This window comes from Mesocricetus auratus, unplaced genomic scaffold (assembly GCF_017639785.1).
Source record: "Mesocricetus auratus isolate SY011 unplaced genomic scaffold, BCM_Maur_2.0 Super-Scaffold_100707, whole genome shotgun sequence".
In the NCBI taxonomy this organism is placed as follows: domain Eukaryota; kingdom Metazoa; phylum Chordata; class Mammalia; order Rodentia; family Cricetidae; genus Mesocricetus; species Mesocricetus auratus.
Genome location: NW_024429269.1, coordinates 13,023,372 through 13,261,876, shown reverse-complemented (window position 1 = coordinate 13,261,876; position 238,505 = coordinate 13,023,372). Strand labels below are relative to the sequence as shown.

The window sequence follows — 238,505 nt, the reverse complement described above, 5'->3', positions numbered from 1 at the left end:
GTGAGCATTGACAGTAGAATCCCACCAAAACCCAACCTGGCAAACCATTGAGTTTATTGACCTTACTCACGGAGAATGAACAAGGGTTTACTTACTGGAACATGAGTGACTCTAAAGTTCCACTCCATCAGGAATAGCAACCTCATGGAACCTGCATTACAGGACCCCACTCAGCCACGTTCTATACTTTCTAACAACCTCCCAAGATCACTTGCAGCTAGGAGCCAGACAAGTAAGAACAGTGACTGGATACCCCAGTGAGGATCCTGTGACCCCACCCTCCCTGCTGCTACTAAGAGGTATCAGTAGCTCCACTACTGTTCCCATGGCCATGGACCTAACTACCTCTGTCTTGCTCTGCTTGATTTCTTGTACCTGGTCTAGGTAATCTCTATTCTAATGTGGCCATTGTTGAGATAAATTGTGTCCTACTATAAATTCCAACACGTTGTGTAAGATGATAGTTTTCAGACTGTGCCTTGTCCTGACAGACACCATTTCACAAGCAGTTTGTGTTTTGTTTGTTTGTTTTGGCTTTTTGAGACAGGCTTTCTCTATGTAGTCCTGGAACTCACTCTGTAGACCAGGCTGGCCTCAAACGCAAAAGATCCACTTGCCTTTGCCTCCCAAGTGCTGGGGTTGAAAGCATGTGTCACCATGCCTGGCTCCACGAGTAATTCTTTACTCCATTTTGAAGGGGGGATGATCATGCATCATTGGGGATGTTTGCCTGAATGGCACCATCTTCTGGCCCCACCTATGTGACACAGATTGATAAATGACTTATTTGTGAGAGTAGAAATTATTCTACCTTATAAATATGCAGCACATAGGAACATGAAAATCATATCAGGAAAACCAGACCCAAGAACTTATGGGACTCACCCTTGCTTGGACCCTATAAAGTGGTAGATACCTGTAAGGCTGGTTTTCTGTCAATTTGACACAAACTAGAGTCACCTGAGAGGAGGAGCGTCTATTAAGAAAATGTCTCCTAAAGATCAGGCTGTGAGACAAGTTGTTGGGAATTTCTTAATTAGTGATTGATATGGGAGGCCCAGCCCATTGTGTGTAAGGCCACCCCTGGAATGGTGGCCTGGATTCTGTAAGGAAGCACCCTAAGCAAGCCATGTAGAGCAAGCCTGTTGTGGAATATTAGTTAATTGTGGGTTACATACTTTTGTGCTGTGGAATACTTTAGTGATGCAAAGGTGTGTTGCACTCTTTCATGTTGCAGTTGTTTAAGTCTGTGAAGCTGTGTTCTTTGCCTGTCTAAGACACCTGCTTGGTCTAATAAAGAGCTGAATGGCCAGAGCGAGGCAGGGGAGAGAAACAGGTGGAGATGCTGGGAGGAGAGAATAAATAGGAGAAGAAAAGAAGGAAGGATTGAGAAAAGGAGGAGAGAGGACACCAGGGGCAGCCACCCAACCATACAGTCACTAAATAAGAAGGGAAGAAAGGAGCAAAATAGAGAAAGGTAAAAGTCCAGAGACAAAAGGTAGATGGGATAATTTAAGAAAAGTGGGCTAGGAAAAAATAATTACTTAATTAAAAAATAAAATAAAAGCCAAGCATTGGTGATGCATGCCTTTCATCCCAGCACTAGGGAGGCAGAGGCAGGTGGATCTCTGTGAGTTTGAGGCTGGCCTGGTCTACAGAGCGAGTTCCAGGACAGCCTCCAAAACAATACAGAGAAACCCTGTCTGGAAAAAAACAAAAAAAGAAAAATGGGCTAGAAACAAGCCAAGCTAAAGATGGGCACTCATAAGTAAGAGCAAGTCTCTATGTATTTTAGAGCTGGGTGGCAGCCCCCCAAAGAGGAAAAACTACACAAGCCAGTAAGCAGAACTCTATAGCCTCTGCATCAGCTCCTGCCTTCAGGTTCCTCCCTGTTTGAGTTCCTGTCCTGGCTTTCATCAATGATAAACAATAACATGGAAGTGTAAGCCAAATAAACCCCCTCCTCCCTAAGTCGCTTTTGTCCATAGCGTTTTATCCCAACAAAAGTAACCCTACGACAATACCTATCACTATGACAGCATGGGGCCAGCGGTATATCCATCAACTGGTATGTACATAGAGGAATGACTGACAGAATACTTTTAACTGTCCCTGGATTTTCCATGTAGCTCAGTCCCAGATCCTGACTGTTGGCATGGTCTACTCAACTGTCTTCTTGTCCACCTGCTCGCCCATTTGGACCTGAACCTGCCATTCCTGCCCCAGAACTGAATTTCCTTTTCATCTCTGCAGCTGACTACTCTCAGTGCTGACTCTCAGCCCGACAGCCACAGACTCTTCCTGCAATCAATTTGAGTTCATTATCTTATCAGCACATCCTATTGCATTTCTAGAAGCTCAGTTCTGAAGCTTCCTGAACATTCTCATAGCCTCTTCAATTTATATTAACCCTGTAACTCACATACATACAGAGAAAAATTTACTATGTGTTATGTAATATGAGAGTTAATAGTAGTAATTAAAATTGAAATAAAAGAATCTGCGACCATCGTGGACAAATTACCTGGGTAGGTATCTCCTGCAAGCACAGTAGGACAGCATGTCCAAAGTCAGCAGTCGAGGAATGGGCAGTTCTTTGCCCAAGAGGTGATTAGCCACGGAGATGTGGAGGAAATTTCAACTTTTATAGATATGCATATTGGGAAAGGCAACAATATGGAAGATAAGAAATATGAGGGAAATTAGGCTTTTAGAGAAAGATCCAAGTTTAGACAAATGACAGTCCCTAAATTAGGTTTTCTTCTGTCTTACATCAATTGGCTTCTTGATATAATACAGAAATCTGATTTCATTTTAACAACATGCTTGGATTTAGAGGAGGGGAGCCAAATCCAACTCCAAAGCCAGCATAGGTTTGAGTGAATTGGGACTGAAAGAGTGCTAGCAGATAAGAGAAATAGATTCTGTATAGGAAGTCATCCAGCGTTTACCACGTGCCAGGTTCTCCTTTGTTTGATGGTTCTTTTTGGACAGCTATCCTCTTTCCTTAGTCATCTACATGTTCAGTGTCTTTTTTTTCTTTGGAGATGAATTTTCCTGCTAAGACAAGAACAAAACGCTTGCCCTTCCTTGATGAGGTCTCCATACAACTTGTGGGAAATGACTTGGTGGATGACCTGTCATTTCTCCTCATCAAGAGGTTTCTCCTGTTCAAACCGAATCCTGATCAACTTTGATTGTATCCAAAGCTTTTCTTTTCCTGTGGAAACAAAGACAAAACCCCTACCCCAACGTAACACATATCCTGGTTTCCATACTGAGGTCAGTACATCCTTGAAGTACACTGGCTGATTTGGGTCAGGAGTTCCTTCTATTGCTCAGTATCTTTCTACAGTTGTTTTTTCTTTCTCATTAGCATTAAGAAAGTTTAATGTTAATAAAGCATTATGTAATCTGTGTTTTGGGGTCTTTATTCCCCCTGCCAGTTTATAGAACATTTCTTTTAAAGTGTGATTATATCTCTCAACCACTGCTTGTCCTGTAGGATCGTGTGGTATACCAGTTATGTGCTTTATATTATAGTATTTTAAAAACTGTTTCAATTTGCTGGAGACATAAGCTGGAGCATTGTCACTTTTTATTTGTGCAGGTATACCCATAATGGCCATTACCTCTAATAGGTGTGTGATAACAGAATCAGCCTTTTCAGAGCTAATAGCAGTGGCCCATTGAAACCCTGAAAAATGTGTCTATTGTATGGTGCACATATTTTAATTTTCCAAATTTTGCAAAGTGAAGCACGTCCATTTGCCAAATTTCATTTCTGTGTATACCTTTGGAACTACTGCCTGCTGGTAACAGAGTGTAGTTATAGAATGAACAAGTAGGACACTATTTTACAATTTCCTTGGCTTGTCGCCAAGTGATAGAAAAGTCCTTTTTTAAACACTTGCTATTCACATGGTGTTTTATGAAAGTCTGATATTTCTAGCATACTTCCTGTTAATAAACGATCAATCTCATCATTGCCTTGTGCTAGAGGAGTTGGGAGGCATGCAAGTGATCTGATGTGTTTTATGTATAGAGGATGAGTCCTAGTCCTGATTGTTTCTTGTAATTTTATAAACAATGAAGTCAATTCCATATCATCAGGAACAAATTCAGCAGTCTCAATGTGTAAAATGACTGACTCTACATATTAAGAGTCAGTAACTACATTGAAAGGCTCTGTAAAATCCATAAGCACCATGAGAATGGCGTACAATTCTGCCTTTTCTACAGAGTTATAAGGGCTTTTAACCACTTTACTTATTTTTCCTGATTTATATCCTGCCTTACCTGATTTGTTTGCATCAGTGTAGAAAGTAGGGACTCCAGAGATTGGTGTTTTTCTTCCAATATGCGGAAGGATCCAAATCGTTTTCTTTATTAATTTGATTCTCTCAGTTTTGGGGCAATTGTTCTAATCATTCCCAAAAAGTTACTACAAGCCCTTTGCCAATATTCACTATCTTTCCATAAGGAGGAAATTTCCACATTAGCTAAAGGTAATATAATTTCTTCGGGGGTCCCTTCCTGTCAATTGACAAAGTCTTAATTTGCCTTTTAATATCAAATCAAAGATCTTTTTATATATGCTTTTAGGGTTTTTTGTTTGTGTGGTAGAAATGTCCATTCTAATATGATACCTTCCCTCTGCATCAAAATCCCTGAAGGGTATTCTCTAGATGGTAATATAACCAAAATACAGTCTAGTTTTGGATCCACATAGTCCAGATGTGCTTCTAGTATTCTCTTTTTTACCCATTCTAATTCTTTTTCAGCTCCAGCTGATAAAATTCGTGGACTATTTAAGTCCTTGTCCCCTTTTAGGGCCATTTTTAATTTTTTTCAAATCATGCCCTTCAACTCCAATAATCATCTGTAGTTGAGAAATCTCTCCCAGTAATTTTTGAAGAGCATTGAGAGTCTGGTAATGATCTCTCCTGATATGTACTTTTTGTAGTCTAATTTTTGTAGGCCTCTTTTATAACCTAAATAATTGATAGAATCTCCTTTTTGAATTTTTTCGGGGGCAATCTGTAATCCCCAGCAAGGTAAAACTTCCTTTACTATCTCAAACATCTTTTCCAATGTTCCTTTCTTAGAATCAGCCAATGATATGTCATCCATATCATGGTAAGTTATGGATTGTGGAAATTACTTACGAATTATTTCCAAAGGTTTTTACACAAAATATTGGCAATATTGCGACCATTTAAAATTCCCTGTGGCAAGACCTTCCATTGATATCTTTTAACTGGCTGAGAATTGTTGTAGGTAGGCACTGTGAAGGCAAATTTTCCCTATCTTTTTCTTGTAAAGGTAAAGTGAAGAAACAATCATTTAAATCAATGACTATAATAGGCCATTCTTTAGGTATCAGAGAAGGCAAGGGCATCCAAGGCTATAGAGAGCCCATTGGCTGAATTACTTTATAGATGGGTCTCAGATCTGTACACATTCTCCATTTACCAGATTTCTTTTTGATAACAAATACAGGAGAATTCCAAGGGCTTATAGACTCTTTGATATGTCCAGCATTCAGCTGTTACTACTCCTGTTTTTCTAAAGCCTCTAGCTTCTCAGAGGTCATAGGCCACTGCCCTACCCAGACAGGTTGATCTGTTAGTCATTTTAAGGGTAGGACTTTTAGATCCTCTGTAGGTTTGTATTCTGTTTATGTAAAGCCTGGATGGTTGGTATCTGTTTTCTGTAGTACCTTACAATATTTTTTCTAGCACTGAGAGCTTGTTTATGATTCATATCTGATACTGGAAGAATGTTAATCTGACTATTCCACTGCTGCAATAGATCACAACCCCACAGATTTAATACCATGTCAGCTACATATGGCTTCAGTCTTCCTCTTTGTCCTTCTGGCCCTCTACATTCAACCCATCTCATGCTCTATTTTGCCTGAGATAGGGTTCCAAATCCTAAGAATTGAACATTTATCTCTTGCAGGGGCCATCTTGAAGGCCAGATTTTTGAGGTATAATGGTCATATCATCTCCTATATCAAGTATCCCCCTCAATCACTCTGCTATTTCATTTGTACTCTTAATTTAGGCCTTTGATCATTTATAGAAGTTTGCCAAAATATATGGGTTTTTTTGTTTACTCCAGTTACATATGATTCATTCTCCATAGCTAATCTATCTTCTAGAGCAGTATGATTTTGTACATTAGGCACTGGATAGTCATCCTGGGGAATATTGTCCTCCATAGTGACTGGGTTAGGAACTCATAGGTAGACACCTCATGCCTGACACTGAGATTTTCTTTTCTTTTTTTCTTGTATTCTCTCTATCTCTTGTTTGTTTGCTGTTTTTGTTCATTTGGTTTGGTGGGGGTTTCTTTGTTTTTGAGACAGGGTTTCTCTATGTAGCTTTGGCTGTCCTGAAACCAGGCTAGCCTAGAATTCACAGAGATCCAACTGTATCTGCCTCCTGGGTGCTGAGATAAAAGGTGTGCACCACCACTGTCTGTCTTGAGATTTTCTTTTAACAGCCTATGGCTTTGGAGTATGCCTTTCTCATCCATGCAGGATATCCTTTTAAAAAAACATCTTACTGTTATTCTAGATGCTTTCAAAATCTCCAAGACACTCTAAGGTTGGCATTAAAACACCAACATAATGAAATCCACTCATTGGACTCTCTGAAAGCCCCACCCTGTCCACTCCAAATGAGTACCAGTTACCTCAGGAGTCAGGAGCTAACATAAATAGCGAGAAACTATGCAGCAAGGGAAGACTCCATTTCTTGTATTAATTGTGTCTCTGGGAGAGCAATACTAATGCTGGATAGGGTGGCAAGGATGGGGCACTGCTTTATTTACCTTTCCATAACCCATAATCATTTCCCATAGTCACGTCCCTCTGTGTCCTGAGAAACTGAGGTAGCCTTGTATCTATCCCCCCACTCTCCGTGGGGCCAGCTCAAGCGGTTTGACTTATCCCAAGGCTAAGCTGTGCTTTAGCCGCTTGTACCTGTCACTCAGGCTCGCTCCCATGATCTTTGTCTCTGGAACAGTGCTGTGGCTAAGGCAGCAGCACCTTCATAAGTCAAGCCAGGATGCCTGGGGAGCCCTTCAACATATCCTTTTGTAAAAAAAGAAAAATGTGCATGGCTTACTCTGGGCACAGAACTGGACTCTCCTGAGACAAGCTTAGTCTTTTTACCTGCAGAGAACTTGATCTGTGTTTGTTTAACTCCAGTCCTTGTGCTTGTGCAGTAAACGCCTTTAACACTTTGCTGCCGCCTGTGAAACCAGCTCCCAGAATTGCACCAGGGTTGCAGAAAGAATGCCTTCAGAGCAGTGGGACTTAGGAAAGCTTTTTATCTGACAGAAAGAGACTCACATACATGATCTGAGGGTCAAGCACTTTATTCTTTCCAGTTTAAGTTCTTTCCTGATTCTTTCTTGTTTCTTTGTTCACACTGCTTATATACACATTCAACAACAAACTTTAGGCAATAAAAGGGTTACAAAGGTGTAGTGATGGTTTCACCAGCAAGACATCACTACACAAAGGCTATTTCTCAGAGTCACATTCCTTGAGTAAATGATAAGAGACACACGCTGAATAAACATGTCATCTTTCTGATTAATGGGCATCTGTAAAGGGGAATTCAGCTGTAACGTTATCTCTTAAGCGGACAGTCTATAAAGGACTACCGAAGAGAAAGGCTAAACTATTGAGAGGTCTAAGGAAGAAGTTTTTAAAAAGTTGTGTATTATTCTACATTTTAAGTGTATTCAACGTTATAGACTGACATTGTGTGAGTAATAAGACATGAAGGTGTCAGTTTTTCCCACAGCCCTAACAGGAAAGTGCAACTGTGTGGCTGGGGAGTGTTTGTGGGCAGTGTGTAAGTAACCATGACAACCTGCAGGAGGCAGGTCTAAAGCAAGGGACAAGGAGAATGGCGCTGGGCACTTCAGCACTTTCCACAAGGCTAGCATTGGGAAGCATCCCACGTCTACTTTTCTTATCCTACATGCAGCAGCCTCAGAGAACAAGGGAGAATTACAGGGGGAAAGCTTGTAACTTTTTATTCAAGGCTGTGAGATCAGACCAGCTTCTGCAGTCCTGGCTATATGTGAAGCCTTTCCCACAGTTATCTGGGCATAAAGCTGTTTCTCTCCAGACTTGGTTAATTGGTTAATTGCGTTTTCCTGTTACCCACATAAATTTCAGGACTAAAACAAAAACAGTTAGCTAGCTGAGCCTAAAACCCTGCACCATAAACTGAGGTTTGTACAAAGTGTTAATTTCTTAAGGAATTTGAGTAGGGAGTGCTCCGTGTTATCAGCTAGACCAGGCGAGAGAAGCTGGCGCAGCAGTTTTAGGCCTCTTTTGTGTCGAAAAGACTTTGATTCAGCAAACCAGACACCTGCAGTTCTGTCCTCGCGTATTACCTGTGCAAGTTTAAGTTATCATCTTTTCACAGAGACGCTTGGTCTAGTTAGTTGTACTTAATTGCCTTGTCAGCCAGATAATGATGAAACACAGGCTTCTAAGATTCTCATGGTTTTGTGGAACAAAGGCATATTAACTCTAAAGATGTATTTTATTCACCAGAATCATACAGTATATCTTGGGCTGGAGAGATGGCTCAGCGGTTAAGAGCACTGGCTGCTCTTCCAAAGGTCCTGAGTTCAATTCCCAGCAACCACATGGTTGTAATTCGATCTCTTGCAACCCACAGACATACATGTAGGCAGAACACTGTATACATAATAAGTAAAAAAATATTTTTAAAAATCACTCAGTATAGGAAAAAGTCATCCTTCTGGCGATTCACAGGAAATTCAGTGCCCAGTAAATGAGGAACACACTGCCAACGGTTGCGGTAGCACACAAGAGAATTACAGTCGGATCAGTCCGTCATTCATAGGCAGTAGTGTTTTCATAAACCTTGCTTATGAGTTTACCCTCCATCGATAACTATTCATCTGGTAGGTCGACGTTATGAATCTCAGCTGTCATCTACTGTGTATTCTTGCAGACCTGACAACACATGAAGTGTCTCCTCGGCCCCATCACCTTCTCTGTTTTATCAGTTACACCTTCTGTAACTAGTCCTTGGGCTTTGAAATCGTCCAGAAAGCTTGCCAGCACAGCATCAGGCCTTCTCTCAACGCATCCTTAGGAACTCCAGCTCAACAGAAGTCCTGCCGCACGTGCCTTTAAGTAACTGACAAGCTCCTTTGTCGATTATGGCCTTCCCTCTCCCGTTTTGATTACTTTAGCATTTTTAGAACCTTATTTACAAATCGGTCTAAGTCAGCCTGGGCCCTCGAAGTCTCTCTTACAGCATAAACATCTCCCCTCCCAGGGACTCAGCAAAATCACTAAGAGCTCTATATCAGCACTGAGGTTGTGGCTGAATTTGCCCGTTTCTCAACTCTCCAGTAAGCACAGTTGCATGTGGTCCAAAAGGCAAAACCAAACAAGCAAACAAAACCAACAACTAACTGGAGCTCAAACAGTGCCTCCCTTGTGTCTAGTTCTCTCAGTGGCACCCGTCCTTCCTGTATTGTTCCAATTCCTGACATCCATGGGCCCTTGGCTGCTGAAAACCAAGTGAGCCAGTCTGAGAGACCAAGAGCTTACCTGTGAGGGAACCCTACTCCAGCCTGAATAGCCCCTCCCTTCCTGTGACTACATTCCAGCATGACTAGACACTGCTCCCTCATAACAGTTCTAGCTTTCCTAGAAGTCACTTAAGTCAGTACCGCAGATACCATTCCTGAACATTCCTACTTTAACCACTGATGTGATCTCTCCACCCTAAACGTAGCCCTTTGAGCAAGCACTCCCCGGTCCTAGCTTGCAAGAGAAGCTCCACTCCCCAGCCTCTCAAACATGGGAGGCCTCTGAGATTTCCTCTGAAACAACCTGTCCCCAAGGTAGTTGAGCAGTCTCTGCTTTGTTTTCTTCTTACGCTGTCATCAGGGATGGATTTCCCTAGCATTACACCAAGTTGTACCACCTTTGTCTGGAGGAAGCGGAAGCTGTTACATTAGTTCCTTGCTTCCACACCCCTGACACTGACTCCATCTGCCCCCACATCCCGCAGTCTTGTAAGCCAGGCTGAGAGGCTTTTGCTTGCTCGAGAGTACTGAACTGAAGCAGCTCATGCCTTTGCTGAGTTCCCCAGCTGCATACCGAATCACGGATCTCGCTCTCACCAGGCTGGCCTCGAACTCGGAGACCCACCTGCCTCGGTGTCCGGAGTGCTGGGATCAAAGCGTGTGCCACCACGGCTCGGAGCTTTTCCCCTTCTTCTATAGCCTCTTCTGGTTAGATCTTCCCATGGATTCCAAGTCTTTAGGTCCCAGGAAGGGCTCTTTAACACATAACTTACGTGCATTCTCTTTCCTGTCCAGACACCAGTCAGAAGCAGCAGCAGCCAATGTGTCCATCTCATCACACTTTTTGTCCAATGTACCCAACACACCAGGAGCTAAGGTGGAGGGCAGCAGCTAGCCATGTGCTGCTTTCCTGTTGTAACTCCTGCCTTACATTAGAAAATTCTCCCCGGACGGCCACCTCAGCCTCGGTTGCCAGTCTTACTACACACTGCGGTGGTCACACAACTGTCACAGCAGCTCGTCACAACCCTCATCCTGTGCCGGCTGCTCTTAGGGAGTGCAGTCTTTCCTCGTCCTTCAACCGTTTTTAAGGCATTCATGTGGCGGCCCCACTCCTCACATACCACACGGAGAAAGATAGCCACTGTGGGGTACAGAGAGAGAGCTCCAGGCGGCTCATCCTTAGTCACATGTCTTAATAGCACAGCAAACCCTGTACAACTGCAGTCTTATCAAGAAGACACACATGGGGAAGGGTAGCTACTTGGGAATTGCCCCAACTGATCCTCCACTCTGTTGATTCAACTTCAGCTGCATGCCTTGCTACCCAAAGCACTCACTCCTCCTAAATTTGTCTTTGGTTGTGTCAAGCCATCTTGGATGTTAGTTTGTTGTGTTATCTCTTTCTGGGGAATTTTGAACAAATATCGATTTACCCCATATAGAACACCAAGGAGAAACCAACATAGAAGTCCTCCAAATCCCAGTTTGGCAAACAAATGGGTTTATTCTGCTTATAGAGAATGGGTGAGGGGTTACTTGATGTTCTTCTGTCAGCTTAGTAGCTTCACATGAATCTACTGATATTTAGTTATCCTCTGTGGCCTCATGGTCCTGCATTCAGCACCCCACCAGCCACTCAGGCTGTGGTCTGGCAGGGCTTCCAGTCCTGTGGCTGCAGCTCTGCCACAGCCATAATATGTAGGTTTAAATTAAATCTTTACAATTATCAATAAGACTCAGGAACAAAGGGCTGGGGTGAAAACCTGCTAGCCCAGAGCAACTAGTTGACCTTGCTTTTTGGCCAGAGATACCAAAAGAGACTCATCTCTTCCCTCATCCCAGAACCAAAGGAAGCCCAAACTCTTCTTGTGTGTCTTCTCTATAGAAATTGATGTCTTCTCTATGGCTAATTCTAGTCAGCTAGTCACTGGCTCAACCCCCTGATTCAAGATAAACTTTATTGACAGTCTGGAGTGTCACAGTACAATCAAAATATCTCACAACCGTTACTACAGGGCCCCAAAACAGTAGCATCACCATGAAGTCCCCCTCCACCATGCATGACAACCTCATGGATGCTGCATCTTAACAAACACCTTTCAGCTGACTTTCTGCTTTCTACATTCTCAAGTGTCTCCCAAGATCACTTGTGGCTGGGGATGGCAGGAAGAAACAAAGGCTGGGCTTCCCTCCTTCCTTGTACTAGAAAGTATCAAAAACTCTGTTACTGTTATCATAGACCTAAATACCTCTGCATTGCTATGGCTACTTGGCCATAGTGATCTCTACTCCAAAGTAACCATCATCTCATACCCAAAGAAAAAGAAAGTGGTACAAAATTGCCCAAAAGCAGAGTGGTGTTTACTTGAAGAGTAGGATTTAAAGACTTGGCAGGTAGAGGAGCCTCTCCGTAGACTTTCTAGCTGCTTTTTGCATGTTCAAGACTCAGAAGATGCTTATCAATTTAACAAAACACATCTGAACCATCCAATTAACCAAACCCATTCAGTTGTAACTGAAGAAATTAAACCTATTTCATTTGAGGATGACTTCCTTTACAGGTTTCATTTTCCAGACCTATGTCCACATAAAAACACCCTTCCCTCCTTTACCACACACACACACACACACACACACACACACACACACACACACACACACATAGCCCACTGAGCCCTGTGAAAAGGGAGGAGATGAAAGGGTACAAAGAAACTGTTTATGAATAGTGAGTACATGAGTTACTTTTCTGTGGCTGCGATAACATACCATAGCCAAAGGCAGCTCATGGGAGACAGGGTTGAGTTTGGCTTATGGCTCCAGGAAGAATCCATCATGATGGGAAGGGGCAGCAGCAAGTATGGAGCGGGGATGCAGGGACAGGAAGTTCGGAGATCACATCTTCAACCACAAACATAAAGAAGAGACCAGGAAGCTGAGTGAGAAAATTCTCAAAGCCTGCCCCCAGCAACATGCTTCCCCCAGCAAGGCTGAATCTCCTAAAGGTTCCATAACATCCCCCCAAACAGTGCTGCCAAGTGAGAGCAAGCATTCAAATATCTGAACCTGTGTGGGACGCTTCTTATTGAAATCACCACAGCAACTAAGTTTCGTGGGATCAGGAACAAGCTGGGTCCAGGAGAAAGATTCCGATCACCCGGCCTGCGGTCTGTAAACACAACAAAGTCCAGACAGCATCCCCGTGGGAGGAAAAGCAATGAGAGGGTGCGGAAGAGGCGGGGATAAACTTCTCTTCCTTCAGCACTCTGGGGCAGTTATTTTCAAGATGCTTCTTAATGTGTCCTATTTCGTCCACTAGATTGCAAATTCTCCAAGTGCAAGGACAAAGTTTATACTACAAATCTTTAATCTCCTGAAGTGTGTAGCACACTGTTTTTCCCACAGATGCTCAATCAGCATACGGTTAATTAGTTAGAGGCAGCTTTTGAGGAAAGCGTTACATGCTTGTGATATTACACTGTAAGTATTAAGAATATATATTATTGTCCTGGTTGCTGTTCTTTGGCTGTGAAGAGACACCATGATTTAATATTGTACATCGTGTGCTGAGCATATCCCTCATACCCTACCCTACTGTACCTCATGGGCACTGCCATCCTAAGAGTTGAGAGACCTCATCACCTAGGGTCTGAAGTCACTTTCTTACCAAACCTCTCAGGAACAGCAATCGAGTCAAAAACTACAGATAAAAAACATCCCTCCATTTCTCTCCACCCTTTCTGCTCCCCAAAGTCCAAGATTTCTCTCATCTTACCCTGTGTACCTGTTCCCTTTGTTTCCAAAGTCTGAAGTCTCAATCACACTCAGAGCTGATCACTCCCAATCAGCTGTCTGCTTCCTCGACCTGTGCCGAGTTTACTGCTGGACTGTGAGCATCTCTCTCTGGAGTGTCTCCCCAACCCCTCTGTCCTCAGAGCACGACCTGACTGTCTGTTTTAGGCTGCACAACACAGTCCTGGCCCCTGACAGAGCTCTCAAAGCAGTCAGCCAGGAGATCAAGTATTTAGCACCTTGGGAGAGTTTGGTAGTGAAAACTGGCCCCAACAACCCAAACTGTGGGTATGACTTTGCCTCACAAGCCAGTGACTTAAGTGGAGAGCGTGCCTTTTGAGTGGCGGAGAAAGGTGCTTCCCACATGCCTGCAAGAATAACAGAAAGACAAGTTGGATGAGGAGTCAGACAGGCGACCAGTGCTAAAGGACCCTCAGCTAGACAGGAGGATAAGCCCTAGAGTAGCCTTCGCCAGCACTCTTTGGCTTGTAGGCCTCAGACAGAATGTACTGGAATGCCACACTGTAAGATAGAGAAGAGTACAGAACAGTCTGAGCTCTGTCTCCACTCCTACAACAGGATGACCTCACAGCTCTTGGCTCAGAAATTCTGGCGCTCCTTAGGACTAAACACACACACACACACACACACACACACACACACACACACACACACACCTGGGTGCTTCTGGGGTCCCACAGGGAAGACTCTGCCCACTGACAGTTCCCCCTGAGGCCAGCTCAGGACCACCAGCACACTGTGGTTCCTAGGTTGCCACAGGTTCTTTCTGCGTGTCCAAAAATAAGAAAGTGACTTAGTTTCCACCTAGATTAGTATCAGCTCATCAAACTAAAACTCAAGCAGCTAGGCTTGTACAAAACTTCCCAGGCACCCTGGTGGAAACTGGCGAGATGTTTAGCATCCTGCCTTGCGACTGGAAGCAGCCAAAGAGTTCGCATGCAGGGATTGAAGCCCATGCACAGGATTTGGCTTAACAGAATCCTCACTGGCACTGATAAGCCCACAGTAGCAGTGTGCCACGTCTATGAGAAAGAATGACTCTTCTTTGTGACAGTAACAGAGACTTTGTAGACTTTTAATTCACAGCCACCCTCATCTTTACTTGGTGAGCTCGGAACTCTTTCCCTCTTTGTCACCCATCCCATCCGATTTTTATTTTCTAAAATGGAGCCACTGTGCTGACAAACAAGGACCTCGGCTGACACCATGTGCCCTGTCCGTCTCTAAGCTCGGTCTCCCGGATGTCACATTCACGTTGTACTTTTGGAATGGACGCTCTTAGCCCTGCTCTTGGCAACATTGTCCTCAGAGCTAAATGTAGAGCAAATCTGAACATCCCCCTTCACTCCAACCAAACCAGGCTAGGGGCCAGAACACTGGGGTGGCTTCCTGCCTGGTTGTCGCCACACTTCTGGCTCTGCCATTGGGTAAACTTCATCTTCTTTTTTCTGCTAGTCTGAGAAAACTTGGCAGTCAACTAGCATTACCTTTATACTGCATTCATCAACTTTGGCAAAGGGAAACCTGAACTTTGATAGCTATTTGGAGGGTTGACTGCCAGAGAAGCTCAAAGGCCAACCTATCCAACTGTGTCAAAGTTGATGGTGTATTTTTTAGACTCTGAACTAATACATTTTATTCAATATATCTTTAAGTCACTTTGCTCAAATAGGCAATAAGACCTGGAATCTGCTCTGTGGCGCCCAAAAGGTTTCCAGCTCAGTGAATGCTACACAAATTGAAAGGCAGTTTAAGGAGGTACAGGCTTTGGCAGTTCACTCTAAGCTTTGAAGACAGCTTTTAAACATTTTGGCTTCTCAGGAAGAAATGAAATTAAAATGAGAACTAATACACTCATACATGCACACATACACACATGCACATCCATATTCAAAGCCCACAAACGGGTTTGTACTTTTGACCTTGAACTTAGCCTGAGAGAGAGAGAGAGAGAGAGAGAGAGAGAGAGAGAGAGAGATGCATGTGACCGTCGTTTATCAGGGAATGTCCTGGAGAAACAGTGAGAAAATAGGAGCAAAAGAGACATTTAAGAGCCTGATACCAAGCCCACTCCCACAGAAGACAATTTTGACTCCTTCCTACTAAAGGCATGGGTGTGCTTCCAAGTCACCTGCCCAAGCCAACTCTGAGTGCAAAAAGAGCTGGAGGGTGTGCAGCTCCATACGACAGTCGGTTAAGGGCCAAGGACCAGACAAGGGAGGCCAGTGCCCAGGCGCTTCCGGTTCTTTGCACCATCCAATGCCTGGCTTTGGGAAGCACCGAGTGGGAAAGAGACCAGCAGAAGGGAGCAGCCCCTGCTGCTAGTGCCCTAGTCGTGGCAATGGACCAGACGTCCTCTAATTGGACTTCTTGTGATTGACAGCCAGGGATCTTGATTTCAGCCCAGCCACTTACAACTGTTATTTGGTCTACTTGAATTTTGTTTTCCATTCCTTTTTTTCCCCTTGAGACAGGGTTTCTCTGTGTAGCTCTGGCCGTCCTGGAACTTGCTCTGTAGACCAGGCTGGCCTCGAACTCACAGAGATCTGCCTGCCTCTGCCTCCCAAGCACTGGGATTAAAGGTGTGTATACCTCCTCACTTTTTTCTTCATTCTTAGAATAAAAAAAAATATATATATATATATCAACTTTGTTCATTGTGGTAAAATCCTAAATAACAGTGATATTTCTAGAAAATGGTAGATGCTCAACTTATAGCTACTGTGAATGATAAAAGTGTTTTCAGAATGCCACAGAAGATTGCAACTCGGTTGGTAGAGTGCTTGCCTGGTATTGCAAGGCCCTGAATTCTCTTCCCAAAACTACATAAAAACAGGTCTGCAGCACACCAGTCTACCCAGCACTCAGGAAAAAGCAGGAGGGTAAAAAGTTGCAGATTATCCTTGGCTACATAGAGAACTCAAGACCAGCTTGGGCTACATGAGACCCTGTCTCAAAAACAAAACAAGTTGAAAGAGTAATACCAAACTGTATGTGTGCTTCCTGTATTAGCTTATTTTCCACTGCTGGGATTAACACCCAACCAAAGGAAGTAAAGGGTTGTTTGTCTTAGAAGTCTCAATCACAGTCACTGAGGGAAGCCAGGGAGAAGCTCCAACAGGAACAGAAGCAAACCCTGTGGGGTAAAGCTGCCTACTTGCTCGCTCCCCATGACTTGAGCACCTGCCGGGTGGCCCCACCAGCCAAGGCTCCCTCTTTTCGGGTGACTGTCAAGTTGACAGAAAGCAGCCATCACACTCCTCTCAACTGTGGTCACAACACTGGAACACTCACAGAAGGTGGGATGTGGGGTGCCTCTCAGACACCCACAGAGGGTGGGGTGCCTCTCAGACACCCACAGAGGGTGGGGTGCCTCTCAGACACCCACAGAGGGTGGGGTGCCCCTCAGACACCCACAGAGGGTGGGGTGCCCCTCAGACACCCACAGAGGGTGGGGTGCCCCTCAGACACCCACAGAGGGTGGGGTGCCCCTCAGACACCCACAGAGGGTGGGGTGCCCCTCAGACACCCACAGAGGGTGGGGTGCCTCTCAGACACCCACAGAGGGTGGGGTGCCCCTCAGACACCCACAGAGGGTGGGGTGCCTCTCAGACACCCACAGAGGGTGGGGTGCCCCTCAGACACCTACACAAGCATCTGCCCCACCACCGCCTCTGGCTTTGCTCTTTCCCTCCCCCGCCAAGGCTGTTCAGGGGTCGGGGCTCACCAAAAACGCCCTTCTCATGAACTTTCTGCAGACTACCCAGCTAAAATTACTGCCTTCTCTCTGCATTGCCATACCCTCATGTTCTATTTTATGGTGATTTTACCATTCTCTTCTATCTTCTTCAAAAGTTCTACTGAAACATGGGCTTGGAAACACACAGACACATTGAATGAAATAGCTCAAACACATAAGAGAAATCAGAGGCGAGATACCCAAACAGTGCCCAGAAAATCGATTAAGCCTTTGGGGGAGCCTGGATTTATACTCTACATGAGAACAAGCATCATATGATTAAAAATTGGGAGGGGTGTGTGTGTGTGTGTGTGAGTGAGAGAGAGAGAGAGAGAGAGAGAGAGGAGAGAGAGGAGAGAGAGAGAGAGAGAGAGAGAGAGAGAGAGAGAGAGAGAGAGAGAGAGAGAGAGAGAGAGAGAGAGAGAGAGAGAGAGAGAGAGAGAGAGAGAGAGAGAGAGAGAGGAGAGAGAGAGAGAGAGAGAGAGAGTCTATAGCTCAGTATAACTCAGGCTGGCCTTAAATTCTCTTTCCTCCCGTTTCTGCCTGCTCAGCGCACTGTCAACCGTCATTACAAATGTGCACCACCATGCTGGCATGACCCAAAATTTTTGGAGCTGAAAGGTTTTTTTAAGCATGACACAAACTCAGAAAAGTATTTTTTTAATTTTCACATGGAACTAAAATGGCATAAATTCAAAACAACTAATAAAATATTTTCACATGTGATAATTAAATAGCTAATCAACTTTACAAAGAATTTATAAAAAAATAAATAATTTGTAAATAATCAAAGCATGATGGTGCACACTTTTAGTTCCCACTGCTTGGGATGCGGAGGCAGAAAGTTCTAGGCCAGCCCCAGCAACATAACAGGACCGTCTCATAAGAAAGAAAACAGCCAGGTAGGGGGAGGCAAATGAAAGAAATAGTTCATGAAAATAATGCAAATACTATAAGCATATAGAAATGTAAAAAAGAGTGTGGGTAAAATGTGTTTACATGAAGAAAAGAGAACGAACCATTGCTTTTACACAAACTGAAGACTTTTAAATGTTCAGTGAAACTGGGTGTTGTGAATGCCCTTCAGAAATGTTTCTGAAGCATAGGAACAGGTGAGCGTTGGCAGCAAAACGTCAAAGACGGTCAACTTTGCCCTCGATTTCCAAGTGTTTACGAGAGCTAAGTACAAGATTTTCTAGTTAAGTACACAGGGCACTATTGCGACCTCACAGGGACTGGAGAGTCACTAGAAACAACTAATGTGGAATCGCAACAGAGTCCAAGAGGTCACAGCTCAGACGGTGGACGAAGGAATGAGGGGCTCTACAGGACTAGCTAGTCAGAGACTCTAAGATGTGTGCGCAGGCGCAAAGTCTCTCTCACACACACAGGAATGGGTGCAGAAATAAAAACTCATGGAGGTCTGTAGAGGTGTGTGTGTGTGTGTGTGTGTGTGATGTGTGTGTATGTGGTGTGGTATGTGTGTATGTGGTGTGTGTGTGTATGGTGTGTGTGTGTGTGTCTGTGTGTGTGTGAGATGTGTGTGTGGTGTGGTATGTGTGTATGTGGTGTGTGTGCTGTGTATGTGATGTGTGTGTATTGTGTGTGTGTATGTGTGTGTGTGATGTGTGTGTGTGATGTGTGTGTGGTGTGGTATGTGTGTATGTGGCGTGTGTGCTGTGTATGTGATGTGTGTGTATGGTGTGTGTGTATGTGTGTGTGTGTGTATGGGGTGTGTGTGTGATGTGTGTGTGTGTGATGTGTGTGTGGTGTGGTATGTGTGTATGTGGTGTGTGTGCTGTGTATGTGATGTGTGTGTGTGTATTGTGTGTGTGTATGTGTGTGTGTGTATGGGGTGTGTGTGTGATGTGTGTGTGTGATGTGTGTGTGGTGTGGTATGTGTGTATGTGGTGTGTGTGTGATGTGTGTGTATGGTGTGTGTGTGTGTGTATGGTGTGTGTGTGTATGTGTGTGTGTATGGGGTGTGTGTGTGATGTGTGTGTGTGATGTGTGTGTGTGGTGTGGTATGTGTGTATGTGGTGTGTGTGCTGTGTATGTGATGTGTGTGTATGTGTGTGTGTATGGTGTGTGTGTGTGTATGTGTGTGTGTATGGTGTGTGTGTGTATGTGTGTGTATGGTGTGTGTGTGTAAGTGTGTGTGCATGGGGTGTGTGTGATGTGTGTGTGTGTGATGTGTGTGTGTGGTGTGGTATGTGTGTATGTGATGTGTGTGCTGTGTATGTGATGTGTGTGTATGTGTGTGTGTATGGTGTGTGTGTGTGTGATGTGTGTGTGTGGTGTGTGTGTGTGATGTGTGTGTGTGGTGTGGTATGTGTGTATGTGGTGTGTGTGCTGTGTATGTGATGTGTGTGTGTGTATTGTGTGTGTGTATGTGTGTGTGTGTATGGGGTGTGTGTGTGATGTGTGTGTGTGATGTGTGTGTGGTGTGGTATGTGTGTATGTGGTGTGTGTGTGTGATGTGTGTGTGTATGGTGTGTGTGTATGTGTGTGTGTATGGGGTGTGTGTGTGATGTGTGTGTGTATGGGGTGTGTGTGTGATGTGTGTGTGTGATGTGTGTGTGGTGTGGTATGTGTGTATGTGGTGTGTGTGCTGTGTATGTGATGTGTGTGTATGGTGTGTGTGTGTGTATGGTGTGTGTGTGTATGTGTGTGTATGGTGTGTGTGTGTATGTGTGTATGGGGTATGTGTGTGATGTGTGTGTGTGTGATGTGTGTGTGTGGTGTGGTATGTGTGTATGTGATGTGTGTGCTGTGTATGTGATGTGTGTGTGTATGTGTGTGTGTATGGTGTGTGTGTGTGATGTGTGTGTGTATGGTGTGTGTGTATGTGTGTGTATGGTGTGTGTGTGTGATGTGTGTGTGTATGGTGTGTGTGTATGTGTGTGTGTATGGGGTGTGGGTGTGATGTGTATGTGTGTGTGATGTGTGTGTGTGGTGTGGTATGTGTGTATGTGGTGTGTGTGTGTGTGTGTATGGTGTGTGTGTGTGTGTGTGTGTGTGTGTGTGTGTGTGTGTGTGTTACTAGTGGCCATGTCAGAGGAGCAGAAGATGACCATTGACTTCAGGGGATCAGCCCACCAGGAAGCAAAGCTCTGATAGGTGAATCTCAAGTAGACAAGGCCCCAAGAGCCTCGGCCCCAGAATGTCTCTTGCTACTGCTGTGTCTTTACATGTTTGCTGCTGCCTTTTTTCTCTGGGATCTGGTATGGTATGAAAGGGGGTGGGGAATCCACTGATTTTAATGAATGAGATTATCTCATGGAAATGTTCCACTCTACTGGACATTTTTACCTGTGAATTATTATGAAAATGATTTCTTCCTAAACTATACTGTTTGAAACAATGATTTTATACTATAATAGTGTTAGTTTAAATAGGATGGTTGATGATTTTTAATAAATATAGTAAGGGATTATGATAGAGGTTAGCTTAGTGGGAAAACTAATATAGGTAAAAGATATGGTGTTGTTCCCACTCCTGATAAATCAGGGGTTGCAGAGGGTAAAAAAAATAATAACAAGGAAATACCCCACAGTTTCTCTTGAATAACCATATAGACTGTTGCTTAGGCTAATGATTAAGAAAAGCAATTGAGTCCCAGAAGCCCAGCTATCTTAAATTCTATGAATCCTAATGTTGGGAGATGAATTCACCATACTAAAACAAAGCTCTAAATAACAACTTACAGTTAAGCTAAGATATTTTTGTTAATGGTTTTGAGGTAAATATATTGGAAAACAATTTAAAGGCATACTTTTAATAGCTGAGCACGGGACTCATTGAGGTCAGAGAGCAGGAACAGTGGCAGTCTGGCAACTGCTGGCTGACATGCATTCTTGCTAGCATGGGTTGGTGATCAAGGGTGATGAATAATTCCTTGTACCCATCTCTGCCCTCAGCTTCCTGATATAAAAATCTGTTGATGAGTGGGTATGCACCCTGAGGATTTAAAGTAGAGCTGACTGATTGTTTTTCATATAGAAAAGTTTAGGTTTGTGATTCTTCTAAGATTTCTTGTAAGATTACTTTTTGAGATGAATAATAAAGTAACTGATCTTTTCTTTGTAACTGCAAAATGCAGCCTGCCAGTAAAAGAACTGGCTGAGAAGAATACCATGCTTGCTTACACTCTCTTAATCTAGAACAAGTTGCTCAGGTGTGAACGTGTGTGGGTTCTTGGGGAAATTTGTCTTTCACCTGTAATACTAAAGGGTTTAATCATGTAAGGGGTCTGGAAAACATGCTGGTTTTTATGTGTGTTCATTGGAATCATTCCCTTAAAAAATAGAATGTAACCACATTGTAATTTTTATATGGCTTGAAAGATCCTACTGGGGCTGTAAGGGAAAAAATAAAGGCACGAGAGAAGGAAAACACCAGGAAATACGTAGAAGGAAAGTTAGAAGGAAGACTCGAGAGACAGAGGGAAACGTCGGAAGAATGGAGCAGAACACGAAACAGAAAGAATAGTAAAATGAAGAACTAAATTTTGGCCCTCAGAAAAATTCTTGTGTGTCTTTGTCTGTCCGGTAGTTTGTTTGCCTGCTCTGCATCTCCTCTTCAGTTTCTCTGACCTGCTGAAGGCTTGCTATTCATCAGCACCCTAGGTGAGAGCCTGCCATGTTGGAGAGGTGTGTGTGCTTCCCTGGCCCCAGAAAGTTAGGTTTAGCCCCTCTCACTGGCCCCAGAGAATTAAGTTTTACTCCTACAAACAGAAAAGTCAAATCCAGAGATTAATTTGCCAACTCTGTGTCTTCCCCTGAAGCCCTGAGTTGCTGGAGGCTGGTCTTCAGGGCAGTGGTAGTATATGGTGTGGTGTGGTGTGTGTGTGTGTGTGTGGTATGTGGTGTGTGTGTGTGGTGTGTGTGTGTGTGTGTGGTGTGTCTCAGGGGGTGTGTATGATGTGATGTGGTGTGTGTGGTGTGTGTGTGTGTGGTATGTGGTGTGTGTGTGTGGTGTGTGTGTGTGTGTGGTGTGTCTCAGGGGGTGTGTATGATGTGATGTGGTGTGTGTGGTGTGTGTGTGTGTGTATGTGGTGTGTGGTATATGTGTGTGTGGTATAGTGTGGTATGTGTGATGGGGTATGGTGTGGTGTGGTATAGTATGATGTGGTGTGTGTATATGTGTGTAGTGTATATGTGTATGTGTGGTGTGTGTTACGCATAGGGTGGGGTGTTAACTCTTGGAGGAAAGACAAAGATTGACATCTGTGTCTTCCTCTCTCACTGACCACTTTAGTCTCTCACTGAACCTGGAACTCGCTAATTTTGAAGACTAGCTAACCCCAATCCCCTGGGGTGGTCCTGTTTTCACCTCCCCAGGATGGGCTTGTATGTAAAAGCTGAAAACCCTGGCTTTTAAAAAAGCAGAAAACAAAAAACAAAAAAAGTGGCTTCTGGGAATCTGAATTCAGGTCCTTGTGCCTTCGTGGCTTATTTTACTGAGTCATTCCTCTCGCCCCTACCTTTTTTTAGACACTGGTTCATTAAGTTGCCCAAGCAAAACTTGAACCCTTGGTTCCTGCCTTAGACAAGCCACTGCGATTATCAGCCTGTGCCACCAAGCCAGATAAATCTCTCTTTTTTAGCTCAAAGGTCAGAAACTATATGATACCTTCGGTTGTGTTTAAAGTATTGAAGTCACATTGTCTGTGCAGTGAAATTGGAAAGCGTGAGCAGAGCATATTAACAGAGGGACACGTGAATCGTCCCTGCACTGCTAGGGAGCTCTTGCTGAGTTTAAAGAGTAGCCAGTTCTGCCAGAAAAATTTGATCTCCCCAACAGAGAAAAAGCAAGGAAGTAGACAGCTTTGTCCTCTGGGGAGGCTTGTGACCAGCTGATTTATTTGTCCCCTAGGCTTCTTACTCTCTCCCCAATGCAAGGGAAGACAACTGAAACTACTCTGCATGATAATGTCAAGCGTTATCTCCAGAGAGGCCAGACTGGCCACCTCTAGGGAAATGGTTCTCCTTTTAATGTGGATTTATATTGCAGTGTCCCTGAGAATTGCTGTTAATTCTTGAGGGGATGCATGGTGAGTGTGTGTGTGTGTGTGTGTGTGTGTTATTTGGCCCAGAAACTCTCTGCAGTAAAATAAAATGCTTCAAGAAGAGGGTACCTTTTTTAACACATTGCATCATAAGGATCTCGTGAAAACATCCATGGAACCAGCTTCAGACTGCCAAAGCCCACCCCCAAATTCTCTGTATAGATCCTCCTTGAATAATTCAGACTGGCAGGAACTGTAGTGACAGGATTCTTGCTTCAGAGTGTTCTGAAGTCTCTACTTTGGGGGGGAGACCTTTGGGATGGTGTCCCAGGAATGTTAGGAGTGGGCTGTGCATTGTAAGAATAAAGAGGGGTAGGGATGTAGATCCCTCGGTAGAGCGTTTGTCCGGTATGCACACAGCCCTGCATTCAATTCCCAGTGTTATGCAAACCGAGTGTGGTGGTGTGGGTCTATAATCCTGTCACCTGGGTGGTGAAGGCAGGGGAGCCAAGTTCAAAATTAACCTTAGCTATATAGCAAATTCAAGACTAGCCTGGGATGCTTGAAACGGTGATGGGTAGGGGGGGGGAGGTGACAAAGAATGAAAACACATATGTCCTCAGCAAAGGAGACATGTGGTAGGACGAAGTAACCCTGTGAGAGGGGGAAAATGGACAAGCAAGGACGTGCTGTGTATGACTGACAAACACCAGCCCACCCAGGCCCTCCAGAGTGAGTGCTGTCCTTAAAGGGGCCAGTGTGAGGCAGAAGTTTACTGTCCCTATAACGCTGTCTTGTTCAGTGGCCCCCTGAAAAGACTGTCACCTCCATTCAAAGGATGAAGTCGCCCTGAAGTAGCAGCTGCCTGACTGCTCACAGCTCATCAAGATGTCACAGTTGGGCTCTGAGTCCTGCCCAAGAAAAAGAACTGAACACCACACCTTCAACATCAAACACTGCCTGTGTCTCCACGCCTACCACAGGGACCATCTGCAGGAGGACAAGAAAGAGCACGGTCCTGCCAACAAGGCTAGAAGTCTAGTTGTGCCCATAAGGGACCCATGGAGAATTTATATCCGGTATCCTACTCACAGAGAGGGCGACTCTGCTGTACTTCTGCATCGTGACTCAGCCATGACTTCAGTGGAGTTATTGGCCCAATGGCAGCTTGAGAATCAAAGGAGAAGGTGACTGGGCAAGCGTGGCTGTCTTAGCCCTGCCCCAAAGCCTGCATCTCAGCTCCCATGTGGAAACCACACAAGGAACAAAAGCCTAGACTCTCCAGGAGAGGCCAGAAGCAGAGAGCGCAGAGGCACCGCCCGCTGGACACCCCCACCGCCAATCGCGGGCAAAGAAATCGGCCTAGAGCCACCTGAGCCATGAGAGCCTTCTACACTGGGCCGGGGAATCCCTGAAGCAGACCACAAAGAGACTGGATAGATGGTTAGCAAATAGTACTCCCAAACAACTCCCAAATATAGGCCACAAGGGGAAAAGAACTTTAAAAAAGAGAAGTTTAATAAGTTATACGAAAGTGCTTGAAATGGTACATAGGGCAACATTTTACAAAGCTAATAACTCACACCCTTAGGTAGGCAAAGACTGCACCCATCTCTGGCAATCATGGAGCCAGTCACTGCTTTGTTTTGTTTTGTTTTTTCGAGACAGGGTTTCTCTGTATTGTCTTGGAGGCTGTCCTGGAATCGGCTCTGTAGACCAGGCTGGCCTCGAACTCACAGAGATCCGCCTGCCTCTGCCTCCCGAGTGCTGGGATTAAAGGCGTGCGCCACCAACGCCGGGCTTGGGAGGGAGAATTATTTTGTTAATGAAGTTACCTGTGTTCATTTGTAATCTGGGATTGTTAATTTTTATCCACTTTTTATTTCGTTTTGGTCTTTTGAAACAGAGTCTTGCTGTGTAGCCCTGGATAAGCCCAGATTCGTGGTGATCCTCCCACTCTGCCTCCTGTGAGCCAGAAGGACAGGTATTTCCCACTGTTTAAAACTAATCAGTTACCAACATCTTAAAATAAAATATCTTGTACTAACACCCAGTTTCCTAGCTTTGCTTAAAAATTCCACGGAACCTGTAATCTCCGTGGACTGATATTTACCAAAGAACTTAGGGCATCAGCAGTTTAACCCATATGTTCTGTGCATCGTTGAGGTGGGTGGTAGGTAAAAACATCTTTAAATGACAACAAGCCTTTAAACCCAGCACGCAGGATGCTTTATGTAGTTCAAGGCCATGCTGGTCTACATAAAAAGTTCCAGACAAGCGAGGGCTACGTAAGAAGCACTATATCTCAAAAGGAAAGGAAAGGAAAGGAAAAAGGGGGAGGGGATCCATCAAAACTGATTAAATATTTTCAAAGGAAATTTCACTTTCACCAGTTCAAAACATTTGATTCAGACTGCAAATATATGGGCACTAAAATGTTCATCAGTAGGAGACTGACTAAATGTTATATTGTTCAGGCAATCCACATAGCAGCAGCGTCTTGTGCAGCTATTTTTAAAAGTAAGGAATACAGTAGCTCTATTGTAACATTCCTCAAGAAAATCTTTTAAGAAGAGAAAGAGGTGAAATAAGGAAAAAAAACTTGAATAATCTGAAGGACAGTATGTATAGTGTCATCCCACTTGTGGGAATGATTTTAATGCATATGGCTTGTTTTCCCTGCATGCATGTCTATGCACCATGTGCGTGCCTGATACCCTCAGAGGCCGGAAAAGGGCATCAGATGGCATCAAATACCCTGGGACTGGAGTTACTGCCATGCGGTGTTGGGAGTGGAGCCCAGGTCCTCTGGCAGAGCAACCAGTACTCTCAGCCACTGAGCCGTCTTCCAGCCCCTAACTTCTATTTCTCACAGCTTTCCATTCCTTTTTAACCCATGGCATATGCCGGAGTTATAATTTAAAGATCGGGTATTTAAATGATTAAAACGAAAACAGGAACTAAAAAAGTATAGCTGTGTGTAGAGTGTATGAGACCCTGGTTTGTTTCCTCAACACCACAAGAAAATAAACAAAAGTCAAAGATACAAAATTCTTAAAAGCACAGTTTTATATCAGAAGAGATGGCTTCCTGTGGAAGTTAACTTGTGGGAAAATCCCATCAGGGCTAGGACAGTCAAATGTAGCTCCACAGCACTGGTAAGGGCAGGCTGTCATGACTCCGCCTGATTTCACATATGAAAATGCCAAGGCCCATGGCACTCCATTAGAATCGACAATGAGTCAATTAATATTTAAACCACCTGACACTTGATAGCACTTAGTGAGGCCTCGATGTGTAGGGCCGATAACACTCTTATCATCACCCCCCTTGGCAACTGTCCCAACCACACATCAGCCTTTCCACATTGCTCCGTCCTGATTGGTCTCAGTCAGGCCAGGGTCAATGACCAACCTAGGATGCCTACTGCAAAAAAAAACATGCAAAAAGCTCTTGCTGGATGAAATCTCTATGAGCCCTTGCCACGTCATGAAGAAGATGGAAGCCACCTCCTACAACAACTTCACATCCTACACAAGTGTGTATCCCCCAAAAAGATGCCCTAACCCACCTTCAACAACCCCCTTAATAAAAAACAGAAGCTTGAGACCCCACGCTTCTTGCCTTCCTTCTGCCCTTTTCTCTTCACAGATCCCCCGCCCCCAACACCCCTGTGCTCTTACGAAAGAAATGGCGGTAAAGGCCAGATTTCAAGCCTGCCCTTATGAAAAGGACACTACACAGCTAGGACGCGACTCTCTTCCCTGGACCTTTGTCACCCTCTTACCGTTCATCCCCAACCTCTGCCAGATGTGCCCTGCAGGCCTGTCCCACCAAGCCAGGCTTTGAGAACTCCTCCTACTGTCCACCGACGCCCCAGGGTCCCAGCTCCACACACAGGTGACAGTCTGGGAAGAGTTCCCATGGGGCATTAGCTCATGAGTGAGAGAGGAAGAGTGTGGAGCTTTCTAGCCCCTCATCAATGATTCATGAAGCTCAGACTGAAGGGCACCAGTCAGGCCTTTTCCTCCTACACAAGGCCAGCTGTCTTACCTCATCAGGGTGCGCTGAGCAACACAGCTGAACTTCTCAGCTGAGAAGGCCGCCCTCCGTAAATCTAGTTCTTGCTGGTTACACCACTTGCTATCCATATACAACCCCCAGCACACTGCCTTTCTCTTCTCAGCTGAGGTATATATGCAAAATGATTTTTTGGCAAATGGAGGCTGAAGTCTCGGACTTAGAATGTATGGCTGGTGCGTGTTCTATTCATCATCTACTCCACATTCTCAGTTCACAGGCAAAGCGTCTGGTCTGTGGCAGGCACAATAACTGTTGCATGGTGACAATAGTTACTGTGTAGTCAGTAGTTTACGGTTAATAAAGTCACCTTTAACAGGTATTTATTGAGCAGAATGGAAGGGAAGAGCGAGGATTAGTGGGCACAGAGAGTCTGAGTACTCGCTGGTCCTCACCACTGGTTAGGGGACTCTTCAGCACCCTTGCTGCCACTACCTGTAGAAGGGAGGTCCTCTCGGGCGGAACCTACTCCATTCATCCTTTCAGCTGGGTATCACGGTGATCTTTTCTCCTGTCTGAAGATGGAATGCTCGGTGGTTCTCAACCTTCCTGATGCTGCAACCCTTTAATACAGTTCTTCATGGTGACCCTCCAACCACAAAACTATGTTGGTTGCTTCACAACTGTAAATTGTGCTACTATTATGAATAGTAATGTAAATACCTGGTGTTTCTGATGGTCTTAGGTGACTCCAAGGGGCTGTGACCCAGAGGTTAAGAACTACAGCAGTAGGCTTTGAGCTAGCGGGAAAGTGGTATCGGTCCCAGGCCATCATATGCCTCCCAGCTTCCTCTTCTCTCAGAGTGGACACTGTGAGGAGCACACGTCTTACCTCCACAGGCAGTCTCAGAACATTCATTCACCCTGAGAGACAGACAGAGAGAGAGAGAGAGAGAGAGAGAGAGAGAGAGAGAGAGAGAGAGTGGAGAAGGAAGGCAGATTCACACGCACATAGTTGGTATGACAGAAGATATATTTTCATATGCTGAGGGTCATCACACTAGGTTCACATCTAAATTCCTAACTGTGGTCCTAGCTTATCACCCATGTGACGTATCTAGCTGAAGGTCTGGTCCAATCTCTAACAGAAGTGACTGATTTGAGGGTCAGGATCTCGGGAGAGACTCTGCAGCTGCAGGGCAGATCAAGGTGGCGTCTATCCAGACTTGCAGAGCAGAGCACTGCTCTTGGCCTCTGCTTACAGACTGTCCAGTGGATGTCTTCTAGGACTGTCTGGTTATCTTGAGTGAGTGACGTGAGGCGCAGCCTTGGGTGAAGTGAGGTTCCTGACTAAGCTATTTTTACAAGTCTAAAGGCATTTTTTTACCATGCTCATTACAGTGTGTTTGGGGGAGGGGAGGAGTAGGGGTGTGCATATATGTGCGTGTAAAAACCAGAGGTCAACATGGACTGCTTACCTTTTTCTTGAAACGGGCTCTTTAACTGAAACTGGAGCTCGAAGATTTGGCAAGAGCAGCTAGCCAGAAGCCTCTGCCATCATCCTGTCTCTGTCTCTCCAAAGCTACGATTTCGCTGTTAGCCGACACAGTCTTTTTATGTTAATACTGAGAATCCAGACTCGAGCCCCTATGCTTGTTCGGTAAGCCCTTTCCCGAGTGAGGTATCTCCGCAGCCCCACATATAAACTCAAGCTTTTTGAAAGAAGAATTATTTAAGGTTTTTCTTGTTTGTTGGTTGGGGTTGTTTGTTGTTTTGTTTTGTTTTTGTTTTTTGTTTTGTTTTGTTTTGTTTTTCGAGACAGGGGTTCTCTGTGGCTTTAGAGGCTGTCCTGAACTAGCTCTTGTAGACCAGGATCATCTCGAGCTCACAGACATCCACCTGCCTCTGCCTCCCAGTGCTGGGATTAAAGGCGTGCACCACCACTGCCTGGCTTATTTAAACTTTTAAAGAAACAGAAGAAAAATCAAAGCTTCATCCACCGAAACTCGCTCCCCACTCCCATCCCCCTACCCCCCCCCACCCCCGCCGCCAAAAAAAGGTGGCCCAACAGATGTGTGAGGAGCATCTGAGGCACAGTAAAGCCTGAGGGTCCTGCAGAGAAGAGCTGTGGGCTGGCCTACAGGAAACTTGGACTGAGAACTTATGGTGCCAGTCCCAAGCCCCCGCGGAGGGAAGTGATCGGCCCGGAGCGGGGCGCCAGCAGGGAGCGCTCGCAGCCGCTGCGGCTCCCCCCTTGCCCCGGGATCTCGCGGAACAAGTCCTGGAAGTCGGGGCAGGCGGTCCGTCCGGGGAGGCAGGACGCTCGCCCTTCACTCGGGCAGTTTCTGCCCTTTGAACTGTCACCTCCCGCGACAGAGCCCAACCCACCTCCCATCCCACGCCCGCCTGGACTATGCAGAGAGCGGGACTCCTGTTGAGTGGCTGGACTCAAGCGTGGAAGTCGGTGAGAATGGCCAGCTCCGGGATGACTCGCCAGAGCCCACTCGCGAATAAAGTGGCCCTGGTCACTGCCTCCACCGACGGGTGAGTACGGGAGCCAGAGTCGCCATCCAGAAACAAGTGTCCTTTAACTCCTGGACTCTTGTCCAGAGGCCTACCCGGGGGATATAAAGGAAACCCACGATGGACCTGAAATCGCTTCGAATCCCCCGACCTGGCCCTGCCACCACCCAGCCCCTTGTGTCACTGCTGCCTTCGGCATTGAGACAGCGGGACGCTGCCGGGGGTACCCGGGGTCCCCATGCTTCTAGGCTGCCCCAATCAACAGCTCCACCTAGAGTATGGGAAGACCAAAACCACCAGCCGAGGTTTCAAAGCTACTCTGCTCTTGCTGCCCCCACTGACTGCTCCCCCAGTGACCGCACTCCTTACCTCGATGAGCAGGGAGAGCCTGTGTCCAGATCTTTGCTTAGGTCTGTGTATTTTTGCCACCGTGCCCAGCCTGTCTTACCCACCACTCGTATCTACTGTTTTTTCAACCCCACAAGACTTGGGTAGATAAAAGTTCCTCGAAAACTTAGAATACAGATGTATATGGAAAGCTAACATCTGACCATTGTAAAATATGTAATTGATTTTTACATTTTTGAGCCATGCTTTTCCATGAAGGTCCCCAAATCTAACAAAGGATAGAATTTTGAGGTTGTAGTCTGGTAAGAGAGATGTGGGCTCCTTCAAGCAAGACCCTCAGGCCACTGCCACAGCAACTACTGGATATTCATTTCTCTCCCCTCTTTTCCAGCTGGGTATAAATTCAGTAACCACTCATGAGGCCTGTGGTAGATCATGTCAGGTCATGGGAACTGGGGTGAAAGATCACAATGAAACAATCTGACTTCTCCTTCTACCTGCACCATTAAGTCTTCCCTTCCTAATAGAAACATGTGGAGCTCAAACACAGGAGAATCCAAAGCCGGCAGTCTGAATCCAGAGCCCGTGTGTGCTCGCACCCTTCTCCCCGCGCGCGCGCGGAAGAAGCCTCGACAGTGTATCTCTTTTTGCACTTCTAGGATCGGCTTCGCCATCGCCCGACGTCTAGCTGAGGATGGGGCCCACGTAGTCGTCAGCAGCCGCAAGCAGGAGAACGTGGGCCGCGCAGTGGCCACGCTCCAGGGAGAGGGCCTGAGTGTGACTGGCATCGTGTGCCATGTGGGGAAGCCAGAGGACCGAGAAAGGCTGGTAACCACGGTGAGCGGGAAAGATGTGGGCGCTGGGCCAAGCCATGGCAGAAAGCAGACAATTTGCGCCTTCGTCCCTGACTAAGACAGCACTGGTGAGGTGCAACCCAGCACTGACTTCTGACGCATCCCAGCGCCCACACCCAAACTAGTCCACCAATAATTTTTAAAGATTTACTTGGGAGTGGTTTCGAGACAGGGTTTCTCTGTGGCTTTGAAGTCTGTCCTAGAACTGGCTCTGTAGACCAGGCTGGCCTCAAACTCACAGAGATCCGCCTGCCTGTGCCTCCCGAGTGCTGGGATTAAAGGCGTGCGCCACCAACGCCCAGCTTTTTATTATTTTGAATTATGAGTATGGTAGGGAGAGTGTTTGTGGGTACAGGTGCCTGTAGGGCCCAGAAGAGCGCCTTGAGTCCTCTAGAGCTGCTGGTTATGAGCCACCTGGTGCTGGGATTTCCCTCAGGTCCTTTGTGAGAACAGTACATCCTCTTAAACATCAAGCCATCTCCCCAGCCTCTCACCAACACATCTTTGTTGTGTGCCTTTTTCTGCTACATCTGCATCCTAAAGTCTAAGAACGACCAGATTCTCCCAGCAAGAGAGGTGCTTCAGCCTTGCAAGACCCTTAGACACCCCCCCCAAAATGGCTGGACCTGATTCTCCAGGTTGAGCTAATAAATTCTCTCCTGTTCTTTGGCTTATAGAGCTCCATGTTCCACACACCTACTGTGAGCTATTTCTTTTGTGCAAAGCCTTATGCAGGTTTTTTGGGGGGGGGAGCTTGAGGCAGGATCTGGTGCCAGAGCTAGAGTGGTGTGGAATTCACTTTGTAGCCTAGTCTAGCCATGAGCTTGCTTCCCCAGTGCTGGAAGCACAAATGTGAACCACCATGCCCAGGCATGGACTATTCTCCCTATAGTCACAGAGACTGGGTCACATAGCCGAGGACACTTCTCCCGGTCTCACAGCCAGGCCTACCCTTCTAGACATTCCCCCATTTATGTAGTGTCAGCCCTTAGATACCCAAAATCTAAGCCCATGTCAGGCATGACACTTGGCAGCAGACTCCAATTGTAGCAGAAAATACGAACCATGCTACAGAGAAGGTGCATCTTCCCCCAAGTCCCAAGTACAAACACAGAGGAAGCACAGCTGTGGGCACATGGGTGGCTGTTGGGGATAATTTGGGCAGTCTTCTGAAAGAGGAGAACCTTAAACAACATCTGGCTGAACTGTGAAGGCTAAAATAAGACGATCCCATTGTTATTACCTATCTGTACTTTATGTGTACGAGACTTTTTGCCTTCATGTATGTCTGTACACTATGTGTGTTCCATGCCCATGGAGTTCAGAAGATGGTGCTATATCCCTTGGAACTGGAGTTACAGACAGTTGTGAGCCACTGTGCAAATTCTGGGTACCTCTATAAGATCAACCAGTGCTCTTAACCACTGAACCATCTCTCCAGCCCCAAGATAATCCCATTTTAAGGAACTGTTGACAGATACGTAAATGTGTTTTGTAAAGGACCAACTATGAGTCCAAGAAAGTTATATTGCCTGGCATAGACCACTGGAAGAGCCTGAAATTGTAATCTTGATCCTGAGAAGCAGGGACCAATTAGTGACAGCTATTTAAAGTAAATATAGCATACGTGTGTGTACATGCACACAGACACACACAAAGACACACACACAAACACACACACTAGTGCCAGGGTCAAACCCAGAGCTATACACAATTTCATGTCAAAATCCTATGGGGTTGGGAGGCATGGGAGATGGTCCAGCCATTAAATCTCTTGTTCTCCAAGCAAGATGACTGAGGTTCAAGCTCCTAGGTCCACATAAATTCCAGATGTCTAGGGGCTCTCCTGTAATGGCAGCCTCAGAAGACAGATATGGGATCCCCAGAGCAGGCTCTAAGTTTGAATGGCAGAACTTGACTCAAAAGAATAAGGTGTAATAGCAAACACTTCAGCCTCAGGCCTCCACACACATGTACCCACATATGAACATGCAAATACACATAAAAAGAAGAAAGTCCTTATAAAGAAAATATCCTCTGGTGACGCACGCCTTTAATCCCAGCACTCGGAGGCAGAGGCAGGTGGATCTCTGTGAGTTTAAGGTCAGTCTGGTCTACAAAGTGAGTTCCAGGACAAGCTCCAAAACTACACAGAGAAACTCTGTCTTGGAAAAAAACAAATATATATAAAATCTTTCTCTCCCAGAAAGTCCACTTAGCAAATCCTGCAGCCCTGGCTCTGAAGTCAAGCTTGAGTTAGACCTCAAGGAATAAGTGGTAATAGGCAAATAGGATGAGGCTAGGACTCCAGTGACCCTGATAAATGAGCAAGCAGCCAGGACTGGAGGGAAGAGGGGAGCTCTGTCAGTCCTCAGTCACGAGCTACAACTGTTGAAAGTAGGCTGCATGGGTGAGACTGGTGACTTCCACAGCCTCCCAAGAGTGCCCATGACTGTGTAGCATATAGAACCCATGTGAAGCTTGGAGCAAGATGAAAATGATATTCAGAAGGATAATCTGGCAGTGGTGAGGATTGACACGGAAGATGCTAAGAAGGTCAGTGAGGAAGCCATTGGCTGTCATCCAGGTCTGGGGCAGTGGCAAAGGAACCAGTATGGACAAGAGACAATTAGAACAAAGATTTTTCTAACCACATGTCAAGAAGTGAGAAACAAGAGGATAGGCAAACCACATACACATGTGGTATACACGCATATGGGCATGCACACAAACATACATAAAAAATGAAACAATTGAGGAGTCGGTACAAGAGATGCCATGGTGGAGAGTGATGGAGCAGCTGTCAGCAGTCTGAGGTGCTCTCTGTCTGTGTGACAAAAGCTGCTCCCAAGGGTGGCATTGATTGCAACCTCCCACCATGCACCAGAGTTCAGCAGTGGTGTGGTGGGACAGGATGTGTGGATCTCCCACTTGATAATACTTTGTTTTAAATTAATAACAGTCAAAATAGACAGATCCAAAACACGTTGCAGCGATCATATAGTGTGGAGTAAACTCTGAGAGATATCAATGTGGTCTTTTCACATTCAACATTTTTGGGGTTTGGGGTTTTGAGACAGGGTCTTGTTCTATAGCTCAGACTGGCCTCAAGCCTGTGATCCTTCTGCCTCAGTTTCCCCAGAGCTGGGATCACAAGCGTAGACTAGCATATCTAATTTATGAACTCTTATGGTTCTGTGATGTTCAGTCAACACACAGCCCTCCCCCTGTCTTTGATGACAGGCTGAAAGGGAAGGGAGATGGAAGCCGGAAGAGGATCAACACCCTCTGGTGTGGCCCATTATCCTCCCCCCTTCCCAGACATTCACAGAGCATGACATACATCACTTTCCTTCCGTTCTGTTCCTGCCAGTCACACGCCATCAGGCTTTTTGCACAGAGCCAAAGCAGGTGACTGAGACTTTGGGCTACAACACCAACATTTTGAATGCATGAGCAAGTGTTGGCCGGTAGTGGCTTTAAAGGAGTCTGTGACTTTAAATTTTTTGTTAAATGAATGCATTGACAGCCTGGGTATTCCTTTAGCAGTGTAGAAACAACTGAGCTTAGCACCTAGTTAGCGAGAATAATTAGTTAAAAGCAGAAGCTAGCAGATGGTGTGCATGCCTAATAACACCCTTCCTCTGCCAAATTGGAGGCACAAAGTTGATTGAGGGCCCATTACATGCTATTTGCCCGAGGCTTCAAAATTGCCAGGTCTGGGCAAATACAAAGCCTGGTTTAAGGTGGCTCCTAACCACTGACAATGCTTGGCCGTCCTCCCAGGCCTCTGCCACCTGCTTACAATGAGGAGGTGCAATGACTCCTTTCTTGGCTTACAATGAGGAGGTGCATGACTCCTTTCTTGACTTTCTCGGTTTTAGCCTCGGTTTCTGCCTCGCCTCTTCTCTACCACTGGCCCAAAAAGAGAAAGAAAACGGCATCAAAGCTGAGTGTGAAACCGCTTCAAAACCAGAGGTCATCACCGGCACCGCTCTCCTGCACAGCTGGTTTCATAATGATCCCAACTGACTGCTGGAGGGCTCCAAGGAATCCACTCTCTGCTAGAGCTGGGATCTGACCTCAGTTCAGCCTCCACTTTGTACCCTGAGCTGGGATCCCTTTACCTCTCCCAAACACAAAGAAGTGGGCCACCCAGCTTAGATGTCCCTACAGAATGATAACTGAATTACAGCCTGGAAAAATCAACTTCCTTGGACCTAGGTGGCATCACTTCTACCATAAGGAAATTGGGCTAGAATGATCCTCCCAGGATCCCTCTTCATTCAGGAACATGTGGACAGGCTGGCTTTGAGGTTGTGGTAAAACACTCAAGGAAAATGGTCAATAGGTACTCGAGGAAATGGGGCTGGGACTCAAGAGGAAGTCTGGAAATAGATTTGAGATGAGAAGTGAAGACACAGAATGAAGGCGCTCACTGAGGAGACGTGTAAAAAAAAAGAACAAAGGGTCAGAGACGCCCTTACAAGAGCCAGATGGGGCTGGAGAGTGGCTCAGAGCTTAAGAGCACTGACTGCTCTTCCAGAGGTCCTGAGTTCAGTTCCTGGCAACCACATGGCAGCTCACAACCACCTTGAATGAGATCTGGTGCCCTCTGCTGGCACACAGGCAGAAGACCGTATACATGATAGATGAATGGATAGTTATCTAGACAGATAGATTAGATAGATAGATAGATAGATAGATAGATAGATAGATAGATAGATGATAAAATCTGTGGGGGGGAGAGACAGAGGGAGGCACAGATGTTAGTAGAGCTTAGAGTGGCTTTGGAAAGAACATGCTTCGAGAAAGACATTTGACAGCTGCTCCTGAGATAAAACTCCTGTCAACGTAGATGAGCACACCTCCCTCCCTTAGCTGTAGCCCTGACTCATACCTTCTTCCTCTCCAGGCCGTGAAGCTTCATCAAGGGATTGATATCCTGGTCTCCAATGCTGCTGTCAACCCTTTCTTTGGAAACCTACTGGATGTCACAGAGGAGGTGTGGGACAAGGTGAGAAAAGATTGAAGTTGCAGCAGGGGTGGGCCCTAGACACCAGTCAGCACAGCCTTGACCTGCCAGACTTGACCTGCCAGCCTGTGGAGTGCCTTCTCCCAGAGTGGGGATGCGAAGGGCCCACCAAGGGCCTTACCAAGCCATGGGATTGCGAAAGTGGGGGGGGGGGCGGGGGGCTTCTGGTGTCCTGCCCCTCCCTTCACCTCTGCCTTCCCTGGCTTTGTCTACTGTGTTGGCTCTGAGCTAGCCATCTCTGCCTCCATTCCCCACCGCTTCCCTAGCCTGCTTAACCACGCCTTTCTTCCTAATTCGTTTCCAACAGAAACATGGCAGCTAAGAGGCTACCAATGCTATGCTTAAACTTACCCACCCTCCTGTCCCCTTCTCAGCTGTGGGAAAGAGTGTGTTTTCATTAGTTGGGAATGTTATAACTGATGTTGACTGAAATGTTAATTTTGGTGAAATTACAAAAGTTGATGCACTATAGCATACAGCCTTTGGGTATGACCTGTTTCTTCTCTTTCTAACTGCACTGCTAAGAAAATTCTAGGTGCCTAAAAGGTGCTGGGATGTTGGCTTTCAGGTGAACATGTCACATCATATTCATAATGTAATTCACCCATCTGTATATACCCTTTAGCGATAACGCTGTAATCTCAGGTCACTATTCCCACATGATTTGGATATGTTAAATTCTTATGATCTCCCTGCGGATTTTTCAACATGGAAGTTTAAGGATAGCAAAAAAGAAAATTGTAGTTTATCAGTGTTCCAAACATGAAGACCAAAGTGCCAAATTTCTTCAATGAGCCAGTTTCTGGTTAAGATATGTTTTTAAAGAAGCCTCTTTTGGGAAAAGTCAAATAAAATCAGTTTGTAGATCAGTAATTTTTTCTCTCCCTTTTATTTGAAAGATTTTTTTTATTTGTTGTTGTTGTTTTGTTTTTTGTTTTTTGAGACAGGGTTTTTCTGTGTACCCCTGACTGTCCTGGAACTCTCTGTAAACCAGGCTGACCTAGAACTCACAGAGATCCATCTGCCTCTGCCTCCTGAGTGCTGGGATTAAAAGTGTGCAGCACCTCTATTAAACTTAATTTTTTTTATTTTTATGTGTATGTGTTTTGCCTGTATTTGTGTCTGTGCACCACATGCATGCAGTACTCACAGAGGCCAGAAGGGGGCATTGGCTAACCTGGACGTCAGACCTCCAGTGTGCCCATCATCCCAGTACCAGGGAAAACCATGGGGCAAGTATTCAGCTGAAACCATGAGCTCTAGGCTCAGTGACAAAACCTGTCTCAAAAAAACAATAAGTTGGAGTAGCAATTGAGGGAAATACCCTGCATTGACTTCTGACTTCCCCTCCACAAAAATATTAAATAAAGTTGAGCATGAAATCCCAGTAGTAAGGAGACTGAGGCAGGAGGATTGCCATGAGTTCAAGGCCAGCCTGGGCTATAGAATAAGTGCCAGGATAGCCTGGGCTTTAGAGTGAAAATATAAAACTGTGCAGGTGTGTGAAGAGGTTAAGTCAGGCAAAAGGTAAATAACTTGAATCTAGCTAAAGGGTGCTGGGTAGTCACTGTATTTCTATCACAAATCTTTAGTTAGATTAAAAATTTTCAGACTAAGAAGTTAGCCTGGGAACACAGAAGGTGAACAACCTGCCACTTAGAACAATATAAGGTCATACATTTACATTCCAAATCTGAGACTGGGAGTTGTGATTGTGGGGTATACCCAGGCTCCCCAGGGATGATCCCTCATTGTTCTGCTCTGATGAATACCCACCCAGACGTCCAGCCTGGAGGTCCTCTTGCTCCTTTAAGGGTGGAAGCCAAGGAGGCAACAGAAGTCCCCAGATGTCTCAGGCCAGGCTACATATTCCCTGAGAAGCCCAGCCCATTATAGTGTAGGTCCACGCAATGACCCAATTCCACGTTCCCCTACTTGGAAGAAACACTAATCCAGCTCAAAACCAAAGATCCCTGAGAGCTCAAACTGACTGTGGACCTGCTGGGTAGGAGAGATGCTTCATTCTGTCTCACCTGACCTGATGTGTCATCATCTATATAGACGAGCTGTGAGAGGCACCTACCCAACCCCGAACCCGAATTTTCCCTTTGTCAGGTCAGCTATCCCTGGGATCTCTATCAACTGCAACAGGCATTTTTAGGGAACCTGTGTAACTCCTCATCGCTGCGCCCTTGTGACAACCTTCTCACATCGTCTTCCTTTCTGTTGGCTTCAGGTTCTGAGCATTAATGTGACGGCTACAGCCATGTTGATAAAAGCAGTGGTACCAGAGATGGAAAGACGAGGGTAACCACTACCGAGAGGACGCTTGGGTGAGATGGGGCCCCTGATGGTCTTTATGCCAAAAAGGGCCAGCTCTCTTTCCTTTTCAGAGGTGGCTCGGTGGTGATCGTGAGTTCCATAGGAGGCTTCGTTCCATTTCCTGTAAGATCCTACCCTGTCCATCAGCCTATCCCATCCACCCCTCCAACTGCCCAAACAAGTATTTTAGCGTCATCCTCCCAAGTCCCCACCCACAAAATAGACACCTTGCTTCCATGAACCCTAGCCTACCTGAGACTCTAAGGTGACTTCTGACTGTGACCCTCCCTTACAGGAGGTGCTGAACCAGCTCATTCTCTTCTCTCCCTAGTTCCTAGGCCCTTACAACGTCAGTAAAACGGCTTTGCTGGGTCTCACTAAGAACTACGCCTCGGAGCTGGCCTCCAGGAACATTAGGGTGAACTGCTTGGCGCCTGGAATCATCAAGACCCGTTTCAGCAGTGTGGTGAGAAGGAAGAACACTGAACCCCAGGCCCCTTGAGAGGACAGAGAAGCCCCCCTACCTTCCTGTTCCTGCTGTCTGTGCTTTTGTGCGTCCCCTCTCTGTCCCCATTACTTCCCCAGACCAGACTCTCACGCATTCCTTTCCTACTGGTCTCTACCGAGTGAGGGATTCAGACTATACGCATATTATACCCTGTCCCCTAAAGTGGACGAGCATTGAGGAGACTAAGCAAGAATCCTGACAAGGATGACGCAGAGGCCCACAGAGGGGAGAGCAGGGAGTAAAGAAGCTATAAGGGATGAGGATCTAAATGGTCCCTCCCGGTTGCTGTGGGGACAGACAGTTCCCTCCCTTCTCTTCCCATGATTTCCTCTTCTTGCACATAAAACGATTCCTCTTCTTCTTGCAGTTATGGAAGGACGGATCAAAAGAGGACATGATGAAAGAACGCATGCAAATTAGAAGGTAAGCTGTCACGGGTGAGGATTTGTGGGAATAAAGACAGAAAGTTCAGCCCTGGCTCTCAGCCCCGCAGATAACACAGCATGCTCCTTCTAGACTTCACAAATTCATTAATCCAGCACTCCTGTGACTTGACCAAAGACCTGCTTTCATTGCAAAAAGCAAAGTACAGCTCTCGTTCGTTGTCTGCCTCCACCTTGAACCTGTGGAGACCAGAACCCAGAAGACAGTGATGTTTCCGATGCTCAGACAGATGATCCTAAAGCCCAAGTAAAGTGGCTGTGAAGCACTGAGCCAGACTCTGTCTGAGGGAGTCTCTGTCTTCCCCAGTGGGCTGGCTGAATTACTAAGGCGTTTTCGACAGCTCTCTACCGCTCTGCCACTGCCCCTCTCTCTGCCTTCTGGCTTTTCTAGCTTGACCCCTCAAGGACAAATGCTGGCAGTGCCTACCTCTTTACTAGGCCAGCACCTTATCCAGCCTCCCTCAAGTTCTCCCAAAGCATGCAGAAGTTGGGCATGAGTTTTAGACCTAGGTGGCAATTTCTTGATAAGTCAGGGCATTGCCATTCTGAAGACTCCAGTGAATGATCTAACCCGGTGCATCTGAGTCCTGGCTGCACATTTGAATCATCTGGGGAAGCCCTGGCAAGAGCAGGTGATGAGTGCACATTCCCAGGGCACACTCACAGAGGCAGGCAGATCTCTGTGAGCTCGAGGCCAGCCTGGTCTACAGAGAGAGTTCCAGGACAGCCTCCAAAGCCACAGAGAAACCCTGTCTTGAAGGGAAAAAAAACATACAGAATCACAATGCAAACAGCGTGATTTAACATAGTCTTATAAAATGAATCTGGGCTTAAAGGGATAAAAATAGATTCCTGAAAAGGATCTGCACATTGAACCTGTACCAGTGAAATAACCTGACCCTTCCATTTACTGTCACAAAGATTCTCTGACAGTGGAATAGTATATATACATGTTGAAGCTATGTATTTTGAAACATGATATAATTGTTCACCATTTTATCAGTTCCACTGTGCATTCTGGTATCTAAAAGCAGTGTTTCTATATTTAAACACAACATGGTTTTGCAGGAATCAGTATTTATGCTTATATAAATTATAACCACATAATATTAACCACCCTATTTAATAGGCAAAAAAAGCTATACACTGGTTCTGAAAACTCACTTCTTTCCAACTTTTTTTAAAATATGTATGGGTGGGTTGAGTTTTTTGTTTGTTTTGTTGGTTTTTTTTTTTTTTTGGTTGTTTGGTTGGTTGTTGGTTGGTTCGTTTGGTTTGGTCTTGTCAACACAGGGTTTCTCTGTGTAGCTCTGGCTGTCCTGGAATTTGCTCTGTAGACCAGGCTGGCCTCGATCTCACAGAGATCCCCCTGCCTCTGCCTCCCAAGTGCTGGGATTACAAGTGTGCTCCACCACGCTCAGCATGTAGGCATCACATCCCATGGAACTGGAGTTTGAAACCGTTGTGAGCCTCCTTGTGAGTGTGTTGGGTCACCTGGGCCCTTTGGAGGAGCAGCTGGTCAATGGTCTTAACCACTGAGCCATCTCACCAGCTCCCATCTGATAATTCTGTGGGCCAGTTGGGAGGGGCTAGCCCGGTTCACTGTTTGCTCTCTCCTTGTTTCCCAGGCTAGGCAAACCAGAGGACTGTGCCGGCATAGTGTCCTTCTTGTGCTCTGAGGATGCCAGTTACATCAGTGGCGAGACAGTAGTGGTCGGGGGGAGGAACCCCTTCTCGCCTCTGAGGCCCAAGAGATGGCCTGCCAGGGCAGAGGTTGACTCCAGCTGGTGTGGGGGGAGGGTGCAGTCCACCTGGCGGCTGTCGCCCTTCCTAGCCGCTGCCTAGTGTTTTGTTCATCCCACAAATTCAGCTCTACCCGGTGATAAATTCCTGCTTTCTCTGTGGTCCAAGTGTGGTCAGATGAGCATCCCGCTGTTGCTATGGCCTGGTGAGAAGACTGTAGCTACCTTGGATGACGACCAAGCCCCCCTACTCCCCCCCCCCCGTCTCTGGAGAATTTGAGGGAGATAGAAGGAGCCTGAAGTGGGAGGAACAGAAATGGAAATTAACGATTTCCAAATAAAACGAAGATGATCGCGTTGCTCTCTCTGAGTCTGTCAGTGTGTTCATTTCTCAACGTAAGGTGCTTAGAGTATCTGAGAAGTCTGGGCAGCGCTGGGTCTCTGGATTTTTCCCAAGCCTCCTCCCTTGATGCTCAAGGGTGGAGGTGTCTGCCGCGCCAGCTGTGGGGGGGAGGTGGCTCGGGAACTCCCAAGTGCTACTCTTAGCCTCACACCCCCAGGGACGGTGCCAAGGACGCCACCGGGATCCCCTAGACTAGACTAGCGAGCAGAAAAGAAGCAACTCCCTCCCTCACGTTCGAACAGGTCTTCTGGCAGCTTCGCCCTTGGATCCGAGTTCCCCCCAGGGTCAGCAAGGACGAGCTGGACGGGTCCTGAGCAGGAAGGGAGGGGAGAGGGCGGCGCCATACAAGGATGACCCGGGGAGGGGGTACCAAGGCACATAAACAAAGACAGAAGATTCTGCTCCGGTGGCCGAGGCGTGGGTGGCACGGCAAGTGGAGACGCTGCACCCCGCCCCTGAGCTAGCTCGGACACCGGGCGCCGCGCTCCGGGCTTCTCACGAGGTAGCCCGCGGGAGGGGTCGTCGCGAGCGCGCGCGGGGTCTCACGCGGCTCGGAGGCTCAGCGCGCATGCTCCATTGGCCAACTCTCCGGGAGGGGCGGGAGAGCCAGCGCTCAGTAGCCGGGGGGAGGAGCGCTCGCGCAGCCGCCCCTGACGGGAGCGGGCTCGGCCGCTACTGCAGCGCTCAGCGCCGGGCCCTGCCGGAGCCGGGACTAGCATGTGCGGCGCCTCTCGGGAGGCGGCGGCGGCGGCGGCTCCTCTGCAGCAGCAGAAGCAGCAGCAGCAGCAGCGGCGGCGGCCGCCATGGCCAAGGCCAGCGTGGAGCTCACCCGCGAGCTGCAAGGTACGAGGTTGCCTTCATCTCCGGACGCGCGGTCCGCGAGCATCCAGACCCAGTGCTTTCCTGCGGTACACCCCAGCCCGGCGTTCCCCGCCCCCTCACGCACCCTCGCTCCTAGGCAGTCCCTTCCTCTGCATCCCAGCCTCAGCTTTGCTTTCCGAGGAGCAGCCTTCCCTGCCCCACTCGCCTCACCCTGTCAGAGCCTTCCTGTCCCGGAGCCGCCCGTCCCGCTCTTTGGTGGCAGGTGCAGTTCCCAGGCGCTCTTGGGGGCTGCCTCTCAGCGTGCTTGACCCACCCCTCCGCAAGGCATCCAGTCTGCCTTCCCTCCCGAGAGTCCCAGCTTTCCCCCCACCCTCGCCGGGCGGGGCCAGGCGTTGGGAGCTGCCCCTGGTCCTGACTGCTGCTTCTCTCCACACCCTCCCTCCTCCCGGCCCCGCCCCGGAACTGGCCCTGGAGAGGCCCCTAGGAGCCTTGTAGAACCCTGGCCAGTGGGGCCAAGGAGGGGATCAGGGCAGAGGCCCTGGGCTGAGGCTCATCTCCCATAGTCCCCGTCCCAACCTGCCCCCTTCTCTGTACCCACATCTCCAGACCTCTCTCCTCTAACCCCCCCACCCCCACCCGCGCCCCGCAGCACTGCCACAACCCTGACCCCCAAAGGCAGGAGCACAGGCTAGCCCCTGCAGAAAGCAGGACGCTCAAGGATATTCAGAACCCTATTGCACCCTGGAGCTCTCTCACACCTACACATACACTTAGAAGCACAATCATGAGATGTATGTACACACATCTTAAAGAAACTGCACCTCCACCACTTACAGGCACACTACCCACGAGTGAACACGCGCACACACACTCACACGCGCGCACACACGCACACACTCACACGCTCACACATTTACACGCACACATACACTCACACACTCGCACGCACGCACACTCACACACACACTCACACGCACACACGCACACGGCGGGGTAACTGGGTGCTTCTGTCAGAAGATGCATATGGGCTCATTGAAGCATTAAGTCTTTCTCCTACCCCACCCTCCACACAGGAGCTGCCTGGCACTGTGCCCTGTCACATGCCAGCCAGCACCCACTCACACTTCTCTGTCCCCACTAACACCTCATTCAGATTCCCTGGCGTCATCAGAAGACACGCACGCAGCCATAGTAGAAAGCAGATCCTTATGCCCAGACCACCTAGGATACCGTCAGGGACATCCCCACCCCCACCCCCCACACACGCACACTGACTCACTGTGTATGTTGATGGTTGCTGTAGCGCATGGGTGGGAAAGATCCTTCACACCTTCAGAAGTGTAAGATACATGCTCCCACAGACAGTGCCACTCAGCAACTGTCCCCTAGTCAGAGCCAGAGTTTTCTCCTCACTGTCCTCCAGTGACGAAGTCGCCCAGCAAGGGAAAGTCTCTGCCCCACACCTCCTAACCAGTGTCTATTTACCTCTATTCCTCGCCTCTCGTCTTCTGCTTCCTCTCTGGAGGGTGGGGTGGGGGAAAGGGACAGAGAAGCTCTGAGCAGGTCCTGCCTGTCTGCAGACAGCATCCGGAGGTGCCTGAGCCAGGGGGCTGTGCTCCAGCAGCATCGTGTGAAACTGGAGACAAAGCCCAAGAAGTTTGAGGACCGAGTGCTGGTGAGAGCATTGGTCTCGGGGGGAAGGGAGGAGATTTGCAAGGGCAGGTAGCTGAGCTGTAGGGGGGTGGGCAAGAGAAACTGTTCCGGGTGGTGCTGAGGAGACAAAGCCTAGGGGAGAGGACAGAACCTGACGGGGTTGAGGTGGAGAAGGCAGGGCAGGAGAAACGCAGGAGGTGGGGTGTCTTGGGGCAGAGCTAAAGGGGGCAAAGGCGCCACGGCCCAAGGGGCTCCCCTAAGCTGTCAATGCCCTCCTTTGCAGGCCCTGACCTCCTGGCGCCTCCACCTTTTCCCCCTCAAAGTTCCTGCCAAGGTACGTTGGGCTAAGGAGTGGGGGAATGCCTGACATACGGGCCCTTCCAGGAGCTGACCTCTCACCCACCACCCACCCGACCTGTGCCCCACCAGGTGGAGAGCTCGTTCAATGTCCTGGAGATCCGTGCCTTCAACACGCTCAGTCAGAACCAGGTGAGCACCCAGGCTCAGGCCACTGCTGGGCCAACAAGAAGAAGGCATGGATGTCTGAGGCTCTCCCTCCCCCTCAGATCCTGGTGGAGACTGAGCGTGGCATGGTGAGCATGCGGCTGCCCTCAGCTGAGAGCGTGGACCAGGTGACACGGCATGTGAGCTCTGCCCTCTCCAAGGTCTGCCCTGGCCCTGGGTGAGTGGCAGATAAGGGGTCTCCCAAAGGATTAGACCGCAGGCAGATCTCTCCGTCATGTTGGTCTGGGCTCCCGGGATAAGGGTGCTATCTGTGCTCTTCCATGGAGAGTCCCACACTGTAATCCAGGGAGAACTGAGAGCCTCTTTCACCTCGCTTTGGAATGATTTGTTCATCTTGCAGATGTTTGATCCGGCGTGGAAATGCAGACACCCCAGATGGTCCCCGAGACACATCTCCCAACTCTGAAACTTCCACGTCCACCACTCACAGCGTGTGTGGTGAGCAGGCCAGACATGAGGACGTGGGTCTTGGATGCTCCTGCCCCATATCCAGAGCCCTCTGTGCACGGGTTCTGCCTGAGGAGCCTTTGCCTGTCCTGAGGGCCTCAGGCTCCTGGGCCTCAGGAGGTTTATGGCATGAAAGGAACCTGGGACACTAGCACATGCAATGACCTTGACCACACCTTGAAGCCCCAGCTATTTCCCATCCCCCTCACCACGTGGAGCCAGCCCGTACCCTGTCCCACAGGTGGCTTCTCCGAGACCTACGCTGCCCTGTGTGACTACAATGGACTACACTGCCGTGAGGAGGTGCAATGGGTGCGTTGCGCAGGGACTTGGCAGGAGGGGGGGGGGATGGGGGGGTCCAAAGGGGGGGGACAGAGGAGGCGCTGAAGCAGATGTGAGCCACCTCCACCTCTCCAAGGATGTGGACACCATCTACCATGCTGAAGATAACCGAGAGTTCAATCTTTTGGATTTCAGCCACTTGGAGAGCCGGTAAGTAGATGGGTAGAAACTTAACCCCTAAATTCCCAGTCTTGGCCTTGCCCTCCTCAGGGCCTGCCCACCCCTGCTTTACCCCTGAAGCTCCAACCATCTGCCCCCACTGCCATCCACCCATCTAGCTTTCTCCGGCCCAACCATCGCATTCTTAGTCTCTTCGTTCTTGCCCTCGTTCTTCTTTCTTGTCCTATCCGATATCCCCAGAGATTTGGCCCTAATGGTGGCAGCCCTGGCCTACAACCAGTGGTTCACCAAACTCTCCTGCAAAGACTTGAGACTGGTAAGAACATGGACGCGGGGAAGGGGGACAGAGTAGTGTTCTTCCTGGCTCCTGATTGCAGGGCTCCTCTGTCCTCAGGGCTCAGAAGTCCTAGAACAGGTGCTACACACCCTCAGCAAGTCGGGGAGCCTCGAAGAGCTGGTGCTGGACAATGCTGGGCTTAAGACGTGAGGCCAGGCTCCTCCGTGGGCAGTACTTTCTTCATGTAGTCTTAGAGGCCCAGAACAGCAGAGTATGAGACCCGGGGCTACTTCATCTAGATCCTCGCTTTGTAGAGGATGCTGATGCTTAGACAGGAACAAAGCAAGCCAAAGGTCAAACTGGGACTCATGTCTCAGCCCCTGATGTCCCAGTCCCTAACTTAACCCCAGAACACACTTCATGTCCCACCAACCTCCAAGCAGGGCGGGCTGCTCCAGAACCCAAACCTGGCTTCCTGAGGTATGGAATGCCCATAGAAATGGAAGACAGGATGTGTCCCACCTTCCACTTCCTGTGAACTCCTCTGTGAAAATCTCCCTGATCAGCCCCAAGTTACTCCTCTGCCATGGGGACCTCTAACATTATCGCCCCAGCCAGATAGGCAGATAGGAGATGGGAGGGCAGCCAGGGGCTGGAGACTTGGGGCTCAGCTCAGGACAAATCCTTCCTCCCCTTCCCTGAAGGGACTTTGTCCAGAAGCTGGCCGGGGTGTTTGGGGAGAACGGGAGCTGTGTGCTGCATGCCCTCACTCTGTCCCACAATCCCATCGAGGACAAGGGTGAGCCCTAGCCCTGAATCCTACCCCACTGCAATGCAGACCCTAACCCCGGCCCAGAGCCCCACCTAGGTTTGCATAGGGCCTTCGTAGCCTGCGGGCTGCCCCAAGCCCGAGCACCTTCACCCTTGACCCCAGGCCTACACCCAGCTCTAGCCCCAACCTGAGCGCCGTAACACCCACTAACAGCCATTTACCAGCACACTGTCTCTCTGCACTCCCCAGGTTTCCTCAGCCTGAGCCAGCAGCTCCTCTGCTTCCCTACTGGCCTCACCAAACTGTGCCTGGCCAAGACTGCCATTTCCCCGCGAGGTACTCACACCAGGACCCCTGGCCTCTGGCCCCTCTTGAACGCTGCTTGAGACACTGAGCCCCAGAGGGGTAACCACTCACCCACCCACCATCCGGGGGTTGGGAGAGGGAAAAGAGTCCCACCGGGGAGAGGGGGGCCTCATGTGTTAAGAGGATGAAGTAGAGATGGGGGCCAACCCAGCCCAGTGTCCGCTGTGTGCAGGGCTCCAGGCACTGGGCCAGACCTTCGGGGCCAACCCAGCCTTTGCCAGCTCCCTCCGATACCTGGACCTGAGCAAGAATCCTGGGCTGCTTGCCACAGATGAGGCCAACGTGAGTCCATGGAATGTAGCCTCAACCACCTACAAAAGCATGCTCTGGGAGTCAGGGGCCAGGGGGTTCTACCCCACGGCCCCTGAGGGTGGGGAGTGCTACCACACCTTCCTTCCCCTACCCTTTCTTCCTCAGGCCCTCTACAGTTTCCTGGCCCAGCCCAACGCCTTGGTACACCTGGATCTGTCAGGGACTGACTGTGCTGTTGACTTGGTGAGGGGATGGGTGATGGAAGGATCTAGAGAAAGGGTTTGAAAGTCGTGGACACAGAAGGGGCCTTCCATCTCACCCTCCCTGCCTGAGGACAGAGATGGACAAAGCCACAGGGATGACTTCAGCTTCATCCACGGCGTATACTGCGCACTTTACCCAGATCGCAAGATCGTGCTGGCTTTGCCTAAAAATAGACCCTCACTCCAATCCCGGCACAGAGCTGTGTCCACTAGCAGAAAAGGGCATGTCCCCTAACTTGAGAAAAAGCTCCTGGAAGCCAGAAGTGGCCCTGTTTTACCAGTACTGCCTGTGAGTCTCTCTGTAGCCAGAAGAGCAAGCTGGATCTTGAAGAAGCTGCATGAGTGTCTCAGTGGAGTCTCAGAGAGAGAGATGCCAGGACTTGATGCGGGTGGAAAGGGACTCATGCCCTTCCCAGATCTTCTAAGACTCACTGTGTCTCTCCACAGCTTCTGGGCGCCCTGCTTCATGGCTGCTGCTCCCACCTCACCTACCTCAACCTGGCTCGAAACAGCTGCTCCCACAGGTGGGGGAAGGGAGGGGGCAGGGAGGAATAAGTAATGCCCTCCATAGCCCTCCCTCACTGACTCCTGAGGTCTCCACAGGAAGGGCAGGGAGGCCCCGCCAGCCTTCAAGCAATTCTTCAGCAGCGCCTACACCCTGAGCCATGTCAACCTGTCGGCCACAAGGCTGCCCCTGGAGGCCCTCAGGTTGGGTGGGTGAAGAGTTGGAGGCTGCCCAGGGGAGCTGTGGAAGTGTGGGGGCAGAGTAAAAGTAGGCCTACTAACCTTCCTACTACAGGGCACTGCTTCAGGGCCTCTCCCTCAACAGTCACCTCAGCGATCTGCATCTGGACCTTAGCAGCTGTGAGGTGAGCTCTGTTCCTATCTCCCAGTCATTCTCTCTCTCTCTCTCTCTCTCTCTCTCTCTCTCTCTCTCTCTCTCTCTCTCTCTCTCTCTCTCTCTCTCTCTCTCTCTCTCTCTCTCTCTCTCTCTCTCTCTCTCTCTCTCACACACACACACACACACAGTGGAGAACAGGGGAGCAGAGAGAGAGCAGCAGGTCTCCGGCCTGACCACACCCCTTTCCCTCTCAAACTGGCCATCCAAGATCAGACTCCACTATCTGTGCCCCTAAAGCTTTGCGTGGCAGATACCAGATTTGCCCAGCAGAGGGCAGGAGCAAGCTGTCTTCAGAACAGTGGCTTTTGGCTGAGGGCGGAGGAACCCTTAGGGATGGATACAGTGGAGTGGTGTCCCTGATTTTGCACCTGGCGTGCCTCATGTCCTTGAGAGACTGGCATGATATCTAAGGACCAGACATGCTCGTCCCTGCTCATCCACCCACCCTCCTCCATTTCCACCTCACCCCTTCCCTGTCCCTGCAGCTCCGCTCAGCAGGAGCCCAGGCCTTGCAGGAGCAGCTGGGGACCGTCACCTGCATAGGCAGCCTAGATCTGTCTGACAATGGTGAGTAAGACTACTGCTTGAGCTTAGGGGTGAAGCCCTGAGGAAACTTCTGTTAGCCTTGGGCCTCGAGGCCAGGACTCTCCCGTCTGCTGAACAGGGTTTGATTCAGACCTCCTGACCCTGGTCCCTGCGCTTGGCAAGAACAAGTCCCTCAAGCACCTGTTCCTAGGGAAGAACTTCAACGTCAAGGCCAAGTGAGCCCATCGCGTGCCCAGACCCTGCTCCCATCACCCGTCACCCCCGTGGCTTGCTGTGTTCCCTCTGGCCACCCTTCTCCTCCTCCAATGTCTTGTCCCCGGCCCCCTCCCCTCCTACTCTGACCCCAACTCCCCGCAGGACCCTGGAAGAGATCCTTCATAAGCTGGTGCAGTTGATCCAGGAAGAGGACTGTGTGAGTGAGCAGGCCGAGGAGGGTGCTTCGGGTGGGAGGCAGTGAAGACCGACCCCAACCTCCATTTGCCCGCTCAGTCCCTGCAGTCATTGTCCGTGGCAGACTCCAGGCTGAAGCTTCGAACCAGCATCCTTATCAATGCCTTGGGCAGCAACACCTGCCTGGCCAAGGTGGACCTGAGTGGCAACGGCATGGAGGACATCGGGGCCAAGATGCTGTCGAAGGCGCTGCAGATAAACTCTTCCCTCAGGTGCGGCCCCCCCCCCCTCCGCCCTCCCACCTAGACCCCCCCACATGCGCACGCCTTCCCCTCTGGGCCTCCACACCCTCCACTTCGGGAGCCGTATCTGAGTCAGCCTCATTATCAGGGAAGAGGGGGCTCCAAGAAGTTTTCACTCTGGCCTTTACTGAGGACCCAGAGAGAGTGGTGACAGCTGGTGTCCACCCTTCCCCAGAACTATCCTGTGGGACCGGAACAATACGTCTGCTCTGGGCTTCCTGGACATTGCAAGGGCCCTGGAGAGGTGAGTGGACCAGGGCTCTGTCCCGATGCAGGCCCCCCCTCCCTGTGCCAGGACAAGGATTAAACTTGGCACTCCCCAGTTCCCACACCCATGGGATGGGACATAATGAGCCAGACGAGGCTGAGGGCTCCTCTCCTTGCCTCCCCCACCTACCTGCTCTCCTGTGTCACAGCAACCACACGCTGCGCTTCATGTCCTTCCCTGTGAGTGACATCTCTCAAGCCTACCGCAGCGCCCCTGAGCGTACAGAGGATGTGTGGCAGAAGGTGAGGGGCGGGGCTTTAAGCAGGGCCAAGACAGGAGGGGCAGAGCAGCCAGCACCCTCAGCCCTGACCCGTCCCGCTCCATCGTCTCTAGATCCAGTGGTGCCTGGTGAGAAACAACCACTCCCAGACGTGCCCCCAGGAGCAAGCCTTCAGGCTGCAGCAGGGCCTGGTGACCAGCAGCGCCGAGCAAGTAAACATTTCCCTCCCAGGAGCATCACATGGTGCCCCAAACTCGGCTGAGCAAAAACTCTATGGTTACGGGCCCCCAAATATACACAGGCAAATAGCAGCCAAGGGGTAGCCCCAGTCCAGGGGTACGGAGGACTCCGGGGGCTCAACTAGGTATTCAGGAAGGGCATTCCAAGGAGAGAAGCCATGCAGAGGTAGCACCACACCACTGTAAGTGCTGGCCACGTGGCCACCGGGTGTGACCTCCTGCCACTGTCCTCTAGATGCTGCAGCGGCTGTGTGGACGAGTGCAGGAGGAGGTACGGGCCCTGAGGCTGTGTCCCCTGGAGCCTGTGCAAGATGAGCTGCTCTACGCCCGGGACCTCATCAAGGACGCCAAGAACTCCCGGGCGGTGAGCCCTCCACAGCCCCACCCTTCCCTACAGTCTGGAAAGCCAAGAAGGCCCCCCAGTTCTAGAACAGGGTGTCTCGGCACTGCTCCATGCATCTGTCCTCCTAGCCTGGGACCTAGCGGGGCCTGACTCTGACTCTGAGAGAAACCTCTTCTTTTGCAGCTGTTTCCCAGCCTCTATGAGCTGGGCCACGTGCTGGCCAATGATGGGCCGGTGCGGCAGAGACTGGAGTCGGTGGCCAGTGAGGTATCCAAAGCTGTGGACAAGGAGCTTCAGGCAAGTGCTGGGAGAGGAAGGGCTAAAGCTGCAGCCAGAGCAAGGAGGCCAGAGGCCACGCAGGAAATAGAGTTGAGGCTGCCCCGTACTCCCGTGCCTGCAGCAAGGCAGCCTTCGAGCTTGTTTTTCCTGTTAGCTGCAGCCTTGGATCCTGATCCCCAACCCCCTCCTTTCTCAGATTCTGATCTTCGGGCTGACGCTTCCCTGTCAGTATGGTAGGGTAGAAAGGCATGACCAAGACAGAGAGCCCTGAGAATCCAAGGCTCTGACACTAGCGGCTGTGTGACCTCGTTAGGTCCCTCCATCTCACCCGGGGCACTGGGTAGATGGGCTAATGGCCTCCACTGTGGCGCTAGCCTGACCGCTCCCTGCCGGGGCCCTGGCTTCCTTCGTCCTCCTCAGGTGATCCTGGAGTCCATGGTCAGCCTGACACAGGAGTTGTGCCCTGTAGCCATGCGGGTAGCCGAAGGGCACAACAAGATGCTGAGCGACGTGGCGGAACGCGTCACTGTGCCCCGGAACTTCATCCGAGGAGCGCTGCTGGAGCAGGCGGGGCAGGACATCCAGAACAAGCTGGAGTGAGAGGCCGCGGGCGGGCGGCGGGATGGGGCTGGATTTGACCCAGAGCACTTAGGGAGTTTGGAGCTATCAGCCATGAATAATGAATGGATAACCTTCCATTACAAGGGATAAATCTTTAGCTATTGCAGCCATGCTATTTAGGGTCTGACTGGTGTTTGCCCTAGAAACCTGGGTGCCGTGGTGGGCACAAGGGGGGAGGGTGTTCCACAGATAGCTACATATTCCCATGGTCTACACATATACCAGGAATCCACCGCTGAGAGCAAAACTCAGCCTCCTCAGAGATCTGGACAAAGAAGAGTCTGTAAAACAGGAATATGAATATGCTCCCTTCTTCCTAAGTGTCATCACCAGCTTCATTTCACTTGGGTATAGACGCCACCACTCATTCGGGTGTGTAGACGCCACCACTCATTCGGGTGTGTAGACACCACCACTCATTCGGGTGTGTAGACACCACCTCTCATTCGGGTGTTTACACGCCACCACTCAATCGGGTGTTTACACGCCACCACTCATTCGGGTGTAGGCAGCACCACTCGCTAAAGCAAGGGAGAGTTGGTGTAGTCCAGTGAAACAGTCAGCTCAAGGCTTATCCAGCTTACCTAGCTGTGTGCCTCTGGAGTCCTGACCTGAGCCTCCTGGTTCCTCCCGCTCCTTCAGTTCCTCTTTGTCCGTACACACCTTGGCTGAAATGATCGCTCTCTGGGTCCTGCTCATGTGTTTGTGGAGGTATGACTGTACGGACCTGGACCCAAGGTGCAGCCAATAGCAACCATGCTCTCTGTAGGCAGCCAGGCCAGCTGGTCCATTCTCAGGCATCTGAGGCCAGAAGGGGTGGAGGCCCAGGGTCAGGCATTAAGTAGCTGAACAGCCCCACTTGTGCCTACAGTGAGGTGAAGCTCTCCGTTGTCACCTACTTGACCAACTCCATAGTGGATGAGATCCTGCAGGAGCTGTACCACTCCCACAAGAGCCTGGTAAACACTCTGAGTCCTCAGGCCTTCCCTCTGCCCTGCGCCACGCTGTCTCTTGCCTCCAGGGTCAGGGGAGTGTGCAGGTTCCTGGGGCCCTCTACTAATGCCTGTCATTCCTCAGGCCCGGCACCTGACCCAGCTAAGGACACTGTCAGATCCACCAGGAGGAGCGAGCCAAGGGCAAGATCCTTCTCGAGGCAGGGGCAGGAACCACGACCATGAGGAGACAGACGACGAACTCGGGACCAACATTGTGAGCCCCAGCCTTCTGGCTGCCCTTTCACCCTCTCCTTGAGCCTGCGGGATGTCGCCCCTCACCTCACTGAGCTCAGCCTCTCCTGCACCCCAGTCCACACCACACCCTCCCCCCGTTCCAGGACCTCAGCCACCCGAGGCAGGATGGGCTCTAAATTAGCAAAGGCTTTGACAAGGGAAGGTGTGAGCGAGTCCAGACGAGGGTTGGCCCACTGTTTGTCCCCATCTCTGCAGGACACTATGGCCATCAAAAAGCAGAAACGCTGCCGAAAGATCCGGCCAGTGTCGGCCTTCATCAGTGAGTCTACAGCCTCGTCCAGCGCCGTGGTTCTCAACCTGTGGGTCACAACCGTTTCGGGGGTCAGACGACCCTTTCAAGGGATCACCCAAGACCATCTGAAAACACAGATGTTTGCACTATGACTCACAGCAGTAGCAAAATTAGTTATGAAGTAGCGATGAAAATACTTTGATGGTGGGGGGGTCACCACAACATGAGAAACTATCGAAGGGTCTCGACATTAGGAAGGCTGAGAACCACTGCTCTAATGTCCTCTGCGCCCCGCCCCTCTCCAGGCCTCCTTGCCTGTCTTTTTTGTGCCTGTCCATCATGACGCTCCTGTTAGTCCTCGTGACACTATTGTATCCACAGGTGGGAGCCCTCAGGACATGGAGAGTCAGCTGGGAAGCCTGGGCATCCCTCCTGGCTGGTTCTCGGGGCTGGGAGGCAGCCAGCCCACGGCAGGTGGCTCCTGGGAAGGTCTATCCGAGCTACCTACACACGGCTATAAACTAAGACACCAAACACAAGGGAGACCTCGGCCTCCCAGGACAACCCCACCAGGACCTGGTCGGCCCAGTGTGAGTCCCAAAGGCCTGACAAAGGAACCAGCTTGCTGGCAATGCAGGGCTCTAAGCTTTAGGACCCAGATTGGCAAGAGCCAGAAAATACTTGATAAGGAATCTGTCTCGTGTGTTTGATGGCATAAACCTATAGTCGCAGCTACTCAGAAGGCTGAGGCAGGAGGGTCACTTGAACCCCCCCCTAAGTTCACAACCAGCCCAGACAACATAGTGAGACATTCCTCCCCATCTAAAAATGAAAGGGGTTGGGGGATGAGTAGGGGGGAGAAAGGATAAACCTATCTTGCCAGGTAGTGACTGTGACATTTTTACTTTGGTGAAAGATAAATTTGAGAACCTCTGAACTTAGGAAATGCTCTGGTGAACTGAAGTCTACACTTTCCTGAGGCCAGGTCCAAAGGGGAAGGTCCTGGAAAGGTCTAAGAAGTGGGGCTTCCTGACTTTCCTCCCGGCAGGTACCAGTACCTGGGCCTCGGCAGGAGAATGGGATGGCCACCCGCCTGGACGAGGGTCTAGAGGACTTCTTCAGTAGAAGGGTCATGGATGAAAGCTCCAGGTATGAGGCCTACGCCCCACCCTCAGCAAGCCACAGGCTCCGTGAGGGTTCCTTTGTCCTCCAGTTCCCAGGGGAGTCTCTCCAACAACACCCCCCCAGCTGTGCTCTCTGGGGGATTTCTGTTCATCCTCACCCTGACCCACCCATCTCTAGCTCCCAGGTCTCTGAGTCCCCTCAGGGTGGCTGAGAAATATGGAGCCAGCATTTATTGCTGTTTGGGGCCCGGGGTTAGGGACAAGTCAGGGGTGACAGGCTGCAGATGGAGAGCAGTTTTGTAGTGTGAGACCCTGAGTGGTTTCTGTCACTACATGCAGATTCCCCTGGGACTGTACGAAAGTGATGTCATTTGGGGAAGCTGAAAGAAGGAATTATGGGAGAGGATCCGGGAAAGTAGAGTCACTTTGGGTTCAAGAGGCCACTGGTGGCTTCTGACAAAGAAAGTCAGGACGGCATCCCCTGCCTGGGTGCCAAGCTGCAGTGCAAGAGAGACTAGATGGGACAGGAAGTGGGACACTTGTCACCCTTAGAAGAACCAGTGCCAGCTGCACCTTAAGCCCTGCGTCTGGTACTTGTCACCAACCCACCCCAACTCTGCCCAGCTACCCCCGGACTCTGAGAGCCACGCGGCCTGGCCTGTCGGAGCCACCACTGCCTCCACTGCAGAAGAAGAGGCGGAGAGGCCTGTTTCACTTCCGCCGACCCCGGAGCTTCAAGGGGGACAGGGGGCCAGGGTCCCCCACGGCTGGGCTCCTCCTCCCTCCACCCCCACCTCCACCCCCAACTCAGGAGAGCCCTCCCAGCCCGGACCCCCCCAAGCCTTGGCAATAACTCATCTCCTTGTTGGAGCCCAGAGGATGAGAGCAGCCTTCTTCCTGGATTTGGAGGGACCCGGGGATCTACCCTCTGCAAGAAGATGGTAAGCCAGGCAGAGGTGCCATTTCTCCCTTTCTCCTGGCCCAGGCATGGCCCTCTCCCTGGTCCTAACCTACCCTCAAGGGAAAATGCTAGGACTCAGGGCTCTGGAGAACACTGGCAATTCAAATTCCCTTTTTTTTGAGAATGATCCAGAAGGTGCTGTATACAGATGAAGATGTTGGAAGGATCCCCTAGAGGCGGGGTAGGGCTTCCCCCAGAGCTGGGGTCTCACTGAGGCATCAGACCTCCCCACAACTCCCCTGCTGCCTAGAAAGCCTCTCATGCCTTTAACAGGAGACTTTGTTCTAGGGCACGGAGAGGGTGGAGCCAGGGGAGGGAGCCCCAGCCCCTGGGACAATGCAGCAACCACGGGTACACGGTGTTGCCCTTCCTGGCTTAGGAAGAACCAAAGGCTGGAGCTTTGATGGAAAACGAGAGGTGAGCGGGGCTTGGGGTGGCAAATGTAGTGTCCCATGGGTTCCTTCCAACACCCCACTTCCCTTAGCCCTGGTGGTCAGTAGACAAAGTGGCCAGGCATCTTTCCACATTGTTAACATGGCATCCAGGACTCACTCTCCCTGTTAGAGCAGTGCTTCCCAACCTGTGGGCCACAACGCCTTTGGACGGCCCTTTCACAGGGGTCACACGGCAGATGTCCTGCATGTCAGATATTTATGTTATGATTCATAGCGGTAGCAAAATTACAGCGATGAAGTAGCAACAAAAATAATTTTATGGCTGGGGCGGTCACCACAACATGAGGAACTGAATTAAAGGGTCGCCGTGTTAGGAAGGTTGAGAACCCTGTGTGAAACATAGGGAAGGTCATAAAAATACTTGCTTTGGGGACACTGTTTCCCAAACGTCTGTGGCTTGTGTTAACAGCCAGAGGTTGACTTCTACCTTATTCGTGAGCACCTAGTTAAAATCTCCATAGTATTTTTATTTAACTAAGCTCGCCTCTTCAAATTTAGTCTGGACCTAGCCATGATCATCTTCAAAATCACAAGCATTCTGCAAAACCTGTTTTCTTCTACAACACATAACATTAAGATAGCAGTGTGGTGCCCCACGGTGGTGGTGGCGCACGCCTTTAATCCCAGCACTCGGGAGAGACAAAGGCAGGGGGATCTCTGTGAGTTCAAAGCCAGCCTGGTCTACAGAGTGAGTTCCAGGACAGGCTCCAAAGCGACACAGGGAAACCCTGTCTCGGAAAAAAATAAAAATAAAAGATAACAGTGTGCTCATTGGTGTAAACCTTCTTATGACCCAGTGATGTGGGTGTTGCTCTTTGGAAACAAAGTCTGGGTACCCAGGAACCAGTAACCTGTGGCTGACAGGAGCCTCTCAGGAAGAAGCTCTTTGTCAGCTGCTGTGTCCATGTAAAGACTTTTCTCACAACTCCCTGTCCTTTTAGGGCACAGGCCCAGACCAGGAGGACAGTACCCAGGCTTGGCAGAAGCGTCGCTCTTCGGATGATGCAGGTGAGGTTGGTCACCCTGAATCCTTCAGCCGCTCTCTCATCGATGTCTCCTAATTTCCCCATCCCTTCCCCTTCTGCTTCACATCCCCGCCTCCACTCCAGGGCCTGGAGCCTGGAAGCCACCACCACCCCCACAAAGCTCCAAGCCAAGCTTCAGTGCCATGCGCCGGGCAGAGGCCACATGGCACATAGGTATGTTGTAAAGCCAACAGCACTGAAAGTTCAAAGAGCCGGAAACCATGCTCCACACACACACTGGGGAATGTTCAACCGAGGGAAGGGAGTGGGAAGTCAACACTGTGGACATGTTTAAAGACGCTGACAGAGAAATGTCCAAAAAGGGATTAACGGCCTAGTCCAAATCCGGCTCCGCAGGGCGCAGGTAGCTTCAGCGGGGTTAAGCAGATGGAGGGGATGCTTTGTGGATGCCTCTGAAGAGTTCTCAGACAGGTGGCGCCCCTGTCAGAAGGTGCCCTCTGTCCATGAGGCCTTGCACCACACCTTAGCTGGGGTCTGGGAGCCCAGCTGCCAGCAAGGGCCAGCTGTGTCAGGGCTCTTCAAGCACTGCCCCCTGCTTATCAGCCTGTCCTCAAAGTCTCAGAGAAGTGCTCCAGAGAAGAAGCAGCGGCTGTGCTCGGAGGCCAGAGTCTCAAGTGCAGCCCCTCAGCCACCTGTGACCACAAGCCGGTTACTCACTAACTTTATGATTGGGAGGTGGGGAAGGGAGTCGTTCTTAGAGTCCTTTGGGTTCAGAGGACCTGAAGTCAGCCTAAGAAGGCCCTAAAGGAAAGCGAGACGGCCCAGCATCATCAGCTCAGGTTCCCGAAGGCCTGGGACGCGGCTCCTGGCAGTATCAATGCAGACCAGATCTCCCTAGAGACCCAGAAGCCTCCTCCTCCTCCCCCATTCCTACTCCTAGGCTAGGGCATAAAGCCAGAGAGAAAAGCTGAGCAGGCAGGTCTGGTTTGGGGGCTACCTACGCCCCGTTGTCTCATCCTGTTCCTTTCTGTCCTTTCTCCTCCTTCTCCTGTAGTGCTGGCATAAGGCTTGCCAGTACCCATATGCCTGCTGCAGCCTCTGCCCAGTGTTGGGGGCAGCCTTACTCATTTAACGTCCCTGCACAGCTAGATGAAGCATCCGAAGCAGGGCTCCATCCTTCCGTTAGTAAACCACAGTAGCCAGGTACTGAGAGACAAGCACGTCTGACGGGTATCCCACTTTTGTGCTCATGTGACTTAAAGTCACAGGCCTCTCTCCTAAGGCTCTCCCTGTCTAAATCAGACTTGCAGACAGTGCTGAACGGGCCAGGCTGCAGCCTTGGCAGGCCCCTAGGCCAGTGCAGCCCTGAATAGGCAGCTGTGCCTGCGGACCCAGGAGGTCTTTTATCCTGACTCTGCTCCAGTAGGAAGGACTGAGTGCTGCTGGCCCCAGACAATGACCTCAGGGCGACCCTGGGAACCAGTGGCTAGGACATGTGAGAATAAAAGAAGACACGGAAAGCAGAGATGCTAGAGCAAATGAGCTTGGATGGGAGAAAGCCCTGACCTTGCTGGGCATCATGGGAAGAGTAACAGGGGGGCTCTGGACAAATCCTTTTCTGTAACTTCTCCTGTCTCCCATTTCCCAGCTGAGGAAAGTGCCCCCAACCGCAGCTGCCAAAGCCCTAGCCCAGCTTCCCAAGATGGAGAAGACGAGAAGGAGGGAGGCTTATTCCCAGAGAGGGCAGTCCCAGCCAGGAATGCCAAGGTGAAGGATGAAAGATGCTGGGGAGGGCGTTTTGAAGGAGTAAAGATACTAAAAGACCTAGACATGTGAGGGTGAAGGCCAGTGGTGCGTGGGGAGGGTCCTTTGAAGGGTCAGAGACTAACTGACCCAATGTCTTCCTTACTCTGCTAGCTACAGGACCCCCCCATAGGTCCACGTCCCCCTAAGCCAGTGGCTGTGCCCAGGGGCCGCAGGGCCCCCCAGGCGCCGGGAGGCAGAGAAGAGCCTGAGCTTGTCAGTGCTACTCCAGGAGTCAGCAAGCCCCGACTGAGACTGGGCTCACAACAAGACCAGGAGGAGCCGGAAGTACAAGGTCTGCCCTCCTGCCTAGTGGGGGCTTGGGAGAGTCCTGGGGCCTGGATCCCCACACCACATCCCCTTCCAAGGCATGGAACAGGGATAAGCGACTACCAGGAGTCGAAGCCTGGGCGAGCATCCAACTTGTGAGTCCCCCTGGTGTGCCAGGCTTGCTATGATTCATTTCAGGGCCCTCTGATCTGGGCCGGCGAACAGCCCCCCTGAAGCCCAAGAGAACAAGGCGCGCACAGTCCTGTGACAAACTGGAGCCTGATCGGAGACGGCCGCCCGACCCTACAGGTGCCTGTGGTGAGACAACAGGTCCCCTTCTCTTAGACGCGGCATCCCTCGAAGCCCCGGCACTGGGTGGCCCGCTTTTTGCCCAGGAAACAGGGTTGCCTGGATTTGTCCCCGCAGGAGCCAGTGAACCAGGAACAGACTGACAGCTGCTGAGCACCCTCCCCAGCCTTCCTCGACATGTGCCTCATAAGGACTCAGGCCCCATCCAGCCCTGCGCCCCCTCCCTTGCCAGCCCTGTCCTACAGGGCAGCACCACTGAGTAGGCATAGGGGAGCAGGGGTGGGGACTGGGAGGAGGAGCAACCTGAAGCAGGGAGGCCCTCACACCTGCCTCGCCTCACCTCTGTAGAGAGCTTCGGCAGAGCTCTCTCTTCCCCTGGGGGGAGGGTAGATCTCTGCCCCTCTGTGCCCAGGGGCTCTCTCCCCACTTGTATAGAATAAAAAAAAGAAAATCACTGTCTGTTTCTAGTTTCTGCTGTCCACCCTGTACATTGTTCCCATCTCACCCTCTTCACAGAGTTGGGGGCAGCAAAGGGCAGCTCCCAGGGATGGGGCTGGGTCCTCAGCGGCAGAGAGGGACTAAGAGAGCCGGCAGAGTGGCTAGTCGGGATCCGTGCAGAGTCAGGCCTGTAAAAGGGACTACTGTGACAGAAAACAGCACGGTTTTTCCGACTTAGGGGATTGTGACAGAGTTAGAAGATCCCAGCCAGTGTACCAGGGGAAACTTGTGTGCATGTGTGTGTACATGTGTACACCTATGTTCACTAACATATTACATGCTGTATTATCCTATGGGCACCCTTTTTAATATTTTGTGTATATGTGTGTGAGCGCACATGTCACAGCATTCATGTGACGATCAGAAGGTAACTTGGGGGAGTCAGTGCCCTCCTACTGTGTGGGTCCCCAGGATCAAATGCAGGTCCTCAGGCTTGGTGGCAGTAGCCTTTTCCTGTTGAACCCTCCTTTAGATATTCTTTTTAACACATATGAATGTTTTGCCTGAACGTAGGTATTTGTGTATGTATGTATGTATTTATGTATGTATGTATGTATGTGTGTGTGTATGTATGCATGTATGCTTGCGTAAGTACATGCATGCCTGGCACCTGTGGGGGCTAAAAGAAGGCATCAGATCCCCTGGAACTGAGGCTACAGATGGTTGAGCACCATGTGGGTGCTGGAAATCCAGCCTGGGTTCCCTGCAAGAGCAGCAAGTGCTCTAACCCACCGAGCCTTCTCTGCAGCCCCGTGTAGACACTACTTTTTAAAATCCTTTATCCTTATTTTATGTGTATGGTTGTTGTGCCTGTGTGTATGTCTGTGCACCGTGTTCATGCAATGCCCACAGAGGGAAAAAAAAAGAAGAGGGCTTTGGAGTCCTAGGACTGGAGGCGGTTCAATTGTGAGCTGTTGTGGTTTCTGGGAATTGAACCCAGGTCCTTTGGAAGAGCATCCAGTGCTCTTCACTGCTGAGCCTTCTCTCCAGCCCCACCTGTGGATACTCTTAGTAATCAGAAATCTCAACAGTAGAGTAGCTTATAGTGAACAGGTCTCTAGGACATGAAGAGAAAGTCAATACTTGTGTTAACCATTTCTGCTGTGTCTTAGCAAATATGATCCTGACATTCAGAGACTCCCTCTGTGCCTCTTCCTCCAGCCTTCCCCACTCACCCAGATGGAAGCTTCCCTCCCTCATTATGCCTCTGTTCCACCTGCAGCATAATGTTGTGTGTCATACTTAACTGTGTTTCATATTATCTTAGTATCTCTGTGTAGCTTCCTCTATTTCATATACATCTGTCTCCTTGGGAACAGGAGCTATGTCTTAACTACCTGACTTGCCCTCATGCCTGGCACAATCTCTAGCACTGGGGGGGAGGGGTAGTTAAGAATGGCTTCTACCTTAATAAACAAGCAGCTTCATGGATAGAGATTGAGGGTGTCCCCATGAATGCATTTGGGCACTCCTCCACTCCCCACGCCCAAATGTCTCCCCACGAGACCAGTGGCAGTCCACAAACGGCTCACTTCTCCTGACCTCACAGAGAATGACTTCTCCTATTTCCTTAAGCTTTGTGCCTGGTCCAGCCCCTCCCACAAGGATGTGGTCATAAGGGTTGAATCTGGGGGAGGGGGGACCATTGGGTACACTGTGGCCCTAGGAAGATGCCTTGGGAGTCAGCTTTCTGGAAATGCACTAAGTGTGTAACCCTGCCCTCCGGGACTGCATGAATAGGAGGAAAGCCTGTGCAATGCCATCGTGTGCACATTCCGTGTTTCTCCATGAAAGGGTAACTCGGGAACTGGATGTCATTTCCATGAGGTTCAGTGTGGTGCGTGGTGGTTTTTAAGGAGCATGTGGATATCAACAGTCTGTTGTATCCATGTTAGTGAGAGTAGGTGTCTGTGTGTATGTCACAAGTACATCCCAGTGTTCTTTTATATGTAGCTACAAATATCCCTACCGAGTGAGATACTGTTGAAAGTGCTATGAGAGCGTGTTTCCTACTGCGCGTCGCTGGGGCTATAACTGTCATGGTGTCACTGTGAGTTTATGTACCGGCGCCTGTGCATGTCAAGATATGTGTGAGCCTGTGAGTCGTGGGTGCATGTGTTGCCATCCTTCCTCTGTGTGGATGTGTGTGCAATGTGTGTGTGTCTCTGTGATGCTGTGTGGGTGTGATGTGAAGGAGATGTGTGTCACTGTGTCTGTGGGGGTCCTGCCTTGGGCCTGCCCCCAGCCCGCCCTCCTCCCCTGGTTCTGTGGCTCCCTCCCAGGCAGTGTCCCTGCCCCTCCCCTCCTCTTCCTCCCAATCAGTCTGTGCAGGGGGGGGAGCTGGTGCTGCGGCCCCCCTCCTCCCCATCCAAGCCCCATAAATAGCAGCAGAGCCAGAGCCGGAGCTGGCGCCAGCGGCTGGAGCAGCAAGGAAGTCAGGGGCAGGGCCGGAGAGCTGGAGAGAAGAGACCTCAACTAAGAGCCCAGGTGAGCCCACCCTTCCTCCCCAATCCAGGCTCGGTCCTCCCTTCCCTGGCCCAGTCTCCATAACGACATCCCCTCTAGCTCTCAGAAAAGTCACCAGCCAGCCCGACCTGATCCCCTCTCCACCACACGCCCCTGCCTACCTCATGGTATCCACATTAACTGAGAGACTTGTGACTGGAAGGCAGAGAGAGCCCCAAGCCCAGACCCTCCCTCCCGCATCTAGAAAGATATATCGGGAGGCTGGTTTCCAGCCAGGGAACGGTCCCGGTTCTGAGAGAGATACAGGACTGTCACACCCTCCTGGAGATGGACACAGGACAGAAGGGGACAGACAGAGGGTGGGGCACTCAGGCACACCAGTGGACACTCACTCAGGAAGTATGGCATGGATCAGAGAGCTTCACCCTGAGATCAGGACGGGCACACATAGAAGGGCTGAGCAGCCCTGAACCGGGGCCGGCATACCCCTGTCTGCTGCTGCCTGAGGCTCGGTGACTCTGCTGGGGGCGGTGGTGCGCATGCATCCCACAGGCAGCACGGTGGGGGCCGTGGCTCCCCCAAAACCCTGTCGCTAAGAGACAGTGCCTGTGTTGCCAAGAAGTGTGAGAACAGGGGAGGTGGGGAGCTGCAGGCTTGCAGGCTCCTGGGGAGCTTACACCAGAGCCCTAGCCCTGACTCTCGCTCCCCAAGCCCCCAACCCTCCTTTCCCATCAGCCAGCCGCACCATCAGCGGGGACACTAACACAACGGGACAGTTTGGCACAGCACCTTCCACTGCCAGCCTGCCTCCTCCTGTCCACTGCGGATTTCTTCCCTAAGGCCATCCCCGGCAGACCTCCGGGGGCCTCTGTGCCCTCTCCCCCACCCCTTGCCCCACTTCCCTTCCCGAGTGCCAAGACTGAGTGCAGCGCTGGCTCACACACCAGTCGGGAAATAGCAGAAGGTGCTGAGACAGCAGTAGGCATAAATCAATGATGGCCTAGGAGCCAAGACTGCCAGGAACCACTTCCATCCCAGCCCTCCAGTCTTTTTCAGCCCCATCCGTGACACCTAGGCTGGCAGAGTGACAGAAGCGTAGGGCTCTGGACTCCTGATCTTTACTGCTCAGAGCTTCGGGGAAGTCAAACGGAGGGCAGGGGAAGTGGGCTGCCCTTAGGACCCCGGGACCTCAGAAAGAAGAGCAATGGGCCAGGACCCCCCAGAGACAAACTCCTCTCTTTGTCCAGGCTGTCTGTCCTGTCCCCACAGTGCCATGTCGGACCCTGAGATGGGATGGGTGCCTGAGCCCCCAGCCATGACCCTGGGGGCCTCTCGCGTGGAGCTACGGGTGTCCTGCCATGGCCTCCTGGACCGGGACACGCTCACCAAGCCACACCCCTGCGTACTGCTCAAACTGTACTCAGATGAGCAGTGGGTGGAGGTGAGGGCAGCCTGGCGGGTTCCCCTCGGGTAACCTTTGTTAAACCTGAGGAGGAGGGAGGGTCCTGAGCAATGAAGCCTCAGGGGATGTGTGGAGATTCCAAAGGACCTTCTCTAGCCATGTGGATAATGCCATCATTATAAACCCAAACCATTTGGTCAGAGGATCACAGAGCCACAAAGGGCTGAGGAGTACCCCAAATTCAGAAGTCAGCTAAGAAAGATAGATGCTAGTTGATGGGGGAAAAAACCCACGAGGAGAGTCGGTGTGGCCAGGGAAGTTCAGGGCAGGGACAAGTAGCCTTGGTTCCCAGAGGGTCCTTGTCCCTCCTGCCGTAGGCGGAGCGCACAGAGGTGCTTCGCTCCTGTTCGAGCCCCGTCTTCTCCCGGGTGCTGGCCATTGAATACTTTTTTGAAGAGAAGCAACCTTTGCAATTCCACGTGTTCGATGCCGAGGATGGAGCCACCAGCCCCAGCAGCGACACCTTCCTTGGCTCTACAGAATGTACCTTGGGTCAGGTCTGCATTCCAGCTCAGTGTTTACATTTGCTACCTCACCATCAGCTTCTGCCTGGGAAGCCAAACTAAGAGAAAGGAGCTTTTGCCATCCACGGGATGTGCACCCTTGGACAAGAGACTTACTCTACCTTTCCCATCTCAAGGGGGATGCAGGGCTACTGTTGATGCTGTATTTGGTGTTGGGGATTGAACCCATGGCTAAACAGGCACTCTACCACTGAGCTATACTCCCCGTCTCGGTTCCTCTGCCTTAGAGGGCTGTAGAAATTAAATCCACCCCAGCCCAATCAAAGAGCCAACCTTATGGACAATCTGTGGGCATTTATTTTCCCGCCCTCGCACCCTCGGCCAGGGCAGATGCATGAATTACAACCAGACTCCCCCACCTCTATCTTTAGATTGTGTCACAAACCAAGGTCACTAAACCATTACTGCTGAAGAACGGGAAGACTGCGGGCAAGTCTACAATCACGGTAGGCAAAGCGTCGGGGCTCACTGTTGGGCCAAGGTTCACTGTACCCATATGGACTCCATTGCAACACTATGCTATGGCCACCTTCATTTATGAGAAGCATACATGGCAACCGTTCTGGTGGGAAGAAGACCCTTAGCACCGTGTCCTCTTTTACAGATTGTAGCTGAGGAGGTGTCAGGTACCAACGACTATGTGCAACTTACCTTCAGAGCCCACAAGCTGGACAACAAGGTTGGAACCCCAGAGTCCAGGCATCTGTGCCCCCACTAGAGAGCCCCAGGCATCCCACTAGAGACAGACTCCAGGGTCCAGGCCAATGCTGTTCTCAGTGCCACTCCCTCCCTCTCCTGGAAGCTCTCACCAGACTCACAAGCCCTTCCCCTGCATCTCCAGGACCTGTTCAGCAAGTCTGACCCCTTCATGGAGATCTATAAGACCAATGGAGACCAGAATGACCAGTTGGTCTGGAGGACTGAGGTTGGTGCACGGGGCTGTGGGATGGAGGTGGGCAGATTTTAGTAAAGAAACCTAGACAGGGAGTGACAAGGTCCCTCCTGCCTCCCCAAGGTGGTAAAAAACAACCTGAATCCCAGCTGGGAGCCATTCCGACTGTCCCTGCACTCTCTGTGCAGCTGCGACATCCACCGGCCTCTCAAGGTAAAGCCCCAGCAGGTCCCCTTGGAGTATCCACTCTGAGGCTCTCCCCAGGGTGCTGCAAGCCTCTCCCTCTCCCTCCTGTGGGATAATAACAGCTCACAGCTCAGAGTGAAGCATCGCACAGAGGTGCCTTTATCTGAGCCAAACTCCCCGCCAGACTGAGCTAAAGAGTGATGTTTAGCCGTGGCTTCTGGGAGGTTAGGGACTTCTGTTTGGGCCTAGACGCCGTGAGGTCCCTACTACCTTAAGTGAGACACCTTTGGAGCCACTACAGAGCATCCGGTACCCTCCCTCTGCCTCTTCCCTCTCCCCTCAGTTCCTGGTGTATGACTATGACTCCAGTGGGAAGCATGACTTCATCGGCGAGTTCACCAGCACGTTCAAAGAAATGCAGGAAGGGACAGCGAACCCTGGGCAGGAGGTATCAAAGACCCCATCCTGCCCCCAGAGCTTCTGGGAAAATCCTGAGGGGGCAGTGCTGAACACATCACTCTAAGGGGCTGGAGACAGGGAGGGTGGGAAATGCCCAGGCTTGGCAGAGGACAGGGTCATGAGGGTGTCGCCCTTGGAGCGTCAGCAGGAAGGGGCACGAAGGTCTGCTTGATGGACTTCTGACCTTGCGCTGTGGGGTGGACCTAGATGCAATGGGATTGTATCAACCCCAAATACCGGGACAAGAAGAAGAATTACAAGAGCTCAGGGATGGTGGTGCTGGCCCAGTGCACGGTAAGTCACAGCTCACAACTCAAGCATCCCCTGCGCCTGCCCCACCACAATCTCAGATCCATGCCTACCTTGCTTTTTAATTAAAAAAAAAAGCAAAAATTACATTTGCCAGGCATTGGTGGCATCCCCTGCGCCTGCCCCACCACAATCTCAGATCCATGCCTACCTTGCTTTTTAATTAAAAAAAAAAGCAAAAATTACATTTGCCACGCCTTTAGTCCCAGCGCTCGGAGGCAGAGGCAGGCGGATCTCTGTGAGTTTGAGGCCAGCCTGGTCTACAGAGAGAGTTCCAGGAAAGGCTCCAAAGCAGTGCGGAAAAAATGCGTTTATTTTTCGGGGTGTGCTCGTGTGGGCACACCAGTGCCGTAGAGCACGCGTGGAAGTCGAGGAACTTCTTTAGGAAGCCGGTCCTCTCCTTCCGCCACGTGGGTCCTACGCATCAAGCCCGCATCTTCAGGTTTGGCAGCAGCAAGCACCTTTCCCTACTGAGTCATCTCTCCAGCTGTTTACTTTTTACATATATTTATTTAGTGTGTTTGTCTGTCTGTCCTTCCCTCGCTTTAAAGACTTGAACTGGAGACCCTTTTTCCATCCCATCCTCCGCTGCAGACTTTAAGACTCTAGTATCCCTCCCTCCCCCACTTTCCCCATGAAGCCTGGCCAGAGCTCCCACCTCAAAGGACCGACTCACCCACCTCATTACCCCCGCCCTTCTGCCAGGTGGAAAAAGTACACACCTTCCTGGATTACATCATGGGTGGCTGTCAGATCAGCTTCACGGTAAAGCACCCCCCCCCCCCGGTGCGGGAGGTGGGGGGGGCAGAGGGAGGGGCTAAATCCATGCAAAATGAAGGAGGCCAGAGTCTTTCAGCCCTTAGCTTGCATCCAACACCCCACCCAACTGTGAGGCTGCCTATGGGCTCCCCTAGATTCTCCTCGTTTCTTCTAACATATTCCAGCTCTGGCCTAGCCTGCCTGCTGGTTCTCACGGCTGCAGTACGACCCTTGTCTTCCCAGGTGGCCATCGACTTCACTGCCTCCAATGGGGACCCAAGGAGCAGCCAATCCCTGCACTGTCTCAGCCCTCGACAGCCCAACCACTACCTGCAGGCCCTGCGCACAGTGGGAGGCATCTGCCAGGATTATGACAGGTAGGGGCAGCCTGGGTCAGGAAGGGAGGCCTTGTCCGGGAGTGTCACAGCTTCTTTATCTTCTTCTCTCCAGTGATAAGCGGTTCCCAGCTTTTGGCTTCGGAGCTCGAATCCCCCCAAACTTTGAGGTAGGCTGGGTACGAGAGACAGGAAGATGGCAGGGAGTCAGAGAGATGTCCCTTCACTGTCTCACCTAACTCTTACAGGTGTCCCATGACTTTGCCATCAACTTCGACCCAGAAAATCCTGAATGTGAAGGTGAGCTGGCAGAGTCCCACCAACCTGCGCCACCACAGACGCTTGTAATCTCCTCAGGGCCACAGACTGCGCTCCCACTCAGCCCCCTGGCCCGTCCCTTCCTCCCGCCCAAGGCCAGTCTTCACTTGGGAAGAGCCCTATGACCAGCATCTGTCCACTTACTTCCCCACCCCAGGACCATCTGACTCTCTCTCTGCTTAGTGAGGACCCGGGAGCCAGCAGGTCTAAAACCGCAATGACCATTCTGCTGTGCCTGGAGCGATCTCTGCTGACTTCCGCCTCTTTTCTTCCCCCCACAGAAATCTCAGGGGTCATAGCCTCCTACCGCCGTTGCTTGCCTCAGATCCAGCTCTATGGCCCTACCAACGTGGCCCCCATCATCAACCGTGTGGCTGAGCCCGCCCAGCGGGAGCAGAGCACCGGCCAAGCCACGGTGAGGGAGCAAAACAGATGACCAGGTGCTGCCCTGCGGTCCTCTGATGCTGCCAGGGTCAGGGCCTGGGTTTGGAAAGTGTATCAGTGCCCTTTCATACAGAATCCACCCGTGTCCCCTCTGCTCGCCCTCAGAAGTACTCGGTACTGCTGGTGCTCACCGATGGCGTGGTGAGTGACATGGCTGAGACCCGAGCAGCCATTGTGCGAGCCTCCCGCCTGCCCATGTCCATCATCATCGTGGGCGTGGGCAACGCCGACTTCTCTGACATGAGGCTGCTGGATGGAGATGATGGTCCCCTGCGATGCCCAAAGGGGGTGGCTGCAGCCCGTGACATCGTCCAGTTTGTACCCTTCAGGGACTTCAAGGATGTGAGTATTTGGTACTCTCTCCCAGTGACAGGGCTTCTCAACAATCCATGCCCCCCAACCTGTCTTCCTCGTCCTCTCAATGTCCTTCAGGATCACTGGAGTCCAGCATGCCACTCTGAAGCTTACCCATCGCTCAGTGACCCAGCCGCCCCCACTCTCCCGCCCCTAACCAATCTCCTTGCCTCCCAGGCTGCTCCCTCTGCACTAGCTAAGTGCGTCCTGGCAGAAGTGCCCCGGCAGGTGGTAGAGTACTACGCCAGCCAAGGGATCAGTCCAGGAGCTCCCAGACCCTCCACGCCGGCTGTGACCCCCAGCCCCAGCCCGTGACTGCCTCTCCACAAACCAACACTCCCTCAGTCCCTCAGTGAGTTATGGGGGATCAAAAGGATGGATGCCAAAGGGGTTCAAAGTGGAGCTTTTGGGTGAGCCGTCTTGGCTGCTGTGGCTGGCGCTATGCTTCTGACTACCCTGCTCCTCTCAGGTGCCTGTGCTGACCCTTGTGACTCCAGTGACCAGTATCTCTGCCTCTTGGACCAGTATCTCTGCCTCCTGGAAGTGAGCGGTGGGCCCTGCTCCCATCTCTTCAAGCCCCACACCCCTCAACTCTGTGGAACCTCAATAACTTCCTTCAGTGGTTGTGACTTTATGGATGTTAATAAACGGAACTACCCCCAGGACTCCAACCCCTACCCATCATGCCTCAGACCCACTGGAGAGTACATCACTCCCACATACACCATAGAAAGTAGGGCCCAGTCTCCTTCCAAATCTGAGCCAGAGCTCCCCAAGCAGGCTGTTATCTCTGCAGCCCCCAACTGTGTGCCTGTGGGACTTAAGGAGCCCCTACCCACCCTCACCTCCCAAGCCCAGGGGGTCTAAGCTGTGTGGGTGTTAATTACAGGGGGGTGGGGATGGAAATGAGGGGCTGTCGAGAGGGCAGGCTGATGCTCTCTTAGAACTGTCTCCAGAGAGGCCCCGCTGAGTGTCCCAGGGGCTGAACCCCGGCCCCCACACAGCTGTGGGGCAGGCTAGGGAGGGATTGTGGGCAGGTGAAGGGGTGAATGCAGAGAGAACATCTGCAAGGCCTGCTTGTCCTGGTGAGGGTTCGTGCACCACACACACCCAACCCTCCAGAGTGTGGCCTGAGGTTTCGGGAAGTCCAGTCAGGGACTCTTACTGAGGAGTGTTCCTCTTTAGCATACATCGCCCTTGGCTTTTTTTTTTCTTTTTCTTTTTCTTTCTTTTTTTTTTTTTTTTTTTTTTTTGGTTTTGGTTTTGGTTTTGGTTTTGGTTTTTCGAGACAGGGTTTCTCTGTGGCTTTGGAGGCTGTCCTGGAACTCACTCACTCTTGTAGACCAGGCTGCTCTGGAACTCACAGAGATCCGCCTGCCTCTGCCTCCCGAGCGCTGGGACTAAGGTCCTGCACCACACCGCCCGGCTCACGCTTGGCCTCTTTAACTGTGTGTGTTATGATATCCAGTCAGAGCACTATTTCTCCATTTTCCTATTTTAACTCTTCCAAGGTCAGGAAAGAGCCAGAACTGGGGCTGCCTGGCCACAGCACCCACACTCCTCACCACTCCAGCACCTTCGCTATCCTCAGGCTCCAGACATGCCATCTTGAGACCTGGCATGTGCCAGACATGCCATCTTGAGACCTGGCATGTGCATGCTGTGGCCTGATTCGTGGGCATCAGCGTCTGGGGATAGTTTCTGCCCTTGTGTGCCAACGCCATGCAAATCAGAAAGGTCATCGATGGGTCTGGATTGATGCTCCACAGGACAGAAGAGGACACAGGTGAAATCAGAGTAAGGGAAAGGTAGGGTGTATGGCACATGCCTCTGAACCCGTCACCCAGAAAGTGAAAGCGTGACCAAGGGTGGTGGCACACACCTTTAATTCCAGCATCCAGCACACAAGGCAGAGGCAGGTGGACTGCACTGCTGAGTTCAAGGCTAGCTTGGTCTACAAAGTGAGTTCCAGGCCAGCTCGGGCTACACAGTGGGACCCTGTCTCAAAAAAAAAAGTAAACCCAGGATCCTGAGTTTGAGGCCAGCCTGGGCTACACAGTAAAAAAGATAAACCCAGGATCCTGAGTTTGAGGCCAGCCTGGGCTACATAGTAAAAAAAAGATAAAAGAAACAGAGTAAAGGAAGAAGAGCTGAGATCCCAGGCGGTCTCCCTCTGCCCCAGCCTCTCCCAGCAACAATGAACATAAAAGAGGAAGATGCTGTGAGCCCCCATAGGGAGGAGCCCAAGCCAGCCAGGAAGGCCCCTGGACAAGGGCAGGAGGGCTGCAGGAAAGGACTCCTCTCTCAGTCCCCTGCATAGACGAAGGATGAGCTGGGCTAGAGGAGGGGACAGAGGGAACCAGAAATGTGATGGGAAGAGAAGAGACAGCTGGTCAGGGGGTGGGTAGTGGGGGCAGGAAGGAAGAAAGACATATGGGAGCTACTTCCCCCACAGAGGACTGCTTCTCCCATTTATTATGTCCCTCAGAGGACAGATGACAGTGGCTGATGAGGTGGACACTCCCTGCTCAAAGCCTCTGCTCTGCCCAGAGGCCCTCCCCATATGTTGCTGAACTGGAGGGCTGGGTTACCATGGCAACTGTGAGACCTGGAGGACAGCCCCACACAGGCCTAGCTAGGGCCACTGCCGCTCCTGGCTTTGGTGGTGGTGGGCGAGGCTCCATCTGGATTATTCCGCACCCCCTCCAATCCACTTCCGTTGGCCTCTAGAACTGAGGTGTACACGGCTCAGCTCCGTAAAGTATCTCTCTCTGCACAGATGAGGCACGCAGTCTACCACTGAGCTACAGCAGACCCCCGACCCCACGTCTCCCCTCTCCCTCCTCTTCTCTCCTCTACCTCCCTCTCACACAGACACACAAGACAGAAGCATGACGCAGCGATAGGGAATTAACTCTTTTTTAAATTGCAGGAACATTTGACCAGTAACATTCGTTTTTCCTGGGCCTGAGGTTTAATTCTCAGAAGCCACACTCTCTCAGCTGCTGGTCTCCCTTGCTCTGAGCGGCAGGAGGTAGCAGGAGCACCCTGTGCACTCTGAGGTGGAACTGAAAGTGCTTTTGGTACGGTCATCTTGGGGCCTCTTGGGGAGACCACGTAGACCTGCTCACTGTGGAAGATGGCGAAACTGGACCAGTGTCAGAAGTCATCCAATCCAAATGAAAGTTAGATGAAGCTACTGCAATCGCTTTGCTTAAGGTGACAGACGTAGTCTGTGACACAGCTGAGACTAGTGCCCAGGTCTCCAGGCTCCCGTCCAGGGTGTTTGCTCTCTGCTTTGGACTCTAAAGGCCACTGGGTTGAGCAGGGAAAATCATCTTGAGTTGACCCACTACTCTATTTGGAGGAACTGAGATCTTGAAAATTCAGTAGTCCTAACACGGGGAGTCCCGGGCTTCAGGGAAAATGCAGCTTCATTGTCAGTTACGGTATCGATGCACTACAGGTTGAAAACCTTGAATTAAGAGCTAGACTGAAGGGCGGTGCTGCACGGCTCCCTCTCCTACTGATCGTGCCGCCGGCCCATCCTCCACACCGCCACTCCCGCACAGGCCCTCGGCCCTGCAGAATTCAGTGCCCTAATCATGAAGTCAGGACCTGCAAAAGGGAAGGGGACTCATCTCCAGCAAAGGACGAGCGTCTAACCTCAGGCATGCCACGAAGGTCAGAAGTTTGGGGGTATTTGTATCAACACACAGGACCATGAGTCGCGATTTGGCGAATCATACTCTCCTGTACAGTGCCACCTACCCAGACACCCCCACACCACCACACCCCCTGCCCTAGAGGCTCAGAGGAAGAGGTGTGCGTGATCATCGGACCCAGGGCCGCTGGAGGTCAGCCGGTCACAGCGGGCCTTGTAGAGGTCGCGCTCGCGAGCCAGCCGGGCCACCTCGGCTCGCAGTGCGTCCAGCTGGGCCGCCAAGCGGGCGCGCTCGGCCTCCAGCCCTCGCCGCTGCTGCAGCCGCTTGGAGCGACAGGCCTGCGCGTAGCCGCGGTTCTTGAGCGTGCGGCGCCTCTGCTTCAGCCGCAGAGCCTCGTCGCGCCCGCAGCCCCGCAGCTGCCGGTTCAGCTCGCGCACAGACATCGATACCAGAGCCGCGTCCGAAAATCTCTCGGGCAGCTGCGAAGGAAGAGTGCAGGGATCAGATCGGTGCTGGTCCCACCCGGCTAGACAGGTGGGACCTTGGGGAAGTCCCTGCTGCATGCTCGCTCTTCCTCCAGACCCCACCCCAAGTCCCAACGCGTCCTGGATACACACACACACACACACACACACACACACACACACACACACACACACACACACTCCTCGTGGCCCTTCCGCAAGTGTCGCAGTGTGAGCTCCACCCCCCCTCCCCCTGCGCTCTGGCGAACCAATCGTGCCTCTGGACGCTGCGCACCCTTCAACTGTCCGCAATGTCCTGGGGACCCTCGCCCAAACAGATCCTGCCCTTGCCACAGATGACACGTTTCCCTGTCGGAACACCACAACCCGGTGACCCTCAAAGATTTGGATTACATCCTAATGCCCTCAACAACCCCCATCTGTGTCTATAATTAATAGGATGAGTCCCAATCCTTTCTGAGAAGGTTAGACTCCGGGGAAAACACGGAGCCTTGAAAAAAATCAACTTCAACCACAGTCTTTACCCAGCTAAATTCCACACATCCTTATCTATTTGCTTCTACATAATCGCTCATGCCCCCACAATGCTCTTAAACTCTAAGTCCTTTTCCCTTTGAGAACCCTTCTAATCTTTTGTTTTGTTTTTTCGGCCGGGTCTCACTGTGTAGCCGTGGCTGGCCCCCAACACAATAACTAGACCAGGCTAGCGTCTAACTCACAGAAATCTGTGTGGGTCTGTCTCCCAAGTACTGGGATTAAAGGTGTGAACCACAACTCTTGGCCTCATCCTTGTCTTCTCTCTGCTCCCCATAATTCAATTATTTCCTACTGTTTTGAAAAATTGATGTGGTTTTCTCAAGGACCTTTGTCTCTTTCCAGTCCACAACCCTCTCCAGAATTCTCCCTCTCTTGAGGGTTTCCTCCCTAAGACTTCCTTCCCCCGTGGCCACTCACCTGGGCATGCTGGACTCCTGTCTCTCCTGCGCTCCCTGAATAGTAGCCATGGGGCCCTTCTACAGGAACCGGACCCTGATTCTGCAGCAGCTCCGCGGCCTCGTCAGGACTCAACCCCAGCACCTCATCAGACCCCAGCTGCTGCAGGGTGGCCAGCCAGTACAGCTCCTCCAGGCCCGGCCTGGGGCCCTCACCGCTGCCCACCAGGCCTGGCTCACTGAAGGTGGGGGAAGGAGGCACCGAGCTGTAAGGTGTGGAGCCCAGTGAGGCTGTGGGGAGTCCAGATCGGCTCTCCGAGGGCTCCCGCTTTATTTCAAACTTCATTAGGTCAAAGTCATTAACATATTCCATAGCCAGGGGACTTGGGGGAAGAGCCATTCTGGGACTAGGCTGAGACAGGTGTTCCTGCAAGAAGAAGGGAAAGTCTGAAACTCTCAAGGGGCTGCCTGCTATCCCTCTCAGTGTACTCCCTTTCCCAAGACCCAAGTGCCCTGAAGCTCGAGCTCTGGGACCACAGAGTAACAAACAATACAGTGTCGTCCCTGCCAGTCACTTCCAGGCGGCTACTGACAGACAGTAGGAACTGGGAATCTGAAGGACAAAACGGACAGCACAGCCTCTCACCCCTTTGGTGCCTCTGGGACCCGTGAAAAACAACAGCAACATGGCCATGCTCGAGACCCCAGTGCTGGGGCACGCTGAGTCAGCAATCTCTGTCGTCTCCAGAGGCGCCATTCCATTTACAGGCAATTAAAATGTGTGCTTAATTAACTGAGGCTGTGTGTGTGTGTGTGTGTGTGTGTGTGTTTGTGTGTGTGTGTGCAGCTCTGTGTGTTTATATGTGCATGGCTGTATGTCTGTGTGTGCCTGTGTGTGGCTGTGTGTGTGTGTGTGTGTGTGCCTGTGTGTGGCTGTGTGTGTGTGTGTGTGTGTGACTGTGTGTGGCTGCGTGTGTGACCATGTATGTGTCTCTGTGTGTGTATGTATGTGTGTATGTGTCTGTGTGTGTATGTGACTGTGTATGTATGTGTGTGTATTGTCTCTATGTGTGTGTGTGTGTGACTGTGTATGCTTATGTGTGTATGGTCTGTGTGTGTGTCTGTATGTGTGTGTGTATGTGGCTGTGGGGGTGTTGTGTTTATATATGGTTGTGTGTATATGTGTGTGTGTGTGTTAGAGCAGTGGGAAGACACTAACTATGCTTTGAATTTCAGGGTATAAGGATATTGTGCTGTTATCTTTATCTCTCAAAGCCTTCAGGACAGTGTCAGTTACACACTTGTTCTGTGGGTTAGTCAATACACAAATCTCTTCTATAAGAGGCTTTCTATGGGGAAAAAGTTTGTAGAAAGATTTGGACCAAGTGGCCACTCTCTCCTTGAGGCCAGTCTCTCCAAAGAGAACCCATGAAGACAGATCTTTGATCTAGAACCTGCCATGTTAGTGTGAGTTTGAGAAGGCTGCCTTCACTTTCTGACCCTGCTGTTCACTGCAGGCGGTTAGACTTTGAAAACTTCCCCCAAGAGTGTTCTGTGGATGCTGATTCTGAGAAATACCCTAGAAGAGGTTCACACAGGTAATTTAGGGAAGGCTGCCTCTTATCCTCATCTCTTGCAGATTCATAAACATGAAAATATATTAATCCAAGAAGCAAACCATCATTCAACAGAGTGTACCAAATTTACACTGAGGAACTCTCGCATGTTCACCTCACTAGTTTACAGAGTTCCAGCTCTGGTCCAGTTCCCAGTGGCAACAGGCACACCCCAGGCCCAGAAGGGGAAGTTCCGGGGTCTCATCCCCAGCACCTGCACGTAGCTGCCTCTTGATTCTCAGACTTCCACACTCTGACCAGAGGGCTGAAGGGGTAGACAAGGCTTCTCTTCTTTTTCAGGAGAGAGCTGTCCTCTGCAGAACCATCCAACCCTGAGAGGACAGAGGTGCTAGAAGGAGCTAGTCCTCAGCAAAAAGGAGCCCGTGAGGCACTGATAGAGGTGTCACAGAGGCAGGGGGTGTTAAACTGTTCTGCCGGGAAAGTTGCTTATCTTTCTGACATGATAGTAGCCAGGGTAGGGGTGGGACAGGATGCAGAAGAGTGAGCTCAAAAGATACAAGGGAGAGCAGACTCCAAGAATCAGAGGAGGGGTTCTACACGGCAGGCCTAGCGCCCAGGGGGTCACCAGACATACTCACTTTAGGAATGGCAGAGATGACGTAGTCAGAGTCAGAACCAGAAAGGCACCACTTTCCCAGAGATCAGAGACTCCATAGAGCAGGGTCTGCTGTCCCTGTATTCAGAACAAGGGCTGTGGGCACAGAGCCCAAAGGCACTCTTAAAGGGCTAGTTCTCGGAGAACATCTGTGGTCCTCAAGCCTCAGCCAATGAGATAAAGGGCTTATTTGCATATCTCATTGGCCTGGGACAGTTGCAGAGGACAGCGAAGGACAGGTACCACCAGTTCTCAAGAAAGGAAAAGGGGTATCTTCCCCAAGAAAGCTTCTAATTGGTGGTCACACTTACATGTGCTCAGTTTCCAGTGTGAAGAGTCACACACAGTTGGCCCAAGCAGCACCCTCTGTGTGAACACAACCCTCAGTCCAGTCACTCAGCCTAGGGCTGGCCGGAGTCCAAGCCAGCTCTCAGAAACCCCATCTCTTAAGACTCCGCACTTCCCACCCACGGCTGTGGGACGTATACCCCTTCCCAGCCCATTCTCATGGGGCTTGTTGGGTCTGCTTCCTCTTTTCAAGTACCCTAGAATTTCAGCCACCCACCCCACCTTCACCCTGTCTGGCCTTCTACTTCTCTGATTCACTGTGTTAGGAAGATAAGTAACTTTCTCTGTGAAGAATCCTGCTCTTGGGGGCTGGAGAAATGGTTCAGTGGTTAAGAGCACTGACTGCTCTTCTAGAGGATCAGGGTTCAATTCCCAGCACACATAGCAGCTCACAACTGTCTGTAACTCCAGTTCCTGGGGAATCTAACACCATCATACCAATGCATATAAAATAAAGTTAAAATTTAAAAAAAAAAGAATCCTGCTCTTAACAACCCAACCCCATGACAAGCAGCCCCACTTGAGAGAAGGGACAGAAAAAGAGAGGCCAGACTCCTGGTCTTTCTTTGGGACACCAAAAGAGGTTGAAATCTAATCAAATAGGCTTTTGTAGCTGCCCTCAGGAGCCCTCTGTTCCTCTCACCTTTTCTCTGTGTGTGTCTTGGTCCCTCTCTCTTCCTCTCTTACTCATCCTGATTCCCAGACGGCTGGGGTATGACCTACATTTGCAGCCTAATCCCCTAACACCTCTTAGGGCTATCATCCCCCAGGAGGAGCTGGAGCGGGATACTAAGACTTAGCCAAGGAGATGTTTAAACCTGTCTGAAGCTGTTTAAATAGGGCCTGCACTAGAATAAACTCCAGACGTTAAGGGGTATCCCCACCTCCTGAAGACATCCAGAAAGCTAGTTAATAGATCTTCTTTCCCAATGCAGAGAAAGGTCTGGGCTCTGTCAGCCCCAAGTGTCCTCAATTATAACCATTAACCTTGCCCTGGTCTCATATGTCAGACAAGAGCTAGTAGATGCAGATTACTTAAGACTGTTGCTCCCAAAATGTGGTCCTCAGGTCACCAATAGCAGTGTCTCTTGGGAACTTGAAGAAACACTTTCTCTGACTTCACCTCAAACTCAGAGTCAAGAACTCTGTAAGTAGAATATAGATGTCGATGATTTAGTGAGCCCTTCTAGCAATTCTGACACTAAAGTTTGAGAACCACTGGTCTACAGATGCCTACATTCAACCCATCTTGTGCGGGCGTGCATGTGTGTTCGTTTTTGTGTATGTGTGTGTGTGTGCATGAGTTTGTGTGTGTGTGTGTGTGTGTGTGTGCATGAGTTTGTGTGTGTGTGTGCATGAGTTTGTGTGTGTGCATGAGTTTGTGTGTGTGTGTGCATGAGTTTGTGTGTGTGCATGAGTTTGTGTGTGTGCATGAGTTTGTGTGTGTGTGTGTGTGTGTGTGTGTGTGTGTGTGTGTGTGTGTGTGTGTACCCACACTACACGAGTTTTCCATCACTGCTCGGATTATAAATAGCCCCCAAAGGCTCATGTGTTGAAGGCTTGTTTCCCAGATAAGAGCATGATTGAGAAGTGATCAGATGAGAGTGCTAAACTTATCAATGAGTTTATCAGTTGAGGAGCTCATACTTAATTGACTGATAGGGATCGGGCCTAACTGGAAGAAATATGCCTATGAACGGTATATTGTCTCCTTAGTTCATTTGTATGTGTTCTCTCTGTGTCCTCCCGTCCTCTCTCCTGCCCTTCCTCTCTCTCTCTCTCTGCTCCCTCTCTCTCTCTCTCTCCTTCTCTCTTTGTTTCACCATATATTCTCCATCATGATGTTAGATTTTGGACTAACGCAGCAGAACCACATAACTATCAACTGAAACTAAAACCTCTAGCCCAAAGTAATCTCTCCCCCTTTGATTTTTCTCAGGCACTTTGTCACAACAACAAAAAACTGACTAACACAATTGCTCCAATAGATACCTGAATAATTGATTTCCATTGGATAAAGGTTGTGCCGAGCAGTAGTGCTGCCCACCCTTTTTTTTTTTTTTTTTTTTTTTTTTTTGGTTTTTACGAGGCAGGGTTTCTCTGTATTGTTTTCGAGGCTGTTGGTCCAGCCCAGCCTCGAACTCACAGAGATCCTTCTGCCTCTGCCTCCCGAGTGCTGGGATTAAAGGCGTGCGCCAATTGGTGCCCACCCTTGATCCCAACACCCGGGAGGCAGAGGCAGGCGGATCTCTGAGTGCAAGGCCATCCTGGATAACAGAGTCAGTTCCAGGGCAGCCAGAACTATTACACAGAGGGGGAAAAGAGGAAAGAGGCTTGTTTTGGCTTGTTGCCTTAGAGATGCCAGCCTGTGAGCACTGAGCCCCATCATTTATTGCCTGGAGTGAGCCAAGCTGTCATGGCAGGTATGCTCCTTAAAGCTACTCACAGAAAAGTAACGGAAGGGGATAGGCCCTGCTTTCCTCACAGGCACCCAGGGGCCAGAAAACTTCCCACCAGGGTCCACGTCTTGAAATCGTCACCACCTTCCAATGGTGACAATAGTGAACTCATGTGCCTTTGGAGGACTTTTGTTTTTCCAGAAGTTTCTCTGTGTTAACAACCCTGGCTGTCCTGAAACTCACAGAGATCCACCTGCCTCTGCCTCCCTAGTACAGGTTATAAAGACATGTGCCACCACGCCCAGCGTTGGAGGACATTTGAAACCCAAGCTTTCTCCACCCACACTAAAGGGCCTAGATCATATGTCACGACTGCCCCCATGTCTCTATTTATGTGTAGAGTCTGTTGTCACTATTCAAGTAGAAATGTTACTCTTCACCTGGATCTGTCACTTGTTTTCTCAGAAGAAGCAGAAAGTTTAAGGCCAGAAAACAGCCACAAAATGGGAATAGAGATGATGAAAGCGAGGGAGCCCACACACACGGCAATGGAATGTGTCTTTACAGTGGATAGCCAGGAAAAGAGACCCTAGAGCTTCCCCGAAGGAAGGGGGATTGGCAACAGTGAATGCAACCCCCTTTGCATGCCTGCTGTGACCTGCCCAGACACTTGTCCCCACCAGCAGCTGTCATCTCTGTCATGATCCTCTTGTTTACTGGAGGACTCAGGGAAGAGGTGGGAGGGCTAAGCTGCTAAGGAGCCAAGGGAGTCAGGCCAAACCAGCTCAGGCAGCTGTGCGCCTCAGACCAGGTACCACTCACTGGGGAAAGGAGTCAGGATGTGAGGACTCAGGCTCCGAGAACTGTGCTGACTAGCGGAGAGACCCAGGAGGCAAGGCACATCCCAAGCACAACAGGGAAGACTGGGAGGGTAGGAAGCAGATAATGGTACTAAAAGACTCTGGCCATGTGAGGAAAGGGACCAGGAATTAAAAAGACTCCTGGCCATGTAAGGAAAGGGACCAGGAATTAAAAAGACTCCTGGCCATGTGAGGAAAGGGACCAGGAATTAAAAAGATGGTGCTACCTGTGTTCGGTGGTAGAGTGCGTTTAATTCCCAGCACTCATTACAAAAAAAGAAAAGAAAAAAGAAAAAGGGAGGGGGGACATTTAGGTTACACATGTCTGTAAACACAAAACTGGGGAGACCGAGACAGGAGCATAGTGAATTCAAGGCCAACTTGAAGTACAGTGGGAGAAAGGAGGAGAAGAGACGAAAGGAAGAAAGAAAGAAAGGAAGGAAGGAAGGAAGGAAGGAAGAAAGAAAGAAAGAAAGAAAGAAAGAAAGAAAGAAAGAAAGAAAGAAAGGAAGAAAGGTAGGAAGGAAGAAAGAAAGGAAGAAAGAAAGGAAGGAGGAAAGAAAGAAGAATGAAAGGAAGGAAGGAAGGGAGGGAGGAAGGGAGGAAGGAAGGGAGGGAGGGAGGGAGGGAGGGAGGGAGGGAGGGAGGGAGGGAGGGAGGACACAGAGGCAACATTCTACGGTGTCACTCACCCCCACCTCCTCTGCTCTAAACCTGGAAGACCAGTTCTCACTCCTAATTTTAATTTTGGTTTTGCTGTGTAGTCCAGGCTTATTCAAGGTCACATCCTCCTGCATCACCCCCTGGAGTGCTGGCATTAGAGATATGCACACTGCCACTCCTAAGGTCATCTCTAATTCTCTAATATTCTCCTCCTAATAAGTCCAAAGAGTCCCCTGGTATCCCCTCTACACATATTAGACAAATTTTTACTGAACACCAGTTATTGTGTTAGGCATGAAGGATGCTCAGTGACTTAGACTAATGCTGGCTGGAGTTTGTAGACTGATGAAACAGAAACCACATTGCTATCTTTGGAGCAGTGGTTCCCAACCTTCCTAATGCTGCATGTAAGCATTGTGGTTCAAATGGAAAGGTATTCTGGCACTCAGGAGCCAAAGAATACTGAGTGTTACAGCTCAGATAAAAAGGTATTCTGGCAATTGGGAGCCAAGGAAAGGCTTCCCCAGTGTAACAGAGAGGGCTTCCCCAGAAAAGTTGTTAACAGTTCAGCTCTAGTCCCCCAGAATGTAGTGTAACAACTCTGCTTCACTGGGGGAAGGTTTCCCCTGCAAAAGTGTTACAGTCCTGCTCAACTCCTCTCTGCTCTGGTTCTACCAAAAAGTTGTTACTACTCTCCTCTGCTCCATTCCAGCTTAGGAAGGTCTCACCCAAACTTCATTCAAAAGATTTATTGGAAGGGGAGAATCCAGGAGAGTGGCTGCCTCTGCCAGGGTGGAAGAAGACAGTCAGACAGCCACAAGCTGAACAGGCACAGGATTTGGGTAGGGCTTCATAGGGGCAGAGTTTTCCAAGAAGATTTCCAGGGTGGGGACTGGTCAGATCTCAATCCCTGAGCTCAGACTGGCTAGATCTTGTGCTCAAGGATTGGTTGGTTTTCTGCTCACAGTCAGGCTCTGGTTTCAAGGCCGAAGCATATTTCTCTCACGGGTCCTTTTTTAGCCTTTTGGCTCTAATTATAGGGCCAGGGTGTGTTTCTTTCTCTGGCTCTGATTCCAAGGACAAAGTGCGTTTCTTTGACGCTGATTTCAGGGTCAGTGGTGCATTATTTCCTTAGCCATGGTTGCAGGGCCAAAGTGTGTTTCTTTGGCTGTGCTCAGGGTGTGTTTCTTTTCTTTATGTTTTGTTTGGTTGTTTGGTTGTTTGGTTGGTTGGTTGGTTTTTGGAGACAGGGTTTCTCTGTGGCTTTGGAAGCTGTCCTGGAACTAGCTCTTGTAGACCAGGCTGGCCTCAAACTCACGAAGATCCTCCTACCTCTGCCTCCTGAGTGCTGGGATTAAAGGCGTGCACCACACCACCTGGCCAGGGTCCGTTTCTTTGCTTGGTCCTTTCCCCCTGCACTTAGACCCTTTAATACAGTTCCCATGGCTAGAGAGATGTCTCAGTGGTTAAGAACACTGGCTGCTCTTTTAGAGGATCTGAGTTAAATTCCCAACAACCACATGGTGGCTCACAGCCATCTATGATGAGATCTGGTGCCCTTTTCTGGCCTGCAGACATACTTGAAGGCAGAACACTGTATACACATAATAAATACAGCTTTAACAAAAACACAGTTCCTCATGTTATGGTGATCCCCAACCATAAAATTAATTTTGTTTCTACTTCATAACTGTAATTTTGCTACTGTTATGAATCATAGTACAAATACATGTATTTTCCAAGGGTCTTAGGTAACCCCTAAAGAGGTCATGATCTATAGGTTGAGAAACACTGCTTTAGACCAAGGCAAAAGTGGTTTCTGACCTGTGCCCTCTGATTTAGAAGCTTGTCTCTTGTTTGTTTGTTTGTTTGTTTGTTTGTTTTTTGAGACAGGGTTTCTCTATATTGTTTTGGAGGCTGTCCTGGAACTCCCTCAATAGACCAGGCTGGCCTCGAACTCACAGAGATCCACCTGTCTCTGCCTCCCGAGTGCTGGGATTAAAGGCATGCACCACCAACGCCCGGCTCATGCTTGTCTTTTTTATGGCTGAAACCACCCCATGGTGTGAAACATCCAACCTTTCTCTGGTCCAGGCCCCTGGTTCCTCAGAATCACACTCCAGGTGTCCAGAAATTTCCTGCCCAAAGAGCTCATACCTGCTTCTAGGCTCACATAGACTTTTTCCTGAGCTTTCCCCTCCATGGCTGGACCTCACTACTGATACCCATGTCCCTGAGTCCAAAGGGTGGCTTTCAGGAGGTGGTGGACAGAGATGGATGTTTGCATGGACACAGTCCCTTACAGACCAAAATGGTGTCTGAAGTGGGAAGAGAGGTGATCCTAGTCTGAAAGTTGCCGTTCCCCACATCTCCACATTCTGGTCGGAGCCCTGAGGACTCTATGTAAACATCATATTTGAATAAGTTCTCCTAGAACACTAAGAAGTATACATAAATGCAGAAAAATTAAAAACATGTTTTATTTAATATTTATTACCTTAAATTATTTATATTTCTTTTAATGGAAGTACTGAGGAGTGAGGATTAAATGTAAGGGCTTAGTGCATGACAGGAAAAGAGTTCTTTTTAGTAGTCGGGAGATCTAAGTTCCCAAGACTGGCCTTGAACTTTGGATTCTTTTGTTTGGCCTCCCAAGTAGCTGGGATCAAAGGTTCATATCATTTGGCCCAGATGAATTATATATTTTACATATTTAAACACAAAGCTTGTAGGCTACTACTTGTACTCTTGTCCCAGGTACAAAGATGCTTCTACATTTCACACACAGAGAGAGAGAGAGAGAGAGAGAGAGAGAGAGAGAGAGAGAGAGAGAGAGAGAGAGAGAGAGGCTGGAGAAATAGCTGTATAGTTAGGAGCACTGGCTACTCTTCCAGAGGACCCAGGTTGGATTCCTAGAACCCATGCGACAGCTCACAACCACCTCTAACTCCAGTTCTAGAGATTTAGCACCTGCTTTTCGCTCTGGTCTCTGAGGGAACTGCATACAAACATGCCCTCAAAAATTTTTTTCTTTTTTGGTTTTTTGAGACAAGGTTTCTCTGTATTGCTTTGGAGGAGGATGTCCTGAAACTTTCTCTGTAGACCAGGTTGGCCTCAAACTCACAGAGATCTGCCTACCTCTGCTTCCCGAGTGTTGGAATTAAAGGTGTGTGCCACCAACACCCCCGTCTACCCTAAAAAAATTTAATCATGCACACACACACACACACACACACACACACACACACACACACGAACTTTTTTTTTAATTTTGAAGCAGAAATATCTGACTACGTTACCTGAGCAGGCCTGGGGCTTCTATGCTTAAGTCATCTTTCTTCATGTCTCAGTCTCCAAAGCAGCTGTGACTACAGATGCAAACAAATCCTTTTAAAATAGGGTACTAATTGTAAAGCTGGGGAACCAGCAGTGGACTGAACCAAGCCCTCTGAATGTGGGTGCCAACTAGGAGGTCTGGGCAGTCTAGGGGACCTCTAACAGTTTATCCCTAGTGCACAAATGGACTTTGGGAGCCCATTCCCTATTGAGGGACAGTATTGCAGCCCAGATACACAAAAGAGGGCCTAGGCCCTCCCCCAAATGATGTGACAGACTTTGATGATCCCCCATGGAAGGCCTCATTATTCTTGGGGAGTGTGTGGGGGTGGATTGGGGGGGTCAGTGAGGGGCATGGGAGGATAGGAGGGTGAGGGAATGGGGTGATTGAAATATAAAATAAGATTGTTTCTAAAATAATAATAATGAAGATATAAAAATAAATAAAATAAAATAGGGTACTAAGAGATCTTGTTTCATGAAGATGTAATATTTATTTATTTATTTATTTATTTATTTATTTATTTAGAGAAAGAGAGAGTAGGTAAAAGAACAAATTACAGGCATCAGTTCTCTCTTATTCTGCAGGTCCCAGCAAATAAACCAAGGTTATCAGTCTTAATGACCCTTAACTTGGTGAGTCATCTCTCTGGTGCCATGAAGATGTAATCTAATAGGAGTTGTGGTAGGGATCTTTATGGAATAAGCATTCGAACACCAGAAGAAGAGAGTATCTGTCACTGGTGGACCAAAACTCTTGAAAGGCTTCAATACCAGGTCTAGTTTGTATTCTCATTTTACAGTCTAATACCACAAGGTGGGGTGGTCAATCAGGAAAGCTTTTACAGAAGCCTTGGTGGCATTCATCAGTTGTTACGGGCAACGGCTCATTGTTTTGGCTGTTTTTCCAGATGATCATTCTGTTCCAGGTAGCAAGTATCGTCATGCTTGGCACTAGGCAGCCCAAGCAGTGCTTTAAGTGAATCCATAAATCAGTGCCTCAGAATTGGCCTTCTCTACCTTCTTCTACTTCAGAGTAAGGGACGGGCTGGTCCAATAATCATACCGGAAAACATGAGGAGGGTGGGGACTCCAGGCGGCAGGGGGACATGTGTAAAGCTCTGAGGCAGGCAGGAGGTAGACGTAATCATAAAACTGAAGACCAGCGTAACCAGAGGGGAGTAGAGACGGTGAGCAGCGTGGCAGGAAGGAACAAGGTGGAGTGTGGCAGGCCGCTTCATGGATGAGATTTAGGCTTTCTTTAAAAGCGTGAGAAGCTCCTACACGTTTGTCCGTGGTGACACCATTAGGATCGCATTGTCCATGAAAAGATCTACTCAGCACTTTTGTTTGTGCAGGGCAGCAAAACGGACCCAGAGTTGGAGCTGGAGCTCAGACACATCTGAGCAGAGTTTGGTGATGTGAAAACCTGGTATCTGCACCAGAGCCCAGTGGTACCCAGAGAGGCAGCTTTCAGCCACAGACTCTAAGCTAGGACCTTCTCGACCTCTCCTCCACACCATGTCTGACTGGGAGAGGCTCTGCATATAAGCGTGCAGCCTTCGAACCTGCCTGCCCCCACTTGGATGTATGTGGTTTATTGGGAAATGAGGGAAAGGGCCAGAGAGGAGAAGTTTAACTTTGTTGCAGTTGCAATCAATATGATCCTTAGGAGTTGAGGAGCAGCGATGATAAGCTTCTGTGTCCTCATAAGGACCAGTCATTAGACGCACTGCCCCAGCAAGGGCCACTGCATCTCCAACACAGTCCTTTGGCCACAGAGTGTGTTTTAGCATGTACAACAATGTCCCTTCGCCACCGTGCTTAAGTAGCTACAGCAGGGGCTTTTTAGCCAATCTCACTGCCCTATTTCTTTTCTTTTCTTTTCTTTTCTTTTTTTTTTTTTTTTTTTTTTTTTGGTTCTTTTTGAGACAGGGTTTGTATTGTTTTGAAGCCCGTCCTGGAATTTTTAAATGCCTGTGGAGAAACATGGTCCAAAGCTAAGTTAGTTTTCTGGGTTGTTTACCCATTTGGTTTTGAGTCAGGATCTCACTCTGTACCCCAGGCTGTCTTCCAACTTAGGGAAATCCCTCTGCCTCAGTTCCTGAGTACCGGATTGCAGGTGTGAACCATGCTCAGAAAATGCTAAATTTTATACTGTATCGTTCTCATTTGAATATGGAGTGTCCTCCTGGGTTCGGGTTTTGCTGGCTGATGGGCTTTGGGAAATTATCTGATTCTGAGGGTTCTGATCTGACGGATGGATTGATCTATTGGCCGATCCATCATAATCTGACGGCATTATTGGAAGGTTGTGAAAAGCAGGAGATGGAACCTCGTTGGAAGAAGTGTGTCGCTAAGGCTGTGTCCTCGGGGATCTACCTTGACCTGATCCTGCCTGTTTTCTTGCTTTCTGCTTCCTAGCTGCCATGAGGCGAGCAGCCTTCCTTTTCACATGCTTCTGTCACCGGGGTCTCTGCTCTAGGGACCCAGAAGCAACAGAGTCGGCTATGTTGGACTAAATCCTCTGAGCTAATAAACTGGCCCCACCCCCACCACCTTGCTGCGTCAGCTATTTCTGTTGCAGCAATAAGAAAAGTAACTAATATGAATGGCATTCTGAGTACTGTGATGAAAATCTCAGAACTTCTCGCCCTGTACAGTACCTTCCATGAAAAGTCAGCTGGGAGCTGTCATAGCTGGCAGCCAGGCTGTCCTGGTGTCATATTTCTTGTGTCCATTTAGCCATTATTTTACTCACCAATAGGCACAAAGCACGCGAGTCATGGTGATGCAAACGATTCTCCTGACACATCATCAGATCAACAGTAGCCTAACCCTGTATCACATTTTGTCTCATGTGAGCATTGTATCATCTTGCATCATAGAAAGAAGGGTACAACGAGGCTCTGAAATAGACTATAAAGCCAGGCATAGCGGCATATGCTTTTAATCCCAGCACTAGGAAGGCAGAGACAGGCGGATCTCTGTAAACTTGAGACCAGTCTGTCTACATAGTGAGCTCCAGGCCATCCGGTGATGCATAGAAAGACCCTGCGTCAAAAAGGAAGGAGGGACGGGCGGTGGTGGCGCACGCCTTTAATCCCAGCACTGTGAGTTCGAGGCCGGGCTGGACCGATAGCCTCCGAAACAATACAGAGAAACCCTGTCTCGTAAAAAAAACAAAAACAAAAACAAAAAAAAAAAAGAAGGAAGGAGGAAGAGAGAAAGAATGAATGACTGTATATTCACAACTTCCATCAATAGTGTGCTGTCATAATTATCCTCGTATTCTATTTGTTTGCTTGCTTGAGCTAGAGTCTCTCTACATAGCTCTGGCTGTCCTGGAACTCACTATGTAGACCAGCCTGCCTCTGCCTCCCAAGTGATAGAATTAAAGACATGCCTGGCTTATTTATTTCAGTGTGTGTATGTGCTTTATGTATGTATATGTTATGTGTGTGCACGTGCGGAGGCCTCTCTTACTCTCCACTGACCCTGGAGTTCCTAATTGGTAGACTGACTGGCCAGTGAGCTGAGATCTTCCTGTCTCTCCCTCTCAGTACTAGGATTAAAGATGTCTGCCACCAAACCCAGCTTTCTACCTGGGTGCTGGGATCCAAACTCGCTTCCTCGTATTTGCTTGGGACATTATCGTCATCTCAGGCCCTTATTACTTTACTATCAGTCACTTACTATGATTATTTATAAATCAAATTTTATTGTAGATGCATGTGTGTAAGAAAAAGGAGATGTACATGGAACTTGAGTCCTAGTCTCTCTCTCTCTCTCTCTCTCTCTCTCTGTCTCTCTGTCTCTCTCTCTCTGTCTGTCTCTCTGTCTCTCTCTGTCTCTCTCTCTCACACACACAAGTACTAGTCTTTCTCTCTCTCTCTCTTTCACACACACACACACACACACACACACACACACACTTGTGTTTTCAAGATAGGTCTTCTCTGTGTAGCCCTGGCTGTCCTGGATAGACAAGGCCTGCTTTGAACTCACAGAGATCTGCCTGCCTCTATTTCCAGAGGATTAAAGGCATGTGCACCATGCCCAGAGCTAATATTGTGTTTTCAAGTATCCAACAGGGATTTGGGGGTTAGTATCTCTCCCAGACGAATTGGGACTGTTCTCAACACTAGTCAGTCTGTGAAACATTCAAGGGATAAACCAAGATTGCCCATAAGAAGGAGAGAAAACACAGAGCAGGGCAAGGCTGTCGCACCTGCTGTGCGGCCTGCATCCGAGAATGTAGCGAGGTGGTCGGGATAGATGACACAGAGACCGGTCGGTTGCTTTAAGAAAACTTTATCTTCCCAAGTCAGCTTAGGAGAGAGCTCTCAGAAGAAATCTCAGGAGAAGTCTCTCTAAGAAAAAGGAGCTTCCCTTTTTAAGGACTTTTGCCATCCATTTACATACCATTCTTTCCACTTCTCACCCTCCTGGCTGGTGGTTTAATCTCCGGCCCCAGAATGGGGGGGGGGGAGACACCACAGGGGGCAGGAAGAGGCATCTAGCCATAGGAGGTGTGGAAGGCATGGTATTTCAGTGAGCCAGCCCTTATCTGAGCCCTATCAAGCTTTAAAGCACTAAATTGTTTTTAGTAAACATTACATAAATGCCTGCTCCCAGGCCGAAGGGGAAGTGGGTTTCTGCTCAAGGTCTGGTGTCCCCACACAAGGCTAGTCACACCCTGCCTTCTGGTGGCACTGTTTGGACACAGTGCCATCTGGTGGAGCAGGCAGAAGTTGGGGGAGAAGACTGAGATGGGGGAACAGGCCGAGGTTGGGGGAGCAGCTGAGGTTGGGGGAGGAGGCCGAGGTTGGGGGAGCAGCTGAGGTTGGGGGAGCAGCTGAGGTTAGGGGAGCAGCTGAAGTTGGGGGAGGAGGCCGAGGTTGGGGGAGGAGGCCGAGGTTGGGGGAGCAGCTGAGGTTGGGGGAGCAGCTGAGGTTGGGGGAGCAGCTGAGGTTGGGGGAGCAGCTGAAGTTGGGGGAACAGGCTGAGGTTGGGGGAACAGGCTGAGGATGAGGGAGCAGTTGAGGTTGGGGGAACAGCTGAGATTGGGGGAGCAGCTGAAGTTGGAGGAGCAGGCTGAGGATGAGGGAGCAGTTGAGGTTGGAGGAGCAGCTGAGGTTGGGGGAGCAGTTGAGGTTGGAGGAGCAGCTGAGGTTGGGGGAGCAGCTGAGGTTGGAGGAGCAGGCTGAGGTTGGGGGAGCAGCTGAGGTTGGAAGAGCAGCTGAGGTTGGAGGAGCAGGCTGAGGATGAGGGAGCAGGCTGAAAAAGAGTGGAACAAGCAACAGCAATACAAGAAAATCCAAAGCGCACCCTTGCTGTGTTCCTGGAGCTGGTAAGGAAATGGTGGGAAAGAAATTGAAGAAATGCGGGACTTGCTGAGTGCGGCGCTAACTACTTTTAATCCCAGCACACTGGAGACAAGGCTAGCCTGTTCTACACAGCAAACCTGGGCCAGCCAGGGCTATATAGTGAGAAACTGTCCCAAGAATTAAAAAAGTCATTCTTTCTCCCAATCATCATTCTCAAAGTGATTTTCGTGGGAGAACACTGGTGGGGAACATATGAAATCGAGACTCGGTTTATTTAAATTTTTCTCTCTACAAAGCAGATTTGACAAGCAAGAAGGGAGGGGAGGGGATAACTCCAGATTAGGATTTGAAGCCTAGGCCTAGTCTAAGACTCTTAGAAGTCTTCTTTTTTTTGTGGGGGGGAGGATTTCGAGACAGGGTTTCTCTGTATTGTTTTGGAGGCTGTCCTGGAACTCACTCTGTACACCAGGCTGGCCTTGAACTCACAGAGATCCTCCTGCCTCTGCCTCCCGAGTGCTGGGATTAAAGGTGTGCACCACCAACCCGGCTCCTAGAAGTCTTCTTTTCTCCTCATTTGTTTTTTTTAACTGTATTTATTGATGTATTTTATGTATATTGATACTTTGTCTGCATGAACACCTGCTCACCAGAAAAAGGAATCAGGCAGTTGTGAGCTGCCGTGTAGGTGTTAAGAACTGAACTCAGGACCTTTGGAAGAGCAGTGGGTACTCTTAACCACTGAGCCATCTCTCCAACCCTCCCCTGTCCATTTAGGTTTTTTGTTTTATTTTTTTGTTTGTTTGTTTGTTTGTTTGGCTGGTTGGTTGGTTGGTTGGTTGGTTGGTTGGTTGGTTGGTTTTTCAAGACAGTTTCCCTGTGTAGCTTTGGAGCCTGTCCTGGACCTAGCTCTTGTAGACCAGGTTGGTCTTGAGCTCACAGAGCTCTGCCTACCTCTGCCTCCCCAGTGCTGGGACTAAAGGCGTGCGCCAGCACCGCCGGGCCCCCATTTGTTTTTTGAGATAGGGTCTAGCAAACAATACACCAAAGAAATAATATATTATGGAATTTCAGTGAAGAAAAAAACCTTGGTAATGAGAGTCAGAAAGACCTGGAACAAGGTTCCATTCTTCTGCCAGCCAGATGTGCAACTTTGAGCAAATGACTTAACAGTCAGTGTCTACATCTGCAAGATACAGTTATTGTGGACTGAGTGAGACTTGCACGTACTGTCTACCTACACCATGAATATCAATCCTTTCTCTTCTCTCTCCAAAGTGATCCTATACATGCAGAAGGCACATGGGGTGTTGAAAAGTACGGCACAGGAAGTGCTTCGGAAGCTATCTTGTAAAGCCAGGTGAAAGGTAAGCCCTGCGCTAAAGTGTTAGACACAGATTTAAGAGCGAATTGGGTAGAACAATTCTACAGGTCCTGGTGTCTAATTAGCTATGTAAGATTAGAAAAATTACTGTAGGCTGATTCAGGAGCTCTCCGGGGCAATGTGGTACCATTTGCTGAGATTAGAGAACCATGGGAGCTGGAGGACTTGTGAACAAGGTGATGACCTTCAGAAAGTCAACCAAGCTGATGTTACTGTGAACACCCTGAAGTCTAAAATGCAGTAAGGTGATGATGGCAAGGTGAATATGAACAGGGTTCTCATGCGGGGACTATGGGGTGGGGCATGGGGTGAGGGTGACATGAAACTAAAGTCTGAATGGGAAGCACTGGGGACCAGCATTAGAGGCCAGCAATCCTTGTGCCACTACACTCCAGCACAAAACTCTGAGGAGGCAAAAAAGAATCAAGATCATTTTTTTGGTTTTATGAGACAGGGTTTCTCTGTATTGTTTTGGAGGCTGTCGGTCCAGCCCGGCCTCGAACTCACAGAGATCCGCCTGCCTCTGCCTCCCGAGTGCTGGGATTAAAGGTGTGTGCCACCACCGCCCGGCTCAAGATCATTTTTATTGAAAGTGGCAGAATCCTCTTAAAATTAGCTTAAGTAAAAGAACAAATGTACTCACTCTTGTCACAATAATATAGGCTTTCTGCTCCACCTAGTTCCAGAAACAGCCACATCTCCAGCCTAATGCCTGAAACGTGATAGTGGAGGTTAGAAAGAATGGCCTTGGCTGTACTGGGTGCCTAGTCACCAAGACTGCTTTCAACTCTAGCAGAGTGGATATCGTTGACATCAGTGACCTCAGCTATGTGGTCTACATGTCCCAGTATAATTAGACCCATGGCAAGTCCCATGGTCAATCCAGGATGAAAATGGGAAACTTGTCTTTAATCTTCCAAGAGTTATCCTGCCAACATCAAATGGATTGACATTGATGCCAAGTGTATTGTGGTTTCTTCATTATCATGAAGGGTGGGGTCCTCTTGAAGGATGGAGACACAAAGGTCATCATCTCTGCCCTTTATGCTGATACCTCCCTGTTTGGGAAGGATGTAAACCATGGAAGATACAACAACTCAAGTTTGTCAGCAATGCCTTCTTTTGTCAGCAATGCCTTCTATACCACACACTGCTGAGCAACCTCCATCCCCAAGCCAATGTCATCCATGAAAATAGTTCAGCATCATCAAGGGACTTATGACCACAGTCTATGCTATCATTGTCACCCAGAAGACCTTGGGTGACCCTCCCATCCCCCAGGAAACTGTGATGTAATGGCCATGAGGCTGCCCAAAACATCATTCCTGCATTTCTGGTGCTGCCAATGCTACGGACAAAGACCATCCCAGAGCTGAACGGGAAGCTCACTAACATGCCCTCTGTGTTCATACTCCCCTGGTGTCCTGAGTCTGACCTGTTGCCTGGAGAAAACTGCCATTTGGGAGATACCAAGAAGGTGGTGGCCAAGTGGTGGTGCACACCTTTAATCCCAGCACTTGGGAGGCAGAGGCAGGGGGATCTCTGTGAGTTCCAGGCCAGCCTGATCTACATAGTGAGTTCCAGGTCAGCTGGGGCTACACAGAGAGACCCTGTCTCAAAAATAAATAGATAGATAGGTAGATGAGAGAGGGGGGAGAGATAGAGAGAGGGTGATGAAGTAGGCATTGGAGGGCCCCCTAAAGGGCATCCTGGCCTCATCCTGAGGACAAGGCTGTTCCCTGAGACTTTAACAGCAACATCCATTCTATGTTTGATAGTGGGACCAGCATTGTTCTCAACAACCACTTTGTCAAACTCCTGTCCAGGTATGATAAAGAATTTGGCTACAGCAATAAAGTGGTGAACCTCATGGTCCACATGGCTTCCAAGGAGTAAGAAATCCTGGACCACCTCCCCCAGAAAGAACAGGATAGGAAGAGAGAAACCCTCAGCTGCTAAGGAGACCCTGCCCCAACTCAGTCCCCTGCATACTGAGCATCTCCCCTCACAGTTTCCATCCCAGACCCCCAGAATAAGTGGGAGCTTAAGAAGCCTTTAGGGGGGCTAGAGAGATGATTCAGCAGTCAAGATCACTGACTGCTCTTCCACAGGACTTGGGTTCAATTACCAGCACCCACATGACAGCTCACAACTGTTCCAGGGGACCTGGCATCCTCACACAGACAAGCAAGCAGGCAAAACTCAAATATATAATAAATAAATGAAGAAGAAGGAGGAGGAGAGGAGGAGAGGAGGAGGAGGAGAGGTTAGGGGAAATTTATTGTACACTGTGGGGGCTAGGGGAAATCTATTGGTCTTTCTCTCTTCCCTGCTTCTGTCTCAGGCAGGCTCACGCTTTGCAGTACCAAGCTGACATCCAACAGAGCCCAGTTTATATTCTCCCAGCTCAGCAATCCAGCAGAAAATGAGCTCATTTCCAAAGTTTACAGAAAAAGTCTCAGACAAGAGTCTCATGTCCCCATCTCTGAGGATCCTGATGGCTGTGGTCAGAGTGTGAGCCACACAAACTGGCCCTGAGAGAAGCAAGGGCAGACCCACATGACCTGGTGGTTCTCCAGAGAGCCAACGTGCAGTTACCAGAAAGGATTCTGAGCACAAGTTCACCATAGATGTGTTGGCTTTGAAGCGCTACAGCATTTGGATCGTAGAAACCCAGTGTTACCACGTTGGGACGACAAGTTGAAAAATTACTCAGGGACTTTATGATGGTGCCAAGATGAGGACTGATATGTTCCTTAGGATTTGCGGGGGAGGGGGTTAGAGGACCAAGGAAATGTCCCCGGGCCTGAAAGAGTCCACCAATTTCATGGTGCTAGAGAAAACTCCCTTGATAAAAAGCAGGACAAGGACAACAGTTGTTTGCTTTCGTTTTTTTATGTAAGGACTAAGGAGAACTTAGCATTTGGACCCTGGAAAGAAAAGCCTAAGGCTAAGAGTGCGTGGGAAAGGCAAAGTCGGTCCCTGAGGTTTTAAACATCTGGTTATTCTGGGCTCCCGCTCCTGGTCTCTTCATTCTTAGTGTGTCTGACATTCGATGTCTCTTGGTTGCTATCTCTAAGGAGCAACAGCCTTCAAAGTTACATCAGTAGCCCTGCAGCGTGGCGGTCCGTGGGGCAGAGCCTCGGAGTGGGCGGTACCCAAGGTGAAGTCAAACCTCCAATGGGGAGAATAGGCTTGAGGGTATGATGCCTGTGGGGCGGAGGCTTCACGGAGCTGGTGCCTGGAACCCGGGCCAGTGAGCTGGCCCACAGACGGGCGGGCGAGAGAACCAGCTAGGTTCCGCCCCGGCGCCTGCCCGCCTCCTTTTTAAGCGCCTCCCGCCCAACCTCAGCTCCCTTTGGCTTTGCCACGCTCCTTCCTCCCCGCCTTCCTGGTCTCCCCCGACTGCGCTGGTTCCTGTGGCCACCCCGCAGCGCCAGCCCAGGTGCCATGGCTGCTATGTACCTCCCGAGCCTGCGGTGAGTGACCCATAGCCCGGGGCCCACTCTGTGCTCCACCATCGGAGCTGCCTCCGCTTGTTTCCCATCCTAGGAAGAGACTGGCAGGGCGGCTGTTTACCATTCTGGGTCTCATGGTGGTGCGCCCCCCGCCCCCCACCTCCAGCCGCGCAAGCTCTCCCAGCCTCTGTGCTCTCCTACCCCTCCCTGCCGGCTTGTGCTGTCTTCTATCTGCCACTCTGAATCTCTTTACCTTCCCGAGCCCTGTCTCTGCAAATCGTTTACTTACCAGATGTAATTCTTTCAGACTGGGGCTCCCAGTCCACCCCTCTGTGCTGTGAGGAGCCATAAGGCCCAGAGGCCAAAGGGCTTGAGCCTTTGGGAGCCCAAGCTCAAAGCTTCCTAAAGAAGGTAGAAGGTAAACATCACTCGCTGCCTCCCGAGAATGGAACCTGGCGTGAAGCCCAGTGAAGCCTCTGGGACCTGGGGACTGAGGAGGAAGGGAGGGAGGGAGAGAAGCAAGATGGGAGAAGCCAGGCAGATTGCCTTCTTTTTAACTTGTCTGGCTTCTTCCCCTAGCGGGTCCTAAGTCCCAAGCTTGTCCTGGCTGGCTCCCCTCACTCCTCTGTGTGTCCCCTCCTCCATGGTCTTTGACACTGAGTCGAAACCCTTATCTCTCCTCGCAGATTTTACTTGATCAGTCCATGTGCGTGGTCTAGGAGGGCCAGTGAGCCGGTCCCTCCTAGAGGCATGCAGGAGGACGGGGGTTGGGCTGGGAGAAGCATTGCTTCGTAGATTCCAAGGGAGAGAAGCCATCAAGACTGTGGCTTTAAAATTAATTTCTCGGGGAAACGTTCCTGGACAGAGCCCTGCTTTGCTGTGCCCCAGCCCCCTAGGGCCACACTAAGCATGCCGCCTTTCTTGTCTTCTTGAAAACAGGCCAGCCAGGCCCAAACCCCACATCCAAGAACTCCATTCTCCTTTCGCAGGCATGTAGCCTGTGATCTGACTTTCCTGTGCTCTTGTGTTCTGACCACCAACCCCTGCTACTAAGGCGGCCAGGGACTCAAGCCATCTTGGGCTGCTCTGGGTTTCTGGCAGGTGAGGCCTTGCACATGAGAAGGGTAACTACCTCTCTTGGCCTTTACTGTCTTGGGTCCAGACCAATCACAGCAGACGCTACTATCTTCCAGGAGCATAATAGGGCAAACAATACAGAGACCCTGCCCTTCTGAGAATCTAGACATGGACCCCTGGCCGGTGACATTCGTTCTTCTTAACCAGCCTTTCACTTAGTTAAAAAAAATACTTAACTAACCAACCATTGTTGACCCAGGTGAATAAATGCACTACCTGAGCGCCCAACACCAGTTGTCTTCATGCAAGAACCCTAATCTAAAACCCAGGCATTGGAAAGGGGCTCTGCCATCTCACAAGTTACATGAGGAAAAGATAAAAATAACTGTCACTTTAACATAAAACTGTGAAAGAACATTGGTGAGGTTCTTTAAAATAGCCTTATGAAGCTTTCTCTCATCTGGGCAGTTCCTTGACTCTTGGGCCATAGAGTACCAGCTTTTTTCTAACCCTGCAGCCGACATAGTAAAACAGGGCATGGGCTACACGTGCAGTATCAGCATGCACACTTCTCCAGCCAGACATGTGCTTGTATGCGTATCTGACCTCTGACCTCTGTCCCTCACCAGAAGACACATACCCCAGAAAGGCTACAAGTCAGGTCGTCTGAACTCCTTCCGTGTACTGACCGTAACCTGGTCTTACTGCCGGCAACTGGATATGCTGTAGTTCTTTCCTGAGGCTCAAGCTTCCTGTTCTCCCTCCCCAGTAGCTGTCTCCCATGACAGCCACTGCATGGCTGCCTCTCTGTTTTGCCTCTTTCAGGGTGAGCTGGCATGGGCTGCGGCCCTCGTGCTGGTCACCATGCCGCAGCATCCAGACCCTGCGTGTGCTCAGTGGAGATCTGGGCCAGCTGCCAGCTGGAGTCCGGGACTTTGTGGAGCGCAGTGCCCGTCTGTGCCGACCAGAGGGCGTCCACATTTGTGACGGGACTGAGGCAGAGAACGCTGCCACACTGGCCCTGCTGGAACAGCAGGGTCTTATCCGGAAGCTCCCCAAGTATAAGAACTGGTAAGCCTCGAAACTAGCAACCCTCCAAATAAAGGCTACTGCTTAGACTGAGGTCTCTTTGGGTTCACCAAGACAAAGATGTTTCTAGACAATACCAGTGGAATGAACTGGAATGGGAGCTTGAGGGGAAATGGACTAGGAAGTGAATGTTTCACATTAAATGAAAAAGATATGAATTTACAGATTGGAGCTCTTACTTTTTGGGGGGTGGGGAGGGACCTACTGCCCCACTCTCACTTAATGAAACATTTGCCAGGGGTAGAGGCTCCAAAGCTGGGCCTTGCAGAAACCACCTCTTAGTGACACAAAGCCTAAAGGGACTAAAATGCAATTGGATAAGAAAACATAAGGCAAACAGACCTGGAGTCAAAGTTGGACTTAAAAATTAGTCTGGTCAGGCTTAGTGGTGCATGCGTCTAATCCCAGCACTTAGAGGCAGAGGCAAGTAGATCTCTGTGAGTTCCAGGCCAGCCTGGTCTACCTAGTGAGTTCCAGGACAGCTAGAACTGCATGGTGAGATCCTGTCTTGAAAAAAAAACATAACCAAGGGGGCTGGAGAGATGGCTCAGAGGTTAAGAGCACTGACTGCTCTTCCAGAGGTCTTGAGTTCAATTCCCAGCAACCACATGGTGGCTGACAACTATCTACAATTCAATCTGGCGTATATGTAATAAATAAATAATTTTTTAAAAAAAGAAAAAAACATAACCAAAAAGAAAAAAAAATGAGTCTGAAGGTAAGTAAAATCTACTAGACACCATTTCCTGGCAATCCTCTCTCCCCCAGCTGGCTGGCTCGCACAGACCCCAAGGATGTGGCACGGGTAGAAAGCAAGACGGTGATTGTAACTCCTTCACAGCGGGACACAGTGCCCCTCCTCGCTGGTGGGGCCCGTGGGCAGCTGGGCAACTGGATGTCCCCAGATGACTTCCAGCGAGCTGTGGACGAGAGATTTCCAGGATGCATGCAGGGTAACAAGTCAGGGACACAGAAACAGGGCACTGAAGATAGGAGTGGGTTTGGAATCCCTCATCCAAGGGACACCTTCCTCCACAGGCCGCACCATGTACGTGCTTCCATTCAGCATGGGTCCTGTGGGCTCCCCACTGTCCCGCATTGGAGTGCAACTCACTGACTCAGCCTATGTGGTGGCAAGCATGCGTATTATGACCCGCCTAGGAACACCTGTACTTCAGGCCCTGGGAGACGGTGACTTCATCAAATGTCTGCACTCAGTGGGCCAGCCCCTGACTGGGCATGGTGAGTTCCTATCCTGTCTAGAGTAGGACACTGAGTCCTTCCTGGACTCAGAGGGAACCCCAAATCTTACCACCCACAAAGAAATTGTGGGTATGAACGATTACTCCCCAAGGCCCTGGGAAGCATTCTGGACTGGAGTAACACTGTTTGGAGAACAGTTTACACAAGATTCAGACATCGGTCTCCATGTCTGATAGAGGCACAAAAGCTGACAGGTACTAAAAAGGGGGAGGAAATTAGCTACCCCCCCCCAGCACTGCCAGTGCGTCCAAGTGTCTCTGGGGTCAATCCTTGGTCCCTCCAGTCCCTGACACCCGGGTTTCTGATGCCACCGCCAGCTGCACTATGACCCCATTGTCTCCAGGAGATCCTGTGAGCCAGTGGCCTTGCAATCCGGAAAAAACCCTGATTGGCCATGTGCCAGACCAGCGGGAGATCGTCTCCTTCGGCAGCGGCTATGGTGGTAACTCCCTGCTGGGCAAGAAATGCTTTGCCCTGCGCATCGCCTCTCGCCTGGCCAGGGATGAGGGCTGGCTGGCCGAGCACATGCTGGTGAGGGCCTGGAGGAGCTGGGCAGCTGTGGGGAGGGGGCAGGGCAGCTGTGGGGAGGGGAGAGGGAAGCCTTGGCAATCTGCCTCAGCCTTGCCTCCTACCTGCCAGGTGCCACGAAGGTGAGCCTGAAAGCCTAAGTCTTAGCCCCAGGCTGCTGAACACTGCTACCCTTGCCGTGCTGGCAGGGCGGGACACCTGCTTAGTGGATAAACATTAGTGTCCATTCCTGTTCCTTCCTGCCCCATTACCCATTAGCTGTCCTTATCTATGCAGACTATGCCCTGACTTTTGGTGACTTCATTCTGTTCCCTTTATCCAACACAGATTTTGGGGATCACCAACCCTGCAGGGAAAAAGCGCTATGTGGCAGCTGCTTTCCCCAGCGCCTGTGGCAAAACCAATCTGGCTATGATGCAGCCTGCATTGCCGGGCTGGAAAGTAGAGTGTGTAGGGGATGACATCGCCTGGATGAGGTTTGACGGCGAAGGTGAGGGGCCTTTTTTCCTAAACAACCAACCTGGTCCCTTCCTCAGTTAGCCTAGCAACCCCAGAAACAAAGCCTTTCCTCTTTATCAGATCTAGGGTCCTAAAAAGGGACAGAGGACCCCCTCAGCCTCACAGCTCAGCTTTTCCTATCTTTCACGTCTGGCAGGTCAACTCCGGGCCATCAACCCTGAGAATGGCTTCTTCGGGGTGGCCCCTGGCACCTCTGCTACCACCAACCCCAATGCCATGGCCACAATCCAGAGCAACACTCTTTTCACCAATGTGGCGGAGACCAGTGATGGCGGTGTGTACTGGGAAGGCATTGACCAGCCTCTTCCACCTGGTGTCACTGTAACCTCCTGGCTCGGGAAGCCCTGGAAACCTGGTATGTGGGTGAGGAAGTTGTGACAGAGGCCTCGAGGCTCAGAACTTTTTTTTTTATGTAGATGTGTGTTTTGCCTACAAATGTGTCTCTGTGCATCAAATGCATGCTGTGAACAGGGCATCAGCTCCCCTGGAACTGGAATTGTAGAAGGTGTGAGCCACCATGTAGGTGTTGGGAATTGAAGCAAAAGCAGCCAGTCTCCAGCCTTAGTGACTTTAATGTTCATGTCCCTGATCCATTAATCATTGTTTGGGGATCTGAGCAATTACTTAACTTCCCTTAAGTTTTCCCAACCAGTTGAATGGGGTTTGTCATAGTACACACCTGTTACGATTATGGAAGGATTAAATAATTTATATAAAAGGAGTTTAACACTGTCAAATACATAGCACTTGTCAATAGCAAATTTAAGCTGGGGTTGAGGGACGAACTACTTGGAAAACTGCTACAGAAGGAACTGGGCTGCTAACATTTGACCTGCTTGGAAAGAAGGAAGCCTGTCTCTTTTGCCACTTGGCTCCTGTGTTCCCTTGCTTACGTCAGTGTCTGAAGTTACCCTGCCCTGCCCACGCCTTGCTCCACTGTAACCCTTCTGCGCTTCACACTTTCCTGGAGGCTGATTTCCTGACCCTGACATTACCAGGGTGCCTTAGAGACCCATCCCTCCCCAAGCCTTGAACTCTCAGCACTCAGCTTCTACTGCCTGCTGCAGTTACAGGGAAAGAGCACAGCACGGGAAGGGCTTGTGGTCACCGAAGGCCTGAGTTCTCCAGATGGCCTAGCAGTCCTTTTGATTAGCCTTTCTTCTCTCTGACTACATCATTAGGTCTCCCAGTGTCCCCACCCAACTGGGAAATCCAAAGATGATAATCTTCCCTACAGGCTAGTCTCCCAACCCTTTCATCAACCCTGAGTTCACTGATATAACTAGAGTCCCATGTCCATCTTCAGTTCTCAGAACCATAAATACCCCGCACCAGGGCCCTAGGCTGGGAGGTGGCAGGGACAGACTTGCTGACCCATGGCTCGCTCACCCCCCACTTCCAGTCTGATCGTCATCTTCCAGTGGAGAAGGCACTGTTCCGTCTCCCCAGTGGTGCTCGCACGTGTGCTACTTACTGACTTGGTTCCCTGATGGACTTCATGCCCTAATGTACAACTCTGTCAGGGTCTGGGCAGGCCCAGAGAAATAACCAAAGTTCTATTAGTTTAAAATCAGTGACCGGTCTGGCATGATGGCTCGGCACGTCACAGTGCTTACCACTAAGGCTGATACCTGAGTTAGATCCCCAGGACCCTCGTGGAGGAAGCAGACTGAGCAAGTTGTCCTCTGACTCCCGCATGCATGCCATGGCAACCCCTAACCCCCATCACGATAAACAAGTAAATATGTGTAATAAAAGCAAGTCCTGTCTGCATTTTGGTAGCTCAGGAGATTGTCTTCCCTGGTTTGTTACTGAAGAGCCAATTGTTTGAAATACTGACCCGACATTCTTAGGTTTTGCTTTAGGCTTAGTAAATTAGTTTGAGAAATAATAATCCTGTAAATAAGGTTTCAGGGAATAAAATTATTATGCATGCCAATATCTGACTGTTTCCGTAAGTCCTGGTCAATGCCAAGTATCTGAAGTGCCCAGTCAAGTCCCAGGTCCTCCCCCACTGTTATGTAGCAGTATCAATGGATAAATAGCCTGATCGCTATGGGATTCCCCGGATCCTCCCCTACTGTTGTGTAGCAGTATCATCCCTGGGTCCCCCACTGTTGTGTAGCAGTATCAGTGGATAAACAGCCTGATCGCTATGGGACTCCCTGGGTCCCCTCTCCTTTCTTCCTTAACACACAAGTTTATAAGCAGCTGGTGAAACCAAAAGAAACCAAAGTGGACGAGGACTTGTCTAGCATGTATAAGACCCCAGAATAAGCCTCAACATCATGAAAAGAAGAAAAACTAAAAGAAAAAATGTATCACTGTGCGTGCTCATGTGTGCCTGTGTTGCCAGTGGAGGTTATCTTGGAAGTGATGGTATTTGCATTTCCTATCCAGGTGACAAGGAACCCTGTGCACATCCAAATTCACGCTTTTGTGTCCCGGCTCGCCAGTGTCCCATCATGGACCCCGCCTGGGAAGCCCCAGAGGGTGTCCCTATTGATGCCATCATCTTTGGAGGCCGCAGACCCAAAGGTAAAGTGCATTTGGGCTCTGTGCCTTTGTCGTCCAGCTCTGCAGCCACAGTGCAACCTGCCTGTGCTTAATGCTCCCAGAGCCCCTCACTTCCCCATGCTGCGGCCTAGCCCCTTCTCCCATGGTGAATGCAAAGTTTGCAGGAGCCGTGGGGTCTGGAAATGGAAGCAAAGGGTTGTCTATAGGCCTGTTCGGTGTCGTTCTAGGAGTACCTCTGGTGTATGAGGCCTTCAACTGGCGTCATGGGGTGTTTGTGGGTAGCTCCATGCGCTCCGAGTCCACCGCCGCTGCTGAACACAAAGGTGAGTTTACATCTCTGTCCCTGCTCCCCCTTTGACTCCCTTTCTCCTATCCCTTGTCCTCACTTTCCCTGAAGACGCTTCAGACCTGGGACTTTTACCCAACCTCTGCCAGCTGGACACAGGGTCCCCTTCCCATCTCTACCCTCCTTTATATCCTAGGAAAGATCATTATGCATGATCCCTTTGCCATGCGGCCTTTTTTTGGCTATAACTTTGGACACTACCTCCAACACTGGCTGAGCATGGAGGGACACAAAGGAGCCCGGCTGCCTCGTATCTTCCACGTCAACTGGTTCCGGCGAGATGAAGCAGGCCGCTTCCTGTGGCCAGGTTTTGGGGAGAATGCTCGTGTGCTAGACTGGGTCTGCAGACGATTAGAGGGAGAAGACAGTGCCCAAGAGACTCCCATTGGGCTAGTACCAAAGGAAGGAGCCCTGGACCTCAGTGGCCTCAGAGCAATAGACACCAGTCAGCTGTTCTCCATCCCCAAAGACTTCTGGGAACAGGAGGTTCGCGATATTAGGAACTACCTGACAGAGCAAGTCAACCAGGATCTGCCCAAGGAGGTGCTGGCTGAGCTCGAGGCCCTGGAGGGGCGTGTGCGAAGAATGTGACCTGAGGCTCTAGGTTGGCAAGAACATGGCACCCCCATCTGGGTAGCGACTCCCAGGCTCATAGAAAACATGAACAGCTTGATATTAAAATGTGCAAGTGTTGGGAGGCCAGGCCACAGACCTCCTCCGGTGCTGTCTGATAAGAGACTCACATTTATTCGATACATCTGTGTCGTTTTCACTTCTCATTTGTCTTCATGGGCTTCCTTCTAATAGCGGTCTCTGACTCGCACAGTAAGCACTTTTAGAAGAAGGCGTTGTTCGTGTGAAGAACGTAGCCTGGTAGGTGATGCTTGCCTTTAATCTAGAGGCAGCCCGACCTCGGGAAGTGTGAAACCAGCATGCCTGGTCACCGACCTCGGGAACTGTAAACCAGCATGCCTGCTCAACATAGCAAGTGCCAGGCTAGCTGGGCTCCAGAGTAAACATCAGTCTTCAAAAGGGGGGGTGCACAGCAGACTGCTCAGTGTCTAGGTTAGGGTTCTTTGTTCCACACAGACGCGCACAAGCTTCATTCTCCGGTGATGCAGCTCCGTGATTGGTCCTTGTGCTGGTTTCCTCCCGCCTGACTTGAACCAGGAGCCATATTTTTTTGTCTCTAACTTAGGACAAGGTCTTGTGAAGCCCAGGCTGGCTTCAAACTCCCTGTGAAGTTAGAGCTACCCTGCACTCCTGATCCTCCTCTCTCTGTATTGGCAAGCGTGCCACCAAGGCCAGCCAGACAACAGCACTTCTAGAGCACCATCTGTAAGCTAGGCACTGTTGTAAGCACGCTGTGAAAGTCCCAGTTCACAGCCCAAAATCCAGAGCTGGATTGAGCATAATGGCACATCTTAAAATCCTAGCACTTGCCGGGCGTTGGTGGCGCACACCTTTAATCCCAGCACTCGGGAGGCAGAGGCAGGCGGATTTCTGTGAGTTCAAGGCCAGCCTGGTCTACAGATCTAGTTACAGGACAGCCTCCAAAACAATACAGAGAAACCCTGTCTCAAAAAACCAAAAAAAAAAAAAAAAATCCTAGCACTTGAAGGACCCTATCCTATCACCAAGGCAAGAGAAGTGTATATATAGTGGCCCTGTCTACAAAGAAAGAAAATCACAAACCAGAGATTATCTAGTGAATGACCCACAACTTTGTCCACATGGGCAGCAGGCGGCTATTAAAAAAAGACTTGACATTCAGAGGGGAACATGTTGGAAATGGTCTGGGGAAAACAGGAGAGGGGAAGAAGATTTGATCAAAAGACATGAAGCTCAAATAAAATATGAGGAAAACCTTCAGACGAAATGGAATTCCTGGAAAATCCCTCAGAAGAAATAACTGGATGAGGAAATGCTGTGTGTTCCCCCAGAAAATGCTGGAAAACTAGTAAAGGAAGAAAGGTTTACTAAAGGTCAGGGTGGCCCACGCAATAGGACACAGAATGGAGAACACCACACATAAAAATACAGCTGGGGGAAGAGGTTGATCAGGCCCTAAGTTATAGCAGAAGTAAGGTCTGATGCTCTGCTGCACTGTGAGGTAGCTAAGGATAATACCACAGAAGAGCTGAAGCGCCAGGTGTGGTGGCACGGGCCTTTAATCCCAGCACTCAAAAGACTCTGAGGCCAGCCAGGTCTACAGAGCAAATTCCAGGACAGGACAGGTGGGGGAGGGGCCCTGTCCTAGTGGTACAAAAAAAAGAAGAGCTGAAGGACTTTGAGTGTTTCTGGTTTTACCACAAAGGAGTGATGTTTGCGGGACAGTTCACCCTAATTGGAACATTGCACATTGTACACATGCATATAAACATCACATGATGCCTCATAAGCATGCACAATCTTGCGTCAAAAGAAATGGCATGATTTCTAAATATCTGTAAACAGATCCTTATCTTCACAAATAGCAAGGAGTAAAAAATGCTGTCTGCACACAGTGACTCTGTCCCTTTATCTATAGAACGACAATGTGCCTCTGCCTTACAATGCTGGCATACTGGGTCAGTGGAGTAAAGCACCTAATGAGCAGCAACAGGACACTAGCTGTCAGCGCTTCTCCACTCTGCAATGATTGGAGCTGGCCCTTCAAGCCTGCATTGTTGAGCTGGCTGCATGTAGGAGGAAAAGAAGCAGTGAAAAGAACAGTTAGGAGAAAATAGATTCCGAACCCGGGCCTCCAGGAAAGAGGGAACTGGAGCTCTAGATGCCTTCTCTGGACCGAGGTCTTAGCTTTAAACAAGATTTTTGCAAAAAAAAAAAAAAATGTATCTTGTGTCAGATAAATGGAACATGATCAACACATTTTGAGTTTGGGGTTTGCTTGCTTGCTTTGGGTTATACTGTTTTGTTTGGAATTTGTTTTGCATGTTAGTTTTACACAAGGTTCCCTATAGCCCAGATTGGTGTCAAACTTGTTACAGGAGCTTGCAGTGAATTCCTGCTCCTTCCGTCTGAGCTGCCATGCCCAGCCTTGGTTTTAGTTTTGGTTCCCTCCCTTTCTTCTTTTCGGTTTTGCCTTATTTGCAGTACTGAGCATTGAATCCAGGGCCTTAGGGAGGTTAGGCAAGTGGCCTACGGCTGACTGTTCTGTTCCAGGGTTTGGTTTGGAAGGTAGGTCTCACTGCACCGCCCTGCCTGCATCGGAGTTCTCCATCCTCTCATCCCAACGCTAAGTACTGGAATTACAGGTGTGCGCCACCATGTCCAGTCAACACGTCTCACAGAAAACACAGGTGGAATTTAACAAACTATTATAACCACCCTTGAAAAATGCTACCCAGAGGAAATAGAACTTTTGTAGATACCAAAACACCCCTATCTCTAGCATAGCCCTTCCCTCTTGCCACAGATAGAATTATAATGAAAGCAATCATTTCCTTGCATATTCGTAGTTTTCGCACCCAAATATGGACACTTATATACTGTGACTCAGCCTTCCCTAGCCAGTTTGTAAACTCTACGATGTTTGGGATTGAACCCAGGGCCTTGTGTGCACGCTAAGCAAGTGTTCTACGCATAGCAACATCTTCAATCATTGTTTTGCTTTGTTTCTCAAAACAGGGTAACCCTACATAGCTTAGACTGGACTTTTTCTTTCTTTCTTTCTTTCTTTCTTTCTTTCTTTTTTTTTTTTTTTTTTTTTTTTTTTTGCTCTGTGGCCCAGGCTGATCTCAAACCATCTCTCTGCCCTTAATTCCAAGTGCTGGAACTATGGGCATGTTCCACCATGCCCAGCTTTATATGTTTTTCATATGTAGTCAAATCTATCAATTCACAGATTTCTCGGTACTCCTTTTTTTTTTTCAATTTAGCCTTTGGGAGAATCTAGACATGGATATTCAGTGGCTGGATTAGTTGATGTACTAGGAACTGTGAAGCAAACACACTCAGGCTCTGTTTTAAGAGCTGGAATATGGGCTGGAGAGATGGCTCAGAGGTTAAGAACACTGGCTGCTCTTCCAGAGGTCCTGCGTTCAATTCCCAGCTCACAACCATCTGTAATGAGGTCTGGTACCCTCTTCTGGCCTGCAGTGATACGTGTGGACAGAACACTGTACAATACAATAGGTAAATTTGAAAAGAGCTAGAATACACTTTATAAGGGAACGCATCTCTCGATCTTCTATTTCCTTGCCTTGTGGCATAGTTTATATGAACAGCAGAACTTACTTATTTTCCTTTATTCAATGATTCCTTTATTTAAAATGATTTAGTCTCCTATTACCTTTGTTTTTGAGTTTTTTGTTTGCTTGTTTTCTGAAACTGGCTCTCACATATCCCAAGATGGCCTTGACCTTTCTATGTAGCCAAGAATGACCTTGAATTGCTGGTCCTCCTGCCTCCTCTCTCCAGAGACGAGTCCAAACCACCAAGCCAGGATGACACAGAGCTGGAAATGGCACCCAAAGTCTGTGTGCTAGGCAAATGCTCTACCAGCTAGGTTACATTTCCCAGCCTATGGCCTTTCAAAAGGATAGCCGATTAGTCAAAACAGCACACACAATGAACTTCTAAACTTAACCATTGCATTTAATAAATTGTATTTACTAATGCTCAACTTGGCTGAGTCATTTTAACAGAATTCTGACAGCTCCTGCCTGTTTCTCTGCTGACATGGATTGTATATTATATTTTATGCCCCCAACCTGGAGTCAACCAGCCTCCTAAGAAACTGGAGTCTTTCGGTTGGAAGCAGTATTATAAAGCTACAAGCTGCCAAACATGGTGGCACCTACCTGCAGCCTCAGACAAGGACAAAGAGAGTTTGAAGCCAGTCCAACAATATAACCCTGACATGGTGCCCAGGCTGGTCTCAAACTCCTAGTTGCTGGGACTACAGGCACCAGCCAGCACACCAGCTTTGACTGGTCTCAAAAAAACAGACAACAGGGCTAGCTAGATCGCTCAGTGTGTAAGATGCCTGCTGCCAAGCCTGGTGACCTGAGTCCAGTCCTTAAGGGCACAGTGGAAGAGAACCAACCCTCGTCTCCACATTCGCACATCACACAGGCATGCACAGGTGCACATGTATAAAGCCTGGAACAGCCAGGCAGTGGTGGCGCACCCCTTCAATGCCAGCACTCAGGAAGCAGAGACACGCGAATCTCCGTGAGTTCAAGGCCACCCTGGTCTACAGAGTGAGTTTCCAGGACAGCCAGGATTGTTTCACAGAGAAATGCTGTCTTGAAAAACCAAAAGCAAAATGATAATAGTAATAATAATAACAATAAAACTTGTAAAAATAGAAAACATAATCTGTGCATTGTGTGTTCAGGGATCTGTCATACTTTCTAGACTTTTCCAGTGATAAGAAAGATAAAACACCTGTATTGGTTACACATTTCTACTGCTGTGATAAAACACTGACAACCTGTGACAAGGCAACCTATGGAAGAATTTATCTGGGCCTCTGGTTCCTGAAGGATAAGAGTCCATGGTGGGGGTGCTGGAGAGATGGCTCAGAGAGTAAGTGTACTTGCTGCTCTAGCAAAGGACCTAGATTCAAGTCCCAGCACCCCCATGGTGGTTTCCAATCATCCATAACTCCATTCCCAGAAATCCTAGTGTTCATGTAATCTCCGTGGACATAAAGCACGTACATGGTGTGTATACATATATGCAGGCAAAATACTCAGGCATAAAATTAAATGCATAAATTTTAGCCTGACAGTGGTGGCTGCAGAGGTGGGGGCAGGGGTACACTCCTCTAATCCCAGGGATCAGGAGACAGAGGTAGGCAGATCCCTAAATTTAATGCCAGCATGGTGTACAGACAGATGGAACTCCAGGACAGTCAGGGATACATAAGAAGACCATCATGAAAAAACAAAATAATTAAGCCAGGCGTTGGTGGTGCACGCCTTTAATTCCAGCACTGGGGAGGCAGAGGCAGGCAGATCTCAGTGAGTTCGAGACCAGCCTGGTCTACCAAGCGAGTTCCAGGACAGGTTCCAAAAACAATGCAGAGAAACCCTGTCTCGAAAAACCAAAAAGAAAAAAGAAAAAACAAAATAATTTTTTTTTAAAAAAAAGGAGCCCATGATGGAGGTACGGTAGCTGGAGTGGATGCTGAGAGCTCACATCTTAAGCAGGAAGCAGAGATTGGAAAGTGGGGCCAGCATGGACTTTGAAACCTCAAATTTTTGAAATCTCAGAGGCAGTACCAACTGACTGGCCTCCTCCAACAAGGCCACACCTTCTAAACCGGCCCAAATAGGGACCAAGTATGCAAGTTCAGGGCCACCCTGGGGCCATCCTCAATGAAACCTTGTCTCAAAGGAAAAACAGAGAACTAGAGATGTAGTTCAGTTGCAGAATAGTTGCCTAGCATGTGCACAGCCCTGTGTTCAAACACACACTAAAATAGTTATAGGTTTTACTTCTGTAAAACAACACATACAAACACACACTCTCTCTCTCTGTCTCTGTCTCTGTCTCTCTCTGTGTGTGTGTGTGTGTGTGTGTGTGTGTGTGTGTGTGTGTGTGTGTGTCTGGACAGCCTGCATGTATATCTGTGCACATCAGCATCAGAGCTGGAGTTACAGATATTTGTGAGCTGCCATCCATGTGGGTGCTGGGATAAAAGCTGAATCCTCTAAACAACAACAACAACAACAAAACAGTCAGGGGGCTCTTAACCACTGAGCATCTATCCAGTCCTTACCCAAACCTAGCTCTTAAGGACCCACAATGACGGTGGATGTAACCCAATTGGTAGTCCTAGCATGAATGGCGCCTGAGCTTCAATCCCAGTTCTATATAAAACTGGGCATGGTGGTACACACTTGCAGTTCCCAGAACCCACACGTGAGAGGCAGGGAGATCAACTTCAGGATTATCCTCAGCTACCTGGTGAGTTCCAGATCAGCCTAAGCTACATAAGATGCTGTCTCAAAACAACAACAAAAGCAAAAACTTAAGACATGAGAGTGTTAGACTATCACACCATATCCAATTACTGTCTAATAAATTAGCACATTTCTCCCCTTCCATCTCTCACGGAAAATGTATGTAGACAGTTGTGTGGGCACCAGTCACTTCAGAAGACTGAACCCATCTCGAGCACCGGGAGATGCTCCTGTTGAAGGAAACCAGGGAGTCATTGTGTGACCATCCCAGAATGAAAACTCGCTGTCCTTTCCTCCACAGACCCGGTCGCCCTCTAGTGGAGCTGCTCAAGGACAAAAATAGAAGGGGGCCAAACCTGGTGGAGCAGGAAGTTAATCAACTGATATTTACTTAGTAATTATCGGATTTATTGTAACTGAAAAAAGAACCTCTCTATACTAAAGTGGCTCAGTATAGCTGGGAAAGTAGAAGTACTTTAAGAAAGTACTTAAACTCATCAAGCTTTGAAAGGCCAAGAGCATGGCAAAATGACCTTTTTGTGGGGTGCAACCACCCCGGCCACATATATAATTGTTCATCGATGGTCTTTCTCCTCTTCTTCCCCCCCCCCAGGTAGATAATATTTATTATTTCTCATTTTTCTCTCATTGACATGGGCTATCTTTTCTGAATTTTGGATTGGATTTTAGAACAAAAATACAACATAAACAAATTATTCAGTAACAAAGCCAGCATTCTGGATGCAATACAAAAATTAGTCATTGATATATAACTCAAGCATAAACAGTGTACTTTATTAACAGTAAAATTGTAATGCAATAACTTAGTAGTGACTTCCTCCTCTTTTTAACAGCTAATTTTGCTTAGACCTAGTCATAGTGCAACTCAGGGGCACCGGAATTCAGATTCCCCAGCACCCTCCTAAAAAAAAAAAAAAAAAAAAAAAACAGCAATGCTCATGTCACATGTCTGAAACCGTAGAGCTAACGACAGACGAGTCTGTGGCTTGCTGGCTAGCCAGCATAGCCAATCAGCTAGCTCCAGGTTCGGTGAGAGTTTCTGTCTCAAAAAAATAAGTCGTAAAACAAACTTTAAGACATGAAAGTAGAAGGGGGAACATCTGGAGTAAGTGTCATCAAGATACATTGCATGCATGTATGAAATTGTCAAAAGAATCAATGAAAGATGTCCTAAAGTAAGTTGGACATTTTATTGAAAAAGATACCAAACATCCATTTCAGGCCTCTACACCAACTGGTGCACATGTGCACACCCATGGAAAGCACCTGAACACACAGACACACCACACATGCACACAGAAAGGCAGTAAGGAAGTACATGTTACAGGCCTCTTTTCTGGACATTAGGTATTGTAACTGTATTGATCATGTTTTGTTCATGTTACACTTTTGTTATGTACAAGATCCTGTCCATTTTCATTTAATCACATAATGAGCTTGGATTTTTTTAAACACGCATTTAATTGGGTAGGTCTAGGTGAGTAGGGAAGTACACATGTGGAGTTCAGAGGTCAACATGTGGGAGTCCATTCTCTCTCCTGTATGTGAGTCCAGGGACTGAACTCAAGACATATGTCTTAGTAACAACCCCTTTATCTGACAAGCTGAACATCTCACCGGCCTAAACTTGGTTATTTTTATACTTTACGAAGAACTGTAGCAGCGCTGGTTTTGTTTGTGTTGTGTGCTGGAGATTGATCCCAGTGTAGATCGAATGTCAGGCAAGCACTCTCCCACAGGCATATTCCCCACCCATTACAAAATTCATTTCAGTGGCTACCTGGTATTTTCCCATCTGTACAATGCTGACCACAATTTATTTAACCAATCTCTTGTTGTATACTGGATTTCTTTATTTTCAGTGTTCTGCTATTATCAGTAACCGTTAAGCAGACATTATGCAGGTTTGAGCTGGACTACTGACAGTACCACTAGGTTAAAGTTCTGGGCTCTTTGCCAGCTAGCACCGGTAAAGATACAGCATCTCTCAGATAAGACGTTCTAGAAAGGTACACGGGTAGAAAGGCACTTACAGGCACATCTGGTTAGCAGAAAAAAAAAATTAACCAAGTTAGTAAAAAGACAATCGTTGGGAAGTCTGTGTTAAAGCAACAACAACAACAACAACAAAAAAAAAAGGTAAATATCAGCCGGGCATTGGTGGTAGCACAGGCCTTTAATCCCAGCACTCCCCAGCACTCAGAAGGCAGAGGCAGGTGGATCTCTGTGAGTTTGAGGGCAGCCTGGTCTACAGAGCGAGTTCCAGGACAGCCTCCAAAACAATACAGAGAAACCCTGTCTCGAAAAAAAAAAAAAAAAAAGGTAAAAATCACTGGTCAGTTCCTAAAATCGAAATACTGCTAAATCGCTTTTAGCTAAAATCAAGTGTAGAAATACTGCTGAGAGGTGACGTGAGCCTGCCTTTGACCCCAGCAGAGATAGACAGAGACAGGCGACTCTCTGGGAGCTCGAGGCCAGCCTGGTCTATAGCATGAGTGCCAGGACAGGCTGCAAAGCCACAGAAAGAAAAAAAAGAGACTATGAGAGCACATCAATGAGTGGGAGAGGTTCCGAGTGGGGGGAAATTACGCCTGTGAAAATAATCTCAAGTAATCAGTTAAAAACTATTTACGTAATTTGGAAGAATTTAAGGAGTAATAAGGAAGGGAAAATACTTTTTAAAATTACAGACTTTTCAGATAGATACCTCGGAATCCCGAAAGCTCTAAGTGTTAGAAATACTGTCCACATCAACTTATGGAAACCAGTAAAAAAAAAAAAAAAAACAAAATGCTGGACGCTTGTTCAACGTTAAGAATTTTAAGGCAGGGGCAGCAGAATGGGAAAGCAGGCGCAGAGACGCTAGCCACCGTGGGCAGTTCAACCACCGCGGTGTGGGTGGGCCTGCCTAGAGGCAGGGGGACACCCACGGGCCCTGCCACATGCTCGGCCAGGGAGCTGAGGTGTCCTCGCAGTGCCTGGCTCTGGGCCAAGGCCCTGAGCCTGGGGAACCATCCAGACGCGGCAGGGCTCGGCCTTGGACCCGACCTTGTTATTCCTAAACCCGCGGGAGGCGGCGCGCGAGCAAAGCCGAGGGTAGGTCTGCAGGCCCGGAGGGGGCGCGTGCGCACTAACGCAACCGGAAGGCTCCCGGGCCGGCTGCGGGAGTTAGGGAGCGTCTGCAAAGACCGAGCAGGGAAGCTAGGGGTCGTCTAACACGACCGCCGCGGGTAAGTGGGTACACAGCAGGGTGAGGCGGCCGGGGTCCCATCTGTGAAGAAGACAGCTTTCGGGCAGGCCGCGGGAAAAACGGTTGAGCTGGGGTTGCTGGGAGCTAAGTGGAAAGGAGCGGCTGGGCATGCAATTACAAAAACAACAAAACAAAACAAAACTCGGGGCCAAGGGACCGCCTCGCAGCCATTACGTCTAGCTCGGCTCGGCCTAACGCACGCCACAGCCAATTCCCGTCCGCTACGAACGAACGCCCCTCGGGGTCACGCACTTTCTCCAGCCCACCCATCAGTCAGCTGGCTCGGAGGTCCGCACAGCCGGCCGAGGGGCGGGGCTGCGAGGAGCGTCCGGTGACGCAGCTCCCGCAGGCCTGGCGGCCGGCTCCCCACGGCCCGGGCTCGCGACCGGAGCGGCTGTTGGCCGGGCCCGCAGCGGGAGCCGGTGTGGACAGGGCCTCCCGGCGGGTGGGCGGCCTCGCGTGGGGCGGTAACCGCCGGCCGCGGGGGGCGGGGCCTCTCCGCCCTCCCGCCCCCTGCCGTACACGCCCCCGGCGCACCACGTGGGCGAGAGGCTGAGCTGGAGGGGTGTTAGGCCGGCTGCGGACGGCATTGGCTGTCGCTGCTGCCGGCACTCGCGAGAAGTTGTTCTGATTGGCCAGCCGAGGGGAGTCGAGGTCTGAGTTCTAAGGCTTCTGGTTGGCTGTCTAAGATAAGCTAGTGAGGCGCGTTCTTCCGCAAGGGGTTTTGATTGGTCGGCCGGAGAGGTTATCTGGGATTCGGCCACCCCCGGCCGGGGACTTTGATAGGTGAGTTTGGGTAGGAAAATGGGAAATTCCTCTTTACGGACTCTCATTAGTAAGCTAAGGTTGCACCCTAGGTTTCATATGGCTTTCTTTGCTTCACAGGGTTGAGGAAGGTTTATGTTTCCGAAACCTCGGGAGCTGTCATAGCTAAAGAGAAGGAAATCTGTCCCCAGGAGGGGGTCACCCCTCCAAAGATAGCTACTGCCCCGTTTCTGGAAACCCTGATATTTCTAGAGCAGAAATTACTTTCGCCAAACCCAAGTTGGTGACAGGAGGAGCCCCTGTACAGAACGTAAGGATGCTGTAACCAGAATATGGGATCGCGGAACAGTAGCAGCGCAGGATCCGGGTCCTTAGAGCCCTCCGACGGCTTGTCCCGAAGAGCGGCTGGCCTTCGTCGGAGTGAGGAAGAGGAGGAGGATGAAGATGTGGATCTGGCCCAGGTACTGGCCTATCTCCTCCGCAGGTAACTTACCCTGTGCTGACACTTCGAAGTGTCACCACAGTCTCTTGATGATCTCAACTCCAGGCAGGAAGGGTGCAGAGGGTAGCGAGTGGTGTTAGCCCAGGACAACGGTCGTGTTTGAACAGAACGACCGTTCCCTGCTGGATGCCCACACTACTCAGCTCCATACCCAGAATGGTTCCTGCCTAGCAGGGCAGGTCACTAACACACTCAGAATTGTGGTTGGGGGCGCCTCTTCGGCTGTGACAACGCAGATATAGTCTGTTTTCTGAGAAATGAAAAGGAGAAAACAGGTAGAGGGTGTGGCGGAAAGAAGAGGAGTGAGAAGCAAAGATTTGGGAAGGGGTATTAAATCACTCGCCATATGAGATGAAGCCATGTGGATTTACTTGAAAAACGAGTTTAAATCGACCTCACTAGCCCCGCTCTTAAGAAAAGAACACCCTGAAGGGGGTGACCACCAGGACTGATGACACATGTTTACCTGGCTTTGTTTGCTTGCCTGTGGGTCCTTGGGAAAAGATGAGCCCAGTATCCCTGCAGGATAGTGTGCCCTGTGCTGTTTCCTACAGCACTGGCTGTGAGGGTTGGACGGGGCCAGAGTCACCCCGAGACAGCACACCTTGATGGGTTATTTAGCCTCCGGGCAGGCCTGGGGGATTACAGTGATTAGGTTCATTGGAGCAGAGAGGCCCACGCTGCACGTGGGTGACGCTGCTCCCATATGAAAAGGAGCAAGCTAGCTAAACTTGGTTCAACCGTCTCCACTTCCTGACTGAGCGCTCTGTAGCCAGCTGCTTCAGGCCTTGACTTCCGTGATGGACTCTACCCCGAACTGTGAGTCAACACAAACCTTTCTCTCTTAAGTTGCTTTCATGAGGGTATCTTTCACAGCAGGAAAAGAGACTAAGGAGGACAGGTAGGAAGCCAAATTTTAGCTCTTGAACTAGGAATATAGCTCAGTGGTAGCAGATCACCTAGCGTGCATTGAGGTCCTGGGTTCAATCCTCCCCTGAGGGAACACAATGTTTCTCTCTGTGAGAAATCAGTTTAGCAGGTCAGTCTTTACAAACTGTTAGAATTCTGCTCAAATTAGTTTCCTGCTTTGTCTTTTTGTTTAATTGGTTTTTTTTTTTTTTTGGCTGGTTGGTTGGTTGTTTCTTATTTGTTTTGTGAAACAGAGTTTCTCTTTGTAGCCCTGGCTGTCCTGGAACTCTCTCTGTAGACCAGGCTGACCTTCAACTCACAGAGATCTGCCTGCCTCTGCCTCCCCTTTAACCCCTCTGGGATTAAAGGCGTGCAGCACCACCACCATGTGCCCTACTATGTCTTATAGGAGACTAAAATAACAGCCGAGCTCCAGTCAGCCTCAAACTTCCAAATGAGGACCAAATGTACTAAGAGCTAGATAGCCATTGGTAGATGGGGCCGGGGGTTCCCGCCCACTTTGTAATGGGAATCTCTCCACAGAGGCCAAGTGAGGTTGGTGCAAGGAGGAGGTGCAGCAAATCTACAGCTCATCCAGGCCCTCTCTGACTCAGAGGAGGAACATGACAGTGCCTGGGATGGTCGCCTCGGAGATCGATACAACCCACCTGGTGAGAAAAAGGGCAATCTAATCTTATTTTGGTTTTGTGTTTTGTTTTTGAGATAGGGTCTCTTTGTATCCCTGGCTTTTCTAGAACTCTTAGTGTAGACCAGGCCACCCTCAAAATCAGAGCTCTGCCTACCTCTGCCTGCCTCTGCCTCCTGAGTCCTGGGATTAAAGGCATGTATAACTGACCATCTAATTTTAATGTTGGAAGATGTTCTCTAGACCACTTTTACTTTTAAAAGTAATCAGTCCTCGCCAGGCGGTGGTGGCACATGCCTGTAATCCCAGCACTTGGGAGTCAGAGCCAGGTGGATCTCTGGGTTCAAGGTCAGCCTGGTCTACACAGAGAATTCCAGGACAGCCAAGGCTACACAGAGAAACCCTGTCTCAGAGGGGAAAAAAAGTAACCAGTCTTCTAAAGCTTAGTAGGTTAAATTGAAAGATGATAATTCAGGTGACGAGGGGATCCTTGTAGCCAACCATATTGAGTAGGTACAATTTTGCTAACTCTTCTGGGCTGGAAGGCCTGTAATGAAACTTCTTCTTGGTACTAATAGTGGATGCGACCCCTGACACTGGGGAGCTGGAATACAATGAGATCAAGACACAGGTGGAATTGGCCACAGGGCGGCTAGGACTCAGGAGGACTGCCCAGGAGCAAAGCTTTCCTCAAATGTTACACCAGGTAGGCTTTTCACCTCTAGTCAGCCTGGCAGCAGACCTGTTCAGGCCAGAGGCTCTGCGGGCCCAGACAAGTGGAAGTGAACTTCCCAAGGAGATCTCAAGTTTGGGGACTGGCATGTGTTAGCCAGCCTGCACCTTAGTGCTGGGGAACATTGTTTCTGTAGCAAGAGAAACATCCTTGCAGGAGGGGCTTGGTGTGACTGCAGTGGCTCTCCAGTTCTGCTAGCAATATTCCCCAATCCCTTCCATTTAGAGAGAACGGGGCCTCTGCCACCGGGGAAGCTTCTCCCTTGGAGAACAGTCTCGAGTGATGTCTCAGTGAGTATGGGGTTTGCTGGAGAGACTCTAAGGGCCAGCTAGACCTTATCTCCCACACTCTGAGGGGTAGAAGTTAAAGTATTTTCAGAAATAGTAAGGCTTGAAGCTTTGAGAGTACACAAATAGAAATGTGCAAACCCTGGCAGAATGGATAAAGGGGACTGTGCTGCCATTCCGTTCTGCTAACTGGGGTTCTCCTCCCTTGGCGCTCCCTCACTCTTCCCTTCTACCTCTCTAGCTTCTTGCCCAATGACCTAAGCTTCACCGACACCTACTCTCAGAAGGCTTTCTGCGGCATCTACAGCACAGATGGTCAAATCTTCATGTCTGCTTGCCAAGGTACTAGACCCCAGTCTTAGTAACTGCCTTAACCTAGAGCAAAGAATAATCTTACCTGGACTAGGAAGCCTCAGACCCAAGGAACTCAAAGCCTGGCTTAGAGATGCTTAGCCCAGAGGGTTTATCAAGGGAAACCACAGATACACCAAGCAAGAAACCTGATGCCAAAGGCTACACGGAGAATAGTCCATGACTCTGCCTGAAATCACCTCTACAGATCAGACAATCCGACTGTACGACTGTCGGTATGGCCGCTTCCATAAATTCAAAAGCATCAAGGCCCGGGATGTAGGGTGGAGTGTCTTGGACGTGGCCTTCACTCCTGATGGAAACCACTTCCTGTACTCCAGCTGGTCTGATTACAGTGAGTACGCACCAGACTTCTGGGGTGTCGGCCTCCAGTCAGAAAGTCACTCCCGTTTGCTCTTCGCCTTCTTAGTTTTACTCCCATTCTCTTTCCTCGACCCTAAGAATTCTTGTTTCTCTCCTTTTAGTTCATATCTGCAATATCTATGGGGAAGGAGGCACACACACTGCCCTGGATCTAAGGTATTGGCTTTTTCTTGTCAGACTTCTCAAGGAAGGCTTCCCAGGAGCGCCTCTCCTCAAACAGGAGCGCCTCTCAAACACAGGAGCTCCCACCTAGACGTAAAAGTGCACTGGTTGCCAGTTTCTCTGTGTGACTTCCTGAGAGCATTGCCCCTGTAAGCCCTAGTTACAGGATTGCTTCTGGGTTCTCACAGGGGATCCGCATGCTGGCATGAGTCGTCAGGCCCTTGGTGTCCAGCTCTTTATAATCTGTGTCAGATTCTTTGTAGATTGACAAAAAGCGAAAGGACACCACTTAGTGTAGCTCCTCCCTTGCTTTCTCTAGGCCAGAAGAGCGTCACTTTGCTGTCTTCTCCATCGCCGTCTCCTCAGATGGACGAGAAGTACTAGGAGGGTGAGTGAGCATTGTGGGAAATGTCTATCTTGATTAGTGAGGTGAGAGTTCTGCCAGAGGTAGGTTCTGCTGTTACAGAAGACTACACTAGCGACTGTGGAAGGCCAGCTTGCCTCCTCCAGCGTTGAGGTGTAGAGTTGCTTCTCTCCCGCTCACACCGTTTCCCTGTGTGAGGTGTCAGGTCTTGAGCCTTCTTGAAAACTAAACTTCCCATATGTGGAAGAACACAAACACTAACTCCTTGGCTGAGTTCCTCACAGGACTCTCTCGAGCACACAGAATAGTCCGGGCTCTTATCTCATTTCTTTTTGTTTGTTTGGGTTTGGTTTTTTGAGACAGGGTTTCTCTGTGGCTTTGGAGGCTGTCCTGGAACTTGCTCTTGTAGACCAGGCTGGTTTTGAGCTCACAGAGATCCGCCTGCCTCTGCCTCCCGAGTACTGGGATTAAAGGTGTGCGCCACCACTGCCCGGCCTTATCTCATTTCTTACAGAGCCAATGATGGCTGCCTATATGTCTTTGACCGAGAACAAAACCGGCGTACTCTTCAGGTATTGTTTATGAGACAAGACCCTCCTCCTCCTGGTCTTTGACCTATTTTAAGACTAGCAAGACATCCTAAGACCCTTAGCTTCCTGTTCCTCCAGATTGAGTCTCATGAGGATGACGTGAATGCAGTGGCCTTTGCTGACATAAGCTCCCAAATCCTGTTCTCTGGGGGAGACGATGCCATCTGCAAAGTGTGGGACCGACGTACCATGAGAGAGGATGATCCCAAGCCTGTGGGTGCACTGGCTGGACACCAAGATGGCATCACCTTTATTGACAGCAAGGTGAGCAAGGAAACAAGACTGCAGAGCCAGGCTGGGAAGGTTCTGGAGGGTATGACTGTGGACTGGTATGAAAACTCAAAGGTTCCTTCTTAGGGTGTGCAGGAACTGGAGTTTAGGACACGTGCTTAAGCCAAGAAACATGAGTTTCTTCTGTACTCTTCAGCCTACAAGGACCACAGCAGGACTTTATAAGAAAGTACGAGATTGGGGCTAGAAAGATGGTTCAGCCGTTAAGAACTGGATATTCTTCCAAAAGACGCAGATTCTGTTCCCAGCACCCACACCACAGCTCACAACCATCTGTAACTCCGGTTCCAGGGGATCTAACACCGCCTTCTAGTCACCACACTCACCAGGCATGCACATGGTACACAGACATACATGCAGACAAACACCTGTACATATAAAATAAGTAAACCCAAAAAGAAAGTAGGAAACCGTTTAGTCCAAGTTAGAATGGGGGACACAGCTGGTAGTCTGAGCAAAAAAAGCCTGGGGACAAGGAAACCTGAAGCAAAACATCAAAAGCACGTTCATATGGATGGAAAGACCAAAGCAGATTCAGCAGCTTAGAGGTCCAGCCTCAGCTCGAGCAGAGGAACTTCACTGGCAGGTACTAAACTTGGCAAGCTCTGATACAAATGTCCATCTTTGGATTCATAGGGTGATGCCCGGTATCTCATCTCCAACTCCAAAGACCAGACCATTAAACTTTGGGATATCAGACGCTTTTCCAGCCGAGAAGGCATGGAAGCATCACGCCAGGCTGCCACACAGCAAAACTGGGACTATCGGTGGCAACAGGTGCCCAAGAATGGTGAGAGTGAAGCTAGGGTCTGGGGGGTTGAGAGGTGGGTGGTGGCTAGAAGCAGCCACTGCTGTGGTCTGGAATGGGCTTGGTGGATTTGTCTGTTGCCTGCGCATCTTGGAGTCGTTCTTTTAGATCTTTTATTTGGGGGAGGGGTTTTCAGACTTGAGGGAACATGGAATTAACCAACACAAAAATATTTTAGTATCGTTAACATTCGCAAATCAGCAGGGCCATATTGGTGACTTTTGTCACGTAGGGAAAGTCAGCAGTTTAGTGTTGGTCTTTATTGAAAGGGGTTGGTACAGGACAATTAGCACTCCCTCATCTAAGACCCACCTCCAAAACCCTAACCTTACCCAGCCTGGAAGAAGCTGAAGCTCCCAGGAGACAGCTCCTTGATGACTTACCGAGGCCATGGAGTGCTGCACACTCTCATCCGCTGCCGATTCTCCCCAGCCCACAGCACCGGCCAGCAGTTCATCTACAGTGGCTGCTCTACTGGCAAAGTAGTTGGTAAGGGTTTGGTTGAGGACAGGCCCTGAGGGGGCAGGCATGTTTCTCTGGCGTTCCGTCTATAACTACAGGAGCACTTTAAAAATCTCAATAACAACTACAAGTGAAAATGTCTAGATTGGAGCAGGAAAGGCTTAAACAAGGAATGAGGAAGCACTCATGAACACATGAACATTTTTAATTAAAAAAGGGAACATAGAATTCTAGTTAATAGATAGATTTCCAAAAGCATAATTCTGGGTTTTTTCCAGTCAAGGAAAAGGATCACAGAGGGAAGGTGGGAGGGCAGCAGAGACAAACAAGTGACAAAAAGACAGCACTGAGTTGTTGAGTATGATAAATCCTGTGATCCCAGAACTTAGGAGGTGAAGGGTTGCCATGTGTCGGAGGCCAGCCTGAACTACATAGTGAATTCTGGGCCAGCTTGGACTGTTAAGCAAGACCCTGCCTCTCGGAATTTAAAAAACACAAAGCTTGTGTAGGACTGAAGCAGGCCAGGGGCCTGGGTCAGGCAGGAATGCACTTGCTGTCCAAGTGCAAGGGTCTGAGCTCAGGTCCCCAGAATCTACACACCATGCAACTGTATCCCAAGTGCCTGGGGTTGGGGACAGAAACAGGAGGATCCTGGAACTTGCAACCTAACCTCTCTAGCTCTCTTAGTGAAGAGACACCATGGCAACCCTTAATCGCAAAAAACAAAAACATCTCATTGGGGAGGCTCACTTACAGTTTTAGAAGTTCAGTCCATTATCACTATGGCGAGAGAGTGCTACGTATTGCAGGCAACAGGAAGTCAACTGAGTCACAATGAGGGAAACTTGAGCAAAACAGACCTTAAAGCCCATCCCCATAGCAACATACTTCCTCCAACAAGGTCACGCCTAATAGTGTCACTCCCTTTGGGGGCCATTTTCTTTCATTAGCCAAATCGACAGGCTCCCAGTCCAGTGAAAGACTCTTCACAAAAATGTTAAGTAGAGAGTGGTTGAGGAAAATAGCCATCGTTGACCCCTGGCCTCTGCTTGTCATGCACTAACAAACACATAAGCACCTCTACCCAACACACTGAAGTCTAAAAAGCAGAGATGCTCTTGTCCAGCAGAACAAGTGCACACATCTACTCAGCCTAGGATTCACTGATGGCACCTTCCATACTTTGCTAAAAGTTTTTCTTTTTATTTTTTGTGAGACAGGGTTTCTCTGTGTAACCACCCTGACTGTCTTGGAACTCACTGTGTAGATCATGCTGGCCTCAATTTCACAGAGATCCATCTGCTTCTGCCTCCTGAGTGCTGAGATTAAAGACATGCACCACCATGCCCAGCATTGCTAAAAGCTTTTTGCAGCCAGTACATTTCCAGTTTTCTTTTTGTCTGAGACTGGGACACTGTAGCTTGGGGCTGGAACAATATACCTAAGGCTTGCCTTGAGCTCCTGATTATCCTGCTTTCACTTCCCAAATGTTGAGATTACCACCATGCATTTTCTTCACAGTAGTCCTTGGAATTCTAGCTAAGGGCTAGGGATACCCGCATTCCACTCCATACCCTCAAACCCAAGGCAGGGACAGGAACAAGAGAAGGAAGCAGACAAGGAAGGCAGTGTCCTTTGAGGTGGGCTTTGCTCCCTTGGGAAAGTGGGATGCTGCCCGAGAAGTGGGGGCTGCGGGTGCTGTGAAGCTCCTGCAGCGTCCTGTCTGGCTTTTCCCAAACAGTGTATGATCTTCTAAGTGGCCACATTGTGAAGAAGCTGACAAACCACAAGGCCTGTGTGCGTGATGTCAGTTGGCACCCCTTTGAAGAAAAGATTGTCAGCAGTTCGGTGAGGCTACAAGGCTTGGGGGTGGGAGGACAGCATGTCTAGAGCTTGGACCTGGGAGGGGCATCTCCCTGACTACTTGTCACTTTCTGCTCTGCAGTGGGATGGGAACCTGCGTCTTTGGCAGTACCGCCAGGCTGAGTACTTCCGGGACGACATGCCAGAGTCTGAGAATTGTCCCAGCGCTCCCACTTCGGTGCCCTGCCCATCTGTGGCCTTTTCCTCACCTCAGTAGGTCTGACTGCCGCTCTGTAGAGGGTGAGCGCTCACCATATTCTGTCTCCTCCTCCCTCTCCCCTTCTGGGGAGTATGTGGAGGAGCTGCTGACACTGGGTAGTGAGAAACAGAAGCCCAGGGTTCGTGCCCCAGCTGAGCCTGGACTACCCCCACTTCCAGACTGGGCTAAGTGATTTCCTCATGCATTCACACCCAGTCCGCTTGGATTTCTATCTCTAGCCAGAGTGTGGCAGGACATCCGTTATCTGGGGTGCAGCTTCTGCCAGCAAGACAATTGTCCTTAGTGTTTTTAATCATGTTCCGATGTTTGATGTTGGCTCCTAGTGTAGAGCCCTGAGGTCTGAACAGACCCATCAGCAATGCCCTTTGCCCAGGTCTTCGCACTGAGGGTTCGATTGGCCAATCAGAGCTAAGTGTACTGGCCTTTCTTCCTGAGCTCTTAGGGAGGGCAGGGTGAGTAGAGCTGTTTCCTCAGCACCCTCCTGGGGTGGAAGCTGTCTTCTCTCATACTTGGACTTTGAGGTTAAGAGACTATGGTCTGAGAGGGTGGAGTCTCCAGAAGCTCTGTTTGGCCCTCCTTGCCATTGGATCCTGTCGTTGCTGGTGGCCAGCAGCTTCAATAAGAGAGGTTAAAATAGGACTTCTCTCATCTTCTCACTGGCTTTGGCTTTCCCAATAAACTGTCTGTGGGAAACTAGCTTGGTGTCTGTGTCACTCACCCCTTTCCCATGCGAAGTCTGTTATCTGACTTCAAGGAAACAGGTTTTCAAATGGGTGTGGCAACACAGAGGACAAGAGGATCAAAAGTTGAAGGCTATCCTCAGCTACATAATCAATTTGAAGTCAGCCTATGATACCTGAGAACCTGTCTCAGAAAACTGATATCAGAGTTTCTACAGAAAGTGTGCTGCTCCAAAGGAGAAAACACCTCTTTGATGACTCAAGATGAAAGAAAATCTACAATCACTTACTGAGGCTTAAAAAAGTCTCCAACCCAAAAAGTGCACCATGTGGACCTTGAGACAGCAGATGATGAGTACATTTTCTGTTACAGCCCAGGCATACATGTGTCAACTCTACTCTGGAACTGTTCCAGTATGCAGAGGGGGTGGGCTGTGAATTCACAGCCAGAGAACCTGAGCAGGGCTAGCCAGCCCACTCACAACCCCAAGTCCCTTAGGCTAGCAAGACGACTCACCCAGCGAAAGCACCTGCCACAAGACAGAAAGCTGAGCTTAATGCCTGCAGCCCACGTGGTGGGATGGAACCGACTTCCAGAAGCTGTCCTCTCACTGAGCACCCACAGACAAACACAATTAAGTGTCATAAAAGAGCCCCAAGCCCTAGAGCAGCCAAAGGTCAGAGGACTTGGCCTTCACATACCGCAATCTGCATCTTCCCTTACACGTCTTGATTTTTGAGGCAATTTTTAAAGCAGGTATGCATCTGAAGTAGTAGTCAGACTTTTCACAGCCATGGACGTTTGGGGAGGCTCACTATGTCATCTGAGCTGGTCTTGAATGCTCGTGCCTGCTCAATCCTCTAGTTTGAGTAGCTAAAATGGCAGACACATACTACCACATCAGGCCCCCAAAGCAACTGCTCAGGGCAGATTACATGGCTCAGCAGGTAAAGGCACTTGACTTTAAGTAACAATACTGAAGGACTACACTACCTACTCCAACTCCTACAAATTATCCTGTGACCTATACACACACACACACAGTGGTATATACATGTCCACATAATAAATAAATGAATAAATAAATGTAAAATAATTGAAAATTGTCCAGAGCTGAGGAGGCAGTCCTGGGTTAGTTGCCATCACCAAATTAAACTGGGTAAGGGTGGCACTAGCCTTTCATCTCAGTGCCAAGGAGAGGGGTCACAGTTCAAGGTCTGAGCTACAGGGCAGTTTGAAGGCAGCCTGGGCTACATGAGAGCCGGTCTAACAATACAAAATGATACCAGAAACCAAAACAACAAAAAGATATTCCATATTTTGCCTGTCCTTTTGCTTCTTGGCCTAGCCTCAATGGTTAGCAGTACTGGTTGCTCTTCCAGGGTATCAGGATTCAATTCTGAGCACCCACACAAGGCTCCAGTCCTAGGAGATTGAACACACTCCTTTGGCCTCCATGGGCACCAGGCACACAAGTGTTACACAAACATACATGCAGGCAAAACATGCGTGAAGTAAGTAAAATCAAAAACGACACAAACAAAAAAAGTAGCTTATAGGAGGGAAGAATTTATCTGGCTCATGTTGCTGGAGTTTTTCTTACCCACCGGGTCCTGACACCACACAGAGACACTATATTAATTATGGCCAATGACTAGGCCTCTTACTGGCTAGCTCTGTCCCACTTCTATTCATCTATGTATTTCATGGTCTTATCTTCCAGAGAATACCTGGCGAGTCTTATTCTCCTGATCTCTATGTGGCTTCTCTTTCTGTGCCTCTCTGCCTACCTTTCCCAGAATTCTCCTCCTGGCCTAGTCCCACCTATCTCCCTGCATCTATTGGCCAAACAGTGTTTTATTCATCAACCAATAAAAGAAACACACACAAAAGAACATCCCCATCAGGCTCATACTCCAGGTGTCAGCCCATCACTGAAGGATGTTGAGGCAGGAAACATGAGGAATACCACTGGCTCATTTGCTGGTTTATGTTTAGCTACCTTTCATATATAACCCTGGCCCACCCGCACAGGGAATGGTGCCACCCAAAGTGTGCTGGGCCCGCCTATATTAATCAAGACAGTCCCTGAGTCATGCTCACAGGACAATCTGATCCAGGCAATTCATCGATTGAGGTTTTCCTCTCAGATGACTCTAGGCTGTGTGAATTTGGAAAACCTAACCAGCATAGAGAAAAAATTGTTAGTATTCTCAAGGACCCACAGAATATCATTCTCAGACATTACCATACAGTCCTATTGACAAATATAAGTGGTACTATTAATTATAATGGAAATTTAATTACAAAGAGAAAAATAACTTGATTTATAATCTCTAGATTTGTTTGTTTTTGGTTTTTGGATTCTTTTGCTGGGATTTTTTGTTTTTGTTTGGGGATTTTTGTTGTTTTGGTTTGTTTGAGACAGTCTCACTGTAGTCCAGGCTGGCCTGGAATTCACTACATAAGATCAGGCTGGCAATGAACTTGAGTCAATCCTCCTGCCTTAAATTCCTGAGTGCTGTCATCACAAAAACATGATACCATACCTGGATTTTACTGTTGTTAATTATTTATTGGGGGTTTTGTTTTGTTTTTGAGACAGAGTTTTTCTGTGTAGCCCTGGCTGTCCTAGAACTCACTCTGTAGACCAGACTGACCTGGAACTCAGAGATTAGCCTGCCTCTGCCTCCCAAATGCTGGCATTAAAGGAGTGTGCCACCATACCCAGCTTTAAATTTTTTTAATCAAATTTAATTTTTTTTACAAAGATGATATAAATGATCGATAAAAGACCTTGAAGTATAAAAGCATATTGGACTGGGAGTGGTGGACTGGGTGTGGTGGACTGGGTGTGGTGGTGCCCAGCTGTTGATCCCAGCACTTGGGAGGCTAAGGGAGGAGGATTGTCACAATTTCAGGCCAGTCAGGGCTATGAATAAAACTCTCAGAAATGAAAAAGAGGTCAGGTAGTGGTGCTGCACACCTTTAATCCCAGCACTCGGGATGCAGAGGTAGGCAGAGCTTTGTGAGTTCGAGGCCAGCCTGGTCTACAAATTGAGTTCCAGGATAGCCAGAGCTACACAGAGAAACCCTGTCTTGAAAGAAAAAAATGGAGGGAAAAAAAGAAAGAAGAAGATAAAAGAGGAAGAAATCAGAGGGCTGGAGACATAGCTCAATTTCTCTGGGCCCCATGTCCTGCATTAAACTGGGACTGGGATCTGGCCACATGGCCCAGTGGGCTAAAGGGCTTGCCGTGGGCCCCTGAAAACTGAGTTTGATCCCCAGAACCCAGTGGAAAGACAGAAGTGATTCCCAGTCTCTCTCTCTCTCTCTCTCTCTCTCTCTCTCTCTCTCTCTCTCTCTCTCTCACACACACACACACACACACACACACACACACAGTAATAAAAAGTAATTTTTTAAAATGTGTGTAGTGGTACATGCTTGTAATCTCAGCATTCAGGCACTCAGGAAGGAGGATCAGAAATTCAGGATCATTCTTGGTTATGTGAAAAGTTTGAGGCCCAGTCTGGGAAACATAAGACCCTACCCCATCCCCCCCAAAAAAAGGAGGAGGAGGAAAGAAAAAAGGGGAGGATGCTGTGGGGATAGCTCAGTGGTAGTGTACTTCACTAGTATGCCTGAGGACCTGCGTTTGACCCCAGTAGCTTGAAAAAGAAGAGGGCTAGCTGTTTTCCCCAGCCACAACGAGGCCCACAACCTGGGTGTCCCTGCTCACTACATTGTGGGCCTCCATTGCTCTGAAGTCCCAGCTTTTTTTTTTTTTTTTTTTTTTCTTCGAGACAGGGTTTCTCTGTATTGTTTTGGAGGCTGTCCTGGAACTCACTCTGTAGACCAGGCTGGCCTTGAACTCACAGAGATCCGCCTGCCTCTGCCTCCCGAGTGCTGGGATTAAAGGCGTGCGCCACCAACGCCTGGATCTGAATTCCCAGCTTTAAGATAAGAGAAACTATCTTGAAACAGCTACCAGGTAGCAGATATGTCTTAGGTAGGTCCCACCCTGTGCTCAGACTGAGAGGACAGGTTTGTGTGAACTATGGGACCCAGGGTAACTGACTGACAAAGATTTGTTGTTTTGAGACAGGATTTCTGTGTGTAGCTCTGGCTGTCCTGGAACTCCCTCTGTAGATCAGGCCGGTCGAGAACTCAGAGATCTTCCTGCCTCTGCCTCCCAAGTGTTGGGATTAAAGGTGAGCACCACCACTGCCTGGTCAGACTTGAAGTTTGATGGATGATAGATCGGGTATGTTTTTCTTAGGATCTCCACCCATTACCTGGGAGCACCTGGGCTCCGAGCACCCACCCATGGCCACCATCATCCCATACAAGTTGCCTTTCCCGGGGCACTTGGATTCCACCTATTGACTCTTACAATCATGAGCACAAACTGTAACCCATTAGGCAATGCCCCGTGCACACACTATGCCACCATCAATGTGCACAATCATCCCGGGACAAACTGGTCACCACAACTATAGTGACTACCCCAGTGAAGCCACTTCTGCAGCCTGCCTATGACACCACACTGTGTTCACACCTCACTGCTCTCAGGACCCAGGAGAAGGGCCCACATTTGGTGAGAAGATAAACTCTTCTGGTTTATCTTCATGCGTTGTGATGGCTAATCTCGCTGTCAACTTCACCGCACCTGGAACTAAGGAAAACGGAAGCAGCTGTGCGCACCTGTGAGGGGTTTTTCTTGATTGGCTAACTTGAGGTGAAAACACCCACCCGAAATGGGGATCGTTTGAGGTTCGAAGAACCTCACTGATCGGGTGGCGGCCCAAGTTAAAGGGCTAAAGGGCGTGGGAGAAGGGAGCTCTTGCCCCAGCTCTCCGGTGCAAGTTCATCTATCCTGGTGCTGAAAACTTCCTTCCTTCACCGGTGTCAGAACCTGCTTCTTGGGGATGGAGTCTAACATAGACCAAAGATCGGCTGAGCCATCTAGCCTCCTGGACTGAATGGCTACCTGGCTGTTGCCCTTTCTGTAGGGGGAGAGTTACTGTTGGAATTAGGGAGACACAGCCTGTAAGCCACCCTAATATTAATTTAGATTGACTCAGTCTGCTGTGCTCCTCTACAAAGCCCTGGCTAACACAGGCATCCAAGGTTTGCTTGATTTTATGGCCTGGATTTTCCTGTGAGGGGAACATGGTGAAGCTGAGATGGGGGAATGTGGGCTTCAGCTGGCCAAGCTAAGGCGAGCCAACTGTCGCTGACTGTGGACAAGGGCAGCGCTGGCCAGCAGGCCTTGCCCTGAGACGCGAACTGGAACGCGGCTGGACTGAGAGCTAACAGGAAAGGCCACAGGCTGTGTCAGGACACACTTCCACACTCCCAAAGCCAGGACCATGCTGACTGTCAGCCCTCAAACTGGCCCATTCCCGGCCCCCCTTCCCTGCCTGCCGGCTGCCAACACAGCTAGCTCTGCCCTGTGTCTACCACACCTGCCACTGCCTATCGTGTCCGAGGGGGGCGGGTATTAGCCCCTCCTCAGCCTCCCAGCAGAGCAGGCAGTCAGTGGGGAGGGGAGGGAACATGGAGCGGGGGCCGATGGTGGGGGCAGGGCTGGGGGCCGGGACCCGAGTCCGAGCGCTGCTGGGGTGCCTGCTCAAGGTGCTACTCTGGGTGGCCTCTGCCTTACTATACTTTGGAAGTGAACAAGCCGCCCGCCTTCTAGGCAGCCCCTGCTTACGGCGCCTCTACCATGCTTGGCTGGCAGCAGTGGTCATCTTTGGGCCCCTTCTGCAGTTTCATGTGAACTCTCGGACAATCTTCGCTAGCCATGGAAACTTCTTCAACATGTGAGTCGACCAGAGTCCATGGGTGCGGCCTCCCTACACTCAGGGATCCCCCTTCTTCTCCAGGTCTCTCTGCTCTGCTGCCAGTCGGAACACTAAAAATAGACTAGGAGGTTGAGAAGGTGGGGGGGGTGGACAGAGCCTGGGGGTGCAGGGGAAGTAAAAGGCCTGAGAGGAGATGTGGGCCCTGGGGTGACCAGTGGTCCTCTAAGGGGATGGGCAGGGTTGAAATGGTAGGGGTTGAAAAGAGCTAATGATGGTGTGTGGAGCATAGAGCAGGGGGTCTCAACTAGCTTTCCCTCTTTCTACCCACAGAAAGTTTGTGAATTCAGCGTGGGGTTGGACATGTACCTTCCTGGGGGGCTTTGTGTTGCTGGTGGTGTTCCTGGCTACAAGACGTGTGGCGGTGACTGCCAGGCACCTGAGCCGACTGGTCGTGGGGGCAGCTGTCTGGCGAGGGGCCGGACGGGCCTTCCTGCTCATCGAGGACCTGACTGGTTCCTGCTTCGAGCCTCTGCCCCAGGGCCTGCTGCTGCATGAGCTGCCTGACCGCCGGAGCTGCCTGGCAGCCGGCCACCAATGGCGAGGTTACACTGTCTCCTCCCACACCTTCCTCCTGACCTTCTGCTGCCTCCTCATGGCTGAGGAAGCCGCTGTATTTGCCAAGTACCTGGCCCACGGGCTACCCGCTGGGGCCCCCCTGCGCCTCGTTTTCCTACTCAATGTGCTGCTGCTGGGCCTCTGGAACTTCTTGCTGCTCTGCACTGTCATCTATTTCCATCAGTACACCCACAAGGTGGTGGGTGCTGCAGTGGGCACGTTCGCCTGGTACCTGACCTATGGCAGCTGGTACCACCAACCCTGGTCTCCTGGGATCCCAGGCCACGGGCTCTTCCCCCGATCCCGCTCAATCCGCAAACATAACTGAAAGAAATAAAAGCGTACCAGGCCTGCCTCTGGCTCTTCCTACTCTTTTTGGGCTTAGAGAGGGTGGGAAGGGTAAGAAAATAGTCTGGAAGATGCTGGATCCTTCCTCATCATTCAAATCGTTGACCTTGAATGTGTTTTCCCTTGCGGGCCTTCCGTCCTTTGGATTTGCTGGTCTGCAGCCTTCTAGCTTTCTGGAGCTGTGATGTCAGGGGAAGCTGGCAGTTCCCCTGAGGTGTGTGTACATCAGGTTTCCCTCGGCAGATGCTTCGTCTTCAGCTTAGTTACTTAGCGTTTTCCTGCCTTCTTCATGATTTACTTAGGAGCCTACCTACCTGGGCACCTCATGCCAGGACCTTTCCTACCGCTGTCTCCTAAGGATGGCACACTCGTTCATTTCACAAAGGTGAGTTGAGCCAAGCCTAGTTCTGTGCTGAGTGAACACGGCTTCTGCTGCTTGGAAGCTGATGAGCTCTGGAGGAAGCAAAAGAGAAACAACACAAATAACAAGGAAATGCTTGCACGGCACCTGCCACGTCAGGCACTGTTCTGAGGGTATGCATTATTTATATAATCGATACACCCCGAGGCCATGGGATTGGCTTGTGGGTAAAGTGGATACCCAGAGCCCAGATAATAAGCTGGGCATGGCCGGGCGTTGGTGGCGCACGCCTTTAATCCCAGCACTCGGGAGGCAGAGGCAGGTGGATCTCTGTGAGTTCGAGGCCAGCCTGGTCTACAGAGCGAGTTCCAGGACAGCCTCCAAAGCCACAGAGAAACCCTGTCTCGAAAAAAAAACAAACAAAAAACAAAACAAAAAAAAAGCTGGGCATGCGTGGTAACCAACTGCTCCAACCTAGGGATGAGCTCCAGGGTTAGTATGAGACCCTTTCTCTTTTCCTTTGAGATCCTTTTTCCATAAATGAGAGGGGAGAGAGTTAGGAAGACTCCATTCACCTCTGGCTTCCATGGACTCATGTGTGTGCATGTACTCTCCTGCACATACACACACAATAGTTAATCCCCACAAGATCCCAGCGAGATAAGTTCAGTAGTGTTCCTATTATTCAGTTGTGGAAGTTTTATTTTTTATGTATATGTGTGTTTTTACTGTATGTGTACAGAACCTGTAGAGGCCAGAAGAAGGCATTGAATCCTCTGGAACTGAAGTTACCGTCAGTTGTGAGCTGCCATGTGGGTACTGAGAACTAACTAGCGGTCCTCTGAAAGAGTGGTCATTTCTCTTAAACACTGAGCCACCTCCCCATCTCCAGAAAGTTTTCTTTGTTTTTCAAGATAGGGTTTCTCTGTTTAGACCAGGCTGGCCTCAAACTCAGAGATCCGCCTGCCTCTGCCTCCAGAATGCTGGGATTAAAGGCATGTACCGCTACTGCCCTGCTCCCAGCCTGGCTCTGTGTGTGTGTGTGTGTGTGTGTGTGTGTGTGTGTGTGTGTGTGTGTGTGTGTGTGTGGTTTTTAGAGACAGGGATTCTCTATGGAGCTTTGGAGTCTGTCCTGGAATTTGATTTGTTGATTTGTAGACCAGGCTGGTCTTGAATATACAGCGGTCCACCTGCCTCTGCCTGCCGAGTGCTGGGATTAAAGGCGTGTGACACCACAGCTCTGCCCAAGCCTGGCTTTTTTGTTCAACATTAAAAAAATAAAGGTATTTCTTGACTGTGAAAATTACATGAAACTCAAAATCTCCAATCCATAAATTGTTTTATTGAAACTCACCCACATTAATTTATTTTGTGGGCTACTTTCCTCTCACAGCAGAGTTGAGTTGCTACAGATATGGTAACACTTCCCAAACCTAAATAGTTATCACCAACCCCTGATAGAAAGTTTGCCTGCCCCTGTCTAAACCATTGTATTATCCTGTCTCAAAAACAAAAACAAAAGTGGCTAATGTCAGAGTCACAGGTACTGAGGAGGCACCGAAACAGGATGAGGTAATAAACTGGGCAAGGAAGGTACTTTCTGAAGGATAATGGTGCAAAACTCTCTTTGAAACACTGGCATGCGAACTGAGAACTGAGTGAGGACATTGCGGGAGAGCGCTGTACGTTTCCCGAGGGCAGAGTCCTTGAAGTCGGAATAAACACTACCAACGAGTATTTGCTTGTGTGATGAGTGTGGAAGCAATAGACTTGGAGGGGACCGGAGATTATGAAAGAAAGGTCTTGGATCTTATCCTACAGGCCTGAATCCCTGCTGTGGGGGAATGGTCCATAGAGCAACAGAGTGTGCCACAATGGCTTTGTGCGGAGCTTGGAGAAGGATAGTGCCAGCTCTGTGTTGTCGGGCTGGAGTACACCGAAGCCTGGGGACCACGCCGGCAAGGAGAGGCGAGACCAGGACTTGCTCCAAATCAGAAAAGATTTAAAACCCCAGAGGAAGACTTATTATTGCTGGGGCCCTAGCAGAAGTAGGGGGTGCCCGGAAATGGAATGCGGGGTGGGAAGGGGCCGAGGTACGGGCGCCGGCAGGCAGGCTTTGGGAGGCGGGCCTGACAGACGAGGGGAGAGACCCGAGCGCCGGACGGAAACGCGGCTCCGGCTGCTGGAGGAGCCCCCGCCTCTTGGTAGGCTGTCCCCGCCTTCTGCAGTCCCTGCACTCCCCAAACCCAGGAAGGCCGTGCAGGTTTCCAGCTCTGCTTTCGCTTTCCCTTCCCGCTGCCCTCTCCAGGCTCCTCGTGCGGCGCTCAGCCCCCCTCCGCTCCGACCATGGCCACACTGAGGGTCCATCCTGAAGCCCAAGCCAAGGTGAGCACCGAGGGTTCGAGTGGCGAGGAGAGACGTTAGAGAGGCGTGGCGAGGAGCGGACCCGGGTTCCGGGGATCAGCTCCTACATCTGAGTCGGGGGTCAGCTCCCTGGCCCAGCTCCTGGTCCTGCCTCTGAGTCGGGGGTCTGCTCCCTAAGCCTGCTGCCAGAAGCACCTGATCCCCTGGGGGTAGGTGAGGCGGCTGTGGTCCAGCGGGGTGAAATGAAGCCGAGAGCTACTGTGAAGTCTGCTGGCTTGCGGCCCGGGCTATACACAGAGGGAGAGGGACTTGCCCTGGCCTCCTCGAGCTCTTTGACTCAGGGAGGCCCACGCCTGCACCCTGCCTCTGCCCACTGGCTGAGGGGTCCCTGGCTGTTCTGGAACTCGCTATGTAGATCAGAGTGGGGTCGAATTCACAGAGACCCAGCTGTCTTTACCTCCCGAGTGCTGGGATTAAAGGCGTGCGCCCAGAGAGTTTCAGGTGTTAGCAAAACTACAACACCCCAGGCCACCTATAGAGGGACCCATCGCACTTTCTTCAAGTGTGGCCTTAGAGGGATCCACTCTGTTCCCCAGGTCAGGCCCTACACAACCCAAAGAGAATTGTCTCAAATGAACGGGCCCTAAAGCTATGTATCTGAAGGGTTGCCTGTACCCTACAGGTGGATGTGTTTCGAGAAGACCTGTGTAGCAAGGTAAGACCTACTCGTCGGCAACCCCACCCCAACCAGCTGCTACTGCTCAGCCTTCCCTTGCTGGGCAGAGTGAGCCCTGACTTCACTGCCTAGGAAAGGGCGTTTGATTTTTCCCCATCCTCCTCCACCTCATACAGACAGAGAACCTGCTTGGGAGCTATTTTCCCAAGAAGATCTCAGAGCTGGATGCATTCCTAAAGGTACAGGGGCCCTGCAAGGGTTCAGGAGGAGCCTGGGATGGGGGTGTGGTGAGATAGAGGAACACCCTCATCTCCAGCCCTACCACTAGGAGCCAGCTCTTAATGAAGCCAACCTGAGCGTTCTGAAGGCTCCACTGGACATCCCAATACCTGATCCGGTCAAGGAGAAGGAGAAGGAGGAGCGGAAGAAGCAACAGGAGGCAAGTTGGGAGGCCTGGGAGGGGGCCAGCCACAGAGGAAACCAGCCTCAGTCCTGCCTTCCTCCCCACAGAAAGAAGAGAAGGATGACAAGAAGAAAGGTGAAGATGAAGACAAAGGTATTCGAAATCTGGGAGGAGACAGGCTTTTGTCTCCGAACTTCCCCGAGTTGCATCCTAAATCCCCTTCCCAGCCCCCACAAGCTCAGTCACTAACTGACCCGTTGCACACCGCCCAGGTCCTCCCTGTGGCCCAGTGAACTGCAATGAGAAGATTGTGGCCCTCCTGCAGCGCCTAAAGCCTGAGATCAAGGATGTCATTGAGCAACTCAATCTGGTGAGTTTCACTTTCATCCCTGCTTCAGGCTTCGGCCTCTTGGTCTCTGCCAATTAGGACAGTGATTGCACACAGGAGAGGGAAGAGCAAGGGAGACAGCCTTGGACTCAACATGGACGTGGCATTCCCCCGTTCACTGTGGCAGTCAGGGAACACTAGGAACCTGGGACTTGGGGGGGCGTGTGGAGGGGAGGGAAGGAGGCAGTGGTAAAACCCTGACACCTCCCTTTGCTCCAAGGTCACTACTTGGTTGCAGCTACAGATACCTCGGATAGAGGATGGGAATAATTTTGGAGTGGCTGTCCAGGTAAGAGCACTGCCCCTCCACCCACAGCCCTCCTGTGTAACCGGCGCTCCCTTCTAACTCACTTCTTTCCCAGGAGAAGGTGTTTGAGCTGATGACCAGCCTTCACACCAAGCTGGAGGGCTTCCACACTCAAATCTCTAAGTGAGTTGCTTGGCCACTACACCTCCAGCACACTCTGCCTTTGGGGGTAGGCCTGGGCTCCCTCCTGCTTCCCCCCCCCCCCACACGTCTTCTACTTCCCCCAGGTACTTCTCAGAGAGGGGAGATGCGGTGACCAAAGCAGCCAAGCAGCCCCATGTGGTAGGTGAGGCCCAGGTCAGGTTGAGCTGGGGAAGGCACATTTCACGTCAGGACTAACCCCAAGTTTCTACAGGGTGATTATCGGCAGTTGGTGCATGAGCTGGACGAGGCAGAGTACCAGGACATCCGGCTGATGGTTATGGAGATCCGTAATGCTTATGTGAGGAGGGGCCGGGGCGGGGCGGGGGGGGCACTTTTCCCAGGCCATCCAATTTCTGACCAAGCAGACTTGGGGTGGAGGATGACAAGATAAGCCTTTCCAAAGCTAGAAACTGGACACAGAACCACTGGGGGCCTGTGGCTGACCTCCACTACTCCGTGTTCCCGTAGGCTGTGTTATATGACATCATCCTGAAGAATTTCGAGAAGCTCAAGAAGCCCCGTGGAGAAACAAAGGGAATGATCTATTGAGCCCCTCTTGTTCTGTGATGGGTACCCAGTCTTCTTCCTGCTGGGGTTTCCCCTTACTCTGCCTCCAAACACAATAAATATATGGTTGCCCATCAGCCCATCTCTTTATTGTACTCTGACCCTCCGGCTCAGGCATTCCCACTGGTAGATCCGCCCCACTGGGTGATTTGAGTGTTAAGCCGCTGGTTAGTCCAGTCCTGCCGAATGTCATCAAGATGGCAGTCGAAGTCTACAAGGTGATGGTGGGCCTGGCCCTCCAGCAGTGCCCCCACCATCTGTCTCGACTCTTCCCAGTCTCTCCACATTACTCTGAAATGAAAACAGAACGCGGAGGTCAGACAGTGGAGCCAGACTTAAAGACTGGCTAAGTCATGGGGCAGGAAAACGACAAAGGAGGCCTGGGGAGGCTTGGGCTTCCGAGAGATAGGGTAGCGGGGCACTCACAAGTTCTTGTCCTTAGGCACCCATCGAAGACCTTGGTTCTCCAGGACAATGACTGGAGGTACACGAGGCCGAGTCACCAACTTCTTATTATCCAGCTGGGTGGACAGGGGTGAGAGCCTTAGGATGCTCTCCCCACCTCCTCGCCACCTCCCCACCCTAAAACCCAAGCCTCACCATAATAAGCACCGCATCAGGGAAGAATTCTGCAATTCGCCGGGCGATTTTCAAGGCCAGAAGCCCGGGGCTGTGTAGGGGGAAGATCAGAGGAGTGAGGAGCCAACTGAGGGCAGACCCAGGTCTCCTAGATGTGCGCACAGCTGTAGCCTTGCCCTGCAGCTGGCCTGGGAATGTTGGGCCTGCTGGACGCACGATGGCTTGATGCTTGAATGCTGTGAGAAACAGGTGCTCAGATTCTGCTGATGAGAGTGGAAATCTAAAGTAGGCTTTGGGGAGGGTAATTTGCCTTAATCATTCAAATTAAAACCAAGAGGGCTGGAGCAATGGCTCAGTGGTTAAGAGTACTAGCTACTCTTCCAGAGGATTTGGGTTTGAATCTTAGCACCCACACGGCAGCTCACAGCCAGTCTCAAGCAAGTCAACGTCCTCTTCTGGCCTCTGGGAGCAGTGCATACACGTGATATACGATTATAACGTGGTATATATACAGCAAGGGCAAACCACGAAATAATAACTTACTAGGTGAGATGGCTGTGACCTGCAAAAGTGGGGAAGAGGAACAGGGTAAGGTACTGGGGGAAGGACAATTAGGAATAAAATGTGGGGCTGGAGAGATGGCTCAGAGGTTAAGAGCACTGACTGCTCTTCCAGAGGTCCTGAGTTCAATTCCCAGCAACCACATGGCAGCTCACAGCCATCTGTAATGAGATCTGGTGTCCTGGCTTGCAGACAGACATGGAGGCAGGATGTTGTATTCACAATAAATAAATATTTTTTAAAAAAGAATAAAATGTGGGGCTGGACAGTGGTGGTGAACACCTTTAATCCCAGCACTTGGGAGGCAGAGACAGGCAAATCTTTGTGAGTTCGTGGCCACCCTGGTCTACAAAGTGACTGCCATGGGATCACCCACATAGCAGTTCACAACTATGTAACTCCAGTTCTAGGAGATCCAGCACCCTTACACAGCATGCAGGCAAAACACCAATGCACATAAAAATAAAATGAATAAAATTAAAGGAATAAAATATGATCTGGGTGGTGCATGCCTTTAACTTCAGCACTAGGGAGGCAGAGGCAGGTGGATCTCTGTGAGTTCGAGGCCAGCCTGGTCTACAGAGCGTATTCCAGGACAGCCTCAAAAATAATACAGAGAAACCATGTCTCGAAAAAACAAAAACAAACAAAAAACAAAAAGAGAAGAAAAACCAAAATAACCAACAATGCAAACAAAAAACCCACCCCCCAAAAAAAAACCTGTGTTAAAAAACAAACAAAAAACTACGTGTGAAAATGCCATAGTGGAACCAATTACTTTATATGCTAACTTAAAATAATTTAGGTAATTCCTAGGGGCCACCACGAAGTTTGGCTGGGTCTGCCCAACTCTCTGAGGCCTGAGTTAGAAAGATAAAACTTTTTTCCTGTTTTTTTTTTTTTTCCTTTGGATACTGGTCAGAACCTAAGTGTGATTTTTCTGATTCTTTGGGCTTCCTTTCTCTTTCTATACAGCTCAACATCCCCTGCTTCTCTGCAATGAGTCTGACCTTCATGCTGATTTAAATGGTATGACTTGAAAGCAGTTTTCTTGCTCTGGGTCTTTTCAGCTCTGATAAAACTGTCCTTGAGTTTTTAAATTTTTTTTTGGTTTTTGGTTTTTCGAGACAGGGTTTCTCTGTCCTGGAACTCGCTCTGTAGACCAGGCTGGTCTCAAACTCACAGAGATCCACCTGCCTCTGCCTCCTGAGTGCTGGGATTAAAGGCGTGCGCCACCACCACCCAGCAATTACTTTGTTAATAAGACTAAGAACCCCAAAAGGGACCCCGATTTCCTCTGTGTCATCTGGCCACCATGATCAAAACAGATCTAAGTGACACTGCTTGGTGTCCACATACAGTGGTGAGCCTTCAGAGGCTTCTCACCTTCTTAGGATTGCATACATAAAGGGACTTCACACAGTTCTAACGACTTGTCAGGTGACCTTACAGGACAAATCTGAAGCCCAAAGATGGGTCGGTGGTGGCAGGACCACACCTTGCTCCTCACTGCTTAGATACGCATATCCTTGTCCCTCTATTTAAGCTTTCATCTCTCTTCAAGACCCAGAAGACAGACCTGGGAAGAGTAGCCATGTCTTACTGGACCTCTTTGTCCTCTATCTAGTATGGTCATATTAAATATATCTTTTTCTTTTTTCCATTAAAAAAAAAACGACAATAGTTGGGCATGTTGGTACACACTTTTAACCCCAGCGCTCAGGAGCCAGAGGTAGGTGGATCTCTGAGTTCAAGGCCAGCCTGGTCTACGGAGTCAGTTCCAAGACAGCCAAGGCTATGCAGAAAAACCCTGTTTCGATAAACAAAACTAAATATATATTTAAATACTGGAGATAACTTCAATGTTTATAGCACTAAGTAAATTATGTTGTGTCCACATTCATACTATACAGCTGTTAAGATGAGGTAGATCTTGAGATGCAAAGACATCAGAAGTATTAAGTTCAGGGAGGGGAAGCAAAGTGCAATAGATCTAATTTAACCCATTTTAAAATCAAATGTATTTGGTGTGTGTAGTATATATGTATAATGTGGTGGCGGGCTTTTTTGTTACCCCCCCTTTTTTTTTTAGTTTTTTTGAGGCGGGGTTTTCCGTGTAACCATGCCTGTCCTGGCTCTCCCTCTGTAGAACAGGCTGACCTCACCGCACAGAGATCCGCCTGCCTCTGCCCCCCCCTCCACCAGAGTGCTGGGATTAAAGGCGTGCACCACCACTGCCCCGTTTAAAAGCGGTGGGCTTTTTTAAGTTGCTAGTCGCACTTGCTAAATTCTTACTGCGCCTGGGAAGCGCCTCACTCAAGAGCAGTCTGTTACGTAGAAAGTCAGCCGTCTGTCCCACCCCCACTGCAGGTAGTGTCCTTCGACTGTCATATTCATGTCCCTAGTACTCACCCTAGTACTCGGTACAACGTCTGGTGTACAACCCCGCTGCTAAGCACTCGATGAAAAAAATCAAAGGGATGACGCTGGTCCATCTGCACCTCGCCCACACCTGCCACAATCATCTCTCCTCTCGTCCCTAGCTACCCAACTCACCTCTGGTCGTCTAAGGCAGCATTGGCGTGGTAGTACCCAGCTACCACCAGACCGGCCTGTGCGCCCCACACATCCACCTGTCGTGAGAAAGGGGCCATCGGTAACGAAACCGTGCTGCTGGCTCTGTGGGTGCATCCTGCGGCCGAGGGTTGGGCATGCATTTAGGCTGAGGGTCCTAAGGGGTTGCGGGGGTCGGTGGGTAGGGACGGGGGCGGGGTTCTCGAGGCCGCACCTGATTGAGCGCGACCTCCAGCATGACCGATAGGGACAGGTGGCTGTGGAAGAGGGGCACACAGTCGGTGAGGCAGAGGCATTCTCCCGACCGCGGCGCGGGTGCCAGCAACAACCCGTTGACAGCAGCGTATGGGTACCGAGATGCGTGCAGGCACATCTTCCCGTAGGCCCGGGCGGAAATCTCCACCTCCCCCATAGCGAGCCGGGCCTGACGGCACGCAGAATCCCAACCAGTGTGGCTTCCCAACCACGGCAACCGAGCTTGGCCTCGATCTGTGCCTCCTCACTTAGGTATAAGATGCTTCTAACTCTAGACGACCTCTCTCCGCAGCCTACCCCCAACACTATCTAGAATTGGTCCAAACACAACCCACGGAACAGAGCCCCGCCTCCTCTAATCACTTCCGGGCAGGCGCGTTTGCTGGCAGGCCAGCTCCAGGTCATACCCTAGCCAAGAGTCCCGCCTCCGTGGTGCTTTCTGATAGGGCAAGACGTTCTTATTTTATCCAATCAAAAAATTTTAAAATTTGTCTTGGCTTGCCTTGGCCTAAAGAGAACTGGAAAGAACGCATTAGGGCAAAGGAAAGAAGATAGCCTACAGGCTTATTAGCTAAACTACTCAGTTTATGCTTTGCGTTTTGTTTGTTGTTTTAAGGAGGGAGGACACACGAAGTCTCAGCCCAGACTGGCCTCAAACTCATGGGTGCTTTTGATTCTATCTCTCAAGGGAAAGCCCTAAATTTACAGAACCCGGGCCACCACACCCAGTTCCGACTTGTGATTTATTGCAGGTTGACTTCTCCTGTTTACCCGCTCTGTCTGTCCCCACAGGCTTCGGGCAAAGACAGCTAGGTGGAGGGCTGGCTCCTAGCTGGCTGTTCCGGAGAAACTTGGCGACAAAAACGTTTGCCTTGCTCCATCTACAGAATGAGTGCATGGGTCTAATCTTCCCAAGCTGAAGCTCTGGCCTTTGGCTTACTTAATGTGGTGCAGCACCTTTAAGGCAAAGTACAAGTCCATGACCCTTTACGGATAAATAACATATGAGCACTGAATTCCGAACTGACAAACCCATTATCATTTTTTATTTTAATTGCATTGGTGTTTTGCCTGCATGTATGTCTGTGTCAGGGTGTCAGGTTTCTTGGAACTGGAGTTGTGAGCCACTATGTGGGTGCTGGGAATTGAACTCAGGTCCTCTGGAAGAGCAGTCAGTGCTCTCAACCGCTGAGCTACCTCTCCTGCCATGCAGCGCATTCTTTTGACATATTTTAAGACAGGAAAGAAAGAGCCTGGATTTAAAAGTTCCTTGGAGTCTCTAACAAGCCACACAGCGGAGGAACCACTATCTCCATCACCTCAGAAGTGCATCTTAAACTGCAGTCCCACCACTCAGAGGGTGGAGGCCGGAGGGACATGAGTTCAAAGTTAGTGTCAGCTACGTGGTGCGTTTGAGGCCAGCCTAGGGTAGTCATGGCAGTCATGATCCAGCTTCTGTTTCCAGCACCATATCAGGTGGCTCACCACCACCTGTGCACCCCAGCTTCAGGGGACCCAGTACCCTCTTCAGGTCTTTACAGGCATCAGCACACATGAAGAATACATTCACACAAGCACACAGAGACACATAAATTAAAAAAAACAAAGATGTTAACAAGAAAAACACCCAAATCCCAACAGCTGTAAAGCAGAAACTGATTGCAAGAGATAAAAAGGCAACTCCCCACCCCATAATGCCCATCAGTGGTGGTGATATGTTCTTATTTAATACCCTTTTTAATTTTTTTTGGTTTTTCGAGACAGGGTTTCTCTGTATTGTTTTGGAGCCTGTCCTGGAACTCACTCTGTAGACCAGGCTGGCCTCGGACTCACAGAGATCCGCCTGCCTCTGCCTCCCGAGTGCTGGGATTAAAGGCATGCGCCACCAATGCCCGGCTTAAAATAATTTATTTATTGTTAACTGTATGTGCATTGGTGTTTTGCCTACATGGATATCTGTATAAGGATGTCAGGTCCCCTAGAACTGAAGTTACAGACAGTTGTAAGCCACGATCTGGGTTCTGGGAATTGAACCCAGGTCCTTTGGAAGAACAGTTAGTGCTCTTAACTGCTGAGTCATTTCTCCAGCCCCCCATTTAATGCCTTTTTAAGACCTTTTCTCTCTGCCAGCACTGAGAAACCTCAGAATAACCTCATTCTCCCTCCAAGCTTGCTCTCAGCTCCCAACTGTTCGTAATTTCCATACCATAGCCAGAAAGCTTCCCCATCTATCCAAAGCCTAATTCCTCCACCAACAGCTTTGCCCAAATACCCTTTTACCATGAAGCCCCCATGAAATCAGATGGAAATACCTTTGTATATTCCACACTACGGTTACCTGCATGGCTGACAAGGCATGCAAACTACCTTTCAACTTGCTATATAAACCAGGGTGGCCCTGAACTCCAGACTCCCCTGCCTCTGCCCCCTAAGTGCTGAGACTAAAGGTGTGCTCACCACGGCCAGCTCTGCCCTGTTCTTTGGAAGGAACTGTTAAGAACACCATGGACCTCAAGCTCAACCTCACTTTCCTGGCACCCTCTCCTGTTTTCTTTTCTTTTTTTTCCCCCCCTTTGGTTATTCCAGGCAGGGTTTCTCTGTGGCTTGGAGGGTGTCTTGAAACTAGCTCTTGTAGACCAGGCTGATCTCGAACTCACAGAGATCCTCCTGCCTCTGCTTCCCAAGTGCTGGAATTAAAGGCGTGCGCCACCGCCCAGTTCCCATTTTCTTTTTAATTTTTTGTTTTTATTTTACGTGTAAGGGTGATTTGACTGCATGTATTCTCTGTGTACTACGTGCATATCTGGTACCTGCAGAGGTCAAAGGAGGGCGTCAGATCCCCTGAAACTGGAGTTACTACCAGCCACTTTGTGGGTGCCGGGAATCTAGCCTGGGTCTTCTGGAAGAACAGCTAGTGCTCTCAAACGCTGAGCCATCCTTCTAAGCAACCCGCTCCCTCCCGTTTTCACTACCATATTCGCCTTTCTTTGTCGTATAGACAGAGGAGGCACGCAATAAATGATCTATGAGTAAACAGAGGTAATCTACATAAAGTATAAAATCATTTATTCTCCTTCTAATCCTTAGCTCAGTACATAGATGGCTTCTCTTCACCCTTTGGGTTGACAATTTTCTCTAGGTTGTTGCTGATGATATGATAAAGCTCAGCCTGGAGGAAGGCAGAAGAACAAAGTTAGGTTCCCACACCCTTCCATCCTCTCCCCCCAGGAGCTGGCTCCACACTCACGTAGAAGGCCCTCAGGTCCAGCACCATGGCCCTGAGCGCCCCGTAGGCGGCTTCATCGCGCTCATGCACCAAGGCGCGATAATCCATCTGGGAAGAAGGAAGCAAACATGAGTGAGCACCAGGGGAGGTCAGGACATTAATTTTATTTTCACACACGGAGAAGAGCTTATTAACTGGAAGATAAGCCCATCTTAGCCCCAACAAACACAGAATTAAGAAAAGGGTCAAGGATGTTAGAGCTCTAATCAGTTTTGCTTTTTGGAATAATATTTCCCACATTGTCAAAAACAAAACAAAGAGGACCTGCATTCCACCCCTAGCCAGCCTCAGCTAAAAGGCTGGTGGCCTATGCACTCACTACATGGGTCTCCTTAGAGGCCTTAGCCACAGCATCCCCACGCTCTGAGAAGTACCTGTAAGAAGTGAGAAATGTGTGTGTTAAAGGAAACGTACAATCACACCCCGCCCCTCAGTCTCCCATCACTCTGACGGAACTGCCTAGCTTTGAGACTCCTACAGGGATGTCCCTGTAGTGTCCCTGTGGTTTTGTAGCTGCTCTCACTTGGAAATGGTTGTCTGGAAGGCTTCTACTTTGGTCTTGACAGCATTCACTCTCTCCAACACCTTCTCCTATAAAGACATAAGATGCAAAGAAAACACTTCATCTCCCCTCTCCCTCCTACCTCCTAGTTTAAACCTTGCTCCCACCCCTCACTCCCAAGTCTCTCCCTACCCCGTCTTCAGTTACCAATTCTTACCTGAATTGCCACCCCAAAATCATTCCCATCCTCAATCTTGGGGATCAGGTGCTGGATCCATGTGATTACCTATGTTAAAAGGAATACTCATTCAACAAACCTTTGGGGTTCCAATTATGCCACTTTAAGAAATTATTTCCTCTTATTACTTTATTTTTTTAAGTGTATGGGTATTTTGGCTTCATGTATATCTATGCACCACATGCATTTCTGGTGCCCACATAGGCCAAAAAAGGGGGGTCAGATGCCCTGGAGCTGGAGTTACAGATGGTTATGAACTGCCATGTGGTTGCTGGGAATTAAAATCTGGGTCCTCTGGAAGAGTAGCCAGTGCTCTTAACCTCTGAGCCATCTCTCCCTTCCAAAGCAAGGTGGAAGATTCTTTTGTTTGTTGAGACAGGGTTTCTCTATGCAGTCTTAGATGTCTTGGAGCACCTACATATGGATTCTTCTGCCTCTGACTCCCTATTACGCTACTTCTTAGTAACAGCTATGTCTAACTGAGCACTTATTTCGTGCTAGGAGCCATACTCCTAGATGAGACTACTGACCTCATCTAGTCATTGGCAATCTTTCACAGCCTATAGTCTTACTGTAGCCATTTAACCCAGGAAACAAGTAAGTCACAGAGTGTCTAAGAGAGCTATATACATGACAGAGTCAGGGTCTGAACCTGGGACTCTTTTAAGGCTCAAACTGAATCACTGTATCTGATCGCCTATACTGTGTAGCTGACATGACAGGTTCTGAGAGTCTCTCATCTTTACAGCTACCACTGTGACACCAGAGAGATGTCAAGCATGAGAAAACAAAAACTATCTGACCCCGAAGGGAGAGGATAGTGGGTAGAATGCCAGCTGTGCTCCTAGGAATACAGGAGGATTTCAATTCCAATTCTTAGCTTACACATAAAAGCAGGGCACAGGGGAATACACCGTAACCCCAGTGTTGGGGGTGATGGTGTTCAATGAAATCATGCCTCAAAAACAAAAACAACTCCAAATGTTGACCTCTGGCCTTCAAACATACATGCAACGGAAAACACACTTACATATGCTTCTGTGAGCATGCATACACACATAAACACACACAAAACTAAAAAAGCATATATATATACATATATATATGTATATATAGACACACACACACACACATATATATATTATAAACCCAGGACACAAAAGCAAGTTTCCTTATTCAGAACTAGGTCTCCAGGAGAAAGACCTGAACTGACCATAGCTCTGCCTTGTTTTCTCCCACTTCCTCCAGTCCAGGCTTACCAGGATGCATTTCTCTTTGAGAGTCCAGACTTCTGGCTTAACCACAGCAAGCAGGGCCAGAAGCTTCTCATTCCCAGGGAGAAAGCCACACTTAGGGACTATGAAAAGATGGAGACAGGCCTTTTGCTACTCCACATCAACGCACCAGTTTCCCTCCCAGCCACCGCCCTCCATTACCTTCTCTCTTCTCCTGCTTGTCTGTTTCCATCTAAGGCAAAGGGGGGAAAGCAGCTTTAGAAAACTCAAGGAGGCTACAGTAGTATCATTTCCAAGCTCTGCACACCGAATGCCTTACCTCATCATCCTTGGGTGGGGGATCTGGGATGGGGATGTCCAGAGGAGCCCGGAGAGAGGAGAGATCGGCCACATTGAGGGAATCCTCCTGCAGAATTTATTCTCAGGCACTGCCCAGCCTCCTCCCCTCACCAGCCACAGCCCTGCTTTCCCTCCTCATAGGCCATCTCCTCTCTCCCTCCTAACCTAGGCTCAAGCTTTATGCCAGCCTAAGCTCCCAGCACGCCGGTACTAGCTGTCAGAGGACAGGTGGTGGGAGAGATGCCAGGCGACGGGGTAGAGGAGTTTCATATTACTCACCTGCAAAAGCTGACTCAGGGATATGATTTTCCGCGGCAAGAATGTGGAGAGGAAGTCATCAGCCTGTCAGTTACATTAGAAACACCATCATACAAGAAGTCCGATGAGATGTACAACAAGGAGGCCTAACTTAGAAATTACTGAGTCTCACACTCACAAATGAGGAAACCGTAGCCCTGGAATGAAAGGGGCTTGCCCAATCTGACGCATGGCAGAAATAGGACTGTGGGTGTTTTGGGCACCATCTTTCCCTCCCGGTCAAGAGGGTGGGGGAGTTGAGTTCTAAGGGCGATCAGATTAGGAGTTGAAACCAATCGTTAGATCACCCTGGTAAGCCTGAAGGTTAGGAGACCAAAACTAGGCAGAACTGGGGGGGTTACTCAAAGGTTATGGCCCTTAGAGTACGGCGCTAAGACGCTGGGTCGAATCGCTTGGATCCAGAGACTTACCTCCTGGAAAAGATTTTGTCTGAAGACATCCACCTGTACAGACAGCAGTAGCCAGACGCTGGTTAGGAGGTTTGGTTGTAAAAATATAAGAGCCCCCCGTCCCCCGCAGCCGGGTGCCCTCCAAATGAAGCTCAAGCCTGTCCCACAATGGAAGGCTGGCTGGAGGACAGGGCAGAGGTAACCCCCTAGCAGAACTGAAAGCCCTAAAGAGGTCCGGGAGTTCTCACGCAAGGCCTCGGCGCCCAGGAGCAGCCAGCTTTATCTTCGTTACGACTCCTCACCCCTTTCTGGCCTCCGGTTCCCATTTACCTGCTTACGGGCTTCTCCGCTCAGACGAACCCCACAAGGCTTGGCCATGCTCCCCCAGTTGCTGGCTGTAGACTCTCTCGGGGCTAGCCGCCCCAGCTTTCGCTTTCACTCTCCAGGCCCAGACCCACCCCCTCAGCCACGCCCCCTTCCCTCTTTTTCCCCCTCCTCCTGGCAGGCCACTAACTGTAAGTCCTTCAGCCATTCCCAAGCAGCTGCCACTAGGAAGGGCGGTGTTGGCTTAATCGCCAGCCCAGGGGTGGTCCAGGGGAGGGGCTAGGGGAGCGTGGGACAGCGGAGGCTGGAACTGCGGCTGCAATCGAGAAGGGCGGAGCTTGCAGAAGGGCCGTCCCGGGGAAGTGCTGGACTAGGGGACAGTGGGACGGAAATAAGAAAGGGGGTGTCCAGGGATGGGGCCCCCCGAGGTTAGACTTTAAGGAGGGGGCCGAGAAGGATCCGAGAGAGTAGGAAGGAAGGGTAGGAAGAGGGAAAGCCTGGCAGGATGCAAAGGAGCAGGGGGAAGGGGACTGCCTTGCCTTTAGGACTAGAGGAAAGCGGGACTCGCCTGAGCCGGGCTAAGGGCGGCCAGGGTCCGCGGCAAGGTGGAACTTCCCCGCTGGGGACGGGAACTGAGCAACACAGTGGAAATACAGATAGGAAAGCTTTCGGCAAAACAGACCAACCCCCACGCGGGGGCGGGGGCACCGCTCCGGAAGGGGCGGAGATAGCCGAGGGGAAGGCGGAGAGCTTGACTCGCAGGCAGAGGTTCCATCGCACGGTGGGAGGAGCGGCTTCCTCACTGGCCGCAACTTGGCCTCCCTTCCTGATCACACCCCTTCCGTCACCCTGAGCCCGCCCCTTCCTCTAACGCGGCCCGCAGTCCCGCCCTCTTGGCCAGTTCTTCCTGTTCCCGGCAACCCCGGCCGCGGCCCGGGCTGAGCGGGGCGGTGGCTTGAGTGACCCCGGCTGCTGCGGCGCCGCGCGCCCCTCCGCCGCGCGCCCGTCACTGGTGGACAGCGAAGCTGAGCCTGCCTCCGGTCTCGGGATGCCGGGAGAGGAGGAGCGAGCCTTTCTGGCGGCCCGCGAGGAGCTGGCGAGCGCCTTGAGGCAGGATTCCGCGCAGGTGTTTCCCCTGGAGCAGCTCACGCCGCTTCTGGCCACCTCTCTGCCACCAGCCTCCCGCTACCTGCAGCTGGACGCCGGACGCCTGGTCCGCTGCAACGCCTTTGGGGAGGTGAGGCCAAGTGTGCCCGGCGCGCCACGGAGGGGGACCTAGGCTCAGAGGCCAGATGGGCTAGCTTCCTAACTCTGCTTTTCTGACTGCCCCTAGCCTCGAAACTACCTCAACACTCTGTCCACGGCCCTGAACATCCTGGAAAAATATGGTCGTAACCTCCTCAGCCCACAGCGGCCTCGGTACTGGCGCTCCGTGAAGTTTAATAACCCTGTCTTTCGCAGCACGGTGGATGCCGTGCAGGTGAAACCCTTGGGCGTTATCGGAGAAGGGGACCTATTGCTGGGGGGGCTGACCAGAAGGGGCTTGAGGGTGTGCTGAGTGGGGAACCAGCTCTGTTGCCTAGCAGGCCTGCTGTGTGGTGACCGCATTATGAATGTGTGGCAGGGGGGGCCGGGATGTGCTGCGGTTGTATGGCTACACCGAGGAGCGCCCGGATGGACTGAGTTTCCCTGAAGGGCAGGAGGAGCCAGATGGATACCAGGTTGCCATAGTCACACTAGAAGTACTGCTGCTTCGCACGGAGCTCAGCTTGCTGTTGCAGGTAAGACGACCTTCTGACCCATCCTAAGGTCTTTAAGTACTAGACTGGGAGCTCAGCCTAATTCATGGACCTTTGGACCCCTCCATGCTGATGAATTCAGTTGCTGCCGCGTTCTGGAAGCTTCTACTACAAGGAGCTTACAAGGAGAACTTTGCTCAAGGTGGGAATTCTTTTCAATGTTGTTTGCAGGACACTCATCCGAGACCGAAGGCACTGGACCAGCTGCTAAGAGACAGCGTTGAGGACAATGTAAAGGAGGCAGAAAGGGCGCTGTTAAATAAAGGGAGGGGGCTGGGTTTATGGGGTCTGTGCCACAAACGCTTGTCCGTTCTCTGCTTTCTCCCACAGATGCTGCAGCTTTCAGAGTTTCGCCCCCTTTTGAGAGAGATTGTTCCTGGCCCCCTCCCCTCTGCCCCAGGTATGGCTGGTCTTGTAGGGGAGAGAGTATTAGATTAGCCTGATGCAAATTTAGGTCCTTTATATTGTTGTATTTGTATTTTATTTCCAAAGAGTAAAGTCTACCCGCCCTCCTGCGTGGGTTCAGATGTTGCAAAGAACAGTTTTGTGACTTGCTTTAGCCCATAATAGATTTAAGTGTAGCCTGGTCTTTTCTCCTTTGATTCTGATTTTTAGTTTGGGAGTGGCGTGGGAGGGTAGTATGGTGTGTTGTATGGATATGTGCATTTGGGTGCAGGTTTCCATGGAAGCCAGAGGCTACTGATGTCCCTGGAGCTGGAGTTGTAGACAGTTCTGAGCTGCCCAACATGAGTTCTGGGAGTCAAACATGGCTCCTTTGCAAGAACAGTACTTGATCTTAACTGCTAAGCCATTTCTCCAGCTTCATACCCTGGTCTTTTTAAGGAAGTTACTCTGGGGGCTTGAAAGATGACTTAGTGGTTAAGAGCACCTGTTGCTCTTGCAAAGAACGTAGATTCAATTCTCAGAACCTACATGGTGGTTCACAGTCATTCCTAACTCCATGATCCTAGCACTCGGAGCAGAGGCAGGCAGATCTCTGTGAGTTTGAGGCCAGCTTGGTCTACATAGTGAGTTACAAGCCAGCCAGTGCTACATTTTGGGGTGGGACTGGGGTTAATAAAGATGGTATTTGTCTTTCTATGTCTGACTTGTTCTGCTCAATATGTTATCCTCCAGTTTCATCCATTTTCTTTCAAGTAACAAGATTTTCTTCTCTGAGACTAATATTCCAGTGTATGTGTGCTGATATAAACTTGCTACTTACTGAGTGTAGCCTGTTCTCTTCATTCATCTGTTGATAGGGTCATAGTGTGATTCCACGTCTTGACTGCAGTGTACGTTTATCTACTGGTGTATGAATATGGGTTTTCTTTTTGAAGTTTTACTCTTTTGATTGTGTTTTTCAGGGCCCACCCCTTGTCCCTGTTTTCTCTGTGGTTCAGCCCCAGGCACACTGCACTGTCCAGCCTGTAATCAGACCTCTTGCCCAGCTTGTGACCTTTTATTCCACGGACACCCATCTCGTGCTCATCACCTTCGCCAGACCCTGCCTGGGACCCACCAGACCCTCAGCCTAAACTCTAGGTCAGAGGCTTTCTTTTCTCAGTGAGAGTGAAATTAAGAGAACAGAAGGTTACCAGAGTGTCTATTATATACCGGGCTCTCCATTAAAGACTGTTTCATAGAGAACAGCCAGTCTAGCCCTCAAGGAACTTACAGACAAAAACACTAAGTAAGTGGCAGTCACAATAGACAGATTGCGGTGATACACAGATAGGTAGTGGATGGATACAGTCTTGTCTAAAAGGTCCCCTCATTCTGTGTTATAAACAGTCTAGCATGATAAAACTAAGGTACTATGTTAAGAGATGCTACCTGGAAGAAATTACCTATAGTCTATCATTTAAATATTGAATCACGTGGGTATAAGAGTACTCTAGACAGACCAGCAATCACAGAGGCCAGAACTACATGTCATAACCTAGACAATGTGAGATTCACAGGGGTGAGGGACTCGGGTACTGACTTCCACCTCAGCTGACCATGTCTTCTTTTGTTACAGTTTACCTGCCTCATCCCAACCACGGCCCTACTCAGCCTCCCTGGCTCTGGGAGATAGCTCTCTTTCTTCCCCTGACACTGCAAATGCTTGTCTGCCCTGGCACTGTCCTACCTGTGTCACCCCTAACGAGCCTTGGGCAGTGCTCTGTGCAGCCTGTAGTCAGCCCAGAAGCTGTAAGGTGCTGGGAAATGAGGGTGCCCAAGGAACCAGGGGCCTAGAACCTGAGCCTGCACGGGATCAGTGGGCCTGCCAGAGCTGTACCTTTGAGAATGAGGCAGCAGCTGTGCTGTGTGCCATGTGTGAGCGTCCTCGGCTGGCCCAGCCTCCCAGCTTGCTGGTAGATTCCCATGATACTGGTATTTGCCACAAGTCCCTTAAGGTAACCAGTTCCTGGCTTTCCTGACTCTTTATATTTGTGTCTGTTAACCTCAAGCTGTTCTTTCTCATATCCCCTGTCTTTGGCTTCCCAAAGTCTCTGTGTTTCTGTCATGAACCTTAGTCACACAATCAATAGGCTAATCCTCTCTACCTTTCCATCAGGGGGACATTTTGCTCTCGCCTGCCCAGTCTGAAGTGTGGTACTGTGATCACTGCACCTTTTGCAACTCAGGCTCTGACTGGGTCTGTGCTATTTGCAACCGAACCCGAAGCCTCATCCCAGTGCAGCATGCCCTTCAGCCGCAAGCCGGCTCTTTGGAAAAGGAACTTCCAAAGTCTGGCTCCCCGCAACGCCTCGGTGCTTCCCCGTCTGGTTCCCGCGGAGACCCAGAGAAGCACCGCCAAGATAAGATGCGGATGGAAAGTCGCCAGCTGGTGAGCATGATCCAGGTGAGGCTGAGGATTGGACCTGGGATGAGATGGGGTTGAGCTCTGGGAGAAAGATGCCAGCTTGTTAGTTAGCATTCTTTTGTTGTTGTTGCTGTTTGAGGTAGGATTTCTCTGTGTAACAGCCCTGACTGTCTTGAAACTGCTCTGTAGACCAGGATGACTTGGCCTCCCGAGTGCTGGGATCAAAGGCGTGCTCCACCACCACCACCTGGCTAGCATTTTTATAAGACTTGTTACTGTTACTGCCTCACCTTGAATACTTTGAAGAAGCCAGTTACCCTTCTGTGCAGTGGTCACATGATGATTAGTATGGCCCAGCTTAGCCACTGTCGACTGGGCTAAGGGTGGGTAGAGTCCCCCCCTTCTAATGTTCCTCTGCTGTTGTCTGGGTGTAACTGTTCTTTAGGAAGGGGAATCTGCAGGTGCCAGTCCAGAAGAGATCTTCTCAGCTTTACAATACTCAGGCACCGAGGTGCCCTTGCAGTGGCTGCGTTCAGAGCTGTCCTATGTCCTGGAGATGGTGGCTGAGCTAGCTGGACAGCAGGATCCAGAGCTGGGTGCCTTTTCCTGTCAAGAAGCCCGGAAAGCCTGGCTTGATCGTCATGGCAACCTTGATGAGGCTGTAGAGGAGTGTGTGCGTGCCAGGAGGAGGAAGGTACCATTATGCTGGAGGTGTGGGGGGTTGGGGGCACCAAAGCATGCTTGCTAGCTTTTCCCTCCTAACGTCTCCCTGCTTTCCATTGCAGGTGCAGGAGCTCCAGTCTCTGGGCTTCGGGCCGAAAGAAGGGTCACTACAGGCGCTGTTCCAGCATGGGGGTGATGTGGCACGGGCTCTGACTGAGTTACAGCGCCAGCGTCTAGAGCCCTTCCATCAACGCCTATGGGACAAAGGCCCTGAGCCCACTCCCTGCTGGGATGGGCTGGATAGACAGGTGCTGGGAGTAGACGAGGCACCCGGTGTCCCACGCAGAGGGTAAGAAGATTGAGGGAGAAGGTCTCAGGGGTCTGACAACCACTCTGTCTCCTCCGTGGTTCACATTGCAGAGCCTGGTCAGACGACTTTTGGCAGTCTACACACTCCCCAGTTGGGGCCGAGCAGAGCTGGCGCTGTCACTGCTGCAGGAGACACCTAGGAACTACGAGTTGTTGGACGTGGTAGAGGCTGTGAGGCACAGCCACGACCGGGCCTTTCTTCGCCGATTGCTTGCCCAGGAATGTGCTGTGTGCGGGTGGGCCCTGCCCCGCAACCGGGTAAGTTCTTCCCTGCTCTACCTGGACTTGGAAGGACTCTGCTCCTGTGGACCGCCACCTTGCCCTAGTTGGCCTTGCCTTCTGCTTCTGTCCTTACACCACTGAAGCCTTCTGATAAGAAACAGCAGGGATCTAAAAGACGTTGGGACTTTCAAACACTGTATTAGCTTTCTTTTACTACAACAAATACCTGAAATACCCAACTTACAAAGAGAAAACATTTATTTTGGCATACAGTTTTTGAGGTTTTAGTTTTTCCATCTGTTGTTTCCATTGTTTTGGGCCTTTGCTGGCATATCAGGTAAGAAAATGAGACAACAAAATCACTAAGCTCATATCTAGGAAGCCAAAAACAGAGACTAGGGTGTCCTCATCCTCGTCCAGGGCCAGAAGACCCGGCCCTACCTCAGGCACTCCTATTTTGTCAGGTGTATGGAGCACACCTTTAAGCCTAATTCTCAGGAGGCAGAGGCAAGCACATCTGTGAATTTGAGTCCATTCTGTTCTACACAGAGTTCTAAGCTAGCCAGAGCTACATAAGAGACCGTCTTTTAAAAAAAAAAAAAGAAATGAAAAGTTCTCAACTATAGCAAACATACGCTAGTATTAAAAAAAATCATATACTAAACTTCCCTACTCCTCTCGCCTCAAAATCCCTTTCCTCTCAATGCCTGATCGTCATTCCTCTACATATACAGAGGGATATTTTGAAGCAGTTCTCAAGTGCCATGGTCTATTTATAAGTATTTCAGTATGTGTCTCTATAAGGTAAATGTTATTTGAAAATACAACCACAACAGTCACACCAACAGAAAGTAGCAATAATTTTAAGATTTATTTTTACTTATTTTGTATTTGTGTATATGTCACTTGTATGTGGGTGTCCATGGGATCAAAGATTTCAGATCACTTAGATCCGGTGCTGAGAAATGAACAAAGGATCCTCTGGAAGAGCACCAAACACTCTTGCTGGCTAAGCCTTTTCTGCAGCCCACAATGGTTCTTAATCTGGGCAGGGGTCTCATGCACGCAATCGCTATGTGGTTAGAGCTAACTTTAGATGAGCTGAGCGCTAGGATTACAGGCACATGTCATCACATCCACTTTTAGGAAGCACTGGGGGTTAAACCCAGGCCTCCATGCATGCTTTGTACCCAGTATAGTAAGTCATTGATGTCACCATTTCTAGGTGATAGAAACAGGTCTTTTTTTTTTTTTTTTTTTTTTTTTTTTTTTGATTTTTTGAGACAGGGTTTGTCTGTGGCTTTGGAGGCTGTCCTGGAACTAGCTCTTGTAGACCAGGCTGGCCTCGAACTTACAGAGATCCACCTGCCTCTGCCTCCCGAGTGCTGGGATTAAAGGCGTGTGCCACCAACGCCCGGCTAGAAACAGGTCTTTATCATATTCTGAGCTCCACTTGATCTAGGTCAAAGGTGGCAGTTCTTCGGGTGAATATGGTGTCTTAGTTTGGATTCATGTGTTGTGTTTGTTTTTTTGTTTGTTATATACATAGAAAGTTGCAAAGCTAATATAGGGAATTCTGTGGACTCTACCCACCCACCCCAGTGGTGACATGTAATTATTGTATATCATCAAGACTGAAGTACACAGGCAGTATTAACTGTAGTGTGGTTCTTGTTTGTTTGCATGTGGGAGAGTGCTTTGTTTTCTGTATAGCCCAGGCTGGCCTCAGAGTTACTATACACCCAAGGATAACCTTGACCTCCTGATCCTCCTCACCTCCTGAGCACTGTGATTACAGGTGTGTACCTTTAGGCCTGGCTGATGCAGCACGGGTATTGAACCCAAGGCTTTGTATATGCTAGGAAAGCACTTTGGCAGCTGAGCTGCATCCCCAGTTCATCTGTGTCAGCTCTGCAATTTATCTCAGATGTGTGATCAAGATACAGAGTGCTGCATGTGTGGTAGCATATGCTTGTAATCCCAGCCTTCAGAGGGTTGGAAGTCAGAAGCTAACAAAGGTTAAATCACAGGAACCTGCATCCAGAAGAAACAAAGATACACAATGTTTCATGCCATAAAAGAAGCACCTTTGTGTGTCTGTAGTGGTAGTCACCTAACCATCATTTTGATCTCCTACAATCCCCTAATTTATTGTCCATCTCTGTACTGTGGTCTTTGGCTTTTAATTAAATGTAAGTGCCATTTAGAGGTATACTTGCTTTAGGGTTCACCATTGTCTGCTGCCCTCCTTCCAGCTGTCTTCAAATGTGGGTTACCTGCCTAGGCCCTCTAGGCACTTGAGCTGGCTGGCTGCCCTTGCCCATTTAAGTAGACCTGAGCTTTTCAGTGTATCTCAGGGATGACAGCAGGCTCCACTTTTCCTCTTCTTCCCTCCCACTGTAGATGCAGGCCCTGATTTCCTGTGAGTGCACCATATGTCCCGACTGCTTCCGCCAGCACTTCACCATTGCCCTGAAGGAAAAGCACATCACAGATATGGTGTGCCCAGCCTGTGGCCGCCCTGACCTTACCGATGACACACAGTTGCTTAGCTACTTCTCCACCCTTGACATCCAGGTACCACAACTGCTGTGTTAAGTGGACTAGGCTCTGAGCAAGTTTCTGCCCATCCACCACATCTGTATCTTGTCCCCAGCTCAGAGAAAGCCTAGAGCCAGATGCATATGCCCTGTTTCATAAGAAGCTGACCGAGGGTGTGCTCATGCGAGACCCGAAGTTCTTATGGTGTGCCCAGGTAAGTGGCCTTGCAAAAGGAACTGCCTGGAGGATGGGGATGGTACCGGTCAGTGGACAACCTGATGCTTTTCACTCACAGTGTTCCTTTGGCTTCATATATGAACGTGAACAACTGGAGGCGACGTGTCCCCAGTGTCACCAGACCTTCTGTGTGCGCTGCAAGCGCCAGGTGAGTCACACGCATCCCTTCACAAATGTTGACTAAGTTATTGCCAGGTTCTTATTAGATTCGGGGGATGTATTGGAAACAAAACAGCCATGCTGTTTAAGCTTAAAGGGCTTACTAGGAACCTAGGGAGATAATGCAGTCAATAAAGTGCCTGACGTAAGTATGAGGACCTGGGTGCACCCCCCAGCACCTTCAGAGATGGCTCAGCAATTAAAAGAGTCCTGGCTGGCCAGGCGTTGGTGGCGCACGCCTTTAATCCCAGCACTCGGGAGGCAGAGGCAGGTGGTTCTCTGTGAGTTCGAGGCCAGCCTGGTCTACAGAGCAAGTTCCAGGATAGGCTCCAAAACAATATAGAGGAAACCTTTCTTGAAAAACCACACACACAAAAAAGAAGTCCTGGCTGCTCTTCCAGAGGACCTGAGTTCAGTTCCTAGCACCCTCATGGAAGCTCACACCTCTCTGTAACTCCAGTTCCAGATCTCATACCCTCTTTTGGCTTTCTTAAGCACCAGGCATACAAATGAACAGATACTCACGCAGTCAGAGCACCCATACACAATAAGCAGAATGAATTAAATTTTTTGTCAGGCAGTGGCAGCACATGCCTTTAATCCCAGCACTCAGGAGGCAGAAACAGAGGGATCTCTGTGAGTTTGAGGCCAGCCTGATCTACAGAACTAGTTCCAGGACAGCCAAGGCTGTTATATAGTCAAACCTTGTCTTGAAAAACAAAAGATTTGAAACCTGGGTTAGAGCCGGTGAGTTGGCTTAGTGAGTTAAGCTATTGCTACCAGTCCGGACATCCGGAGTTCTAGCCCCAGGACCCATGCAGTTGAAGGAGAAAACTGACTTCTACTAGCTTTCCTCTGACCCCACAAACACTAAATCATTAATTAGTTCTTAAAAGAAAAATGTAAGGCAGAGTCTGGTGGTAGACCCTTGTAATGCCTGCACTGGTGGGCGCGGGGGTGACCCAGGACACACTGTTGACAGGTAGATCTCTGGGCCACTGGCAGTCACCGTATCCTGTTTGAGTTCCTAGCCAGTAAGACCCCCTGTCTCAAAGAGGAGCGATGCGGGGCCTTATCCCCAGCCTCGGCATGTGCACACATGCACAGAGAACAGAAGGCAGAGAGAAGGAAGTAAGGAAGGGAAGAGATTGGGTATGATTACACACGGGCCAGAGTTCTGTCGAGATGAGTTGAACCTAAGCTGAGAAGAGCAGCCCACCTTCCCTGAAGATGAAGAAGTCAGACAAGCTCTTCCTTTTCCTTTATTTTTGGTTTTCTGAGACAAGACTGGCCTAAATTTGCTGCAGTCCTGGCTAAGCCTCGGGAGTGCTGAGACCACAGATGTGTGCCACCACACCCAGCCATTCCCACTCAGAATTGTTCAAGCACAGGCCTAGAAGTTAAGAAGCCAGCCATGCAGAAAGTATTTGGGGCAAGAACAATAATCCAGGGGCTGGAGAGATGGCTCAGTGGTTAAGAAGACCAGGGTTCAATTCCCAGCACCCACATGGCAACTCCAACTGTCTGTAACTCCAGTTCCAGGGGATTTGACACCATCACACCATTGCACATAACATAAAGTTAAATAAATGATTTAAAAAGAAAAGAACAACAATCCATAGAAAGGCCAAAATCAGAAAGGAAAAAGAGGCCAGGCGGTGGTGGCGCACGCCTTTAATCCCAGCACTCTGGAGGCAGAGGCAGGTGGATCTCTGTGAGTTCAAGGCCAGGCTGGACCGACAGCCTCCAAAACAATACAGAGAAACCCTGTCTTGTAAAACCAAAAAAAAAAAAAAAGGAAAAAGAAGAGTGGGAGCCCTGAGCAGTAGTGAGATTGGCAGTGGGTGGGTGGAGCCAGCTGCCAGCAGAGGGCAGCCCTTGAAGCCAAGTAATACAGATGTGTGGCTTCCATTTGGGACCAAGCACAAAGTGACACTATCATTAAATGAAAATTATTGGAAGCCTGTGTCCCTACCACACCTCACTGCTAGCACGCTGCTGGCCCTCAGAAGCTCCTGACGTCTGCTTCACAGTGAGGAATGGGGCGGAGGAAGCCGAGTGCAGTGACCAAGCGAGTATTTAAAGCAGGGCTCGACCTTACCTGGAGCGAGGTGGTAGCAGCAGCAACAAAGAAGTGGGGTTTGGATGGACGAATGTGTAGAGACTGGGGAAATGAAGACCAGTGGCCCTTCAATCCTAGGAACTGGAGGATGGTAGATAGCAGTAGTGTAAGTTGGGACCACTGGGTGTGAGTAGTCGGACCAACAGGACAGACTAGGAGTGGGGTAGAGCTTCCATGCACAGCCTGCTTTCCTTCTGGCAGTGGGAGGAGCAGCACAGAGGACGGAGCTGTGAGGACTTCCAGAACTGGAAACGCACCAATGACCCAGAATACCAGGCTCAAGGCCTGGCCATGTATCTTCAGGAAAACGGCATTGGTAAGGCTACTCCATTTAGCTTGTCTGCCGATAGTCTTACCAGCAGAGGCTTCCTTCTTGAGGGCCTGGCTTACAGGGCTGCCCTCACCCTGAGCTGCTGTCCCTTACAGACTGCCCCAAGTGCAAGTTCTCGTATGCACTGGCCCGAGGGGGCTGCATGCATTTCCACTGCACCCAGTGTCGTCACCAGTTTTGCAGTGGCTGCTACAATACCTTTTACGCCAAGAACGTGAGTTCAGGGAGTGTGGGACGGAGAGGAGAGCGGCAGCTGTGTTGGGTTTGAGGGGCAGGAACCGGGGGAAAGGAAATGGTCAGCAGGATAGAAAGCCTCTCTCTCTGTCCTCTTCCCCCTTTGTGTGCTTCCCCCTTAATGTCACCATCTCCTCTCCTATACCCCACCTTGTCCAGGGGTTCTTGAGAGTCCAGGACCCCAACAGTTTCCAACTTCCTTTTCCTATTCGGGTTTTACCAGAAATGTCCAGACCCTAATTGCAGGGTGAAAAAGTCCCTGCATGGCCACCACCCTCGAGACTGCCTCTTCTACCTACGGGATTGGACTGCTGTTCGGCTCCAGAAACTGTTGCAGGTCAGAGGTGGCCAGCCTGGCTGGGTGTGTAGATTACTAGAAGGAGACGGTATAGGATGAGCAAGAATGGAAAAGACTGAATGCTAGGAAATGGGGCAGTAGCTGATCAAGGAAAGTAATGCCCATATGTCTCTACTTCTCCCTAGGACAATAATGTCATGTTTAATACGGAGCCTCCAGCCGGGACCCGGGCAGTCCCTGGAGGTAAGTGTCACAAACCTCTCATGTGGAGATGGAATGCTGGGCTCACATTGTGGTGGGTAAAGAGGGACGCTTGGATCTGGGGTCACTTGTGTGCCCTTTGGCAAGGTAGTTAACTTCTCCATGTCTTGTTTCTTCCTGTGTGGGAAGTGAAGGTAATATCTACCCAGTGGCTAAGCTGTGTTATAAAGTATCATTAAAGCACATAGCCCTTATTAGTCTCTTCTCATGCTCTCTAATGGTTAGGATTTGCTAATTAACTGAGTAATTAATGATACCTGCTAGCTGTTTTAGGCTACTGTTTTAGGTTCTATTTGGGGAATAAACGATGTTGAGGAAGGTTCTGACCTACCCTACTCACCTTCTAGGCAGAGTAAGACCTCCAGAGAGCTGGGCTGTGGGGGCGTACGCATTTAATCCCAACATTCAGCAGGCAGAGGCAGGTGGATCTTTGTGAGTTCAAGGCCAGCCTGGTGTACAGAGTTTCAGGACAACCAGGACTACACAGAGAAACCCTGTCTGGAAAGACAAACAAGACCTCCAGAGAATAAGTTGGCTGTGTAGGAGCTAAATAACAACCAGGAGAGCAGTGTTAAGAGGATTGGACAGGCCAGCTAAAGCTGCATAGTGAGACCGAGACCCTGCCCCCACCCCCAGAAAAGAGCATGTGATTGCCAGTCATAAATCACTTTGGTGAGAAGTGGGGCGCCTGGCCTCTACCCGTTCCTAAGTCACCGTGCCTCTGAGCCTTTCTCCAAAGTGTGACACGACCACTACTGACAAGCAGGGCTTCCTGGGCTCAGAGGCTCCCTCCCAACATGTACCCCTTCCTTTCTTCCTCTTAGGTGGCTGCCGAGTGATGGAACAGAAAGAGGTTCCCAGTGGGTTCAGGGATGAAGCTTGTGGCAAGGAAACTCCACCTGGCTATGCCGGCCTCTGTCAGTGAGTGCCTGCCAGAGCATGGAGCATGGCATTGGGAGGAGGGCTAGGTTGCCCAGGTAGTAAGATGGGGTTTCTGGGGCCAGTTGATCCTTCAGAGAGTAGGAGGGAGGGAGGGAGAGGACCCACTGGTCAAGGGTGTGGATGGGTAGCAGCAGGCAGTGTAGACATACTGGTTGACACTGCCTGCAAGTAGCCTTGTTCATGTAAGACTCTCAATGTGTCCGGGACAGCCAAGGCTGTGACACACAAACCTCATCTCAAAAAACAAAAACAAACAAAATCCTACTGTGGTCTGTTGAGACAGCTGTGTGTGGGTAAAGTTGCTTAGTGCCAACCATGGGGACCAAAGTTCTACCCCTCAAACCCACATGGCGAAAGGAGAAAACCAACTCACAAGTTGTCCTCTGACCTGCATGTTCCCTGTGACATGAGTATGGGTATGGGTTCATACAACATAACACACAGTTTAAAAAAAGGAAAAATCCCAATGCCCAACGAAGAGTTAAGCCTACGCAGGTGATATTAAGCAGAAGAGTAAATGTCCTGCCCCTCATTTCCCCAGGGCACACTACAAAGAGTATCTCGTGAGCCTCATCAATGCCCATTCGTTGGACCCAGCAACGCTGTACGAAGTGGAGGAGCTGGAGACGGCCACTGTCCGCTACCTACATGTACATCCCCAGCCAATGGATGGAGAGGATCTTCCTGCCTATCAGGCCCGATTGTTACAGGTAATGCTGCCGACCCAGCTTTACTCTGTCCTTGTCTTCCAGAATCATCTGTCGCAGCCCATTTCTCCACTCCAGGTTTTCAGTGTCGTCACCTCTCTTTGCAGAAGCTGACAGAAGAGGTACCCTTGGGACAGAGTATCGCCCGCAGGAGGAAGTAGCTGAGGGCAAGGGTCCTGATGAGGCTTCACCACCCTGCCCTCAGCAACAGCTCCGGCACCAATAAAGAGGCATCTTATGGCCTAGGCTTCTTGGTGGTCCTTCTTCCTGGCCTCACCATCTTGGGGCCTTAGGGAAAGGGAGGGATAGGCGAACAGAATCTTGTTGAAAGGGCCCTCCCTCTGCAGCCTGCCACCCAACCACTCCTCCTGGCCAGTGAGAAATGAAATGCCGTTGGATGGATGGACAAGAGAGACTCCACGTCTAACCACCTGGTGTGGGCTTCTCTGCTTCCTTTTTTCACCCCACCTAACCCAGCCGCTGTGTGAAACACCTCAAATATAACAAGCAGACACTTGGGGAGCACAAATGAGCCTCCAGGTCAAATCCAGAGACTGGCCTTCCTGAGAGGCCCCAGGGAGTCATCGTGGGAGGAAGGAGGGGACTGACCAAAGCCACCAGGCCCAGGGGCCTGCTCTGTTGCTGACACCTCAGACTCTGCTTCCCCCTGGTGGTGCCTGCTGGCCCTGCAGCTCAGACCACGTGATTTCTAGGAAACCACCTCCCCGGAGGAGAACTGAAACTTAGGGTGGGGACTGTAGAAAGGGGAGGAGAGAGCAGAAGCCTAGCCTAGCACAAGCTGAGCCTGTGATATCCTCGGTCGCTCAGGTAAGAGCAGCTCTGGAGGGAAATCAGCTGGAAGGGATTGAGACGAGGATGGCAAGGGCTCCCAGGCCCTGTGCCGGAGGGAGAGTCGGACCAGAAGGCTTGTGAACCAGGAAACGAGTGGCCTGGTGAGGCTGATCCTAGAGCTGTAGACAGGACGGGAGTTAGGCCATTTGCTCAGCCTCGGTTGACCTTTGTTTTCTTGCCTCTGGCCCTGCCTACTGCTTAACCCCTCCCTTTCCCCCAGATATCTGTCCCACCTACCCCTCTAGCATAGGAGAAGGGATGGGGGCAAAGGGGTAAGTAGATTGGGGGGATGCCTTAAAAACTGTTGCTTCTGGATGCTTGGGATCTACAGTGTGTCACTACTCGGACCAGGTCATTAAGGGAATCCTCCCAAATAATAACATTTCAAAAACACCTCAACATTAAGACCAACGTTTTCTACCAGGTGTGCTAACTTGGAATATCAAAAAGAAATAGTTTCTACCTCAGCATGTTTTGAGAGAGAAAAGAACTGGGAAGGGCTGTTGCAGGCAGCTGGCCCCAGTGACCAAAGGTTAGCCATTACTCCCAAATTGTTGATTCTTCCTGGGCATGATGGCATACACCTTTGACCCCAGCACTTCAAAGGCAGGTGGATCTCTGTGTTTAGGTCCAGCTTGGTCTGTATAGTTAGTCCCAGGCCAGCCAGAATGACTTGGTGAGAGCCTGTCTCAAGTCATACAAGTAGTTGTGTGTGTCCTGCTTTTCTTCCTAGGATGGCCTCCGGCAAAGCACGCTGCACCCGGAAGCTGCGGAGCTGGATAATACAACAAGTGGAGAGCGGGCAGTTCCCAGGGGTGTGCTGGGATGACACAGCCAAGACGATGTTCCGGATTCCCTGGAAGCATGCAGGCAAGCAAGACTTCCGGAAGGATCAGGATGCTGCCATATTCAAGGTGAGAGGGCCTGAAGCCACCATCCCCCCAAAGGATGCTGTCTGCACTGATGTGTTTATAGCCTAGTGCTTTTGTCTGTCTGGGTTTGGATAAAGGGAATACTACTAGAAAGCAGAATCAGCTGTATCATTTACAGAGCTACAGTAAATTACTGAGGGTTTCATCTGGCAAGAACAGAGTACAAACCCCACGCGGGCCCATCTAGACTCAAGGCCACGTACCTGTGCAGTCAGCCATTTGGAGGGACATGTGGAGTGTGTAATACTTTGTCTGTCTTCACTTAATGTCTTACCAGGCTTGGGCACTGTTTAAGAAAAAGCACAAGGATGAGGACATAGGAGCCCCTGCTGTCTGGAAGACTCGCCTGCGCTGTGCCCTCAACAAAAGTCCTGAATTTGAAGAGGTTCCTGAGAGAGGCCGTATGGATGTTGCTGAACCCTACAAAGTATATCGGATACTGCCACCAGGAACCCTCCCTGGTGAGTGGTCCCTGCCCAGCCGCCCATAGAATGAGCGGCTTGACATAGAGGAGGAGGATAAGCCTTCTGCAGTCTGGCAGGCCTTCCTGGGCTCCCCAGTCCTGCCCCGCTGTTTGTCGCTTTGGCTCCTCCCCACCATCTTTCTCTGCAACATCTCCACAGCCCAACCAAGAAGCCAGAAGTCACCGTCCAAGCGATCCAGCAGTGCCATGTCACCGGAGAGGGAAGAGAGCGACAAGGTAAGGAAGGCACCAAGAGCTTGACACCCAGATCTCCCTGTCTGCAAGACTCTGGACAGAGTGAGTGCTGGGGAGGGGATGATCAAAGGAAGAGGCATGCCAGTGACAGATGTGTCTGTAGGAGAGCGGGAAGACCAGCGGGGTTACAAGCCTCTCAGACTGTGCCAGCAGTGGCGGCAGCAGCAGCGGCTACAGCAGCAGCAGCAGCCCCGAGCCGGAGGAAGGTACAGTTTCTCCTGCCTTTGTGCCTCTGTTGCACCTTGTGTTCCGGGCCCTTTGGTCCCACTCTGAGTGACCAGTGCCTTTGCCTCCCCTCCAGGTGCTAGCACAAGCGAAGCCTGCATCCCAGAGGACCCGGTGTTCATGGAGAACCCACTGCCTCTCAACTCAGGTGCCTGGCCGCTCTGGCCCTTCCCCGCTCCCTTCCTCAGGTCTGCTTCCCCTGACCTTGCCGCATTGTCTGCTCAGCTAGGGCTCACCACAGACTGGGCCCACTTTAGCCCAGAGACAACACTTGTGTACTGTATCCATGTGGCTGCTTCTCCCTTCCCCAGGAGTAAAAAACACCTTCCATGCTCTTCCTTGAACAGCCGCACTATGACATTTATTTCTTTTTCTTTTTTCTTTTTTGTTATTGTGTTTACATTTTGTTTTTTGAGACAGAGTTTCTCTTGTATCCCTGGCTGTCCTGGAACTCTATGTGTAGACCAGGCTGGCCTCTCAAACTCAAAGATCCACCTGCTTCTGCCTCCCAAGTGCTGGGAGTAATGGTGTGTGGCAACACCGCCACCTAGTGAGATGTTTCTTTTTCTTTCTTTCTTTCTTTTTTTAAGATTTATTTATCATGTATACAGCGTTCTGTCTGCATGTATCCATGCAGGTCAGAAGAGGGCACCAGATCTCATTACGGATGGTTGTGAGCCACCATGTGGTTGCTGGGAAATGAACTCAGGACCCGTGGAAGAACAGTCAGTGGTCTTAACCTCTGAGCCATCTCTCCAGCCCCCAGTTTATTTCTTTATTGTCCAGAAAAATCCAGTCTCTGAGACCTCCTCATAAACTGCACAGCCATGAGCCTTCAGCTCTGACAGGCGTGGCCCCGGAACACAGGGACTTTTGCCAACCCTGTGCACACATGAAGGAGGAGGCACCTTTCCCTTTTTCTTTTCTTATCTTTTTTTTTTTTTCCTCAAGACAGGGTTTCTCTGTGGCTTTGGAGGCTGTCCTGGAACTAACTCTTGTAGACCAGGCTGGTTTCAAAGTCAGAGAGATCTGCCTGCCTCTGCCTCCCGAGCGCTGGGATTAAAGGTGTGTACCACCACCGCCTGGCCCTCCTTGCTTTTTTTAAAAGACAGTCTCATATTGCCCAGTCTGACCTCAGACTCACTTTGTAGCTCAAGATGATCTGGATCCCTGATCCTCCTGAGTGCCGGGCTTACAGATGTGTGCCGGGCTTACAGATGTGTGCCACCAGCCCGGGGTTTACTGCAGTGCTGGCGGTTTGTGCATGCTAGGCAGCCATTATTTCAGCTGAGCCAAAGATGCCTTCTCTAACTCAGAAGGAGCTGCCTCAGCCCAGCAACCTTGCCTTTCCCAGTGCTTGCTTGGATTCCTGCCCTGGGTTCAGTTTTCCCACACACAAAATGGGGACACTGGATCACTTGTTTTTTCTAAAACTTTGTGTCTATCGAGAGCACCGTGAGAAAACGGCCTCTTACTAGCCTTCAAGCTCCTCCTACACTAGTACAGATAGGCTTTTCTGTTCCCAGACTACTCGCTGCTGCTCACCTTCATCTACAGTGGGCGTGTGGTGGGCGAGACCAAGGTGCAGAGCCTAGACTGTCGCCTCGTGGCTGAGCCCTCGGTCTTGGAGAGCAGCATGCTACAGGTGGTGTTTCCTAAGCCTGATCCACTGGAGCCTATCCAGCACCTGCTGAGTCAGCTCGAGAGAGGCATCCTGGTGGCCAGCAACTCCAGAGGCCTCTTTGTTCAGCGCCTTTGTCCCATCCCCGTCTCCTGGAATGCACCTGAGGCCCCGCCTGGGCCCGGTCCACATCTGCTGCCCAGCAATAAGTGTGTGGAGCTCTTCAGTACCTCCTGCTTCTCTAGAGGTAAGGGCTTCCTAGCTGGGCACCTCGGCACCTACCCCTGTGTCATTGTCCCCTGGGCCTGACCTGAGTTCCCCGCTACCCTGGGTTGTCACTGCAGCCTGGGCATGGCACCCGCCCTTGTGTGACGCCCGTTACGTGTGGCCATAGCTTCAGCTCTGGCAGCATTTCCCTAGCCAAGGTCATGGTAGACGAGGTTCAGCTGGGGTTCAGCACAGGGGTGACACATCTGGGGAGCACTGTACAAACGAGTTACCACAGATTTAAGCCTGTGACCGTCTCCACACACACTGGAACACACAACTCCGTTTGTGGAAGGGTCAAGACATCTTACACTCTTGCCACACACACCCCCATCTCTGCCATGCTGCAGGGATCTCCTAAGACGGTCCTTCTGTCCACCCTGGAAATTCTAGTTGAGCCTCTGAATGGGAACATAGACAGGAGCAGAGTGAGGATCTTGGGGGATAGAGTGTAGGTGTCCCAGGGTTCGTGGTGCCTAGTGTTAGGTATAAGCAAACAACAAAGGGTTGGTAGCCAGGGCTGCTGCTTCTGAGGACCCCAAGGCACCCTTCCTACTGCATTCGGAGACAGCTTAGTTCCTAGCATCTCTAAGTCACAGCTCTGCTAGCCTTGGCGTCCTTGTCACCCCGTTCCCAACTGTATCTGCATCTGGCTTCCCAGACAACTCCACTTTACTCATGGCCCTCTATGTTGTTAGTTTCTGTTTTTGAACCAAGTCCTTACATCGCTCCTGGTGGCCTGGAACTCCCTGAGTACACCAGGCTACTTCAAATTCATGGCAACTCTGCTGCCCCAGCCTGAGTGCTGGGGTTATAGGCGTACACCACCATGCCTGGCCAGACTGCCATGCCTGCCCTCCCTCTTCTCTCTTCCAACCCTTTGTCCTTTTTCTTTCAGACTTGGCCCAGTACTTCCAGGGCCAGGGCCCCCCACCCAAGTTCCAGGCAACATTGCATTTCTGGGAGGAGAGGCCTGACTCTAACCATACCCAGGAGAATCTTATCACAGTGCAGGTGAGCTCCATTCCAAGACCAGATCGATGTTGATTGGTTGCAGAAGAACTGTTCCTAAGGGGAAAGAGCTATGGGATATGACTGTCCCTGATGCTTATGAGGCCTGTTCCTCATTTTTTCTGGTACAGATGGAGCAGGCCTTTGCCCGGGATTTACTGGAGAAGATTCCAGAGGAGCAGAAAGCCGCTTGGTTCCTGGTACAGAACCCAGAACACCCATCTGCCACTTTACCACTCTGAAATAGACTTGTTCTCCACACCATTGGTCTGCCTGCTTTGTGTTAAATGTCGCTGTGGGTTATACAACATGGCTGGAAGGGCAGGGTCTTTTTATCCTTAAAATAACTATTTTGAGAGCCTCTTGGTAAATATTTGTAATCTCAGCACTTGGGAGACAGACTGAATGACTTTTATTTACTTTTTGTAGATACACCCTCTTTCATCTCTAAGGAATTGGAAAGATCCAAGTGGTGTGATATCAGAAGGAATTTTGCTCTCTTTCCAACCCCTAACTCTAAATCCAAGCACTTTATGTTTCCTTCCTAGAATTCAAAATAAAATTTAACTGGGTGGGGTAGGGCACACCTGTAACCTTGGCACCTGTGGGGAAGAGGCAGGAAGAGTGAATTCAAGGCCAACCTTGGTGACATTATGACCCTGTCTCCAACAAATAAATAAAAGCTTTTTAAAAGATAGATGGGTATGTGATATGTTGGGAGGAGGTACCAGGGGTTACAGGGGAATTGTAAAGATACAGAAGTGGTATCTAGTAGCTGGGTTCTCTTCCTGATGACACCTCCAGGTTCTTTTGCTTTCCTCTGCCAGAAGGACTAGCTGGAATGCCATCTGGCTTCAAGACTAATCTCAAACACATGGTCATTCTCCTGCCGCAGCCTCGTAAGTGCTGGGGTTACAGACATAGACCATCCATGACCCTTCTATTTTGTTTTTCAGACTTGACATAGTACTTCCAAGGCCAGGGGCCCCCATCCAAGGTTCAGACAACCAAACTGGGGAAAGGATTGGGAGTCAGTCTCTTAAGAGCAAATGGCACTGTAGCCACTGGTGGTTCAAATGAGAATAGCCTCTGTGTTCTCATACATTGGAAACCCCCCCCCCAAGGCAGGGTTTCTTTGTGTAGCCTAGGCTGTCCTGGAACTCTTTGTAGATCAGGCTTTTGAGGCTAGCCTCTGCCTCCTAAGTGCTGGGATTAAAGGCGTGTGCCACAGCCGCCACCACCGCCTGGCACACATATATTGAATAATTGGTCCTCAGTGGAACTGTTTGGGAATGGTTAGGAGGTGTGAACTTGTTGGGCAAGTTGTGTCACTGGCAGTGGGCTTTGAGGTTTCAAAAGACTCATGCTGGGTGGTGGTGGCGCACCTTTAATCCTAGCACTCCGGAGGCAGAGGCAGGTGGATCTCTGTGAGTTTGAGGCCAGCCGGGTCTACAGAAGGTTCCAGGACAGCCAGGGCTGTTACACAGAGAAACCCTGTCTCAAAACACCAAACCACAGAGAGAGAGAGAGAGAGAGAGAGAGAGAGAGAGAGAGAGAGAGAGAGAGAGAGAGAGAGAGAGGGAGAGGGAGAGGGAGAGGGAGAGGGAGAGGGAGAGAGAGACAGAGAGAGAGAGAGAGAGAGAGAGAGGGGAGAGAGAGACAGAGAGAGAGGGGGGGGAGACAGAGAGAGAGAGAGACAGAGAGAGAGAGGGGGGAGACAGAGAGAGAGAGAGACAGAGAGAGAGAGAGAGCGCGCGCCATGGTCTAGCACCGTGTTCACTGAAACTTGAGTGCTTGCAATCAGCTGACACTCTTTTGACTCTGTCATTTTGTCACTAAATGGGGATGCTTTTCCTTCACTCTCGTCACTTCCAACACTTGGTTTGACCGTCATCTGACTGCCGGCACCTTCAGCATCCCCATTCCTGCACGTAACATCGGGTTACTTTCCTTCTTGCCGTGGCACAGGCCTCCAGAGGCTCGCTCACATGCTCGCATGATCAGGTCTAGATGCGTAAGTCTTTACAGGACCTTGCTGGACTCTGTTGTGGTTTTCTGCCTCCTTGAGCCTTTTTCCTTCCCTTCAGTCTCTCATCCCTCAGGGAAGCTGAGCGTACACGGGGAGGTGCTGCCTTTGTGCCTTCAGTTCTCTGAAGCCCCCTCGGACCTTTGGCCCTGTTCTAAAGTGCTTCTGTGTCTTCCATTTTTCTCTTGGACCCCACATGTAAGCCCAAATGGCAATGGTCACTCTTCAAACAAACCTTTGAGGGGATGGACGTGGCAGTGCACTTTTAATCCCAGCACTCAGGAAGCAGAGGCAGGCTGACCTCTGAATTCTGGGCCAGCCAGAGGTACATACAAAGTGAGACCCTGTCTCAAAGATTTTTAAGAGTTGGTGGGGGTGAGATTGCTTAGTGGGTAAAGGTATCTGCTGCCAGTCTCAAGCAATTACCTCAGCCTTTGTCCAGTTCTGCTACAAGCCTATAAAAGTCCTAGAGAAAGAAATTCAGTGACTTTTCCCTCTCTTAGGATCCCTGCCCATTCTTGGGAGTCCCCCTTGTCATTTTCTCACTTTTCTGTAACTTTAAAAATATTATTTGTTTATTATGCTTGCATGTATGTCTGCATGCCTAAAAAGGGCACCAGATCCCATTGTAGATTGTGAGCCACCATATGGTTCCTGGGAATTGAACTCAGGTCCTCTGGAAGAACAGCCAGTGCTCTTAACCTCTGAGCTGTCTCTCCAGCCCCAGCTTTTCTGTAACTTTTAGGTTATTTTAATTTTACTGTGTATAGGGGCGTTTTTGCCTACATATGTCTCTGTCCCACACGAGTGCCTGCGGTCCATGGAGCCCAGAAGAGGACCTCAGATCATTTGGAACTGGGATGGATGTGGGTCCCCTGGAAGAGCAACGCATGCTCTTAGCCTCTGAGCCACCTCTCCAGCCCACTTTTCTATAATTCTAATACAGCTTGCTTCTGCTTTGCCTTCTCCCACAAGACCGTGCCACTGACTCAGGTTGACCTTTGGCGACTTTGAGTGTCTGACACATTAGAAGCCTGAGCCAAGAGAGGTCCTATTGTTCTTAAAAGCCCTCATCAGTTCCATCATCACCACAAGTCTCTTGGTTCTTTTCACATCCTCTCTGTTCCCACTCTTGTCTGCCTTTAGCCTATCCTCAACACAGTACAGAGAAACTCTCAACCCAAGTCTGGTCATGTCACTCCTGTGCTTAAAATTATCCTTGACTTCCAACTCCCTCAAGGTAACAACCAAGACCCTGAAAATGACCTCCAGTGTTAAACAGTACCCAGCCACCTTCCCAGTTCATCCTTTGCCCTTCCCATGATGCTTTGCTCCAGGCTCCTTGAACCCACTAAACATTTGTTTGTTCTTTTTTCTAAAATACTGTTCCTTGCTGGCTGGTGGCACATGCACTGGAGGCAGAGGCAGGAGGATCTCTGTGAATCTGAGGCCAGCCTGGTCTATAGAGCGAGTTCCAAGTCAGCAAGAGCTACACAGACACTGTCTCAGAAATCCAAATAATATGATAATAGAATCTTACCGCAGGCAGTCACATGACCTTCTTTTCAAAATATCATCTCTTTAAAGCTCCCCTGGGTATCCCATACAAGTTGTCCATATCTTCTGGTCCCTCTCCACAATTAACTTTATTTTTTTTAATTTTTAAGAGTGTGTGTGTGTGTGTGGCCGGGTGGTGGTGGCACATGCCTTTAATCCCAGCACTTGGGAGGCAGAGGCAGGTGGATCTCTGTGAGTTCGAGACCAAGCCTGGTCTACCGAGGGAGTTCCAGGACAGGCTCCAAAACAATACAGAGAAACCCTGTCTCAAAAAACCAAAAAAAAAGAGAGAGAGAGAGAGAGAGAGAGAGAGTGTGTGTGTGTGTTGTGTGCCTACATGTGTGTGTATGTGTGTGTATGGTGTGTGCCTGCATGTGTGTGTACGTGTGTGTGCATGTGTGGGTGCCTGTGTCTGTGTCTGTGTGTGCAATAGGAGTTGGATCCCCCTTGAACAGGAGTTTCAGATAGTTGATGACTGAGCTGCCTGATGTGGGTGCTGGGAATCAAATTTGAATTCTCCAGAAGAGCTGTGCATGTTCTTAACCACTGAGCCATCTCTGACACACACACTGAAGTTCAAACTCGATAGTGCTGCCATCTTACACACTTGTGTTTACTTATCATCTCTCCTTCCCTACTCCTGAGAACAGGGAACACAGTGTTCCTTGTCTGTCCCCAGTGGCATGTGAGAGGCACGTTGTAAGTGCGTGTTGAACTGAATGGATGAATGATGGCCAGATTACTCTGTGTACCGTGTGTCTCCTGAATCTAAAAGTAGACACGGAGCACCTTCTGGTCAGGGCTTGCACTTTGTCTTTGAGTGACAAAGTGACACTTCAACTATTGAAATAACCAGTGTAGCCAAGCACAGTAGGATAGGGATTGGGAATTCTAGAACTCAAAACAGCAAAATTCCAAGACAGGCTCTGTGGTGTAGAGAAATCATGTGGGCTTGTGCTCCCTCCTGCCCCCCCCCCTTGCAAAGATGGGACTCATGCCTGGTTCCTCAATCCCTGTGTTACTATCTTTTATTTAAGGGTAGGTGCGCTCTCATGCACCAGTCTGAGTATTTGCTGTGTAGCACATTCCTGCAAGAGCTGGAGAAAGTCAGAAACTGGCAGAAGGGTGGGGGTGCATGTCTTTAATCCCAGCACGTGGGAGGCAGAGACTGTCGGGTCCCTGTGTGAGTTCAAGTTCAACCTGGTCTAAAGAGTCAGTTCCAGGACAGCCAAAGCTGCATGGGGAGACCCTGTCTCAAAAAAACAAAAACAAACAAACAAAAAAACTCAGCAAATATGGGCAGAGAGAGGTCTCAGTTGTTAAGAGCATTGACTCCTTTGCAGAGGATACAGATTTGATTCCTTTCTTTTTCTTTTTTTTTTTGGGGGGGGTTTCGAGACAGGGTTTCTCTGCATTGTTTTAGAGGCTGTCCTGGAACTCACTCTGTAGACCAGGCTGGCCTCGAACTCAGAGATCTGCCTGCCTCGGCCTTCAAAGTCCTGGGATTAAAGGCATGTGCCACCATAACCTTCTTTATTTTTGGTCGTTTATTTATTTATTTATTTTTGAAGCAAGGCCTCAGCTAGCCCAAGCTGACCACGCTGTATGGGCCAGGCTGACCTTAAACTCTAACACCTTCCTGCCTCCGCCTCCCTCAATGCTGGGATTATACATAGTATACTCTACCTCTCGATCTCTTTTGGTTTTGGCCCTGTACAGTTGTAAATACAGGGCAACTGGACATCCACTTGACAAATACTGTACTTACGAAGCCAGACATACACTGGAAAAGGTGACCCTGCTCCCAAAAGCTCCAGACTGAAGGGAACAAAGACAGGTCAGTTCAACTGCCCAGAACTAAGTTTCTATCAGAGCCAGCCCTGGAGCCAAGCAGGGAAGGATAGTCTAAGGCAAAGAATGGTTTTATAAAGGCAGAGACACCAGAGTAAAAGATATTTATAACTTGGGCACCACACTAATAATAAGTTTACACAGAAAGTTATTTGAGGGGCTGACAATATGACTCTTAGGTAAAGGCACCTGCCACCAATCGTAAGGACTCGGGTTCAGTCTACCGCAGACCTCATGTGGTAGAAGTATGAAACTGACTCCAGCAAGTTGTCCTCTGACCTCCTAGACACGTGCGTGTGCGCGTGCGTGCGCGCACACACACACACACTGAAAAAAAGTTACATTTCTGGTAAAAAAAAAAAAAAAGCATTGCCCACCAGTGATGGTGCACGCCTTTAATCCCAGCACTCAGGAGGCAGAGGCAGGTGGATCTCTGTGAATTTGAGGTCAGCCTGGTCTACAGAGCAAGTTCCAGGACAGTCAGAGCTGCCCTGTCCAGAAGGGGAAAAAAGCATCTTGAGCCAGAGTAGCTCTCAGGAAGCAGAGGCTGCCAGGACAGCTGAGTTCCTGTCTGAGCTCCAGGACAGCCAGGACTACACAGAGAAACCCTGCCTCAAATGAATAAATAAATATAAAATCAAGTGTACTTTCTATTAATTCTGAGGGTTTTGATCTGGGTCTCATGATGACCCAGGCTGGTCTGGTGTTAAACTCACTGTGAACACTATGCTTTGACTCCCGCCTTTCCTCCCAAGACCTGAGATACAGGCTTGCACACACCTTCATTTTTGTTTTGCTGTTACTTTTATTTGCTTGGTTTTAAAGCAGAGTCTCCCTATGTAGCTCTGGCTAGCCTGGAAGTCACTGTGTAGACCATCGTGGCCTCAGGCTCGGGACTGACCTGATTCTGCCTCCCGAGTGCTAGGATCAAAGGCTGTTTTCTTTCATTTCTGTGGTACTGAGGGCTGAGCCCAGGGCTTGCAAATGTCAGGCAAGTCTCTCCTACCGAGCTCCATCTCCAGCCCTGTTCTCACGTTCTTGTTTCTTCAGAGTGTCTCACTAGCACTCCCTAACTGGCCTGTAGGCTTGGTTGATCTCAAACTCATGGAGAACCTCTTGCTGCTGAGATAGAGTTTACACTACCACTCTGACCTCTGTTTTTGCTTTTTGCTTAGAAATACCATCTAAATTTTAAGTGGCAGATGAGTTTGTAGTTACAGCCTCTGTGTTGTTTTCTTTCTTGTTGACATGTGATTACAAGGCCACCTCACACTGTGGCTAGCACTTAGTTCAGCACAGACCCTTCCTGGACCCAAAATCATGTTGGTGGAATTTAGGAGTAAGAACAGGACTCGTGCACAGGCAAGGTATGGTCCCTTGCATCTCTGTAGTTATAAACAGCTCCAGGGCATTTGCCCTCTACATGACCCCATCTCCTTCTAGTAGATGTCCTGCTAGCAAGCTGTCTCCAGGGAGAAACTGGGTTTTCTCCCCGTTTATTGGTCAGCGGAATCCCTCGGAGAAGTCCTTGTTACTACCCGAGAGAACGAGAGCCCATTGGCCAGGACACCACCTCACAATGACACAGTAGCGCTGAGGATTCTCTTGATTGGCTCGCGACCGGTCTCCAAGAGCCTATAGCCTGGAACCGGGTTTTGCTGCCTAGCACCAGGAGTCACAGCTCCCACTCCGCGGCTCCCCATTGGCTGTCCTGGAGCCAAGCCTTGGAGAGTGTGCACCAGGTCCCGCTGGAGGGCGACTGGACTAGCTAGTTCCAGAAGCTCGAAGACGGCTGTGTGCTTGAGGACGAAGACCTGTTGACGAGGACTCGGTTTTCCCTGAAGACCTGTTTTTGTTTTTGTTTTTGTTTTTGTCCCTGCCCAGGCTTTCCCTTGGAGCTCCGCATCTCTGGCCAGGACGCCCGCCAATCCTGATGGTAAATTCCATGTCTTCGAGTGGTATGCAGACCTCCTCGGGGGTAGCAGAATGAAGGGTGCCCTGCGTCTCTGTTTGGTTATCTCCTAATTCCATTACTAGTAGTTGGTCGTCTTATTAACTGGGCTTTTTGCATCCACATCCACCACGCTCCGTGTCCAAATTCCAACGGTGCTGGGAATCTCGTGTCCTAAAGAATTCGGATTGAGTCAAACGAGATTGGTGCTGAGCGTGAAAAACAGAGATGTTCTACTATCCCAACGTGCTTCAGCGCCACACAGGCTGCTTCGCCACTATCTGGTGAGCACAGGGCCGATAGCGATGCCAGGAGCCGAGTGGTGGGAGTCTGGAGTTTGACAGACCGTACCTGCCCCCACCCCTCCAGGCTGGCAGCAACCCGAGGCAGCCGGTTGGTGAAGCGTGAATACCTGAAAGTGAACGTGGTAAAGACCTGGTAAGACCCAGGAAAGAGGGCGGAGTCTCTGGCTTGGGAACTGCGGTGAGTGCAGCATTGACCAAGGCCTGTTGTTTTCGCAGCGAGGAAATCCTCAAGTACGTGCTGGTACGAGTGCAGCCTCCGATGCCTGGGCTGCCCCGGCCCCGCTTCTCCCTCTATCTCTCTGCGCAGCTGCAGATTGGTGTGATAAGGGTCTACTCCCAGCAGTGCCAGTACCTCGTGGGTGAGGCTGGGAACACTAGAGGTGGGCTGGAGCTGGGTAGCCGTGCCTAGGCTGATTGTCCTACCCTCCTTGCCCACAGAAGACATCCAGCACATCCTAGAGCGTTTGCACCGGGCCCAGCTGCGGATTCGCATCGATATGGAGGAGGCTGACCTGTGAGTCCCTGGGCTGGGCCATCCAGACCTGCTTGGCCTCAGCCTCTCTTTTTTATGCATTCGTGTGTGTGCATGTGCGTGTGTTTGTGTGTGTGCATGTGCGTGTGTTTGTGTGTGTGTGTGTCTGTATGTGTGTGTGTGTGTGAGAGAGAGAGAAAGAGAGAGAGAGAGAGAGAGAGAGAGAGAGAGAGAGAGAGAGAGAGAGAGAGAGAGAGAGAGCGTTATGTGTGTTACGGGCATATGGAGGACGACTGAGGTGGATTCTCTTTGCTGGGCGGGCTCGGATTTAGAGATCAAATTCAGACCTTCGAGTTTGGTGGCAGCGCCTTTACCTGCTGAGCCGTCTCAGCCACTCTCCACCTCACCCCTGACACCCCACATTCTCCCGCAGACCTAGCTTGCTTCTTCCCAACTGCCTGGCCATGATGCAGACGCTGGAAGATGCCCCAGAACCCTTTTTTGGGACGATGTCTGTGGACCCCGGACTTCCCAGTCCTTTTGATATTCCTCAGGTAGGGCTCGGTTTCCCTAGAACACCTCTGAAATCTCGAGATGACGGTATAGGAGGAAGAGTTAGTTGGTGTCTTTGTGATAATCTGGCACTGAGGTTTGGGGAAGGGACACGGCCGTAGGTTTCCGTAAGAGGCCATGGAGCAGGGGGATTAGAGGGTGCTAACAAGAAAGCCCGAGGTCTTCCTTCCTTAGCCAACCGGATGGAATGGCTTTCCCAGAGAGGCACCCTTCCCCCATCTCCACCGCTCCCACCACTGAGACCCTCATCCAGATGTTGGTTTTTTCTTCCCCATCTTCTCCCATCAGCCCCACCGCTTAGATATCACTCCATTTCCCGTCTTCTCATTCGTGCAGTTGGTCCTGAATGCATATAGATAGTATCAGCACCCAGGGATCTTGGTGCCTGAAGTTAGTGGTACCCAGCCCGCTCTTTACTCTAGATGTCCTTGGCTACCAACACCAGCCCCCATTTTCTATGTCCCAGAAATGGCGCGTTTATTTGTTTACTTGTGGAAATGCGTTTCTTAACCCGATAAGAGCAGCTCTTCCTTCTCTGCTAGGCAGGGCCTACTTCTCCTTACAGACTTAGTCTACGCCACCCCTTCCGTGAAATCATTATCCCGCTCAAAGCCAAGGGAAACGATGTTTGCAATGTGAGCACTTTACTAAGCCTGCCCTCCCTCTTCATTCACCCCACTGGAGACACACTCACTCACACACACTCACACTCACCCCTCCATCATTCACTCCACTGGAGTCACACTCACTCACACACTCACTCATACACACTCACACTCACCCCTCCATCATTCACTGGAGTCACACTCACTCACACTCGCCCCTCCATCTATCCAAGAACCTTTTCTAGTCTTCTCTGTCCACACCAACAGTTGACATATGGATGGATGTGGTGGTGCTTTTTGCACAAACTGACAAAGTTAACTTGGGGTGAGGTCAGGACAGGGACAGCAGGAAGAGCAGGTTGGTGGCTTTATGACATGTGGATGTCAAGTGGCACAAAGGTTTGGTTTGGAGCCGGAGGTGTAGCACCGTGATAGAGTATTTCTTTACCGTGCACAAGGGCCTCAATTTGATTCCCAGATCTGAAAATGCACACACACACACACACACACTCACACGCGCGCACACACACACACACACACACACGCACGCACGCACACACACCACACATACTGGATGTGCTGATGTCAGCTACTTCAAGAGCTCATGTGTTTCAAGGATGAGATTGTCAGAAGCTGAAGTGGGGCTAGGGCCATGGCTCAGTGGCTACCGTGTGTCCAGCTCTTGCAGAGGACAGGACACCACTGCCAGCTTTCACAGTCACCTCTCACTCCAGCTCCAGGGATCCAACATCAAACTCTGTCTTCTGGTCTCCAAGGGTGCATGCATACACACATATATAAATAAAATATTTTTTTATTTTCTGAAGGACACATGGCAAAGCTTTCTTTTTTTTAAAGATTTATTTATTTATTACATATACATGCCAAAAGAAGGCACCAGATCTTATTACAGATGGTTGTGAGCCACCATGTGGTTGCTGGGAATTGATCTCAGGACCTCTGGTAGAGCAGTCAGTGCGCATAACCTCTGAGCCATCTCTCCAGCCCATAAATAAATATTTTTTAAAAAGTTTTTTAGGCCACCAGGCAATGGTGGCACACACCTTTAATCCCAGCACTCGGGAGACAGAGGCAGGTGGATCTCTGTGAGTTCAAGGCCAGACTGGTCTACAGAGTGAGTGCCAGGACAGCCTCCAAAACAATACAGAGAAACCCTATCTCAAAAAATCAAAAAAAAAAAAAGTTTTTAGGGCAACTTGAGCTACACAATGAGAACTGTCTCAAAAATGAATAAGAAAGCAAAAAAATCTAAAACAAGAAATATAAAGAGAGACTGCCAGATTGGTGTCCACTGAATGTTTCGAAAGTGAGGACACAGTAGTGAAGCTGAGACCTGTCTTTTGTTCCCAATTTCTTCCCAAAGATTCGACACCTTTTGGAGGCTGTGACCCCAGAGAAAATTGGTAAGGAGACCCCTCCTGAAGTCACTGAAGAGCCGGGGAGCCAGGTCAGCAGGGAGGGCTTTTCCAATGAGAGGCTCAGGAACCCAAGAGCTCAATCAATGACTCTTGAAAAGTCAGGCTGGGACATGCTGGGTGACACATCTGTAATCCCACTTCCTTGGGAGCCTGAGGTGGGAAAACTCAAGTTAACACCTACCTGGGTTAGATATTGAGTTCAAGGCCAGCCTAGACTGCTTAAAGAAACCATTTCAACATTTCCTTCTTATTTGTTTGTTTGTTTTTTGTTTTCAAGACAGGGTTTCTCTGTGTAACAGTCCTGGCTGTCCTGGAACTCGCTCTGTAGACCAGGCTGGCCTCAAACTCACAGAGATCCGCCTGCCTCTGCCTCCCTAGTGCTGGGATTAAAGCCATGTGCCACCATTTCCCAGTTAACATTTCCTTTTTTTAAAAAAAGGGTGAAAAATAAAACAGCACTAAGAAAGTAGAAGCAGGCTGGGCGTTGGTGGCACACGCCTTTAATCCCAGCACTCAGGAGGCAGAGGCAGGCGGATCTCTGTGAGTTCGAGGCCAGGCTGGACTGACGGCCTCCAAAACAGAGAAACCCTGTCTCGTAAAAACCAAAAAAAAAAAAAAAGTAGAAGCAGGAAGGCCAAGAGTTCACAGTCAGGGGCTGGCGAACTGGCTTAGTGGTTAGGAGGACTGACTGATCATACAGAGGACCCAGGTTCGGTTCCCAGCACCCACACATTGGCTTACAACTACCTGCAGCTCCCCCTCCAGAGGAATCTGACACACTAACACGCATGTACCCACACATAAGCATACTCACATATACGTAAGTAATAACTCCAATAAATCTTTTTTTGTTGTTGCTGTTTTTCAAGACAGGGTTTCTGTCAGCTCATAATGGTTAAGAAATGAACTCGGAAGCCGGGTATGGTGACTGCACACCTTTAAACTCAGCAGTGGCAAAGGCAGGCGAGATCTCTTAGTTGGAGGCCAACCTGGTCTACATAGTGAGACGTGTCTCAAAAACAAACAAACAAAAAAGAAATGCACTTTGAGCATTTGCTGGTGACTAGCCTGGGTCTGGTTCTTGGTCTCCAAAGTCCAGGTTTTTGCCCCAACAACCTCAAAGAAGTAGGGCTGCTATGATCTTCCTACCCCACAGACAGGACCTTAGCCACTGTGCAGTCTCCCGAGGCCATCACCTTACAGGAGGCAGAGCCCATACACATGCTGCGGATTGAGGTGAGTTCCCCTAGACACAGGGTTACAGTCCAGCCTCGTTGTACCCCTGTAGTCTGCCTTTCTGTTTCCGTTTTCCCACATTCTGTCCTGTTAGTACCCACTCGGCTACCTTGGGCTTGACCTCAACAAGTCCACTCTTTCCTCTCTCCACAGGGAGAGCAGGATCTCCCAGAGGTCAGCCGAGGTGATCTGGACCTGCTGATTGCGGAGGAAGATGACGCCATATTGCTGGAGGAGCGTCGGCGCGGCAGGCTTCTCCAGCGGCGGAGGGTTTCTCCGGCTCTTGATGGTCAGATTCCTGCACAGCCAACCTGGGAATGGGCAGCGCCCTGTTCTTCTGACTAAGTCTCCTAAGTCTTCTGACTCTCTCTGCAGAATCCAAGGAAGAGCCCAGGGCCATGGAGGGTGATGGTGTGGTGTCCTCACTCTCACCTCCAGCTCCTGCACAGTAAGGGCAGGAATCCCTGTACCAGGTGAGGGGTCATTGCTGGGAAGGTTTCCCTTATCCGCCTGTTTCCCCTCAGGGTTGAAGGGCTAAGAGAACCACTTCCAGGTCAGGTCTTCGCTCCTGAGGTACCGAAGTTGACAGGCTGGGAGCCTGGGACCATACTCACTGGTAAGTGTCCATCACTTGGTGCTCCCTTGGGAACAGCTACACATCTGCAGAGCAAAAGTCCTTGCCCCACCTTCTGAGGGACACTGGTAGCTGCAAGAATGAAGGGCTAGCTGGGTGGCGGTGGCACACACCTTTAATCCCAGCACTCGGGAGACAGAGGCAGACAGCCAGAATTTAAGGCCAGCCTGGTCTACACAGTGCTACTCAAAGAAATCCTCTCTCCAAAAACAAAAAACAAAACAGGAGTGAAGGGGCCAGTCAAGTGTGGAGATAGCATCTGAGGCCCAGTCACTCCAGAAGCTGGGGTTGGGACAGGATTGCCATAAGCCAGCTTGGGTTAGAGTGACAGACATTGCCTTGAAAAAACAAAAACAAAATAACAGGGACTTATGGGTGCTGTTGCAGAAGTGACCCCACCTCAGGAGCTTCGACTACCGGCCCCACCTAGTGCAGAGGTGAGTAGGCCCTTCCCCAAGCAGCCACCTGTCTACCTTCCCCTCATACATCTTTGTCCTTAGGCCCAGGGCCACTGCTGGCTTACAGTGAGGATTTTGTTTACATCAGTAAAAGATGTCTCTTTCTGTACCTCACGGTGCGGCCGATCTTCCCAGTCGGTACCTCTGAGTACCCAAGCTTCTTCCCCAGACAACTGACAGGGGCAGAATGTGGGGCCACAGGAAAGGGGAGATGGACGGCCTGACCCTTGCCTCCCCTTCTACTCTAGAAGAGGCTCCCATCTCCTCCGAGCCGACCTGGCCAACGCCGCCGCCGCCGCCAGTTAGTATTCTGGGACAAGGAGACTCAGATCTCCCGGGAGAAATTTGAGGAACAGCTGCAGACCGGGGTTCACTGCCAGGAGTATGTGAGTGCGACTCAAGTTCTCCCTGGGGAGTAGAGGCACGCAGGTCTGGCTGGACTTCTGAACTCCCAGGGAGCCCTGGCAATATAACACAAGGCCCTAGTTCCTAGAAAGTGCATGTGTGTAGGCTGCATATACCCAGCACACCCACTGACACCAGGCTACCATTTACCCTGTTAGCCACTGCACCATAGTCAGCGCATGAGCCTCAAAACAGGCATAAGCCCTGGGAACAGTGTGCAAGGGAGGGGCAGTGGGGAGCGGCGCTCTCACAAAAGGGCCACTGGCCTTCCACCCCCTTGCAGCCCGTGGTCCAGCCTGGAAGGATGCTCACAAGCCCAGAGGAGCTCTTCAGAACCCCAACTCTTTGTAAGAAGGATGACAGTCGGGCAGGTGGGATCCTCAGAACCTGGAGTCCTCAGTCTTAGGATTGAAACCTTTCCCTTTGCTGTCAGCTGGCAGGCTGCCCCCAGAGCTACTAGCTTTGTGGACCCACTGTGCCCAGATACCCCCGAGAATGCTCAGAAAAAGACCACGGCTGGAGCCTGAAGAGGTGGCTGAGGAGGAAAGAAAGACTGAAGCTCTGAGTGAGATCGAGGTAACTGCCTCCACCGCGCCCTGGGAGCCTCAGCTCTGGCGAGCTCTAGCCGACTTTCTCCTGACCAGCGTGCTACTCAGGCCAAGACACTGGTGCCTGGCTCTCAGACCTTGCTCTCTCATCTGCAGGTTCTGAGGGAGGCCCAGGAGCCCAGTGGTCCCCTCATGCTCTCTTCAGGTGGGTGCTTGCACTCGAGGGCAGGTGGAAACCGTGTGCTAACCAGCCTCAGGAAGCAGGCCCCCCAGCTGCTGAGGCTGTTTCTAACAGGGAGGGCATACAGAGCATTAAGGAGACACAGACTCGATTCTCCAGTGATCCCACTCTGCACAAGGCTGTGTACAAGGCTCCAGAATATGGGGAGTAGTCCTGGGGACTAAAGCCAAGGCCTTGTGCATGTCAGGCAAATGCCTCACCATGGAACTACATGCCTAGCGTGGCTCCAAGGTCCCAGCTCTTAGAGCAAGCAGACTCTTCAATGTTCTCACCTTCACAGAGCTCTCCCTGGAAGCAGCTGAAGAGGAAAAGTCCCGCACCAGCCTCATCCCCCCTGAAGAACGATGGTAAGTAGCCAGGTGGCCCTACCTGTTGTCACAGTCACAACTACCCTTCCCCTCCCCTGAGCTGCCCCACCTTGTCTCCTAGGGCCTGGATTGAGGAGGGGCAGCCAGAACCTCCTGCACTGCCCATGCTGCCTGAAATCCCTGAAGTGCCCATGGAGATGCCCCCAGGGCCTGAGCTACTCTCTTCAGAGGCTGTCCATAGGTACCAGGGAGGGGTCCCTCAGGGGGTAGGGTAGGCTGTCACCCTGGCTAACAGTCGTCACTCCCTGCAGGGCAGTAGCACTGGAGCTGCAGGCCAACAGGGAGCCCGACTTCAGCAGCCTGGTGGCCCCTCTCAGCCCCCGGAAGCTGGCTTCTCGGGTCTTCTACCTGCTCCTGGGTGAGTGCGGGTGTAAGAGCGGACACACACACACACTCACACAGACACACTCACACACTCATAGACACACACACTCACAGACACACACACTCACACAGACACACACACTCACACAGACAGACACACACAGACACACAGACACACACACACTCACAGACACACAGACACAGACACAGACACACACACACACACAGAGGCCGGAAGCTGCTTCAGCACACTGCAGTCACTGTGTGACCTGCCTTCTCCTTCCCCAACCAGTACTGTCCACACAGAAGATCCTTCGTGTGCAACAAGAGAAGCCATATGGGCGCCTCCTGATCCACCCGGGACCCAGGTTCCACTGAGCAAGTCCATTAAACCATATCCTACCTCACCGCACTGGGCCCTTTTGTTATTGTCCTTTTCAAAGATTTCTTTCTAATTTTAAATTGTGTGTGAGGGTTGGGATGGGCAAGTGAGTGCAGTTGTCTGGGAAGGCCAGCAGAGGGCATCGAACCTCTGGAGACGGAATTCAAGGCAGTTTTGGGCCATCTAGTGTGGGTTCTAGGAACTGAAACTGAACTCTGTGTTCTGGAACAGTCTGCCCTCTTCAGTGCTGAGACATTCCAGCCCCTTGCCTGTCTCATTTCTGAACGCACACCTCTAGCCTTCCTGCTCGCAGAGCTGGTGTCCAAGCAGAAAACAAGCTGCCTTTATTACAGTGTGATGTCACAGCTCTGCTTGAATAGCTCCAGCCCCAGAGACACCCGTTAAGACAGCAAGCAGGATTGACTTCCAATGATATATAGTCTTTGGTGAGGTGAGCTGGGCCTGGGCTGACTGGAAGTCTCCGGGCCCTGGGGCCCGGCTGGAGCCTGTAGTCTAAGTGAGGTCCAGCACGGCCTGGAGTTCCAGAGCTTTATCAGCAGGCAGCGAGCCCAGGGCTGCGTGGAAGCTGTCGGCGTGCTGTTTGGCCAGGAATGTCAGGAGCACCAGCAGTGCCGCCTTGGTGTCTGGGTAGAGAGAGGACCTGATGAATGACTGGGTTCTGACACCCTCACTTGCCCCATTTTCCCTCGCCCTTAGCTATGGCTGTGGCCCTCACCTGGTGGGATCCTGTTGTCTGGCAGAATCAGGCTGCAGATACGCAGGAGCTCAGGAGCCACATCTACAAGCTAAGGAAAGAACAGGTCAACTCCTGCAGCAACAGCCTTGGGGCTTAGAGTAGGTGTTGGAATCGGGGAGAGAAGAAGCCTTGAAACCGAGCTGACACCCAACCCAACTGTGAACTTGAGAAGGAAAAGGAAGCCAATATAAAAAGAACAGGGAGGCAGAGGCAGGCGGATCTCTGAGTCTGAGGTCAGCCTGGTCTACAGAGTGCATTAGACTGCAGCCTACCACTCCTTGCAGAGGTCCCGCACGCAGCAGGGTACCTGGTCAGGGTTGTTCTGGTGCAGGAAGTGGAAGAGGCACCCGACAGTGATCCACTCCTCCATGTCCTCCTTCAGTGGCAGGGCGTGTAGCAGGGTAGCCAGCACCTGAACACGCACGCACATGTCTCAGCCCATGTGTCCTGTCCCCTCCACCCTCCTCAGCCTCTCCCCTGCCTGCTGCCCCTTCCTTCACCTGGGGCTCCGCTTTCCTTGTTGGACTGGCCATCAGCACACGGGCAAGAGCCCCACAGATGTTGTCACGGACTCGATCATGACGCTCCCTTGCCAGGAGGGGCAAAAGGAGACCCAGGAGCTTAGGGAAGTATCTGGTCCACAGTTAAGGAACACACACATTGGTAGACTTCTCCCTGCAGCAGCACCTCACCAAATCCCTGGGCTCACTTCCAACCCCAGCCCCTCCTGCAAGCATAGGATACTCCTGAGCAGGGGAGCCCCCATGCTCTACAAGGACACCCAGCCCGAAGATGGCATTGCTCCGCACCTCTGGGTCCGCTTCCCGGGCAGTGTTTAACAGTATAGGGAACAGCCGAGTTACAAACTGGGCTGAGGCAGGACCCAGGCCCTGAATGGACTCTGCCAGTGTTCCCACCGCAAAGGACTTCTCTGCCACCGTACAGCTCTGTTTCTGCAGGGGAGGTTGGAGGAATACAAATGGGCATGGAGGTGGTGTTGGGAGGGCAGGCCCCGGGTGCACGAGAGGCTGGAGGACAGAGCACTCACCATCTTACACAGCAGTAGCGGCAAGAAACTGGCAAAGAAAGGAGCGAAGGCATGTCCTCCAGCTGCGGCTGCCAGGGCAGGGATGGCCTCTCCAGCGTGCTCTAGTAACATGGCGTCATACTCTGCCTGTGGAGCCAGGTGAGGGGCTGGAGCACCAGGGCCAGCTCTGGGATTGTGCATCTCCAAACCCCGCTCTGCCACCGGCAGAGTGGTTCTGGGGCTGCCCTTGCCTCGCGGACCGACTGGTTTTCCAGGCTGGCTTTTTAGAGCCCAGGCCCTCCATTTATTGCTCCCAGTGCGGCCCTGGTGCACACCACTCTCCTCTGAGCACCTCACCGCTGTACTGAGGTGAGGGCGGTACCACTCTGGCAGCACCAACTTCTGGTAGCAGTCCTGGCTCCTCCGGGCCAGGCTGGAGGCACTGTCCACTGCTGACCCGTGGGGACTGACTAGATAATCTAGGCCGCCTCATCTGGGGCTCTCACCTGGTCTTCATCCTCATCTTCCTCGTCCTCCTCCATGTTCTGACAGGCTGTCTGTGGAAGACATGGTCCAGTTGGGGGTGTGCTCTGCTGCCTTCTCCTTTGCAGGGTGGTGGTGAGGTGGGCAGAGCTGGACTCAGAGCCTCTCCTGAGCCTGACACCCCTTCCCAGAGCCCCTCCATACTCACCTTCTTTTGCAGCACAGCCTTGAGCACGTTGCAGAGATCATTGAGGCGCTCAGAGGGGAACAGGGCGAGGCCCCCACAGGTGCGCAGCACCCCAGCCAGGGCGTCCAGCACCGCCATTACCACGGGGCGCTCCCTTTCCCCTTTCACTGCCTGTATGTAAGACGGTATCACTCGGGCCAAGGAAGACTGCAGGGCTGGGGACACAGTTGGCCAGAGCCAAGGTCAGGCTCTGCTGCACTGCAGTCTCCAGGGCTCCCAGCCCGCTAGCGGCTCCTCACCAGTCTTGTTGGCCTCGGAAGGGTTCCTCTCACAGGCCTTATGTAGTGAACAGCAGAACTGCCCCAGAGCTTCATGAGCTGCTTTCCGCACATTCAGATGAGGACACTGGAGAGAGAGGACGGGCGTGTGCCGGGCATGCGCAAGGTGAAGACGGCCCTCACTAGAGCTGGAGGACCCACAAACGGACTCACCTCCAACAGTTTGATGACTTCATCAAAGACGTTATCCATGTACGGAAGGAAGGCCGCACTATGGAAAGACACACAGCAGTGGGAAAAGGGCCCTGGGTACGGTTCCCAGCACCGGGGAGGGGCTGGTGCTCACCTGGCGTTTATAGAGATCTCCCCCAGGGCAGTGCAGGTGTCTTCTTTCTCATCGAAGAAGGCATTCTCCACACTGTACCTAGGGGCAGTTGGAGGGGGCAGTGGTGACACCCGCAGGGGCAGACCCAGCACTGGACCGTGTCTAGAATCAAAGTCTACAGTCTCTCTGTTTTTTATTTCTTGGCTTTCTGAGACAGGGTTTCTCTGTGTATCCTTGGCTCTTCTTGACCAGGCTGGCCTCAAACTCAGAGTCACTGCTTCCCGAGTGCTGGATTAAACTCGTGCACCACCACTGCCCAACTCAGAGTCTATACTCTTCAGCAGAAGAGCATTCCTCCTACCCTGAGATCTCAGAGTCCTCCTCCTCTTCCATATCGTCGTCATCCATGAGGTCCTCTTCTTCTTCCTCTTCACTCTCATCATCAAACAGAAGGAAGGAGCTGATGCCGTCATACTGAGGCTAGACAGAGAAAGCAGGGCAGGGACTTTGGCTCAGGTGGGACCAGGAGACAAACCCCACCACAGGGCTAGCCTGGTCCAACTGGCCCGTTCTCCCTCTTCTGCTCACCACAATGCCCTCGGTGGAACGCAGTGACAACAGCATGAGCGTGGTAATCTGAGGCAGGTAGGGTGCCAGGCCATCTCCCATTAGCCCCGATAAGGCTGCAAACAGGCTGTACCTGAAGGTACAGAGAAGCTATATGCTGCTGCCTGCTATACAGACCAAAGGGGAGACCCCAGGGACCCTGGCTGTGGTCCAGTATCAAAGGACGGGAGTCTGGGATGAAGACTGTCAACACAGTGGGCGGGCAGGAGAGCAGGGCAGCATGAAGGTCAGTCACTCACGTGCAGCGCCTCAAGTCAGGATCGTCTATGTGGCTGCATAACCCCAGCCCTAGCTGACAGCATTCCTCAGCCAGGGGTCTCATGGCCTCTCCCAGTGCTCGAGCCAGCACTCCCAGGGTCTCTGTGGGAACAAGAGCTCAGCCAGCACTGAGATGTGGACGTCGACCAGAGAACCAAGGGTGGCAAGCGGAAGGCATTCAAAACTCTACCCTACTCTCAGGTACGACACGAAGGACCCCTGTCCATCAAAGGAAGACACTCAACCGCCCAGGGAGAGAGCCCTGTAAACACCAGGTGAAGCCTGGCCTTACCTGGGTGCAGACAGCCTGCCTGAAAGCCCCTCCTTACCCAGGCTCTGGATCTGCACAAGCTGAAGTTCTTCATGGGGGGTCAACAGGAATCCCCGGAGAAGCTCCAGGACGGTGGGGAAGTAGGGCAGCAGGGAGTCTTGGGCAGCCGTGGCTTCAGGACAGAAGAGGGTCAGGCTGGCAGGGGGTGGGGACTGCCCGCGCCACACCGTCACCACCTGGGCCCTTTGCTCACCAATGGCCCCTATGGCGCTCACAGCCAGTTCCTTGGTCCGGGCTTTGCTGGGGTTCCTCAGGGGCTGCAGCATACACTCCATAAGCTCCGGAATGTAGGGCTGCACTTTGGGCCCTAGGTTCTCCACAAAGTTCTCCAGGGCATAGCAGGCCTTGGCCAGGTGCTGTGTGTTCCCTGGAGGCACCGACTTAAGATAGGCAAGGAGCAGCGGCATCACTTCCTCTGAGTAGCTGCTGATGTGGGGCTGGGGAAGAAGTGAGAGAGGCCGGTCAGGCTCACCTGCAGAGCACGCCTTAGTGCCAATGGCAGCGAGGATGTTTAAAGAGAAGATAGCTTAAGGGACAAGGGTCCCCAGCCGTGGGGTGGGGAGCTGTCTCATGTGGCAGTCATGCCCACTTAGCTTTGCTGACCTGTAAGTTATCTGAAAACTGGCCCAGGGCAAACAGAGCAGCATTGCGGACAACCTGTGAGGGGTCACTCAGGCCCTTGCACACGATCTGTAGCAGTGGGGACAGCAGTCTGAATGGGGCAGAACAGAAGAGCAAACATCTGAGGGGCAGGACACAGGAACCCTGTCTCAACCATTCTATTCATTTCCCCTGAAAAGGATCAAGACTCTAGCACTGGCGGTAAAAACCATCCTTTATCCCTGCAACGGGAAAGTCATTTCTCTTCCAAACCAAGACACTTTCGAAAGGCAACAAATATCATGACTATGAACAGTTATGCTCGGTGTGGTGGCGCACTTCTTCGATCCCAGCATGTGGGAGGCAGAGGCAGGCGGATCTCTAAATACAAGGACAGCCTGGTCTACAGAGTGAGTTCCAAACCAGGCAGGCCTGTTACACAGAGACACCTATGTCAAAACAACAATAACAACAGACTGAAACGCCCCCTCAAAAAATCATAAAACAATTAAGCTGGGCCAGCCTTGGTGATGCATATCCTTAATTCAAACCCAGCATTGGGGAGGCAGAAACAGGCAGATCTCTGAGTTCCAGGCCAGCCAAGGCTACATAGTGAGACCCTGTCTCAAACAAACAAAACATAAATAAAACCAATTAAAGTGAAACAGGGGTACTAGGACTGCCAGAGGATGTGTAGCCATCCTCTGTGTGACCCCTCACCCTGGGACAGAAAGCGATGTACCTTTGCCTGATGTGGTCACCAGCACCATCAGACAGGACGGCCAACACCAGAAACCCTGCTTTACGCTGGTACGGGGACTCACTCCGTAAGGCTTCTTCCAGCATGGGCATCTAGGGAGCACACGGCATGTTCCTGAAAGCCCGGCTAGAGCCCGCCTACTGCTTTCACAACAGGCCCACCACACCTCTGTTCCCAATTATCCTTGGCTTCAGGGGTAGCGAGAGCAAGAGAGTCACACTTACCACATGGGGACAGAGCTTCTCAGGGGGAAGGTGGAGTGCCAGCATGTCCACAACCTGAGGAAGTTCAGGCAGACTGTAACTCCATCTCTAACCTCCTAGAGTCACTTAACCCCTGCCCAGAAGCCACCTGTGATGACTAGCTCTGTGTTTGAGACAGGAGGGCTCTGACTGACCTGAAGCTCACAATCCCACCTCGGCCTCCCAAGTGCTGGGAGCTGAGATCATAGGTATCCACTGCCTCACCTGGTTGTGATGGCTGATTTTAATCATCAACTTCTCTTGACTGAAAAAGGATTAGGGGACTGTAGCAGTGTTTTCAGGGCCAATTAGACCAGAGGGCTCTGACCTAATGATGAGTTCATCACTTGATGGGCTACTAATTTTTTTGTTGTTTTTTGGAGACAGGTTTCCGTGTAGTCCTGGCTGTCCTTGACTCATTCTGTAGACTAGGCTGACCTTGAACTCACAGAGATCCGCCTGTCTCTGCCTGCCAAGTGCTGGGATTAAAGACCTGTGCCACCAACACCTAGCTGGATTAATAATTTAATGCCATCACCAGGAGGAGCAAAAGGAAGGCAGTAGGGCTTAGTGTATGTGTGTGGGGGGGGTCATGTCCTAATGATATCTATCTTAGTGGAGGGGGGTCATGTCCTAACGGTATCTATCTTAGGGGGTCATGTCCTAACGGTATCTATCTTGGGGGGTCATGTCCCAATGGGATCTATCTTAGTGGGGGGTCATGTCCTAACGGTATCTATCTTGGGGGTCATGTCCTAACGGTATCTATCTTAGGGGGTCATGTCCTAACGGTATCTATCTTGGGGGGTCATGTACCAATGGGATCTATCTTAGTGGGGGGGTCATGTCCTAACGGTATCTATCTTAGGGGGGGTCATGTCCTAACGGTATCTATCTTGGGGGGGTCATGTCCCAATGGGATCTATCTTAGTGGGGGGGTCATGTCCTAACGGTATCTATCTTGGGGGGGTCATGTCCCAATGGTATCTATCTTAGTGGGGGGTCATGTCCTAACGGTATCTATCTTGGGGGGTCATGTCCCAATGGGATCTATCTTAGTGGGGGGTCATGTCCTAACGGTATCTATCTTAGTGGGGGGTCTAACTTGCATTGTTCTGCTTTGCTTCCCGATGGCCATGATTGTCTGAACCACTCTGTTTGACCATTCCTTTCCCACCAGCAAATGGAAACCCTTCCTCCCCTTGCGCTAGTGGCTTCTTCATGGCATGGTCACAGTGACCAAGAAACTAATGTGTACCTGTACAGCAAAGTGCTTGGGGGTCTCCCCCATAAGCCCAATCTCCAATTCGTCATCTTCAGAATCTTGGTCTTCAGGATCCAACTGGCCCATGGGTGGCTCAGCAGCCATGATTGGGAAAAGGGCGTGCAGCAAGGGAGGCAGGAGGCGGTTCTTCAGCAAGGCCTAGGAGGGAGGAGACTGTGCCTGAACATCTCCGCCAAGGGGGCTCAGAAGAGAACTCTCCACCTGCCAACCACAAGAGCCCAGCAAAGCAGTCCCAGTCTCCTAGGCAGGGACAGGAGAAGGCTGGACCAGGGCTTGAACAGGACCCCAAGAATATGACTAAGAGTGGAGCTACCAGGATGGGTAACATACCCAGAGGGTACTTACTTACCTTACTTTTGACTTTGACCAAGAAAGTGAGGCAGCAGAGAATCCGTACACGAATTGCTTCGCCAAGGGCCACATTTTTAGCCACCTATACAGACACTAACAAAAATCAGGAACGAGCAAGAAAACTTCTAAGCTAAACGAGTATCAGGGGCAGCAACCAGCCCAGCTCACCTCCAGGCAGAGTGTGAGGACCTCAGCGATGTGGGGAGTAATGATAGGCAACTCCGACTCCAGCAGCTCATCCAAGGCCTCCAGAGACTCGCAGGCCTTTACCTGAGGGAGTGGTAAGCCATAGGGTACCAGGCTCCATTTTCTTCCCAAAAGGAGCCCTCCCATCTGTCCTTACCTCATCTATGGGGATCAGAGTTCTCACTGCCATAACGAGTTTGGGCACCAACATCCGTGCGAGAGGCTGGAAGACACAGGATCGGATTAGTCACAGACAACACATGCAGCCCATCCCAGACCCAAGAAACTAGTGGCTTCCTCACGGCATGCAATCCAAGGAGAAGGCTCCTAGGTACAGCGCCCCCTCAACTGTTAGGAAGAATGGAAGGCAGGACAAAAGTCTAAAGCATCTTAGGTCAGAACTTGCAGAGGTAAGGACACAGAGCACACAGTGACAGAGGTTAGTCTCACCACATCATCAGTCCTGAGGTAGGGGGCCAAGGCAGTCACAGTGCGCAGGGAGTAAAAGAGCTGTCCAGGGGCGCCTACATCACCAAGAGTGTCAATCAGAAGCTGCAGAAGCTCCTGCTGGTGGGCCAGGAATGCCTCGGGTTGGGAAGACACCACCACGCTCAGCAGCAGAAGTCCCACCTGTCCAGGAGATGGGGGCGAGAGGAGAAAGCTTCCGTGTCTGCCCAGCCTCAGTCTCCCCTTCCTGCCAGCAGTGCAGCCCGACGTACCTCTTTCTCAGGGCTGTTGTCGCTGTGAGTACTGTGCTGAAGGAGGTTCATGAACTGAGGCCAGGCTTCCAGCCCTTCCTTTCGAAAGATGGTGGCTGCCAGCTGGGCCAAGCTGACACTGACATAGTGCCTGCAGAGAGGAGTTCATCCGCAGGCGCCCCTCGCTACCCTCCCCTGCAGACAATGCCCCACCCTCAAGGAGCGCCGGGAGGAAAAGCGCCCGCGTTTGCCGCAGAGTCTTTCCTAAGACGGACGCCATAAAGCAACAGCTGGGGGGAAAGGAGGGAGGAGGCCATCACGATCTGGTTCCTTCAGCCCCTCTGGACAGGTTGAATTTTGGCCTGTTTCTCTAGTTTGGGTTTGGCAGATAATTTTCACCCATTCTCAAAAACAAACAAACAACCCTGGTTTTCACAGGCTCCACCCTCTAGATCTGAAGGACGTCTCAGCTCCCGAAGTCACAGCCTGGGGCTGAAAAAGGTCGCAGAAGCCCCTGGAGGACCTCAGCCTCAAATCAGTTAGGAACCCCAAGAGAGGGCGCTAAGCACTCACTGTGTCTCTCTCTGCAGGGCTGTCAGGACCAGGTTCTTGAGGCTGGAAGACAGGTGGCAAATGCTTGGTACCCAGCCTGTCAAAGCGTCGACTAGGCCCGGCCCCTCGCACCCCCATCCTAGCCCACCTCTCCCGTTGCTCAGGTGCCAAGCGTCGCCAGCGGGTGCTCAGTCTTCTGCGGGTCAGGACCGCTGCAAACTGGCGGATCTGGGGTGACAGAGGTAGCCAAATCAGAATGTCAGACAGCAGGAAGATGAACAGACCGCAGGGGGCGGAGGCTTGGGCAGGACCAGGGACACAGCGAGGAATTCCAGAATTTCCAGAGGAGGAGCAGGTAACTCGCCTGAGGATCTGTCGCAGAGGCCAACAGGTCGCAGAGCGCAGGCAAGGCGGCCGGGTCCCGAAGGGCGGTCTGGAGCTGCAACGTGGCCTGGTGGGAGGCTGGGGGTCAAGAGCGGGCCTTCCCCACAGCCTCCCCCTTCCCCTGGCCCGGCCTGCCCCTACCCGGCGGATGCGCTCGGTGTCCGGCAGCAGCAGCTCCTTTAGGATCCGCTCCAGCTCCGCAGGCTCCATGGCAGCAGCTGAGCCGCCGCTACAGGGCCGGGTGGGGAGGGGGGAGGAACGGCACTTGGAAACTCGGACACCAACTTCCGGCGGAAAGGGCGTTACTCTGCGTCCCTCCTGTCTGCCGCCTGGGTCATTCAGCTTGCTTCCCTTAAAAAAATTCCTGCTGGAGGCTGGCGTCAGCCGCCGTTTCCGTCAGGATGAGCATCGGCTAAACCACAGAAACCGAGCCCCGGCAACGTGGGATCCCCACGCCGACAGCTCCCATGGGTCCAGAGTTTGTGCGCCAGTAGCGGACCGGGTTTTTAAAGGAACTGTGCGTTGGTTGACTACAGGCCTCAGGGTTCTGTAACTAAACCAAAACCTCCAACTACAGGATCCTTTTTCTTAATAAACTTTATTTTAATTTGTAAAAAGAAAAAAAATCAGACTAAAGCGTAAGGCAACTTAAAAGTTCAAATATATATTCCTTATATCATAGAGATTTTAATTTCCAGGTCCTCTCTAAAGGGAGGTCCAAGGGGCGGGGGGGGGGGGCGCGGGGGAAGGAAGGCAACAATGCCATCACACAATTCAGTCAGAAGCTATCAGTGGAATCAATGGGGCATGATGAAGGCAGCAGGAGAGCAACAGTTCTGTCACTCGGAGCTCAGTCCATCTTGAGGTTAACATAGATATAACGGATGAACTTCAAGGAAGAAAAAAAGGAGATGGTGCCCAGCATGAGGAAGAAGACATAACCAGTCAGTAGCGAGTAGCCAAAGAACTCCACTGTCTGTACTGCCCCCGACATGTTGGAGCGCCGAGCATAGTAGAACACGGAGTAGAGGAAGATGAAGAGCCCCGTGGAGCCGACGCTCAGCACCGACCGCCACCACCAGCGGTAGTCCTCCCCTGACAGCTGGAAGTAGGTGAGGGCGATGGAGATGCAAGCCCCCACACTCAGCAGGATGGCGAAGACGAAGAAGAGGATGCCGTACAGAGTGTACTGCTCTCGGCCCCACACTGTGGCAAAGATGTAGTACAGCTCCACAGAGATGGCGCTGTGAAGACAAGAGAGGCACACATCAAAGCGCTTGCGCAGCCATGCCCACACCGTGCCGAGCCCAGCTCACCCACACCTCCCACACGGCAGTCACTAAGGAAATCAGGCTGCTGGTGATTCTTCTGCCTATGATCAGTTGTTCTTTTGTTTGTTTAGTTGGGTGGTTTTTCCAGACAGGGTTTCTCTGTGGTTTTGGAGGCTGTCCTGGAACTAGCTCTTGTAGACCAGGCTGGTCTCGAACTCACAAAGATCCGCCTGCCTCTGCCTCCCGAGTGCTGGGATTAAAGGCATGCGCCACCACCGCCCGGCTAGATTAGTTGTTCTTACGTCATGAACTTCTTACCCAACAGGCGTCCATCCATACCACTACTATTTGGGAGTCTGAGGCAGGAGGATTGCCAAATTCAAAGTCAATCTAGGCTACATAGCAAGGTCAAGGCCAGCCTGGAATACTTCATGAGACTGTCCACAAATGAAAGACAAAAAGGCTGGGGTGTCACTCAGTGGTAGAGTACTTGCCAAATAATGCAGGAGGCACTAAGTACACCCCATGAGTAGACAAGGGAGTAAGAAGAAAAAGGAAAAAACTAGATACTGTATTCTGTTTATTTTCTGCTGTGTTTAAAAGATACATAGCAGCTGGGCGGTGGTGGCACACGCCTTTAATCCTAGCACTCGGGAGGCACAGGCAGGCGGATCTCAGTGAGTGAGTTCAAGGCCAGCCTGGTCTGTAGAGTGAGTTCTAGGACAGGCTCTAAAGCTACACAGAGAAAACCCTGCATCGAAAAAAACCCAAAAAACAAAACAAAAAGGTACACAGCAAAATGAATAAGTAAACAAATATGCCTTAAGCTCTACGTGCTTGCAAACACTAAAGGGAAACCAGGTCCTGCAGGCATTGATATAAAGCTTACAGCCCATTTAATTGTTCTTTCTGTTTGCTGAGTAGGAGAGCTTCACAAGTGAAACACTCGTATCTGAGCTAGCTGAAGCTCATTCCTGATTAGCGATAGGAATGAGCTCTCGATGAACCGGGTTATGGCACTGAGGAAGTGGCAGAAGGGAAAGCTAAACCAACACCAACAGTGGCAAGATGCACTAACACCACGTCTATAATTCAGGCACCCAAGATGCACTAACACCACGTCTATAATTCAGGCACCCAAGATGCACTAACACCACGTCTATAATTCAGGCACCCAAGATGCACTAACACCACGTCTATAATTCAGGCACCCAAGATGCACTAACACCACGTCTATAATTCAGGCACCCAAGGCAGAATTGTTTTAAGCCAGCCTCATAAGATGGTCTCAAAAAAACAAACCAGACCAAACTAAAGCCCCCAAAAGTGATGGCCATGGTATGAAGTAAGGATACCTGAAAGGCAAGAAGCCACCAACAGTCATATGGATGACAGTAGACTTGTACCAGGGTTGGGGTGGGATCTCCCGGGCGATATTCTTGGTTCGACAAGGTGCATCAAAGGGACTGGCGTTGTTCTTCCCGAAGATGCCTCCGATGACAGTGAGAGGAAAGCCTACCAGTAGCCAAACGGTCAGAAGCAGCAGGATGGTTGTGGCTGGTAGAGCCTGTGTCGAGCCATTGGCCCAGTGCACTGAGTTCACCACACTCCACGTCAGGAAGAAAGGCACTGCAGGGAGGAGGGTCAGCAATAGGAGCAACATCCCCGACACCCCACTCTGACTGCACCTGAAGGGGACAGGGACGAAGTAGCCTGCCACTCACAGGGCCCAACTATGCTCCCAGATGTCCAGAGCTGACTGAGCTCATCTTGACCCTTTTATAGCTCACTGTTCTTTATTTTTCCAGCACCCTCTTCTCCCACCCAATGCCATCAAGAATCAAGACAGTTGCTCCATCATGCATGGTCTGAGAGTGATAATTCCTAGCATGAAACAGTCATTTGGGTTAATCTGCTCTCAGGTCAACCTTTAATAATACCAGCACTCCAAAGGCAGAGGCCAGCCTAGTCTACAAAGGGAGTTCCAGGACATTCAGGGCTATTACTCTGAGAAACCCCATCTTGGGGACGGTGGGAAGGGGGACAGATCTGGCTTGAAGGCTACAATGAACCTACCTCCAAAATAAAAGGAGTATTAAAACATAAATCTAAGGATGCTATTTAAGGGGGTTGAAGAAATGGTTCAATCAGTAAAGCCCTTTCCCCCAAAAGCATGACTCCAGTTGGATCCCCGGCATCCACATTTAAAACAACGGAAACAAGTCAGATGTAGTGGCTAGAGCTCATGATCCCGGCACAAGAGAGGCGAAGATAGGAGGTTCCTTAGGGCTCATGGCCATTCACTATAGTGAATTCAGGAGACCCTGGCACCAAAAACAAGGTGAATCCTGATGGAGGACAGCTGACAGTGACTTTTACTTTTCCCGTGCACACAAGTTCACAGCACTCACACAAATGTGCACACACCACATTACTTAGGCATACGGAACATCTGAGGAACTGATGACTCAGTGCGTAAAACACTGGTTTTTGTGAGACAGGGTTTCTCTGTGGCTTTGGAGGCTGTCCTGGAACTCACTCTGTAGACCAGGCTGGCCTCGAACTCACAGAGATCCACCTGCCTCTGCCTCCCGAGTGCTGGGATTAAAGTGCACAACCAATGCCCGGCTGGTAAAACACTTTTCATGAAGGCCTAGGTTCAATCCCCAGATCCCACATGAAATAAGCTAGGCCTAGTGGCTCATGCTGGCTTTTTGTTTTGTTTTGTCTTGTTGCTGTTGTTTTAGACAGAGTCTATTCAGCCCTGACTGTCTCGGAATTCTGTAGACCAGGCTGGCCTTGAATGCAGCCTTATGAGTGCCAGGATTAAAGCCATGTGTTGCCACCGCCCAGGAAGAGAGATTCTTTCTGATGGACTTTTCCTATGAAACCCCTGCCCCACCCTGGGGCTGGAGAGAAGGCTCAGTGGTTAATAGCACTTGCTGCTCTTACTGAGAGCTTGGGTTCGGTTCCCAGAACCCACATGGTAGTTCACAACTATCTATAACTCCAGTTCCAGGGGATCAGACACCTTCTTGTGGCCTCTGTAGGCACTGAATATGTGTGTTGTATATGCATACATGCAGACCAAACACTGGTACAAAGAAATATTTTTAAAAATCCTCCCTATATTCCCTGCACTGACTATCCCAGGCCCCAAGTCTGGCAGACCCACCACAAAGGGGGAGTTCTCACCAGAGAAGAGACTGGTGGTGAGAATGATGTTCCACACCCAACGCTCGCCTCCAATCTGCCGGTAGAAGTGGCTTGACACATAGCCAGAGATGCAGCAGGTCAGAGCATACAATAAGATGGCTGCTGAGTTAATGGCTCCATGACGGTGCACATTGAACATGCCCAGTAATGCCATGACAATAATGCCTATGGGGAGTAGTGGAAAACTCGTTAGGTCTTACCTCTACTTCATTGTCAGAGAAATCACCCCCTTAGCCCAGATCCAGAGCCTCATGTGATACAACTTCCCTAGTTCTACTGTCGGGAAAACCCACGCACAACCTCACCAGAGCTTCCTTAGGTTTTTCTCTCCCCTGAATAGAAGAAGACCACTGAACTTGTATAATAACCTTAGGTTTTTCTCTCCCCTGAATAGAAGAAGACCACTGAACTTGTATAATAATCTATCTACCACCCTTTGAAAGCAGCTCATATCACCTCACCAGTGCCAAGGGCCAGGAACTGGGCGCCCACACCAAGCACAGCACAGAGCAGACCACGGTATGGAGGGAAGCGGAAGACGTCTGTATGGATAATTTTCCAGCCATTGTCACCCTGGTCAAAGTCATCACTAGAGCCTCCAGAGCTGGTCTCTTCATCTAGGTTGTACCGAGCCAGGTCATTTCGAAGCACACGCATTAGAATAACAGCCACAAAACCCACCAGTAAAAACACAAGCACCATGGAGTTGATGATGGACAACCAATGGATTTCCAGTGTTCGAGGAAAGAAGCCACCATCATCACCACGGCGCCTGTCACTCCGACGCTCCACTGAAGTCTCAGACCAGCGCACGCTATAAGTGTGGGTAAGGCCTAGGAATTCATCAGACCGTAACCCATCCAAGCTGTGGGGCTTGACATCCCGAACTGAAACATTGGCAAATATAATTCGATCTCCATGGAACTCTAGGTGGAAGTCCAAATGTGTCCAGAGGCCGATCTTGTGGCTATGTGGCAGGAAGCCACTCTCTTCCATGTAGCCCACAAAACCACGGATTGGCAAGTCATCTACCACAAATTCGAAGTAATACAATTCCTCAATGGCCTGTCGTAGCTGTTCCACCTACAGAGAACAAGCCAGGGGTCAGTACACAAAGCCGCTCTCAGTGTGAACACAGTGCTTCTCAAACTTGGCAGCAGTCTCGTTTTGGGCTGTGTTGTAGGGAGATGCTGACCTGTACACTGCAGAATTCAGCATCTTTGGTCTCTACTCACTAAACACCAACAGTACCGTCGAACTGTGACAATCAAAACCATCTCCAAAGCCAGGCAGCAGATAGAACATCCCTGTTCTCCCAGCACTTAGTAGGTGTGAGGCCAGCCTGGGCTATATAGTAAGATCTTACCTCAACAAACAAAAGAACAAAAACCCCAAATCAAACAAACAGAATGTCTCTAAACATTGCCAAAGTGCCTAAGGGAACGAAACTGTCTGCCATTGAGACTCAATGATTGATTCTAGTATGCTCGTTCCCAAAAAAGAGCAAGTATAACTTTGATGAGATAAAGTCTCAGAAAAATAAGTGGGGAAAAACGTAAAAAAAAAATAAAAATAAAAAAGACTGGAATCGAATAAGAAGTACCAGGATAAACAAAAAACATAACAGGGGAAAGTCAGAAAGTAAAGGAGCTGAGAGTCCAAAGTATGTATGAAAGGAAAGAGAATTACACAGTCACCTTAAGTAAGGCCTATCAGTGACAGAAGCTTTGAGTGAGGAGCCCTGGGCGCTAGTATCCGTTCTGCATCTCAGTATCCATGCAACCTTGAAAAGTCAGTTCTGAACATCTAAGCAAGGACACTGAGTTGTGGTTAGAATCCAAACAGTTTCCATTAAAGTTCATAACTGCAAAGTCTCTGGCAAGTGGGGGAGGCTAAGTGACGCCTAATGTGGAGCGCTGACCTGTGGCGGACTGAGCTGCAAGTGACACAGAGTCCTCTTCTCCACATTCTCCCGAAAGCGGATCTCGTACAGAGACTCGGCCATTCGGTCCCCATCCAGCACTTCGCCCAAACTAAGACTTTTGTGCCGGATCTTCTCAGGACAGCAGACTGGAAGCTGATAGTAGTGGTAAGTCTCCTGAGGGTTATGGTAGGGCCCCACTTTGTTGACATATAGAATGACAGGGTCGCCGGGCTTGTAGTGTGTCACACCTTCCACCCCTGGCCCGTGGCCTGCGCCCAGCAACAGTATCAGGACTGGCAAACACTGGCAGCTCCAACTTCGAGGGTGCCCTAGGACTGTCATCTTTAAGGCAGCAGGACCTGTTGGGGGAATCCCGTGGTTACAGAAACTAGGTATCAAATCCTGACGCGCGGGGTCTGGTCTGTCAAGCGCCCATTGGCTCCGCCTCCTCCCATTGGCCTCCCGACCCCCACACCACACAACTTCTACCCCAGAGACGGGGCTCGATAATACTCCCAACCCGGGGTTCACGCCTCTCTCAGGCCTCCCCCACCCGGGGCCTTTTCTGCGCGCGCCAACCCGTTTCTATGGCAACGCCCGGCGGGCTCGCCGCTCCGGCAGAAGCCCCGGCCGCAGCCTCGGGATCCTCACTGCGAGGTACCGGCTGGCCAAAGAGGCGCCGGCGGCCTCGCAGGCCCCCGTAGCTGCCCCTGGGCTTCTGCCCGGGTTCCCAGACGGCGGCGCCGGAGCAGAAGGCTTGCCGAGGACCTGACGACGGACCTCCTCGGGGCTGCCCGCCTCGGCGCCTGATCGCCGCGGCTGCGGCCACGCCGCCGGCGTCCACTCTCGGCTCGCTCAAGTGCTCCCCAGACAGCTCTGGCTCGCCCGCCGTCGGGCCCCGCGACGGACTCCACGAAACTCGCTCCCAGAGCCCGCGGGCGATGCTAGTGTTCTTCCCGGCGAGCAGCACCGCAGCCCGGACACGTCAGTCTTACCACTTCCGCCCTCGCCGGCGAGGACCTCGGCTCCGGGAAGGCTCCTCTCCTCAGGCAAGAGCTCCGTCCGTCCGTGATGCCTGAGCGCGTCTTGGGGGCGGCTTCCCGCGGAGCCTGTGCGAGCCGGGCTGCCCGCCCCAGGCTGGAAAGAGGCGGCCGGGAAGTGGGAGCGCGGGCGGCCGAAGGCGGGACCGGGTGCCCCTACCTGGGCGGGGCGAGGGTTCACGCCACGTTCCCGTGCCGGGGTCCTGTGGCCGTCTTGCGGGCGGCGCAGACCTGCTCGCTGTCAGCGACAGGTTTGCGGGAGCTGGCTGAGGTGCACCTGCCGTTTCCCGTTTCACCCCGCCAGTTGGGCGGGTTCACAGGGCTGGGGTTTTGTTTGTTTTGTTTTTCTGAGACAGGGTTTTTCTGTGTAGCCCTGGCTGTCTTGGAATTCGCTCTGCTGGCCTCGAAATCGGAGATCCGCCTGCCTCTCTGCCTCCGAGTGCTGGGATTAAAAGTGTGCGACTACTGCCCGGTTGACAGGGCTGGTTTTAGTCGGAGTTAGGTTTTTTAGTTTTTTTGACCCAGGAGTCCTGGCTAGCCTCGAACTCGGGTCTCCCGAGATTCTCTTCCAGCCTGCGCCTTTCTAGGTATGCACCTCCATACCCAGCTTCCATCATCTTGTTCCTGTGTCTGTCTGTGTGGGACGTTTGGCTTTCTCCCATAATTTTGCCGGTTGCTTTGGAAGCGTTGCCTTCTGTCGGGCTCGGCCGTTCTTAAGGGGCTCTGCCCCGGAGGATTCCCTCTGAGCAGCGACTCACTGGGCGATGTTGGGAGCAAAATGGGAGGAGGCTGGCCAAGTTTGCTGTCCCAGGGTTAGCAAGCACTGGAGGGACGCACACGCAACCATTCTCCTTCCAACTCCTACGACTGCCCTTTTCTGATCCACCCGTGGCCCTGAGGACTGAGATTCTAGGAAGCTGGGATTGAGTCTGACACAATGGCTTTTGTTTGGTCCTTTTTGTTCCCTCGAGACAGAGTCTTGCTGTGTTGCCCAATCTGGCCTTGAACTCCAGTTGGAACAATATTCCTGCCTCAGCTTTGCGGGTAGCTGGGATGCAAGTGTGCAAAGCTTGCATTACTAAGGCCGTCCTGACTGGGTTTTGTAGAGAAGAGTAATTTAAGATGTGTGGAGTCATCCTCTGCTGATGACCTACCCGCTGAAGCCAGAAATCAAAGATTACGTGAGAACCCCCAAATGTCAAGTGCCCTCATGTGTTTCCCCGTAGCCTCTCCATACTTGGTCTCAGAAGCCGCGTGGCCTCTCATGTCAACCATTTTGCTAATCTCCCATCCATATCCCCACACCCCCACGCCGGACAGTTTTTTCAAACTGCTGCTGGAAGGATTGTTGAAAACTCAGTACCTTGACTGGGAGTTGGTGGCGCACGCCTTTAATCCCAGCTCTCGGGAGGCAGAGGCAGGCGGATCTCCCGAGTTCCAGGCCACCTTGGTCTACAGAGCCAGTTCTAGGACAGCTTCCAAAGATACAGAGAAACCCTGTCTGGAAAGAAAGAAAAAGAAAACTCGGTGCCTCAGGAAAAGACGGTGCTGAGTGTCAGGTTTTGTGGTTAGTTGATGGGAGGTTTTGTTGAGACAGGATCTCTGCGACCTCACTTGGCCTCAGACCTATAGAGAGCTCTTGTCTCAGCAAGGGTTGTAAGGGCGACCCACTGTACTGCATTTGTTTATTGCTATCCTCCCTTCTCATCTCTAGCTTTATAAGATAAAAGGTAGGGCTAGAAAAAAATATTGGTTCCCCCACAGCTTGAGTTACAAGTGGTACATGTTGTTGAACATCGGTGCTGGAAACGAGGAGAACTCAGGTCCTCAGAAAGAGCAAGCACCAAACTCTTAGCCACTGAACCATTTCTCCACTGCATTATTTTCCTAAGAAGCTCCAATTTTTATAATTTTGTACAACATTCTTTGACCATAACAATGAAGGTCTTAACAGAGCCATATCCTAATACTCTTCATGTCTGCTGTCTGCCAGCTCTGGTTCAGATAGGAATCTTGGATGTCATTTTTTTTTTTTTTTTTTTTTTTTTGGTTTTTCGAGACAGGGTTTCTCTGTGGCTTTGGAGGCTGTCGATTGGTAGTCCAGGCTGGTCTCGAACTCACAGAGATCCGCCTGCCTCTGCCTCCCGAGTGCTGGGATTAAAGGCGTGCGCCACCAACGCCCGGCTGGATGTCATTTCTTAAGCCGGTACGCCTCCTATTCTCCCGTGTAGTCTGCCACTCTGACATTCTCTGTTTATCTGACTAGAGATCTCCCCTGTGAACAGTGCAGACAACTGTTTTCATGTCTTTACTTTCTCCAGTTTGTTTGTGTCACTTTATCCTGCTGTGCTGGTGTTTTTCATGTGTCTCCTTTGTGATTTTGAACTCCTTTCAAGGGCCAATTTATCTCTTTATTTTTAGAACTTAGTTCTGTTCTTGTATGTATCGGGCAGTTTAATACACGTTCCCTAAACTGTTGTGGAATATTTTTTTTTGAGACAGGCTTTCTCTATGTATTTCTGGCTGTCCAGGAACTCACAGAGATCTGCCTGCCTCTGACTCCCTGAGTGCTGGGATTAAAGGCGTGCGCCACCATCACCTGGCTGTGGAATATTATTTTAACTAGGCAAAGATGTGTTAAGATATGTTACATTTGTTTATCTGTAGAATATTACTTTAACTGTGTAAAGATTATTACTTGTAAGGATGTGTTTAATTATGAGAAGTTGTGTTGCATCTGTTTGACCTTACCTGCCTAAGACACCTGATTGGAGCCGGGCGTTGGTGGCGCACGCCTTTAATCCCAGCACTTGGGAGGCAGAGGCAGGCGGATCTTTGTGAGTTCGAAGCCAGCCTGGTCTATAAGAGCTAGTTCCAGGACAGCCTCAAAAGCCACAGAGAAACCCTGTCTCGAAAAAACCAAAAAATAAAAAATAAAAAATAAAAAAAAGACACCTGATTGGTCTAATAAAAAGCTGAACAGCCAATGGAGAGGCTGGAGAAAGGATAGGTGAGAAGAAATCTAGGCTCCAGAGAAGAGAGAGAAAGAAAGAAGAATGAGAAGAGGAGGAGGAAGAGAAAACGAGGGAGATGCCCAGGGCAGGAAGCCAGGCAGATGCCAGCCAGCCATAGAGAAGCAATGCAAGTAAGACGTACAGAAGAAAGGTAGTAAGCTCCAAGGCAAAAGGTAGATAAAGAGAAACAGGTTGGGCTGGAGAGATGGCTCAGTGGTTAAGAGCACTGACAGCTCTTCCAGGGGTCCTGAGTTCAATTCCCAGCAACCACATGGTGGCTCACAGCCATCTGTAATGCGACCTGGTGCCCTCTTCCGGCCTGCAGGCAGAACATTGTATATGTGATAAATAAATCTCTAAAAAAAAAAAAAGAAGAAGAAGAAGAAAGAAACAGGTTAATTTAAGTTAAAAGAACTAGTCAGAAATGTGTCTAAGCTAAGCCAAGCATTCAAAACTATTAATAAATCTCTGTGCCATAACTTGGGAACTGATTGGTGGCCTAAAAGAGAAAGCCTGGTTCATTGAACAAATTGGTTTGCCTTATATTCATCATGAGAAATGGGGTTGTTCCCAGGCCAAGTGATGAGCAGCTATAATGAGTCTTTTCCTGTCCAGTCAGCCAGATCCCAAATAACAACTTGTTCTTATGAAAGTTCAGTCTATAGCTTAGACTTGTTCCTAACTAGCTCTTGCAACTTAAATTAACTCATTTATTTTAATCTGAGTTCTGTTGCATCGCTCGTTACCTCGTCCCTATGCCGCCCATGCTACTTCCTGGAGTCTGTCTGGTGACTCTGCCTTCCCAAAGTCCTGTCTGTCCTCAGAAGTCCTGCGTAACCTCTTCCTAGCTTTGTATTACACCAATCACAGCAATACATTTCCACAGAGTGTAAATCTCCCATAACTAGCAGTGACGAGCCCCAGTGGGTACATCTCCTTAGTATGGTGTACTCTGGGTAATTCTTTTTTTTTAAAAAGATTTATTTATTTTATTACATATACAGTGTTCTGCCTACATGCCAGAAGAGGACACCAGATTGAATTGTAGATGGTTGTGAGCCACCATGTGGTTGCTGGGAATTGAACTCAGGACCCCTGGAAGAGCAGTCAGTGCTCTTAACCTCTGAGCCATCTCTCCAGCCCCCTCTGGGTAATTCTTTATCTTACTGGTTGAAAAGCTGAATCCCAGTAGCATTTGGAACTTGAGTGCTAGTAGGGTCACTCTCAGTAGATAGGACTTGATAGACCTATGGTGTAATCATTTTGGAAGAGGTTGAGATTTAATGAGAGACCCTGTCTCAAAACAAAAAACACCCAATGAATGACATGCCCCACATTGACTCAGGCATCCAGATTTTTGGGTCCCAGTTGGTGGCATTGTTTGGGGAAGTTTGGGAAGTGTGGCAGTGTTGGAGAATGGTACTGGGGGCTGGCTTTGAGAGGCTGCTTGGGTTCCTGCTTGCAGTTCAAGACATGACCTTCTGGAGCTAACTATAAGTGCAAATAAATTTTTTCTGTAAGCTGCCTTGGTCATGGTATTTTATCACAGCAACAAAAAAAAAAAATACAAAGGTAGAAGTCACCCACCTTCCTTCTCTGACCTCCACATGCATGTGAACCCTCACATACGTGGCAGAAACACAACACACGAAGAAAACATTGCAGTCCTCTTGCCTTTGCCTCCTGAGTGCTCAGATTGTAGGCATGCGCTAGTCACACCCAAGTCTGACCCACAAAATCTTATGAGAACTCTGAACACTCCTGCCTGTGCTGGCAGTTTTATGTAAACTTGACTCTAGAGTCCTTAGGGAAGAAGGAAACTCAGTTGAGAAACTGCCCCCCCATTGGCCTGAGGGCAAGCCATGGTGCTTTTTCTCGATTGCTGTAGAAGGGCCCTCTCACTGTTGGCACTGGGTGCTGGGTTGATGGTCCTGGGTGCAAGAAGAAAGCAGACTGAACAAACCATAGGGAGGAAGCAGTAAGCAGCCTTCCTCCATGGCCTCCAAACTAGCAGTTTCTCCTAGTTCGTTCCTCCCTTGAGTTCTCTGGATTATGAGTTACAAGCTGTAAAGTGAAATAAAACCTTTCCTCCCAAGTTCCTTATGGCTATGATGTTTTGTCACTGCAGTAGAAACCCTAAGACACTGCCCTTCTCTGTCATTACCTTAGACTTCCTGTCTCCTGAGACTTGCAGCCAGCTCCCGGTCTCTGGTTGTTTCTAGCCTCCTTCTCTGTAGAGATCACATTCCATCACTTCAGCCACACCTTTGTTTTTTGTTTTTTGTTTTTTCAAGGTAGAGTTTCTGTGTAGCCCTGGCTGTCCTGGAACTTGCTCTGTAGACCAGGCTGGCCTCAAACCCAGAGATCTGCCTGCCTCTGTCTCCCGAGTGCTGGGTCTAAAGGTGTGCACCACCACTTCCTGGAATGAGTTCTTTTTAAAAATAATTTACTTAAATTTATTTTATGCGCATTGGTGTCAAGGTGTCTGATCTGGCACTGGAGTTACAGTTGTGAGCTGCCATGTGGTTGCTGGGAATTGAACCCAGGACCTCTAGAAGAGCAGCCAGTGCTCTTAACTGCTGAACCATCTCTCCAGCCCTGAGTTCTTGATTTTTTTTTTAAGATTTAAAAATTTTATTTATTATGTATACAGTGTTCTGCCTGCATGTTTCCCTGCAGGCCAGAAGAGGGCACCATATCTCATTATAGATGGTTGTTAGTCACCTTGTGGTTGCTGATAACTGAACTCATGACGTCTGGAAGAGCAGCCAATGCTCTTAACCTCTGAGCCATCTCTCCAGCCCTGAGTTCTTGATTCTTGATGGTTTCATTGCAGCTGCCAAACAAAATTATAACTTTGAATTAAATCAGTGTTCAATATGCTAAAAGAATCTCAATGATGAATGTTTCTATAAATAGTGTTTTCAAAACTGTCTCTAAGTCCTATCCTGTGAATTTGCTCATTGTCCAAACCACCTCCTAGTCATTCTCTATAATCCCTTGTTCTCAAACATTGGATATGTATGGGTGTGTGTACAAGTATATGGAGGCCAGAGGTCAACTGTGCTGTCTCACTGGAACTTGGAGCTCACTGTTGTTTGGTTTCTCGAAGTCACAAGTGCACACCCTGCTTCTTACATGGGTGCTAGGAGTCTGGAATCCAGGACTTGATGCTTATGCAGTAAGCACTCTACTGACTGTGGATTTCTCTAGCTCCATCTTAAACATCTGCCATCTCCGTTAGCCAGTTGTATCGGTTGTGCATATAACCCCAGTACTTGGGAGGCTAAAACAGTAGAACGAAGAGACTGAGTCCAGCCAAGACCAAAGGGAGACATTCAAATCAGAAGATCCTAAGTTCTGAAAGAAAAGCAAGAATTTTGGGGGAAAAAAGAGCCGGGTGGGGGGCTGGAGAGATGGCTCAGAGGTTAAGAGCACTGACTGCTCTTCCAGAGGTCATGAGTTCAATTCCCAGCAACCACATGGTGGCTCACAACCATCCACAATGAGATCTGGTGCCCTCTTCTGGAGTGCAGACATACATGGATGCAGGATGTTGTATTCATAATAAGTAAATAAATCTTAAAAAAAAAAAAAAGAGCCGGGTGGTGGCAAATGCCCTTAATTCCAGCACTCGGGAGGCAGAGGCAGGCAGATCTCAGTGAGTTCCAGGTCAGCCTGGTCTACAGAGTGAGTTCTGAGACAGCTAGGGTTACACAGAGAAACCCTGTCTCGAGAGAGAGGAGGAGGAAAAGAGAGGGAGGGGAAAGAGAGAGGTAATAAAGGGGAGAGAGGAAGAGGGGAGGAGAGCAGAGGGAGGAGAAAAGGGAGAAGCGTTCCCTTTGGCTGGAGCATTGTGTGGCTGTGCCAAACTGGCCTGGAACCCTTACTGCTCTGAAGGCCAAGACAGCTCTCTCATTGCAAGTTTGGTACCTGCCTGGTCAACTTAGTGAAACTGTCAAGATAAGGAAAGAAAAAAATCTATATAGCTCATAGTTTCATTATTTGCCTGGCATTTGAGAGGCTGTAGATTGAACCCCTGGCACTTTACCCACTGAGGTAGAAACTGAAACTCAGAGTTTAAGACCAGCCTGGGATACATAGTGATACCCTTTCTGAAAACAAACAGTCAAGAAACCAAAATCCACAAACCAAACCAAACAACAAAAGAGAATATGGGTCCCGTGGAACTGAGGTTACAGACCGTTGTGAGCCACCATGAGGGTGCTGGGTGGAGAGATGGGAGAGAAAGAGGCAGAGCAGCTTGGGCACTATGAACGGCAGAACTGGAGGCCAGAGGCAGCGAGAGACAGGCTGATGTGAGAGGCCTGTACTACTGCCCAAGGCTGTGCTAATGTCCGGGCCTCTGCTGCCGCCCAGAGCCATGTCCCAGTCCGTGGCCCTGCTGCAGCTTGGGACCGTGTTGATGTTGATATAACCAGGCCTGTGTTACCACGTAAGGCTATCTGGATAACCGTGGTCTGGGCTGCTGTCTGAAGCCTTGGTGACATCCCAGAGCTTTGATGAGCTGCCCCCCCTTCCCTGGGAGAGCTGGCACCGGTGGTGTGGGTACAGGAGAGCTAGTGGGCTGATGAACTGAGTTACCACCCCAGACTTTGACTTGGCCCACCCTGTATCTATTCCCTCTGTGAGCTTCTGGAACTGGTGTAGGGACTGGTCCTGCAGAACCATGGCTGCAGGACCTCCCTGACTCTGGGCAACAGCAGGGTATCTGACAGGAGTCTTGGTGAGGGTCCAGTATTGATGGTGTAGCAGAATCCAGAGGTCTTGAACCAGACCGACGACTTATTGCAGTGAACATCTGTAACTAAAGATGTTTGGACAGAAGGGTATACTGTGAGACATAGCGCAGCTTCCAAAGCCACTATGACGATGGAGAGGCGAGAAGGCGGGAGCAGAGCGCTTCACAGCAGAACCAGACGCGACAGCTGTGACAGAGAAGGGCTGCGGTGGTTAGAGGAGCAGCCCGGAGGGGTCGGTGGGACTCTGTTAAAAATGTTTTGGGGGGAGGAGGTTACAAGGTGAAGGGCAGATATGGAAAGACTAGGAAATGAATGGGAATGGGGTCCATGATATGAAATTCCTAAAGAATCAACTTAAAATATGTGTGTGTGTTTTTTTTTTAAAGCACATAGCTGCAACTCAAAATTTGAGAAGTAGGAGGCTTTCAGTTTTGAGGCTAACCTAGGATACATGCTGAAACCCTAGGACCCATATTAAAAGAACAAAAAGGGGTAAAATTGGAGAGGCAGAATTATCATAGGGCTGAAGTAAAGAAATTGCCAGTGTGGTGGTGCATGCCTTTAAAACCAGCACTCAGGAGGCAGAAGCAGGCGGATCTCTGGGAGTTCTAGGCCAGCCTGGTCTACAACGTGAGTTCCAGGACAGCCAGGGTTTCTCTGTGGCTTTGGAGACTGTCCTGGTAGCTCTTGTAGACCAGGCTGGTTTGGAACTCACAGCGATCCGTCTGCGTCTGCCTCCCGAGTGCTGGGATTAAAGCAGTGCACCACTGCCACCCAGCTAGGAATGAGAAATTTAGGCTGAAGAGACAGGATGTAGGCACCAAGGCAGATGGTGCTGCCATGGCATTTTAATGTCTACATTCAGGACAGCATGGAAGTCTGAGAGAAGGAAATCGTTTTGGATATGAGGTGCAGAAAGAAGACGTGTCCCTGTGATAATAGTGAGCAAATATGCACCATCTTGAACTCTAATAAGTGTCTGGGATGGGACTGACAAGGAGCCGTAGCATCAACGTGATAACTGAAGCCTGGGGTGTGTGAGACCCATAAGGGAGGACTCGAAGGCCGAGGAAATCAGCTTGTGACAGAATCTGGGGGACATGACTAAGGGAAAAGCAGATGGAGGGTTGGGAGAATGTGTGTGGACGGCAGAGTGCTGGCCTAGCATACAGAGGCCCGGGTCAGTCAGCAGTGAAGACAGCAATGCTGACAGGTGGGAAATGACGGTGCTAGAAAGCAAGAATATTGCCCATTGTGTAAAGCAAGAATGCAGCCCAAGACTGAGTTCTTAGAATACGCTTCAATGCCTTATAGTTTCTCACGCTGGACCTAGTGTATTCTGCATACTGTCTAACACGTGGTACAAGCAAACTAAAGGACCACAGGGGATGCTCACCGAATTGTATAAAGTGCCTTTTCTACTGAATATATTCTAAACTGCACCTTATTTCAAGCTTTGTGGCCAATGATGGAAAAGGGGTATGGAACTTGGGACCTTGGAAGTTCTGTAACTAAGACATGGAAGTAACAACAGCTATCAAGACAAAAAGAATGTTCCTTTCTTTCCCCTTCCAAGTTCTTAGTGAAGGGCCAAGCCCAGGATCCCAGACTTGTGTGACTAGGTAAACATTAGGAGACTAACTTCACTTCAGTACCCTCCCTTCAGTGGCTCAAGGTGGCTTCTCAGTGACAGGCTTCTAAGTAGCAAAGCTCCCCACTACGCAAGCCCGACACCATGGGGAAGGGAGACACCTTGGAAACAGGATCAGTTACCCCAGCCTATCGCTCTGTCATGGAGGAGTATGGTTATGAGGTGGGCAAGGTCATTGGTCATGGCTCCTATGGAACTGTATATGAGGCTTACTACACAAAGCAGAAGGTCATGGTGGCTGTCAAGATCATCTCAAAGAAGAAGGCCTCTGATGACTATCTTAACAAGTTCCTACCGCGTGAGATACAGGTCAGAAAGGGAGCTGAAAGAGGGAACTGAGGCTTATTAATAAGCTACTTGAGGTACCTTAGGGGTATAACTATAGAAAGGGGTGGATCCAGAAACCTCCAAGCCAGACTGAATGTCTTAAGTAGGAAAATCCTGATATATATAGATAGATATCCATCCTCTTTCCTATGTATAAATACCCAGCCACTATCAATCCCCTGCCAAGTTAAATGCAAAATGGAATTTACCCAGACACCAGCCGATTCTGTTGCAACTTTGTAAGTAGCAATGGGAGAGTAGAGAAAGGCCAGCACAGTCAGAGTTGGCCAGGTTTGATGGCTCCCTCAGGTTTGATGGTTTCCTCTTTTGGGATCAGGTAATGAAAGTCTTACGGCACAAGTACCTCATCAACTTTTATCAGGCCATTGAGACCACATCCCGAGTATACATCATTTTGGAGTTGGCCCAGGGCGGTGATGTCCTTGAATGGATCCAACGATATGGAGCCTGCTCTGAGACCCTTGCTGGCAAGTGGTTCTCCCAGATGGCCTTGGGCATCGCCTACCTGCACAGCAAGGGCATTGTGCACCGGTGAGGACAGTCACCAGACTGGGCTTTGGGATCTCACAGGGGTTTTATGCACACTGCCCATGTTCTGCCCTTTTCTCTTGACATCTCTCAATATCTAGGTCCATTTGTCCACCATATTGTAATCATCATCTAGTCAAGGGCACTGTGTCCACTGTGTGAGAGCACCTTCCACACAGTGGTGAACTAGTGGTCCTCAGGTACCAACATTTCTTCCTTTGGGCTCTGTTCACAACCCCATTCCATGGCTTTGCATCTGGGTTTGTTTGTTTGTTTTGTTTTGTTTTTGAGATGGGGTTTCTCTATGTAGCCCTGGCTGTCCTGGAACTCGCTCTATAGACTATAAACTCAGAGATCCTCCTGCCTCTGCCTCCCCAGTGCTGGGATTAAAGGCGTGTGCCGCCACTGCGGGCCCCGCTGTACTTCTCAGACGTCTCTCTCCCACCTCTCCTGTCCTCAGCTCTAGTCTCTGGCCGCTCTCCTTTCAGCTCCCGGTCTAACACTAAGCCCTCTCCTCAGCCTGACCCCCAGCCTTTCTGCTGCTGGTAGGGACTTAAAGTTGGAGAACCTGTTGCTGGACAAGCGGGAGAATGTGAAGATATCGGACTTTGGCTTCGCCAAGATGGTGATGGTGCCTTCTAGCCAGCCTGTGCATAGTAGCTCTTCTTACCGCCAAATGAGCTGCCTCTCCCACCTCAGCCAGACCTACTGTGGCAGCTTTGCTTATGCCTGCCCGGAGATCTTGCTGGGCTTGCCCTACAACCCTTTCCTGTCTGACACCTGGAGCATGGGCGTCATCCTCTACACTCTAGTGGTTGCACATCTGCCCTTCGATGACACCAATCTCAAGAAGCTGCTGAGAGAGACCCAGAAGGAGGTCGTGTTCCCAGCTAACCTCAGCATCTCCCAGGAGTGCAAGGTGCTGGCTCCCCCAGGAGGGCTGAGGCCTTAGGGAAGACCTGTGGGGAGGGGAAGTCAATACCAAATGTAGGCCTTCCGACTGACTCCCACCCGGGGGCTTTTCTCAAGCTAGAGCCATCTCTAGTTCCTACCCAAAATGGTGGGGAGGACTTAAGAGGGTCAATCACAGAGCCTCAACCCTTAAATATGCTTGATAATTAGGTCCCAGCATTGATCCCTTTAGGGCAGAAGGGATCGTGCAAAGATGGCTTCTCTTTTCTTGCAGGGCTCCAGCATAAAACCAGGGCCCCAGACCCTTTCACCAGAGTAGTGTGATGGGCTATCCTGTTTCTTTCTTAGGTCCGCTGCTCACTGCCTGTGTTGCCCAAAGGGGGGCACGCTCAGCCAAGCCCTCTCTCTCCCCTGCCCTAGAACCTGATCTTCCAGATGCTACGCCAAGCTGCCAAGCGTGCCACCATCCTGGATGTCCTCAAGGACCCCTGGATGCTCAAGTTCCAGTCTGAGCAACCCACGAATGAAATCAGGCTACTCGAGGCCATGTGTCAGCCCTCCAGCACCACTGAGCGTCACAAATCCTTGGAAGTCACAGCTTGAAAATGGCTGAGGTGGGGGGCTAAGGAGGAAAGCAGGAGGGCCTGGGGGAAAATATTTTATATAAAAATAAATCTAATTAGTTTCATCATTTAGGGTCAAAGACATTCTTTCCTCAAGAGAGACTTGATGGAGAACATACTGAGGGTGGATTTCTGCCAGAAGCCTGGAACCTGTACTCTTGACATATGTTTGTGCAAGTTAAGGGAATTGACTTGGGGAAGCTTTACTTTGCCAACTGAGTTGTGGCTCTTATTACACATTTTTGTTCTCTAATGTCCTAGTAGCAGATGGGACAAGGAGGGAAAAGCCTTGGTTGTTCTGTTTGACTCTGGCTCTGCCCATTTACAGTTCAAAGGAATAGCACTGATCTTTCTGTTTTGTGTTTGCTCCCAACTTGCATAAACGTTTTAATTGGAAAGAGAAGTAGACGGAGGAATGGGACAGGCCTGTTTCTAGATGCTCACCCTGCCTGCTGACATGACACAAAAACATTAGGGCTTACTTAGTGTCTTGGTGTACTTTCCCTCTAGTATAACTTTAACCCCTACTGAAAGAATGCCAGGGACCCAGGGCTCCCAGATACTGAAGTAATAGAGTTTAAGACAAGCCTTGTGAACTGTGAGTTCTGGATAAAGGAAAGCTACTTGCTCCTGCAGAAGAAAAATGAGACTATCTTGTTGGAGGCATGACTGAGCCAAAGCAATGAGAAAGACTTAGGTTGGCTCCTCATGTGATTTTCTCTCTTCTTCTTACCCCCTTTCAGGATCCTAGAACTCCCTCTGTAGCTCAGACTAGCCTCAAACTCATGATCCTCATGCTTTAGTGTCCAGAGTACTGGGATTACAGGCTATCAACATGTTTCTAGTATAATTACATAATTTCCCCCTCTTCCCACTTTTCTTTCTTTCTTTCTTTCTTTTTTTTTTCAAGACAGGGTTTCTCTGTATTGTTTTGGAGGCTGTTCTGGAACTCACTCTGTAGACCAGGCTGGCCTTGAACTCACAGAGATCCGCCTGCCTCTGCCTGGAGTGCTGGAATTAAAAGTGTGCACCGCCACCACCCGACTTTAATGGCAATTTCCTAATCTTAGACACTAGGCAACTCCATGACAAATCAAATGGGAAGGTAAAACTGTCCACAGCACAGTCCGAGTTATTGGAAATGGCCATTTGTTTTCCACTACTTAAAACAAGGCTCTGAGAACCAGAAGGAAGGATCTCAGGCATAGACAAGACATACAGACAGTAGGGATCCACTACACAGTTTTACTGGGGACAAAAAGCAGTCTTCTGATACCAAAGAGAAGGGAGCCTATAGGCTCCTTCTGCAGCAAGATACTTCTTCAAAGTTCAGCCAAAGAGGCGAGAACAACGGGCCCTTCTCAGACGGTCACTGCCCCTGCAGCAGGAAACCCCAGATCGATGCTCCTGTAGCCCTCCGTATTTCGCCCTTAAGGACAGCAGCAGGAAGACAACCCAGACTCTCGGGACTCCCAGCCCACCAAGCACTTTAGTGCTTCTTTATCTTCATCCTTTCTGGAAGGAGGATACCCAGAAAAGAGACGGATTAAAGCCTTGGAACCTCCAGCCAGCTCCTGCTCTGACACCCACAGCCTGTTGAATTGTCTCTCCAGAAAACAAAACCAAACCAAAAACTAAAGATATGCTCTTTCTGCTTGATGGTGCTCCATCCCACAGCACCCCAGCACCACTGGGAAAGACAAGCGGCCAGGCCTGTCACCTGCTTGTGCATCCCGTCGTGAAGATGCACGGTTTGCTGAGCAGGGTACACGCTGGACTCTGGGTTTCCACCCCACTCCCCTTCAGTCAGCAGCCAGCAACTGTATCACAGAAGCAGCAGCTCTTCCGCCTGGATGCTTTGTGACTAGGCAGATGATACAGAGAGCAATGCTAAGACAAGAGCCTTACCTCCTATCTTTCACCCTCTCTCGTCTTTAACAAAGAGCTCTGGGTACCCGGCCCTGTAGGCAGACGTGCATAAAGTATGCTAGACAATCTGGCTGGGGGTTTTCCTCCTTGTTGCCTACATTTAACAGCTCCTAGGTAGTTCCTCTTGCTCCAACTCTTCTAGATCTTGCAGCAATTCATCCTGGACACAGGATGACAAGACTGGTCAAGACAAAGAAAACAATCAGTCCCCAAGAGATCACTTTTGAAGTTCCCTCCCCAAGTTGTTCCAGAGCCTCTTCTGGTCCTTCTGAGCAGTCCAGTGCTTTTTCCAATACTCTCCAACCCCTTGCTCCCATCCCTCATCCACACCATCTCCGAAACTCACGGGGCGAGGAAGGGCATCTGATACCTGCGGGACCAGTTTCTGTTGTTCTGCGATGTCAGCCAGCAGTTCTCCTACCTTGTCAACGTCACTAAGAACAGGATACACTGTCAAGGAGCCAGGTGGCACCCTCCCTCCAGTGCCATCACCAAGCCCCTAACCACCACAGGCTCTCTCACCTCACACAGTGAAGCTGTTCTGTCATAACGGCCTCACACTGGCTCTTACACTTCCTTCCCCAAGGCTTTAAAAATGAATGGATTTTCTCACCTAGGGTACCCTGGCCAGCAAAAGGACCTTTCATGAGGAAAGCAAGGAGGTAGTCTAAGCATACATCCATGAAGAAAGCAAGGAGGTAGTCTAAGCATACATCCATGAAGAAAGCAAGGAGGTAGTCTATCCATCCAAAGCATGAGGGGCTCTAGCCATCCAAAGTCCAGGCTGGAGAGAAGGCTCAGTTAAGAGGACACAAGTTTGGTTCCCAGCATCTACATGAGGCAGCTCACCCCCACACATACTGCATAAACACACACAGACATACACAATTACACTCAAACAAAACCCCTTAGAAGATAGAGAAGCAGGCAGATCTGTCAGTTTGAAGTTGAACTCACCTACATAGGAAGTTCTAGACAAATAATCTCTCTCTCTCTCTCTCTCTCTCTCTCTCTCTCTCTCTCTCTCTCTCTCTCACACACACACACACACACACCAAAATCAAAAAGAAAAGTCTTGCAAAGGACCCAGTGGTTCCCAACACCCACATCTGACAACTCAGAGCCACCTGTCACCCCAGCCCCAGGGGATCCGATGCCCTCCTCTGCTCTCATGGGCTGGGCAGACATCCTCTCTCACACACACTGCCACCTTCCCCAGTGCCTGCTCCCCTTACTTTCCCCCCATACCCACGTCTTGGCAGGCTTTCCTCATGCCTTGGGCAGTGAGATCCGTGGTCCAAAGTACTTCTGTATTGGCAGTGGCATTCCCAATGGCCTCTGGCTGAACCTCCACGGTGGATAACATCCATCAGTTTGTGCCAGCGTCTGTTCTAACCTTTTCTTCCCACACCCTGAGCATCAGAGTCAGAAGCACCTGCTTCCTCCTGGATACTCCCTAGCGGCCCTTTCACTCCATTACTTTGCTTATTCTTGGTCCTCCCCCCTTTTTTTTTTGGCTGTTTGTAGACTCCTGTTGAATCTTCTGCTCAGGAACTCCTATTTCATCAGAATTTCTTGTCAACAGTTAGACTTCTCTCTTCCCTCAAGAGCCCATGGAGCGCCGGGCGTTGGTGGCGCACGCCTTTTATCCCAGCACTTGGGAGGCAGAGGCAGGCGGATCTCTGTGAGTTCAAGGCCAGCCTGGTCTACCAAGGGAGTTCCAGGACAGCCTCCAAGACAATACAGAGAAACCCTGTCTCGAGAAAAAAAAAAAAAAAAAAAAAAAAAAGAGCCCATGGAGCAGACCCATATCGTGTGAAGGGAAAGTATTAGCCACCATCAGTGAATACACAGTATGTATTACCACAAACGCTCATCTTTAAATGAGTCTCTGCAATCAATGTATCAGTATCACTTGACAAGTAAGAAAACAAGCAGAGACGGCCGGGCGTTGGTGGCGCACGCCTTTAATCCCAGCACTTGGGAGGCAGAGGCAGGCGGATCTCTGTGAGTTCAAGACCAGGAGAGCCTCCAATGCCACAGAGAAACAAGGAGTAATTAGACTAAGCCTCACTTCAGGTCACGTTTTATGACCATTGATGTCCAAGGTCCTGCTCTACATGCCCTCACTAAAGAAGCACAAAGGACTGAGGGGGTGCAAGGGAGAGAATGACTTCAATTTCTTCCTCATCTTTAATTCCAGTGATAACCTTTGCAAATAAAAGCCTAGTGGCCTCTGCCTGCTTAAAACCCCCTTCGTTGTCAACAGGATAAAAATTTAAAGATCCTTCTGGCATATCCCAGGTTCTGGGTGATCTGCTTATCCCTCCATCAATGCTCCTTTTTACTCCCTCACATGCCACAAACTCAGAGCCGCCAGAAGTCCTGTTTTCGCTAAACTATCGTACTCCTGCTTCTGTTTCTTGAAGGCTCCTTCCCTGGCCAACGTTAGCCTCTCTGAACACCGTGTCCAGCGCCCACTTCTGTGCTGTCTTGGTCATCAGGCTCCTCTCCGTCACCGAGTTGCCACACTATACAGCCTGTGACTTTCTCTAGACACACCCACACCCCCAGATAGGAGCATAAAGATCGGCTTTCTTCCTCACTTCAGACCTCTTGTATTCGTACCAAGTGAGCTACAATGCTTTAGAAGAGACTGGATGCTGTCACCAGGAAACCAGTTCCTCCAAGCCTGTGCCCGGGGAGCTATTTCCGCTCACACGGCCCCACTAAGTCTGTTCAAGGCTGGCTGGGACAGGGCGGTGGGACAAGGTTGGCCTTCTGGCACCAAAGAATGCCGAGCTTGGCCAAGGACCGGGTTTTCCGGGCGGCCTGCCTCTTGGTCCTCTTCCCACCCGGCGCTTCAGAATTCCTACTCCCCGCAGGCAACATCTCCGGGCGGCCCAGGGCCTCCCGGCTCACCCCTCCCGAGGGCCGGCCGAGCCCATTCATTGCCACTTCACTCTTCCCGCTTTCCTCCGCGAGCATCATCAACCACCTTGGCCAATCCGTCCGGGGCATAGCCGTGACATCATCAACAGGCGCACCAAGACCACGGCGGGACGTGGACGAGCGCTCGGGTTGGCTCACTCTTAAAGCAGCCACATTACTCTCTGCTGCCCAAAAAGGCCAGTCCCAACTTTGTTCCCAAATAGTATTTATTGGCTTGTATTCCCTACAAGGTCGTGCGCGGCGTTGTGGCACCCATGACGTGCAGCAGCGGAAGACTTTGGAAGGGGACTCGGGATGGGCCCCAACAAGAGGGAACCACCCGATGCAGGCTAAGCTTTCACACTCCAGGGCCGCCAAACCCAGTTTACACGTTAGAAAAATGGAAACAACACGTCCTGTGTAAAACCGTGACTGTCACGTACGGACACTTTAATAAATTACAAATGCACCTGACAAGGCTTTCTTGATCTCGTCTCCGTTTCACAGCTCAGACGAGGCTTATCCATGGGGTTGGACCTCAGCGTCCAGCCTGGGCCTTTGCAAATGTCTCTAACCCTTGCGTTAGTGTTTGTAGGTTCATTCCGTTCTGGACGTGAATGCAGCTAACCCCTGGAACAAAAAGTCACACTTGAGCAGGCGTCCTCGCTGCTCCGCCATCGGCCACACCTCCTCCACCGTACGCCTTGCTTTGCTACACCCTCCTAAGAACCCTCTCCCCGTGGTGACTCAGTACCAAGTTTGCCCACGTCTATGATATTCCGCTCCTCATCATCAAAGAAGACCATCTGAGAGAAAGGAACTCCAGTCTTGTGGTGCAGCCTGTGGAAGACAGGGCAAGGTGGCTCACCTGACCTCCCCTCTGGGACTCTTCTGCTCCCACGCTCAGCTGTCTGCCTACCTCTCAAAGTGTGCGACTTTGCTGCCTGGATAGATTTCCCGATGACCAAAATATTTGACAAGGTCAAAGAGCTCCAGTAGTTGGTTGGCTCCTTCTATCTCACCTGTCCTGAAAAAAAAAAAAGTGCAGAGTGACCTTAGGAAGGTGCCAGAGACGTGGGCAAAGTTAGGTATAAAGGGGTAGAGGGGCCGATTTGCTCAGGGTTAAATACCAGAGAGTATGGAATAGTTGGCGCTGAGCCAACATTTAATCAGTTAAAAGAACGGAAAGCATAGGATAGGGAAGCAACGAAAATATTTGCACATTTGCACCTCCTAACTTTTGGTGCAATTTCCTGATGCGTGGAGCTCCGTCAGCAGGTCTGTCTGTCACTTTTCTTACCGTGAAGCAGCGGCCACCGGCACTCCAAGGCTCCGCAATCGTTCCAGGACTTCCGGCACCTCGGGGTACAGCCTGATGTTCTGGCCCCGCCTATCCCGTACAGTTCCATCGCTGGAGACAGTGACGCAAGGCTCAGCTCCCGCCAAGTCCCTCCCGGCCCCGTACCTCCCCACTGTCTCACCTGCTCTTGTGGAACGGGGGGTCTACGTGTGTATCAACCCAGAAAGGCCAGAGCGTGTAATCTGCGAGAGGAAGGAGCGAGACGGTTCAACCCGGAGGAGCGCGGACACTTAGCCACTGCCGGGAGTGGAAAAGGGAAGCACCGTACGAAACTCTCCCTGCGGTTCCTCACCCAGATCAAAAACCGCAAGCTTTGGCAGCGGCGCCATAATCCACCCGCAAACCCAAACTCGGCGCCGAGAGTACCCCAACTCTGGTGGCCAAGCCGGTGGTGGGCGAGCCACCAAGAACCGGCGACGTCGGGTGACTAGAGCGTCGCCGCTCGACGGCTCAAGAGCGCCTTCGGAGGCTCTGCGGGGAGATTCCCGGCAGAGGGTGACCGACCTCACTTCTCAGTAGAGAAGCCAATGAAGCTTTCCTTTTTGCACCTTTATCCTGGAACTGCGCTCATCGTGTCTCCACATCAGCATCTGGACGGCATAAAACACCTTCAGCAACGGTGGAAGCAGAGAGCATGTGGCATCTGCACCCCGTGATGTGTGCCTTCACCTCTGCTAGAGGGAGGGAGTTACTTGTACTTAGGAATTGAGATCAGCGCGCACAGTGAAAATCTACTCTCACAAAAGGGGTAGGGGCGTCAGTAAACCTGAGCCTTTCTCCAGGACAGCTTGAAGGCCCAGCAGGGCTGCACAGGGAGAGCATTTCTTCCTGGGTTTCTACCATCCTCATCAACAGTATGCTGCTATTCCCTTCAATCCTGTGAAGAAAATGAAGCCTTGGGTTTTGTCTCTAATAAGCTTCTAAAAAATAAAACATGGTTTTATATGATAGTTTTTTTTGCTGTTGAGACAGGACCTCACGGCTGGCCCTGAACTCCTGTGTCTATTTTCCAAGTATTGAGATTATAGGTATATGTCACGATACCAGCTTTTCATGTAACACTTTGTATTATTGAAACACATGTCCATTTCAGTAGGAAGGCATACATGTAACACAGGTATGTGCAATATGTAAATGTTCCATCATGGCTTCTTTTTTTTTTTTTTTTAATCTTGGCAGGGTTTCTCTCCTTAGCCCTGGCTGGCCTTGAACTCAAAGAGAGCTCTGCCTGCCTCTGCCTCCCAGGTGCTGGAATTACAAGCCTCAACCACCACCCCAAGCTACCATGGTTTATTGCAAGTTACCAAGAGAGTCACTTAACAAGAAGCCAGGAAAAGTGACAACACTTGGCACTTATGAGCTAGTAAGAGCTGACCGCAAAACAATACGGGGATGGGGGCTTTCCTAGTGTAACGATCCTTCTGAGGGACAAGGACCAAACACTGAGATCGTTTCTCAGGTGGAATGCAAAAGCAGGTTCAATTGGCATTTAGAACTTGAAGAGCACTGATTGCTCTTCCTGAGGTCCTGAGTTCAATTTCCAGAAACCACATGGTGCTCACAACCATCTGTAATGAGATCTGTTGCCCTCTTCTGATATGCAGGCAGAACACTGAATATGTATTAAATAAATCTTAAAAAAAAACTTGAAGAGTACACCCTATGGGTTCAGAGCTGGTAACACCCCTATCCAGGTCATTTTGGGTAATGGGGTAAAACGTTTTTCAACTGAATGGCTACACTGAGCCAGTTGATGGGGCATGCCTGGAATCCCACTTGCTTGGGAGGCTAGGGCAAGAGGACCAAAAGGTCAGGGTCAACTGGGTGTGGGGCCCTTGTCTTTAATTCCAGCACTTGAGGGGCAGAGGCAGGTGGATCTCTGTGCTTAGGCCAACCTGGTCTACTGAGCAAGCTCCAGGACAGTCAGAACTATATAGAGACTCTGTCTCAAAAAAATCAAGAGTTCAAGGACAGCCTGGGATACCTACCAAAAACCTGTTTCAAAATAAGTATGCCAGACTGATGGCACATGCCTTCAACCTTAACAGTCTGAAGGCAGACAGGTGGATCCATGTGAGTTTAAAGACAAGTTCCAGTCCAGCTGGGGGTACAGTTAGAAAGGGGGTACCACCCCCTTTCTCAAAACACCCTAAGAGCAGCACACTCCCTTCCACTGTCCTACTTCTGCTGGTTACCACTGTGCCATTTTTATTTTTGTCATATGTGGCAAGAAGATTCCAGAAGGCCAGGAAATATTTTTATTGACAACCAAGGACATAGCCGTAAGAGAGGGAAGCACACAGGACTGCAAATGAAAACCCAATAGCCAGTAATGGACATTTGGGTCAGGAACACCGCACCCTGGGGTCCTCACATTCTCCCACCAGTAGACACACAAGACTGGGCATCCAAGGGAGGGGGCAGTAACTCTGGTGTCCCAGAGAGTGAGAGGACACGTGACGCTTCATTATGAGTGACAGGGCAAGGAGGTGAAACGGAACCGAGGTTCATCATTGCCCAAGACCACCTCCTCCTCTAAGAGCCAACACCAGGTGGAGGACCGAGCCACCTAGAATCTTGTAATCAGCTGCTGTCTTCTCATCATTCCTATAGAAAGAAAAAGCATTAGAAATACCATCTAGAACAGACATTTGTAATCTGGGGTTTGTGGATCTCTTTGTGAGGCCAGTGAAACTGGATGAGGAAAATACTCCTTTATTTTTATTAACTCCTAACTATAATTAGTACTTAATTTTGAACACAGACAAAGAGATCTATGGTGTTAACAATATGGCAACCTACACAGTAGGTATCTTGAAATTTTTTTTTGTTTTTTCAGGGCAGGATTTCTCTGTGGCTTTGGAGGCTGTCCTGGAATTAACTCTTGTAGACTAGGCTGGCCTCAAACTCACAGAGATCCACCTGCCACCACCCAGCCGAAATTTTTTTTAAAAAAAGCAGCTATCAGACCCATTATTAGACTTTACAATAAGATATTAATAAAGAGGGCTGGAAAGATGGCTCAGCAGTTAGAAGTTCAAACAGTTCTTGTAGAAGACCTGCGTTCAGATTCCCGTACCCTCGTACCCTCTTCAGGAGGCTCACAATCGTGTGACTACAGCTCTGATAGTTCTAGGCCCCTGCTCTAACATGCGCACACCTATCAATATACACATAACTAAAACAAATTAAAAATACATTAATAAAGCACACGTACTACTGAATCTGAGCGATTCCACATGCTTCAGCAAACCGTCTGGAGTGGAGGGCAGGCACACTGAGGGAGTGGCTGTGCACCTCCAGCCTTGGCCCCTCCTCTGGGAAAGACTGCCACACCCCACTTTCCACCCAAACTCACATTTGCTTGCCACTGTAGATGAGCCGCTGCTGCTGTGGGGGGATGCCCTCTTTCTCTTCCACACGCTCCTTGATTCGCTCCACCTTTAGAGGAACAGGAGGTCAGAGGCTGCTCAGACTCACAGAAGCAGTAAGAACACAGGCCGCACAGACAGCATGAAAACAGAAGGTCCAAGGTCACAGGCACACAAAGACAAAGAAAGGAGGCAACACATGCTGAGCATACATCACCTTGTCTGTGGGTTCAATGTCAATTTCAATCTCCTTTCCAGTCAGCGTCTAAAACAGACAGAAGATTTCATAAACCCACAGCTCCAAATCAACTGTCTTCTGGGTTGGACTGATGAAAAAGGTCCCCATAGGCTCAGGTTTGAGTACTTGGTAGAGTTGACAGAACAGTTTGGAAGGACTAGGAGGCGTGGCCTTGCTGGAGGTGTGTCACTGGGAATGGGCTCTGGAGTGGGCATGCACTCACACTCGCTTTCTGCCTCACATGTGTGGATTGGGACGTGAGCTCTCAGCTTCTGCTCCAGCCCCACGCCTGTCTGCTGCCAGGCTCCCTGCCATGATGGTCAAGGACTCACCCTCTGGGACGGTGAGCCCCAGATTAAATGCTATCTTTATAAATTGTATTGCTGTGCTGGTTTAAATGTAATTGGCCTCCATGAACTCATAGGGAGTGGCGCATTAGGAGGCGTGGCCTTGTTGGAGGAAGTGTGTCACTGTGGAGGCAGGCTTTAAGGTCTCATATACGCTCAAGCCATGCTCAATGCCACTTCCTGTCACCTGTGGATCAGATGTAGTTTTTTTCCACTCTAAGCTCGGCTCCTCCTGCAGCACCATGTCTGCCTGCATGTCACCATGTCCTGCACTGACGATAAAGGACCAAACCTCTGAAACCGTAAGTCATTCAATTAAATATTTTTCTTTATAAGAGTTGCTGTGGCCGGGCGTTGGTGGTGCACGCCTCTAATCCCAGCACTCGGGAGGCAGAGGATCTCTGTGAGTTCGAGGCCGGGCTGGACCGACAGCCTCCAAAACAATACAGAGAAACCCTGTTTCGTAAAACCAAAAAAAAAAAAAAAGAAAGAAAAGAAAAAAGTTGCTGTGGTCGTGGTGTCTCTGTCTCTTCACAGCAATAGAAACCCTAACTAAGACATTCAGTCATGGTGTCTTTTCACAGCAATGGAAAAGACATCTTCTAAGTACAACATCTTGTCTTGGTCTCTGAGGCACTCTCTTCTGAGAGATGTGTATTCTCAGCAAAGTACCTTGAAGAATCAGAAGGCTTGCACCATAGCTGTGTCATTAGGCGGTCTGAGTAAGACAAGATTCTGTGAACCATTTGATTTCCTTAATGCCACAAGTCACCTCCCTCTGATCTTCACCCCAACCCCAAGTTAGCAAGAATATCAGGAATTCTTTGAATGATACAGCAATGACAAGTGACCTTAGTAAAGCCATCCTGCAAGTCAGAAGAACTTTATTCCAGTATAAAAATCACATTAGATGATAAAAGAATTCTCAACAACAAAAGAAATTACTGCCAACCAGGTTTTTTTTGAAATGCTAGAGTTCAACATTATATTCTTTCCTATACATTCTAGAATTCTATCTAAATCCTAAACTATAACCAAAATTTCTTGATTGCCACAGGATAAACTCGTTAACCAAATATAATATTTGTGTAAAAATTATAAGTGTGTGTTTCAAGTAGGCACCCACAGCAAGGAACTGAGTCATACTCCCAGAATCCCTCTGAATGTGGGTGCCAGCTAGGAGGCCTGGGCAGTCTATGGGACCTCTAATAGTGGAGCCAGTGTTTATTCCTAGAGCACAAATGGACTTTGGGAGCCCATTCCTTATGGAGGGATACTATTGCAGCCCAGATACACGAAAGAGGGCCTAGGTCCTCCCCCAAATGATGTGACAGGCTTTGATGATCCCCTGTGGAAGGTTCACTATCCTTGAGGAGTGGGTTGGGGGGGGTCGGTGAGGTGTATGGGAGGGCAAGGGAATGGGGGGACTGATATGTAAAATAAGATTGTTTCTAAAATTAAAAAAAATAAACATGTGTTTTATACAATCTAATTTCTTATCCATCCTGCTTCTTTTGGGCAGCCTAGACTGGCCTGGAACTCACCACGTATCCCAGACTGGCATCAAACTTGTAATCTCCTGCCTCAGCCTAACTGCTGAGATTACAGAAGGTATCACTACGGCTCTTTGTGTCTGCCCTTACAGACAGACCTGAAGAGCCCGCAGCGATGCTGACCACAACCCCCATGCCTGGCCTAGTTCAGGGTAGTTCTACTTTCCTTAGGACTCTCCCTTATCCTGTCAAACTTCAAGAATTTAATATATGACTTTCTTTTGGGCCAGCAAGATGGCTCAATGAGTGGAGGCACTTGCTGTCACACCCAATGACGAATTTAACTCATGGGTCCCACGTGGTAGGAGACAACACCAATTCCTGCAGGTTGTCTCCTGACCTCCGCATGCTCATACAAAGATACACTCATATATACACAGTACGTACGTGAGATTTTTTTTTTGGTTTTACGAGACAGGGTTTCTCTGTATTGTTTTGGAGGCTGTTGGTCCAGCCCGGCCTCGAACTCAGAGTTCCGCCTGCCTCTGCCTCCCGAGTGCTGGGATTAAAGGCGTGCGCCACCACCACCCAGCCCACACGTGAGATTTTAAAATGTCCTCTGTATAATGCTTCTATCTGTTCTAGTGAATGTCATTAACACTTTTAACACCAATACGACTCCCCCTTTTTTATAAAAAATTCTGAGACAAGGTCTTATTATGTAGCTCAGGCTGATCTTAAATTCACTAGGTAGTCTCAAATTTGAGATCCTCCTGTCTCCACCTTCTACACAGTAGAATTAGAGTGTGTTCTATTACAACTGATGTACTGTGTTTTATTTTAGCTTTTATTCTTTTTATTTTATGTATATGGGTGTTTTACCTGCATGCCTGTCTGTGCACCACATACATGCAGTGCCTGTGGAAGCCAGAAGAGGGCATCAGAGCCCCCGGAACTGGCATTAATGATTGTAAACTGCCATGTGTGTGCTAAGAATCAGAACTTAGGTCTTTGGAAACAGCAATCAGTGCTCTTAACTGCTGAACCACTAAAAGCCCTCACTTAGCTGGGTATAGTGGCACACACCTATTATCCCAGCACGCCAGGGTATGGAAGCTAATAAATTTGATGCCAGCCTAGAACACAGAGTAAGAGCCTATCTCAGAAACACAAAATCAGTGCTGGGGATGTAGCTCAGTTGGTAGAGCGCTTGCCTATGATGCCCTGAGCTCAGGCACATAAACTGTATAAACTGGACGCAGCAGTGCACACCTATAGTCCCAGCATTTGGGAGTTAGGACAGGAAGATAAGTTCAAGACCATTCTTGGCTACATCCAAGCCGAGGCTAGCCTGAGATAAATGAGATAATAAAATAAAAAATTAAAGTAATAATCCCTCACACGACAAAGTGAATTTTATAATTCTGTGCTATCCATAAATCATTGTTTTATTTATCCTAATACTTTAAATGCAAAGACTTTTCAACTACAGAATTTCATTTCTAGTCATTAACTTAGAAAAAGCTGGCCTTTCCCCCACACCTTTAATCTTAGCACTTGGGAGGCAGAAGCAGGCAGATCTCTGAGTTGGAGGCTACCAGACTGGCCTACACAGTGAGTTCAAGGACAGCCAAGGCTACACAGAGAAATGTTGTCTTGACCCCCCACTCCCCCAAAAGAAAACCTTAGAAAAAGCTACCTTATGAGCGGTATGACCGCTTCCCATACAAGCCTGACTCTAATGCCTGGGACCCATGAGTAGAGAACTCAGCAGAGTTGTCCTTTGACCCCCACATATGCCTGTGGCATATGTAGCCACGCATATCATCCCTCGCCTCAAAAATAAAAAGTAAAATGCAGGGGCTGGAGAGATGGCTCAGTGGTTAAGACCACTGACTGCTCTTCCAGAGGACCCAGGTTCAGTTCTCAGCACCCACATGGCAGCTCACAGCTGTCTGTAACTACAGGTCTAGGGGACCCAACACCAATGCACATTTAAACAGGAAAAAGAAAGAGCTTGGCAGTTAAGAGCACTTGCTGCTCTTGCAGAGGACTTGGGCTTGGCTCCTGGCACCCATGGAGCAGCTCACAACCATCTATAACTCAAGTTCCAAGGGATCTAGTACTCTTTTCTGGCCTCCACAGGCATCAGACATGCACTAGGTACACTTACAAACATAAAAACAAAGCACATGAAATAAAAATAAATAATTTTGGCTAGCACTCAGAAGACAGAGGCAGGAGTCTGAGGCCAGAAGGGATCACACAGAAGGACCTTGTCCCCCACCAAAATACCATTTTTAGGAGTGCAAAAGAAGCCCATATATAATCAATGGAGCTCTTACCTAACATGTGCAGGGAGGGGGGGGACGACACGACACACGGAGGGGGGGACAACGAGGGGGGGATGGGAGCGGGGGGACACGGGACGGGGACGGGACACAACTAGAAACAAGAGCCTATGTGGTGGGGTAGCTTGGACCTGGAGACTCAGCTATTAAGGAAGCTAAGGTAAGAGACTCATCTGAGCCTAGAAGTGTTTAAGGTCAGCCTGGGCAGCATAGCAAGGACATGTTTCAAATAGGGAACGGGTGGCTAGTCCTCTGGAGATAGAGGCAGGCAGACCTCTGCGAGTTCGAGGCCAGTCTGATTAGTGAGTTTCAGGCTAGTCAAAGCTATACAGTGAGACCATGAGACCTTGTCTAAAAAACCAAAATCCACTGCATCTTCCCCTCCCCTACTTCCTAGAGAGAATCACTACTGCGAGGGATGTGTATGTACACGTGAGCATCTGGAAACTGGTAAGTGATTACATACTCTTTAAATAACTACACACCGTGGCCTAGTGAGATGGCTCAGTGGGTGAAGACCTGGACCTCACAGTGGAGGAGAGAACTGACTCCATAAATTGTCCTGACTTCCACATGTATGCCACACCACAAGCAAACGCACACACAAATGTATACAAGTACATAAAGTAAGTAAGTGTAGTAAATAGTAAAGAATTAAACAATTGCGCATTGTTATTATATACACTGGTATATAACATAGTCTGGTTTTTTGGGGGGGGAGTTGGCTTTGGCTTTTCAAGACAGGGTTTCACTGTTTTAGCCCTGGTTGGCCTGGAACTCGTTCTGTAGACCAGGCTGGACTGAAACTCACAGAGATCCGCCTGCCTCTGCCTCCTGGATTTGGTTCCTAGAACCGACATGGTGGCTCACAACAGCCTGTAAGTCCAGCTCCAGGGGATGCAGGGTCCTTTTCTGGCCTCCTTCGCACCAGGCACACAGGTGGTGAGCAAACATACAAGCAGGCAAAGAACTCACACATATAGACAATGAACAGTTGTTTAAAATAGGCAGATGCTGCAGACAAGGAGAAAGGTGAACACCAAGTGAAGACTGTTATAGGGGGTGCACGCCTATAACCCTAGCTCTTGGAGGCTGAGGTAAGAGGATTGTGAATTGGAGACCAGCCTGTGTGGGGCTACCAACACCTTGTCTCAGCCAGCAATTAGGTGGCTAAACTGGAGACTCTCCACAAGTTTGAGACCAGCCTAGGCTACAGAGGCTAGTTCAAAAATCCAAGCAGTAAAACACACACCACCACCACCATTACAGATCTACTACTGGACAGGGACTGCCCTTCTTACTGTCCATTAAGTCTGAGAAGCCTACCCAGAAGATAAATCCATATGAACTAGTAACACACATGTAACAAAAAATGAGAGCAAGTGTCACAAAACAATATCTTTATCCACCAGGACACCTTCTTTCACTTTGCAAAACACAAGCATATATACTGTCGAATTTTAAACTATTAATCAATTTCTGTACTTGTGGTGCTGAGTGAGAATAAAATGAAAGGCTTCATATATGCTAGTCGAGCAATCTAGCACTCAGATCCTGGTCTTCTCTTCTTTCCTTCTCAGACTTTGTGTGAGGCAGGGTCTCTAGACGTAGCCCTGACTGACCTCAAACTCCAGCCGCCAGCCTCAGCCTCCTAAGTACTGGACCTTCAGACATCAACATATTTCTGTTTTTGTTGTTTTTTAAGACAGGGTTTCTCTGTATAGCTCTGGCTGTCCTGGAACTCACTCTGTAGCCCAGGCTGGACTCACAGAGATCCACCAGCCTCTGCCTCCCAAGAGCTGGGATTGAAGGAGTACGCCACCACTGTGTGCGCCAAGCGGTCACACGCCCAGCGTAGCTACTGAAGGATGGTGAGACGCTAACCTTGGCAACCACCAGCAAAGGCTTATTCATGGTCTAGCTGCTCCTTGGCAACCACCAGCAAAGGCTTATTCATGGTCTAGCTGCTGCTAAGCCCACTTTCCCCAGACCCGTCGTCAGCGCTGTGCTTTGGAAGCAGTCTATGTTGGGGTCTGGGGGAAGCATGCCGCCTAGGCATGAAGAATGGGGGGAAATTCTGGAGTGAGGCGCCAAGCTGCTGCCAGGCCCTCTCCATGGCTGCAAGGGCTCGAAAACAGCGATACAGGACAAACGAGGCCTCCTACTTGCTCGCAGTGTAGACCTGGCAAGGATGCCGGGGACAAACACCCGAGGTCTTCAGGCGGGACCGGCCTCCAGCGCAGAGCCTCCCGGGTCCCCCTGGTTCCCATCACGCCTCGCGCCGGGCCCCGAGGGTGTGAGCCCTCCGAGTTCAGAGAAGGCATGGCTTTCTTTCCCCGCCTCTCCCCTGCGGCGCAGCGGCCCGCCCCGCACCACGGAGTCCTGGCGAGCCTGGAAATGCTCCCACCTTCACTTTAATTAGCATCTTCCTCCCAGGTTGGGGCTGCAGGCGGCTAGAGTGCTGCTTCTCCCGCTGTGGTCGCCGCTGCCGCTTCCCAGCACTCCCCGGCTAGGAACACTTGTGCTTCCGGGTCACTGTCCGGGTCCACCCTCTGCTCTTTCCACCCGGTTCCCGAAAGGCTCAGGGACGCCCTCGTGTTTCGTGTCAGCGGCGTTGTAGAGAAGAAGGCCGCACGGCGTAGGAACCGCACGGACGACGCCCTGAGACGCCGCACGTGCCCAGCGAGCTGGGGTTAGCGGCGAGCTGGAGCAGAACAAACTACTTTTCCCATCGTGCCAGGAGGCAGCCCCGACCTTTGCATCCTAGGAGTTGTAGTCCTCCCGCCGCTCGCACCCAACGGCAAGCTCAGGGTGTGGACTCTGTTACCCAGAAGGCTTTGCACAGCTCCCGAAGCAGGACTTCCTTGGGTAGTCGGGCTGGCAATTAGCGGAACTTGTTGGTGTTGCCCCGAAGACTCATCCGAGCTGCACGCGGCTAGTTGCTAAGCAAAAGAATCTTTGGTCAACTGCCACCCGAGTCAGAGCAACAGGAAGTGAGTACCCCCATCCCGGAAGCGGATTGAAGTCTCTTTTCTCCTCCCCGACAAAGTCAGTTTCTTACTCTAAATTGCCCTGTGCTGGGGCAGGAGAAGGAAGATTAGCCGGGTAAGGAACGCATCTTCAGAGATCATAATCTCTTCCCTGTTCTGCCTAACGGTACTTGGGAAGCGTTTGGGTAATCCAGACCCTGGAAGGTCGCAGTGACGCTTCAAGGACCACACCCTGACATGGTTTACAGTTTCAACGCGAGAGGTGACTCTTGTCCTAGCGCCATCAAGACATTAAGGCCCACTGGGGACTTGGTTCCGTTCTTTACTTGGTACCTCCTAGTGTCACAGCCTTCACATTTTTATCTAGCCGCAGCCCTGCACCATGCCTCATATTGACAATGACGTGAAACTAGACTTCAAGGATGTCCTGTTGAGGCCCAAACGCAGCACCCTTAAGTCTCGAAGTGAGGTGAGCCAGCTGTCTTCTTGCTTTTTTGACCCCAGACATCTGGTGGACCAGCATCAAGAAAGCTGCCCGGTTCTAATGTGATTCATATTTTCTGAATGCATGAAATGCTTTAATGTGCTGTTGGTGTCTACAGGTAGATCTCACAAGGTCCTTCTCATTCCGGAACTCAAAACAGATATACAATGGCATTCCCATCATTGCTGCCAACATGGATACCGTGGGGACTTTTGAAATGGCTAAGGTTCTCTGTAAGGTGAGAGTAACCTTATGTACCCTACCCAGTCTTACAGGCTACAGAGGCACAGCATTGCATTGCAACTCCCGTTCTCTGGCAATTGACAGAAGGCTGGCTTTACGATTTTTCCCATTCCTAAGGACCTTATATCAATTCAAAGATCCATTTGCATTACTGAGGTTCAGAATCTGATTTTGTTACATTTTCTGATTTGTAACCCTTCCCGCCGTAAGTTGTATACCTTAGGAATTCTTGCAGCACTCGCCCAGGTCAACCAATCACATAATCTCTTCAGTTTGCCATTGTTTTTTAATTTTTTTTAGAAATGCTCTTATTTACATATCCATCCCCCCATTCCCTCACCCTCCCATGCTTCCCACCGACCCCCAAACCCACCCACCACCCGCTCCCCAGGGACAGTGAGACCCTCCATGGGGGATCATCAAAGTCCATCATATCATTTGGGGGAGGGCCCAGACAGTTTGCCTTTTTTTTTTTTTTTTTTTTTTTTTTTTGCTTTTTTTGAGACAGGGTTTCTCTGTGGCTTTGGAGGCTGTCCTGGAACTAGCTTTGTAGACCAGGCTGGTCTCAAACTCACAGAGATCTGCCTGCCTCTGCCTCCCGAGTGCTGGGATTAAAGGCGTGAGCCACCATTGCCCGGCTTTGCCATTGTTTTGAACATTGAACATTCACTATTTAGTTCAGAAACAAAATACTGTTTTGAAATATTTAAAATTCCTACTTGGAATATCCTAGAGAAAAGGAGCTTATTAGTTATCTTGTGTGCCTACTATTCTTTTAATTTTCCCCTTCTTTAGGTCCTAGGTTCCTGGGAGTTTCTGAGATGTACCCCAAATGGAAGTTTTTTCTTAAATACAGGTTGTTCCCTTTGAAAATGGAAGACACTGCTCCTGTCAGTAACGTTGCTTGCCTCTATGCATGTAGCTGAGAAGTAGATAGTTGCCTGGGCACTTGTAGAACATAATGGGCTTTGCTAGTCAACCCATGTAGCCCTAGTTGGTGGGTTGTTTCTGTTTGTGGCTGGTAGCCTAAGGACTTTGATTTTTCTGTTTTTGTAGACTATTTCTTGTGCTTTCTCTGAGATTGATAATTACGGAGTTTTATTACTTTATTCCTGTCACCATTTACTAATTGTTCAGGAATCCTGCTGTTGTCTGCCTTCTCTGACAGATAGATTTGGGGAATGGTAGGTCTGTTAAAAGACCTTATTGGAGACTGGATTTCAATACTGCACATAAGTGCTACAGAAATAAAATTTTAGCCACACCTTTAATCCCAGCACTCAGGAGTCAGATCTCTGAGTTTGAGGTCAGACTGGTCTACAAATCAAGGACATTCAGAGCTGTTAGAGAGAAACCCTGTCTTGAAAAACAAACAAAAAATTAAATTTTAGTAAAATAGCTAAGTCTCAGTAATGATAAAAAGGTTAGCTACAAGCCAACTTTTTCTTAGGGTTGTTGTATGTTGGGTGTGTTTATTCGGCCAAATATCTCCAAGATCTGCTGACTCCCTAGATCTCTTGTTTATCATCTTGTTGACAGTTGAGTGTTACTAAGAAAGCAGAACACCAGTGTTTAAGCATAGAACTTCCTGTTGCTGGCTGATACATGACATCCTTGGGTTTCTCATCACTTGCAAGATTTCAACCAACTGCTGACTCTTGTCTGGCTGTATGTCTGTGCATATTTTAAGCACAAACGCCCAGCATTCGGTGTCTTCTGAATGCCTTTCTCAGGGGATGTTGTTTGCAGTTTCATGAGCCTGAGGTTTTGAGCCTGATGGGCCTTTTTTGTTGTTGTGGTTGCTGGTTTTTTATTTTTGTTTTTCTGAGATATGGTTTCTCTGTAGCCCTGGCTGTTGAACTCAAAGATCTGCCTGCTTCTGTCTGAGTGCTGGGACTAAAGGTGTGTGACTCCACCATCCAGCAAGTCATTGTATTTTTGAATTTAAGATAGATGAAGTTGATGTCCCTAACATGAAAATCTGTCCTTTATTCCAGCAGAAAAGAGAATGTATGGAATAGTATTGTTTCTCCATTAGTCTTTAGCCTTTCACTTTGTATGTATCTAGGACTAGATTACTGCCAGCAAGTAAACCAGACAAGAGAAAAATATAGATTATTTTAGTATTGAATCGCCTTAGAGCTAAGTGTAGACAAACATTAACTCCATCTAGCCTCTTCATAGTTTTTCCATGCCTACTACTTGTCCTGCTGTACCAGCAATGTGTTCCTGTCACTTTTTAGGTCCAAGCAATGTATGTACTAACAAGTTAAATCCAACCCAGATCACAGTACTTTGATAGGAATACTTGACAAGTACTAATTTAGGATAAAAAGCTATACTGGAATTTATAGGCAGAATAGTGGTTGAATCAGCTCAATCATGAACTTCTTTATACTATTTCTCAAATACATCATTTCCTCTCTCAGTATAGCATAAAGATATATCTAGAAATAGTCTAATGAAGTTTTTACCCTGATGATTCTTTCTTCTCTCCAGTTCTCCCTTTTCACTGCCGTCCATAAGCACTACAGCATCCTTCAGTGGCAAGAGTTTGCCAGCCAGAATCCTGACTGCCTTGAGGTAACTCAGGGTCTACCCTGCTCTTAGAAATCAGCCCCCACTGGTAGTCCCTATTGACTGCTTACCGGATAGGTCACTTCTAACTCAATGCCACAGGCTGATCTAATGCTTTCTCTACAGCATCTAGCCGTCAGCTCTGGCACAGGCTCTGCTGACTTTGAGCAGCTCGAACAGATCCTGGAAGCTATTCCCCAAGTAAAACATATATGCTTGGATGTGGCTAATGGCTACTCTGAACATTTTGTTGAATTTGTAAAGGATGTACGGAAACGCTTCCCCCAACACACCATCATGGTATGTGCTTCGTTTTGCGAGCGAGCGTGTGTGTGTGTGTGTGTGTGTGTGTGTGTGTGTGTGTGTGTGTGTGTGTGTATTTTACGTTGGCCATCCTGGAACTCGTTTTTTTTTTTTCCAAGACAGGGTTTTTCTGTATTGTTTTGGAGACTGTCCTGGAACTCGCTCTGTAGACCAGGGTGGCCTCGAACTCAGAGATCCACCTGCCTCTGCCTCCCGAGTACTGGGATCAAAGGTGTGCACTATTAATGCCCAGCGCTGGAACTCATTCTGTAGACCAGGCTGGCTTCAAACTCAAATCTGCCTGCTTTCCCAGGGCTGGGATTAAATGTGCCACCACACTCAGCTAGGCATGGTTCTATGGTCTTCGTGACATTCCATTTTGTCCTATCAGTATATGTCCTCTGCTGCATCATATTTCATCTATGTTGTCATGGTTCAAAGTTTTAGATGTGTCTTAATCAGTGCAACATCTCTGACCCTTCGTAGTCCATCTACCCAGTGACTCTGACTTCACTTAAAAAGCATGGAATTGGGCGTGGTGGTGCATACCTTGAAAAGCAGAGGCAGGTGGATTTGAGTTGAAGCCAGCCTGGACTAAAGAGTGAGTTCAAGGACATCTAGGCTACATAGAAAAACTCTATCTTTGTAATGTTAACCCCCATGGTAGAACATTTATACATTGCTTATACCTGTGGTACATGTACATCTTGCCTACTAAAATGGACATGTGCCACAGTGTTATATGAAAGCCTGGCATTGTGACAGTTATAATCCCAGTACTTTAGAGGCAGGAGTTAAAGTTTTGTCTCAAATTAACAGCAAAAAGTACCACATAAAACCTTGCTTTATTTACTCATTTTTTGGAGGCCTATTAAAGACAAAACCCAAGGCTTCATTTTCTTCACAGCGTTGCAGGGAATGCCTGCACTGTCCAGGCACAGCTGGGCAGATGGACTCTTCCCGTTTCCTCTGAAGGCAGAGCTTCAGGACTGGGCAGTGACCTGGCAGTGAAAGGGGATCACTGTCAGACCTCAGTGGGATTTCCCTGCATCACCGAAAGCTAATGCCACTTGTCTCTTGTTGGTCTGCCTTGCTGCCTTAAAGGTCATCCTGGACCTCTTTGCCCTAGTTCAAGGACACACTGGCCAGTTCCCTGTGTCCTTCATACCTAGTGGAAGTGGGAGTGTGGGGTTGCAGGTTGAGTGGGAATCTAGGTCCTTTGCAGTTGGCGGTGGGTCATGTATCGGGGTTCTAGGTACCTCTCATTTGCAATAGGATGGTCCCTCAAGAGCATGTTACGTGAGAGCACAAAGGCCTTCTCCGCAGCTGACCCTAAGGATGCTGTTTTGTGTCTCAGGCAGGAAATGTGGTAACAGGAGAGATGGTAGAAGAGCTAATCCTCTCCGGGGCTGACATCATCAAAGTGGGAATTGGCCCTGGTAAGCTGGTTCCCTGCAGCCACTGTCTTATGGGGTATGTAACCGAAGAACACTTCTCACCGTCATGTTCTTCCCAGGCTCTGTTTGTACAACTCGGAAGAAAACTGGCGTGGGGTACCCACAGCTCAGTGCAGTGATGGAGTGTGCAGACGCTGCTCATGGCCTCAGAGGCCATATCATTTCAGTAAGACCAGAGGGCTGGGGAGGATGCAAGGCTGCCTAGCAGCTGTGTTTTCTGTAGCATGGGGCTCCAGTAAAGTCCTGGTCAGGAGCTGAATTTGTGTCCATTTGGACATGGGCAGTTGTGAAGCCGCGAGGAGTCCATGCTGTCTCTCACTGTGTTTGTTATTTTGTAGGATGGAGGCTGCAGCTGTCCTGGGGATGTGGCAAAGGCTTTTGGTAAGGAGGCTGGGAGAGCACAGGAGGACCCTGTAAGTTGCCTCTGAGGATCTAGGGTCGGGCTAGAAGCAGCTCAGGAAGCTATTCAGATTCATAATACGAACCAGTGACCCTGAAACCTAAAGTGCCACGAGTGACAGACAGGCCAGCAGAGGAAATCCTAGAGTTCTGACTCCCAAGCTTGAGCAAGGGCCACCTATGCTCTCCCCTAGACTGTTGGACCATGTAGATTTGTGAACCCTAAACCCAACCCACAAGATCACCCTGAGGAACCACGCTGCAAATCTTCATTTTTCTGTTTCCCAGGTGATCCTTAAAATTGGAGACCTATCCTGTTGGGACTAAAGTCACACTCAACTGGGAAGCAGTAAAATGAAATCACCAGAAGACAGGAAAGCAGAAAGGTTTCAGTCAGGGGACTTCTGGGTTTTGGAGCAGAGCAGCCCCAAGGAATTGTGGATCAGCTAGGCAAACAGACCCAAGATGCAGTTCCTAGAACTGAGACTAAGGTGGCTTTGTGGGTATCTTGACTTTGGCAGGGGCAGGGGCAGACTTTGTGATGCTGGGTGGCATGCTGGCGGGACACAGTGAATCAGGCGGCGAACTCATTGAGAGGGATGGCAAGAAGTACAAGCTCTTCTACGGAATGAGCTCCGAAATGGCCATGAAGAAGTATGCAGGAGGCGTGGCTGAGTACAGGTATGTATGGAAGGCTAGCACATGAGTGTTCTTGGAGAACGTGACTAAGGGAGATGGTGTCATGCCTCCTGGGAAATGTAGGGTGCCATTCTTGGGAGAAAAACAGTAAAAGGTTTATAAATGTTAGAGACAGGAAGAGCCACTGGACTTAAGGCATTCTGAATAAGTAGGTAATAAAAGTTTTTCTTTTCCAAGGGCCTCAGAGGGAAAGACGGTAGAAGTTCCCTTTAAAGGGGATGTGGAACATACTATCCGTGACATCCTAGGAGGCATCCGGTCCACATGCACATATGTAGGGGCTGCTAAGCTGAAGGAACTAAGTCGGAGAACTACCTTTATCCGAGTCACCCAGCAAGTGAATCCAATCTTCAGCGATTCCTGATAACCCTGAGAAGTCTACCTTCCCAAGACAGCAACTCTAGCATGGGGCCTTCCTTCCAAAGGGGCTTCTCACCCATCCCAGCTACTGTGGCTGTGTGTGTTACTCAATTCAGTTCCTATCATCTCACTCCTGAGTGCTTATGCTTTCTGCACATACAAATGCTAAGGGCACTCACTGGGGAAGAGCAAGGAAGACGACATGAGATCAACAAATGGGAATCTGGGGACAGCATCCTGACGATTAGGAGGAAAAAGATGCTGATTGATACATAAATGACAGGCCTTGGTCTGGAAAAAGAAGGCTTTTGGAATCATGTTAATCAGCTTCATTAAATAAAATCATCAAATTATTAAACAGCTTAGAAGTACTTAAATATTTGAAATAACATTAATGAAAACAGATCCTATTGATGGTAAAAAGATGCTGGGTTATCTGTACAGGTTGGCTTCTAGACATTCCTCCCCTCCTGGGCAGAGATGGGATTAACCCTGGATCAATAACAATGCAAGTCATTCTCATGAAGCATCTACATCTTAGTGTCACCAGCCCAAGACAACTTAGTAGCATGAACATTTACAAAATATATTCCAGCATTAGGGAATGCTGTTAGAATAACATTAATGATTGCCAGGCTCTCTCAACCCTGGTAACCCTTCTAGATAAATCTGAATGACCCTTTACAAAGGAAGTAAATATGGGAACGTCTTCAACCAGCTCTAGAGAAGCCAGCTGTGTTCCTGAGGCACGACACAGACCTAAGTCTTAATTCTCTTTCCCATCAAGACTGTGAACACATTCAAGTTTTAATTTTCAGGCGTTACAAAGCTTTAGCAATGTAGTCAGGCAACTGAGGCCTGGGTTTCCTCTTCATTCCCACAAAACTACATGCAGAGCTGCAGGGGTAGATGGAGAGTGCAAAGGACATTCCAGAACCATTACAGGACCCTAGAGCTGGTTATCGTGCCAGGAGGGGATAGGCAGGACTCAGGCAAGTAGTCACAAAACATGGGGATAAAGGTGTCAAACTTTGTCTTCTGATAGTTTTTCAGAGACTCCTACAGAGAAGGAAGCAGAGTTCCTATCACTGGGACCCAGCATGGATCTCTGCCTCTCTCTGCCCCCCCCACCCCCGCCTCAGCCTTCTGCTCCTTCCTACTCACCTCTCCTTCCTTCTGGTTTTCTTCCTCGTCCGAGTCCAGAACCAAGTCCCCTATGGTAATGACAGAGCTACCCAGAGATGGGGACTGCACTGCAGGAAAGAAGCCATTCCTTTAGGTGAATACAGGCCCTGGAAATTCCAAGGAAGGCCGTCTGGGCCAGTCCCACCCTGCCCACTTACCTGGTTTCTTGGCTCTGGGAGGCGACAATGAGAGTCTCAGAGGATCCATGTAGCAGGTCACAGAGTCCCTGAGGTGGAAACAAGGGGAAAGCAGGGTGAAGAGGGGAAGGAGACAAGGAATGTGCTCCTACAGAAGAAGCGCGTCTTACTCCTTTTGCTCTGCAGCATCTGAGTCAGGTGGGCCCTCCTCTGGAGTCCTTTTCCCGAGGGTCAGAGATGGCGTTTTAGACTGCCCTGTGGAGACTGTTTTGGTACCCACAGAACCTGCTGTGTCCAGTCCATGCTCTCCCCGGCTTTTAGGGGTAGATATACTTGGGGCTGGTAAGTCCATGTTCCTGAAGGGGAACAGCATGACTGTGGGCCGCTCTTTGTGGCACCCCTTTGCAGATGTCCACTGTGATCGGGATTTTCGCTGTCCCAGAGGGGCCAGATTAAAGTGGCTGCCAGCTACATGTTCGGAGTGTTCCCGGGAAGCGGGTGGGTGAAGGCCAAGCTTAGCTTTAAGCAGAGGACTGTGGAGTGCTGGTTTCGTTTGCCCATGAGGACTCTGTTCCGTGGGTTCTGGCAGGTTCGCTGAGCCAGAAGCAGAGCTCTCTGAAAGATAAAATTTAAGATGCCTCACACAATTAGAAATAGGCTAACACAATCAGATGTGTGTCTCAGGTCCACATAGTTTCTAATTGGCTGACTCAGGTTTGGTCAAGCTAAATACTAACCTCCAAATTCCTAGCTTTCCTGACGGTTCTCTTACCTGGAAATGGCCATCCCATGTCCATACCATACTGGCGCAAAGCAGCAGACTTGGTGACAAAGCAGCCAGGCTGAATCCAACTTAGAACACCCTGAAGCTGTGGGCAAGGTGACAGACATGAGGGTCACAGCTCCCTGTAAGGCCACCTCCCCATTCTGCCCCGAATTGCTTTGTCTCAACAACCTCTTGAGCTTTGACGGAGGGCAGTGCCTTTTCTAGCTGACACAAGTACTCAAACAGCAACTTTTCCATGGCAACCAGAAAGCATTCCCCATAGTCTTGTTCGAGTTCCTATATGTGGGAAAGAGAAGCCGGCCAGATGAGTTTTAGAAAAAGCAGGGATCTCCCAGCACTCGGGAGGCAGAGGCAGGCGGATCTCTGTGAGTTCGAGGCCAGTCTGGTCTACAAAGTGAGTTCCAGGACAGCCTCCAAAGCCACAGAGAAACCCTGTCTCAAAAAACCAGGAAAAAAAAAAAGAAAAAGAAAAAGCAGGAATCACATAACATCCTCCAAACCATCCTCACCTGCAGGCTTGAAGTCAAATCCTCAGCCTCCGACAGCTGTTTCACAAGCAGACAAAAATTTTCCCGCGCCTCCAAAATCTTCCTGTCTTGCTTTTTCTGTTGACGTGGTGGAAGACAGAGAAATTAGGGGGATGGGGTGTCACCAGGACCGAGGGGCAACTTGTTTGCATCAGGGTTTACTCACGGCTTCAGGAGCCAGCGGTACTGGTCTCGACTCTGGGAAGTGATGACTCAGGGCACTCAGGACCTGGGCCCAGGGTCGGTCCTGCAGGATCAACTCCACCACCACCTGCAAGGTACTGAGTTTAGAATTCCCACAGGTCTGAATCCCGACCGGTCGGCCTTCCTCAGGTCCTCGCATCCCGCCCCTTCAGGCTCTACTCTTCCCAGTACCTTGGCCTTTAGGCCCATGCACAGGCGTTCGTGGTGTCGGTAGCAAACCAAGCCGGGGACAGCAGCGCGCAGGGACTGCAGAAACTCTAACACTTTGGGGAAGTGCTCCACGCGGCGCTGGCGGACGACCTGCCAGCAGGCGGCAGCTACAAAGCGCAGGGACGCGGGCCCCACCCCGGGAGGTGGAGCCATGGCCCGCGGGCCCCTTCCCCCTACGCCCCTCTCGCCCGGCCCGGGCTTCCCGGCGTCTCTGCGGGCCGAGCTTCGGCTGTCTCGTCTGCACCGGAAGGTCGGCGGACTGCCTTGGATCCCTCCGGCAATCCCTTCGGCAAAGCACCAGAGTTCTGGAGTCTCCTCCCACGCGGTGATTAGGAGTACGAGGCGACCCAGACCGCTAAGCTTAAAACGCCGCCACTTTGCCGAACGCGCGAGTGCGTCACTTCCGACTGAGCGCGCCGCTTTCCCGCCTCGGAAGAGACCTGTGACGTCAGCGAGGACCCCAGGCCTGCAAACGGAGGCTGCCCCCCGCACCGCTCTCCCTCTTCACGCTTTGGAGCGGGGTTCCGTACACCCGGCTGCCTGAACCAGCACCCGCGAAGCCTTTCCTGGACCACATCCGCTCCCAGAAAGAATTCGGCCGCTCCTCTGGCGAAACAGAAGAGGGCGCTCGCGTTTAAAAAACCAAATACAGGGCTGGGGAATGGCTCCGCCCACCGCGGAGTGCTCGCCCACCCGCCGCGACCCCCCCCGCCGCCAACCCGCAAACGCTGTGAGCCAGGGTTTCCCTGCACCACCGGTGGGGTTACAGCCGTCTTGTGCTTTTCTGTGCCACATCTTGACTGTTTCGTGTACTTTCGATTATTTAAAGTTAACTCGATTGAGCCCCTTAGTGAATTGATTGTTTTACTTCTCTGTCTCCTTGTAGTTCCTGGTGCCTCTTACTGCCACCCTCGAAGACAGGACACCACCGTGCGCACTCCTACTTTGTGGATTGAATTCATTACCTGCCCTGCCCACCTTACAGGCATTTTAGGAACCCCGCCATTCTTGGGATGGGTTCTTCCATTCCTGCACTCAAGGCTCACACGTCGCCCCCATCCTTCGGATCACTGTTCTGAGCATAGCCAGACTCGTACCAAAGTACACATTGGACATTAAAGTTGTAGTTGATTCTTCTCCACCTTTTTCTGTCATTTTTGTGCAAATCTGAGATTATGATATCTTTCTCTTTTTTTTCCCGAGACAGAGTTTCTCTGTGGCTTTGGAGGCTGTCCTGGAACTAGCTTTTTTGTTGACCAGGTTGGTCTTGAACTCACAGAGATCCACCTGCCTCTGCCGGAGTGCTGGGATTAAAGGCGTGCGCCACCACTGCCCGACTCTTGGTTTTTCTTTCTTTCTTTCTTTCCTTTTTTTTTTTCTTTTAAGATTTATTTATCACATATACAGTGTTCTGCCTGCATGCCAGAAGAGGGCACCAGATTAAATTGTGGATGGATGTGAGCTACCATGTGGGTGCTGGGAATTGAACTCAGGACCCCTGGAAGAGCAACCGGTGCTCTTAACCACTGAGGCATCTCTCCAGTGCCATGTTTTTCTTAAGAATTTTCTCACAGGGTATGTATGATGGCTCACACCTTATAAGCCCCAGCATGAGGGAAATGAGGTCTGTCAGACTGCAAGGAATCAAAGGCCAACAGTGCTACATAGCCTTCCTGGCCTTTGAAAAAAAGTTCTACCATCTTGCCAGCAGCTCTACTGGTGACACATTTCCTTGATTATTGTTTCAGAAAGTATTTCTCACTGGAAGAGAATTTCCAAACATAGGTTGGTGGGCTTTTTTCAGTCTCCTCCCTTGTGGCTTGCATGGTTATGAGTGGAAGTCCATTCTAATTATCCATTGTTTTTAAGCCTGAGAAACTAATTTCCTTTTTAAAATTAGTATATACTAATTTAAGTCTTTCTTTTGGTTTTTTCTTTAATGTGTGCCAGTGTTGTGTTTGAATGTATGTCTGGGCACCACATAGTGCAGTGACCACGCAGGAGTGGAGACACAGGTGGCCGTGAGCCACCGTTGGGTGCTTGCAACTAAACTCTGTCCTCTGTCAGACCAGTCAGTGCTGGTCTTAACTGCTGAGCTATCCCTCCAGCCCCTTGATGTAGTTCTGTTTTTAAGTTATTTACTTTGGTTTTGTGTGCATTGTTGTTTTGCCTACATGTATGTCTGTGTGTGAGTGGATCCCCTAGAACTGGAGTTACAGACAGTTGTGAGCTGCCTTGTGGGTGCTGGGAATTGAACCTGGGTCCTCTGGAAGAGCAGCCCATGCTCTTAACTGCTGAGCCATCTCTCCAGCCTCCCTTAATTTCATTTTTAATTTGTTTTTATTTTATGTATGGGTTAAATTAATTCTTAACCTTTTTATCCTCTACTTATTGCTTGTCTCAGTATCTATCTATATATTTATTTGTTATTTATTTATTTATGTATTTTGGTTTTCTGAGACAGGTTTTTCTCAGTGTAGCCTTGGCTGTCCTGGAACTCACTCTGTAGACCAGGTTGGCCTCGAACTCACAGAGGTCGGCCTGCCTCTGTCTTCCGAGGGCTGGGACTAAAGGCATGCTCCACCAACGCCCAGCTCAGTACTTTTTTTGTCTTTGATTGTGTGTGTATGTGTAGTCTGAGTATCATTTAGCTGTTTGTGTTAGCATTTGTTCTGCTTGCTATTCTGAGTTTTCTGGATCTGTGCTTATATCATTATTTTTGGATAATGCTAAGTCATTGCTTCAAACGTTTCTTCCTCATCTGCTCTCATTGTGCTACATGAGCTTTTCCTGGGGAGATGAAACAACATCTGTTTATCCCAGACCAAATTCTATCCGGAGTCTAGTTTGGTGAACCACTGGGTACTTACTCTCTGGAGTGTAGGTGACCCCCAAACAGCATGTCACCAAAAAGACTCATCCTGGCATGATTGAAAGCTTCTTCAAAGCTGTGTAAATGGAAGTCTCTTCAGTTAACCTTCCATGCTCTATACTATCATCTCCAAAGACCACCTGCAGCTGGGGCAGAATTACGCGCAGCTGGGAGGGGGCACAGGCGAGAGTGGCCGGACTCTCGGGTGAGGGTCTCAGGAATGTGAACAGCCATCCCGATGGCGCTTATGATAAGCCACCTTGGTTCAAATGGCAATAGCTGAGGACAGCATCCCGCAATAGGATGCTATACTTGTGTAGTCTACACTTCCTGAGTGTTGTATCTTTTTCACTTTTGTTTGTTTGCATTTCATTTTGGAAACATTTTAGCTTTTTTTGTCCAGACAGGATTTCTCTGTAGACCAGGCTGGCCTGGAACTCAGAGATCCATCTGCCTGTGCTGGGATTCAAGGCATGCACCACCACTGCCTAGCTAGCGTTTTAGCTTTCTAAGACAAACTCTTATCTATATCTCCGAGTAGCCTCAAACTTGCTATATGTAGCCAAGGATGTCCTTGAACTCCTGATCCTGCCTCCAAGTACTGAGATTCCAGGTGTCCACCACCACTCTTGGTTTGTGTGGTGCATGCTGGTGTGTATTCACCCGCCTGAGCTGCATCCTGAGCCCTAGCTTTGGCTATTTCCACTGACGGTTGTTTCTTCACGCTCAGTGGTGGTCAGCCAGATGAGAGCCTAGGCACTCTTCGTTGCTGTATGTGTGTGAGTGCTTTGCTTCCCTGTGGGCTGTGCACCAAGTGTGAGCCTGGTGTCTGCAGAGGCCGGAAGAGGGTGTGTCATCTCCTGAGCTGGAGGTTACAAATGGCTGAGCCGCCGTGTTGGTGCTGGGAACCGAACCCCAGTCCTCTTAAGCAGTGAGCAGTCTCTCCACCCCTGGAGTTAGTCACTGTTGAGTTAGAGCCCTGTGGCACAAACCTCTAATCCCAGCTCAGAACTCCTGAGTGCAAGGCCCGCTTCCTCCACAAAGGGAGTTCCAGGAAAGCCAGGACTACACAGAGAAACCCTGTCTCAAAAGCCAACAGACAAAGCAGTAGAATGGAGCTGAGAGTGATGGTGTATACCCTTAGTACTACCACTTCAGAGGCAGAGGCAGGAGGATTTCTCTGAGTGCAATACCAGCCTGATCTACAGAGCTGGCTCCAGGACAGCCAGAGCTGTTGCACAGAGAAACACTGTCTCAATAATAATAATAATGATAAAAAGAGTGAAATGCTCCAGATGTATTTCAAATGCCATTTCTCTTCTCTCCTTGCCAAGAAGCCCAGGAGGGATTTCTCTATGGGGAGCAGTCTCCTACTGCAGTCATCCTGGAGGAGGAAGCAACGGTCAGTACTTTCTGCACATGCTCAACGTTCGCATTGGATCAAGGGAAGTCTATCAGGTCCTTGAGCCTGACCTGGGGAAGGCTTTGCCATTCCCATGAGTCTGAGGCATTGGGATCCTTGTCATGGCTGTGCTCGTGTCAAAGGATACACACTCAGAACTTTTATCTGCTCCCCACAGGAACTTCTAAATGGCTTCCATTATGAACTGAAAACCAAGTCATCTTCCCTATTGGATCTGCTCCTCTTTCTGGGCACCCATTGTAAGCATGACACTGGTGCTTTTCCAAAGAACCGGGGTTCAGTTCCCAGCACCAACATGAGGCTCAGCCATTTGTAACCTCCAGTTGAGGAGATGACACAGCCTCTTCTGACCACTGCCCTTAACTCTGCCCTCCCTCCTCCATCACCAACCAGTTCTCCTCACAGGGTCATCAAGCCTCTTCAGGATTCCTTCTGTCTCAGGGTCTCATCGTGAGGGGACTATGTTCGCTATATCCAGCCTAACCACTTTTCAGTTCTTTTTCTCCTACTTTCTTTTCCATGATGGTTTCATCAGAATTATATATACTTAACTGAACAGTTCCCTTTAAACTGGAAGAAAACCCAGCCAAGCATGGTGGTCTGTAATTCCAACACTTTGAGTTTCAGGCCAGCCAGGGTGACATGAGATCCCATCTCAAAATGTCAAAAAAAAAGTGCTAAAATATAGCAAGATAATTTTTGCTGTACTGGAGATTGGACCAAGGGCCTCATGATTCATGTTCAACAAGTGTGCTACTACAGCGGTACTCAGGGTCTGGGGAAAGAACCTGGAATGACCTGGCCCAGCCTGTCTTCAAGCTCATCCCTTGCCTGTGTGATTATCATGTGCCCCCATGCCAATCTTCACCACGGTGCATTTCTAAATTTACTGTGTTCTGACATTTCTTTTTTCTTTTTGTTTTGTTTTTCGAGACAGGGTTTCTTTGTTAGCTTTGGAGCCTTTTCTGGAACTCACCCTGTAGACCAGGCTGGCCTGGAACTCATGAACATCCGCCTGCCTCTGTCTCCTCAGTGCTGGGATTAAAGGCGTGCGCCAGCACTGCCCAGAATTCTCATGTTTTTTAGGCCTGCAGGATGATTCCTTTGTCCTTGGCTTCTGGTAGCCCCTCTTACGGCGTTGGAGTCCAACCCAGGGCCTCACACGTGTCACGCAGGCACTCTCATTTTGGCGCACCTCTGGCCTGTTCTGACAGCTGCCTCCACATAGCCTTCTTGGTCAACCCAAGTACTGGGAATTCTCTAGGCCCCTCAGCATCCGTGCATTCCTTTACCACCGTGGCCAGATCAGTTCCTGTCATGCGGAGCTCTTTCCATGGGGTTGGTGTGCCAGCTTCACAACGAGCACAGTGCTCAGGACAGAG

General features: G+C 49.9%; 20 protein-coding genes and 2 long non-coding RNA genes across 43 annotated transcripts; 12 read left to right on the top strand and 10 right to left on the bottom strand.

Moving 5' to 3' along the window:
* Positions 1-29,387: 29,387 nt before the first annotated feature.
* On the top strand, positions 29,388-41,333 carry LOC101833108 (dehydrogenase/reductase SDR family member 4). Its single transcript, XM_005085586.4, is given in 9 exon segments — positions 29,388-29,732; positions 30,719-30,896; positions 35,829-35,930; positions 38,185-38,255; positions 38,342-38,393; positions 38,602-38,736; positions 39,146-39,201; positions 40,850-40,937; positions 40,939-41,333. Coding segments are annotated over 9 exon segments (840 nt in total). The 5' UTR covers positions 29,388-29,601; the 3' UTR covers positions 40,966-41,333.
* Positions 41,334-41,957: 624 nt separating this feature from the next.
* On the top strand, positions 41,958-59,159 carry Carmil3 (capping protein regulator and myosin 1 linker 3). The gene is given in 41 exon segments (XM_005085587.4): positions 41,958-42,209; positions 43,769-43,863; positions 44,125-44,175; positions 44,271-44,330; positions 44,408-44,523; positions 44,707-44,804; positions 45,055-45,125; positions 45,232-45,305; positions 45,516-45,591; positions 45,670-45,758; positions 46,257-46,351; positions 46,574-46,660; positions 46,863-46,972; positions 47,108-47,185; positions 47,653-47,729; positions 47,809-47,913; positions 48,005-48,074; positions 48,592-48,673; positions 48,771-48,867; positions 49,010-49,064; positions 49,142-49,314; positions 49,520-49,588; positions 49,761-49,854; positions 49,946-50,044; positions 50,307-50,435; positions 50,598-50,711; positions 51,114-51,289; positions 52,186-52,273; positions 52,392-52,523; positions 52,760-52,823; positions 53,178-53,386; positions 53,845-53,945; positions 54,545-54,752; positions 54,754-54,861; positions 55,170-55,298; positions 56,278-56,344; positions 56,446-56,535; positions 57,971-58,089; positions 58,240-58,420; positions 58,594-58,713; positions 58,822-59,159. Coding segments are annotated over 41 exon segments (4,122 nt in total). The 5' UTR covers positions 41,958-42,169; the 3' UTR covers positions 58,848-59,159.
* Positions 59,160-60,943: 1,784 nt separating this feature from the next.
* Positions 60,944-68,375, top strand: Cpne6 (copine 6). Of its 5 annotated transcripts, none has more exons than XM_040740477.1 (18): positions 61,234-61,252; positions 61,588-61,689; positions 62,916-63,109; positions 63,448-63,627; positions 64,026-64,100; positions 64,259-64,333; positions 64,496-64,579; positions 64,670-64,759; positions 65,076-65,180; positions 65,399-65,485; positions 66,206-66,265; positions 66,503-66,636; positions 66,710-66,764; positions 66,843-66,894; positions 67,194-67,327; positions 67,462-67,698; positions 67,888-68,062; positions 68,180-68,375. In XM_040740477.1, exons 3-17 carry the CDS (start codon positions 62,942-62,944, stop codon positions 68,023-68,025), a joined length of 1,674 nt encoding a protein of 557 aa, XP_040596411.1. In that variant the 5' UTR covers positions 61,234-61,252; positions 61,588-61,689; positions 62,916-62,941; the 3' UTR covers positions 68,026-68,062; positions 68,180-68,375. The 5 variants fall into 5 exon arrangements, with proteins under 5 accessions (XP_012980355.2, XP_040596411.1, XP_040596412.1 ...); XM_040740478.1 differs by having other exon boundaries at positions 61,238-61,252; positions 62,938-63,109; XM_013124901.3 differs by lacking the exons at positions 61,234-61,252; positions 62,916-63,109 and adding an exon at positions 60,944-60,997.
* A 2,238-nt stretch (positions 68,376-70,613) lies between these two features.
* Nrl (neural retina leucine zipper) lies at positions 70,614-75,105 on the bottom strand. The gene is made up of 3 exons (XM_005085592.4): positions 75,008-75,105; positions 72,815-73,219; positions 70,614-71,854 (listed from the first exon to the last, which is right to left on the bottom strand). The coding sequence occupies exons 2-3, from the start codon at positions 73,190-73,192 to the stop codon at positions 71,522-71,524; spliced, it is 711 nt and encodes a 236-aa protein (XP_005085649.1). The 5' UTR covers positions 73,193-73,219; positions 75,008-75,105; the 3' UTR covers positions 70,614-71,521.
* Positions 75,106-84,536: 9,431 nt separating this feature from the next.
* On the bottom strand, positions 84,537-93,409 carry LOC121137838. Its single transcript, XR_005875111.1, has 3 exons — positions 93,089-93,409; positions 89,985-90,053; positions 84,537-84,607 (listed from the first exon to the last, which is right to left on the bottom strand). It is a non-coding gene; the product is annotated as an uncharacterized LOC121137838 (long non-coding RNA).
* Positions 92,594-102,640, top strand: Pck2 (phosphoenolpyruvate carboxykinase 2, mitochondrial). The gene is made up of 10 exons (XM_040740625.1): positions 92,594-92,820; positions 94,702-94,947; positions 95,734-95,918; positions 96,004-96,207; positions 96,572-96,759; positions 97,084-97,246; positions 97,412-97,630; positions 99,676-99,813; positions 100,020-100,115; positions 100,275-102,640. Exons 1-10 carry the CDS (start codon positions 92,792-92,794, stop codon positions 100,727-100,729), a joined length of 1,923 nt encoding a protein of 640 aa, XP_040596559.1. The 5' UTR covers positions 92,594-92,791; the 3' UTR covers positions 100,730-102,640.
* Positions 102,641-110,154: 7,514 nt separating this feature from the next.
* Dcaf11 (DDB1 and CUL4 associated factor 11) lies at positions 110,155-119,799 on the top strand. 2 transcript variants are annotated; one of them, XM_013124905.3, is made up of 15 exons: positions 110,155-110,306; positions 111,212-111,552; positions 113,046-113,173; positions 113,727-113,854; positions 114,107-114,171; positions 114,410-114,510; positions 114,728-114,874; positions 115,005-115,059; positions 115,385-115,453; positions 115,944-116,001; positions 116,098-116,283; positions 116,947-117,100; positions 117,455-117,607; positions 119,322-119,428; positions 119,526-119,799. In XM_013124905.3, the coding sequence occupies exons 2-15, from the start codon at positions 111,530-111,532 to the stop codon at positions 119,658-119,660; spliced, it is 1,509 nt and encodes a 502-aa protein (XP_012980359.1). In that variant the 5' UTR covers positions 110,155-110,306; positions 111,212-111,529; the 3' UTR covers positions 119,661-119,799. The 2 variants fall into 2 exon arrangements, with proteins under 2 accessions (XP_012980359.1, XP_021091888.1); XM_021236229.2 differs by having other exon boundaries at positions 111,212-111,575.
* Positions 119,800-125,906: 6,107 nt separating this feature from the next.
* Fitm1 (fat storage inducing transmembrane protein 1) lies at positions 125,907-127,123 on the top strand. Its single transcript, XM_005085597.3, has 2 exons — positions 125,907-126,172; positions 126,485-127,123. Exons 1-2 carry the CDS (start codon positions 125,907-125,909, stop codon positions 127,095-127,097), a joined length of 879 nt encoding a protein of 292 aa, XP_005085654.1. The 3' UTR covers positions 127,098-127,123.
* Positions 127,124-129,576: 2,453 nt separating this feature from the next.
* Psme1 (proteasome activator subunit 1) lies at positions 129,577-132,404 on the top strand. Its single transcript, XM_021236237.2, has 12 exons — positions 129,577-129,682; positions 129,787-129,863; positions 130,525-130,557; positions 130,695-130,757; positions 130,847-130,957; positions 131,029-131,074; positions 131,194-131,291; positions 131,530-131,598; positions 131,672-131,739; positions 131,844-131,898; positions 131,972-132,058; positions 132,229-132,404. The coding sequence occupies exons 2-12, from the start codon at positions 129,825-129,827 to the stop codon at positions 132,307-132,309; spliced, it is 750 nt and encodes a 249-aa protein (XP_021091896.2). The 5' UTR covers positions 129,577-129,682; positions 129,787-129,824; the 3' UTR covers positions 132,310-132,404.
* On the bottom strand, positions 132,395-136,668 carry Emc9 (ER membrane protein complex subunit 9). 2 transcript variants are annotated; one of them, XM_005085600.4, is made up of 5 exons: positions 136,256-136,663; positions 136,024-136,100; positions 132,928-132,997; positions 132,754-132,848; positions 132,395-132,618 (listed from the first exon to the last, which is right to left on the bottom strand). In XM_005085600.4, exons 1-5 carry the CDS (start codon positions 136,451-136,453, stop codon positions 132,438-132,440), a joined length of 621 nt encoding a protein of 206 aa, XP_005085657.1. In that variant the 5' UTR covers positions 136,454-136,663; the 3' UTR covers positions 132,395-132,437. The 2 variants fall into 2 exon arrangements, with proteins under 2 accessions (XP_005085657.1, XP_040596540.1); XM_040740606.1 differs by lacking the exon at positions 136,024-136,100 and having other exon boundaries at positions 132,928-133,142; positions 136,256-136,668.
* A 2,677-nt stretch (positions 136,669-139,345) lies between these two features.
* Psme2 (proteasome activator subunit 2) lies at positions 139,346-143,730 on the bottom strand. 2 transcript variants are annotated; one of them, XM_040740719.1, is made up of 11 exons: positions 143,496-143,730; positions 142,625-142,657; positions 142,176-142,238; positions 141,877-141,963; positions 141,759-141,789; positions 141,582-141,679; positions 140,302-140,370; positions 140,106-140,173; positions 139,902-139,956; positions 139,544-139,630; positions 139,346-139,465 (listed from the first exon to the last, which is right to left on the bottom strand). In XM_040740719.1, the coding sequence occupies exons 1-11, from the start codon at positions 143,700-143,702 to the stop codon at positions 139,385-139,387; spliced, it is 879 nt and encodes a 292-aa protein (XP_040596653.1). In that variant the 5' UTR covers positions 143,703-143,730; the 3' UTR covers positions 139,346-139,384. The 2 variants fall into 2 exon arrangements, with proteins under 2 accessions (XP_040596653.1, XP_005085659.1); XM_005085602.4 differs by lacking the exon at positions 143,496-143,730 and adding an exon at positions 142,934-143,076.
* Positions 143,731-143,836: 106 nt separating this feature from the next.
* Rnf31 (ring finger protein 31) lies at positions 143,837-156,869 on the top strand. Its single transcript, XM_040740718.1, has 21 exons — positions 143,837-144,164; positions 144,261-144,407; positions 144,553-144,708; positions 144,898-144,957; positions 145,057-145,126; positions 146,094-146,271; positions 146,750-147,128; positions 147,290-147,577; positions 147,984-148,232; positions 148,324-148,509; positions 148,622-148,828; positions 151,196-151,369; positions 151,449-151,547; positions 151,629-151,718; positions 154,053-154,167; positions 154,278-154,396; positions 154,640-154,753; positions 154,900-154,957; positions 155,800-155,896; positions 156,459-156,627; positions 156,732-156,869. Exons 1-21 carry the CDS (start codon positions 143,976-143,978, stop codon positions 156,783-156,785), a joined length of 3,198 nt encoding a protein of 1,065 aa, XP_040596652.1. The 5' UTR covers positions 143,837-143,975; the 3' UTR covers positions 156,786-156,869.
* Positions 156,870-157,001: 132 nt separating this feature from the next.
* Irf9 (interferon regulatory factor 9) lies at positions 157,002-162,947 on the top strand. Of its 2 annotated transcripts, none has more exons than XM_013124894.3 (9): positions 157,002-157,452; positions 158,210-158,390; positions 158,686-158,869; positions 159,032-159,108; positions 159,230-159,332; positions 159,428-159,499; positions 160,878-161,219; positions 162,138-162,253; positions 162,382-162,947. In XM_013124894.3, exons 2-9 carry the CDS (start codon positions 158,211-158,213, stop codon positions 162,490-162,492), a joined length of 1,185 nt encoding a protein of 394 aa, XP_012980348.1. In that variant the 5' UTR covers positions 157,002-157,452; position 158,210; the 3' UTR covers positions 162,493-162,947. The 2 variants fall into 2 exon arrangements, with proteins under 2 accessions (XP_012980348.1, XP_012980349.1); XM_013124895.3 differs by having other exon boundaries at positions 157,442-157,577.
* Positions 162,948-169,335: 6,388 nt separating this feature from the next.
* On the top strand, positions 169,336-177,650 carry Rec8 (REC8 meiotic recombination protein). The gene is made up of 20 exons (XM_021236249.2): positions 169,336-169,620; positions 169,816-169,919; positions 170,005-170,073; positions 170,157-170,299; positions 170,379-170,454; positions 170,846-170,966; positions 172,975-173,014; positions 174,186-174,265; positions 174,419-174,554; positions 174,641-174,713; positions 174,790-174,881; positions 175,287-175,336; positions 175,606-175,743; positions 176,046-176,109; positions 176,196-176,338; positions 176,467-176,515; positions 176,832-176,898; positions 176,981-177,100; positions 177,171-177,277; positions 177,536-177,650. The coding sequence occupies exons 2-20, from the start codon at positions 169,864-169,866 to the stop codon at positions 177,619-177,621; spliced, it is 1,710 nt and encodes a 569-aa protein (XP_021091908.1). The 5' UTR covers positions 169,336-169,620; positions 169,816-169,863; the 3' UTR covers positions 177,622-177,650.
* A 291-nt stretch (positions 177,651-177,941) lies between these two features.
* Ipo4 (importin 4) lies at positions 177,942-187,248 on the bottom strand. Its single transcript, XM_005085604.4, has 29 exons — positions 187,098-187,248; positions 186,937-187,023; positions 186,721-186,800; positions 186,594-186,635; positions 186,042-186,171; positions 185,773-185,952; positions 185,480-185,545; positions 185,305-185,406; positions 185,135-185,218; positions 184,759-184,923; positions 183,483-183,536; positions 183,241-183,350; positions 182,502-182,610; positions 182,092-182,335; positions 181,897-182,010; positions 181,549-181,669; positions 181,271-181,382; positions 181,044-181,162; positions 180,704-180,781; positions 180,571-180,628; positions 180,379-180,484; positions 180,101-180,294; positions 179,916-179,966; positions 179,431-179,556; positions 179,127-179,335; positions 178,883-179,015; positions 178,690-178,794; positions 178,362-178,431; positions 177,942-178,269 (listed from the first exon to the last, which is right to left on the bottom strand). Exons 1-29 carry the CDS (start codon positions 187,164-187,166, stop codon positions 178,139-178,141), a joined length of 3,249 nt encoding a protein of 1,082 aa, XP_005085661.1. The 5' UTR covers positions 187,167-187,248; the 3' UTR covers positions 177,942-178,138.
* Positions 187,249-187,535: 287 nt separating this feature from the next.
* Tm9sf1 (transmembrane 9 superfamily member 1) lies at positions 187,536-194,536 on the bottom strand. 5 transcript variants are annotated; one of them, XM_013124898.3, is made up of 6 exons: positions 194,363-194,536; positions 193,365-193,726; positions 191,905-192,526; positions 191,423-191,608; positions 189,583-189,856; positions 187,536-188,200 (listed from the first exon to the last, which is right to left on the bottom strand). In XM_013124898.3, the coding sequence occupies exons 2-6, from the start codon at positions 193,707-193,709 to the stop codon at positions 187,807-187,809; spliced, it is 1,821 nt and encodes a 606-aa protein (XP_012980352.1). In that variant the 5' UTR covers positions 193,710-193,726; positions 194,363-194,536; the 3' UTR covers positions 187,536-187,806. The 5 variants fall into 5 exon arrangements, with proteins under 5 accessions (XP_012980352.1, XP_040596642.1, XP_040596644.1 ...); XM_040740708.1 differs by lacking the exon at positions 194,363-194,536 and adding an exon at positions 194,029-194,106; XM_040740710.1 differs by lacking the exon at positions 194,363-194,536 and adding an exon at positions 193,947-194,098 and having other exon boundaries at positions 189,583-189,742.
* Positions 194,137-206,314, top strand: Tssk4 (testis specific serine kinase 4). 5 transcript variants are annotated; one of them, XM_040740714.1, is made up of 4 exons: positions 194,137-194,416; positions 204,500-204,714; positions 205,231-205,630; positions 206,044-206,314. In XM_040740714.1, the coding sequence occupies exons 1-4, from the start codon at positions 194,309-194,311 to the stop codon at positions 206,224-206,226; spliced, it is 906 nt and encodes a 301-aa protein (XP_040596648.1). In that variant the 5' UTR covers positions 194,137-194,308; the 3' UTR covers positions 206,227-206,314. The 5 variants fall into 5 exon arrangements, with proteins under 5 accessions (XP_040596648.1, XP_040596647.1, XP_040596646.1 ...); XM_040740713.1 differs by lacking the exon at positions 194,137-194,416 and adding an exon at positions 202,890-204,144 and having other exon boundaries at positions 205,972-206,186; XM_040740712.1 differs by lacking the exon at positions 194,137-194,416 and adding an exon at positions 202,900-204,144 and having other exon boundaries at positions 205,261-205,630.
* Positions 206,315-207,378: 1,064 nt separating this feature from the next.
* LOC121137868 lies at positions 207,379-209,915 on the bottom strand. Of its 3 annotated transcripts, none has more exons than XR_005875140.1 (3): positions 208,522-209,217; positions 208,155-208,355; positions 207,379-207,761 (listed from the first exon to the last, which is right to left on the bottom strand). It is a non-coding gene; the product is annotated as an uncharacterized LOC121137868 (long non-coding RNA). The 3 variants fall into 3 exon arrangements; XR_005875139.1 differs by having other exon boundaries at positions 208,546-209,213; XR_005875138.1 differs by having other exon boundaries at positions 208,155-209,915.
* A 1,612-nt stretch (positions 209,916-211,527) lies between these two features.
* LOC101839247 (magnesium-dependent phosphatase 1) lies at positions 211,528-212,918 on the bottom strand. The gene is made up of 6 exons (XM_005085612.4): positions 212,759-212,918; positions 212,588-212,648; positions 212,407-212,517; positions 212,026-212,133; positions 211,861-211,946; positions 211,528-211,736 (listed from the first exon to the last, which is right to left on the bottom strand). Exons 1-6 carry the CDS (start codon positions 212,793-212,795, stop codon positions 211,645-211,647), a joined length of 495 nt encoding a protein of 164 aa, XP_005085669.1. The 5' UTR covers positions 212,796-212,918; the 3' UTR covers positions 211,528-211,644.
* Positions 212,919-214,710: 1,792 nt separating this feature from the next.
* Positions 214,711-222,975, bottom strand: Nedd8 (NEDD8 ubiquitin like modifier). Its single transcript, XM_013124910.3, has 4 exons — positions 222,674-222,975; positions 216,055-216,102; positions 215,825-215,907; positions 214,711-215,073 (listed from the first exon to the last, which is right to left on the bottom strand). Exons 1-4 carry the CDS (start codon positions 222,689-222,691, stop codon positions 214,977-214,979), a joined length of 246 nt encoding a protein of 81 aa, XP_012980364.1. The 5' UTR covers positions 222,692-222,975; the 3' UTR covers positions 214,711-214,976.
* A 141-nt stretch (positions 222,976-223,116) lies between these two features.
* Gmpr2 (guanosine monophosphate reductase 2) lies at positions 223,117-230,136 on the top strand. Its single transcript, XM_005085610.4, has 10 exons — positions 223,117-223,259; positions 223,624-223,725; positions 223,859-223,978; positions 226,483-226,566; positions 226,687-226,860; positions 228,221-228,302; positions 228,380-228,486; positions 228,659-228,701; positions 229,241-229,400; positions 229,596-230,136. Exons 2-10 carry the CDS (start codon positions 223,639-223,641, stop codon positions 229,780-229,782), a joined length of 1,044 nt encoding a protein of 347 aa, XP_005085667.1. The 5' UTR covers positions 223,117-223,259; positions 223,624-223,638; the 3' UTR covers positions 229,783-230,136.
* On the bottom strand, positions 227,690-233,483 carry Tinf2 (TERF1 interacting nuclear factor 2). 4 transcript variants are annotated; one of them, XR_005875146.1, is made up of 10 exons: positions 232,790-233,483; positions 232,581-232,685; positions 232,397-232,492; positions 232,056-232,163; positions 231,873-231,969; positions 231,271-231,715; positions 231,122-231,189; positions 230,943-231,031; positions 228,363-230,837; positions 227,690-227,864 (listed from the first exon to the last, which is right to left on the bottom strand). XR_005875146.1 is itself a non-coding variant. In XM_005085609.4 (9 exons), exons 1-9 carry the CDS (start codon positions 232,979-232,981, stop codon positions 230,718-230,720), a joined length of 1,320 nt encoding a protein of 439 aa, XP_005085666.2. In that variant the 5' UTR covers positions 232,982-233,483; the 3' UTR covers positions 227,690-230,717. The 4 variants fall into 4 exon arrangements, 3 of the variants coding, with proteins under 3 accessions (XP_005085666.2, XP_021091911.1, XP_012980356.1); XM_005085609.4 differs by having other exon boundaries at positions 227,690-230,837; XM_021236252.2 differs by having other exon boundaries at positions 227,690-230,270.
* Between the last annotated feature and the right edge of the window lie 5,022 nt (positions 233,484-238,505).

Excerpts from the sequence above, each read along its gene's own strand:
- Cpne6 (XM_040740477.1), top strand. The coding sequence starts at position 62,942 with ATGTCGGACCCTGAGATGGGATGGGTGCCTGAGCCCCCAGCCATGACC. Across the intron at positions 66,765-66,842 it reads GAATCCCCCCAAACTTTGAG|GTGTCCCATGACTTTGCCAT; the intron begins GTAGGCTGGGTA and ends TAACTCTTACAG. Across the intron at positions 66,895-67,193 it reads AGAAAATCCTGAATGTGAAG|AAATCTCAGGGGTCATAGCC; the intron begins GTGAGCTGGCAG and ends TTCCCCCCACAG.
- Nrl (XM_005085592.4), bottom strand. The coding sequence starts at position 73,192 with ATGGCTCTTCCCCCAAGTCCCCTGGCTATGGAATATGTTAATGACTTT. Across the intron at positions 71,855-72,814 it reads CAGGAGTCCAGCATGCCCAG|CTGCCCGAGAGATTTTCGGA; the intron begins GTGAGTGGCCAC and ends CTTCCTTCGCAG.
- Pck2 (XM_040740625.1), top strand. The coding sequence starts at position 92,792 with ATGGCTGCTATGTACCTCCCGAGCCTGCG. Across the intron at positions 96,208-96,571 it reads CCAGCCCCTGACTGGGCATG|GAGATCCTGTGAGCCAGTGG; the intron begins GTGAGTTCCTAT and ends CATTGTCTCCAG. Across the intron at positions 96,760-97,083 it reads GGCTGGCCGAGCACATGCTG|ATTTTGGGGATCACCAACCC; the intron begins GTGAGGGCCTGG and ends TATCCAACACAG.
- Dcaf11 (XM_021236229.2), top strand. The coding sequence starts at position 111,424 with ATGGGATCGCGGAACAGTAGCAGCGCAGGATCCGGGTCCTTAGAGCCC. Across the intron at positions 114,511-114,727 it reads CTTCATGTCTGCTTGCCAAG|ATCAGACAATCCGACTGTAC; the intron begins GTACTAGACCCC and ends TCACCTCTACAG. Across the intron at positions 119,429-119,525 it reads AAAAGATTGTCAGCAGTTCG|TGGGATGGGAACCTGCGTCT; the intron begins GTGAGGCTACAA and ends TCTGCTCTGCAG.
- Fitm1 (XM_005085597.3), top strand. The coding sequence starts at position 125,907 with ATGGAGCGGGGGCCGATGGTGGGGGCAGGGCTGGGGGCCGGGACCCGA. Across the intron at positions 126,173-126,484 it reads CATGGAAACTTCTTCAACAT|AAAGTTTGTGAATTCAGCGT; the intron begins GTGAGTCGACCA and ends TTCTACCCACAG.
- Psme1 (XM_021236237.2), top strand. The coding sequence starts at position 129,825 with ATGGCCACACTGAGGGTCCATCCTGAAGCCCAAGCCAAG. Across the intron at positions 130,958-131,028 it reads AGCGGAAGAAGCAACAGGAG|AAAGAAGAGAAGGATGACAA; the intron begins GCAAGTTGGGAG and ends TCCTCCCCACAG. Across the intron at positions 131,899-131,971 it reads CAGCCAAGCAGCCCCATGTG|GGTGATTATCGGCAGTTGGT; the intron begins GTAGGTGAGGCC and ends AAGTTTCTACAG.
- Emc9 (XM_005085600.4), bottom strand. The coding sequence starts at position 136,453 with ATGGGGGAGGTGGAGATTTCCGCCCGGGCCTACGGGAAGATGTGCCTG. Across the intron at positions 136,101-136,255 it reads TGGAGGTCGCGCTCAATCAG|GTGGATGTGTGGGGCGCACA; the intron begins GTGCGGCCTCGA and ends TTCTCACGACAG. Across the intron at positions 132,849-132,927 it reads CTGATGCGGTGCTTATTATG|CTGGATAATAAGAAGTTGGT; the intron begins GTGAGGCTTGGG and ends CTGTCCACCCAG.
- Psme2 (XM_040740719.1), bottom strand. The coding sequence starts at position 143,702 with ATGGAACCTCTGCCTGCGAGTCAAGCTCTCCGCCTTCCCCTCGGCTAT. Across the intron at positions 142,658-143,495 it reads CCGCCCTTAGCCCGGCTCAG|GTGGATGTCTTCAGACAAAA; the intron begins GCGAGTCCCGCT and ends CTGTCTGTACAG. Across the intron at positions 141,964-142,175 it reads CCCTGAGTCAGCTTTTGCAG|GAGGATTCCCTCAATGTGGC; the intron begins GTGAGTAATATG and ends TAAATTCTGCAG.
- Rnf31 (XM_040740718.1), top strand. The coding sequence starts at position 143,976 with ATGCCGGGAGAGGAGGAGCGAGCCTTTCTGGCGGCCCGCGAGGAGCTG. Across the intron at positions 146,272-146,749 it reads ACCCTCAGCCTAAACTCTAG|TTTACCTGCCTCATCCCAAC; the intron begins GTCAGAGGCTTT and ends CTTTTGTTACAG. Across the intron at positions 154,168-154,277 it reads TCTTCAGGAAAACGGCATTG|ACTGCCCCAAGTGCAAGTTC; the intron begins GTAAGGCTACTC and ends TGTCCCTTACAG.
- Irf9 (XM_013124894.3), top strand. The coding sequence starts at position 158,211 with ATGGCCTCCGGCAAAGCACGCTGCACCCGGAAGCTGCGGAGCTGGATA. Across the intron at positions 158,870-159,031 it reads GCCACCAGGAACCCTCCCTG|CCCAACCAAGAAGCCAGAAG; the intron begins GTGAGTGGTCCC and ends ACATCTCCACAG. Across the intron at positions 159,109-159,229 it reads AGAGGGAAGAGAGCGACAAG|GAGAGCGGGAAGACCAGCGG; the intron begins GTAAGGAAGGCA and ends ATGTGTCTGTAG.
- Rec8 (XM_021236249.2), top strand. The coding sequence starts at position 169,864 with ATGTTCTACTATCCCAACGTGCTTCAGCGCCACACAGGCTGCTTCGCC. Across the intron at positions 174,882-175,286 it reads GCCTGGGACCATACTCACTG|AAGTGACCCCACCTCAGGAG; the intron begins GTAAGTGTCCAT and ends GTGCTGTTGCAG. Across the intron at positions 175,744-176,045 it reads GGGTTCACTGCCAGGAGTAT|CCCGTGGTCCAGCCTGGAAG; the intron begins GTGAGTGCGACT and ends ACCCCCTTGCAG.
- Ipo4 (XM_005085604.4), bottom strand. The coding sequence starts at position 187,166 with ATGGAGCCTGCGGAGCTGGAGCGGATCCTAAAGGAGCTGCTGCTGCCG. Across the intron at positions 180,629-180,703 it reads GAGATCTCTATAAACGCCAG|TGCGGCCTTCCTTCCGTACA; the intron begins GTGAGCACCAGC and ends GTCTTTCCATAG. Across the intron at positions 180,485-180,570 it reads AAGTCATCAAACTGTTGGAG|TGTCCTCATCTGAATGTGCG; the intron begins GTGAGTCCGTTT and ends CTCTCTCTCCAG.
- Tm9sf1 (XM_013124898.3), bottom strand. The coding sequence starts at position 193,709 with ATGACAGTCCTAGGGCACCCTCGAAGTTGGAGCTGCCAGTGTTTGCCA. Across the intron at positions 192,527-193,364 it reads TGCAGCTCAGTCCGCCACAG|GTGGAACAGCTACGACAGGC; the intron begins GTCAGCGCTCCA and ends TGTTCTCTGTAG. Across the intron at positions 188,201-189,582 it reads GGTGGCTTCTTGCCTTTCAG|CGCCATCTCTGTGGAGCTGT; the intron begins GTATCCTTACTT and ends TTGTCTTCACAG.
- Tssk4 (XM_005085606.4), top strand. The coding sequence starts at position 203,920 with ATGGGGAAGGGAGACACCTTGGAAACAGGATCAGTTACCCCAGCCTAT. Across the intron at positions 204,715-205,230 it reads AGCAAGGGCATTGTGCACCG|CCTGACCCCCAGCCTTTCTG; the intron begins GTGAGGACAGTC and ends CCCTCTCCTCAG. Across the intron at positions 205,631-206,043 it reads GCATCTCCCAGGAGTGCAAG|AACCTGATCTTCCAGATGCT; the intron begins GTGCTGGCTCCC and ends CCCCTGCCCTAG.
- LOC101839247 (XM_005085612.4), bottom strand. The coding sequence starts at position 212,795 with ATGGCGCCGCTGCCAAAGCTTGCGGTTTTTGATCTGG. Across the intron at positions 211,947-212,025 it reads AAAGTCGCACACTTTGAGAG|GCTGCACCACAAGACTGGAG; the intron begins GTAGGCAGACAG and ends TGTCTTCCACAG. Across the intron at positions 211,737-211,860 it reads CATAGACGTGGGCAAACTTG|GGGTTAGCTGCATTCACGTC; the intron begins GTACTGAGTCAC and ends TTTTTGTTCCAG.
- Nedd8 (XM_013124910.3), bottom strand. Across the intron at positions 215,908-216,054 it reads ACATTGAACCCACAGACAAG|GTGGAGCGAATCAAGGAGCG; the intron begins GTGATGTATGCT and ends GTTCCTCTAAAG. Across the intron at positions 215,074-215,824 it reads ATCTACAGTGGCAAGCAAAT|GAATGATGAGAAGACAGCAG; the intron begins GTGAGTTTGGGT and ends TTCTTTCTATAG.
- Gmpr2 (XM_005085610.4), top strand. The coding sequence starts at position 223,639 with ATGCCTCATATTGACAATGACGTGAAACTAGACTTCAAGGATGTCCTG. Across the intron at positions 226,567-226,686 it reads AGAATCCTGACTGCCTTGAG|CATCTAGCCGTCAGCTCTGG; the intron begins GTAACTCAGGGT and ends CTTTCTCTACAG. Across the intron at positions 228,487-228,658 it reads TCAGAGGCCATATCATTTCA|GATGGAGGCTGCAGCTGTCC; the intron begins GTAAGACCAGAG and ends GTTATTTTGTAG.
- Tinf2 (XM_005085609.4), bottom strand. The coding sequence starts at position 232,981 with ATGGCTCCACCTCCCGGGGTGGGGCCCGCGTCCCTGCGCTTTGTAGCT. Across the intron at positions 231,716-231,872 it reads CATGGGATGGCCATTTCCAG|AGAGCTCTGCTTCTGGCTCA; the intron begins GTAAGAGAACCG and ends TTTATCTTTCAG. Across the intron at positions 231,190-231,270 it reads GATGCTGCAGAGCAAAAGGA|GGACTCTGTGACCTGCTACA; the intron begins GTAAGACGCGCT and ends TTTCCACCTCAG.